This window comes from Saccopteryx leptura, chromosome 2, assembly GCF_036850995.1.
Source record: "Saccopteryx leptura isolate mSacLep1 chromosome 2, mSacLep1_pri_phased_curated, whole genome shotgun sequence".
Classification (NCBI taxonomy): Eukaryota; Metazoa; Chordata; class Mammalia; order Chiroptera; family Emballonuridae; genus Saccopteryx; species Saccopteryx leptura.
The window spans coordinates 279,354,166-279,575,480 of record NC_089504.1 but is presented as its reverse complement, the minus strand read 5'-3'; the positions used below and the strand labels follow the sequence as shown (position 1 = coordinate 279,575,480).

The 221,315-nt window shown below is 48.2% G+C and overlaps 3 protein-coding genes and 2 pseudogenes across 9 annotated transcripts; all 5 read right to left on the bottom strand.

Annotated features, from left to right (window-relative positions):
• Nucleotides 1-12,571: 12,571 nt before the first annotated feature.
• On the bottom strand, nt 12,572-13,494 carry LOC136392029 (steroid receptor-associated and regulated protein pseudogene; annotated as a pseudogene).
• Nucleotides 13,495-14,605: 1,111 nt separating this feature from the next.
• Nucleotides 14,606-16,976, bottom strand: KISS1 (KiSS-1 metastasis suppressor). The gene is made up of 2 exons (XM_066364025.1): nt 16,874-16,976; nt 14,606-14,949 (listed from the first exon to the last, which is right to left on the bottom strand). The coding sequence occupies exons 1-2, from the start codon at nt 16,974-16,976 to the stop codon at nt 14,606-14,608; spliced, it is 447 nt and encodes a 148-aa protein (XP_066220122.1).
• Nucleotides 16,977-22,112: 5,136 nt separating this feature from the next.
• On the bottom strand, nt 22,113-38,076 carry GOLT1A (golgi transport 1A). The gene is made up of 5 exons (XM_066362002.1): nt 37,951-38,076; nt 26,300-26,391; nt 25,126-25,304; nt 23,074-23,137; nt 22,113-22,445 (listed from the first exon to the last, which is right to left on the bottom strand). The coding sequence occupies exons 1-5, from the start codon at nt 37,973-37,975 to the stop codon at nt 22,404-22,406; spliced, it is 402 nt and encodes a 133-aa protein (XP_066218099.1). The 5' UTR covers nt 37,976-38,076; the 3' UTR covers nt 22,113-22,403.
• A 4,858-nt stretch (nt 38,077-42,934) lies between these two features.
• PLEKHA6 (pleckstrin homology domain containing A6) lies at nt 42,935-190,178 on the bottom strand. 7 transcript variants are annotated; one of them, XM_066361993.1, is made up of 29 exons: nt 189,554-190,176; nt 182,971-183,047; nt 179,544-179,601; nt 89,342-89,422; nt 88,527-88,659; nt 82,846-82,950; nt 82,116-82,188; nt 78,798-78,898; nt 74,774-74,976; nt 72,732-73,280; nt 71,005-71,500; nt 70,443-70,529; nt 69,298-69,351; nt 63,927-64,007; nt 62,925-62,993; nt 61,584-61,664; nt 61,143-61,292; nt 60,224-60,319; nt 58,589-58,700; nt 57,882-58,018; nt 56,691-56,840; nt 55,279-55,408; nt 54,979-55,085; nt 53,978-54,154; nt 52,787-52,954; nt 52,577-52,710; nt 51,911-52,056; nt 47,413-47,522; nt 42,935-46,815 (listed from the first exon to the last, which is right to left on the bottom strand). In XM_066361993.1, the coding sequence occupies exons 1-29, from the start codon at nt 189,634-189,636 to the stop codon at nt 46,786-46,788; spliced, it is 3,978 nt and encodes a 1,325-aa protein (XP_066218090.1). In that variant the 5' UTR covers nt 189,637-190,176; the 3' UTR covers nt 42,935-46,785. The 7 variants fall into 7 exon arrangements, with proteins under 7 accessions (XP_066218090.1, XP_066218091.1, XP_066218095.1 ...); XM_066361994.1 differs by having other exon boundaries at nt 47,399-47,522; nt 189,554-190,174; XM_066361998.1 differs by having other exon boundaries at nt 47,399-47,522; nt 72,732-73,211; nt 74,774-74,916; nt 189,554-190,170.
• LOC136393994 (large ribosomal subunit protein uL3m pseudogene) lies at nt 147,809-149,323 on the bottom strand (annotated as a pseudogene).
• Nucleotides 190,179-221,315: the final 31,137 nt, after the last annotated feature.

Below are 221,315 nucleotides of genomic sequence, written 5' to 3'. Positions count from 1 at the left end.
ACAGGGCGTTAAGAGCTAGGTTCCTTTGAGGTATTCCAAGGTGATGTTAAATGGCAGGTGCATATGTGGGCCTGGATGAAGGATTTATGTGTTATTTGCAGTTGGTATTGATACCACAGGTATGAATGAAGGTAACCAGGGAACAGGGTGGGGAAAAGGCCCAGGACTCCTAGATTTAATGGACCAGCGGTGGAGGAAGAGTCTGAAGAGGACACCAAAGAGGAGGGGCCAGAAGGTGGGAGAAAACCATCAGTGTCCCTGAAGAGAGGGAGAACGGTAAGGTAGACAGTGAGCAGAGGTGGTGCTGCCAGCAGGGCAGATAGGACACAGTTACAATGTAGACACGTGGCCACCGGCGCTGTTAGTGGAGCTGTTTTGGTGAAATAGATGAGCAGAAGCCAGAGGGGGGTGGGAAGCAGGGTGATGAAGGCAGTGTGTATAGTACAGCAGCTATTCTGAGAAGTCGGGCTTTAATGAAGAGGGGAGAGGGTTATAGCTGGAGGGGAATGAGGACAAAGTGAGGGGTTTTCTCTCTCTTCTCTCTCCCTTCCTTTTTCTTCCTTTCTCTTCTCTCTCCTCATCCCCCCCCCCTTCTTTACCTCCTTTCTAATGCTGGGAGGGGGCTGACCCTCTTTAAAGGTGTAAGAAGGTCTCCACTGAGAGGAAGGTGCAGTCAGTGCAGTGGGGTCCCTGGGCGGGCAGCAGCACGTAGGTGGGGTGTGCTGGAACAGGAGCGAGGAGAATGGGAAGGGGGCTTGTGAGGTGTCCACAGTTTGTCTGCTTCACATTGGAAGTGGGGGCACTTTCTGTCTGGTGACTTATCTGGAAGCAAGGATGTCTGTTGAGAGTTGGGAATGGAAGGGGGTTTGGAGGCTCGAGGGAAATGGTGAGGGTTTAAAATAATTATGGAATGTGGAAGGTGGGAAGACGCTGACCAGAGGATCTTGGACAATTAAATGGTTATAATGGCTGGAGAGCATGATTTTACGGGAAGCCAGTTTGCCCTGTTCTCTGCCTATCCTACCATTGCCAGGTGCTTGGCAATAGTGAGTTTCCTCACCTGTAAAATGGAGTAATAATGGTACTACCTCATACAGTTGTTATAAGAATTAAATGCATTTAGCATTTAGAATGGTGCCTGACATATATATTACGATACATGCAATACGTGTTAGATTTTTCTCTGTCTCCCCACCCATCTCTCCCCTATTTCCTATTCTCCGTTTAGCCACATTGGCTTTTCTTTAAGCCCTTAATTCTCACCATGTTCAGACACAAGGAAATGCTATGGCTGGTGTCATACAGGGCTGGGGTGAGGCCAGATGTGCGACAAAGGGACCTAGGGTTGTAGCAAAAATGTTATTGAATGGTAGACTGTGGACTAGAAGGTGGGTATGGTGGAGGCGTCAGGACAGGACAGGATGGATGAGCCGGAAGGAAGCAGAAGACCGCGGACAGAGGAGAAGAAAGAGCAGTAGTGAGGATTGTGGAAGCATACATCTGCACAGCAGAGAGCTGGCCAAGAGTGGGATGTTTAAGATGATCTTTCTGGAGGTGGAACAGTGACAAAGAATGACAAACCCAGAGCGGGATGTGGGAGTGGGTCGCTGAAGTGGAGAGGGGTGAGGCCACCGGGAGGAGGACACTCAGGAAACTGAGGACCGAGGGTGCTGGATGGGCACTGTCTGTGTGGTTGGTGATGCCATACAGGAGGCTCACAGAGGACACAGGGTGGGGGAAGGCTGTAAGCCAGGAGCCGTGGCCTTCGATAAATTAAGGGGTGTGAACTGCAAGTCTAGTAATGACAGCAGCAAATGAGTGAGGAGAGAAGGTTCAAAGTGAAATGAAAGAGCTTGAAAGGAGAGTCTTCTCCTAATGTCCACGTCAGCCCTGGGCGGTGAGTGGCCCGGTCTCCTTGGAACACAGGGGGAAATCAAGATCTAGGAGGGAAGTAATATATCGTACCAGGGGTCCCCAAACTTTTTACACAGAGGGCCAGTTCACTGTCCCTCAGACCGTTGGAGGGCCGCCACATACAGTGCTCCTCTCACTGACCACCAATGAAAGAGGTGCCCCTTCCAGAAGTGCAGTGGGGGGCCGGATAAATGGCCTCAGGGGGCTGCATGCGGCCCGCGGGCCGTAGTTTGGGGACAGGGCAGAACAGACACTTGCGTCTCCCATGTCATATCCTGTGTTACATGTGGGTCCAGCTGCTGAGGTAATAATGGGTGCCCTGTCCTAGAATCTCACCTGTCTCCACACTGAGGCCCTCTGCTGATGGAGAGTCTGTCAGGAATCTCAGGAGAGTAGCTTAAGAGTGATGTTATCTCCTTTTTCTCCCTATTTATTTATTTGTTTGTTTGTTTTTATTAAGTGAGAGGTGGGGAGGCAGAGACAGACTCCTGCATGCACCCCAACTGGGATCCACCTGGCAAACCCCCTCCCAGGCAATGCTCTGCCCATCTGGGGCCGCTGCTCCATTGCTTGGCAACCGAGCTATTTTAGTGCCTGAGGCGAGGCCACGGAGCCATCCTCAGCACCCAGAGTCAACTTGCTCAAACTGAGCCATAGCTGTAGGAGAAGAAGGGGGCGGGGAAGAGAAGGGGGGTGGAGAAGCAGATGGTCACTTCTCCTGTGTCCCTGACCGGGAATCAAACTGAAACTTCCACACACTGGGCTGATGCTCTACCGCTGAGCCAACCGGCCAGGGCTGATGTTGTCTCCTTTTTTACCAGTAGGCCTTCACAAGATTCTGAGCTGTCATGGCCAGTGAGGGTGACTGACCACCCATCCTTCCTCTCCTTCCCCTCTCCCCAGAGCAGAAAGAGCAAGGAGCAGAGCCAGAGCAGGTGGGGAGATGGATGAGGTCAGCTTGGAAGCTGCGTCAGAACATCAGAACGAGAGTCTGTCCTCTCTGAACTGAGGTCTTCCAGTGCCCTGGGCTGTGGGGGGAGGGAAAGTGGGTAGGGAACTTTATCAGGTCATCTCCCAAGCCCCATCAACCTAGGGGTCCAGTTTTTCTCACAGACACTTTCCAAGATCCCACATCTGGGCCCCTGGCTGCGTCACCACGAGGTCAGGGGAAGCAGGGCGGGCAGACGCAGAGGGAAGGATTGCGTGGTACCTGCCCTTTCCCAGTGGGGCAGACTAACAAAGTCAGGAAATGCATAAATCCACTTGGAGCCTAGGCCTTGTAACTCTCTTCAGATCCCATCGCTGGGTGTGTTGAGTCGGGGCAGGGACTTGGGGGGGGGGGTATTATTATTTTTTAAATAACTTTATTTATTTGAGAGAGAAAGAGAGAGAGAGAGAGAGAGAGAGAAGGGGCAGAGAAGCAGGAAGCATCAACTTCCATGTGTGCCTTGACTGATGTTGGGCAAACAAGTGTCTTAGGTTTTGCTCACTTTGCCTGATTGGAGCATGAGCTCGGGACAGCACCATGTGTATATTGTCTATGTAAGGCTGCAGGTGCTTGCCCTCAGGGCGGCAGATTGTAGATTGTGGATTGCCTGCTGCCATTGCGAAGGGCTATTTTTTGCTATTGTTTGCCAGAGAAGGGGTCCCCCCCACACCTGTTTGCTTGTCAGCCCTGAGAGAGAAAAGCAGTTTTCCCTCCCTGCTTGCTGGTCCACCTTTTAAGAGTCGAAAAAACGAATGGCCCACCATCCTCCAGCTCCACAGTTCCTTTGCCGTCTGCCTGAATCCCATCTGAACCTGCGTGGCCACGGCCACTGGCCCTACAACCTGGCTAGCCCAGGGTTCCAACCTCAGAATTCCAGGTCAATGCTTTATCCACTGCAACACCACAGGTCAGGCAGGGGGTCAGGGGGGGATGTCTTAGACAAGTGGTACTCAGGGTTTCTCTAAACATGGCACCAAATCCCATTTTGCCCTACGATGACCCCAAGGAGATTCAGGGATCAGACCAAGTCTGAGTGGCCAGCACAGGTTAAGGGTGCAGGGAGAGAATCCTGGTTTCTGGAAGAGCCTGATTTATGCTACTTTGCAACAGGCATGGATTTATGCCTGGCCATCATCAGTTTTGTGGAGAACACTTGCCATGGTCACTGCCTGAGGGAAGGCGGTAAAGAAGTAGAAATTAGATTTATTAAGGCTTTAGAGTTGTGGAGTGAAATATCTTTGGGCCAATCCTGCTTCTTTATATAAAGCAAATGGGGAGTCAGGAGAAGAGAGAAAAAAAATGGACATTTCTTTGTTCCACCTGTCCTCGCCCTCCATCGTGCTTAGGGCCCCAGCTGGCTCCTCGGAGGAGTTTTTCAATGAGATGGGGGCAATGAGCTCAGCAGAGATGAACAGATGGGGCCTTGAGAGGAAAAGAAAGACCCAGAATGGAGTTAATAAGTGACCCTGATGGCTTTGTGTGGGTGGACCCTCCAGAAGGAGTAACTACCTGAGAGCTCCAGGAGGTGCTGCGGCTGGGACCAGGAGAACCTTGGGACCTGGGGGGGGGGGGGGGGGGACCAGGCGCCCTTTTCTGCGGACCTTGGAGGAACAGGAATTCAGCCACAGGGTTGGGGTGATCCCGACCTGAGGCCTTCTCAAGGGGAAATTGAAGGCAGGTCACACAGGGGCTGGGAGAGGAGAGGATCGGCAGGGGGTGGGGGCTGGGTGAGGAGCCTGGTCAGAGGGTGTTTCTGAGATGAGATGCACCCTGCATAGTGGGGCCAGATGCCACATCCTGAGGCAGGACATCATAGACTGCTGTTTTCTAAATGATACTAGAGGTCTGTTTCATTATAAAAAGGCTTAAACTAGAAGGTTCCTTTTCCAGAGGAGGGCATGACAACAGAGCAGCTCAGAGGAGTGTGTGTGTGTGTGGGGGGGGGGGGGGGTTTGATGGTCCAGTGATGGTGGTTCTGATGGGAGGGTGATAGGGGGTTTGTGTGCTAAGAATGTTAGCAGGAAAGCTGGCATGGGGGGAGCTGTTGGGGAAAGTGGTTTTATCCCCAAAATGCATTTATGAGAAAATGAACCCACCCTCCATCCCTCCCTCCCCTCTTTCCTATCACTTGTTATCAGAAAAATAAATGCTCTAGTTTTAAAAGCCAATAGAACTAAAAGGCTTATAATGAAAACTAGCAGGCCCCAGTCCTGCCCCAGTCCTATTCTACCAGCTCCGCCTTTCAGCTCTTGCTATTGTGCTATTGTCAGTGGCCCATTCCTAAAGGTTACATTTATACTGCCATTTCTTTTTTTTTTTTTTTTTTTTTTGTATTTTTCTGAAGCTAGAAACAGGGAGAGACAGTCAGACAGACTCCCACATGCGCCCGACCGGGATCCACCCAGCACGCCCACCAGGGGCGATGCTCTGCCCACCAGGGGGCGATGCTCTGCCCCTCCGGGGTGTCGCTCTGCCACAACCAGAGCCACTCTAGCGCCTGGGGCAGAGGCCAAGGAGCCATCCCCAGCGCCCGGGCCATCTTTGCTCCAATGGAGCCTCGGCTGAGGGAGGGGAAGAGAGAGACAGAGAGGAAGGAGAGGGGGCGGGGTGGAGAAGCAGATGGGCGCTTCTCCTGTGTGCCCTGGCCGGGAATCGAACCCGGGACTTCTGCACGCCAGGCCGACGCTCTACCACTGAGCCAACCGGGCAGGGCCCTATACTGCCATTTCTTAATTTTTCTATTTTGTTCCTAACTTATCGATCTTTTGTACGACAAATGAAGAGTTCTCTCTCTAGTACTCCAACCCTTCAATTTTGACAAAATTAAATCAGTATTTACCTCATTATTATTATTAATTATTATTTACTGTGTATTATGATTACATATTCTTTCTTTTTGAATTTTTGGCTTTTTCTTAAGTTCATCATTGCCCCCCACCCTTTTTCCCCACTCCTCGTTTTCCTGTGATCCTGTGACTTGTGCCCACATGCTCCAGACCCCTCTCCCCCTGGTGCAATGTCCAGTGGACTTTCTTCTGGGAGCTCCGTGCCCCAGAGTGTGCCGCGCACTGCTGTCTGCACACCACGTCCCTTCTGTCTCCTCCGTGGCTCTGTGTCCAAGCTCTGGGGATTTCCTTTCTTAGTTTACACCTTTGTTACATACCTGCTCCTAAAGCTTGCTGAGAAAGAGCGCATGAGAAGTAAGCATGTCCAGTCCCAGCATGTCTAAAATTGTTTCCATTCCAGCAACTCTGATTCCTGACCCTTCTATGCTTTCATCTCCACGGGCTTTCCCTACCTTTTCCTTACCCTTGGCATAGGCCTTTGTACACCAGTGATCTGGGCACACAGTGGATGCCCTCAGCCTGGAAATCCATGTCTTTCCATTCCAGGAAGTCATCCTGCATTATTTCTTTGACCATTTCTTCCCTGCCTTTTTCCCTTTTCTCTCTTCTGGAGCTCGTATGAGTAGGACGTTGCAGCTTCTGTTTGTTCTCCAAGTTTCTTATACTTGATCCCCTGATTTCTTTTTGTTCTGCCCTCTAGATTTCCTTAGTTTTATGTTCCAACTCTATTTATTTCTTTAACATCTTTCTTCTCCTACCTTTTTTACATCCAAGGGCCCTGTGTTAATGCCCTTGAGTATATTAACTACAGATTAGTTTTAAAAAATTAGGGAGGAAGGGAGACAGAGAAAGAGAAGGAGAGGAACAACGATCTGTTGCTGGATGTGCCCTGACTGAGGACTGGACCAGCACCCTCTGTGCTTAGGGAATGATGCTGGAACCAAATGAGCCATCCAGCTAGAGCACGACTAATTTTTTTTTAGTGATGTCTTTTTTTGTTTGTTCACTTTGGTTTCTTCTTCCAAACCGGAGGCTTTCTTAGAAGCTCTAATATCCTTGGCTCTCCAGTCATGGTTAAGAGACAAGTAGAGGGGCCTAGAAACTCAGGTGCAGGGCTCCCAGATGGGGCTCTGAGCTCCCTGTTCCCTGGGGCAATACCATAGACTGAATGTTTGTGTTCCCCAAATCCAAAAAATCACACTGAAATTCTAACCCCCAATGTGATGGTATTTAGAATATGGGTCTTTGGAAAGTGATTAGGTCATGGGGATAGAGCCTTTATAATGAGATAAGTACCCTAATGAAAGAGAGCCCAGAGAGCTCCCTCTTCCTTTCTGCCATGTGAGGACGCGGCAAGAGGACAGCTAGTTAGGAACCAGGAGGTAGGTCTTCACCAGGAACTGAATCCGGGCCCTTTGATCTTGGACTTCCAGCCTCTAAAACTGTTCTGTTGTTTGCAAGCCATCCAGCCTGCAGTATATTGTTCTGGCAGCCCGAACGGACTCAGACAGCATCCTCCAATGGAAGGTCTTTTCTTTGGGGCCCTCTCTCTCCTGTCTGGATAGGCGATACATTGCTGCCTTCAGTTTGAGAATAGAGATTGTGACGGGCTGGGAGCTCACCAAGACAGATTTCACATTATCCCTCTCTTTTTCAGCCATGCTCCATCCTCACGGTACTTGTGCCCCATGACTGGAGGTCTGTACTCTGTCCTCAAGAGAGAAAGCCTCTAGCTCAGGGGTCCCCAAACTATGGGCCCGCGGGCCACATGCGGCCCCTTGAGGCCATTTATCCGGCCCCCGTTGCACTTCTGGAAGGGGCATCTCTTTCATTGGTGCTCAGTGAGAGGAGCACATTGACCATCTCATTAGCCAAAAGCAGGCCTATAGTTCCCATTGAAATACTGGTCAGTTTGTTGATTTAAATTTACTTGTTCTTTATTTTAATTATTGTATTTGTTCCCGTTTTGTTTTCTTACTTTAAAGTAAGATATGTCCAGTGTGCATAGGGATTTGTTCATAGTTTTTTTTATAGTCCAGCCCTCCAACGGTCTGAGGGACAGTGAACTGGCTCCCTGTGTAAAAAGTTTGGGGACCCCTGCACTATGGTATACTACTCAGCCATAAGAAACAATGACATCGGATCACTTACAACAAAATGGTGGGATCTTGATAACATTATACAGAGTGAAATAAGTAAATCAGAAAAAACCAAGAACTGCATGATTCCATACATAGGTGGGACATAAAAACGAGACTAAGAGGCATGGACAAGAGCAGGGGTCCCCAAACTACGGCCCGCGGGCTGCATCCGCCCCCCCCCGCCGCACTTCCTGAAGGGGCACCTCTTTCATTGGTGGTCAGTGATGCATCCTGTGCTCCTGGAGTACTGTTTGTGGAGGCGCCGCAAAGCGCGGTGTCGCTCACGTACAGTACTACTTCCGGTGACGCGGGACGCACACGTCAGGGCTCTGGAAGCAGTCATATCACTTGTTACGGCTAGCAGTGACAAATATGGATCTGGACATTGACCATCTCATTAGCCAAAAGCAGGCCCATAGTTTCCATTGAAATACTGATCAGTTTGTTGATTTAAATTTACTTGTTCTTTATTTTAAATATTGTATTTGTTCCCATTTTGTTTTTTTACTTTAAAATAAGATATATGCAGTGTGCATAGGGATTTGTTCATAGTTTTTTTTTATAGTCCGGCCCTCCAATGGTCTGAGGGACAGTGAACTGGCCCCCTGTGTAAAAAGTTTGGGGACCCCTGCTGTAGCTTCTTCCCAGTGTGCTGGTGAGATAGCCTGGCTGTGTTGGCTGGGGAGAGGGGATATGGGAAGTCTAACTTTTCCACATACGGATTTCCAGCCAGTTCCTTGTTCAACGCAGGATTCATCCCAGACTCCTCCAAGTGCTGACACTCAGTCCTGTGGTGAATCAAACATGTCCCCTCAGAAACCCCCTTTATGGCTGTGAGAGTAGAGCTTCCTCCATTCTGCTCAGCCCTCTCTCTAATTTCATCTTCAACATCTGGTTGTCATTTCTCGTCTGCTGTGCTCTCTCCTCCCTTCTCTTTGTCCTTGAAAGTGTATACCCCTCTTGTTCCTTTGCTGCCTTTTAAGGGACATAGGGAGTGAGGACACAAAAATATGTCAGAAGTGGTACTTTTTAACATTTTGTGAAGGTAGTATGTTGAAGGGACAGTTGTTAAGGCTACTTTGGACAGCTGTAGAGAAAACGTAGGCAAGCAAAACCTGAGAGGACGAGGAAGTGGGTGCTGTCATGTCCTGGCTCTTTGGACAATCAAAACCAGCTCCTGCTCCCAGGGTCCTTGCTCTGCATGGGAATGTGTTGGGCTCTAATGCTGTTAACGTGGAAGAAGGCGGGGGGTGGGGGGGGGAGGCATGCTCATACATCTTGGACTTGATTTGTGTCAACTCCCTGTGACCAAGTCTAGACTTGTGGAAGCTACTTCCAGAGAAAGAAGGAGACTGACAGGATCGAAATTTAGATGCCTGGGCCCTAGCAGGAGTTTTCAGGGGAGGATGCCTGCTCTGAGAATTGATGACTTCACCTGTATTGTCATTTAAAAAAATCTGGAGAGGAAAGTGATGGTGTTACACTGGCTGTCAGACCTGCTTCCCAAGACAAAATACTCAGGAATAGGATTAGTTCTGCCCCACAGTGGGCACTAAGAAAATGAAAGACTGTAGCGCAAGGGTCCCCAAACTACGGCCCGCGGGCCACATGCGGTCCCCTGAGGCCATTTATCCGGCCCCCGCCAAACTTCCGGAAGGGGCACCTCTTTCATTGGTGGTCAGTGAGAGGAGCATAGTTCCCATTGAAATACTGGTCAGTTTGTTGATTTAAATTTACTTGTTCTTTATTTTAAATATTGTATTTGTTCCTGTTTTGTTTTTTTTTACTTTAAAATAAGATCTGTGCAGTGTGCATAGGGATTTGTTCATAGTTTTTTTATAGTCTGGCCCTCCAATGGTCTGAGGGACAGTGAACTGGCCCCCTGTGTAAAAAGTTTGGGGACCCCTGCTGTAGCGTATAGGAAGATGGTGGTATGTGAAGTTAGCAAGTGAGTCTTACTCTTGGTGCTATAACTTTCCAGCTACGTGACCTTTGGACATACCACCTAATCTGGTTGAGCCTCAGTTTTTCTCTTCTGCACAGTGCAAATAGCATTGCTCACCTGCAGTTGTGGTGAGAATTAAACAGAGTAGCCATATTCTGGGCACACCACAGGAACATTGCTTATTATTATTTATTATTACTTTGAAAAAGAGAGGTGTCAGACAGGGAGGGCGAGAGATGAGAAGCATCAACTTGTAGTTGCAGTACCTTAGTTATTCATTGATTGCTTCTCATATGTGCCTTGACCAGGGCTCAAGCAGAGCCATTGATCGCCCTCTCTCAAGTCAGCAATCTTGGGCTCAAGCCAGTGACCTTGGGCTTCAAACCAGTGATTTTTTGGGCTAAGTCGGCAACCATGGGGTCATGTTGATGATCCCAGGGTTCTCAGTGAGCGTGCACTCAAGGCAGCAACCTCAGTTTTTTGAATTTGGGATCTCAGCATCCCAGGTTGACACTCTGTCCACTGCACCACCACTGGTCAGGCTATTATTATTGTTTTAAATGTACTGATTGATTTTAGAGAGACAGACAGACAGAAACATTGATCTGTTCCTGTATGTGCCCTGACCGGAGATCCGAACCCACAACATTTGTGTATTGGAATGATGCTCTAACCAACCAAACTATCTGACCAGGACACTTATTATCTTATTAAGAGTGATACTAGAGCCCTGGCCAGACAGCTTGTTTGGTTAGAGTGTTATCCTGAAGCACAGAGGTTGCCAGTTTGATCCCCAGTCAGGGCGCATACAAGAACAAATTAATGTTCCTTTCTCTCTCTCTAAAAAATCAATAATAAATAAAAAGGGTGATACTGGAAGCAGAAATCCCTCTGTATCCCTCCCAGCCCCCCTACCATGTTCCTCTGCACAGTGGCACGAAACCATCTCCCTACTATTTTAACAGACTTACCCAAAGTGACATCTGAAAAGGGAGCCTCCCATTTGCCTTTCCCGCTTGGTGTTTTGTACAGAGACGCCAGAAAGGAGTGGACTTGAGCACCCCTAGTCAGCCCTATCTCCAGGTTTTGTGGCTCTGGTTGGTGTCTTACTCTCTGAGCCCCAGATAGTCCGGAGAGGGCAATACGAGTCCCTGGTATTAGCAATGTTTACGGTCCCTCACAGCCTCCAGACTGCCCTGCACCCTCCCACCAGTCCGTGGGGCAGGTTCAGAGCCAGGTTGGGAGCATCATGAAACCAAAGGACTCTTCCCATGACATGGTGCCGAGAGCTACAAAGCCCAGAGTCTCACAGGCAGCAGTTCCGAGACAAGGAGCAAGAGGCAGGCAGACTCAGCTCTCCTGCCACCTGCTGAGTCAGCTGGAGTGGACGTCATGGAGGCATGTGAGCTGCAGTGGGAGCTGATAAGGCCCGAAATGTAGTTAGAAGGGCCCACCCTACACACAGGGCCACCAAGACACATGTCTGTGAACAAGCACAGTTTCTCATATTTACCCCCTCACATACCCACAGTGTGCTTTTTATACCCGAGAACACGTTTCACTCTCCAGTCCCTGAAGCAACACACACACACACACACACACACACACACACTCTCTCTCTCTCTTCTACCTTCTGTCTAAACCAAGGCTCTGAGGAGGGTTAGAGGGGGTCACATGAAATTTTGTAAAATGAGCCTAAGAGTAGATTTCAGAGACCCATCAGCCTCTTCCTCCCACACCATCTTCATCAGGGAAAGATTGGTCCAGGGATCAGGAGAAGGATTCACTTAACAAAATGGGTGTTGGGTTTAGGATTGCCCTCCCTGAGGTATAGAGATACCCAGACTCTATGAGGGGATGCAATGCATTTCCAAATAAAAACAGCATCCCCCTGTCATGCCATGCTATGACATGAGCTTACAGCAGTATCCAAAATTTGAGAGATTTTGGGGGATAATTTCAGGGGAGAAATGGGCTGGAGCAGGTTGTCATGTTCCCATGGCAGCCTATCTTGTTGCTATAGCAACAAGATTCTGACTCCATTGTATGGAGTCCTGGTTTCAGTAATGAGTGGAACACTGTGGGACTTCACAGACTGGTAGTGGGCCCCACAATCCTTATGGGGAAGAACGTTTCCATCCTAGACCAAGCAGAGGTAACTTCAGGCTGTCAAATATGGCTGTTTTCTTGTGGGAAGAAGGGTGGATTTTCTGGAGTTTCTCTACTGACAAGCTCAACTCCTTCCTACAGCAATTCCAACATCCTAGCTATTAAGAGCCCCCCAGAAATGTCCCCATGAGGCGGGCTAACCCTTTCTGTTGCCCACCACAACTGACATGGAAACCCTGCCATGTCAGACAGGGATGAAGGTGATGGGGGTGCCAGGCTCTGGGGTCAGAAGCCTGGTCCAGGCTTGCCTCAGAATGGCCGTGTACCTTGACTGAGTTATATTTCTGAACCTCAGGGTTCTTAACTGTGAAAATGGGGATAACATGTCCAGCCCCCTGGTGACTGCAAGGACCATAAACAAGGATATTTATTTATTTATTATTGATTTTTTTTTTTTTTTTTTTTAGAGAGATGTGTAAAGTACTGACCCATCCAGGGCTTCCATGAGAAGAAGGGGTGGATGGCCTGGGTCACTGTTGACACCCCTTGAACACGGAGTAGGGCTTCAGAGCTTTGGGGCTGAGCACCAGCACAGGTCTAACTGTGGGGCTAGGGTGATATTTAAGTCTCAGTGGACAGAGTAGTGGTTGGCATCATCTTCCATATCAAACTGCACAACTGGCTGAAAACTTCCCTAGGAAAGGGGCAGGTAGTTAAGCCATCTGCTTCCCCTGAACTGGATCAGTGCTACTCACGTATGCCAGTCACAGTGAGATAAGTCTGAGAATGAAGAGGACATCATTCAGAAAATTTTTATCGAAATTTGATTTTTTTGTTCCTGTTCAAAATCATCTTTATTTTATTTGGTTGTTGAATACTTCTTCCTACCCTCTCCCCCCATTCCAAGAATATAAGCTCCAAGAAAGCTATGGTATTATCTCTGGCATTTTACAGATCCTGGCAAAGAATCAGTGGACTCTGAGAATTGCAGCCCCTGGACACTTGAGCCTGGCATGCCAACCCCTTCCTCCATGGTCAGGCTCTTCCAGTTAACCTGCCTGCCCATGACACAGGGGAAGAAAGCTTTGCGCAAGCACGTGACTGTTTCCCAAGCTGAAGACCTTGAGGGCACCCTCTTCGAGGGGCTCCAGGAGCATCCTGGGTGTAGAGTGGGTTGACTGGGGAGGAAGCTGGGTTCACAGTCCCTCTACAGAGTAGCAGGGTGTTCCTGGTGTGGGCAAGGTGCCCCCACCCACCCAGGGGGGCCTCCGGAGTCAGATGGGGCTGGCTATGCGCCCAGAACAAGATGTAAGTCTTCACTGGAAGGGTGACAGGTCCTATGTTTGGACCAGGGGCTGGGTGTGGCACCAAGGGTGCTAGCAGGGACAGCTGTTTCCTAGAAGCACAGTCAGTAACAAACGTTATGTGAGCCGTGGGGATAGCCTTTGGATGGTGAGCCGGACTCCCACCTGAACTGGTGCCTAGATCTGTCTCAAGGCTCGTGATTCGGGGGCTGGCTCTCTGGTCCATGGTGTCTTCTGATGAGGCCATTGCTGCTACCACCACACCTGGTCTACCCTGGTTGAGTGTTGGCAGGAGGAGCGGGTTTTGGCAGCCTCTTCCAGGATGTAGTTCCCCATCCAAGGACTAGACGTTTTGTATTCACAGGATCCAGATCCGGATTGCTGCGTGACTTCTACCGGGAGCTGCAGCAACTGGCCTGGGGCAATTAGGGGATTACTTTGATCCACAGGGTTATGTCAACAAGATTGTTACTGGGTCTTTGGGAAGCAGGCCTTCTACCAAACAGACCTGATTTCTTCTAACTTCAGCAGCTTCCTGATTGGGACAGGCTTTGGAACCTTCTTACCCAGGCCGCATTTCCCAAACCTCAGTCATTATCTGCCTGTGTCACCAGTTTTCTTAGTTATTTTCCTACCCAAGAATGTACAAAATACTACCTATATACCGTGTCCTTTGTCTGGGGGAGCTAAACATTTATTTCTCACAGTTCTGGATGTGGGAAACCCAAGATCAAGGTGTCTGCAGATTTGGTTTTTGGTGAAGACCTGCTTACTGATTCATAGACAGCTTTTTTATGGGCTAGAAATTTGATACTACTGAAACACCCAAGCAGCATCCAATTTGGGCTTCTCTTTAGTTATTTTTAAATTTTTCACTTTTTTAGTGAGAGAGAGAGAGTGTGTGAAAAGTACTGACCTGCCTGGAGTAAAAGCAACCTGAGCCTTCACCATCTCTAATTCAGAAAGCACTGCTCTACGTCGACCTGGGATGCTGAGGTCCCAGGTTGGAAACCCTGAGGTCGCTGGCTTGCACCCAAGGCTGTTGGCTTGAGCCCAAGGTTGCTGGCTTGAGCAAGGGGTCACTGGCTCTGCTGGAGCTCCCCCAGTTAAGGCACATATGAGAAGCAATCAGTGAACAACTAAAGTGCTGCAACTATGAGTTGATGCTTCCCATCTCTCTCCCTTCCTGTCTCCATCTCTCTCTCTCTCTCAAAGAAGAAAGCATTGCTCTAGATAACACTAAAGCTGTCTAAGGACCAGGTAAAGAACAACTTGAGGAGTGAAGGGGAACAGCCTCATTGGGTGCTGCTTACAAAAATTAGCCACAAATCACATGCTGTTGAGTTGGCAGCATTCCTTTATTGATTCAGGACTGAAACTCCAGGCCCTCTCCCATTGCCCATCCTCCGCTCCGTTCCCGTGTGCCCAGAGCCCCTGTAGGTCCAGAATTTGGAAGTCTCAAATCCCTGGCCCACATCCCTGGGCGCTGCCCGCCTGCCATAGCGCAGGCCGAAAGAGTTCCAGTTGTAGGCGGACAGATCCTTCTTCTGCTGCACCAGCCTTAAGCGCCGCGGGGCGGGGATCAGGAGGCTGCGGGCCTCGCACAGGACTGGCCGCCAGGACCCCACCGCGCTCTTGGGGGCTGCGCAGGGCAGGCTCTGTTCCCAGGCGGCTGGGGACGCCAGGGAGCGTAGCTGCTGGCCTAGGACAGAGCCAGAGGGAGAGACTGCGTGAGGCCGGGCCAGGAGAGCCTCCTTGAACACTTGCTCACAGCCCTATCCTATGCTTCCTGTTTGATCCTTGACCTCCAGGAAGCTCCATCCTCAATGCCAGCTGGGAACACTGACATCTAAACTTGGTGGTTAGGCCATTTGTTCCTCCCTCTTTCAACATAGCTTTGATTTCAAATATTTTCCAGAATTATCTTTAATATCATTTATATGAAATTACTTCCTTTTAGGAATTAGGGTAAAGCCTGGAAACAAAGAAAACTAAGGTATTTGCTAGAGGTTGCAGCTTGGCCCACTGCCTGGCCCACCCTCTGTGGGGTTTCAGCATCAGGCTTCCCAGCTGGGCTGGGAGTCCTTGGGGCAGGTGGGGCTATGCTCATTCAGCTCCTCCTGTCTCAGAGTGCTTGAAACAGGGCCTGCACATAACAGGGCCTCAGTAAACGCTTATTAACTATAGAAAGGCCACCAAAAAGCTTGTGGTTACAGAAATCAAGAAAGTGGAGCTAAGACCATTGTGTCCCCTCATCCCCCAATAATTGTACAATAGGTCCCTCAATAAGCTATACAAGGACTCTGTAAAAAAACAGAAATTTATCTGGGTCACCCTAACCAGCTCACCTGCCCCATTTTGGGTATAATCTCTTTTTTCATACTGAGGGTTAACGAGGCTAATTTAGAAGGCACTTTACATGCAAGACTTACTAAGTTCACTATAATTTTTTATAGTAAAATAGTGCAACTACCTGAGTACACAGCCACCCCAGCCAATGTGGCAAGAGATCAGTGGAAATGAGGCCTGGTGTGTGGGTGTGTGCATGTGTGTTGTGGGGTGGTTGGCTTTGAGGCTGACTCCTCAGCGACCTGGCACACTTTGCAGAAGAGGAGCATAGACGTGGTCCTGAATTAATAACAACCCCCCCAGGAGGCCCTCCCACCTGCCCGGGGGCCTGCTGAGATGCAGGAAAGATGGCTTCCTTCCCAGTCACACCTGCCATCCCAGCAGGAGAACCACTTCTCACAATACCTTTCGTGGCCTCCCTTTTGCCCAAAACAGCCAATGAACACAATGCCTCTGGGACTGCAGTGAGGTTATTTTCACCAAGAAAGGACACTGATCCCAGAGAAAACTCTTGGCAAAGGACACTGGGAGCCATGTGCTCTTGGCTCGGGGATATTTTATGGGCCCAGTGCTATCACATGTGTAGATATGCTCCATGCTCCAAGCTCCATAGCTAGAGGGACTGTGGTCCAGAGAGGCTAAGCCAAGGTTCTAGTTTGCCCAGAAAGCTGAACCAAGTAGTTTTAAACTCACAACTCCTGACTTGGGGAGTAGCACCATTTTAGCTTGTGCTACTCAGAGACGCCCTCTTGGGGAGCTCCTGCACCTGCTGGGCTTCAGTAGCGTGTAACTGAGTGACGTTGGGGAGGCATCTTTACATCTTTGGGCCTCAGTTTCTCCGGCTCATCATAGCAAACTCATAAAATTGACAGGATCTGTCCTTTTGTTTAGGTTCTTTTTTTTTTTTTTTTTCAAACTCCCCATAAAGGGCCTGAGGTCACTGATGAAAGAAGCTTGCACAATAAATTTCTTCCCAGCAGATCTGTCCAGAGAGGTGACTGGCACGGAGCAGAGAGCACAGTGTGAGAAAACCATGAAGGAGTGTGGTGGTTCACAAGCACCCGAACCTAGGTGGGCCTGCTGATGCCCACGGCAGGTAAGCCACCCCCAACTTGCAAGGTTAAAGGGGCCACCAGATGAGTTGCAAGTGTTAATCTTGGGTTTTCATTAAATATGTTGTTTAACTCACATCAATAGCCATACTCTGAAAAATATGGTAAATCTCATTTGAAACAGCTCATTTGCTCCTTCCCACCCTTTGTCCAGACAATGCATACCTGTGGGTCTAGGATTCTCCATGGGTGCCACCTTTTCTGATGTCTCCCTGAAGGAGATGGCATAGACAAAAAGCATCAGCTGCCAAGAAACCAGTAGGTTCATCCTGGTGAGAAGGCACAGGTCCTAGAGGTGCCCTGAGACCAAGACAGAGAGAAGGAGGAGGGACTGGGTCAGGCGCAGGTCTGGGCTGGGTGCTGGGGCAGAGCCCAGGGTGAAGGGAGGAGGCCCCAGTGGAGGGGTGAGTCTGAACAGACATACCGTGGAAGTGGGACTGAGACCATTTGCACAGTATAGTCAAAGTTGAATTCATGCTAGGTGAGGATCATCAGGGAGGGCTTCCTGGAAGCCAGGTCAGGACAGGAAGGAAGGAAGGATTCCTACTGATGGGAGGGGCAGGACTGCTCAGGTTGGACAGTGGCCAGATTCTATCAGGTTTGCCTGAGAGAACCGTTGGAGAGATGAGGGTGAGATGCGCTGTGGTGGGGCGAGCAGGGAGGGGGGAAGGAAGTGAGGCGGAGCTCCACCGCCTGAGGATAGCGAGCTGCAGACGTTCTCTCTGGGCCTGGGCCTTTTTCCCTCTGTGCTGGGTCTGTACACATCCATGACTTTCTGGGCTCCACCCTCCGCTTTAGAATGTGCCTTCTAGAATCTGGCCCATTTCCTTCCTACTGCGACAGAAACTTGATTCTTTTCCATTTTCACAGAAAAAGGAAAAAAGGCAATTATCTTGCTCTCTCTTGTAGCCTTTGATAGCCTGAAGACCATCATTAAGTTGTCTTATTGCCTATAATTGAGGGAAGAGAAAAACCTTTCCATGATTTGTCAGGTCAAGTGTGCTCCGTATTCTATTCTCTGTGGCTCTGAGTGGATATGAATTGAATTGGCCTCATCATTTTGGTTGTTGAGATGGGAGCTGGGTACCCTGACTCTCACTTCAACCTCTTTCCCTTTACCTTCTCCTGTGCCCTCCCATGTCTTCCAGTTCCCAAGTCCAACTTCTCTTTGGAAAAGTCATCAGACACTTGGAAATTGTCCAGTAAACATGACTGAAAACAAACTGATGGGGAAGCAGTGGGGCTGCAGGTAGAGTCAAACGGGTATGGATGGCAGACCTCAGACCTAAGGCCCGAGTCACTCTGGGCGGGGATGAGGGGCCGGTGGGCATTGGGGACTGTCATGTGTGCCCCTCAGCCCCATCCATCCCTCTGCCCTTGTCCCCACACCCCATTCCCTCCCTGCTCCCTCCAGGACCCAGGACCCAGGCATGGAGTGGAGGGGAAGGATCCTGAAGTGGGATCAGAAGCACTTGGGTCTGGCTCCAGCTATGCCCACCTCTCTGTGAGACGGGAGTAAGCCCCCCATCTCTGGGCCTTACTCCTCCACCTGCAAAACAAGGCTATTGGGTCAGACTGGCCACCGACTGTCTCTGCAGATGGCACTTATCCTTGCAGACTTTGATTCTGTGACATCCTGTATCCTAGACCATGGCTTTCTGTGCCTGCCTTAAGGTGGGACAGGGAGTAAAGGCAGAATGGGTTAGAGAAAAGCGCATAAAACCAGTTTTTATTTTTGTTTTTTTTTACAGATATATTTTATTTTATTTTTAACTTCAATCAATTTTTTGGGGTTTTTTTTAGAGAGAGAGATAAGGGAGAGGAGCAGGAAGCATCAACTCTCATATGTGCCTTGACCAGACAAGCCCAGAGTTTTGAACCATGACCTCAGCATTCCCAGGTTGACACTTGATCCACTGCGCCACCATAGGTCAGGCCTAAAACCAGTTTTTGTTGTTGTTTTGTGGCTTTGGACTGTGGACGCACAGGGTCCAGGTTAATTCAGAAGTTACTCCTTGAGTATGACTGGGTGCTGTTAGGTGCTAGGGTGCACAGATGTACTAAAAACACAGGGTTGCTGCCAACCCCTCACCCCCCATGGCCAACTCTAGCACAAGAAATTGAGTCCCAAGCAGACCATTTAAAAATAACACTGTAACCACAGGCTGAAGGTGTGTGAGTACACAGGGGTCTTTCGAAGCCTATGGGGGGCAAGGGGTTCAGGTGGGTTTTTTGCAGAGGGTGGCACCTTAGCTGAGTGTTGAAGCAAAAGTCAGGCAGATGAATGAAGGCTTACATGGGAAGCAGCTGGCCAGCCAGGACCGGGTGTGAAGGGAACTGCAGGCCCTCTAGCCTGCTTGAGGGTGGGGCTTTGCTGGCGAGAAAGAGTAATGAGTCTGAAAAAGGGCAACGCAGAGACTGCACCCTGGAGGGTCTGAGATAGAGGAACGTGCGCAGACTTGCATTTCGGATGGAGCATTCTGGCTGCTCGGCAAAAGCAGAATGGTGAGCGAGGCGGGAGGGGCGTGAGCGAGGCGGGAGGGGCGTGAGCGAGGCGGGGTGGGGCGTGAGCGAGGCGGGAGGGGCGTGAGCGAGTCGGGGTGGGGCGTGAGCGAGTCGGGGTGGGGCGTGAGCGAGGCGGGAGGGGCGTGAGCGAGTCGGGGAGGGGCGTGAGCGAGGCGGGAGGGGCGTGAGCGAGGCGGGGAGGGGCGTGAGCGAGGCGGGGAGGGGCGTGAGCGAGGCGGGGAGGGGCGTGAGCGAGGCGGGAGGGGCGTGAGCGAGGCTGAAAGGCGAGTGAGCCAGGCGGGGAGGGGCGTGAGTGAGTCGGGGAGGGGCGTGAGCGAGGCGGGAGGGGCGTGAGCGAGGCGGGAGGGGCGTGAGCGAGGCGGGGAGGGGCGTGAGCGAGGCGGGAGGGGCGTGAGCGAGGCGGGAGGGGCGTGAGCGAGGCGGGAGGGGCGTGAGCGAGGCGGGGAGGGGCGTGAGCGAGGCGGGAGGGGCGTGAGCGAGTCGGGGTGGGGCGTGAGCGAGGCGGGAGGGGCGTGAGCGAGGCGGGGAGGGGCGTGAGCGAGTCGGGGAGGGGCGTGAGCGAGGCGGGGAGGGGCGTGAGCGAGGCTGAAAGGCGAGTGAGCCAGGCGGGGAGGGGCGTGAGTGAGTTGGGGAGGGGCGGGCAAGCTGCAGGGTTAGGAGGCAGCATCGCTCCTGTGCTCCTCTCTCCTCACCCCTTACCATGGCGCCGTGTGAGAGCTCTGATTTTCCCTGCTGCTTGTCCCCAACAATCAGACACTCATGGACACACACACACACACACACACACTCCCCCAATCTCAACACATGTGGAAGAAATGAATTGCTTGGAAAAGAACCGCCAGCTTCCATGGGGCCGCAGTGGCTGTCCGGCTGTGGGTAACTGTTTGTGGCTCTCCAGCCCCAGGGGCTTTTTTGCATAGTAACAGAAATGCCAGACATGATTGGAGAGCTTTTGAAGTGGGGTGGTTTCCTTCTTGGGGGTTACCTTCATAGCACAGGGGCACTGAGCAGAGTGCAAGAGACTCTTTGGTTGACTTTGTTTGCCATCCAAAAATTGGAGGAACTGCTCAGAGTAGACCCGTTGAGACCATGAGCCCTGAGGGGTTTCTCAACTCCCTGCAAAAACCCTTGCGGTCTCTAATCTCAGCCACAGAATTCAATCAATAGTTGCAATGAATTGCAATTCATTCACTGCCATTATTCCTGTCACAATTAGAGGAGTCCTTGAGAGGGTCCCGGCTTCACAAATAAACTGCAAGTCAATGTATTCACCCAGACATCCCAGAATCATCTGGCCAACCTTGTCATCAGGACTGATCGGGCTCCCTTTGCCTGGCTGGGACACACTGGTCAATCTTGGAACTAAGTTTCTGCTCCCATCTGGGGAGCCTCCCTGGGTCTAGGCAGAACCGTCCCCAAGTGTGGATTCCACAGGGCACCTACCTGGTACCGTCCTGGGTCCTGGCCGGTGGGAGCTCCGCAGGGTCTCGGGTGATGACGCTACTTAGGCGGGTGAGCACCGGAATGAAGGGATCTGGATTCACTGTTGCCAGCTCCCTGATCACATCTCTGTCTCTTTTATAAAGCCTGGGTGACGTCTCCAGGCATAGGCCCCCCCTTTGTCTCCTTCTCCCTCCTCCTCAGACCCTTTAGAGAGCACAGACTGCTGTTTTCCAACTCCTGGCTTTCATGACTGATATCAGCCTCTTCCTCCCCCTCCGAAGCCCTCCAAGGTCAGCGTCTTGATTCCCACTAGCTTCTTCTGTCCTCCTCTCCCTCCTCCACCTCCTCCCAGACCCACTCAGAAGGAGACCCACTATGCTCCCATCAGTGTGGAAATAAACTATATAGGGAGGACTGGTGTGTGGGGGTGGTCAGTATGAAATGTTCCCCCTCCCAACAAGAGCCACAACACACTGAGGGTGAAGTGAACGTTAGGAAAGCGAGGAGGGAGAAAAGGGCACAGTGGGACGCAGAGGCTCCGGTTCCCCCAATCCAGCCAGCCCGCTTTGGGTCTCAGACCAGAAGGGGCTCCTAGCCTGTAATCGGCAGCTCGGCGTGGTGGGGGGAAGCCCTCCTTTTTCCTTCTTCCCTTCTTTCCCCAAACAGTTACTGAGCATTTGCTCAGCACAGGGTTTTGAGCTGAATATGAACGGGGTCCGATGGGCGAGACAGATCTGTAAGCGGCTGTCTAAGAAAGCAGAAGGCAGCGGTTGCGGAAGGTGGATGTACCTGGGAAGTGCTAAGGGAACGCAGAGAAGTAACACTCAGGCGACAGCATATCAGAAGGTGCTGCTCTCAGGACCCTGCCTTTATGTCTTTGGCATTTGTGATCACAGCATTTTGTAATTACTGTGTTCCCTACATTGAAGACAGGGACAGATCGCCCTCCCTTTGAACTCTCATCATCTGCTTTATTGCTCAGGAGAGACATAGAGGACCCTTAAAGATATTTACTAAATGCATACATTGCAGTGGACTCTTGTCTTTTTCTTGGGCCTGCAATAGTGTTTTTTACCCTTGGACAAGGGGTTCCCTAGGACAGAGACTATTCCTTTTGCCACAATGGGGCTCACTGAAGGCAGAGGCTGTCTTTACCCTGAGACGGGAAGCTCTCCCAGCATAGGGTCATCCTGGTGGGTGCATTGTGCAGTCGCCCACCTAATAGTTGAGAAGCAATTCCTGCTAGTACACAGGATTTATACCCATCACTGTGTCTAACACCTCCTGCAAATGAGCTTGCCAACATTTGTTGTCACTCCTCAGGATAACAATGAGCCTATAAGAGTAGGCCTGGAACGATGTGTGTGTCGGCCTGCCCTGAGTCAAGAGATGAACTTCACAGGCTAGAGACAATGATTTTTAGTCTCGGACACACTTAGAGCTTGGGGATTTAATTTTTGCTTTTCCTCACATAAATACAGACATCAGCCTCAGTCCGATCTCTGTGGGGCCCAGGATCTCTGCTCCCAACAGTCTGGACGGCCTCTTGAGTTGACTTGAGAATTTGAGGTCAGTCACACGGCGCTGTCCTTCCTTCTGGACTTGGAGAGGTCCGGGTGTGTCAGGTAGATGAGTCAGTGCAGAATGAGGGCCCGAGAGGGCAGCCCCGCCTCCTTTCCAGCCCCCTCAACAAATGATCCAAGTTCAAGGAGCTCATCTCTGCTGTTCAGACCATCGAGCTGCTGCTGCCTTGAAGCTTCCGGAACAGCTGTGGAAGCCAAGAATCATTACTCCAGACAAAGAGTGGAAAGCGGACTCAATATCTAGGTTATTAGAAGCTGGCCATGAGAGGCGGGCACTGTGCCAAGCGCAGACATGGAGAGGGGGGCTGCAGGATGTGCCCAGCTGGCGGTGCATCAGAGTGCTGGCCGCAGGGCCTCACCGGGCTTTGCAGAGAACTCACAATCTGTCAGGTGCTTCAGAGAAAGGGCAGGGCAAGCACTCAGACCACTGCCCCAAGGAGGACAGAATCTGCCACCGTTTTTCTTGCTGTCATTAGCTGTCACACATCCTCTCCATGCCTGGGGCCCGGACTCAGCCAGCTCCCCAGAAATTTTTGGCACATTCTGGCTGAGTCACTTAGACTGAGTCTCTGTTTCTTTGACTCTAATAAGGAGCTATGAATAACCACTGTCCTCTACCATTCCTGAGGCACAGCTGCTCTTGTCAAATGGAGAATGAGCAGGAAGGCAGGAGGAGCTGAGGCGGGCCCACTTGAGGAAGGGAGTGCAAGAGGAGATGGGAAAGGCCCCTGCACCTGGGGCAGCAGTTTTACCAACTCCGTGCTCCCCCCAACCAAAGGCCCCACAACCACGCCACATGCATTATGCACTTACCGCACTCAGGAAGGGGATGTTAAAGGCATTGCCCAGGAAGCCAAAAGCAACAGGGAAAAAGCCCCTAGAAACAGAGGGGTAGAGAGAGGGGTCAGTGATTGGCCTGGGAGGGGAGGATAGAGGGTAGCAAGGCTGAGGTCCACAGAAAGGCTCCAGCTTTAGCTCCCAAGAGAGTGGGCCCCTGGGCACTTGGGGCAGCCTTGGTTCTGCACCCCTTTTGTTTTGGAGGCAGCCAAGTAGAATGGTTAAGAATGAAGACCCTGGGGTCAGACTGCTTGGGTTCCAATCCTGGTTCTACCACTTACTAGCATTGTATAAGCTTAATTCCCTCATTTCTCTGGATCTGTTTCCAGCTGTAAAATGTGATTAATAATAGTATCTATATCCTAGGGCCTTACATGAAGAAATGCTCAGGAAATGTTTGTTTTTATTATTGTCACTGTCTTCTCCTGCCCGGATTGGGTGTCACCACCTGCCTCAGGTCCCCTGGGCTCCAGGCAGGGCTAGCCGTTGGGGGCTGTGCTCTGGGGGTCCACGCTCCCTCCTGCCTAACCTCCCACTCACATCAAACACACCCACCCCCCAGCCAGCCTGGGGAACGCTGGTGTGATCCTTCAACAGGCTCGGAGACACCGAGGCTGAGGTGCGAAGGGAGCCCTGTGTGTAGTGGAGAAGGCAGGGGATTGAAGATTTGGATTCTGCCTGAGTTTTTTCCTTTTCTTGGGCCTCAATTCCCTGAAGTTCACCTGCATCCCTGAGACCTCTCATAGCTCTGATCACCCCCACCCAACCCCCCTCGCACCGCTGCTGTGAAATGTCTTTGTCCAGGTTGACTTTGGGTTTGAACTACTGAGTCTGCAGTGGCCCTGCTCGTATCCTAAATTCTCAATAAATGGTCTGAATGACTACTGTCAGAATTCATTTATCTTCCCTACTGAATTGTAAGCCCTCAGGCAGTTTCTCCCTGTTTAATGCTGTGTCCTCAGACCAAGCCCTGGGCACATAGTATGTGCTTTTTATATATTTGACTCTGAGCAAATGACTGAATATAAAACAAATGGATGATAGAATGTGTGTGAGATAATTTGATTTCTTGAGGCCACACTACCTGACGTTTTGAAGTCTAGGCATTCGGGCTAATCAGGGTGTTTTCAAGGCTACACTGAGCAGATTGAGGGCTCCTATGGGAACACAGGGGTTCTGACCCCAGCTCCTTCCCATGATTCCATAGGCCATGATTCTTACCGCCTCATCCTCCCCATTCCACCAGATTCTCACCTCAGCACCGCAGAAACCCTGGGAATCTTCCCTGACAACCCCCCCCCCTTCCCCACAGTCCTTTCCTTCTTCCTGAGTGCCCTCCAGTCTGCTCTTAGGCCCTGCCCATCCCGCAAGGCCTGTCTCGGGTCCTGCTTCCCCTAGGTCACCCTCTAGCCCTGACAATGGCTATAAATCTTCACTGAGTCCCACCCTGCCCTTCACCAGGCCCAGGCTGATAGGCCAAGGGATTTGGAGCCAGGTGCCACCATCCAAGGGCAGCTAGATCAAGTCCAGATCCTCTGCACACCCCGTGAGACCTTGAGCAGGGCAACCTCTGAGTGTTGGTTTCCTTCTCTGTGCAGGACAGTCTTGCAATGGGTTGTGGAGATGACAAGGTGAGATTGTGACGGTGAGAGTGCTTGGGGCATATTGTAGACCTAGCAAATGTCAGCTCACTGCTCTTCCTCCTCACCTGGGTCATTCAACTTGAGCGTGGGCCCTGTGTGTCCTCCCTGTAGACAGGCACAGTACTGGGTACACAGCAGGTGCTCAGTGTGTGCTGATGGATAGGCAGGTCACTTCGATTTATCCTTCAACCTACTGTTGGAGGGGCCTTTCCAAGCTTCCGCCCGATGCCCCTCCTCACTCTCAATCTTTCCATGGTTCCCATCTCTTGTAGGATAAGTCCAGCTTCTGCACACCCTGCTGGGCATGCTACCCAAACCTGGTGGGCTGGTCTCAGCTACTCAGAAGTCCTAGTAGCCCATCTGGGGGAAAGGGATCTGCACTCACTTGAAGAGGTTAAAGAATCCATAGGTTTCTAGAAACATGCCCAGGAGGGGCCAACGCAGGAGCACAATGACCACACCCCCCAGGAAGAAGCTGGTCCCCTTGAGCTTGTGCCTCTGGAAGAAGAAGGACAACGTCTTCCTCAGGCCAATGATGAGGGAGAGGCCCGTCAGGAACAGCAGCTGGGAGAGAGGGAGAGGAGAGTGAGTGTAAAGAGCCCCTCGCCCTACCCCCCAGCCACGGGCCAGGCCTGGAGCACCTTCAGGAGTGGGGCAGGACTTGCTAACTTTTCAAGGAGGGATGCTACCAGAGAGGGTGACCCAGCCATGTGGCAACATCATTGCAGAGCCTTGAATAATTCGAGCTGGTTGGGAACAAAACTGCCCAGAGGCAGGGGGCTGGATAAGGAAAACTTTGAAGTTCTCTAGTTTCTTACCCAGTTCAACCCAATTTCTTGGATCCCAACCAGTTCATATATGACTTTATTTCTCATCATACCTCCCAAGGGAGATTGGAGCACTAATAAGACTGTCTTCCATTTGGGAAGGGGAAAACGGAGACCTACACAAGTTAGGCAGCCATGCCTGAAGTCCCATGGAACCATCAGGCTCCACTGCCCATGGAATTATACTCCAGGCCCTCCTTTATCTGACCCTGTCACAGTCTTCAGCTAAACTCCTAATGATCCCTTAAGCATGCTCAGGCTCCTGTTAAATTTAACTCTGGCTTTCTTCCAGAATGTTCCGTCCACCTGGAAGTGCTTTATCCAGCCCCATACCCATTTTCCTTTCCAAATTCCTTCTCATCCTTCTCCAACTGGGTATGCTTTCTTTCCTCCAAGCACCTTGTTTCACATTAAATCTTTGTTTTATGGTGACTTTGTCACACCCCTGCCTTCTTCCCCAGTCATGTATATTCATATGACATCCCTATCCCTAGCCAGTGGGTTTCCAATGGAGGGACAGTGTCTGGTTTATCCCCAGAGCTTGGCATGAGAATCCAGGTCCTCAGAGCCTCTGCCCAGCAGGCTCTACTCTCCATCCCCAGCCACGATCACAGGCCCAGGCTTGACGGCACGTGGTCCCTGGATGGCCACACTCTGAAGTAACTTAGGGCTGACCCTGGCAATAGAGACCTCCGATGGATTGGGGGCAGTCCACAGCTCAGGGGCACTCACGTTTCCGAAGGCCAGGAGCACGGAATCAAAGTACAGGAGTACTCCAAAGAGGATGAAGAAGATGCCGAAGCCAGTGGTGCCCACACCAATCTCTGCAACAGGCAAAGAGGCTGTGGTGGGATGGGCTCTGGGGAGTCGGTGGGGACTCTGGGACTTTCCTCACTTGCCACTAGTCTGGTGCCCTCTGAGCAGTTGGGGTGGGGTGGCAAGATTCCATTTCCATCCAGGAATCTCAGCTTCTGTGCTCCCGGAAGATGATGGATCAAGAAGGGAAGGATGGACATGGATGTACATAGCACCTGAAAACTGCTGGTTAGGTTTACATAGCACTGCATTCTTTTCCCAAAACAACCCCGTGAGGTAGCTAGAGCTACCGCACCACCTTCCGTTTTCAGCTTCCTCTTGGCTTCAAATGCTGCATTATCCACATCACTATCAGGCTTGGACTGCTGGCTGAACACAGCCATCTGCCTTCCCTAATACTGTGTGCTTGCAGTTGGAAGTTGCTGATGCCCAACCCACACTCAGGCAGAAGGGGACCACTGACAACTCATGGCCACCGGCCCCAAAGGGTCTCAGAGCCACTCAGCTTTCCTGCCTATTTCTCAGGAGGCTAGCCCTCCTGAACAGCTGTCTCCTTCCTCTTTTAACTGTCCTTGTCCCCAGCTTTCTAGAGATGACCTCTCACACTTGTTTGGAAAAATAGAAGTCGTCAATCAGTGGTGGGCTCTTCTTTCCACGTGAAGTTTACACTGGAGCTGGCACCTACTTCCTTCTCCTCCCCATCCTGCAGCTGCCACCTTGAGCACCCACCACATGTCCCTGAGCCTCCTAATTTCAGCCACAGTGGCCCCACGGTTCTATGTAAGTCAGACCTGCACTGACAGCGCCCTGGCCCCAGTCTGCAGTGTGTCCTTTCTTTGGTTTTGTGTCTCAAGGGATTCGTTGAAGCTGCAGGAGTTTGCTCGGAGCCAGTGAGTACAGCACAGAGGCGCAGATATTAAGGCCCCCTTGTTGAGTCAAGGGCTACATTTTTGACATTTTGATACAAATTCCAGATTGCTCCCCTCTAGAAGAGCTGTAACAATAACAGGATAGAAAGTTCCTTTTTTCTTAAACCCTCTGCACAACACAAAATTGTTCATTTTACCTATTTTTGCTACTGTGAGAAGCAACCAATGACAGTTCATATATTGAAATAAATTGAAATTTCATGTATATAAAATACACATGAAATTTACCATCTTAACTTTTTTTTTTTTTTTTTTTTTTTACAGAGACAGAGAGAGAGTCAGAGAGGGATAGATAGAGACAGACAGACAGGAATGGAGAGAGATGAGAAGCATCAATCATCAGTTTTTCGTTGCGACACCTTAGTTGTTCATTGATTGCTTTCTCATATGTGCCTTGACCGTGGGCCTTCAGAAGACCGAGTAACCCCTTGCTCAAGCCAGCGACCTTGGGTCCAAGCTGGTGAACTTTGCTCAAACCAGATGAGCCTGCGCTCAAGCTGGTGACCTCTGGATCTCAAACCTGGGTCCTCTGCATCCCAGTCTGACGCTCTATCCACTGCGCCACCACCTGGTCAGGCCATCTTAACAATTTTTAAATGTACAGTTCAGCGGCATTAAGTACATTCTCACTGTTGTGTGACCATCACCATTGTCCATCTTCAAAACTCTCTTCATCTTACAGAACTGGAGCTCTATACCCATCAAGTGCTAACTTCTCATTCCTGTCTCCCATAGCTCCTGGCACCCCCCATTTAACTTTCTATTTTTATGACTCTGACCACTTTAGGTACCTCATAGAAGTAGAATCACAGTTTTTGTCATTTTGTGACTGGCTTATTTCACTTAACATGATGTCCTCAAGGTTCATACAAGTTGTAGCACGTGTCAGTCAGAATTTCCTTACTTCTTAAGTTGAATAATATCCCATCATATGTATATACTACATTTTGTTTATCTACTCATCTGTGGATGGACACTTGGGTTGCCTCTACCTCTTTGCTATTGTGAATATGCTTCTATGAACATGGGTGAACAGATATCTCTTCACCTTTTGGATATATACCCACAAGTGGAATTGCTGGATCATATGGTAGTTCTATTTTTAGTTTGCTGAGGAACCACCATATTGTTTTCCATAGCAAGTGTACCGTTTTACAATCCCACCAACAGTGCACAAAGGTTTCAGTTCCTTTGCATTCTCACCAACACTTGTTGGTTTTCTTTGCTTTGTTTTTTATAGCATCCATCCTAATGGCTGTGAGATGGTATCTCATTGTGGTTTGGATTTGCCTTTCCTTAATGATTAGTTTGTTGAGCATTTTTTTATGTGCTTGTTGGTCATTTTTATAACTTCAATGGAGAAGTGTCTATTGAAGTCCTTTACCCATTTTTAAAACAGGTTATTGTTGTTGTTGAGTTATAGGAGTCATTTATGTATTCTGGATATATCAGATATATGCTTGGCAAGTCTTTTCTCCCATTCTATAGGTTGCCTTTTTACTTTGTTGATTGTGTCCTTTGATGTACAGAAGTTCTTAATTTTGATACAGTCCAATTTATATAATATTTCTTTAATTACCTGGGGGTTTTTTTGTATCACATCTCAGAAACCATTGGCAAATCCAGCATCATGAAGCTTTTATCCAATGTTTTCTTCTAAGAGTTTTATAGTTTTAGCTCTTTGAGCTAAAATAAACTTTGAGTTAATTTTTATATATGGTGTAAAGTAAGGGTTCAGGTTCATTTTTTGCCTGTGGATACTGTATAGTTTTCCAAACATTATTTGTTGAAAACACTACCCTTTCCCTTTGAATGGCCTTGGTGCCCTTGCTGAAAATCATTTGGCCATACATGCCCAGGTTGATTTCTCACATCTCTATTCTATTCATTGGTCTGCATGTCTGTTTTTATGCCAATCCCCATTTTGATACTGTTTTGATTATTGTAGCTTTGTTATAAGTTTTGAAACCAACAAGTGTGAAACTTCCAACTTTGTTCTTCCTTTTCAAGATTACTTTGGCTATTTGACAGCCCTAGAGATTCCAAATGAATTCTAGGATGGATTTTTTGTTTCTGTAAAAAACTCCTTTGAGATTTTGATAGAGATTGCATTGAATGTGTAGATTGCTTAGGGTAGTATTGACATCTTAACAATATTAAATTTTCCAATCTATGAACACACAGGTGTCTTTTTATTTATTTGTACCTTTTATAATTCTTTCACCAACAAATTTTGGTTTTCAGTGTGCAGGCAGACCTCATTTTATTGTGCTTTACAGAGGTTTCATTTTTTACAAATTCAAGGCAAGACTCTCTACCAGCAAAACAATTACAACTTGCTTTCTTGCGATGGTTTGGAACCAAACCATCAATATCTCCAAGGTAGGCCTGTACATGTCTTTTACCTCCTTGATTAAGTTTATTCCTAAATATTTTATTATTTTTGATGCTATTATGAATGGAATTGTGTTGTGTTCTTTTAAAGAATTACTGATGAGGTCATAGAACTTCAGTTTATATTGTACAGACTTTATTTAGTTAATACAGCTAGAACACTTTATTTCATTTTTATTATAAATTGTATGGTGGATAGAAATATAGCATGAGTGTCTTAAAAGATAAATCAAGGAGTGCCTTTAAAACCTACCACATATATAATTTTATTAAAATGGCTTAATTTTTTAAATTTGAACTTAGCTTAATTTTTAAAAAGAAAACATATAGTTAATTTTTAAAGAGAAAATTTTTATTGAACTTGTTAATTAATGTCTTAGAATTGATCCTCACAATCTCTACAAAATTGGTATTATTGCCATGCTTTTACAGATAGTTGTAAAAAGTTAATATACTGCTCACAAAAATTAGGGGATATTTCAAAATGAATATGAAGCAATGGAATATCCCCTAATTTTTGTGAGCAGTGTAATTTGGCTGTTAAGAGACAGAACTATAAAAACAAAACAGAGACAAAATAATTGAGACTAGACTTACTGGCTGAGTTATTTTTATAAGTGAAAGAAAGTGAAACACCACAATCCTCTTCTGGATAATTAATCTTTCCTAATCTGTTACCAGACAGACTGTAAGATGATTAGGACCAGTTTCAGCATAGAAACAAGGACGAAGGACTCCTTAAAAAGAATTTTAAAAAATATTGATATGAGATGTATCATTCAAATTATAAACTTCACTAAATTTATAGCCCAAAAAAAGTGCCAGTCTTACTGGGTTTGCCTTTCAGCAGAGCTGGATTCACCCAATGCGACATCCTGTTGGTCAATATATTGTCCAGCGGCCTAGATGCCATCTTGTACTAATGGAGGATTTCTCCTGTTTCTGACCAGCCTCCATGATCTGTTTGGGCTGATTCCTACTTCCACCTCCCAGTAATGCCTGTCTGAATTCAATCTCTTAGAGCCCGGGAAACTGGGCAGAGTACAGCCCCCCTTAGGTTGTGTTTTGTCCTTTCATTTTGTGTGGTTTTTCTATAGTCAGAGACACTAAGTTGAGGACTGTTGGGCAGATAAAATGTATTATGCTCACTTTGTTAAAGATAACACGAGGAGGCCATCGCCCAGGTGATATTAATGTGTGTTGGGGTGGGCTAAAGGCAGGCAGAATCCTTGTAGCCTGGGGCTTGGTTTTGGGATTAAGCCTTTCCTACCCTTTTTGATGTAGGGCGGTACAATCCAATCATGCCTCAGAGAAGTGACTGTATTAGAGACTACCCTATTTTGTATATTGGATTAAAGGTTGTGAAGCTACACTATAAAATAGGGGCAGAACTGGACTTGGCTCTTGGTTCCTGAGATTATCATTAAAGGAGAGAGCAGAGCAGAGAGCAGAAGGAGGCCACGTGGAGTAGGCCAGGAGAAGCAGCCAAGATGGCGGAGTGCTGAGTGAGTTGCCAGTTTGTGTAGAGTTTGTATCTGGGATAAGGAAGGAGATGGGGAACTAAGGAGAATAAGGCTGGTGAGCTAGAAACCTTTGATTCTAGGAAACTCGGATAAGTCAGTGGCTTTGTGAGCACTGAATGTGACTGGGTTTTGGAGCCTAGTGTGTATTTTTACTTGCCCGCCGGGTGCAAGCTAGGATTAAAGACTATAGCCCACCAGGTTTTGGCTCCGTTGTTTCTTTACCGACTGTCCGAATCCAATGCGAACCTGCATGGGCCGGGCGGCTGCTGTGATAGTGGCCCTGGCCCTGACTGCTGGCTTTACAAGGACCTAGAATTACATCTACTTTGTCATGAAAATTTTATATAGGTCAGACATTGAGGAGGAAGACCACAACCATATTGTTTTATTTGAATGACAAAGGTATTTTAAGTTTTTATGCTTGTTCTAAAAATATCTGGTCTTCGCTTACAGCTGCCACAAAAATACATCATTGATTCCAGTTCTGACAATCTATCCTTTCCCTCTATCACCTTAGGTAGATGTTTTTATAATATATATTGTTGATCCAAATTCGGAGGGACCCGAATTATGGAAGACAGGAGCAAGGTCCGACATTTACACATTAAAGCTTTATTGTCTAGCTTGGCCAAGCGGCGGGAACTCCGACAGAAATCTGACGGAGAGCGCGCCGGCCCTTTGTTCTACTTAGTTTTTATAGTTTTGTAAGTGGGAAGTACAGAAGCAAAAATTGCAATTAGGAGCCCCATACCGCTATTGGTTATAGTCATATGTCCTTTAACATGATAGGACCACATTCAATTTGCAAACCATACATCATTTTGGAGAAAACAAATTTACAAGCCAACACAATGGTAGAAAGATGTCTCTTTACATGTTAAAAGGCCTTCCTATATTTTCTAGTGTTCATCCGCCATCTCTCTGTCCAGAGTCAGAGGTATTAACCACATGCATTTACATAAGAGAGGTAGTTTCTGTGGGGACAAATGCCCGCAAATGGCTCATAGTTATAAGAAAAGGTTTATTTTGGCTTTTCCCTTCCTGCACCTGGCTAGCCATTCACTCCTTTCCCCAGAGGTGTGGTGGAATGTCAGGGAATCTATGCTTTCCTTCCCTTTTCATTTACAATACAATGGCAAGAGCCATCCTGGTTATGCCAATCACACAGTACAGAGACTATTCTCACAATTTCTCTGCACACCTTAACCCAAATTAATAAAATGTTCTCCAAGCCTCCTAAAATATTAATATTAATTCTGTAGCCTTTGGTACTTTACAACACCTGCGGGTGAAATGGCTCAGTGGCTCCTCATATATTATGAACATTATATAATATATAATGTGAATATTTTATTGTTTTAATTTTGTTTTGTTAAGATATCTATATGTTCATCCTATAAACAGTTAAGAATAGCCTCTTACTCATTTTGTAGAAAATGAGTAAATTCACACTTTGTCTTTTCTCCTGTATTATACTTTCTTTCTTCTGCAACAGTGATTTGCTAGTTTACCTAGTTATTACTTCCCCACTCTTCTTCAAGGGCTCGTGGAATTCTACAATTTTCCTGTGATGGGGGCAGCCTTCTTTACAGACCACACTTCGTGCCTCTAATGTTCAGTGGAGACACTGTACCCCGTGAACACAAAACCTCACGGAAAAGTGTCACGCTGTTTCTCACACACAAACCTCAGACCTTCCTCCCTCTCTTGCATTTCTCCCGGTGTAGTTTAACAATTTCAGTTAAGTTACCAATTTGGGGTTGCTCTTAAACTTCTTCATGGCAGATCCGGTGGCAGAACGCCCCCTGCTGGAGCAAAGGATAAGGAGGAGCCCTGCCTCTCCAGGACACCACCTAGTGAGAAGCAGGGATGTCCCCAGACCTCAGAGACAGACCAGCTTTAGGTCTCCCTGTCAGGACAGACTGATGGCGGCCCTATTTAGCAATCAACCCAAACTGTAGCTTCAGAGCAGCTGCCAAGAAGAGCCCACAGCCAGCAACCTGTCGCAGATGAGCTGGGCTGCCTCAACTCCCACTCTGTAGCCCTTTAACTGAAACCATGTGCAATGCCTTTCTTGCTCCAGAAAGGAAAGCAGTATCTCTTGGAGTGGGTGATGTGCAGGGAGTCTTGGAGCACCATTCATTTTTTTCTCTCTCTCTCTCTCTCAACAATCACAAATGTACAGAAAAATGCCAGTACAGTAAAAAAAATTTTTTGCCCTGAACCATTTGAGAGTAGTTGCCAAAGGCTATCTCATTACCCCTGAATAATTTGGTGTGGTTTTCTTTTATTATCCTATGTAGCCCGGATACAATCATCAAAGTCAGGAAATTAACATTGGTACATTACTGCCTTCTAAAGTCCGACCATGTTTAAGTTTCATCAGTTGTTCGAGTAATATCTTTTTTATCAAAAGGATCCAGTTCAGAATCACTTGTGACATTTGGTTTCTAGGTCTCTGCTGTCTGGAATAGTACCTCAGATTTTCCCTTGACATGAGTGTGACACTTCTGAAGATCTCGGCCAGTTGTTTTGTATCTGTCCCTCTGTTTGGGCTCGTCTGATGTTTGCTCATGACTAGACACTGTTTATGCAGAAATATCAACAAGATGAGATGCTGTGTTCTCATTACATATATGAGGCGATGCATGATTTCAGTTTGGCCCATTACTGATGACGTTTCTTTGACCACTTGATTAAGGTGGTGTCTGCCAGGTTCCTCCACTGTCAAGTTCCTCTCTAGCCCCTGCCCTGATGCTGCCAGGATATTCTCCTTGCTCTGCCTTGGCACCAGGCCATCCCAGTGTGAACCCCTTCAACCCGGCTAGGGTTTGACACCTGCTCTGAGCACCACCCCCCTTTTTACCTAATGGCTTTAGGATTGAATTGCTCAGGAAGAGAGTCTTCCTTAACTTTTCAAAATTAACAATAGTGATGAATAGTAATAACCACTAACACTAATACGTATACGGTGCCTGACAGTCTATGCACTTTAAGTCTTGTTTACTCATTTAATCTTCTAACTTCCTATGAGATAGATAACACCGTTAACCCCATTTCACAAACAGCACTGAAACACTGAGAGATCAGGTCACTTGCCCAGGGGCACACGGAGAGCAGCTGGCAGACCGGGGTTTGATCCCAGTAGTCTGGCTATAGAAACAGTGCCTTTAATCCATCCAGCCCAGTCTACTTCCACCTGCATACTCCCCCGCAGAACCTGTGCTTGCTTTGCCTGTCTGTGATGTCCATGTTGCCAGATCCAATGGGCGGGTGTCAGTCATCGTCAATTGGCAGTTAGCCACTCCCTTCTTGAAACAGCCTTTCTCTTGGCTTCCATGGCGGCGTGGTGTCAGGTTCCTGCCTGCTGTCTGACTGTTCTCCTATTCTCTCTGCCTCCTGGGATTCAAATTACGCAGGGCTTCAGCCCAAGTTCATTTCTCATTCTATTTGCATGCGTATTCCCATTTCTTTAAATATAACTCATGTGCTGGCAGTGTTGATATTTATCTTTCATATACTAAATTTATTATTATTTATTTAGCCCAAGTAAAGAAATATCAGATACTGAGTTTGAACTTCCAAACTCATGCCCAGCTGCCTACTTCACATATCTGCTTGGTTTCTTGAACTCAACTGGTTCAAACTGAACTATTGATATGCTTTCCTTCGACTTGCGCCTGCCTTGGTTTTCCTCAAATGAATAAAAATGTCACCGCCACCCACCCAGCAGCTTGCAGCAGGAGCCTGAGAGCCATCACTGAGTCTCCTCACTGCTACCTTGGTCAGCTAGGTTTCATTCTTCTTCCGTAATTCTCTCCACTCTCAGCGCTTAATTTCAAGTCACCCTCCTGTCTGTTCTGGACCCTCCAACTTTCTCCTGCTAGTCTCTGCTTCAGTCCTGCCTCCTTCTCATCCCTTCTCCACGGAGTAGTCAGGGAGCTCAGAGAACACACCATCCAGTCATATCAGTGCACGGCGTAGACCCCTCCATGGCTTCCCCCGGCTCACAGGCCCTGCATGACGGGGCCTAGGCCTGCTTGTCCAACTTCATCCTCTGCCACTATCCCCTTTGCCTGCCACAGGCCAACCACATCATTAGTACTTCCACGATAAGCCTCCTGCCTCAGGGCCTTTATATATGCAGTTTCCTCCCACTTGTTATCTGCTGAATGCACAGTCATCCTTCAGTCTCAGTGCAAATGTCAGTTCCTCAGGGAACCTACTCCACCCTCCAGTCCCTGACCTAAATCCGGTTCCCTCAATTCTTTCTTTCATAGACTTTGGCGCATTCCTCATAGGATTTAGCACATTTTGGTTTAATAAAATATTGGCTTGCCACTGGACTCAGGCCTCAGCCATCTTCTTTCTATATTTTTATATTAAGGTGAGTTATTCTCCAATGGGAAGGAGTGATTTCATTTTTCAGGAGACATTTGGGAATGTTGGGAGGTATGTTTGGTCATCACAACTGGGAATGGGAGTGGCATTTAGTGTGTAGAGGCCAGGGATGTGGATAAAATCCTGTAACGCACAGAACAGATCCTGCAACAAAGAACTGCCCTGCCCCAAAATGTCAGTAGTGGGGAGGCTGGAAACTCTGCCCCAGATGACTTTATAGAGCCATATTGTCTGCCAAATTCCTCTCTCCATCCCAGACTCAAGTACCTGACTACCTACTTGACATCTCACCTGGATGCCTAATAGCAGTGTTGTAAGGAACCAAAAAGCTGAAAATTGATATTGATTTTCTGGGAGGAAAGGTCAGGCTTTTCTATCAGGCTTTCCTGTCCCGTCCCTCCTTTAGGGAGGGGAGGGAGAAGAATGTAGAAGTTTCTGGCTTGCAAGAACAATGGGCCATTCAGTTTCAAATCTAAAATAAGGGTTAACTTCTTCTCTTTCAATAGGAGGCAGCATTTACATACCACCTTGCATTGATTGTAGTTGCTCCCCCTTCCTGGAATCTTGAGGGTAAAATACCTCTGGGCTAGTGAGGGAAGAGGAACCCTGAAAGATTTGTAAACATCTTTGATTGTGTTACCTTGAAAGTCTTAATGTCTCTGTGTATCCCCTAAACAAATGTTGCCAGTTGTACAGGAAGTCATGCTCTTCCCCGCCCATATGTGATCAGGGGTATATAAGCAGCCCCTGAACTATTTTTGGGACTATACGATTTGGGCCTGCAGATGCCCCGTGTCAGCCATATGTGGCCGGCATATTTAAAATCTCCTCCTCTAATAAAACTCTTCCAAATTCATCTGGACTGGGTGTCTCTACGTGAACTTGATGAAATGAGGTACAGTGCCTTTCAGAATCTGGGGTGTGGTACTTTATAACAGCAGTACCTCAGACTCAACAGCCTGCTTCCCCTACTCACTCCTTCTAATTGCTCCAGGTTTAACATACTGGAGGCATTTCTGACTTTTTCCTCTCACACTCCACATTCAATCCATCAGCAAATCCTCCCAACCGTTCTCTCCCAACAGACCCAGCATCATCACTTCCCACCAGGTCACTGCTACCATCTTGGTCTCCTCCATCATCTCCCACTGCAGCACTGGTCTCCATGTTGCTGTTCTCAACCCAACACCCAGAGTGATCTTTCAAAAATACAAAGAGATCATATCACTCCTTTGCACAAAACCCTACAATGGTTTCCTATTTTATGGAGATAAAAACAAGTTTTTACACAGTTTGGCCTCTCAGTGGCCTCCCCAACTAAACTCCTACTCTTCTCCCCTTGGCTCACTTTGCTATAGCAACACCAGCCTCCTTGTTCTTCAGATACACCAAATATGCCGGTGCCTCAGGGCCTCTCGCTGGCGGCCCCTCTTCCTAGAACAGTTCCCCCTCTAGGTAGCTAGCTGCATGACTCTTCTCCCTCACTTCCTGTGGGTCTTCGTACAAAAGGGCCCTCTCCAGTGAAGCCTTTGCTAACCACTCTATACAAGATGGCAGCGCTTCCTGTCTCACACTCCGGAACCCGCTCACCTGTTTTATTTTTGTCCAGAGGATGTATCAGCACCTGACATACTACCTGCCGACTTCTTTATCTGTTAATCTCCTATTCCCCCATCTAGACTGTAAGCATGGGATATGTCTGTTCATCCACTGTTGTGTACTTGATGCTCAACACAGTGCTTGGCACAAGAGGAGACAAATTTTTTGAGTGAATGAGTATTATCTTTAGTTCACAGATAAGACACTGAAGCTCAGGAGCTTTAAGTAACTCACCCAAGTGAAACTCACAAAGCCAGTTCCCCAACCTGCAGGCCACTTCCCTGCCCCCTCCCAAAGGAAGAGGATGATTGTCTAGGAGTGCGTTTGTTTTCTGATAAGAAAGGACACAGAAGACCCTGAGAGTTCATGGGGGAAATGTCTGAATGGGCAAGGGCTGCCTGGGTCCACCTTTGCCGCATCCCAGGTCTAAGAATCCTGAGTGGGAAAGGCACCAGCTTGAATGGTGAACTTCCTAGTTCCCCCAAGCACCTGGGGGCCCTTGGCAATCCTCCAACCCCTGGAAGTCAGAGGAGCCACGCCCAGCCGTGGCCCTGCTGCCTCGAAGATGCCAACACGGCAGCTCTGGGCTGCTGGCTCCAGAGGTCACCTCACAGGTTTCCCACAAAGAGATCCCAGTTGGGAGGGCATCATCTTGGCCCCCACCTAGCCTAGACACCCCATTTCAGCCCATCCCCTCTGAAGCAGGGCCCCTTACACTCACTCTGCCGTTCAGAGATGGAGATCATGCCGCAGGCTGCCTTGGGGGCCTTCCGGGGCTGACGCTGGCTGGGGAGAGTACAGAGAACCCAGCTTGAGCATGCTCAGGGAAGCTGACCCTTGGTAAGTTGTGAAAGGAGCCTCTGGTAAATCATTAACCACACACACACACACACACACACACACACACACACACACGGCTGCTGAAAGTCACACGCTTCCTTCTCCTTCCCGTAGAGCAGTGCCCCTCCAAGCGCTGGGCACCTGGAGCATCTTCTATCCCACCTGACTCTTCCATTGCACCCCTGCCCCATGCCCTCGGGTTGAGTTCAGTTGCTTCCTACTCATCTGCAACACTTGGACTGTAAATAAAAGAACTAAGATCTAGGAGTATCCAGACTCCTTACTGGGTTTTGTGGAGCACATGGGAAGAGTCGGAACCTGTGTTTCTTTTCGGAAAAGTACAAAATTCATCTTGTAAGTAGTTTGCTTGTTTTGCATTAGTACCCATGCTATACGTTAGGGGGTGACAAGCAGCTGAGTAAAAACTGTTGCTGCTAGTCCCCGGAGAGTGCCAGAGTTATACCCAGGGCAAAGCACCCTGGGGGGGGGGGGGAGACATGGGCTTCCACTACCTTTCTCCAGCTTCGCACTGTGATGCTGAATTATGGAAGATAAGAGATGAATTTGGACTTGGGATAGGGCTGGACTGTTGAGAAAGCCTGATGCTAGTCTACTCACGAGTTGTGTAGACATGGATGCATCCTCTCCTCTCTGTGGGCCTGAGAAAAGGGAGGGATAGTTCCTAGCATCCTTTCTCCATTGCAGAGCAGTGGTTCTCAACTCCATCAGAGCCTCTTTATAATGTCGCCTCTATCCTGAAATTGGTAAGTTCATAGACGTGATGACCAGTCTACTTTCATCATTTTAAAAAAATGCAAATAAAGCTAATTATCATCAAGAATAAAAAATAATTTATAATAAAACACAACATCTCTTAATATATAAATGCTTAGGCAAGACTTACCAGAGGACATAAATGAAATAGGCAGATTACTTGTACCTACTTAAAATAAACACATTTGAATTAAGAGACATAGAAGACCAGAGCCATTGTAATTTTATTTATTTATTTAGAAAATTAGGTTTAACAGAATGGCATTGATCAACAAGGGTACATAGATTTCAGGTAAACATCTCCCATTATGTAATTTATAAAAAAAGTAATAGGGAGTAAATACTAGAGTAAGAATTAATGTTAGGTAAGTAATAACAGACCAGATGTACTTGCAGAGAAAAAGAGAGAGGAAAAGAACCTAACTTGAAGGAGGGACAATAAATCAAGGCAAATCAGAGACGGCAACGTGAGGAGTGAGGAAGCACGATGGGAAGGCAGAGAAACTGGTTCTCGCGTGAGTGTTGTTGAAGCCGCTCCTATGTTACCACATGGAATGGTGGCGGAGCACAGACGCTTGATCCCTGTCTCGAAACGCTATCATGTGTCGAGGTTAAATTCGGTTTGTAAGATCCTAAAAGGCCTTGGAGCTCCTATATTCCCAGTAGACAATGGGAAATAAGGATGGATTGGAAAGAGAAATGGTGATATAAGTGGTTTAAAGCAAATGCATGGGGGACCCCGGGACAATGTCAGAGAAAGATAAAAATAACTACAGGCAACTCCCCCCAAATATTTCTGTATGCAATCCTTACCACATAAGTTGTTAGACCCTGGGCTGCAAAAACTTTAAAAATACAAAGGATGGCAATAATATGAAATAACTTCTAAAAAATTTATTAAAGAGAGCCAGTGAGATTCCTTACATTTCAACTATCTCTGCTTTCATTCTGGTTGTTTCTCTCAGATTTCCTCCGTTAAAATATTTACATTCAATCTCTTTCCTTACTCAGCAAGACCCCCGCTGCATTGGAACCATTTCAACCGAATATACAGGGCTGAAATGTTATCATGCATTTTGTAGGCAATGGTGGAGTAGATTATTCAATAATTTTGAGATAATCTCTTTATTCTTTTTAAGTTTCCTCTCCGTAATAACCATATCCTAACTTACTGAGTTAGTCATGAAACTTATAAAAAAAAAACTTAGAAGCTTATAAAGACTTTTTAGTACTATTATGAATTACATGACATTCTGGTAGTGGGCATAGCCCACTTGCATAGTGTAAAGTTGTGCAGGATACAGGACCAATAATTATTGTGAAAATCAGTCCTGTGCCTTGCAGTTTACTGAGTACCAGTAACACTTTTTCCCCCTTAACCCTAAGACAGTTTGAGCTCCCCCACAAATTTCCAAAGTTCCCCATTGAGACCACTAAGTTAAGAGCTTAGGCTCTAAAGTCAGAGCACCCTGGGCTTTATCCTAGGCCTATGAGACCTTAGACATTTTTCTTATCCTTCCTGTGCCATGGTTTCTTGGCTAATAATAGTACCTTTCACATAGAGCTATAATGAGGATTAGTGGGTCAATTCACGGGCAGAGAGCCAGGTACCTGGCACACAGTAAACACTTCATGAGCCATTGTTATTAGTCTTCTTGTATCGTTATAATAATTACTATTGGTATTCATGTTACTATTATTTGTATACTATTAAAGGCTGTTACATGAAAGACTTCTGCTCTCATTTTATTAAATTGTGGTCCTAAACAGCTCCCACAAGTGTGCAAAATAGCAACTTGGAATACCTCTGCCCCATCCCAGCTGGTCGTGAAACCCACCTGTGAGCTCAGAATTAAACTCTCTGGAAACTGGGCCCTCCTGTCCTGATTCTCAGATGGCAGCACTGGGGACTGGAGCTAGGCCCAGATAGGTCAACTGCTCACCCTTCTGGAGAGGAGCCTTTTCATGTGGGTACCCCCCGGGTGGAGGCTGTAGCCCCGGAAGGCTGGGCTGGTCCTCAGCCTGTGGCAGCCCCTGACCTGGCCACCGTGGGGAAAGCCTGGGGGAGTACCCTTTGTCTGGGCTGGCAGAGTAGAAGTGGACAGTGAAAGGGCGCCCCAGAGGGCTGAGCGGCAAGAGCCCAGGTGACAGCTTTCAGGGAAGGGGGAGACCTTGGCAGACATTCTCCCTCTTCTCTCACCATGCCCTGGAGATGGCCCTGGGCCCACACAGCATCACTACCACCTACTCACATTTGTAAGTGAATTCAAATTTCCCAAGTGATTTTCTTTTATCATTTGAATTTCTTGAGAGCTCTATAATGTGGTATTAATATTCCCATATCACAGATGAGGAAACAGACTCATGGATTTTTGTGACTTGTGCAAACTTGTGGAGTGAGCAAGGAGCTGAGCCAGGAGTCAAGCAGGACATCACCTTCTCTCGCCAGGTCAGTCTCAGCCACATGGGGGCCGGTCCTTCACTGCTCAGAGATGAGGGGTACAGGGCAGCCCCAGCCCCAGTTCCCTGGCAACGGCAATGTCTGGCTGCCTTCCTGACATTGACATGCCCCTCTTTTTTTTTTTTTTTTTTAAAGATTATATTTATTCGTTTGAGAGAGGAGAGAGAGAGGAGAGGGGTGGAGCAGGAAGCATCAACTCCTATATGTGCCTTGACTAGGCAAGCCCTAGGTTTCGAACTGGCAACCTCAGCGTTCCAGGTCGACACTTTATCCACTGCGCCATCACTGGTCAGGCAACATGCCCCTCTTTAAGAATAAATAAATCACCACGGATACAGAACAACACTCCTAAAACGGCGTTCTGCTAGTTGCGGTTTTATTTGCATTTCCTGAGTGCCGCCCCCTTTTACAGCCCCAGCCTGTCCATCTGAGGGCTGCACTAGGCCCCGAGGAGGAGTGGACAAGGACCGGTGGGTATCATTCGTGGAGAGGAGCCTGCCTTGTTCGTGGGTACAGTGACGCCCAGTGGTTCTCTGTGCTCTCACATGCCACCTCTTCTCCAAGCTGTGGGCTCTGGCCTACAGGGGGCTATAGATACAGATGCAGACTCGGGAACTGACAAGTTCTCCAGTACACCTCCCCAACCCAAAAGACCTGTCTTGAGCCTGCATCTGGTCCCAACTCTCCGTGATTCACAAAGGACATCAGGATTTATAGTCTCCCCAGGATGTTACAAAATCCAAAAAGAGTCACTTTATTTTTATCTACTCCAGTAGCCCTTTAGAGATGAGTCCAGGATCAAAATCAGCCTTTAGAACCAGACCAAGACAAATCAGGAATTAGAGGAAACTTGCCTTTCCAAGCCTTCTTCCTCACTTTTCTTCTCCTTCTTGAACCATTCACACGTCCATCTCTCCCCAGACACCCTGCATAAACCCATCTGAGGCCTGCCACTACTATGGGTTCATGGTCTCTCTCTACTCTCTACCTCATAGAATTTATAGGGCTTCTTGGCCCTTATTGTTCACAGAAAGAGTTCAAACTGAGAAGCTTTCGTTCAGTCTTTCACACTGAGTGTCAATAACCGATAACCACCGAATCTTGCCAAAAGAAATAAACCAAAGGCATTGAGGCTGGAAGAATTTGGGTGGCCTTTCTGACAACCCCCTCAATCATACGCCTTCCTGTACACTAAAGCAGAAATACAGGGCATTGTATAGTAATCGAGAAAGGCTGAGCATTGTTTTTCTCCTACAGTCCTACCCTCAGTCTCAAAGACCAAACCAAGGGGCAGGTTCCAGGGCCTGGAGCATCTGATGCTCCCAGCATACAGGACCCTGGGACAAACTTTGATCTGGGATCACCTGAGCCAAAAAGATGACCATGATGTTGGCTGTACATCATCATCTCGGGTTCATGGGGAGGTGGCACTTCCGAGAACTCTGGGACTGCAGCCTGGGAGGGAGGCGGAGATGTGCAGCCTGAGGCAGAGGGTTGTGAGGGGTGGGGGGGACTGAGGCTCTGAACCTGCCTCTGCTCTTAGAGAAGGCCTGGCCCCAGAACCCCCATAAATTGCCATGAACCCCGAGGCCAGCCACAGGCAGACATGGACACAGTGCAAGAGACACACCATTTGTACAAACCATTTTATTTCCTGTATTGGGTTTATACAAAGTTGCAATATACAAATGCAGAGCTCAGGAGGGTTCTCCAGTACGTATATCTAAAAAGGATGCCGTTGAGAGGGGACCCAAACACTAGCCTATTAGTCAGGATGCCCCTCTCCCCAGGAGAGTGGGCTTGTTGGCTAGAAAGTTGCTAAGGGGCTGCTATAGCTGTTCCGTCTCCTGACGGAGATGCCCTCTGTTTATCTAACCTTAACTCTTCTAAGGTCACTTTTAAACTAAATCAAGACACTGAGATCATACATTTCCTTGTATGGTGTATTGTCTAATACTAGCAAATCAGATTGGCCCCAATATGTGCATAAATAGATATATGTATGTATGTATATATATATATATATGTATATTTTATATTTTTTCTTAGTTTTAAGAGCTTCCAGGTAGGGGGTGCCTAAAGGGGAAAGGAATTGGTTTCCTCTTACTATAGTCAGCCCTGCCCTAAGAACATGCCTTTCACCAAGGCAGAGAGCAAATGAGCACAGCTTGCAACCTCAGAAAACCTTTAAAGTGACAGTAGCAATATTTGATTGCAGCCTCTGGTTATTGATCAGGGAGGTAAATGTGCTATTTGGGAAGGCTCTAGATTAGTAGCCTGATGGATTCTCAGCCCTGGGCCTCCACCCGGGCCCCATTCATTCATAGCAAGATGCTCTAGGCTGGGGACAGGGGCCAATAAGTGTCAAAGTTGGGAGGTCAGGTTTGCAGTGCTAGCCAGGAGCTAGGATTCAGCCCCCTGGATTCCACCTCTGGACAAAAGGCCTCCATCCTGTCCAAATCCATACAAAGCAAGAGCCCCTTGCACACTTTGACAGTCGATAAGCGGTTTGGAAGGCTTAGCTGGCTTGGTTTGGCACCCCAGGGGCAGCCGGCTGGAGAGAAGTCCTAGGGTTTGTGGGCAAGGCTGAGATGCTACATTGTCCGTGGAACCCTCCTCAGCCCAGAAGCTGACTTTGCAGTCTGGATGCCAGACCAAGGTTCCAGGCCCTTAACAACAGTCCCCAGAGGAAAGGTCACAGAGGGAAACATATGCCATAGAAGTGACCCAGAGATAGGTCAAGTAAAAAAAAGAGTGTGAGAAGTCCAAGGAACTTGAACACCTCTGCGCTGAAGGACCAGGCATCCCAAACCATTCCCTTTGGCCTTTGTACCATATCCTGGGTCCATCAAGGAACAGACAGACATCCATGGCACTGCCTGGTACAAGCTGCCATAAAAACCGTCTGCCCTTTCCAGCACGGTGATGGAGGGAGGTGGTCCAGGAGTACATCCGAGGGGAGGTGCCTGCATGGGTGTACTTTTGTGCACACGCTGTAAACATTTTCTTCCATAGGATTCATATCCGATAACCCTCGAGGGTCATCCAGAATTGACAGTGTAATCAAATCCTTAGAGCAGGACTTCTAAGAGAATGTCCTGCCCCGGTAAGATGCTCTCCAGGTGAGTCTGGGGGCCAGCCCTCTGCAGACGGGGGAATGGGAGGAAGGGAGCTGCAGGGGAGAGGGAAGGGCGAAGGGTCGGACCTAGAGGCAGCCACTTGTGACCTCACATGGCTCGCCAATTCCATTCAGACATTGCACATTTGAAAACAGATCTGCTTTTATAATAAAAGCATTAAATAGATATGTCTTAAAATAAGTCTTTCTCTTCCCTTCTTTGGATCAAAAGGCATGGGTTACAGCTGCAATATGCTAGGAATGGTATGGAAAGTAACAAAAAAGAACGTGGGCCTGGGCAGGAGCTCTAGGAAAGGACCAGACATTCAAACAAATATATATTACATATACATCTATAATATGTATAATCTTCATAAAACATATATTAAGGCATGTAAAGCAACATAAAGGGCCAGCTTTATGAAATAAGAGGTAAGAAAGATGTGACAAGATGTGCAGACATTAATCCTTGGTATTTTACATGTATTTCTTAAAATATCACTTTAAAAAATGGATAGACAGACAAAGGAAGGGGAAGGGATGGAAGGCCCTGAAAAAAACATCTGTGTCTTGTGAATGGAGAAAGGTGTAGAGGAAAGAGGAAGAGGGTTACCTAGGTGCCAACCCCACCCGCCAGTCTGGAAGAGACAGCCCAGGACAGTGTGGAGTGCTCGAGCTGTGCTAAAGATGGGAAGTGTAGCCCAAAACTGGACAGAAGTGAAGACAAGTGGAATTCCCCCAGTCTGCAATCCCTCAGAAGCAGAAGACTACCCTAAGCACCTAGAACAGTGCCTGGTACATAAAAGATACTCAATAAATATTTGTTGAATGAACTGTCATCTTTACTTGCTTCTGAACCAGTAACTGTCCCAGCCATGAAGGAGTTGGAGGATTGATGGAAGATAAAGTCGTTGTTCTTGGGGCCAATGGAGGTCAGGCTGGAGTCTCAGGACAGCAGCTCTGACAAAGAGAAGGCCTAGGGGCCAAGGCTTCTCAGCTGCATCTCCCTCCTCCTTCCTCTCTGGCTACATTTATCTCAAAGTGGGTGGAGCAAGAATAAGCTTGCTTCTGTCTCTCCCCCACTGGCCTCCTTGGGTAGGTGGATCCTGAAAGAGCCAACCTAGAAGGGAATCCTTTGTACAACCAACTGGTCCTCATCTGGGATGCCTGAAATTGGGGCAGGGTCCTAGAATCTGGCTTCCCAGGTTAAGGTAGCATTTCCTCTTCCTGGGCACACTCTAAGCTTCCCCACCACACATTCTAAAGGGTAAGGGGACAAGGAAATGGTTAGGAAAGGCCCCAAGGCTGACCACATCCTGCATAAGACAGGTCCTCCTCTCTGTCCCTGAGCCCAGTAGGGAAGGCAGACACCAGATCCAGACCTACAAAGGGCCATCTGTGCCCCAGACTGTCCTATCCACCCCCTCGCTCCCTACCATATGCCCATGCCAAGCACTTCAGCTGAAGGCCACCATGAGCTTGCTGGTGAGGCCTCGGGGTCATTGGGTTGGCAGGCCCGTTGAGCCTGGAGACGAGGTGGGAAGCGCTGAGCTAACGGTCTGGAGCTGTACTTGGCACCAAGCTAAGCTCACGTCAGGAAAACATTCCCATCCCCCTTTCCATGTCTCTGTCCTCCTACTTGCGAGTGAGTCCTGCTGCTTTCTTCCCTCCTTTCCTAGGGCCTCCCCCTCTCTCCCTTCTCAACCTCCCGCAGACACTGCACAGACCTGCTGCTCTATCACAGCCCGCACCCTCGCCTCTGGGAGCCAAGCAGCCACTCCCCATCTCTCGTCACCTGGTCTTTGGCTCAAGCAGCGTGGCTAGTCTCCACTGGACCACAAAGGAGCACCCACAGCAGAGATGTGTCAAAGCCCCGGGTACAGCTGGGACAGTAGGGTGGGCTTGATGGGGAAAGAGGATGATAGCAGCTGAGGTCCTTCGTGTCAAGAAGAGCCAGAAGAAGCAGTATCCATCTTTTCTTCAATTCTAGTCCTAACCTAAGGTAGCCCAGAGCACCTTCCCCACCAGGGTGTCTTCTCCATCCAGGAATGTTCCAGTAGGGCCATCACAACCCCGGAGAACCAGAGTCAGGCCTAGGTTCCCTGTGACTTGGGCATCAGACACGATGCTCCCCACCCCACCATTTCAGGCCCTGGCTGAGGACCTCTATCTGAGTGGTGAGGGCTCCAGGGCCTGGCTGGTGGGCGTGTGGACACTGAAGTACCGGAGGTTCCTCTCGCTCCCCTGGGCAGCACCCCTGCCCCCAGCCTGGCCCCTGCAGTTTTCCATGGGAGCCCCAGGCTAGGGCCAGGGCGGGCGGGGCTCGGCAGGCAGAGGGCTTCAGAAGGTGGCTCTGTGGAGCTTCACAGCGTTGGCCTCAGCCAGGGCTTGTGCTGAAGAAGAGAGAAACCGGGTGAGAGAGTGCCACACAGAGCAGACCACAGACAGCTTGCCTGGGAGAAACCCGCCCCCTTCCCCACCCCTGAGGGAGAAGAAGTAGTCAATGTGCTTCTCCACTTGCCTTTGGCTATTGATTCTGATGTTATTTTAAGTTACACTAAGATCTGGGAGAGATAAGATATGGGAGAAACAGCTTCTGAGTGCTTCTGAAGCAGGGCTGTTGTTTATCCCTACAGATGGGAGGCTTATTGGCCGCCAGGAGCCACTCGGGAGGGGTGTCAGGGAAGTGCCCTCCCAGCAGTGGACAAGGGAGGCCTCAGCTCTGTTTCTTGTCTTCTTCCGGAGCAGCAAAGCCCGTAGGCATTACAGGGTCCAAGCAGCAGCGTGCCAGCGGCCCTAGTCCAGCACTACATGGGGACACTGGGCACAAGCAGAGGGATGGGGGGCAGGAGCAGCATGGACACCGGGGCTGAGGGGAGAAGCAATGCCGGAATGAGGTGTGCAGATGGCTCGATGGGGGTGAGGGCAGGGGTCCCACTCCCTGGGGTGGATGAAATACAGTAGAAAAGTGCTTACATCAGAGCTCAGACCTGCATGGTATGGCTGCTGTCGGTGCCCCGTGGGGATTCAGACGACAGGGGGTTGGCTGGTGAAGTCGGGGAAGCAGGGGAGGTGGGAGGGCTTGGGGTGGCACATTGCACTGGAAACAGAAATGAACAGGGAAGTGAATCGGGGTCGGCGGGGCGGGGGAGTGAGCAGGCTGGACCCTGCTCCAGGTGGGCAGGGAGCAGGGCAGGAGGCAAGCGAAGAGCAAAGCTGACCCGGCACCGGCTCAAGCTGAGGCAGCGCTGGCCTGTGCCGGGTGCCATGGAGGGCAGCACGGGACTTCACGGAGACCTGGCCGATCCAGGCTCTGCCGAGAACCAGCGTGACTGTGGCTGTGGGCGAGGCCTGGCCTCTCTGGGCCTAAGCTCCCCTCCATCTGGACAATGGGGAGGCTTGCATACCTCTCCACCATTGGGCAGACAGAATGGGGGATGGCACTTATCTACAGTGATATCACTATGATAATGATTAATAGTACAGTAAAATCACACTAATCCAAATTATCAGGCTCCCCTTTATGAATGGATTGAAATGAAGTGATCATGTTAATCAACTCCATTCAACAGAGGCTTCTGAGAGGCTGGAAGCAAGTTCTGTTATCTTAGATGGACTCGAGGGCTCAGAATGTGTGCCCGCTGTCACTCAGGCCTGCAGCTCCAATCCAGTGAGGGCACACTTCCATCCGCCCCTCAACAAATCAGTACAAGCCTTCAAGTGGTGACCTTGAATTAATGAGATTTTACTCTATTATCATTATTATTCCACGTTGAGAACAATGAGACAGTGTCATATTGTTAGGGACCAGCTCTATGCAGTCTGGGCCCAGCTGCGAGGCAGGCGTGGGGCAGAGAAAATGTCCTCACTTGGGCTCAGAGAAGAACCAGACCTCAGCCAGGGTCACACATGTTTACTCCAAAAGGGAGATCCTGCCATTAAACTTTCTGCTCCCTTGCCCCCCACCCTGCCTTGGACCTCATCACCTTCCCTGCCTTCTGTGTAAGAGAAGGGGCCAGGGCCCTGCCCGTCACATATATGCACACACCCACATATGTACCAAAGACACGGAGCTCTCTCACGAGCAAGGAGCCATCGGCCCACACACAATGCAGACCGTGCCTGGGATCCAGCAACACTGTGTCTTTACTTATTGCCACAAGTCAGATACGTGTGTGTGCGTGCGCAAGTGTGCACACATGCACACTCCCACATGGCCCGGCATATAGAACTTCAAATACATTCACAAATGCTTTTGAAACACACATTCCTGAGCATGTCTGTATCATGGTGGTTAGTTACCTGGCAACCTCAGCTTCTAGAACAGGCAAAAACCAAAAAGCTAGGCAAGGACTTCTTCAAGGAAGCCAAAGAGAAGTTATAATGTATAAGCAATAAAGCTCTTATAATTTACTCAGAAGTGCTGCTTGGAGTCCAGTTACCCTTATTCATACATAATTCTAATAGGTGTTGACTGTCTGGGTTTCTAGCCCATGGGAGAGTAAAAACAAGAATTAGAAAAGGAATTGAGAGGCCCACTGACATTCATAAGAAGGCACAACTGAAGAGAGAAAATCTTTGTAAAGGGTAGACATAATAACTTTAAAAATGTAACAGTTTGGGCCCCTTGAACATAGCAACAAATAGACCTGAACCCATTATAGCCCCTAAGGGCATCCCTTTGACAGAGGTCAGCAAAATAAGGATATCTATAATGATACCAAAGGAGCAAGAGCAAGAAAGATTAATTATGTTAAATATAATCTTTTTAAGAAGGCAGAGAAATACTAAATGTATGTTAGAAATACATCCGTTGAAATAATTAAAATTCATATACTCAGCAGGTATGCACTGGGCGGAGGTGATGTTATAATTGTGTTCACAAGTACTACAGCACATCTGCACACACAGTCACGTGTACTCACATTCATGAGACTGTGCTCTCCCCCAGACTGCACGCACATTAGATGTTCACAAACATTGCAATGTAGACATACTGTGCACAACATATACATGTTTATATCATCCCCATACTGTAAACAAAACCAATCACACATGAACATGTGCATTCATAAGTGCTGCCTCCACCCTTGCACTGTGTCCCCATACACGCATGTACTACACTCCAACAGCTTACCAAATACCACCTGTACTCAAAAATAACGGGTCTCCACACAACCTGTTGGCATTTCGCGCACACAGACAAACATACATACATTCTTTTATAGTTGTACTCAAATATTCCCTCTCTCACACACCACACACTTGAATACACACAAATACATGTAATCTATAAACATTACCGATACAGACACTGCACATGATCTCTTGCCATGTATACAAACTGAAAACTGCCACATCTTCCCATATACTACGTACTTGAGTCTGCACACACCGTATGTTACAACCAAATGCAGCAACAGCCATCACTGAACACACCACCCATGCCCCACACCCACATTCAGGCACTGACTCTACCACCTGTGTCTGCTGTACTGTCCTCACCAGCTCTGCCCAGCACCCCCGCGCACACAGGTCCCCAGCATGGACATACAGGCCGCACTTTGTGTGTCCAGGAACAGTCCTCACTGTGTCTGGCAGATCTGCAGCTTGGGAATCTGGGCCAGAGACCATGGGTGGTGGGGACAGTGGGCTAAGTCTGAGTTCTGGCCCTGCCACAGCCATTTTTTAAATAGTTGGGGATTTGGCAGAAGCCAGGTGGCCATTTGCTTTCAGTGTACAGCCCTGAAAGGTAGGCCGAGTGCATGGAGGGCACTCTGACGGGCCAGCGAGGTGCTGTTTTTGTGGAGCCTTTGGCTGGAGCTGCAGCAGAGAGAGCCAGGGCTGCAGCAGGTGCAGGGAAAGTACTGAAAACAGTGTTGCAGGCTCTAACCCTGGGGACAGGAAGTTTCCTCTTGCCCAGAGCATGTGGAATTTGATCTTTGGAGAGTTCAAGTTCATTTTACAGCTAAACTTCAGGGAGGTTTGACAGAGGCTTCCTCACCACCAGACTGTTTCTGCTGCCTTTTGGTTATAGGATGGGGTTCGCTGAAGCCCACCCTTCTCTTGCCAGCCACTCCAGCCCCTGATAGCCTCTCTGAAATATCCCTAGGGGCTTTCCCTCGCCACCCATCTAATGTTAATTATACTCTTCAGTGCCAGTAGCCTCTTCCTTAAGGCTTACTTAAAGCCCCTTCTTGTAGCCTAAAACCCTCTGGTTTCAGAAAACATCCATATCTAAAACAGCTAGAAAAAAACCCACAAATGGTTCCTATTTCTACTTCAGCTATTGTTTTCAACTAGTACCTCCACCACAGCCAACATCAGCACTAAAACGGCTGGCTGGCAGTGTCGAGCACTTACCGAGTGCCTGGGTGCTCAGCACACATTGTGTCGGTTCCTCACACCAGCACACAGGTATTCTGATTTGAATTTTACAGGTGAGAAACTGGAGCCTCAGAGAGCCAGAACTCAAACCCTCTTAATCGCCAACAGGAAACGCCATCCCCTCCACTGAGCTCCTGGCCACAGTCCTCACCTGTGTGCTGCCTCTCACCCAGGCTGCTGTCCCTGTGGCCAGCACCCCGTCTCTGCTTCCTTGACCAAAGTCATCAAACCTGGCATCTTTCCAGGGCATCCCTCTTCACTGGTCTCCACAGCCTTTACTCTCCCTCTCCCTCTCTATCCTCATCACCTTGTCTGAGGGGGAGGAAATATTCTGTCTCCCAGTCTTCCCAACTTAACCACTGCTTTTCTTCTACCTTGCATGCTCCCATTTATACAGAATTTCTTTAATTCTTCATGTCTTCATTCATTTCTTTCTTGACAATTACACCCTCATCTATTCCGGGCGATGTTTCAGGCTGAGCAGAGGTTATAATCCTGTTGACTTTAACCTCCTGGTATCTACTTGGGACCTGCTGCCCTTTGCACCTTTGCAGTGTGAGGTGAGTTCATCAGACACACCTTTTCTTAGCAGAAAAGTGGGTTGGGGTCAGAAGCCAGAGTGGTGATTGTATCACTCTCGGCTCCTTGGTTACCTGCACCATCTTCTCTTATTCTTCTTCTCTGAATGCAGCAAGAACAGGAAGCGAGAGGATAGCCTCGGATACCTGGCCCTCACCCTCCAGCTGGTAAACACTTTTCTCTTTCCCAATCAAGCCAATTATCCCCTCTTGCTGTGTGCACTTCCCAACCTGTCCATGTAGAATGGCCTCCTGCATGGCCCTCCCTGCAGGGCCTTGGCCATTCTTCTCTACAGGGGCAAGGAGGCTCATCAAGGCTCTGAGCTCCTGCACATCAGCAACTGGCCCCTGTGCACCCTGAGCCTGGCACAGTACCGGCTGCTCAACAAATGCTCATCTTGCCCTTGAGGGACCTTTCCCTTGCCCTACTCCTCTCTATCCCTCACCCCTCACTGCGCCATGCCTCCTCCCCTGCACGTGGTCAGCAGTTCTCCCTGGCGGAGCGAGGCCCAGCCCCTCTCACCAGACAGCATGCGGCCCCTGCGGGAGGCCTCGGTCGCCAGGGCACAGGAGATTTCAATCCGCTTCTCCTGCTCCTGCAGCTGGCTCTCTGAGTCCTGGGGCACGTCCACAAGGTCCCCCTCGCCGACAGGCACCACGTTCTGCATACTAAAGAGGCACAGACACACAGACATGGTGGGGGGACAGGATGGTCGAATTGGCTTGTGGGGGAAACCTGTGGACTGAGGTAGGCGGGGCGGGGGGCCAAGGGCATGTGCAGGCTCTGGTCCTCAACAACGCTGTCCACAGGGGTGAGTGGGACCTGGCAAAGCACATGTTGGGACCCCTACCCACAATGTTTTAAAATGAATTAGAAGCTTCAAGTGAACATGTAGGGCTGCCTTGAAGGAGAGAAAAGGCACCAGAGGGCAGGCCATCAGTTTGCCCTGATGAGAACAGGTGCATGAGCTCAGCAGTCCTTTGGGCACCCAATGGCAGCCTCCTGGCTCCGGCCACAGGGCTGGGCCCAGTTTGCCACCCTGAGCCACTGCCTCCAGCTGCTCCACTCTGGAGAGGCTCAGGGTCCCCAACAACATGGTTCAGAGTGCTGGAGTCAGTGGCACTAGTGCCCCAGGTGTCCTAGGTGCCAGGTGGGCAGAAGAAATGGAGGTTCACCCAGACCTGTTACCTGGACTTGGCAATGAGTGTCTTGATCCTCTCCACCTTCTTCTGCTTCTCCTTCAACTCCTCAGGGCTCAGGGGCATATCAGGCTCCAGGTCAATGTACCGCTCAGGGATAAGGACTTTGTCTGGAGTGGAGAGCTGTGGGGGGACCAAGGTCATCACCTCCATCCCTCCTAGGGCTTCTACCCCTGTCGGCCCCCTAGACTCCGCTCACCTCCTTATTGATGTCCACATCATAGTGTTGGGGCTCCAGCTCCATTTTGCGAAGCCGGGCAATTTCCTCCCTCGGCGTCTCGTAGGCCTGCCCACCAGGCTCCTCTGCCCGCAGGGCTGCCTCCAGGTTGGAAATGTCCACTTCGTGGATGCTGCGGTGACGACGCACCTAGGGGACGTGGGCACCTCTACTGCTACCCGTGCCTCCACGGAGTCCTAACCCTGCTGTGGCCTCACTGTCCCTATCCAGCATGCCCCATCTGGCTGCCACCCCACTGCAGAGCTATGCTTCCCAACTGCTTGTCCAAAGCCTTCCCACCTGCAAGGGCTGGAGGTAAAATGTTTTCAGTATCTCTGATCAATACTGTCCCGCCCTGTCCCGCTGTGCCCTTTGTTCACCTCCTGTGACATAGATTTTGGGCAGTTGATTTAGTGTATCTTACATTCATCTCCAATCATTTCATATTATAGAAGCTCCAATCGACTGGCTAGAATGTAAACTGTTTGAGGGCAGGACTTATAAGTCATAAATTTTTCATATTTCATATCTTTAGTAGGAAGAAAAAGTAGGCAGACGCCTTGGGCTCCTCCCAGCTCTGCACTCTTGACGGCTGTGTGGCTCAGGACTCCCTTCATTTCTTGTGCCTTTGTTTTTCTATCACGACAATACCGATCATTCCTAACTCAGCCTTCTCGGAAGGACTAAAGATGACGTGACAGGGGTTTGTGAGTTGCACTGTGCCACGCAGTGCTGAGCACGACGATGATCTTCGGTAGATTCAGCCCCGTGCTGACTAAGCACATAGAAAGTGCTCTAGCGATGTACTGGCAAGTGATGATCTCATCACTTGATCAGTAATGGCTACTTCTGGGTGGTGAATTTCATCCTATTCTCTGTTAACTGAATGCCGTATTATTTGTTTCAACGAAAACAGTGAAGTAATTCCTTTTTGTGAGTTATTTTTCTTTCAAAACAATAAAGGAAACACTCGTTACAGGCTCTCTTCTGCCTAGTGGGGAGGAGCCCCCTCAGTCCTCCCAGATGCCCAGCCGGGGTCCTCCCCTGCCGTGCCCCCTAAGCCTCAGTCTACCCCCAACCACTCGAGCCCGGGCTGGCCACACCCAGGAGTGGGCGGAGTGGGCAGTGTTGACAGAGGTCAGGCCACCCCTGTGGGTACCTGGGAGGACTTACTACTTTGTAGGCTGGGCGGGGGCTGGGGTCTGGGGCCGGACTGGCTGGAAGCTGCAGGCTCCTCCTCTTCTCCTTCATGGAGCCGCTCTGGTGCCGCCGCATGCGGTCGATCTGCTCCTCCACGCTCATTTTGACCTTGCCCTCGCCCGGGAACACAGCACTCTTGGGGCGCTCCTGCTGCAGCGGGAGGCGGCACTCAGACAGACACCGCATCCTCCACCCAGCTTTTCCGTTTGCCCTGATCCCTTAAAATCTTCCTTCTCTGGGAAGCTTGCCTACAGTATATTGAAGAGTGGTCCCCATAAGATACGTCCAAGTCCTGACCCTTTGTACCTGTGATTGTGATCTTATTTGGAAACAGGTCTTTGCAGGTATAATTAAGAATCTCAAGATGGGATCATCCTGAATCAGGGTGGACCCTAAAACCAGTAATGTTGTCCTTATGGGCGACAAGAAGACACATGGAATAGGTGATGTGAAGGTGAAGGTAGAAACTGGAGCGATGTGTCTCCAGGCCACAGAATGCCAAGGACTGCCAGCAGTGACCACACACCAGGAGAGAGGCGTGGAGTGGGCGCTCCCTCACAGCCCCAGAAGGAGCCAACCCTGCCCACACCTTGGCTGCAGACATCGGCCTCCACAACTGTGAGATAATACACTTCTGCTGTTTCAAGCTACCAGGTATGTGGGATTTTGTGCATTTCCTAGCCGCCCCAAGATGCTAATACTGCTTAGCCAGCACACTTGGTCTCCGACCACTGGCGCTTGCTGCATGTGGATTTCATCCCTGGCACAGCATAATAATTTTGTAAAACACTTTTATCTTTGTTGTGCTCATATTCCTTGTCCTTTGACACGTCTCCCTGAAGAAGACCCCTGGCAGGGCTGCTGCCCCCTTCCTCCTCCCGCCTTGGTATCCTTAAACAGTAGTGGCAGACGGGTGGACGCACAGAGGGCCCTGGGCCCACCTGGGCTCCCAGAGAACTTGTGCGTGTACTTACCCGGGCAGAGAGTCCATTGGTGAGCCCGTTAGCATTCCTCCTCACCACCCTTGATGGGGTCACCTCTTCATCAGTAGGTGACTTTGTCCGTGGGGGCACAATGCCAACTGCAGGGAGCCAGAGGAGCCAGTGGGCCTCATGGAGACAGACAGGAGGCTGGTCCTCAGAGCCTCAGTCTCACCCACCATGGAGGTGAAAGGCCCAGGAAGGTAAGTAGTACCTTTGGGAATGAGTGAGCACTTCTCTGGGCCCCCTCTGACCCTCAGCCTTACTTCCAGGGGAAGGTGGGGCAGGAAGTACCTTTGTTGAGAGCTGTCTGCTTCTCGGCCTCCACCTCTTGCCTGGTAGACACAAGGCTGATGTCTCTAGAGGTGTCCAGGGGTGATGTCTGGTGGGGCTCTTTCTTGCTTAGCTCATAGCTTGCCTTGGGCTGGGAAGAAAAGATGAGAAGATGTTTAATGCTAGAGTGACTGTCAGGAATCAGGCTCCTAGTGCTCTTTCTTTGTTTAGCAATGGCTGGAATGCAAACCCTTGAAAACATGGGACAGGGGTACTCTATGTGTGCCAATTATGAAGTAGGCAAGGAGGCATTAGGCTGGCCAGTGCAAGGTACTCTCAGGGAATGAGAGCACAAACCTCCAGGAGTCCCCTCAACCTGACCAGTCCCCCTGGCAAAGCACCAAGAAGCATGGATTTTCTGTGAACCAGAGAGGAAGGGGCGACAAGGCCAAGGGTCTCTGAGGATTCTGTCAGGATCCCACCCAAGACGTGAGCAAAAGAAGCAGGTGAGCTTTGGTACCAGGATTCTGGGGGCAGGAGAGGGGCATTTAGCTTGTGGCTCACAGAACTGTGAGACTAGGAGGGACTTCAGCCATCGTCTGCACCATCTCCTCCCATTGTGCAGTGGAGTATCTAAGTCTCGGTGAGGAACACAGAGAAGGAAGCCTAGCCAGAGGTCAGAAACCTCCACTCTAGCCCAGCTAGCGAGCATGAGTAAGTCCTACCACCTCCCCTCATCTGGAAAGCAGAGGTGTTGTTACCTGCTCTGCCCACCTCGCTGGGCAGACCCTCCGGCTTATGCACATCCCAGTAGCTGAGATGAGAATATGAGTTTCCCAGTTTTAGGCACAGGACTCTGTCTACTCACCGTGCAACCTCTTCCAAGCCTAATTGCACACCTGTCCTGGATCTTCACTAGGGATCCAGGCAAGAGAAGGGGCCAGAACAGGGGAGAAAGGGGCCTGTACCTTTACATCCCAGGGGCTGTTGGACTCAGAGAGGACACAGGCAAGGCAGAGGCAGAGAGAGCATGGGAAGATTAGGGTCTGGGTTGGACAAGAGCAGGAAGTTGGAATGGCACCAGTACGTGTCGGGAGTCCCTCAATTCCCATCATATGGTCATGCTGGTAGGGAGTGGGTCATTCCACCACCCAGGGCCAGGGGCCACCCAGGAGCCTGGGAACAGGGTAGGGCAGTGACTCGTTTCCCCATTGTCCACAGAAAGCAAACACAGGAAAGAAGCCCTGTGTGAATGTCTCAACTATCCCTTTCCTTATTCCAGAGTCTGACCAGACAGAGGCCATCAGAAGTTCAGGTGTGGGAAAATTAATACTGGAATAGGGAAATGACTCAGTGTCCAGCCTTGCCCCTTTGTCTGGCCTTTTGTCCCATCCCCTCCACCCCTGCCCTCCAGGACCCAAGGGTGTGGGTACCTGACCCCTGGCTGTCTCGCCACTGCAGTGCCAGGAAGGGGAGTTGGGGTATGGCCAGAAGTGGCTCTCGCTAGGGAGTGGAGGCACGGTGGGAGGAGACTCCAGGGGGACGTAGGCTTTGGGGAGGGGGGGCCGCGGTGGGCCGGGCTCCTAAGGCAGAGAGAAGCCAGAGCATTAGGAGGAGCAAGAGCAGCCACTGTGAGAGTAGGAGAGAAGAGCGTTAGCAGAGGCAGACGGCGTCACTGGGACCTGGGGGCCCTGGACCCCAGACTCCTACCTGTGGCCTGGATGGAGAGCTCCGGCTGCAGAGCTGACTCTGCCTGACCCTCCAGGCTCTCCTCCCCTGCGCACCCCTTCCCATCACTCCCTAGTTCGTCTCCGAAACTCTCTCCTCATTGCCTCACCATCACACTGGAGCCCTCCCCACCCCTGTACCTGAGCTTCCAGCAAATCCCCTGCCCACCCCTTCCCATCACTCCCTAGTTCGTCTCTGAAGCTCTCTCCCCATTGCCTCACCATCACACTGGAGCCCTCCTCACCCCTGTACCTGCACTTCCAGCATCTCCCCTGCCCACAATGGCTTGTTTTGCTACCTGTCCCAACGCTTCAGGGCCCAGTTCTAGTTCCATCCTCTCTTTGGAGCATCAGAGCATTTATGGTCTAAACCACATGGCTCAGTATTAAGACACACGGTGCCATGTTCCTGAGGCTGGTTGTTGACTGTATATCAGTCTCGGTCCCCACCGGACACTGGGCTCCCTGAATGGAGGCCTTGGGCATGCATGGGTGTCTTTCTGAGAGGGCCCCCTACCATACCTCTCCCACAGGAGAGTCTCAGCAAATGCTTGCTGACTGACTGACCAGGAAACTGATCCCTACGCCAGCTCTCAACCCTCTCACCCTTCGGAACAACCCTGGATTTAAATCCTAAAAAAGTGTTTGGTATCTTTGCTGCCAAGCCTGGTGCTCTGGAAGAGGCTTCCCTGAAGGAAGCTAGAGGTGGCAGGGGAAAAGCGAGTCACGGAGCAGTCTGGAGGGCAGTTCACACACGAGATGTGAGAACGACTACCTTGGACAGAACGCCAAAGACTAGGACCGGAGCCCCTGGGGCATGGAATTGGTGTACTTTCAGGCAAATGAGGACCTGGCCTCCCTCCCCCAGCTACCGTCTACTCCATCTTGTCAGCTTACCTCATTGGACCCAGACTTGGTGGGGGACCCCTGGGAGCCAGACACCAGGGAAAACGGGCTCAGGGGGCTAGTGAGGCTGGCAGAGCTGAGAGGGCTGGCAGGGCTGTTGGAGCTGTAGGTGGCCGAGGTGCCAAGTCCTACTTGGGGAAAACGAGAGGAGAAAGATGAGGAAGGGGGCAGGGGTGTGGCCTGGAATACGGACAGACTCCCTAGGTGGACTAGGGAGAGGTGGATCCAAGGACACGGAGGGAGGAGTTAGTGTCGCAGGACCATCCGGGCTGCCAAAGGGAATTCATGTACGGGCTGGGTCAGAGGCTGGGGAGGTGTGCTACACAGGGGACAAAGGTGGAAGGACACTGTTGCCCAGGGTCCCAAGGCTGAAGGAAGACACTAAGGTAGAGGTCTCAGACTACCAAGGGGCCGGGGATGCCCAGGTGCTCTTTGACCTTTTCTAGGGTATCAGGGTCAATAGCATCTCTGAGTGGTAAATCTGGTCTATTTCAGGATAGGGGGGTTGCAGATAAGGGAGTCCCACCCACCATCCCAGGGCCCAGGGGGAGATCTGGGAGCCTTGAGAAGGCCCTGGCTGGTTCTGAGCACAGTGTGAGGGCCGGAAGTGTGCGCTGGCCAGTGTGGGATGGAGGCCTGCCCGCTGGAGTGTTTCGGGTGGAGCCAGAAGCCCGAAGGCTGGCGGAGGCGGCGCCCACCTCTGTGCTTGGCCGTGTCTGTGCCCCGGGAGGGGTTGTTCTTCCTGAGCCCCTCCATCACGTCCTGGATCCTCCAGATCTCCTTCTGTATTTGCCGGTTCAGCACCTCGTTCTGAAACAGGCACACGGCAGGTCAAAGGAAGGGGCTGCTGAGGAGCGTCGCATCCTTTAAACTAGCAGCAGAGCACGTGTAAACACACACACACCTGGGCAGCACACACACACACAACCTCCAACACACATACATATACATAGCCCTCCAGCGCGCGCACACACACACACACACACACACACAACCTCCATCACACACATACATATACATACCCCTCCAGTGCGCACACACACCCAGCACACACACACACACACCCTTGCACATTCATCTTTCTCACGGTCAGGCTCTGCCTCTGCCTCTAGAAAACTGAGTTCTGAATTGTCAGAGGAGAGGACTCGGTCATCACAGTAGAGAGCCCTGTTAGGTAAACCTGAAGACTCAGAACCAAAAGACAGCGAGAATTTGCCCCTCAGAGCCCCTCAGGGAAGACCAGGGTGGTCTTGGAGTGAAGGCCCCTTCAGGTGGACATTTCATGGTAGCCTACTTTCCAGGGGAGAGAGCTTCCAGTTTGCTGGTTTCTTCATATCCAACCAGATCTTTTGTAAAACCCACACCTAACAGGTGCCCACGTCCTCAGGACTCACATCCAGTGACAGCACCCGCTCTTTGGAAATCACAGCCACCACTGTTTAGCAGCCCCACACCAGGCACTGCGCTACGTGCTTTGCAGACACTAACCCATTTTGGCTGCACAACTCTCTAAGGCAAGGGCGGCAGCTGTCTGCACTTCAGGGACAAAGGGACTCAGGCGTGGCCATCTGTTAGTAAGCTGTGTGACCACCGTCTGAATCTGGGTCTGTTTGTCCCAAGCGCTGGCGCTCTTGATCACGACACTACCCTACCTCCTAAAATCCGCCCACAGACCACAGTGACACCTGGGTCCAGAGACCAGGACGGCCTTCACCTGACCGTACTCACCCGGTGGCAAGGTTGGGCGCTAAGTTTTGTTACCAGCAGGGAAACAGGAGGAAACTTGGGGAAACCAGGGTTTTAATTACATCAGAGAAACAGGGCTTGCCCTGTAGCTAGAGAATACCATGGCAAAGAGCAAGGTGTCCCAAGGTCAACGTGTCTAGCCTGCTGCCTCCAGATAGAGTGTTTCTAACCAGTCCCAGAAAGGAAAGCTTCGCATCTTAAAATGTCCGAGAGTATCACTGCCATACAGCCCACTCTTCTGATGTCATGAGAGAGATGTATATTTATCTTGTATGAATATTCATATGCCTGTTAAATTCTTCCAGTCATAAAACACCCGATGTCTAACTTACACTCCTATGTTTCTACTTGACTCCATCCCCTGTGACTTGATGGAACTAAAGAAGAATCCTATATTATCTTCACCCTGAAATTTAGAGTCTGCTTTAAGTGGCCCTGAACCTTGTCTTTTGTCTTAGAACCAACTCCTTGTCTTAAGTCTAAAATCTCTAATGCAAGAAAGGAAGCCACTCTAGTCTCTTATGGCCAAAAGGAAAAGGGAAGACCCAAAGCACATGCCAACCCCAACTGGCCAGGGCCCTCTTCACCTGCATGTCCAAGTTGAGCTGCTCCCAGAGGTCATCGTGCAGGGCAGAGACCTCCGACTCGAGGTTCTCATACTCCATGGTGCTGTTCGTCAAGGCCTGCGGGGGACAGGGTTTACTAAGAAAGCAGCCGCCAAGCCTAGTATTCCTGCTTATCCTGCCCCTGGGCCTGGGCCAGGGTGTCTGATGTCTGGCAGGTCTGGGAGGAGGGCACAGAGGACCAGGAGGAAAGAGCACAGGGCTGAGACATTCTAATGACAGCCAACACCAGCCTTACAAGAGATGCCACAGCCCACCCTGCTGCAAACTGAAACAAAGAAAAAATGGCATCCTCTCCAGATATGTGGATAGGCCAGAGGGGGACATTACTCCCCTCACCTCCTGCTCTCCCAAACTGGGCAACTGCAAGCAGAGGACGGAAGGAAAAGAGGTGCAGGGAAGGTGTTTGCTGTCTGGAGATTGGCCCTCCTTTCTGGGCCATGTTTCCTTGCAGCTTTTGCTGCTGCCACTAGAGCTATTACCCAAGCCGTCAGTGCTGGAGGGTTTACCCTGTGCCCAGGAAATGACCAGGACAGCAGCATCGCTTGCTGCTGGTGCCCCGGGTCTTCAGGTGAGAAGACAGAGGTGGGCAGCAAAGGTACTAGAGCAGTCAAGGAAGGAAGTAGCCCCAAGGTCACGCTATCCTCAACAAATCCTGGGGTAGGTACAGTTGGTGGCAAATTCACCAGTGTCTGTGGAGACTGTGGAAGGAGCAGGCTGGCTAACTGGCTGGCTGTCTCTTGACAAGACAGTGTTAAAGTCTTTGTTTATGTTCCTCCTGGAGGAGTGGCCTGCTCTGGCCCTCGGAGGAGAACCGGGACCAGGGGAGCACTGCCTGGGAGGGAGGCTCTGGCGGTGGGCGCAGACCCCGCACTCGGGTTACCGTCGTTGCCTGAGACAGCTCCACCCGGATGTTGATGAGCTGGTTCTGCAGCGACTCCTTCTTGTGCAGCAGCTTCTCTGGGTAGGCAGGCTGGCTTCCAAACATCTCCAGTTCCTGGTGTGTCCCCATCAAGGCACTTTCCAGGCTCTCCTGAGGAAGGCAGGGAGGGCAGCTACGAACAGCCCTGAGATTGTTCTCTTTGGGACTGTGGGCAGCATAGGCCTGAACTCTATAGGTGCAACCCGGCAAGTTAGTGGAGGTTGTCTTCACACCGCCTAGTGAGTGCTCCCCAGGGGAGCTTCAGCGGGTCTGGTTAAGGCAGGACAGAAGTACAGGGAAGCGGAAGCTCTGTCCATCGAGTCAGGACGGAGGTGGCAGCCCACACCTTCCCCACGCCAGCCCCCCACCGACCCCCACTCGAGGACACCCCTTCGCTCTCACCTTCTCAGCTCGGAGCTGCTGCACCAGCCGGTCCTGCTCCCTCACCACCTTGTTCTGCTCACACAATTTGCCCAGCAACTTCTGGGGTCCCGAGAAAGTGGGGACAGGAAGGGAGAGAGAAGGGGTGAAGGACATGGTTGGATGGGGACCTGAGACTTGGGTTGGCAAGGCCCGGCCTCTAGATACCGCCTCCTCTTTCCTACTGAGAGACCCTGGCCTTTCACCTTGACTTTGGACACTCCTGGGAACAGGAAGATGGTCTTTGTTTTGGGAGACTCCCCAAGTACCCACTGGGAGGCGCATTTATCCTCTGAGTATCCCCTCTCAGCCTCGTGGCTAAGATCAAGCGTGTTCTCCGAGGAAGTGAGTCAGCTTGAGAGAAGGGAGGGCTGAAAGCCAAATACTAAGTTTCTGCATTCCTAGGGCTTCCAATTCACGAGGGCTGGGAGACAGTGTGGCTTGGCCTTCCAGGCCTCCTAGGTAGGTACAGACTCAAAGGGTAGGTAGGGTGTTCGAACAACAGTCTCAGAAAACCACTGAACAATGTAAACTGGTTCCACAGTCGCACACAACCTGTTCTCCCCTCCTCCCTCCAGGCTCTTAGGATGGCTGATGCTGGGGTCCCTCAGAGGTCTGGTCCTTGTCTCTGTACCCTCTCCCTGGCCTGCTGGGCAGATCTGCTACCCAGGCGAGGCCAGTGGTGACAGGGAAGAGGCTGGGCAGGTCAAACGTCTGGAAAGACTTGTGCGTTCCTATATGCACACCTTCATTCACACTGCTCCTCACATACCCTGTGGTTCCTTCCCACTGAACCAGACCTTGTCCTCTGAGCCTTTTAGTTCAAGGCCAGCACACACGCTACCTGTTTTGTCCCTGATGCACCAGCCCACCTGGTCTCACTGCCCCGCTCTCCCGCAGAACTTATCGGGCCATTCAGCGTCTGAATCACACGCTGCCACCTACTGCCACTATCCTGAAGCTCCCTGAGGGCGGGTCATGGCCATGTTCTTCTTTCCAGTTACCTAGGGTCTACCACTGACCTCTTAACAAAGTCTGTGTTCCTGCAATAGGCAGATCCCACTGCTGGAGGCAAGGGACCTGGAGCTCAGTGGGGAAACACCAGCGTGGGAGGCAGGGGTCGGTGGGAAGGATGAGAAAAGAGGAGGGATGAGGAGGGACAGGCAGAATGTGGTCTCTGCAGTGAGAGAGGACATGAATCAAATGCAGGAAGAGCTGTGAGAAGGAGAGAGATGGATGGAGGAGCCTGTGGGGGCGCGCCAGGATGAGGACGACAGCGGGAGGGGCTGGGGTGGACAGAGGGAGCAGGAGAGCTGCTCTTACATCTGTATCTTGCTCATTTAACTTGTAGGTGTGCAGGCTGTCCCGGAACACTTCTGGGTACGGAGGGACCTGCAGGAACACGAGGCCGGTTACTGCGGCAGGGTTCAGAAGGGCGTGTGGAGGCAGGAAAGGGACAACCCTGGCTCCATTTTTGCCAAAGACTGTGGTACATTGCCTCTGGTGGCTTCCATCTGGGACCCTGAGCAAGCTAATTCTCTGTGCCCCAGCTGGGAAGCCTGTGATGGGCTGGTCTAGGCTCCATCCCAGTTGTCTTAGGCTGACTCTCTAGAGCTAGAGGTACTTGTTCAGCTCATGCTGAGTAACTCCTCCTTCCTAAAGCTCCAGGTTCTGCTGCTGAGAGGGACTTCAGGGTGTATAGCTTCCAGACAGCTTGTTGGTAACAACCATGAGAACAACAGTTAACCTGCAGCTGTTTTTTAAGGACAAGACATGGGAGAATGGAATGAGCATTGGAAATATTTGAGAAGTATTGACAAGGCCGATTGAATACCAGTCACAAGGCTCTTGACCAAACAAGGATTAGTACAAATTCAGAAATGTCTCCAGGTGCAGTACATGGCCCCTGCCCTTGATGACGCATCTAGTAAACACAACACTCTTCACACCTTTGGCATTGGATGGTGTCATTTCACTCCCCCATTCCCCCAGCCCCAATAATGTCTGCGGAGAAAATGCCAAATATAAAATAGAAGTCCTGGACATCATTAAAAGGCAGATTTGTGAACCCTGGCAGGCATGAGATGTTGGTGCTGGCTATTTTGATGGTTTGGGAAATGGGCCTTGGGTTTATCCATGAATGTGAAGAATGGAGGAAACACAGTGGAATTAAAGGAGGGAGAGACCAGGCTGAGCCTGGGAGACGAGGTCTGGCAGATGAGTGGGTTGCGCAGAGCAAGCCCCCTCCCAGATGGGTTGATTCGACCATGCACAAGCAGCTGAGATGGTGTTGATGGGGACCATGCTGCCAGGCAGAGGTCTTACTTGCATGAAGAGCTGGGCCCTGGGGGAAGAGCTCTCCACCATGCGGTTCACCATACTGATGAGAGTCTCGCTCTCACTCATCTGCAGCAGAGGAAGGAACGGACGGTTCAAACTCAGACTCACGGAGAGATATCTTCCCCAACCCTCCTGCACTTGCTTTCCAGGAAACAGAAAAGAGCAGCTGGGGAATCCAGTACCCTCTCCTTGGCCTTACCCATCGCTCTCCCTTTGTGAACTCTCTCTCAGGACCAGCACTGAAGCTGCCCTTGAGGAAAGGCCGCAGGAGGGAGCTGGGCAGCCACTGTGCCCTTGCTCGCAGCTCTGAAGAAGCCCCAGCCCAAGGACGCTTCCCCAGGGTGCCTGAGTATTGTGGGTCTCATCCACATCGGCCAAGGCCGTTATCTCCTTGCCCCGGCTCTAATTTCTCTGCTTTGGTCAAAGACCACACAGGCAGTTGCAAAGGCCAGTCTCCAAAAAACTTGAAATAAATGAAACAACTGAAAAAGAACAGCTGGGACCTGCTCTGTGGATGGGTCTTCCCAAACATATAGGCACAGGTCTCTCTCCCCAACCCCTGCCCACCTCTTGGCTCTAGAGTAGAAAGGATTGCTAAACACGGTTTCCAGAGCTGGGCTGGTAGCATCCATGCCGATCTTGGATGACGCTAGGGAGCAAATAAGGAGGCCAAAACAAGCAAGCCATGTTAAAGGGACACCAGATACTGGAACACTGCTCTGCCAACACGTACGTTATCTTATGTCTCAAGAAATATTAGGAACATGGGGGGGAAAGACTATTTGCCAAATGGAAAAGAGAGAGAAAGAAAGGTGAGTGAGTGAGGGAGGGAGGGAGGGAGGGAGGGAGGGAGGAAGAGAGGGGGGACAAGCCAACCAAATCAATCAGAAATTGTATCATTTCCCCCACTGGTTCCAGTGTGACAGCATCAAAAAGTGAACATGCTAGGGAGCGTTTTGGCTATGTCCCTTTAACTCAGTCCATCTGCAGGAGTGGGCAGCAGAAAGGAGTTGTCTAGGAAAAGCTCTTGGGGGGAGGAGAAGTGAGTAAGGGAAGAGACAGCGCCATCTTAGGGCAGGTCTCTGGGTTCCCAGTTCAGGAGGTCCCCACAGTGCTTGCCCTTGTCTTTCCGATCTTTCCCGGGCCCACATGTGTTGTCCTTGTACCGTGTAGCTGTGGGTGGGCACGGGGAACCCGTCACCCTCATTTGCAGCGTCTACAGCATTTTAAAAGGATTTCCTAGGATCTGATTTTTCTACCTCATTAACCCAGCTAGAAATTTTTCCTATGGTATAAAAGGTCATTTAAAAGACTTTCAAAAGAGGAGCTGTAATATGAGGTTGAGTCTTTGTGAAAAAGTTAAAAGTTAATAGAACATCAACCACATTTTCTGTAAGAATCTGAACTCAAATTGATCCCTATCTTTTGGAGCTTGTGTGTATGAAATTGTGCTTACTGTGTATGGGGTGTGCATGTGTGTTTCTGTTCATGTCTGCCTCCTGTGTGTAGGTGGATATGTGTGTATGGGAGACAAGGCAAATCTACCAACATCGGGCTTTGAGAGGGCCGAGGAGGCCCAGGCTCTTCCTGAACACCCACTGATCGCATTCCTTCCCCAACCAATAGATCTAAAGCAGTAAAGCAGAGAAGCAGGAGTGTCCTTGCCCTGGCTTGCTCCCACCCCTGATGTGGCTTGGGGCATCTTTCAGCCCGTGTGGATCCTCCCTTTAGGAGGAGTCCTGTGTACTACCCTCTGTCTCTCCAACATATTAGACAGGTTTTGTGAGAAAGTACCTAGCCCAGTGCCTTATACATAGTAAGGGTGCTCAGTGAATATTTTAAATTGAGTTTTCGAAGAACAATAAACTAATCATAGCAGCAATCACCACTCGTTGCCAATGCCTAACAAAGTGCTCTTATATATATTCTAACTTGATTCTCTTAATAACTTTATAAGGTAGAAAGGGCAGGTTCTACAATGTCCATTTTATAACTGAGAAAACAAAGGCCCAGAGAGACTAAGTGAGATTTTCAAGGTTTAAAAAAAAAATTCTTGGCCCTGGCCGGTTGGCTCAGCAGTAGAGCGTCGGCCTGGCGTGCAGGGGACCCGGGTTCTATTCCCGGCCAGGGTACATAGGAGAAGTGCCCATTTGCTTCTCCACCCCCACCCCCTCCTTCCTCTCTGTCTCTCTCTTCCCTTCCCGCAGCCGAGGCTCCATTGAAGCGAGGATGGCCCGGGCTCTGGGGATGGCTCCTTGGCCTCTGCCCCAGACGCTAGAGTGGCTCTGGTTGCAGCAGAGCGACGCCCCGGAGGGGCAGAGCATCGCCCCCTGGTGGGCAGAGCATCGCCCCTGGTGGGCGTGCCAGGTGGATCCCGGTCGGGCACATGCGGGAGTCTGTCTGACTGTCTCTCCCCATTTCCAGCTTCAGAAAAAAAAAAAAAATTCTTGTAGCCTGACCTGTGATGGTGCAGTGAATAGAGCATCAAGCCTGGAGGCTAAGGTCCCAGGTTCAAAACGCCTAGGTCACTGGCTTGAGCATGGGCTCAGCCTGCTTGAGCACAGGCTCACCAGTTTGAGTGTGGGGTTGCTGGCTTAAGCCCAAAGGTCACTGGCTTGAAGCCCAATGTTGCTGGCTTGAGACCAAGCTCACTTGCTTGAGCAGAGTCACTGGCTGGGCTTGAGGACTACCCCCCTGCCACCCCCCATCAAGGCACATTGTATGAGAAATAATCACTGAACAACTAAAGTGATGTAACTACGAGTTGATGCTTTTCATCTTTTCCCCTTCCTGCCTGTCTCTCTCTTGCATGCGTGCTTAAAAAAAACAAACCCCAAAATTTCCTGCCTGACCAGGCAGTGGCACATGGATACAGCATCGGCCTGGGATGATGAAGACTCAGGTTTGAAACCAGAGGTTGCTGGCTTTAGCACAGGCTCACCAACTTGAGTGTGGGGTCACAGCCTGAGCATGGGGTCATAGATATGACCCCATAGTCACTGGCTTGAGCCCAAGGTCACTGACTTGAGCAAGGGGTCACTGGCTCAGCTGGAGCCTCCCATCAAGGTACATATGAGAAGCAATCAATGAACAACTAAGGTGCCGCAACTATGGGTTGATGTTTCCCATCCTTCTTCCTTCCTGTCTGTCTGTTCCTTTCTCTCTCTTAAAAAAGAAATTCCTTTTAAATGCAGAGTTGGAGCTAAAGTGCAGTGTCTATGTTCTGGACTCATCATATAAAACTGACTTTTAAGAATATCTAAAATATCTGTTTATCTAGGAGGCGATCATCTGAAAGCTTACTTCTGAAGCCCCAGCCTAAGGGCCCCGCCCCTCTGGGAGGACAGACACCCCGGGAAAAGGCACTGCTGTCTGCATTGAGTAATTGGACAGCCAGGTGTTATGGATGGGTCACAGGGAGGAAAGCCCACCAGAGTCCGGGGGTCACTGAGTGCTGTTCCTCACCATTCCCAGCACAGTAGACTCTGCTCCTGTGGGAGTCAGTGCTTCCGAGCCTGCGTGGGATTGGTACCCTGGACTGGACACCCACGTGGACTGGACAGACAACACATGCTGCGTTCTAGAACTAAACTACAATGTCCTTGGGGGCCGGGAGCTCCCCTGGCTGACTGAAACACAGATCTCAGTGCTCCCCAGTGCCCAGGGTCTTCTATGAGGGTGAGCTCATGAGGACATCGAGGCCCAGTGTGATGCTGGCCATGTGGCTCGTGATGAGAACCACCAGCAGTCACAGCTCTATCCTCTGCTTTCATGTTTATTATTATTATTATTATTATTATTAAGTGAGAGAGAGAAGGACAGACAGGGACAGACAGACAGGAAGGTTAGACAGATGAGAAGCATCAATTCTTCCTTGCAGCATCTTAGCTGTTCATTGATTGCTTTCTCACATGTGCCTTGACCAGGGGGCTACAGCACAGCAAGTGATCCCTTGCTCAAGCCAGTGACTTTGGGCTTCAAGCCAGCGACCGTGGAGCCATGTCTATGATCCCACACTCAAGCCAGTCAACCCATGCTCAAGCTGGCGAGCCCATGCTCAAGCCAGATGAGCCTGCGCTTAAACCGAGGATCTCAGGTTTTAAAGCTGGGTCCTCTGCATCCCAGGCCAATGCTCTGTTCCCTGTGCTACTGCCTGGTAAGGCTCACATTTATGATTCTTTCTACAGCTTTGAGAACACAAAATCATCTCAATGAGGTTTGATGCCAGAATATTCATATATTAGATCTTTCCTCAGCTGTAAACTAGGTCAAAAGCTCAGAATCATATTCTAAGCTCTGCCATGCACTGGCTGTGTGTTCCTGGCATGTCTTCTAACTTCTCTGTGCTTTAGTTTTACCAGTTACAAAATGAGGATAATCATAGTACCCACCTTACAGGGTTGTTATAAAGATTAAATGAATTAGGCTCTCTAAAGTGCTTAGAATAGTATGGCACATGAAGGAAGCACCCAATTTTGGTGGCCGCTGCCAGTAATGTTATTATTATCATTATTATTTTCAACCCCCCCCCCCCCCAGGCTGCCTCTACAGGACAGTGTATGCATGGCCAGGTTCCCCTATGATCTGTAGCACAGATCTGAACATACGAGTATACGCTCAGATAAATGCCCAGCATGTGGACCGCTGGCCTGTCGAAGCCCAGTGAGTGCCACAGCCCAGCATCACAAGGCCAGGTTGCTCATGGGTAGAACTGGGAGCCCAGGCGGCCAATCGCTTCCATTCTGTGAGAGCAATCACTGCCCCTTCAGGACACTCAGCTGTAAAACTGGGTTGAAATTCCTCCCTCAGCTCACTGTAGTGAATTATCAGGAAAACATAAGCTGTGTACACTGAAGAATTGCATGAAGGAACTACCAAATACACGGAATTGATACAGTTTTAAAATCATCCTAGGAACAGGTCTGTAGAACTCAGATTACAAATTGTGGAGTTTTACAGCAGCCTGTGGAGTATGACAGGACAATTTCCTAGGTTCAAGAGGAACTAAATCCTAACATTTTAGGCCCAAGTAAGGAGCTCCCTCTCATCTCTGCCAGTCCCTCCTGCCTGCCCCCTGGGGGCAGTTCCATCTGGGTTGAAAAACAGGAGGTGGCATTAATTATTCATATGGTCATTTATATTCTCCTTTCCCCAAGAAACTTCCAGCTGCCCTAAAGGGCTTTGAAGAGAGGGCTCTGAAGGTGCAAACCAAAATATAAGCCACTTTGTTGTGTCCTGGCTGTGCCAACAAAGGTTGTCAAATGGATGGATGATGAGGAGTGGGGAAGGAGGTGGGAAGGAGTGGGGAGATGTGACAGGGGCAGGAGGGTGACAAGGGGGCACCAGCTCTGCCTACCTGCTGATCCAAATACTCTAGGTTTCTTTGCAACTGAAGGTCTAAAAGTTCATCCTACCCGGAGCCCGAGGCCCAACGGCAACACAAACAAACAGGAACACGACAAAAGAAAACAATAAAAAGGAAGCAAAGCAGTTAAGAGTTAGCTGGGCAAGGACAAGAGGCCTCTCTGGCCTGGAGGAGTCCTGGGGCCTTCTGGGGGTGAGGGCGTGGCAGGCGCAGAAGCCCACAGGACTGGACCGCCCAGCCCAGCCACGGGAGACACACTGGGACCCCCGCTCCAGCGCTCCTGGCTAGGCCGGGCCCTTCCCGGGGGAGGGAAGCACTACTGGAGCTATCTAGACGGCACCTCCAGCGGATGTTTCTGAGCTTACTGGGGAAATCTCTTTGTTTCTGGATGGGTCCATTGACCATGTGTCAAGGCTGGAGTTTGGACACCAGCAGAGGAGAAAGACAGGGTACAGAGGACCAGTCCTCCCGCCCACCCTGGCCTCTGGTGCTGTGCAGGGACAGGGGCAGCAACAGGCCTTAGGGGCAAGGATCCTGCCTGTTGGTTCCAGTGGTTCTCCCCAACCCCTCAAGTGGAGCATCTGCATCGAGTTCTCCAGGTGGAAACAAACACTCTCAGAACCAATTCCAGGAAGACACACAGTCGAGAGGGAGAAGGAGGAGACACGGTATGGGAAAGCTTTTCTTCCTCAATCCTACCACTGTCTCCTTCCCCAATGTGGCACTCCAGGCAAGGACCAGCTGGCAGCAAATATGCTTAGTGGGACAGGGCAGAAGATCGTGCCTGTTGTTGGGAGCTCGAGCCTGACTTTCTCCCCAGCCCGCGGCCTAAGCCCCTGTCCAGGCCCCTTGGCATGCTGCAGGATTATTCTGACACCCAGAGGATCAGGACAATACATGCTTCCAGATCCTGTCCTTGCTCCTCTGCCCTGCGTTACAGAGGAGAAGGGATAACTGGCACCAAACTCTACGGGGGTTCAAGTCCTGGCTGGGGGGGGGGGGAAGGAGGTATCCAGAGGCTACTAGAAACCAGATGGTCAAGGCATTGGACGCAGAGCCTCCCTGCGGCCGCCCCAGATCGGCCCTCCCTGGGGGGAGAGGTCCTGAGGGGGATGGCAGGGGAGTAGAGGACGTACCATCTTATCGTGGACCGTGGGGGGTGATGGGTAGTTGTAGGGGTACAGTCCTGCAGGGACTGGCCGCCTGTCTCCCAGGTAATCATACTGGAAGAGAAAGGGGATTGGAGAGGTGAGGGGGTCCGGCTGGGACACAGACTTCCCCACCAACTGAAGTTCAAGGTTAGGGATATTTGTATCTTGTCCCAGAGCAGACTTCAAACTAAAATGGACAGCATTTATCCAGTGTAATATCCTTGCAGTGATCTGTTCAAGTCCTCAAGATCTGGAAAGACAGAATCCTCCCTGCCCTCATATAGAATTAGGGTTCTTGGCATAATCTGGCAACGGGCACAGAAAGAAATGTCCCTACTAGGGGGGCAAAGCAAGTCCCCCAGGGAAGTTCTTTTGGGGATGGAACCACAAGATTAGTGGCTCCCTGAGCATTGCTGGCTGTCCCTGCCCACACAGCCCTGTGGCCTGTGGCCCCAATCTTCTGCAGCTCCACCTCTTCTCGGCTGATGGTCTCAGGCTTCTGGGGGGCCCTGAGGGGGTGAGGAATGTGGGGCACGTGGTGGCTCACCTTGGGAGAGCTGATGGATCGCCTCATCACATAGGCAGTGGGGTCAGCATAGATGTCTTCACTGCGAGGTGGCAGCCGCTCAAAACGGGCACTGGGCGAACGGACGGGGGAGTAAATGTGGGCGCGGCTGTAGGAGCCCTGGCTGGGCGAGCGGGGCACAGAGTGGGACCGGGGCTGCAAGGACAGGCGGCGCAGGGAGCCAGAGGTGGCCTCCAGCTCATTGTAATAGACTGGCTGGCGGGAGGGGCTGGGGATCCAGACGGTGCCATCCTGCTGCCCATAACCAACCGGCTCCTTCCACCCACACCCATTGCGGAAGGAGTGGCGCTTGTCCTCCACGGCCCAGGGTGGGCTGATCCGATCGTAGGCAGGCATGGAACAGATGCTGTCTGGCCGCACCCCCGGTGGGTAGTACTGGTAATCGTCAGGGTACTGGGAGGAATAGGGGCCATAGTACTCAGGGGCCCTGCGGGACATGGGGTAGAACCTAGAGGGACTGAGAGAGAAGACAGTGTGAGGAAGTGGACAGAGTGGGCACGCCCCTACCCATGTGCCCATGCTCCAGCCCCACTTCTGAGTCTTCCCTCCTCTGCTAGAGCGGGGCCTGACCAGGTGAGCAGTGTCTCAGCCCAGGTGAGCAGTGTCTCAGCCCGGGTGAGCAGTGTCTCAGCCCGGCCCTGTGAGCACAGAGAGCGCCACATCTGGGTTCAGAGGTTCAGGGAAGACCCTGTCCTCACAGCTCCTCCCTCATCCAGCTGAGGCCCAAAATTCCACCAGTCAGAGCTCCCATCTTTGTCTCTTTAAAATGAAATACCCCTGGGGAGAAACTTTAAGCCTTATTAGCCATCTCTATCTCAACATGAACCAATTTATCAGATCCTGTCCGGAGAGGCAAACAGAAGAAAGCAAGCCTGCCAGGCACCTGGAGGAAAGAGACAGAGAGGGACAGAGGGACAGAGGAGGGACAGAGGGACAGAGGAGGGACAGAGGAGGGACAGAGGGCAGCTTCCCTGACTTTACGGGATGCATGCCAAGTGAGTGGCTCTCCCCAGGGCAGGCCAGAGGGGCGGCCCCAGACACCAGACCACCAGCGGCGAGCAGCCCGCCCCTGGCTGTCAGGTACAGACCTCAGCACCCTAATGATCAGGCCTGATAAATATCTTCAAATGTTTAAAAGCCATCACTAGATAAAGGAGTAAATTGGTCTGGAGGGCAGAACTAGGATCAATGAATGGCAACAGTTTTGTTTCTTTCCTCTTTTTAAAAACTGCTTGTAAACACTGGCTTTCAAACAAGTAGAACTGTTCAAAAACGGAGTGGACTTGGCAGTTGCTTAGTGAGTCTCCTGTTGGTGAGACACTGGATCAGAGGATCTTGTAAGAGGGTCGGAAGCTTGGGGGACGATGACAAACTGGAACATATTAAGACCCCTCCCTATGACCGCCTGCCTGTTTCATGGGCCACCCAACACTGCTGTGGAGAGACAGTGGGTGCTCTGTCCCTTCCCCTGAAGGAGGTAGACAAAGAACAGAATCAGGGGCAGAGGGAGCCACAGGGGCCGGAAAGGATTTGGGTAAGCTGGGACTCCTGGGGTTCTCTTGGTTTCCCAAGACAGCCTGGCTTCCAAAAGGTTTCCAACAGGGGATGCCTCCCTTGTCACTCCCCCAGCCACAGCCCTGAGTTGTGACAGCACCCCAGCTCCGCCCCTGCCCCTCCCCAGGCCTCACCTCCGAAGGTCTTCAGGTGGGGGCACCCCCCGACGCAGGTTCACCCACTGCTGAAGCTGGTTCATGGAACTCTTGCGCTGGGCAATCTTGTCGGGGTTTGCATGTGGGGGGAAGCTCGGCCGGTGCCCCCCACTCTCCGAGTCCTGGGGGGGTAAAGCTGTGCTTCGCGGTCGGCTTGGGGAGCCATACTGCCAGCCGTTGGGCTGGGCGGGCTGCTCCCCGCCCCCTGGAACCCTCGGGCCCTCAGGGTAAGGGCTGCCGGGCTCTGAGACTGGTTCCAATCCAGCTGGGATGCCATTGGCTTTGACCAGAGGTTCACTCTGGACGTCGGGCCTCTCAGGCCTCCTCTCGGACTTCTCGCAGCCTCGGCCGTCCCCCTCCCCTCGAGTCTTCGCCTCTGGCTCGGGCTTGGGCAGGCTGTTGTGAAGCGGCTGGTGGTGTTTGCTGGGTGGGATGTTTTCGGAATCTGGTTTCTCGTGGCTGCAGGGTGCCAAGGGAGATGTTGTAAGTGATTCCAGCCCAGCATGGAGTTGAGTGGGGAGTGGTAAACTGGGAGGGAGAGAAGGAGCGGAGAAGGATAGGCAGAAAGGTAGCAAGGGGAACAGAATTCAATAAATTACAATTCTGTTTCCCAGTTATTATAAAAGGTTGTCCAATTCTGCCTTTGCATAACATGCTCATTCTGCCTTCCAGGTCTTCTCCCGTGGGTCACTCTGCTGACCTGCCATTGGCCCAGCCTTCAAGCGACAGCCAAGACTCACCTCGCCCAGGCTTGGTCTCCTCGGTGGCCTGTCCGATACAACCCCCTCACTTGGTACACACTAGACTGAAGTTTCACAACACCAGCCACGCTGATGCCCACGCTACAAAGGCTAGTTACAGGTCAGCCCTCTCTCCTATAGAAAGTTCCTCAACTTCCACAAGCCCTGGGCTCCTTGATGGCAGAATGGGGACAACAATGCCTCCCTGCACAGGACTGCTGTGGGGTCAGACCAGGGCACAAGCTGTTGCCTCAAACTTCACAGGAATAGAAACATGCTAGTTCCCATCTCAAAAACAAGCTTCTCCCAGGACTGATTTTTTGTTGTTGTTAGAATCAAGCTGCACAAGGCAAGAGTGCCTCAAAATTTTGCTCCCTTGTTTCTCTAGCACCTGATAGAGTGCCTTACATATTTCTAGTTGTAGTAAATATACTGCTCACAAATATTAGGGGATGAATCTCCCCTAATATGAATATGAAGCAATAAAGTATCCCCTAATTTTTGTGAGCAGTATATTTATGAAATGAATAAGTGGACTTCTGGAAGTATGCCCCTTGGGGGAAGCAAAGATGGGATCTTATGACAATGTGCTCCCTACAGGTTCCCAAACTCAACATATTCCAGCATCCTTGTTGAGACCTGGCTTGGTGAACATTTCTAAGATGTGAATAGCCTTGGAGTCTACACTGTAATACCTTCTTCTGGATCCCCCTTAACATCTAACTCAACACTCAATACCCAGTTCAAGTAGAGACAGGTGCCTAGACTGCGGATGAGGAAGTGATGGGAACACTTTATATACTACTGTTTATTCATCACAACAACCTGTAAGGTGGGATTATAATTGCTGCCTTTGAGGAGAAGAAACTTGGGCTCACAAGTTAAGTAACTTACACTGACGTGTCCCTGTAGGCAACTGGGATGAACCTGTGGGCAAGTGGGACCCAATCAAGTTGGGATTCGAACCTGAGTCCACCTGCCTCCAAAGACTGTGTGCTTAACATGCACAGTCAAGAAAAACTGAGCAAATGATCCTGGTCTTTGGCTCCTGGCCAGGCCCCAGTGGAACCTGGCTTCTCTCTTGGCCTCCACTAGCTCCGAGAGAAGAAGAAGAGCTGGTCAGGGGAAGGGACTACCAGCTCTGAAATCACTGAGCCAAGCACCCGCCTCAGGGGTCAAGCCAGCACCCTGGGCTCGCTGCCGGCATAAAGCGAGGCACTTCCTCTCTCTTCCTTTTTGCCTAGAACTCCCCACACCCAGGCCCAGCGCCCTGACACTCACGTGTGACGCACAGCTTGGGGTACCGATTTCTGGGCTGGGGGAATCTGTACTCTGGCAGCCTCCCCCATAGCCTGGATCCAGGCCTCCTGCTCCTCAGGGCTCTCAGCACTGAAGAAGTAGGTGCGGACCCCAGCGTGCTCGGCCTGTGGGGAGAGGCAGTGCGTGGAACTGGCCCCGGCCTCGTCCACCCAGCACACAGTCACCTGCAGGGAGAAGACACCCACACCCCAGGATGCGTGGTCAGGAAGGCCACTTGCTAGACCTGTAGCTCTTTTTCCCAAATGGAGCTCAGGAGCAAGGAGAGGAGGGGGCCCACAGGTATGCCAACTGCTCCAGATGATGCCCTGCTATCTGCCTTGGTGAGCTCTCCGGACATCACCGGACAGTCCAGGCAAGCTTACCTGGCCCACCTGGGATGATTATAAGCAGGAGGGATAATTACCACACCCACTCCCCCATCAAATTCTATCTTTGATTTGAAGGGCAATTACCCAATGTCAGGGAGAGGTGCCCCCCAGCACATGCCAATCTCTTGGCCTCTGAGAAGCTAGCGCTGTCTCTTCCATGCAGAGACAGCCAGGCCTCTCGTGGCATGCAAGGGGCATGCACAGACAGTCAGAGCACACTACCTAGTTGGCGGCCGCAAGCAGGTGCGGCAGGCGGGAACCCAGAAGAGAGCTCCTGTCCAGAGGAGGGGTCCTCACGCAGTCAGAAGGAGGAGAAGCAGAGAACAGGTCAACCAAACACCAGAGGGAGAGACAGAAGATGACATGGCAGGAATGTTGAGGAACAGCCGAAAGTGGGGAGCTACTCAAACTATCCCCTTCTACTCAGTGTTACCATCAGGACAATGGTACCTGGCAATGCCCAGTTCAGCCTACAAAGAGGGGGAATGGAAGGTTGCACCGAGTGAATTTGGGCTGGTGGTGGAGAGAAGTCAGAGGATCCAGTGCTAACCCTAGCTCTGTTCCTGACCAGTTGTGGCCTTAACGGATGCATCTGTTGAATGAGAAGAGGTCTGCCTGCGGAAACTTAAGATCCTTAGGCCACAAAGATTCTCCAGAGCTAGATTCTCTCTCTCTCTCTCTTTTTTTTTTAAGTGAGAGGAGGGCTGATAGTGCGACAGACTTCCATATGAGCCCCGGCTGGGATTCACACAGCAACCCCCATCTGGGGCTGATGCTCGAATCAACTGAGCTATCCTCAGCATCTGGGGCTCATGCTCGAATCAACTGAGCTATCCTCAGCACCTGGGGCTGATGCTCGAATCAACTGAGCTATCCTCAGCACCTGGGGCTGACGCTCGGACCAACCAAGCCACTGACTGTGAGAGGAGAGGAAGAAGAGAAGAGAAAGAAAGAGGGGGAGAGAAACAGATGGTCACTTCTCTTGTGTGCCCTGATCAGGAATCAAACTTAGGACATCCGTGTACCAGGCCGATGCTCTATCCACTGGGCCAACTGGCCAGGGCCCAGAGCTAGATTCTTCCTTGGACCTCAGCATACCCCTAAAGTGATCCCTTCACTCTCCCATGAAAAGCACATTTGTCTCACTCAGCGTGAGAGGTACAAAAGCGATTAAAAGTCTCAGATGGGAACCTCACTTTGGCCTCTGATCCCTTGGGTGCTAAATTCTGGGCCTCTGGGGATTGAAAGGAGAGAAGACAGGGCTCCTCTGGCCAAGCCCTAGGGCTCTCCTAAGCAGCAATATCAAACCCACACCTTCCAAATGCTTCCTGGCCAGACCTTCACTCCACTGCAGCCCCTTTCCCCTGCATAGGAGTTCTTCCTGACAGGAGCCCGTACCTTCCTTCTCTAGGGGCAGGGGTGAGTCTCCCTCCTCTGGATCCTGCCGGTCCCCACCCTCCAGCAGGGGCGCAATGTGCTGGCGGAGGCAGGGAGGTGCTGAGGAAAAGCCCGTGAGGCTGTGTCTGGGGGTTGAAACTGCACAGAGATGTGGGGAACAGAGGTCCAGGCAAGCCCTCTGAGGTGGAGAGCACGAGGTTATTGGAGAGCAGAGAGACACAGGTGGGACTCTGGGAGTGTCCTGGGCTGGCAGGAGTGGGCAGCAAATAAGTTAATCTGCTAAGCACCTCATGAGCCTCCTGTGAGTGCCGAGCACTGCTCTGGGCACCAGTCACGTGGAAAGCAAAGACATGCTCTTTGCCCTTGAAGAGCTCACGGTCACACTGGAGGACACAACTTGCCCACAGGGAAACAAGGGGGGAGCAAAGGCCTGGGAACAACTGCTGGTGAGTGGGGGAGTCAGAGGGCCTGGGCACGACGAGGCAACTAAAGGGGAGTGTGGAGGGAACACCAGCCTGGAGCCAGGAAAGGGGACCAGAGAACTGAGGGAGGCGCCCCAGCGGGGTGAAGTCCACTGAGCCGCTGCCATGGGGCTGGGACAGGAAGAGTTTAAGGCATTCAGTAGTAGGCTAGGCAGGAACGGTCCAGGCTCATTATCAGCCATTCAAGAGTTTCGCTTGATAGCCACAGCAGGACAAGCCTCCCATCTGTCTCCACTCCCCTCCCCTCCCTGGGGAAGGGCCTCTGAATAGCCACAGTTGGAACCCTTTGTGGCCACTGAATGAACACAGCTCTCGGAGTTGGTTTAAAGAGGCAGTGCACTCCTTGGGGGATGTGGAAGGAGGAGAGGGGCTAATGGGCACAGAAGTAAGATCTGGGGGCCCTGGTGGCTGTGTGTGTCAGTCATCGGATGTTAATCTGATGCCTGCTGAGCTCCGAGCTGGAGTGTGCATGTGTCTGTGCACAGGTCTGGAAGAGAGGGCGAGACAGGCTGTCTGCCTGTGTGGGTGTGTGTGTGCGTCTGCGTAGAGCAGCACTGTTTGTTGTTGGCTAAACGGCCTGCTCCTATTTCCCCAGCTAGAACCCAGCTCTCTGGAGCCAGAGTTTTATTAATTGTTCATTCTGTTCACACCTCTGGCAGACAGGACCCAGGGAGGCTGGAAACTAATTATGTGCCAAAAAAAGTCCCTCCTTGTTCCCAGAGCAGCACCTGGGTATGCTGCCCACCTCCTTTCTGTGGCCAGGTGACCAGAGTCTGAAGGACAGAAAAGGACCATCTCTGAGGCTCAGGTGATGACCGGGGGTGACCTGTAGGTTCTATTATCTAGCACCACAGCTTCAGGTTTTCAGAGCTTTGGACAGCAATTCTTAACTGGGGAGAGAGGGCTTTATGCTAAGAAAATGCATGGGCAACATCATAATTTCATATTTGGAAAGTGAAAAGGAACCTACGGTCTTTACATCATAAAATACAGAAAGAGCCTGGGTTTTCTTTTCTTTTCTTTTTTTTAATCATATGTAATAGGTCATAAATTTTTAAATATGAAAAACCACTAGGAGGAACCTGCTGCCGGCTTTGATGGGAGGGCCCCGGGGGTTCGCTGGGCGCCACGCTGAGCAGGCAGAGGAGCCCCTCTTCCCGCTCTCCTGCTCTCTCAGATTGTCTACATGAGGCTGGCTCCTCTTGCTTGTGAGGAAACTCATCTCCGAATTTTCTCTGAAGACTGGAATTTGAGTAAGTTTGATTGTGGATCTAGTTCGCTGGGCCCAAGGTGAGGAGGAAAACTTCCCAGACAGAATGCCAGCCCCTCTCCAGCCCACGCTCCTGCCTCTGCTGCGGGAGTCTCCCGGGTGCCAGGCCACTGGGCAGAGCGTCCGCAGGCTCAGGACGCAACTGGGCTGCACGTGTTGATATTTATCCTGATAGGTCTGATACAGTCCTCCCTTCTCCCCTAGGGAAAACCGTAGTAGCCCTGAAGCACATCTCTCCCGGCCTATCCTGGGGAGAATCATCCATCCAGTGCCCGAGGAAAGAGGAAGGGGTCCCAGCACAGCCTAGTTTCAGCCTTACGACAGCCTGCACTGCGTCCAGGGGCCGCTGCCCACCCCCGCCCTCTGCGACCCCTTCAGACTCCTTCAGGAGGTGGCTCCAGAACCTTCTCCCTCCCCCTATCAGGCCTTTCTCCCCCATCTGACCTGGGAGAGGAAGGCCGACTGACCTTAAAGGTGTGTTTTCGGCTGATGTTGTCTGAGGGCTGGACAGCGGCCACCCGGAAGCTCAGGAGGGGGATGCTCCCCAGGACGCTGTCCTCCTTCTCATCTGTCAGGAAACAGAGGCGAGAATGAGATGTGTGTGCACGTGCAGGGGGAGGAGAGAGGCACACGTCAGCCCTATTATGATAAATCGCAGTAAATATTTGTTGCTAACCTACTATTAGCACTCAGGGCCTCCACACACAGCACACAGGGTGTGCTCTGCACGACAACAAGAGATGCTCCCTGGAGCTGGGGGCAACGGGGTGCCTGGTGGCTCCGCAGACAGGATCTAGACATGTCCAGAGGTGAATGAGAGGGAAGCAGTCCCACGCTCAGGGAGCTGACATTCTGGTACACAAGTAAGCAAATCCATTAGAGCTAATGTTTTAGAGTTTTCACTCTACATCAGACACTGTTCTAAGGGAAATGCCTTCGTGGATTTAACCCTCTCAGAAATGCCATGAACAGGTACTGTTATTAGCCCCATTTTATAGGAAGCAGGTTGAGACACAGAGAGGATAAGTAATTTGTCCAAGGTCACTTAGGTAGAAAGTGGGGGACTGGTCTTTGAACCCAAGAATTCTGACTCCCAAGCTATCATTCTTAACCACTCCACTATGCATAGGGCCTGTCCAACACAAGACAATTCCAATGGCCATAGACGTAGCAGGATAATGGGACAGGGCGTGGGAGAGTGGACAGTCTCCTCTTTGGTTCGGGCTCCTCTGGGCGACTGTTTCTAAGGTTCGCCCAGGCACCCAGCATCTTGCTTTGTCCTCTTGAGACACAGATCCACACCCCCTTTACAGTCCCTGTGTCTCTGGGGAAGGCTTGCCCTTGCATGGCCTCCTGCCCCTCTGGATCAGGCTGACAATCAGGCTGTTACATAATTCATCCCGGATCTCCAAAGGAGCCTGATGGATTAGCGCGTCGGGCCCCCAGCTGTCAGCAGGAGGCCTGAAAGGGTGGGGGTGTTCTGTGGGACAGGATAGAGGCAACGATGAGTCCATGGCAAGACCTTCCCACTTGCCCAGGATAGCTCTTTATTCCCTGAGCTAGAGATTCTGTAAAACCCTCAGATAGGGTTCAGAAGAAATCTCTTAGGCTTTATAAAACTCCACTTGTTCTCTTGTTCTTCTTACTCATCACTTGCATGAGATGCTTGGAGCAAAGTCCAGCTTCCTGTGTAGGCTTCAACCTGGTACCCAGAGAAGGACTAAGCTAAAGGAGCAGGAGAGACATGGGCTGGAGACCCAGGGCTTCTTCAGGAAAGCAGGGCTGTCAGCCCCTGGGGAACTGGGCCTCTGCCTCGTGCTGTCTAGGACGGTGCCTAGGGGATCTCCTGAGAACATTTCAGTGGATAGTGACCCCCATAGCAGTGCCCCTTGGAATGCACAGCTTTTTAAGTTTCTGCTCTCATGCCAGGCCCCGAGTCTCCCCTCTGCAGGGAGCCTGGCTTCCCCTCAACTTTGTTCCTACTCTGGACCCAGAGCAGCGCTCTACCCTAGAAGCCCAGCCTAGGTAGACTCTTCTGACCCAGCGTCAGGGCTTCCTCTGTGACTCGACCCTGAATATAGCCCCTTCCTCCTATTTCTCTCCTCAGAGTTCAGGTGGTGGCAAGTCAGGGCATAGGAATAGCATTGCTGGGGGTGGGGATGGGGGGGGGTCACTGGGACAATCTTTGTTTGGCAAAGTTAATGATTCAGGGAATTGCTCCAGGAAGGCCCACATAAGTCTGGGCTCTGCCATACCTGGGGCATAGAGGTATGTGAAGGGACGTGGAGGCGTGTGGAGGGGCATAGAGGGGCACGGAGGGGCACAGAGGGGCACGGAGGGGCATAGAGGGGCATGGAGGCATGTGAAGGGGCGTGGAGGGGCGTGGAGGCGTGTGGAGGGGCGTGGAGTCATGTGGAGGGGCATAGAGGGGCACAGAAGGGCATAGAGGGGCACAGAGGGGCATAGAGGGGCATGGAGGCATGTGGAGGGGCATAGAGGGGCATAGAGGGGCATGGAGGGGCATAGAGGGGCATGGAGGGGCATAGAGGGGCATGGAGGGGCATAGAGGGGCGTGGAGGCATGTGGAGGGGCATAGAGGGGCATGGAGGGGCATAGAGGGGCGTGGAGGCATGTGAAGGGGCGTGGAGGGGCGTGGAGGTGTGTGGAGGGGCGTGGAGGCATGTGGAGGGGCATAGAGGGGCACAGAAGGGCATAGAGGGGCACAGAGGGGCATGGAGGGGCACAGAGGGGCATGGAGGGGCATAGAGGGGCGTGGAGGCATGTGGAGGGGCATAGAGGGGCACAGAGGGGCATGGAGGGGCGTGGAGGCACGTGGAGGCATGTGAAGGGGCGTGGAGGCATGTGAAGGGGCGTGGAGGCATGTGAAAGGGCGTGGAGGCGCGTGGAGGGGCGTGGAGGCGCGTGGAGGGGCGTGGAGGCGCGTGGAGGGGCGTGGAGGCGTGTGGAGGGGCATGGAGGCGCGTGGAGGCCCATGTCTCTCCTGCTGCAAAGTCATTTCACCCTTCTCCACCCAGTGCCATGAGTCAGTGTGACAGAAACCACCATTACCATCACCCTCACTGGTTCTCTGTGCCCTCCTTGACACAATGTTGCTGTGTATATTTTTAAAATACCTTCCTAGAAATTGCTGCAAATTATCAGATCTTTACCTTCTTTTTTTTTTTTTTTTTTTTTTTTTAGAGTGTCGGAAGTGAGCGTTGGGTGGGCAAGTAGGGCAGAAACTAGGGATATCCATTTATTCCACACTGATGGAGCACCTACTATGTGTCATGCATTGTTGTGTTGTGGATACAACAGTGAACAAAACGGACAAAATTGCTGCCTTCATGCATCGGATCGTGCATTCCATGGGACAGGAAGAAGATCAGCATACAAGCTCCAGTTAGTAGGTGACCTACCAGTAGTGATTAGGGTAGGGACCTTCCTCTCTTCCTCCTTTTCCTCCCCATCCTCCCTTTCCACTCCTTTCCCACACTTCACCACCTGTATTGGACTGTACTGTTTACCTCATATCACCAGTCAGGGCCTAGAACTCTGCCTGAAACCTAGTAGGCACATGGTAAATTTGAATGGGAGTGAGTGAGTGAATGCTTGAGCAAGTAAGCTCTGTGTTTATCCCACTGGGACACCCCACTGGTGCTGGAGACTGCAGGGGGCAGATCTGCTGTCTCCCAATGTCTGTCCAAAGCAAAGCCCAGTGATCTGGCAGGACGAAGCTGAGTGGCAGGGCACTCTTGCCCCCACTGGCATAGGGGCAAGCTCACCTTTATAGTAGAAGAGGCAGCGATCCACCAGGACGAACCAGCGCTTGTTCCACTGCTTGACCCCAGAGCTGGCCTGCGGGCACGGGGAGAAACAGACAGCAGGGGCTGTGAGCTGGGCATGTGGCAGAGCAGGAGGCGATGGGGAGGGCTCTGCACTAACTGTAAGGACATCCTGTCTCGGGTTGCAGCTTGGCCACGAACAAGTGGCAGCAACCCCCTGAGGCCCTAGATGCAAGAACCTGACATTGGATTATTGCCTGCAGCCTTCAGCTCTGTCATTCTGGGCCTCAGTCCCTGCCAGGGAAGATAAAAAAGGGCAAAAGATGAGCCAGAATCAGTGAGCAGGCAGGGACAGGGGCAAGGCCAGAACTTAAAGGAGACACCACAACCACTGCCCTTTCCATAGCAAGAGCGACCAGCTGAGGACGAACCAGTAGGTTGCTCCAATGGGGAGTGGGGGGAGTAACCCAGCACATTTCAAAATCGTTTTATCTGCCCATCAGGAGATCTAGCTGGATTCCCGAAAATGACACTATTTTTCCTGTGTGATTTTGGGAAGAGATTTGACTTCTCTGAGTTTTCATAAAATTAGGAGATTCATTCAGAGATATACCAAATGAGAAATGCGGAGGACATAACAAACAGACACAGGCTATGTAACCACAGAGGAATTACAGAGGTGTGAGAAGAAGCACTGGGCATGGGGGGCAGAATGGCGAGGGGGCCTCACCTGTTTGAAGAGCCAGCCTGCCTTGGTGACAGGTGCGTTGAGGTTCCGTTTCATGGAGTGTGAGCGCTTGCCAAAGGCAATGGCCTTGCGGGAGGTCCGGGTGGCCTAGGGAGGCAGAGAGAGAGAGAGGCTGGCCCTACTTCTTCCTTCTCCTGTGTTCTGTTCCACTGGCCAAGGGGACAGCTGTACGCCTCTGGGGTTACCCCAAGGTGCCCTCAAGCTCAGAGGCCCACGTGTGAATCTTGGATCTGCTGCTAACTCAAGAGCACAGCCTCTGAAGTCTTTGGCTCTTTTTCTTATTTCTAAAGCAGGGCTCAAATGAATAATCCTGCCTGTACGAGAGAAGAGGGGGCTTTGGGAGCTTTGGGGGTTTTCTTATAGGGAAAATAAGATTTTTCATTTCACTCCTGGCTTACCTTTCATCTACTGGCCTTCCTCCCGACCTCTTTCATAATGCTTTCTGGAACCTTCGACTGCAAGTAACTTCCCTGCACCACCGTCCTCTGAGTCCTGTCCATCCTCAAATGTCCAACGTTCCACAGAGCTGGGAACACCTCCACGAGAGTTCCGGCTCCTCACTGCCATGTGCACACTGTCGTTCTTCCGCACTTTGGCAATAATCTCTTTCCTGAGGCATCACTGATCTTCCACCGTTTAGTCCTGCTCATCACTATCAGCTTCTAGAATATTCTCTCAGAGTCAGTCATCCTCTCCATTCCGTCTTGCCATCACTGTGGCACTGTTCTTGAGGATGACTCATCCGATGCCTTAACTTTATACAACCCTGATGCCCTCAACATCACAATCCTCCAGCGCCCAGCTCCCCCGGCAGCTGACTCCCATGGCCACACCTCAGACCTGGTTAGTACCTAAGCCCCTTCACCATGGACATCCTCAATTCTAATATTCCCATTTTCCAATCACAACATTACACACTTTGGGCTTTCTCACCCTGTTACTCAGTTACACAAGCTTTCCTACTTCAGTGGGATGACCAGCTCCTTAATTCTTCCCCGTTTGATCTGGAGCCATCAGCCACCTCCTGCTTCCAGTTATTTGCCCACAGAGTGCAGGCTCCACAGTAGAGTGCCTCAACTGCGCTCTCAAATACTCCCCCCCTGTCTCTCTGCTCAATCTTCTCTACAACTTAGAATCTCAGATTAATCACAGCATTCACCCTCCCTGCACTCAGCTAGATTATGGGGCTGCTGTTGAGAAACCACACTGCCATACGGATGAAGCCGCTGCGGACTCGCGGCCCCCAGCCCCAGCTGCGCTCGGCCCCAGGTGGCATCTCCATTCTCTACCCCCACCCTTCTCCTGAGCCCTGCACCTTCCCCCTGTGTCTGAGGCCGCTGCAGACTCACGGCCCCCAGCCCCAGCTGCGCTCGGCCCCGGGTGGCATCTCCATTCTCTACCCCCACCGTTCTCCCGAGCCCTGCACCTTCCCCCTGTGTCCTCCCCACAGTAGAACTGGATCCTCTTCCACAGAGAAAATTGAGGTTATCAATTTCACACCCTTTTACCCAGAAAATTACTGCCCTTACTCTATCTTTGTCTCTTTCCTGCCAATGTATTAAAAAAAAAAAAAAAAAGCATTGTTCTCTTTTCAAAGCTAACACATCCAACCTTCATTTCCTCTGAGACTTTGCTTCCTCAATCATAATCTCTCAAATCTGTCTTCAACCTTTCCTTCTCCACTGGCTTCTCCTCAGCAAACATGCTCAGGTATCTCTATCTTAAAGCAACTCTGTGTCTCTCTGTCTGTCTCTCTCCCGCTTTCTCCCTTACCCCCACATACGCCTGAATGCCCCCTTAACCTGACATCTGCTGTCAGGTAACACCTTCCCTTCCTTCCCTTTTTCTCTTCAGGGATAGGTTACTGGGAAGAGTTCTGACTTCCTCTCCTCCCATTCACTTTTAACCCTACTCCACCTTTTTCTGAAATGGCTCTTGCAATGTCATTGAAGCAAGGCTGCTCCATCCTTGACTATACTAAAGCATTAAATAATATTAACCTGGCCCTGGCCTGTTGGCTCAGTGGATAGATAGAGTGCTAGCCTGGCATATGGACGTCCTGGATTTAATTCCCAGTCAGGGCACACAGAGAAGCGACCATCTGCTTTTCTCCCCCTCCCTCTCTCCCTTCTCTCTCTTTTCTCCTCTCACAACCTGTGACTCAATTGGTTCAAGCATCAGTCCCGGACGCCGAGGATAGCTCAGTTGGTCCAAGCATGTAGGCCTCAGGCACTAAAAACAGCTCAGTTGACTCAAGCATGGGCTCCAGACAGGGGTTGCCAGGTGGATCCTGGTCAGGGTACATGCACGAGTCTGTCTCGCTATCTACCCTCCTCTCACTTAAACAAAACAAAACAAAAATATTATTAACCTTACTGTCCTTTTTGAAACTCTTCTTTTGATTTCTGTGATGTTATTTTTCCTTTTCAATACCTCAAACTGTGGCCATTCCTCCTGTCTTCACCTGTACTCTAAGTGCTGGTGGGCTCTAACTAAACTTTAATCCTTTTATTCTTGTTTATATCATTACACATTGTGCCCTTATAAAATCATCTACCAGCAATATGCCTAACATTCCCTAATCTATATCTATGACCTCTTTTCTAGCCCCAGTTTATTTGGCAACTGGTTATCCAACCAGGATTAAGAAAAGTACAAAACCAAGCTTATCTTTTTTCTCACCAAACCTACTCTTTGTTACTTCTCTTCCTGGTGAATGGTATTACAGTCCGCCTGGGCACCTAGACCAGAGCTCTGAACCACCTCCCACTGTTCCCTCATTCTTTTGTACAATCATTTATGCAGGATTGAGGAGTCCATCTTCCTAAAAGTTCTCCAGTTCCATTTACTGCCTCCCAGGCTGTCATCTCTTCTTGTTGTTCAGCCTCTGCCATGAACTAAGGTTCTCTTTCTAAAACATAATATAATCACGTCACTCTCTTAAAATTTCTCATTACCTCTCATCACTTGGTAGTGAATTCAAATTCCTCAGCACAGCACACGAGGACAGGTGTATAAGATCTGCAGGGCCCTAACCCACCATGTGCCATGCTAGCAGACAGGCCTCGCCCCTGGTCATGCCTAATTCCTATGCTTCTCTCCCACCCCCAATGCCTTGGCACATTTGCTCTTCCACAGAAGGTGGGGGGGGGGCATCTTTCTTATCTAGAAATCCCAACTCATGTTTTAAAGAGTATTACAGACCCCCCTATTCCACAAAACTTCCCTGATTCCCCAGAGCGATTAGCTGCCCCCTCCTCTCCATCTATTCTTTTTTTTTTTTTTTTTTTTTTTTTTTCTGAAGCTGGAAACGGAGAGACAGTCAGACAGACTCCCGCATGCGCCCGACAGGGATCCACCCGGCACGCCCACCAGGGGCGATGCTCTGCCCACCAGGGGGCGATGCTCTGCCCCTCCGGGGAGTCGCTCTGCCGTGACCAGAGCCACTCTAGCGCCTGGGGCAGAGGCCAAGGAGCCATCCCCAGCGCCCGGGCCATCTTTGCTCCAATGGAGCCTTGGCTGCGGGAGGGGAAGAGAGAGACAGAGAGGAAGAGGGGGGTGGAGAAGCAAATGGGCTCTTCTCCTGTGTGCCCTGGCCGGGAATTGAACCCGGGTCCCCCGCACGCCAGGCCAACGCTCTACCCCTGAGCCAACCGGCCAGGGCCTCCATCTATTCTTATAGTCTAAAATTTTTCACACTGCAATGAGACTAGGGACTTTTGTTTATTTCTTTATCATCAGAACCTACCATGGTATAAAATAAGCATTGGCTTATTAACTGGCTAAAATAAGCATTGTTAAATATCTAGTAAGATCCTACATACATGGCTGAGATTAGCCTCTGAAGAAGTCTAAGAATAGGCAAGCCCAGAGATCCTTCCCCTTCCTCTCCATCCGTTATCTGTCAGTTTCACCTTCTCTCAGCTGCCTAGCCTGTGCTCCCACAGCTCGCCACTCCAGCTGTTCTCCTGCCAACCCTAGGCTCCCTGTCTTTTTTGCCACTGCTTCCCAGCAACCCTCAGCCTTAGGCCAATCCAACCACCTGCTTTCCCTACTCCTACTCCACAGCCAGGCTATGAGTATTGCTGGAGGAAATCCACACACCTGGGGACTCGAGCCACACAGATTGAGTCTATGACCTCTGATGACCTTTTGATTCGATGGAGTAATATTTCATACGTCTCTTGTTGACCACTGTTCCTGTTCTCCAAACCTTGGGCATATTCTCAAATCCCTCGATGCCTCTCCGCCCACCGGCTCCTTTTAGCAGAAAACCCTACCTCCTACTTCCCAGGAAAAGTTGAGGAAGTGAGGTAGGATGTCTTTAACTTCCTAGAACCCCTCCCCCCACTTCACGTGCCTTTTTTATGCGATCTCAGGAAGAGCACCCCTTCCCTATCCAGGCTTCCAACGTCTCTGCCTCGGACTCCTGTCTCCACAGAGACGTGACTCACTGGCTCCCTTCTTTCTCCTGAACTTAATACACTTGGTCATCCATCCTTGCTTCTAACATCTTAAAACAAAACAAAACGAACGAAGAAAACCTACCTCCTCCATCTTGCAAATCTCCTCGCTTCCACCCTCTGCCCCTCGTTTCCCTTAACAGTCAGGTTTATTGAAAAGTATTTCTTTCGAAATACTTCAAACATTTTAGAAAAGTAGGGGATGAATCACCCCTATGTGTTGGAGTTGTTTTTCTTCTAATAAAACATGACAGATAGAGCTGCAACTCCCTTTGAGCCCCTCCCCAACCTCCTTACCTTTCCTTCCTCCCTAAAGGCAACTGCTGACCCAAATCAGTCTGCCTGTTCATGCTTATACGCTTGTACTGCATATTTATCTATGAAAATATAGTATTGCTTTTCATGTCTGTACGTTTTACATAAATGACATTCTTTTCATATTCTGCAACTTGCTTTTTACTCAACATTATGTTTTCAAGATTTATGCTTGTTCATACAGACTTCTATAGTCCATTTAATTTGGGGAGATACTCCATTGCATGACTAGACCACCACTGATTTTCCAGTTTCTTAGAAGAACAGTTTCTACCCTTCAGTGTTTCTCCATCTCCCCTTCCACCTCTTCTTTAGCACCCTCTGGCTTGTCTTCTACCCTCCTCACACCACTGAAACTGCCCGAGTCAGGTGTCCAGTGACCACAGTGGATGTTAAGCCCCATCAACATTTTCATCTAAATAAGACCTTATCACCTTGCCCTCTCTGCCACATTCTTCTCTGGAGTACTCCTTCCTCCTGAGACCCTCCTTCCTTCCACTTCCCTTTCTGAGCTCTCCACTGCCATGTCCTTCGTGAGTTCTTTTTCTTTTTCTGTCATCCTAGATTGGTGGTTCTTAATGAGCATGGGGCAAATTTGTTCCATAAAAGACATCCGACAATGTCTGGAAATGTTTTGGGTTGTCACAGTGTGGGTGCTACTGGGAGCTAGTGGGTAGAGGCCGTGGATGCTGCTCAACATCCTATAATGAATAGTCCCACACTGCATAGGAATATCCAACACAAAATGCTAATAGCACTGAGGTTGAGAACCCCTAGTGTAAATGTCTTTTCATGAGGTTCTGCTCCGAGCACCTCCCCTGCTCCTTGGAGCCTGCAGACACGGTGGGACAGGCTGTTTCCTAGGATTCCTGCCCTGTGGCCTACCTTGGAGGCTGGAATCACCCGGACACTGGGCCGCTCTGGAGGGACCTCAGACACCATGTTGTGGTTGGATATGTCACGGTTGGTGGTAGCCGGGCGTTTCCCACCTGCTTTATTGGACATGTCCAAGGCCGCTCTGATTTCAAGTTGACCAGAAGAGAAGAAAGAGACTATTCAGAACCATGAAACAATGGAAACCACCGTCCCTTTCCCATGCTGCCACCCACTGTTCCAGCATCAGCACAAAATTAGATCCCCTAGTGCTACCAAGAGGTCATCTCAGCTACGCCCTCAGCCCTTCAGAGATTATATGCCAGTAATCCCGGACTGGCTCCTCTTTCCTGTAAATTCATTTTTAAAATCCTCAACCCTGGGACTCAGGAACTCCTTTTCTTTTTAATTTAAAAGATAATAGCCCAGTGGACTATGAGAGTCATTTAATTATCTTTTTTCTTTCTTTCACTGGGCCAAGATCCAGAGCGAATGGAATTAGCATTTGGCTCTCCTGGTTATACAGATTCCCTCACCATTCCCCTTAGACGCCCCTGGCTGATATACCGAACGCCGACCTGTCGCACTCCTTTAGCTCAACCTATGAAACGCAGCAACCTGAGATCTGCTAGGTTTGTGGGAAAGCGGACAAGGGTGTCCAGTCAGAGGGTCTCAGAAGCTTCCAGTCCTCAGAACCGAAGGGACTGGCCCTAAATCCCTTTGCTCTCCTTTGCCATCCCACCCCATTCCCTTCCTAGCTGCCCAGTGGCAACGGGGTGGTGGTGGTTAAAAATGGAATGGTCAGGCAGTAAGTGGGGCAAACCTACGTTTTCAAGTCAAATTTTTTGTTTTCCTCCGGGACCTGGCCAGTCACTGGGTGTAGAAATGTGTTCCGTCTTTCATTGTGGCTGCGGAGGCAAAAAAGAGAGAGAAGTTGGTGATCAAGATGAAGAAAGCAGAGACACAAGCAAAAGATGAACAGGCCATGGGCAGTGACAGGGACGATGACCATGGAGGAGCTCATCCCTCGGTTTTCCTGTGGGACTGTGAGAGGCAAGATGGAGGCAAGATGGAAGGCTGGGCTGTAGAGGAGGCAGCTGCAATCGGGTTGGGTGTGAAAAAGAAACCTTTTACCAGTCAGTGTTAACGACTTACCAGAGATCCCTGAGACTGGAAATAAACCCCACTTAACCCTCTCAGTGGTCATCCTGGGAAGGTGTGTGAGTGGGACAGGGAGGGGACCCTAATAGTCAACATTTCACGTGAGGTGAGTTCTCTCCTAGGGACAATGGCCAGCAGTGCTCCACATAAAAACTGCTCACTCATTTGTTGAAAAAACTCTCTCATGACTTTGGACTCCTTCCTCTCCTGCTCTATGTTCTATCTCCTTAAATAAAATGAGAGATCAAAAACTCCATTCCTGGCCCTGGCCGGTTGGCTCAGGGGTAGAGCGTCGGCCTGGCGTGCGGGGGACCCGGGTTCAATTCCCAGCCAGGGCACACAGGAGAAGCGCCCATTTGCTTCTCCACCCCCCCCCTTCCTCTCTGTCTCTCTCTTCCCCTCCTGCAGCCAAGGGTCCATTGGAGCAAAGATGGCCCGGGCGCTGGGGATGGCTCCTTGGCCTCTGCCCCAGGCGCTAGAGTGGCTCTGGTCGCGGCAGAGCGACGCCCCCGGAGGGGCAGAGCATCGCCCCCTGGTGGGCAGAGCGTCGCCCCTGGTGGGCGTGCCGGGTGGATCCCGGTCGGGCGCATGCGGGAGTCTGTCTGACTGTCTCTCCCCGTTTCCAGCTTCAGAAAAATACAAAAAAAAAACAACCCAAAAAACTCCATTCCTGAGCTTGGGCTAGGACCCACCCACACCCTAAGTCCAGGGTCTCCCAGTTTAAGGGCTAGTGGATATTGCTGAGCCCTCGGGAATTGTCAGGCAGTGAGGTTAAGTGCTTAGCTCCACAGTCAGATCTAATTAAGGGATGTGCGGCCCAGGAGTGGGGTACTGTGAGGACAGCCTGCAGGAAGCAGAGGCGCATGGACCAGGGGCATGTTCTGTGCAGAGGCAGATGGGGAGCAACGTTGCGAAGGCTCCTTTGGGAAGTCCTGCTGTGGCTCTTCTGGCTGACTGAATGTCAGGCTAGTCCCCTGGCAGCTCTTCGGGGTGGTGGGGAGGAGGGGCAGTAGACAGAGCTGAGAGGGGATGAGTACAGTGGGTCTAAGCTACAAATGGCAGCCATTTGAGACAGATTCTGAACACAGGGGACTGCCTGGCAAGAAAGCTGTAGGAGATTCAAGCATGCAGTCAGTGAGGGGCTGGAAGAGTGTTAAGATCCTCTTCATCCAGCCCTCTCAGGAGATACACTGTGAGAGCCCAGAGTAGGCTCCGTCCAGCCCGGACAGAGCCCGCGGAGGTTGTTCCGAGGCTGTGGGTCCTAACGCTGGCTGGCCACGTGAGCACTCCCACAGCAGAGGACCAGCTGGTCAGCTAGTGCAGAGGAAAGAGATTTTAGCCTAGTCCCTTCAGCTGCACGAGAAAAGTAACTTTTTGAAGACCCTCTTTCAATAGCCCCGGACACATCCCAGCCATTGGCTGTCTGTTGAAGCAAAAGATAATATCAAAAGGTATTTTTTCAGTTTCCAAACCAGTCATGTTCAGATCAAATTCAAAGACATGTAGTGACAGAAGCACAGTGGGCAGTGGCTAGAGCCTAGGGGGAAGTCTGGGTTTGGTGGCTTGGGCTTGCTGGCTGGGACCCTAAGTCTGGCCCATGTCCACCTGGCCTGGGTTCTAACACTAGCACATTGGTCACCTGCTCCCCGCTTCTCAAACTCTTTCCCTCCTCCCATCTGTTCCAACAAGGATGCTCTCTTCAACTTAAGCACAGGGAGTCTCTGCAAGGAAGGGTAGCTGTTTACAGTCACCCTCACCCCTGGTTCTGCCCTGAGTCGGGGTCCAAGGGGCTGGAAGTGTGTGACAATAGGTCCTTGAGGTGCCAAGGTCTCTGCTTTTTCCCAGTAGCACAGAGCACCTGCCCTCTACTCCAGCCCCTTCTTCTCTACCTGTTCCTGTGCTGACTTTGCTGAAACTTCCCTGCAGGCACTAGTACACACACACACACACACACACACACACACACACACACACACACACACACACACGCCCACAGTCTGCCGTCGTCTGGCACACTTCTCTCGGGGTACGGCGAATTTCTCCCTGCCCAGACTCTCCTACCCAGCAACCCCTACACATGACGTCCTCTCTCTATCCCGGCACCACCAATTTCAAAATAGCTTCCCCTTGACGAGCACTGCAATGCAGCAGCCACTGTCCTCACTGCCCTCCCTCCTTCAGGGCAGGTCAGGCAGACCCCACCCACACTGAAGTCCTGGATCCGGGGAGCTGCCAACCCTGCCTGCGCTCACTTCCCTTGGCTCATGTCCACTGAAGAAATTCCTACCTGGCCCGGCGATCAGCGCGAAACTTCAACATCCTTTTGGCAGTTCTGTCCCCAGCTCAGCAGCCTCAGAGGACCCACCAGCCACCCTGCTCCTACCATCCCTTGAGCAGTAAGTCCTCCGGTCCCGCGCAGGGCCCTGGCCGAGCTCCAGACACTGCTGGTCCCCCCCTCCTCCCGGTTCTAGCATGAGGGAAGGGGGAGGGCTCTTCCCAGACAGTGGGAGGGGTGCCCAGGTACCCTAGGGGGCCTGTGGCTCCCCAGCATTCAGCCCCTCAGAGTCAGAGAGCTCCAGGCAAAGTAAGTGAGCAGGGGATGATCCTCGCAGTCCAAGTCCCCAAGGAGAAAATGCTGAGACGGAGAGACAGGCATACGTGGAGCAGGTGTACAACTTCCAGGTAGTCCGACCTCACTGAGCTAAGGACACAGAGCAGCTGGGAGGGCGGAGGAGTCTGGGGCTGCATGCCCATCTGCATGGCAAAAACTCAGCCAGCTGACCTGCGGGAAGACAGTCCTCCCTGCCTCTGACTCCCAGCCCAGAGCCCGGGCCCTTAGGCTGAAATCAACTTGCTTCCCAGAGACGCTTCTGATCCTGTGGGCATAAGGGTTAAATGAAGCTCCAGATTCTGTGCTGTTGTTGCCCCGCTGCCTGAAGGCTGAGGTTGATTAAGTCTCGTCTCTCCTCTCTCAGCCTGCCCAGCCTTCTGTCTGGACAGAAGCAGAATTGAGCAAAGGTTCTCCGCCAAGTCCCCCTACACGCTCCCTTTCGACACAGCCTCAGCTCACTTGCCCTCTGCCTGGGGTGGTCCAGCTGATGAGGAGCATGTGGAGCACGTGGGCACTGGTGCTGTGGAGCCAGAGCTGGTTTCAAGAACTGGCTTCTCTGCTCCGGCAAAACTGAAGGCAAGCTTCTTCCCAAAGCTCGTGAGGAAGAGGGCAGCGAATGGGGCTCAGGAGGGGTCACCGTGTGTTTACTTCTGAAAGTCTTCCCAGATGCGTTATGATAAATTCCATCTGGCAACTGTCAGATCTGCTCAAGGGTAAGGAGGTCTGCATCACTGTTCATTCTCCTGAACTCTCCAGGCACCGAAGATGGTCAAATTTCCCCTTCTCCTTACGTCCCTCCATGACTTAGGGTTCTTGGACTGCAAGGGCCTCTGAAGGTCATCTCTTCCATCCCCCTACCTCCAGGCAAGCCTGCTGGCTCTCCAATCAATTTCATTAAGTATCTTGGTTGTTTGTAAAGGATTCTAGCAAAGAAAGCTCCAGATCCACTGTTGTCCTATACTGCTACGATGTTTTTCTCAATACCAATTTCAGTTCCTCCGGCTTTCACAAGTATTCCATTTTTGGTTTCAGCTTGAAGAATCCCTTCTGACTAACGTAGTTGCTTTTAGCAGCACCAGACATTCTGTTGACATCATGTCAGTTCTTATGGCAGTTCTCTGATGTCACAATAGATACTAAAAAGGAGGGGCTAATCTAATTTTTTGGACTGAGGATAGAACTCAGTCAGAAGACAATGCAATTAGTGAAGAGAAAAGCAAATGGACAGCATTATTATTAAACCCACTATGAAGCAAGCTGGTCAGATATCACTGGGGCAAACAGCTGCTAAACCTAATTTAAGCAACTAAACCTAAATTCAAAAGGCCAATATACTCAAACATTTAGTGGTATGTTTGCAAATGTTTTGTTCTAATGACAAGAGGCTTTTGTTTCCAGAGGCCACACTCTCCCCGTCCAGTTACCTGAGCCCTGCTATGGTTATGGAGAGCTGGGCCCACTCCTGATGCACATGTGGGGCCTCTGCCTATGCACAGTAGGAACTCAGTATTTATTGAATGAGTGAGTAAGTGAATGAGCGAACAAAAGAGACTCTCCATGCTCATTTAATTTTTATCTACCTGCATTTGGAGTTTGACATTCTATTACCAAGGGCTTCCCTATCTCTGCTCTCTCTTAGAATTAATTACTTCCTCTCCACGAGAGCAGCTATTTCTGCCCCCTCACCCCCTCACTCAGCCCCCCCCCCCCCGCCTGGCTCCCCCTTGAATATGCAGTTTGGCTTTGCTCCATCTTCATTAAGAGGGAAAGAAAATTCAGCTCATTTGCACAGGAGGAGGGGGGTGAAGGTGCATCGGGAAAATGAGTTTTCTTCCTCTAAAAGCAAAAATATACCCCTTCCTTTAAAGCTAAGCTCAGGGGCTTCCCACAGCCTTTGCTTAAGTTTCAAGTTGAGTTACTTCTCCCATGGCCAGTGAAGACAGCAGAAGGAATAGCAGCGGAGGCTCCAGGGTTGGCCCTGCCTATTGAGAGCTCCGAAATCCTTGGTTACTTCAGTACACGGCACACAGAATGCCTAGCTGGGGTGCTCTTCCTCTGCCACTAAATTGCACAGAATGGCAGGTTTCCATTTCAGTTTAGACAGCAGGAAGAACTTACCAGGTGCAGAACATTAAAAAAAAGAAAACACGGAGAGGTTATCTGTTTTTGCTCTCCTCTGCCCTCTCTTTTAGGATGACAAAGGGCCTCCCATTCTCAAGGATAAATGGTTATGAATACCTCTCTAAATGGACCTCTCAACTGCCACCAAGAAAAAGCAGTAAAGGAGATTTGGGGAGCATCCTAAACTCCTGAGTTGCCCACTCGGTGTTTCCCCCGTCTACTGTCCCTATGAAGGTGGCCCCACTGGAAGTGCCATCAGTGGAAGAAGAATTGGTAGGAGCAGACTTTTGGTGTAAAGATCCAACATGAATTAGCTCTTTGATTTGACTTCTTTGGCTCTTAGTTTTCTCATGTGAAAATGAAACACCTCTACCCCTATAAAATAACAGCAGTAAACTTTCAAAATGTGAAATGTTTTATGCATAAGATATAATGGTCATGATCATTTTGCTTAAAAACAGAAATACACCAGGTGCTGAGCTAGAAAATGACATCAGATGGTCTCAGGCTTAGAGGCTGGGCATGGGGGGAGGGGCATTCTAGAAGCGCCAAGGCCCATAAACGACAAAGAGGCAGATCCTCTCTCCATTTCGTTGGGGCTTTCCTATAGTTCCAAGAACACTCTAAGCCTCGAAGTCCTAATGGCAGCCTCACTGCAGAGATAACTGTGTACTGATTCCTCTCCAAATGTCCTCCCCAAGAATCAGCATCTATCTGGAGTGATATCTGACAATACACAGTCAAAAGCAGCAAATTCCACCTGGATGCTCACGACCCTTTGCAGGCACGCATATTTGCACACGCACACACCCAGGCTGGATGCCCAGAGCTCCCACTGCGATAAATATTAAACAACTAGAGAAAGACACTCAACTCCTTCCACCCCCGGGCCCCTCTTGGTTATCTGCCGTATTCCAAGCTGCTTCATTTCCATAGCTCCTGAGAATCTGCTGACAGAGAATCAGCCCTGGCCATGTTTCCCCATCCCGAGAATGCTTTGGCTTCTGGTATTACAGCTCATTAGATGGAGGGAGGACAGGGAGGTGAGCGGGAAGGAGGGGTGCCTATGGCCCATTCCTCCCACTTCCTTCTTTCCCCCAGCTAGCAAATTCCAAGCCAACACTGTCCACACTCCAGGGAGGATTTCTGCTGCCAACAGAGGAGGGGAGGTGGGGAGAGGTTTGGCTCCTTCTCTCCACCTCCCCTCTGGATCTCATCATTATTTTCAAGGCACTCTATCTGCTCCGGCATTCTGTCCCATTTAAAAACCAGAGAGGTTTACATTTCCAACAACCCTGATGTGCCTGCTTCCTGGAGCTCCCCCAGTCAGTCATTCCTAGGAAAACACACCCTCCAGGCAACTTCTCCCTGCCAGGGTCGCTATGCTCGCCTGACTGTTGCTGCACACAGAGAAGGGGCCTAAGTGAGTCAGGCCCTGATGGTACCTTTGGGTATTTGCTAGTGAGGAGCCCCTCTAAAGACACGGTCTCTTTTCCATTTGTTCTCTACAAATTAAAACACCAGTTCTGCAGGCTCTGCGGGCCAAGCTGCCAGCCTTATGCTTGCACTCGTTTCCCTCTCAGTCCTGTCCCCAGCCATCCCCTTAGGCCACGCAATTTCCAAAATGGCAAGCAGAGGTGTTCTACCGCACGCAGCTTAGACCCCTGAAAACGCTAGGCTACTGGGCTGTGTCTAGGAGGTTAAGACCTGTGCTGCTCTTTCCTGCTTAATTCTGCCTGTGCTCACACCCAACCTCAGAGCAAAATACATTTCCTTACCCACGATGTCCAGTCATGGAAGACCGGGGAAGGTCACCCTGAGTGGGACCCTCACTTCAGGCAGAAAGCACAAGAGCTGGTTCAGGTGCCAAGGAAATGAAGTCACAAATCAGGGGCCAGATGCAGGTTTCCTCTTTTCCATCCTATGTGGACGTCCCTCCCGTGTGTTATGTCCGCGCCCTGCCCTGGACCTCTGCAGCCCTCTTATTCTAATAATCAGGAAGAGGGAAGCCTAAGGCAGCAGTCAGGGTGGGAGGGCCTGTCTCTTTAGTCAAGGTAACAGCTCATTGTGTGCATGTGTACATGTGTCTATGTGTGTGTGTCGTGTACATTGTGTAGTACGTGTCTCTAAGTCTGTGGTGTATGTGATGTGTGAACTGTGATATGTGTGTAACTGTGTATATGTATGTTGTGTTGATGTATATCTATGTGCTATAGTGTCTATTTAAGTGTGTACATGTCTGTTACATATGTATATTGTGTACGCATGTAAAGGTGTGTATCTATGTGTATAATGTGCGCATGCATGTGCATAGTGTGTATGTATTGTATGTATGTGTGTATATACGTGTGTGTTCTGTGATACGTGTTTGTTATTTGTGGTATACGTAAGTTTAGACATGCCTGTGTATGTGTCTATATTGTATGCATGTGTGTCTACGTGTGTAGTGTGTACAGGTATATGTATGTGTGTACATATGTGTGTGTACGGGGGGATATAAATCTCTCTCGGGAACTTTGTGGGGAATCTTCATACTGATTGTCTAACCTAGCTTTAACTATCTCATCTTTATTTTATGATTTCCGTCTTCTGCAAAAGGAAGATAACCAAGGTGGGTATTCAGCATTACCACACCAGTCATTAAAATGTGGAACTTCTCCCTTATTGGTTAGTAGAGAGCTTCTCTGCCGGACCTCTCAGATACCCCTCCCCCCAGCAACTGACCCCCCCCCCATTCTGGTGATCCAGACATACCACAGAGCCCTTTGGGACTCCAGGCCAGTGTCCTTCATGATGGATACATGATTGAATGTCATTCCTGGAATAGCCATTCCTTAACTGTTTGAACATGATGTCCCTTCAAGTGTTAAAAACTGGTTCTGGGGCCCAGAGGGCGTCACGGGCATTTCCCCCTCACACCATGTCCTATCATGGAGAACTGGGCCAACCCAGCTCTCTCGGGCGCCTCGCACTCCTGTCCTTGTGCCTTTGTTTTGTTCCCTGCAAGGAGGAAAGAGAAATGAAAGGGAGAATACAAAGCTCCCTGGGGTTTCAACTCCATATTTTTCTTGTCTCAGGCTTCCCTTGAGTGTCCCCAGCTAAGCCAGATTGAAAGAGGAAGAAGGTTCCAGTCCCCCCCCCCCCCAATTTGCCTTCTCCTGACAGTCAGCCACAGAGAAAGAGTCCCAAGAGGTAAAGGGGCAGGGCAATAATTAATGACCCCTCCTCCCCCAGCTCTGAGCCTAATCCCACCGCCCTACCCTTCAGAGGCTGAGGCAGCCCAGCTGTCCACTTCCGGGCTGTGGAAGGTCATTCCTAGCTCAGCAGATTTGCTTCTGGTGTCCCACAGAGAGCAGTGACCCCACCCCACAGAAAAGAATTTTACAAAATGTTTGTTTAAAGTTGGGCTGATGTTCCTCCTTCCACACCCTCAAAAGCTACACAATGCCTTCTTGGTTCCCAGTCCAGCAACTTGTGAGGATTAAGCTTTTCTGTGCCTTAGTTTCCTCCTTTTAAGAATGAAACAATGGCCTGCCTGGTGGTGGCACAATGGATAGAGGGTCAACCCAGAAGACCAGGTTCGCTGCTTCAAAACCTGGATCCACCGGCTCAATCCCTAGGTCACAGGCTTGAGCCCAGGGTCACCGGTATGATCCCCAGTCAGAGCACATATGAGAAGCAATCAATGCACAACTAAATAGAGCAACGAGTTGATGCTTCTCTCTTTCTCCCTTCCTCTCTCTCTCACTCTCTCAAAAAAAATAAAAGAAAAGAAGAAGAATGAGACAATGGTAATAAGTGATGTCTTGTTCGGTAGACAATACGGATTCCCCACCAGACCAGTGACAATGCTGTGAAGGGTACAGAACTAAGGGGAAAATTAACTCGTGGACATGGCCTCTGTTCCTTGTCCTGGGAGGAAGGCAAGGCCCATTTTAAAGTCAGGGAAGCTGAGGTCCACCGTCCCAGCTACAATAACAAGAGAGACAAGACAAAATTCCCGTCTCCATGGTTGCCCAGTCCCTTCTACCTGCCCAACCTGAGCTCCCTGTCGCCAGGAAAAAAAAGGAAGAGAGCTTATGGTTCCTGGTGATTCCAGCTCCACAGCCTGCTGGGAGGACACGGGGATGAAAGCAGCAGACCGTCTCACCCATAACCCCTGTGGCCACAGGTCCGAGGACTGTGTGTGGTGTGGGGTAGGGCTACTGCCTGGATACAGCGGTGTGGAGGGACAGTCACACCCACATTTCTTACAGCCTAGCCTCTTTGTCACCGTGCCCTGGCCAGCACCTCACACACAGCAGGAGCTGAATGGCTGTCTGATAGAACGGCTGTAAGGCAGGCGAGTGGTCTGACCATGGTGGGCAAGGGGGACACGTGCCATTCTGCTTTGCAATGTTGAGCTGTGAGTGAGAGAGGCAGGAGAGTTCAGCCTCAAATCCCTCTCACCGGATCCCTGGACCCCAAAGGCAGGTTCCATCTGCTCTGTAGTCCCTCTTTTCCCCGCCCCCTCCCTCCTGGCCAGCCGGACTCTGATAAGAGTCTATAAAGCAGACGCTTTGTCTGGGGGAGAGGAGAGCAATAAATCAATGGGAGTGGGAGAGCAGAAGCCTGGGCAACTACTTCTGGCAGAAGGAGTTTTTACCTCGGCAGGGGGCGGGGTTGCATGGAGTGACGGTGCAGAGGCAGGTAGGAGGGCAGCAAAGCTTTAGGGTAGAGTTGTTCCTTATCTCACCAGATGAGTCTGCCCTTGTGCCCCCAGGAAGGTTCAGCTGCTTGTCCCCTCTAGACTGGGAGTAACAGGCCATCAGGGACACACATGGACTATGGGAAATTCTGAACATCTTCTTTGCCAGGACTGAGGATTCTGGAACTTCCTATGCACTTGGAGAGCTTGCCAAGGGCTCCAAAGACTGAGGGATGTCCTAGATTACTGTCTGCTATAAGAATAATCCAAAAGGAGCTTGAGGACGAGGGCCACCAAGCCGTTAAACAGCTATGCCTGGGGAGAGGTACTGGTGTTTTCTTCCTCTGTGGACTAAGGCAATCACCATGAGCTCCTGTGACACGTCAGAGCAGGAAGGTAAGGTCTGGAAGAGAAGGGACTTGGAGAACATTTGAAGGAAGTTGTCTGGTAAAGACAGAGAATGGACTGTGTGTGGATTATCCTGAAGAAAAAGAGGGAGGAGAGGGCTCCCCGAGCCAGGAATCTCTGGCTGCTGAGGATGGATCTTTTACCTTCCTGGGCCTCATTTTCTGCATCTGTGACATGCACTGATACCAGAGTTGCCGAGAGGATTAAACAAGATCACACTAAAAGCATTTAAGGACCCTTCTTTTTAATCTCATGGCATACATAAACTAATTACTAAAATTCTGCAGCACACCAAAACCTATATTTTTTGGTCAGTCTGACCAAAAAAATAGGTAAAATTTTGATTGATTTACAAAAAATAGTAATAGTAATTACCTACCCTTTTACTCCAAAATGACTTTTTTAAAAATCAAGTGCCTATACTTGTATATAAGGATTTCTAGTACCAAGAATTAACCAATCAGATGCAACCTTATTATGCAACATGACCAATTAGATGTAACTATTATATGACCTATATATTTACGGTTCAAGACAGGGCATTCACACTGGCAGCTATTGTTGTGTTGGTTGTTGTCATTTTTTAATTTGACAACCTAAGAGAAAAGAGGTCAGTGTCCCTGACTAAACAGTCAGGCATTGCATGTTTTAAAAATTCTTGCAGCACAATGGTTTGCTGTGGTACATCTGTTGAAAATCACTGATCTAGGAGAATGCTTGACAAATAGTAGTTGCTCAGTAAGTGGCTGATGTTATAATCATTAACAAAATTAAAGGTATTTATTAATAAAATAAAACAAGTAATGCTATCCCAAATCTGTGCCATCCAGTAGCCATTAGTCATATGTAACTATTTACAATTAATTCATTAAAATGAAATTAAAATCCAGTTCCTCAGTCATGCTAGCCACATTTCAATAGCCACCCTGGCTGCCATATTGGGCGGAGCAGTTGTGGCATGTCTCACATGTAGAATATTCTATTAGACAGCGCTGGGCTAGATGTTCTCTTAGCTACTTTCCACTTCTAATATTTTGGGATTCTATGAAATATTTAACTCCCAACCAGTTTGTCCTTCCACTAGCTGTGTGCTCGGTGTCCTCAGGGAATACACGTGTCCTCATAGTCCTCAGTTAAACCAAAAAGAAAGGGAAGTCTACTGCCAACAATAATGAAAACACTGAAAATCTAACATCAAATGATACATTTCCAAGTCCAATTAAAATTAATTTGGATAATCCATCATATTTACATACTGTATGTATTAAGACTCCCCTCCAGAGTTTAAAAATATTGTTACTAATAGCCCTACTGGGGGCAGAAGGGGGTGGGGGAGGCAGCTGGGAAGGTTATAGTGCAGTTTGAGGAGGTGGGAAGAGTAGTGACAGAAAGGGGGAAAGCAGGCAGGAGAAACGGTCTAGAAACACGGCGCCATGTTCCTCCCTCCTGCCTTCCTTTCCTTCTCGGATTGGCCAACTTCTGGCAGAGGCTGGAGGGAGGAAGAGGAAAGAGGTGGTTTGTCGGGTCTTTTGGTCCAGAGCAAGATGAGCCAGCACAGGGAGAAGAGAGAGGGGGCTGCCTTCCTGCCCCTGCACCCGCCCGCTGCGACCCCGGCACCCACCCAGACCTGGACGGAGCCTGTGCTAACAAGTGGCACACGAAGCAGAGGCCACAGTGTGTTCGTGGACAACCACGGCTTAGAGAAGCAGGGGAAGACCTCAAAAGAATGGAAGAGGCGCTCCCAGGCCTAGACCCCATCCAGAGCCCAGCCAAGAGAAAGAGGGATCCTGAGGAGAAAGGAATAAAGGGGGAGGTAGGAAAAGAGGGGAGGAAGGAAGAAAGGGGGGAGGAAGGGAATCAAGTAAGGATACCGCTGCTCGCTCCCTTGTGCCCCTGCCTTGCAGTAGCATGAATGAAGATGCGCTGTGACAGGAGGAACAGAATGCTTGAGGAGGACAGTAGAGAGGAAAGGGAAGGGAATGCGGTGATGTCTGGGCCAGGACAGAAGCCAGTCTCGGTAAGTGACACCTGAATAAGAAGTGCATCTGTCTCCACCTGTTGGAGCATCTGAACAACTAACTGTCTTGCTGCTGTAGCTTCTGGCCGGGCCTGAGGATAGTATGGCTACAGAACACACAGTGCCCAGTGCAAAATAAAAATGCAGGGCCCCTTGCAAATTAAGAGCCTCAGGATGTCAACAGCAGAGTGGTACACCAAGCCCTTCTGAGCATGCAGGGCGACTATGCAGGTTGCAGGTCCATGGAGCAGCCGCTGGCTTGGAGCTCCAGTTCCTCTGGGTGCTTCTCCTGGGAGCTGGTCACATTGGTGTTCAACTCGCAATACAAGGCAGTGCACGGCAAGCAGCCCCGCCCCCCTCCCAGTCTCTACTTCCCTCTCGCTTGGCTCCCATGCCCAGAAACTTGGCTGTTTTGCTCTTGCCCTGTGGCTCTCAGGGCTGGCACCTCCCCCTTACTGTGCCCGGTTTCTGTTTGTCTGAGGGCAGTCCAGCCAGAAAAAGCACCAGGAAAAGCCAGCCACCCCGGTGGGTTTGCCTTATCTTTCAAATCAGCCTTCAAGACTGGCACAAGGAGCACTCTGTTCCTACCCACCCGTCCCCTCCAGGGCTGCCTAACATCACCATTACTTCATCCGAACATTTTTCCTCCCAAGAAAGAGGCAGAGGACAAAAGGGTTCCCAGCTTAGAGGGGGTAAAATCAACACTTCTGCTTTGGAGACTAATCAGGCTCTCATTTTTTTGTCACCTGCATGTGCGAGTACACACACAGACATCAGCTGAGAAAAGTCAGTCCGATCCATCTCCACAACCAAACCGAGGAGCTCGTGTCCACACGCCCTGCGCAAGTCTGAGCTGTCATGAGAAGGTGCCAGAGGCAAAGAGCACTTGGGGGTTGAGGGAATGAGGGACCTAAATGGGACACTAAGGAAAGCAAACACCTGAACCTGAACCCAAAAGACTTGGGCCTTTTCTTCCTAGATTTCAATATTGCTCCCAAATGACAACTTTGTCTTCTTAATGAGTTAAGAGTTCTCCCCCAAACTCTCTGCACTGCCTCTCCACCCGCGTGTGTCCCTTCTGCTTCTTCACACCTGTTTAAGTAAAAAAGGACAAAAGGCAAGACGCTGCTATCTCAGTCTCCTCTGGCTGCGCCCTCTCCACCTGCCTCCCGTGGCCGGTCCCAGGAAATCAGCCCTCCAGAGAGGCCCGCACAGTGCTTCTGCCCACAGCTCTGGAGACAATGGCTCAGAGGGAGGAAGAGCAGCAGCTGCAGCTTTGTGTGCAGGGTGGCAACACAAAACCATTGTCTCGGCATCAGAACAGACAATGGTTTATATCTCTAGCTTCTGTGCCAAGTAGTTCACTGCCTTGGACTAAAACAATCCTGAAGGTTTCCTTCTAATAAATAGGAATGATACAGAAATCCGGCCCCAAGCTGAAAATTTGTATCTGGTTGTAACAAAAGCCAGCTCCCGCTGAAGGAATGGGTATATGCAGTGCTTCCTCACCCACTCCAGAGCCACCCAGACAAGCATGCAGAGGACAGAAACCAAATGCTCACTCACCAGAGCTCTTCTGCTGTCCCCTCTGCTCTCACCCTGACTCTTTTCACAGCAGCAATAGGAAAAAGGTTTCCCTTTAATACTCACCAGGTCCCTGGTGGGTAACAATCATTAACAGCCACACATGCTGACTAGCCTTAACCCCTTCAGCGCTGGCTTCCCTCCAGCTGGCTGGTGGACTGCCCTGTCCCCTCTTCCCAGCCCCGAGGAAGTGGTGACTCCCACCTTGATGCCATGCACCTGAGTAACGCGCTGCCTCCCATGTGCAGAGGGAGCCCTCTAGTCCCACCCCGCCGCCCCGTCTGATTGGAGCACACTCGCAACCTGAGGCGCTTGGCTCTGGCACGATGCCCAATTGGATGAGCCCACATTATGAAATATTTGCTTCACAGGCCAATAGAGGAGCTGGGATCTGGGGGAGGGGATGATATTTTTATTTATTCCTGGTAGAGGGAGAACAGACAAAGGTAGTCATAGCATTCCTAGCCCTGGGACAGAAGCAGTGGGAAGGCAGGCTTCCGGTTGATGCAAGTGCCTCTCTCCAGGTCCAGTGCACAACCCTTGAAGGTGCTAAGCAGTTTCAGCTCCTGGCTGTTTAGCTAGAGGGTTTCTTTGCCTTAATAACTGCCTGCCTCACTCAGGAGTTTGAAGAGTGGAACTAGGAATTGTAATAGAAAGGAAGAAAGGTAACATTTTGACAGGCAAAGAATTGCTTACCTCTACAAAACTAGGTGGCCACAAGCAGTTTTCTTTATATTTCAAAGTAGAAGAATTCATTTTTATATCTTTGCAGGGTGCAGATGAAAGGTGGGTAAGAATGCGTAGACACAGACACCCTCCTTTGTTTCTTTAAAAATAGGCAGCTGATTTGGGGAAATCTAAGTCCAGCCTAAAAGTATCTACATGTAGGACATACACAAATATATGCAGATATGTGCAAATGAGCAGCTCCAGGATCTTCAGAGTAAGTTCTTGCCAGTATTTTTCTAGTTTGAGCATGAAATCAGGTAGGCTCCAAACCTTGTATCGGAGCATTTCACTAGAGTATAAAGATATCAGTAGAGAGAGTATTAAGGGCTCACTAAACATATTTATTGAACATTTACAATATATAAAGCCTCTAAGTGCATTGTAGTAGGGATTTTAAACCATAATCATAAATACAATGGGACATACAGGAGATTGCAAATGATCTTGCTCTAATATCTACAATTAATACTCTCTTCTCCTTTCAGGTCCCAATGGGTGATTGGGCTACTCCACCTCCGGCCAGCCTGGGTCTGGTCGCTGGCACCTTCTCCTTATCACCCCTGGTTCCTGTTTTTCTATCAGTAGTCCAGCCACTGTGGCTCAGAACCTGGGCTTAAACCAGCCAGGGGCCTTATCTTATCTCCTGGGCTGCCTCCCCAGTGGCCTGATGGAGGGTTGGCCCTGGTCTCTTAAAGGGGCTGCACTGCATTGCCACCTGTTTCATTCACCCCCCCCCCTCCAGCATACCCCACAAACCTAGGGAACACTGCCTGTGGAGGGTCAGATTCAGCATACCCCCCCCCCTTCTGGCATACCTACAGCCACCGCTGACTGCAGGGTTCCTAATGGAATGCATTATTAACTTAAAACAGGAAAAAGATGCTGATGTTTACATGCCATTTTAAATGCTTATCATAGTAGGCAAATATCCTGTACCTTAGTATTTCCAGGCTCCTGCTTGGTTACATTAAGTTTTTAAAAGGGGATTAGGATACAAAAAAATGTATTTCTATATACTAGCAGCAAACAATGACAAATTAAAAATTTTTAAATATCAGCCCTGGCCGGTTGGCTCAGCGGTAGAGCGTCGGCCTAGCGTGCGGAGGACCCGGGTTCGATTCCCGGCCAGGGCACACAGGAGAAGCGCCCATTTGCTTCTCCACCCCTCCGCCGCACTTTCCTCCCTGTCTCTCTCATCCCCTCCCGCAGCCAAGGCTCCATTGGAGCAAAGATGGCCCGGGCGCTGGGGATGGCTCTGTGGCCTCTGCCCCAGGCGCTAGAGTGGCTCTGGTCGCAATATGGCGACGCCCAGGATGGGCAGAGCATCGCCCCCTGGTGGGCAGAGCGTCGCCCCATGGTGGGCGTGCCGGGTGGATCCCGGTCGGGCGCATGCGGGAGTCTGTCTGACTGTCTCTCCCTGTTTCCTGCTTCAGAAAAATGAAAAAAAAAAAAAAAATTTTAAATATCACTTAACAATAGCGTAAAAAATATGAAAACAAATAAATTTGACAAAAGGTATATAAGATCTATACACTGAAAACTACAAAACATTGCTGAGAGACATTAAAAAGAACTCAAAGGGAGAGATAAACTGTTTGCATGGGCCAGAAGACTTGACATTGTTAAGCTATTGATTTCCCCATATTTTTTCTTTGGAATGATCATAATCCCAAACAAAATCCAAACTGATTCTTTGTAAAAAATAAAATAAAAATATTGAAGTGTATATGGCAATTCAAAGCATCTATAATAAGTGAAATTTGAAAAAGAAGAATAAAGTTGGAAGATAGACTATCTGACTTCAAGACTTATTATAAAGCTACAGTAACCAAGACAACGTGGTATTAGAATAAAAATAAATGTATAGATAAATGAAACAGAAAAGGCCAACAATAAACTCTGCACACATGGTCAACTGATTTTTAACAAAGGTATAAAGGCAGCTCAGGGGGAAAATGACAGCCTCTTCAATACATGGTGCTGGGAAAACTGGCAATCCACACACCAAAACAAAACAATAAACCCTTGACCCTACTATCATTAAAAATTAACTCAAAATGAACCAAGATCTAAATGTAAGGACTAAAACTTGTAGAAAACAGGAGAAAATTTTAGTGATTTTGGGTTTGGCAGAGTTCTTTATTTTATTTTATTTTATTTTATTTTATTTTATTTTTTTCTTAAGTGAAAACAGGGGAGGCAGAAAGACAGACTCCTGCATGCACCTGACCAGGATCCAACCAGCAGGCCCACTAGGGAGCAATGCTCTGCCCATCAAGGGTGTTGCCCTGTTGCAACCAGAGCCATTCTAACCCCTGAGGCAGAGGCCATGGAGCAATCCTCAGTGCTCAAACCAACTTTGTTCCAATGGAGCCTTGGCTGCAAGAGGGGAAGAGAGAGGGAGAGAAAGGAGAGGGGGAAGGGTGGAGAAGCAGATGGGCGCTTCTCCTGTGTGCCCTGGCCAGGAATCGAACCTGGGACTTCCACACACCAGGCCGATGCTCTACCACTGAGCCAACTGGCCAGGGCTGGCAAAGAGTTCTTAAATATGACAAAAAATGTACCAACAATAAAGAAAAATCAATAAACTGAACTTCATCAAAATAAAATACTTTGCTCTTCAAAAGATACTGTTACAAAAGTGAAAAGGCAAGCCATAAACTAAGAAAAAAAGATTTACAAAACATACAACTGGTAAAAAACGTTTATGTGGCACATATAAAGAACCCTTACACTTAATGGCAAAAAAAAAAAACACAATTAAAAAATGGGCAAAAGCCTAACCAATGGTGGCACAGTGACTAGAGCATTGACCTGGGACACTGAGGACCCAGATTCAAAACCCCAAGGTTGCTGGCTTGAATGTGGGGTCATCGACATGATTCCATGGTCGCTGGCTGAGCCCAAAGGTCACTGGCTGAAGCTCAAGGTCACTGGCTTGAGCAAGGGGTCACTGGTTCAGCTGGAGTCTCCCAGTCAAGGCACATATGAGAAGCAATCAATGAACAACTAAAGAGACACAACTACAAATTGATGCTTCTCATCTCTCCCTTCCTGTCTCTCTTTCTCTCTCTCTCTTGCTTTAAAAAAAATGCAAAAAGATTTAAATAGACACTATGCCAAAGAAGACATATGATGTCAAATAAAGTGCATGAAAAGATGCTCAACATCATTTGTCATTAGGGAAATGCAAATACATTATGAAATAACACTAAACACACCCACTAGAATAGCTCAAATGAAGACTAACCTTACCAAGTGTTAACACGGCTGTAAATGACCTAGAACTCAGACACTCCTGGTGTCAGTGTAAATGGTACATCTGCTTTGGAAAAGTTTGACATTTCTTTAAAAATTAAACATACAGTTACCAAACAAGCCACTGATTCTCCTAGGTTTGTACCCATAGGAAATGAAAGCACATGTCTACACAGAGTTTGTACATAAATATCCATAGCAACTGGTATGGAAGACCCCAAACTGTGAACAGCCAAATGTCCATGAAAAGGTGAATACAACGTATATGTCACACCCATACAACAGAATCTGCCTCAGTAATAAAAGGAAATGAATTATTGATCTACACGACAACATGGATGCGTTTCAAAATAATTATGCTGAGTGAAAGGAGCCAGACCCTTCCCAATAAAAGTATATAGTGTATGGTTCCACTATATACAATTCTAAAAAGAAAAAGCAAACTAATTTTCAGAGGCAGAAAGCAGATCAGAAGTTGACTGGAATGGGGCGGATAGAGGAATTTCAAAGAGGCAGGAAGAAACTTTAGGGACTGAGGCATATATATGCATTATCCTAATTGTGGTTATAGTTTTACAAAACCTGTCAAATTTTTCTCTTTAAATATCTGCATTTTTTCATGAATCAATTATATCTAAATAAAGCTATTTAAAAAAAAGGATAGTCTTCAGTGGAGATATTTTTTTTAGAAAGGAAAAAGAAAAACCCGACTACTCTTGAACCCCATCCATTACGTTTTACACTGTGATGGAATGTGGGTGAGTGGGTGGGAGTGGAAGGGTCCCAGCTCTTTCTAGTGACCTGCTTTAGTCTGACAGAAGTGCTGTGTGCAGGCAGGGATGGACATTGGCCCTGAATCAGCCAGGACTCCTCTCATGAATTTAGGTCAAATAATGTGGCAGACCTGAATATGGTCTTTACAAAAATAAAGGATTATTTGTTTTATGACAGAAGGGATCACAGTGAATAAAATCCTTTATAGTTCATAAAGCACACTCATCATTATCTCATTTGATTCTGTTAGGGTCTTATGAGGTAGGCAGAAAATATTAACACTTTTATGTTACAAAAACAAAACTGAAGCTTAAAGAGATAAAAAAAATTTTAAAAAGGTCTTAGCTAATATAACCCAGCTCCTACATGGGAGGCAAGACTGACTCCTACCACTGGTCCAGAGCTTTCCTGCTACCTCACAGCCGGCCTCTGCAGGCTAGCTAACACCCCTCTCCATGCCCCTTGGCCTTGCTTTGTCCCAGAGCCATGGGAACACGCACCAGTGCCACGGTGCTCACCCAGCACTGGGCGGATGCTCCCAGACAGCACCCAGTAACAAACCTAGAAGGGGCTCCCAGCATGGACGAAAAGGGGCAGATCTAGGGTCAGAATAGGTTCAACTAAGGGGAGCAATGCAACGTTAAGACAGGAAAGACTGGTAGACATGAGGGGATCCAAGGATCTAATTAGATCACACACTTGATGAGAAAAGAGGGGGAAAATATCCAACCAAACACCACTCCCGAGGCAGGAAGTCTGGTGGGTGTGGAAGCAGCTGGAAGCTGTTAGAGAGCTCCAGGCCAGAGCCCCAGCTAGACTCCAGGCCTCTGTATCTCCTCCCCGCCTGTTCTCTCTGTCCCCCGCCCTCCCTCCTCTCCCACTCTGGCTGGGAGCCCACCTCTCTCTCGCTCTTGTTCTGAGGTCAAGATGACGGAGAGAGGGAGAAAACCCACCCTGCAAAAACTCAGTAACCAAGATGAACGCAAAAATTTTAAAATAAAAAAAATGCATAAAATCTGTGATAAATAAAATATTTTCAAAAAGACTGGATCTGTATTATTGAATTTCCCTTTTGCTTGTGGCTGCCACATGGCTTGGAGTGGCACTGGTGCTAAAAATGTTGATATCTTGTTCTTCAAGAAATGTTTGCACTAATCCTGATTTTTTAAAATATTGCATTAAAATAATGTGGCAGATCTGACTATGGTCTTTATGAAAACAATTAATTATCTGTGTTATGTCAGAAGGAAAACTATCAAGTAAAATTCTTTACCATTCACAAAGCACACTCATAATTATCTCATTTGATTCTTTTATGGTCCTATGAGGCAAGCAGAAAAATATTATTTACGTTGTTTACTGAATTTTTGACACCCTCTTAAATTTTGAGCCTAAGGTGCCTCAGTCACCTTACCACGGTGAATCTGGGGGGAGTGGGAGGAAGATGGGGAGACCAGACAAGATGCAGAAAGGACTAGCGAGTGTCTGGCTTTCTTCAAAACCCTGCGTGCATGAGTAACAAAGAAAAGGCTGAGAAACTCTTCCAGTTGTAAGGGGAGTAGAAATATGGTCCTAGATTAAATTCTAATGACATTACTAGGGTAACTGGTGAAATTTAAATATGGACTATATAGTAGATAATAGTATTGCATCAATGTTATATTTCCTGAATTTGTTAATTGTACTGTGGTAAAAGGGGGAAGAAAAGATGAAGAGAGCCCAGAGGGTGGCAGCTGTCCGAGAGCTACAGTAAACCAAGAGGGAACAATAGAAAATGGTGATGGTAGCCCTGGCTGGTTGGCTCAGTGGATAGAGCATTGGCCTGACGTATGGACATCCTGGGTTTGTTAGCCAGGACACACAAGACAAGTGACCATCTGCTTCTCTTCCTCTCCCTCTTCTCTCTCTCTCTCTTCCCCTCCAGCCAATGGCTCAGTTGGTTTGAGTGTTGGTCCTGGAACTGAGGATAGCTCGGTTGGTCCAAGCACATCAGTCTTAGGTGCTAAAAATAGCTCGATTGATTTGAGCATCAGCCCCCAGACAGAAGGTTGCTGGGTGGATCCCAGTTGGGCCGCTTGCAGAAGCCTATTTCCCCTCCTTTTACTTAAAAAAAAAAAAAAAATGATGATGATAGCAGGAAGTCTTGTCCAGAGACTGAGTATTAGAGGGCTTGTTAGACATTTTTCTCCTAAAACAAGAATTAACCTTGAATTCCTAAATCACTCCTCACCCTCCCCGGGATGACTAGACAACTGGCACAGGAAAGAAAAGGAAATTAACGCCTATCTAAACCATGACACTAGCATATTCTCTGCTAAACAGGTACTACTGTCCCAGGCTAATGGAGGAGAAACCTGAGAGGTCGGGTAAGTAGCCCAAGGCTACACTGTTAGGAAGCGGGTGAGCTGGGATTAGAGCGCAGGACACAGTCCAAGGGCGGCTCTCTTCCCACTTCATGTTCATTGTGTAAATTGAAATTCCCTTCTCATGCATCACCCTACAAGTTAATCCTTTAGTTTATTTTTACTACCTTGAATCTGCATTGGCCTCGAGATTTTTGGCCCTAGTGTCAGACTGCTCCAGTTTGAATCCCGGCTCCACCAGTAACTACCTAAGGGCCTTTGGGTGAGTGACTTAACCTCCCTGTGCTTCCATTCCCCCATCTGTAAAAAGAGTTCATATAAGTACCTAGGTACCTCGTGGGTTTTTCACAGGATTAAATGAGATTGTACAAGTAAAGATTTTTTAAGAGAGGTCTTGGCATCTAGCAAATGTTCAATAAATGCCAGTAATAATTATTATTTGCCTCTGCCTTGGGCTGTTCGCTCATGGGAAGCACTGGCCTGATCTTGGCTATAAAACCCCTCAGCACTTTGTCACATGAAGATGGATGCTTCATAATTGCTCCTAAAGAAGTTATCCATCAAGATGGCACTTGGAGATTTCTAAATCTAGTTTGTAATGCTGTTCAGCCACCACCCAGTGACTTTCCCTGAAGAGTCAGAATGATCAACACCTGAAAAGCTCAGTGGAGGCAGGTCTGCCCCTGGTGCACTTTGAACTGGAGGTGGATTTGTGTGTGTGTGTTATATCATGTTTGGAAGTTAAAAAGCAAGGCAGTTCTAGGGCTTACATCACTGGCAGAAGGAGTTAATTGGGAAGACTCAAGTTCTAGTGCTTACGCTGTCCCATCCAGCTGTATATAACGTGGGCAAGCACTGGCCCTTGGGGCCCACTGGACATGAGACAGGGGCTCACCTTGCCCCAGAGTCAATGAGAAAACAAAAGATTATACAAGTTAAGATTTTAAGAGAGGTCTTGGCATCTAGTAAATGTTCAATAAATCCCAGTAATAATTACTATTTGCCTCTGCCTTGGGCTATTCGCTCATGGGAAGCAATGGCCTGATATTGACTATAAAAGCCCTCAGCTCACATTCAGAGTCCTGAGTAGTTCAGGCTCTTTGGGAAAGCCCCTCTCTAAGGCTAATTTCCAACCTGAGCCCTCTGTCCATTTTAGAGGTTCGGGTTGATCTGGGAGGACCCAAGGCATGAAACCATGAAAAACCCAGCAGATCACGTGTGTAGGGTGCTGAAGAGGAGCAGGCAGGTGGTCAAAGGTCAAGCAGCTGTCAGATTTAGCCAAGATGGTCCTTGCAGACCTGGAGCAGGGCAATTTTCTAGCTTCTAACAGAGACTCAAGAGGTCTCTAATCACACACAGGCAAGACACAAAAGACTCCAGGGAGTGTGTGTAGAGGAAATGACTGTGTCAAGCGGCAGCAAGGGAAGAAGGGATCGTGTGGGAACACTGCCGCACACAGAAGCAGGGGCAGAGCCATGTTTTGTGGAGTCTGCAGTTTATACAATTTGGGGTGCCCTCATTAAAAAGAGAAAGAGGTCTGACCTGTGGGGGCGCAGTGGATAAAGTGTCAACCTAGAACACTGAGGTTGCCAGTTCGAAACCCTGGGCTTGCCAGGTTCTCTCTCTCTCTCTTCTCTCTAAAATAAATAAAAATATCTAAAAAGAGAGAGAAAGAGACTGAAAATACAAATTAGCCAGGGCTCCGGACAGACCGGTGCAGGGAAGGAGCCTTAAACTGAGCTGCATCGCTTCACGGGAGCTAGCCCCCACGCCTCAGTGCCTCTGCGCATGCGTATCACACCTGCGTCCACTGAGCCCTGGCCCCTGCCTCAGCACTGGTTCTCTTTCCCTTCACACCGTGCCTTGTCGGACCTGATCTGTTTTCATGGCAGAGAGCACAATTAGAGCCCCCACCATTTGGAATTAAATGTCTCCCCCCCCCCCCCAGTGTAAAGAGTATTTGTATTTTGCACCATTCCCCCTCCAATGCACCACCATCACCACCAGGGCCCAGTCCCCCTCCAAGCACTTGACTGTGGGTAGCCCCACCTTCCCCAAAGGGCATTTCAGGGGCCCTCCATGCTGCTAGAAGGGGTGAAACCACAGCTTCCCCCACTGCCTGGCCCCTGCATTCCAGCCCTGCGCCCAGAGTTTGACCTCCTCTGCGGCTGGCTGCAGATGTGTGCTGTGTTACTGAAATAGTCTGGCTCCTGGACCCTGAAGGCCCTCCCTCTCCTCCACTCAGAGACACCCCCACCTCCCAGGCTCTAGAGGAGACAGGCAAGATGAGAGGGAAGTGCTCCGTTCTCCACTCCCCTCCCACGTACCCTGGCAGAGCAAAGCCGAGTGGGGCCTGCCTCCATCCCTCCTCCCAGCCCCTGTACCTCTGCACTATGTCTGCATTACACTGGATGGGGGTGAGGGGTCTGGCAGAACAGGGCATGAAGGAGACATAAAGAAAAGGGGGTACAGCACCATGAACAGATTACACAGTCTGAACCCTCAATTTGGCTCTGCTATGGGGTCTGTTTGGATGAAGGCAGCACCCAGCCCAAACCCCCACCTTTATGCAAGAGGACGATTTCAGAGTCACTGATTTGACCCTAACCCAGACAAGATGGTGGGCACGGTCGTCCTCATGGAATGGACAATAAATTCAATTATATTATAAGTGATTGAATTCCGAACAGTGATGAGCTTTTGGACGTTGACTCCCTAGTGTCTGATGAAAAAATTACACCTTGTACGAAGGACTTTATTAGAACGATCGAGTTTCACTAATGGGCAAGGCAGGGGCCTCAGTGGCCTTTTCAAGTTTCAGGTCCTATGCCTTTTCCACCCACAGGGAGAGGCAATGATACCACTGCCACGCACTGGGCTCCTTCAGTCACACTGCCTGCTACCTATTAGGTTTTGTCCATCCTCATGGTCAGGCAAGAAAAGAACTGAATAAGAGAGGTTAAGGGTGTGTAAACTTTCCAAATCAAACTCCTCTATCTAGGCTTGGAGGTCCAAGAAAGGCTAATGTTACGATAGATAGAAAGTACCCACCCCTAAAAAAAAGTACCACCCCTTTCTAGAAACTGTCCCCCTGATACCCACATAGTTACAGTGGCACTAGGCATGTTCTTAAAGCCTGACAACACTCTCTTGGTTATGAGAGGAGCCACCTGATTCCAGCTCAGCCAAACCCCTTACTGGGGTGAAAACTGGGATAGAGAGAGAAGAGATCTGTCCTCTTTAGGTGACGTGCATACAAGGTAGCTGCTAGAGGCCATCTTTGCTACCCTTTGGACTGACCAGAAAGTCAAGAGGCCTTTCCAGTGAGAGCAAAGATTAAAGCCAGTAAGTGGAGAGGAACAAAACAACAAGAGCACACTTGAGGCATTTGGCTCCTTAGTTGTTGTAGTTTGTTCCTGTGGTCCAAGCCATTTCTCTGACCCTTACAATAAAACCTCCTTTAGGGCTTAAGCTGCTATGAGTAGTTTTAGTAACATAAACTCAGAAGTTCTAAATCAACCAGGAAGAGGGACGAGATGACCACGGTGACTTCTGGAAGACCCAACATCTCATCAAGTCTGCACACATGGTTGGCATGAAGAAGACAAGGAAGATAAGAGAAAAGGAAAAGAAGTGGGAGGCTTGTCCAAGGGCGGCAGAGAACAGTGCTGGGGGGCCTTGGTGGGCCTGGAGATCAGGCTGCCTGAAAGAACAGGGGGGCGGTACGGGTCAGAGAAAGCAGGGCAGTTCACCACCACCCGGTTTAGCAAAGTCCAAGGATGCTGAGGAGGGAGCTGGCAACGGGAGGAGGGGGGCCACATAGGTGAGCTAAGAGCCCCAATGAAGGTGCAGGGGACACTGCGGATGGACGGACTTGGGGAGTTCTGAGCCAACGAGCTGACAGAGCTCAGTATATGTCCTGTAGGGTAGCCATTATTCAGGGGAGGAAAATAATCTGTGTTCTTTTTCCTGCACTTTCTAAAGCAAATGGGGGTCCTTTGCTGCCATAGAGCCTCACAGTTCTCTCAGGCCAATGGGTCCAATCTGCCTCTCAGGTCTTCTTTAGAAAAACCTACTTTCCTGACACCAATTTCATGAGCTAATGGTCCCTTTAAGAATATTTCCCCCCATCTGTTCTCTAGTTGGCTAGAGCAGATGTTCCTTGTTCCTATGGTAACTAAACTACCACCCTTCCTAACAGTGTCTTCCTAGTGAAGGACACAGCACAGGCCACTCCCCTGTGCTGCTCCTCACCACACAGGAACACCATGGACACATGGACCTCGATATTAAGAGTTCAAATCTTGTGTGACGTACAGATGACCCAGAAATGGTAGTTGCCCTCTGACAGCACTTAGAAAGTAAGGGGAGAGTGTCATCAATGCCACTGCCCAGACGACAGACCAACGTCCATCCTTCCAATAAAGTATGAAAAGCACATGGTGTGTCTTTAGCAGATTGAATTAGCACTTGCCTTGACCTTTTTCACATCACCAGTGAAGAGCAGTGAAATTTCCTAATTGAATTTCCTTATTTCAAGCTGTACATTAATATCATCCTTATCTGGGGTTCGTCATCCTTGCAGACAGTCCTTCTCTCAAGACCAGTCCCTTCTCAAGGCAAGACATCTGGCAGGAAGCACTGTTTTTCATGGGCTCTATGCAGGCAGTGAGAGTGCCCCCTGCAGGCGAGGCTTCTCTCACTAAACCCTACTTGACCCTATTGTTCTTGGCTCTTGCAGTCCCCACAAAGCCAGCTGGATTCTTCTTGAAGCCACAAAGCTGACTGAACTTTACCTTTCTCTCTTCTGAGCCTTTAGCCTACTTGGATTCCAGAAGTCAATGTACAAATAAATGAAACCTATCAGATGTACAGCAAGCGCCTTCTTAATCAGAATTCCCCACCCCACCCCCCCATCCTCGACTCTCCTTCACTGGCTCCTAGACTGACAAAGAAGCATGGCTCTGGAGCCGACAGACCTGGATTGGAGTCACAGCACAGTTGTGTGGCTGGAATCGCACTTATCCGCTGAATGACATTAGGTGAGTTCTGACCCTCTCTGAGCCCTAGCTTCCTCATCTGTGAAATGGGAATGCTAATTGCACCGAATCAGATTTAGGAAGGCAGTACAGAACTATAGGGCCTTAATAGCTAACATTCTGAAAACCACAAACATCTGAAAATTGAGAGCTTTTTTTCTAACACAACTGGTGGCAGAACCCAACCTAACTAGACCCTAGTTAGCAGCAAACCATAACCCAAACTGGCATGAGACTTGATAGCCTCTAATTTATCCCACTTATGTGACTCTTTAAATAGGTCTTGCTGCAGAAATATTAACATATTTGATGGAGAGTGGCTCCAGGCCCTGCTGGAGGTTTTAGGTACTGCACAGTTTGTGTACCACGTCAGCATTCTGAAACCCACAGACCCCAAGGGTTTCAGATGACTAGTTGTAGAACTGTCCCTGCTGCTTCTCCAGCCCCTGTAGACAGGGGTTTCAGGAGCGCCATGAGAGTCATTTAAACCAAAGATTCTGACGGCCAATCAAAGCGCTTGCCTCATCACAATCTGGGTCTCTCTGGGGCCCCTGGGTTCCGGCAGGCTGGAGCCAGCTTCCTGGAACTCAAGTTGGCATGGAGCAAGGGGCATGATCCAAAAACCAGCCCTGCAGCCTTTAAGGATCTGCTGCTTTTCCACCCGAGCGGAGCTGGCAGAGGCAGTGCATTGTTGCTAGTGGGTTGGACTTCAGGTAGAGACATGCCTAAAGATTCTTAACATACATGCCTTCCAATTCCCCACCTCATTGGGCTTCCAGCCCTCTCTCCACCCCATCACCCCCACAGCTTCATCTGTGCTGCCTACTCCCTAGAGGCATTCCCAGGGAATACACGGCTGAGCCCGGGAAATGCTAATGGGTGGAAGGGGCCCAAGTCTTTGGGGAATTGGAATGAAGAGAGGAAAAGATGCTCAGTTTGAGGGAGATGATGAAGATGGGACACTCTGGGGTGAGAAACAAACACATCCAACACACCATGGAGCTGGTCGGGCATGTTTCTCTTGATGTGTTTCATGGTTCCAGGAGGCTTTTAAAATGGCAAACCAGCCCCGGCTAATAACTGTGAAAAATATTGAGCAACCACTGTTCTTAGATCTCTTGGCTCCCAAATTACATTTTAAGGACTTACTGATGTCAGAGACTTACTGATTGTCAGGGACTTACTGATTGTCAGGGACTTGACCCAATCCAAGGCACAGTCACCCAGTGGGCTTTTCATTTCATTTCTGAACGTGAATCTGCTGTCTGAAGAACACCTGTCTCATGCTGCCACCACCAGCTACTTTTCCAATAGACATGCAGTTGTTGGACAGTAAGTAGACCTGCAATTCTGAAAGAGATTGTATACTCTCCTTCTCTTGCAATGGTAAGGTCTACTGGAAGTTCTGGGAAAGGCCATCCTGTCTGCCTCTAAGAGTGCAGCCAGTACAGTTAAACAAATAGGATGGTGGTGATCAAATTTAACTCCCACATTTTAGAGATGAGTGAGGAATCTGAGTCCCAGAGAGGGAACAAGTTACCCAAAATCACACAGCCAGTTGATGACAAAGGGGCCCCTAGAGTACAGATATTGCTCTCCATGGCCTCACCACGACAGGGATGGGGCCACCTTTAAGGGCACAGTCATGTCTTTGTTCAGCTTTACCATCAGAAAAAGCTATGCTAAGTAGTTTATACCTTCTGCTCTCTTGGCTTGAACATCTCAGAAGAGAACCTATCTCCGAGAATTTGACTGTACTCCACATCTCTGTGTCCAGAAGCTGCCCAAAGTTAGGAAAAAGTTCTCATTAAAGCCTCCTTGGGGAAATCCACCATCACTGGTGATCAGTGACAGTCTCAGAGAACCACGACCTTGTCACCATCATTCACCTGCCCAAAACTTAGGGAGAGCCATCAGACAAGCTGTGGTGGAAATCTTTAATCAGCACTTCTTGGATCCTTTTTTACCTTGTCTTCCTCCCTCAGATCATTTGAACAGGTCCATGGTGCCTGTCATCAATCACAACTGTAGGCTTTTCCACACACTATTCTTAAGGGCTGGCCGGCTCTACTCATCCCTCACTATCCAGAAACCTTACGGTGGGAAGACTCTCACGCACCTGGGCTTGGTCTCCCAGATCAGAAAATGGGTTCAGTCCTAGATAAATCTCAAAAAGAGCATCTAGTTCAATTTCTAGGCTGCTAAATTAATCTTCCCCTAAACGATTTCTCTCCTGCAAGTCTGCACACATTTGCACACCCAACCACGTGTCTCAGGCTGGCAGCTAGGGCTGCCTGGGGATTCCCAAATATTTGTTGCTATTCCAGGCCTGACGCCCCAGAAGGTATTGAATAGAAGACTCAGACACTCCAATGCCTCCAGATTTAGAAAAGCTCCAGTAGATATTCTTGAAAGCTCAGAAAGGTCCACTATTGCAAAAACCGATAGCAAGACGTTTACATGCCCTTGACTTTGTGACTACCTGATTACAAAGCTATCTCCAAATGATCACCACTGGATACCAAGACCTTAACTGTAAAATATAGCTCACGCTTCTCCCACGATCCAATCCACAAATCCCCTCCATCTCTCCAAATATAGAAGGTGACTTCCATCATTCCCAAAAGATGACCATTGGAATAGGAGCTGGCAAGTTCTGTTCCCAGGCCTCTCAGAGAAGGGAGAGTCTCGGACTCTCCGACGAAGCAGAAGATGAAGTGAGAGTACCTTCCTTTGGCAATGGCTTGCCCTGGAGGAAGGAACCTTGCACAACTAAAAATGGGGACACCAAGACAGTGTGAGTTTATCATGGTCTAAGGACCCACAGGGAAATAACAGTGGAGATAAGATCAGAATCCACGTTTTCTGGAATCTGCCCAAAAGAATCCTTATCAGAGAGACTCTGGTCTGCATTGAGAAGGTCCTGTCTGGAGAAGATTCTGCCTGGAGGCCAGGTTTTTGGATTTCATGAACCAGTTAAAACTTCAAGAAAATGAAATTTAAGGAAACATTTAAAGATCGCCAATTTTTAAATTTGCCAAATAAGGATATTTAAAAAGCCCAAGTAAAATCAACTCTCACCATCAGCTCATGAAAAGAGTAAGAAAGCCGTAACCTCAGAATAAATATTTGAGTACTTCTCCTGCCCTCAAAAGAAATCCTCTGAACTAAATACATTTTGCTTTCCAAAAAAAATTCAGTATGTTTTTCCTGTTTTTCTCATTTTACCTCAGACTGGTGAAAACTCTGTCACAGACTAAAATTTGATAATCACTGGGCCAGATGACTTCTTTATGTCTCTTTTAGCTTAAGCCTAGCTTAAAAGAAAGACCCTAAGCTTTGGAGATTTGGACCTTTCCAAGAGACACTGGGCAGGTCAGATGTGGAAGGAAGGGAGAATCAAGAAGCATACACTAGCCCTGGCTGGATAGCTCAGGTGGTCAGAGAACTGTCCCTAAATGCAGAAGTTGCCAGTTTGATCCCCGGTCACGGCACATACAGGAGCAAATTGATGTTCTCTCTCTCTCTCTCTCTCTCTCTCTCTCTCTCTCTCTCTCTCTCTCCATTCCTCTCTTACTAAAAATTAATAAATAACATTTTTTTTCAAAGTTTGCATTTTAAAAAATGAAGCATACACTATCCTCTGCTTATGTGAATGCACTCTGTCAACTACAAAGAACCGAACAAGTATTGGTTGTTATTTTATAAGTCCAGTGTTCAGTGAACATCTACCTCCACGTGAGCCCCTAAATTTTACAATCCCCTCACCTCTTCAGATCATTCAGGGAGAAAAGGTCGGAAGCCAGTCTGCCCAAGTCAAGCACTATCTGAGATAGAAAAGCAGTCTCTGGTGAGTGGTAGCATCAGACCCACAACATCACAGAGACCCAGACCCATGGATGCCATTCCAGTTGCAGAAGGAGAAGCCCAGGAAGGACTGACTCCATCCCAGGGAGCAGCTCCCCCTCTGCCTTCCCCAGTATTTCCTGCTCGTTACTCAATGGAGAAAGTATGGGGGATGAAGAGGTAGAAGGCAGCAGATACAGGACGGTGGTGCAGAGGGAAAACATACAAAAAATCAGAAGTTGAAGCTTGATCCTAATCCTTGTCCTCCTATATCTTTTGGCTACAGTTTCCCCACCTCTGTTGTGGGAATAATACTCTCGCTGTCTTCCTTACAGGTCTGTACTTAGACTGCGAGATCCTTGAGGGCAGAGCCAGGTCTCGTTCAGCTGTGCCTACTCGGTGTTTAACACAGGACCTCAAGAGAACGGGATGGAAGGCATCTGCTAAATTGAGCTTATGGAAGTGCACTCCAAGCTGGAAAGCACTACACCACTGAAAAAAGCAAAGGTTATTATTATCTGTTGACCTAAATTATGCACCACACCATCTATAAAATATGCAAAGACACTGGAATTCTATTTGGAAGTAGCTGATGATGTAAATAAAAAATAATTTTTAAAATGCCCATAGGTTCAAAAGTAACCAGACTGTACAACCTATTAATTATATTGCCTAACAAATAGCTGTATGACCACCTTGCAGATTCAACTGCACTATATAATTTTTTGTGCTGAAAGTGTTTCTGTGCACTTTGCCCAGCCCACATTGCCTCTCAGCTATCTCCTGTTATATTCAGAAGTCGGTAGGCAAACCCTGGTTAGCTCAGTATTTTGGGTTACATCTATATTGAGAGATGAGGCCTCCTGGTTGGCAACAGCTTTGGAACGCATGAGAGCTTAGGAATCCTCGGTCCCCTCTCCTCACTCCTTTTCATACAGTTCACGTTCTGCCTCTAGCTCATTCCATCACAGTCTCTTCCAATGCTTATCTCACCACCCTAAATGGACTTTTCAAAAGCCACCTCTAGCCTCTTGCAGCGTCCTATTGCCCTGGCCCACTCACCATTGCTGCCAGACACTGCCTCACAGCATGGGCTGCCCATTGGGCATGACTGCACAAACAAGGGGCATTGGCATGCAGGCCGGACTGCCAGCCCACCAGCCCTTGTATGAGGTAGGTCTCTGATCTCTGCTTTTGGCCAATGGGAAACATCATGCAAACCCTGGAGAGACAGAGCCACATTCAGCCAGCCTTACCCACCACCCGCCTATCACCTCCTTACCCAAATGTCTGCTTTCAGGAGGAGTGCCGAGCCCCGCCCCTGCCCCATACGTTGGCCTCCAAACTGCTCCATTCCGAGGCACGGAGAAGAAAGTGCTCCTGGCACTTGGCCTTTCACAACTTTAATCCCTTTAGGTTGGTTCAAGCCAATTTCACATGGAGATCATGCTAGTATTCATACTGGTTACACCTTCCCACCATGCAAACAGCTGCAGCAGTTAGCTTATCAGGAATGTTCCCCAGTGCCTGCAAAAACCAGCACTGGCTCCTAGGGGCTTTAGTCCTCTGGACACATATCTTCAGCAAATATCCTTGTCCCTAAATTCCCTCTGCAGCTCCCTACTTCCAAAGGTAGAAATACTCATATTCTAAAGTCAGAAATTTTCTCGAAATTTTTGATGGGAGAAACTGAAGGTAGATGGACAGTCTTACTTGTTAGGAGAGAAAGAGGGGATAAATGAAAGGAAAAGGAAGTAAAAGAAGATTTGCTTTCAATATAAGTGAAGTGTCCTAATAATACACACAAACTCTCTCTTCCCTCCTCTCCTTCTCTTTCTCATTCTCTCCCTCTCTCTCATACCCTTCTCCTCACTCCTCTTTGCCCAACATGTGCATCCTTCTCGCTGCTCCTCTCCAGTGACAGTTTGGGTGCCCCAGCCCCTCCTAGCCCAAGTTCCCTGGGCCCCAGATTTTACCTTCCATGCTGGAAGTCAGGACCCACCTGGAAGACTCAGACCGCCGATGGGGAAGGAATGAAACAACACTCCAGACCTGAGCAGATTGCCAAGAGTGGTGGAGGCAGCTCCTTTGAGAAGGAAGGAGACGGAGAGCGCCTTCCCGGGAGCCCAGAAGTCCCCAGCCCTCCAAGGAAGGCTCTGGCGTCAGCTCTCCCTGCTTCAGCATTGACTGAAAACCAGGGCGAAGTCTCCCTATAAAGCAGCGGGGTCTGAAATCCGAAACTGCAGGTTGGCCGACTCCTATATAAACACACTCACGCCCCAGCTCCTTGGTCTGATGGCTTGCCCGCCCCTGTTCTCCTCCCTCCTCACCCTGCCTGCAATTTGGCAACATCAGACAGCCCTCTAGCTGCAGCTCCTCCAGACACCCAGAGCACAGAGCCCTGCAGGCAAGAAAGAAACTCGTCAGGCGCTGTCCAGTCTCTCCCGACTCAGAGTCAGGGAAGTAAGGATGATGGGCAAGTTCCCAGGTTAGAAGCAATTTCTACGCTCTTCCTCCACATCAAGGAATGACAGTCTCCTAAGGATCAGATGCCAGATAACTGGTCTGGAGTGTACTAATTGCTCAAGGCACTTTTCTCCCATCACCATCTCCGCTCCAAGTTCCTGTGTCTGGCTGTCACAGAGCCACCCCTCTCCCTAATGTTTCACCCATAATAGAATCAGGTCAGTTGAGAGTGGGAAGAGAAGTCCTGGTGACAATTGCCTCATTTTTCAAATGAGGGACTGAGGCCAGAAAGATGAAATGGCTTGTCAAAGCGAGGGAGGGACTCCCGGCCGGATTTGGCGCGTCGGGTGGTAGAATGGAAAGAGAAGGCTTTAAATGTTGGGTGCAATCATGTTTTTGATTCCACTAGAGACTCACTTGAATCACTGAACGTGAAAAATTCACTTAACCTCTCTGGGCCTCAACTTCCTTGTTTGTAGAATGAGATAAATGATACTATGTGCGATAGTAATGATCAAATAAGGTAACATGTATAAAGCAGTAGGCACACAGTAGGCATTCAATAGAGATCTACCAGCCTCTGACTGTTCACTACTGCACACTCCCTTGTACTCTGACTCAAGAGGTAGCTCTAAATTGCCTTCGGTATTTACTGTTCTTCAGGTGTTGTTTTAATGCTCCTGTTCATTGTCTTTATGTCAATCTGACTAGTAACATTCGCAGGTCACTTTGTACAGTGCTCAGATGCAATGCTTCACGTCTGTAAAAGGAAATCTTTCATTTACAGACCAACATCACAGACTTGCACTGCAGACCTCCTTGCCCAAGTCTCCTACATCTCCACCTCCAGGCTCCAAGCTTCAGTCCCATGAGCCCAACCAGCGGTTGAGCATTTCCCCAAAACTACAGGCATACCTCATTTTATTGAGCTTCACAGGTGTTGAGATTTTTACAGTTGGAAGGCAGGACCCTCCACCAGCAAAAAGATTATAACTTGCTTTATTTGCACTGCTTGCTTTATTGGCAGGAGGGCAAATAAAGCTTCTGGCACCGAACCTGCAATATCCCCGAGGTAGGCCTGTAGCCTTTGCCTTAAACTCAGCATGTCTAAAGTGAAATTAAGATTCACCATCCAGCCTAACCAGGCGGTGGCGCAGTGGATAGAGCGTCGGACTGGGATGCAGAGGACCCAGGTTCGAAACCCCGAGGTCGCCAGCTTGAGCGCGGGCTCATCTGGTTTGAGCAGAAGCTCACCAGCTTGAACCCAAGGTCGCTGGCTCCAGCAAGGGGTTACTCGGTCTGCTGAAGGCCCACGGTCAAGGCACATATTAGAAAGCAATCAATGAAAAACTAATTATTGATGCTTCTCATCTCTCTCCGTTTCTGTCTGTCTGTCCCTGTCTATCCCTCTCTCTGACTCACTCTCTGTCTCTGTAAAAAATAAATAAATAAAAATAAAATTAAAAAAAAGATTCACCATCCACTGACTAACTACATTTTAGTACAGCTCCAAGATAGAGTAAATGAAGATAGTGAGGAGCAATTAACTTGGTATGCTAACTTCCAGGTTAAGAAATAATTTTTAACTATCTACATAATTACATTTGCTTAGAGTAGGGGTCAACAAACTTTTTATGTAAAGAGTTAGATAGTAAATATATTCAGCTCCATTGGCCTAATAGTCTCTGCTGCAAATACTCAGTTGTGGCTTTGTATACAAAAGCAGCCACAGATAATATGTAAACAAATGAGCATGAATTAATTAGTGTAAACAAATGAGTATAAATGAATGAACATAAACAAATGAGCATAAATGAATGAGCATAAACAAATGAATATAAATGAATAGGCATGGCTGTGTTTTAATAAAACTCTACTTGTGGACATTGAAACTTGAATTTCATATAATTTTAATGTGTCACACCACATAATTCTTCTCTTTATTTTTTTTCAATTATTTAAAATGTAAAGATCATTTTTAGTTTGTGGCTCATGCAAAATTAGGTGGTGAGCCTGATTTGGCTCATGGGTCCTGCAGAGACTGGCTTAGAGCACCTCAGGAAGGACACAGCAGACACTGGGAACAGCGACCACCTCCAAGGAGGGGGGCTGATCGGAGATAGGCCAGGAGGGAAACTTTTCACTGACTTCTCTGTACCATTTGAATATTGTAATCTATGCATGTTTGAAACACTTTTATTATTAGTGGGCTCCCCATCTAAGTTCTCTGACTTCTATGACTGCCAACATTGACTGTCCCAAACAGGCTTCTAACTGCCAGATCAACTTTGAATCTCTCTATCCCAACACAGTCTCTCTCCCCAACAGTAATCAGTGTCCAAAACCCACTGGCCCAGTTCACCAAAGTGCCTCAGATTAGCTATTTATGCCTCTCCCTGCCATTGTCTTTACCACTCAACTGTCATTCCATAAGATCTAACTTGTGACTTGTGTGAAGCTCATTCCCAAAAAGAGAGACTGAAGCTTTTTAAGGACAGGAACTATGTATTACAATTCCTTGCCTTCCCCCTTGCCTCCTACAACAGTGCCTTGCACCCTAAACAGTTGAAATTCTGTCAACAGTCGCTTGATTGTTATCTCCCAGCCTGTTGGGAGATGGTTTGGAATATAGAGAAAGATCCCCCCAGGACAGAAGCCAGTTCCGAGACGTGCAGCAGGGCAGGCGCGCACAGGAGTGCAAGGCCTTTGATTGCAGGAATGAATATTTAGGGAGAGGAATGATGTTAGAGTCAAGTATTGGTCCAAATAAATCAGGAAGCCCCAAGGGAATTTCCCTTGAATTCCAATCTCTTACGCATTCGCCTAGTATGATAGGGAAATTCTGGTGGTCCCAGAATCAAAGCCTCCCACACTGAGGAGGAATCTCAGCGCTAAGCAGTCTGGCCTCCCACCGATGCAGGGAGAGCTCTCTCCAGGGCCCAGATGCCCACTGTGTTTGCAGGTAGCCTGTCCCACTGTTGAAAAGTGCTGTTAGCATGATTTTCTGCTTCCACCTGTCTCCTGTTCTGGAACTAAACAGAAAAAAGATTGCCTGGATGAGCAACAAAAAAACTAATGATAATTGCCAAATATAATAGAGTTCTTAAATATTTCTTCCTCCGAAGATGCTCAAAGGATTTTTTAAGACACAAAATCACTAACTCATTGAAACTAGAAACACCTTCGCTCAAAATGTGTATCGCATAAAATTGAATATAGTTACTTTTCCTACTTCCCAACATGAAAGAATTTAGATTATGCTGTGAAAGTAATTGTTTTATTTATGGGAGGCAATTTCACAATCACCTCTGGCACCATTGGTCCTAAAATCCCATTTTATACCCCAGGGAACTAATGATTAGAGGAGTTAGCTAATTTGCTCAAAATCATACAGCTAGTAAGTGGTGAAAGTCAAAATTCAAATCTAGGTCTGCCCAGCTTCAAAATTCAGTCTTTTTCCTGCAGTCCAACATTTCCACGACAGCAGGTCGTCGACCTCACCCTGCCTCAGATACGTGCAGAAAAGATCGTTTCTATCATTTCCATCAGAAGCATGAAGAGATCAACAGCCTCCAGCAGTCCTGCAGTCCCTCCAGATCCCACCCTCCTGATGGAGAGAATGAGAGCAAAGGCGATCCAAAGCCAGGATGTCAGCGTCCCAGAGACATCCAAGGGGCAGAGAGAGGCCTCTTCCCTGCTTACACATGGTGCTCAGTCCTGTGCTTTTCCACAGCCAACTTCACAGGGGTCTGGTTCTAGCCTCCCAACAGGGCTCGGTATTTGGGAGCCCATGAAGCATGGCATTGTTTGGGCAGCACAAATACAACATTTACGTGGGTCCTGGCACCTTTCTTTTGGTAAATATCTGGCTGGCTCACCCAGGAGAGGGCTGGGGCCTCTTTGCCGCACATCCCAGTCACCCCAGGTCTAGGCAGAAGAGGTGGATAGGCACAGAAGAATCACAAACACTTAAATACAGCCACTGCCCCCGTCAGCTGCATCTGTTTGCCTTAGCACAGCCCCTGAGCAGCTCTGCAACATCTGCAGCGAGGCCCTGAGTCCATTACAGAAACTTAGCCTCAAATCTCTGAACCGTTCCTGATCGTCTATCCAGACAGAGTTCAAAAGGCTCAGAGACTCACTCCACCACACAATCAGCAGAGCTCCACATCTGGCTCTCTTTCCAACCTAATGCAGGACCCTGGAGAAACACCTGATGGCGCTCGACCTCAGGGCACCTACCCCCAGAAACATGCTCATTTCTTTGGCTCATCTGGCCTCTGGGGCTAGATGGACACCAGGGGTGACCTTCCCTATTTCTAAGGAGGGCAGCAGGAGTTTGAAGTTCACACACACAGAGTGTTAATATTGAGACAGAAACAGGCCCCAAGCTCACTGCTTCCCTTCTCAGTCCCAAAGAGAAAACACCCACCCTCTTTGATAGTCTATATAGCCTGTACTGGCCCAAGGAAATCCATGATGCTCTCCCTCCATTGCCCCATTCTCCACGGGTTATCCTTTAGAGCTTCACCTAGAACTCCGAAGCTACCCACCCTTTTATCTGTCATCTCCCGGGGAGATGTGGTCATTAGCAGAGAGCACTATGTAGGCGTCTAATTAAGCAATCAGCAGCAAATGCAGAAACCTGTTCAAGCCTCCACACAGAGCATCTACCCGGGATCCTCTTACAGGCAACTCCCTCCCCTGAGCTTCCTGGAAAGGTCCCTATTGTTTGCCTAGAACACAGAAAAGTGTCCGATTCTGCCCTCCTTCTTATCTGTTGGCACTGACTTCCTGGCCTAGGCACAACCCCAGGGGGTGCCATTCACATGGAGCTCAGTGTGAAGAGTGCCCCCAGAACTGTGGCGCACAGTAGCCCCAGGTGAGTGAAAAGGTAAAGGTCCACAGATGGGAGGGACGGGGTATTCTGAGAGGATGTCCACCTACCTGGCATCTTTAGGAGTCCCAAAGCCATATCCTGCCGTGCTGGCATTTTGGGGTCAGGGCACAGGTAGCAGGAACCCCTGAGCCAGTTGGTAGGAGGTGGCAGAGGTGGTGGTGAGCAGCGTGAGTGGCTCACCACCCCTCCCACCTATGTTTCTGAGTACTCTCTCTTTTCTGCCCTGTAGCTTACCTGTTCCTGTTTCACCGTTTAAATGGAATGTTCCACTTGCCCTGGAAGCCCAGGGCGGGGGGGAAATTATCTGTTTAAGAAAAGCGTTCTTTTTTAGAGACTGAAATCTCAAGATTACATCAGATACTGATAGAGATGACAGGTGGAGAAAATGGGACAAGAGAAACAGCAGAGAAGGACCCTTGCAGGACAAGATAGACTTGAACTTGTGCCCACTCCCCCTAGCCAAGGGATAGTCTAAACTAGAGACTGGAAGGGAACAGACACCTGCTGCCTCTAAGGCTCCGGGCAGATCCCCCTCTCCGGTATCAGATGGGCACCCCTACAAGCTAGGGTGAGAAGCAGTGAGACCCTTCTAACCTCTTCTTCTGTGCCCCTCTTTGGATATCTTATCTTTCTTCTTCTAGGCCTTTATCTCCCAGTCAGAGACCTTTACCAGTGCCACCTACTACCTTCACAAAGGAGCAGGAGGGTAGAGATGCCTGTGTTGATGCCACAGCTTTTCAAAGACACAGTGTGTATGCCAGTAAGGGGGGGGGGAGGAGCACCTCAGGGACAAACCCAGGCCTTCTAATTCCACAGGGGTTCAAATTACCCCAAACCCTTACCCCTAGAGGTGGGCACCTACATCAGTGCAGGCCCTCACTGCCCTTCTGTGCCCCAGGGTTCCATCAGCTTGGCTCAGAACCCTAACACACACTCTAAGATATGGAGATTCTCTCTGACAGAAATGGAAGAACAATTTTTCTTTCTAGTCACTGGGTCCTGTCCAGCTGTTTTCCAACTCCTATGAAACAAATTGGACTTTGATTACAGCAGAAAAGATTTAGGTTAGACACCAAGAAGCACTAGAAATAAATAAGAGGAAGAAGTTTAGTACTCTGTAATTGTGTTTTAAAAATATAGCCATTTCCCCTCTGTAAGGATGGTTTTCTTTTTAATTTTTAAATTTTATTGAGTAAATTAACTTTAACATGGTAACATTGATCAATAAGAGTACATAGGTTTCAGGTGAACATTTCTATAGCATTTGAATTGTTCATTATATTGTATACCCATCACCCAAAGACAAATCATTTTCTGTCACCTTATATTTGTCCCTCTTTACTCCTCCCCCCACCCCCTCCACCAATCCTTCTCCCCTGGTAACCACATCACAGATAAACTATGTCCATAAGTCTCTGTTTTATATCCCACCTATGTGTGAAATCATACAGTTCTTAGCTTTCTCTGATTTACTTATTTCACTCAGTAATATGGCACTGTGTCATCATTTCTTATGGCTGAACAGTATTCCATTGTATATATGTACCACATCTTCTTTATCCAATCCCTTATCGAGGGACACTTTGGTTGGTTCCACATCTTGGCCACTGTGAACAATGCTGCAATGAACATGGGGGTATATGTATCTTTATGTACCAATGTTTTTGAGTTTTGGGGATAGATACCCAGTAGAAGGATTGCTGGGTCTTATGGTAATTCTATTCTTAATATTTTGAGGAACCACCATACCTTTTTCCATATGATTGTACTAATTTGCATACCCACCAGCAGTGAATGAGTGTTCCTTTTCCTCCACAGCTTCTCCAACACTTGTTATTACCTGTCTTGTTGATAATAGCCAATCTAACAGGTGTGAGGTGGTATCTCATTGTGGTTTTGATTTGCATTTCTTGAATAGCTAGTGAAGATGAGCATCTTTTCATATATCTGTTGGCCATTTGTATGTCCTCTTGGGAGAAGTGTCTGTTCAGGTCCTCTCCCCATTTTTTAATTGGATTGTTTGCTTGTTTGTTGCTGTACTTTGTGAGTTCTTTATATATTTTCGATATTAACCCCTTATAGGAGCCGCTGTTTGCAAATATCATCTCCCATTTAGTTGGCTACCTATTTGTTTGATTGTCAGTTTCTTTTGCTGTGCAGAAGCTTTTTAGTTTGATGTAGTCCCATTCAGTTATTTTTGCCTTTACTTCCTATACATTTCGGGTCAAATTCATAAATTGTTCTCTATAGTCAAGATCCATGAGCTTAGTACCTATGTTTTCTTCTATGTAATTTATTGTTTCAGACCTTATATTTAGGTCTTTGATCCATTTTGAATTAATTTTTGTGCAGGGGGACAAACTATAGTCAAGTTTCATTCTTTTGCATGTGGTTTTCCAATTTTCCCAGTACCATTTATTGAAGAGGCTTTCTTTGCTCCATTGTGTGTTTTTGGCTCCTTTGTCTAAGATGATTTGTCCATATATACGTGGTTTTATTTCTGGGCTCTCAATTCTGTTCCATTGGCTTGTATGTCTGTTTTTCTTCCAATACCATGCTGTTTTGATTATTGTGGCTCTTTAATATAATTTGAAGTCAGGTAGTGTGATACCTCTGGCTTCATTCTTTTTCCTCAGGGTTGTTTTGGCTATTTAGGGTTTTTTATGGTTCCATATAAACCTGGTATTTTTTGTTCTATTTTTTTTTAATGACATTGGGGTTTTGATGGGGATTGCATTAAATTTGGATACTGCTTTGGGTAATCAACATTTTAGCTATGTTGATTCTTCCAATCCATGAACATGGAATATTTTTTCATTTTATTGTGTCTTTTTCAATTTCTTTCAATATTTTGTAGTTTTCAGTATATAGGCCCTTCACATCCTTTGTTAAGTTTATTCCTAGGTACTTTATTTTACTTATTTATTTATATTTTATTTATTTATTGCTATAATTGTCCAAAGTTTCATCACTGGCATATAAAAAAGCAGTAGACTTTTGTATATTGACTTTTTATCCTGTGACTTTACTGTATTGGTTTATTATTTCTAATAGTTTTTTGGTGGAGTCTTGGGATTTTCTATATACAGAATTATGTCACCTGCAAAAGTGATGCCTTTACTACTTCTTTCCTGATATAGATGCCTTTTATTTCTTTCTCTTCCTGATTGCTCTGGCTAACACTTACAGAACTACGTTGGATAAGAGGGGAGAGAGTGGGCAGCCTTGTCTTTTTCCTGATTTTAGAGGAAAAGCCTTCATTTTTTCACCATTAAGTATGATATTAGCTGATGGTTTGTCATATATGGCCTTTATTATGTTGAGGTACTTTCCTTCTGTTTTTATTTTATTGAGTGTCTTAAACATAAAGGGATGTTGTATCTTATCAAATGCCTTTTCTGCATCTATTGATAGGATCATATGATTTTTGTTCTTTGTTTTGTTAATGTGGTTTATTACATTGATCAATTTCCATATGTTGAACCATCCTTGTGCTCAGGAATGAATCCCACTTGATTGTGATGTATTATTTTTATAATGTGTTGTTATATTCGATTTGCTAATATTTTGTTTAGGATTTTTGCATCTGTATTCATTAGAGATATTGGTCTGTAGTTTTCTTTTTTAATGTTGTTTTACCAGGTTTTGGTATAAGCATTATGTTGGCCTCATAAAATGTGTTGGGGGGATATTGCTGCTTGTTCTATTTTTTGGAAGATTTTGAGAAGGATAGGTAACAAATATTTTAATGTTTGGTAGAATTCACTAGTGTAGCCATTTGATCCTGAACTTTTGTTTTTGGAGAGGTTGTTGATAGTTGTTTTTATTTCCTCCCTGCTATAGGTCTATACAGGTTTTCCACTTCTTCATGACTCAGTCTAGGAAGATTGTATAGTTCTAGGAATTTATCCATTTCCTCTAGGTTGTTGAATTTGGTGGCATATAATCTTTCATAATATTCTGATATTTTGTATATCTCTGATGTCTGTGGTAATTCCTCCTCTTTCATTTCAGATTTTGTTTATATGAGTTCTTTTTTCTTTTTCCTTAGTGAGTCTGGCCAGTGGTTTGTCAATTTTACTGATCTTTTCAAAGAACCAGCTTTGTGTTATATTAATTTTTTCTATAATTTTTTGGTTCTCTATTTCATTTAGTTCTGCTCTAATTTTTACTATTTCTTCTGCTGACTTTGGGTTGCCTTTGTTCTTCTTTTTCTAGTTCCTTAAGGTGTGATGTTAGGTTGTTTACTTAGAATCTCTCTTGTTTCTTGATATAAACCTGTAATGATATAAACTTCCTTCTTATTACTGCTTTCACTGCATCCTAGAAATTTTGATATGTCGTGTTGTCATTTTCATTTGTCTGTATATATCTTTTGATCTCTGCTTTTATTCTTCTTTGACCCAGTCATTTTTTAGAAGTATTTGTTTAATTTCCACATTTTTGTGGGTTTCTTTACTTCCTTTTTATAGTTGAATTCTAATTTCAGAGCCTTATGGTCAGAAAATATGCTTGGTATAATTTCAATCTTCCTGAATTTGTTGATGTTAGTTTTGTGGCCCAACATATGGTCAATCCTTGAGAATGTTCCATGCACACTGGAAAAGAATGTACAATCTGACGTTGTAAGGATGGTTTAATGCTTGTTTTCATTTGTTACTCTCTTGGTCAGAAATCCAGTGGTTGCCCCCTCCCCTGCCTACCACATAAAGGCCTCACTCACTCCCTGTCTTGGTGTCCAAGGCCCACTACAGCGCATCTCCATTCATCTTTCGATGCCATATTCCACTGCTCAGTATGTAGACTTTCTAACCCTGCCAGAGCTTCTCAGTATTTCCCCAAAAGGCCTTAGGCATCTCTGCTTTGGCCATTGTAAAGCCAGGAGCCGCCATCATGGACATTCACATGCAGGTTCGCATTAGATTCGGACAGACAATAATGGAACAATGGAGCCAAAAACTGGTGGGCCATCAGGTTTACTCCTAGCTTGCATCTGGCGGGCAAGCAATACACACAGTGGGAAGACACTTCCCTTTCCATTCAGGGCTCCCAAAGCCACTGACTTATCCAAGTTTCCTAGAATCAAAGGTTTCTACCTCACCAGCCTTATTCACCTCTGTTCCCCATCTCGTTCTCTCTGCACAAACTGGCTTCTTGCTCAGCACTCCACCATCTTGGCTGCTTCTCCTGGCCTCCTCCACGTGGCCTTCTCTGCTCTCCTCTCTCATGATAATCTCAGGAACCAAGAGAGAGCAAGCTCCCGGTCTGCCCCACTTTACAGTATAGAAATCAAAACCTTTAATCCAATATACAAATAAGGGAGTCTCTGATACAAAGTCACTTATCTGAGTCATAATGGGATTCCTTGTGAGAGTGCACCACCCTACATCAAAAAGGGTGGGAAAGGCTTAGTCTTAAAACTAAGCCTTAGGCTATAAGAATCCTGCCTGCTTACAGCCTGTCCCCTCACATCCAATGCAAACTATAAGCGAGCAAACATATATATCATTATTTACAAACTTATTTGACCAACAGCCATACCATCCCTACCCTATCCCCCAGAATGTCCCTCCTCCTCTCCAGCCGCCAGAGCAAGACAGCTTTAAGATAGCAGGTCTCAGCCAAATTGATTATCTGATAACCCGAGAAACTTCTCTAAAACAGATTCCATCTTAGATGCCTGTCGAATCCCAACCTCCCAGGAGGCAGGTGGCCACTGTTTTCAGGCTGAAGTCAGAGTCACCTCTTCCAGAAGGCCTCAGTTAAACACCCCACCTACAGAGAGCTCCCTCCCCCGTGAAAATATGGGCATGAATTGCTCATTCATTCATAGACATTTTCTGAGCATTCACAGTGCTAGAGACTGAGACAAAATGATGTCCCTGCAACTCGAGGAACCCCCAACGGTGTGCTTGGAAACACAGACAAAACCAAACCCACAAAACCATGCTCCCCTCAAAGGCAGCCCACAATGGGGCAGAATGATGCAGTTGGGAGATGGTCAGAGGAGGGAGCAACATGGAATCAGCAGCTCCTGAGAGGGAGGCTGGGTGCTCCAGAAAGGGTGCCACAGGTGAGAGGTAGCAGAATATCGGCCCCTGAGTAGGTCAGGGGTTGTGCTGGAGGTAAGATTAAGCTCCATTTCTGGTGTGTTAACTGTGTGTCCACTATTGAGACTGCTCTATACTGAGGATCTTGTTTACCCCTCATAACTACTGAAGTGGAGGAGTGTTTGGGGCCAGGCTGTGGAGCACCACCAGGCATACAGTGGCTTCTGCTCAGTAAATATTGTCTCATTGATCAATAGGTAAAATGATCTTCACTCCCAGCAGGAAGAAGCCAAGATCTCTTCAGGAACCACTACAGCTCTGGGAAATATTTGCCTTACTTTCTAAACTATTAGAAGCAACACCAGGCCTGATGAGGGAGGTCAATATGGCTACAAACTACCTGGGTAAGAATGACACTCCCAGGCAGAGAGAAGCCACAGTGCACTCTTCCGTCCTCTGGCCTGTGCATTAGGACGTTCCCAGGGCGGAGATTACTCTACTGTATCTCACCAGGAGGCAGCTACGGCTGAGAAGCCCAGGAGCCAAATGATGAACCTCAGACAGGTGAGGCAGGTTCTTTGTATCCACTTCCTAAACACCTCCATGATTGTTATTGTGGAATCACACTATCAACCATGACCTGCAGGTGAAATCGCTGGCACGAGAAGCCAAAAAACCTGCATGCCAGTCTGCTCTGACGAGCCTTGGCCACACCGCTGAACACTTCAGTGCCTCTCTTCCTCCACCTGTGAAATGGGGCAGAAGCTCTGCTACCCTAACTCAGTTGTTGTGAAAGTAAAATAACTTCATATAGAACTCTTCAAAAGTCAAGCCTAGCCTGACCAGGCAGTGGCGCAGTGCATAGAGCGTCGGACTAGGATGCAATGGACCCAGGTTCGAGACCCCGAGCTCGCCAGCTTGAGCGCAGGCTCATCTGGTTTGAGTAAAAGCTCACCAGCTTGAACCCAGGGTTGCTGGCTCCAGCAAGGGGTTACTCGGTCTGCTGAAGGCCCGCGGTCAAGGCACATACGAGAAAGCAATCAATGAACAACTAAGGTGTTGCAACGCGCAATGAAAAACTAATGATTGATGCTTCTCATCTCTCTCAGTTCCTGTCTGTCTGTCCCTGTCTATCCCTCTCTCTGACTCACTCTGTTTCTGTAATAAATAAATAAATAAATAAATAAATAAATAAATAAATAAATAAAGTCAAGCCTAAAAGCAAAACATGATACTGTTGATGGAACACTGATCAGCTCAAAAGGAGGCCCAGGTACTTCGGGCCCTTGGCAATCAGCCCTATCCTGGGCTCCCATATCCTGGGCCCCCAGCTGGGGCTCCAGGCTAGAATGCCATTCTCTTGACATGAGTCCAGTAAGGGACAAGGTAATGACCAGCAATATCCCCACAGCTAGATCTCCAGGAACAAATGCCAGAGCCCAGCTGCAGCCATCTCCTCACACTGCCTTCAGGGCCTGCATCTGGGAACCACAGGGCACCTTTCCATGTCTCAGAGCCCCGCACTCCCAGTGGGAGCTCCACCTTCTTCGGAAAAGAAGGCCACCCTGGAGCTGCCATGTCTTTTTCCTCCTTCTCTCAGTTTTCCGTTCACTACTCAACTTGCTTTCTGAGCAGATCCCATAGGACAGTGACTTTCACACTGGAATTTTTGACTCATGAGTAGGTTGGGAAAATCAATTTAGTAAATCAAGATGGGTGTTTTTTTGTGGTTTGTTTTTTTTTTAATTTAATGGAACAGAATAGAAGATATCAGTGTATACTTGGTAAGAGTTAAGTATTAATATGTGATACTTTAATAACCCCTAACACATACAGTGTTAGAATCTTGACTCAGCCTGACCTGTGCTGGCACAGTGGATAAAGCGTCGACCTAGAATGCCGAGGTCATCGGTTCAAAACCCGGGGCTTGCCCAGTCAAGGCACATACAAGAAGCAATTACTACAAGTTGATGCTTCCTGATCGTGCCCACCCTTTCCCTTTCTTTCTCTCTCTTTCTTTTTCTCTCTCTCCCTCTCTCTCCCCACCTCTCTCCTCTATCTAAAATCAATAAAAAAAATAAAAAGAATCTTGACCCAGACACTTAATCTTTCTGTTTCAGTGTCTTCATCTTTAAAATGGAGACACTGCTAGTATCCACCTCATAGGGCTGTTGTGAGGATTATATTAGTTATATATATAAAGCATTTGGAAAAGTACTTGGCACAAGTGTTAAATAAAAGTGTAATTTCATGTATTATAGATGTGTGTGTGTGTGTGTGCATGCAAACATCTTTGCTTACAAGGTAAGCATCTCCCCGTAGTGTGGAGAAAAAACTGAAGCCATTGCTTTGGGAGAAGCTCTCCAAGGACAGCATGTGCTGCGAGTCCAATTCCCGGGTCTCAAAGGGTTCACAGGTGCCTAGAATAGGTGGGGTAGGATGGGGGCAGAGAGGATTCTTGGCCTTCTCTTAAAAATCCAGAATAATGCCATCGCACTGCAAATTCTGCCTGATCTCTTTTGAAAAACAAATCCTCAAGCCAAATCTGGCTCGTGCCAGGCAGCCAGGCACCTGGAAGTGAAGCAGGAAGCTATTCCAGGGGATCTTGTGGCTTCTCTTTGTGCCAAAGAACCGGGCAGGGGAGGGGGTCTGGGCTCAGTCACCCTGGGCTCTCTGAATGGACAAGGCTGTTGCTGCAAGGCAGATTATGGTAGAATGTTAGCCAGAGGCCACAACTGCCTGGATGACCCTTGAGTGCATCCACAGGACAGTAGAAGGAATCAAGCAACATGGACAGGACAGTGCTCCACATAAAGCACCACTTAACGAGAGCCAAAGACACTGAAATCTCATTCTGACCCCACGGCTAATGTGCTGTGTGACTTCAGGCAGGCCACAGCCTCTCTGATCTTCAGGTAGCTCATCTTAAAGATGGGGACAAAGGGAGAAGAGGAAGTAAACTGTGCCCTAGCCTACTGAAACCCTTAAAGGATTAAATCCATTGTCCTGGGTAAGGTTGCCAAGGCTCTTCACAAGCCAGCCCACTCTCCAGCCTCCTTCCCGGGAGCCCATGGAGGGTTCCCTGTGCTCCAGCCCCTGACCGTGCCGACATATTTCCAGTTCCCATGCTGCCTGGTGCACCTAAACCTCTGGGCACGCTGTTCCTTCCGTGGGAGCTGCACCCGCCCCCCTGCTCCACCATCCTTTAAGGCTCTGTGCAGACCTGCCCTGACCTACCGCTGCCCCTGACTTCCACCCAGGCGGGCTTCCCTCCTCTTGTTTCCAAGCGCTCTGTGCATCTAATCTTATTTTTCTTAATTCTGTGTCTACAAGTCTGCCTCCCCTGCTAGACTGTGAACATTAAAGGACCATGTCAAAGTCATCTTTTATTCAACAAATATTTAGTAAAAGTCTGCTCTGCGCCAGGCTCTGTTAGGTGCCATGATGCAAAGGAGAGAAAGGTAGTCTCGTGGTCCGGTGCCCCTAGTTCTTAGGATAGTACTGGCTCAGAGGGACTAGCTGTTGCAGAATTAGGAAGAGCAGGCCCCAGGAGCTGCCCCTGGGCCCTGCACTGCAGGCCTTGCCTCCTCTCCTTTAGCAGGAGATAAGGGATATTGGGCAGAAGGAACTAAATACAGAAACCATGACCCCTTCCTGAGTACTTTACTATGTAATAGGTAGGCACTGTTGCCAGTACTTCAGACACACTGTTTTTCTTCATCTTAAATGCTGACAAAAGCCTTCATAGATAAGAAGAGTGGTGTCCAGAGAGGTTAGGAAACTTGCTTAAGGTCACACAGCAGGTGGCTGAGCTTAGATGGGACCTTGGGCCTGTCTGACTGGCCCCTGCCCTTAGTCCATGCTGCCCAATTTAAGTACACTAACAGATGAGCACCTGCATGCCTAGACGTCTTTATAAAAGGAGGAAATAATGGCCCATTAACCTCAAGGCTCTGGATAGTACGACTTTAATCCTAGCGGCCAGGCAGCCTTCGGGAAATTCTCTGTTGCCTTCCTTTCCCACTGCACCAGCGCTTCCCAGAGCTCTAATGAGCCAGGCTGGCTCCCACCCTGCCTGGGGAAGCGATGGACTGCACATCAAAGCTTTTGCCACCTTCAAAAGTGTCATTAGTGGCTGCTGTGCAGGTTGTCCCAGGCCCCTGCAGCCCCAATGTCCCTATTATCCAGAGCTATCAACTCCTGGGATTCTGCCCTTAATGGGGAGACAGCAGATAACGGGCACCCTGTGATCTACTCCCCCACCAATCACCATCACAATTCTCTCATCCTCCTGCACTTCCCTACCAAGCATTTTCCTCTGAAGGCACAGTTGTGACCACTGCCCACGCAACCCCTCTGCCTGGGTTTCAAGGTTTCTGTCCCACCGTCCCTTATTCCTCTCACTCTTTTCTTCTGTGGACCCCACACCCCCACCCAATCAAACCAAGCCAACTGGCCCCGGGGGTTTTGTAAATGCCCTTCCTGTCTCATGGAGTGTTGTTTTACCAATGCAAGTTCTATTTCTTCCTCCCATCCTAAATCTAAGTCATCTCCTCCAGGAAGCTGTCCCTGATAGACCATGCCCACCCCTGATCTTGCCTTTGTTTTGCATTTCCTCGGAATTGAATACCTTCCCTGCATTTACACTGGTTGGAGCCATTTTATTATATTCATTACTTTGACAGACATTTACTAAGGATCTACAACCATATGCCAGGCATTTATTATGTGTCTACTGTATGCCAAGCACTGTGCAAGGCACCTGTCATTAAGTGCCCTCCAGGAGCTTGTGCTCCTGTTAATTGCCTTCAGGCCCTTTCTGGGGAGGCTCGCCTCTGCGCTCGGATGGGGAGCTTTCTAGGAGACTGTCTCCTCTTTGTTCCATCCCAGCACCTGACATTTATAGAGGACTTTTACTTCTGCAACATGCTTTTACATCCATTATCTCATTGTATCTGCACACTACCCCTACCAGGAAGAGTGGAGGGGTTTATTATTCCATTTGAAAGATGGAATTACTGAGGCCCAGAAAGATAAAGTGACCCCAGCTGGTTACCAGCTAGGTCATCCACAGAATTCAGGTCACCTGGCCCCCATCCCCCAGGTGGGTGGCCTTTGTACCATACCACATGGACTAGGATCATAGAGAGCTACATAGGACCAAGTGATGCTCCATCTCTCATCCTCTGTCACTGCCACCCAACGTCGAGGAAGAAGACTGAAGCAGAAGTGGAGGGTGTTATAAAATGCTGTATAACCGGGAAGTTTGAACAAGTTTGTCCTTATATTCCTCACAGAGGATGGGCACTCAGTACATATTGGCCAAATGAATGAACCACTTATCAGAGAGGCACATGGCAGAGCGTACGAGCTAACTAATAACAACAGCTATTTGAGTGCTTGCTTTGTGTCAAGCATAATTCTAAATGCAACTCATTTCATCCTCACAACTTTTAAGGTGGCTGTTATCATCTCCCTTTTACAGATGAGACAGAATGAGGTTAAAAACCCAGGGTGACACCTGGGAGACCACCTCCAGTACTGCGCTCTTGATCACATTAGCCAAGGACAGGTCATATGTTCCGCATCAGGATATCACTCAGTTCTCATCACAAGCTACTTAGTGAGTGTTCTGGTGAGTGCTGAGTGAGGACTGAAGTCACACTTCTGCCCTGGGCCCTGAGGCTCTGTAGGAGCCTGCGGGAGACTCTGCCGTAAAGAGGTATGACAAAATCCAGCTTGGGGGTGGCCCGCTCTGTTTGGCTGCACAAGGACTTCATGAGTCCTCTGCACTGTCCACACCCCAGAGTCCTGCAGCTCGCATGGGCCCGTCCCCAAAACAGCAGCTCCTCCCTCTGACCTGATTGCCAACAGGCCTGATAAAAGCCAAGGCTCTTGGATTATAAAGGTGGGAGGAAATTTCTAGCATCTCAACCAAGCCTGAAGTAGAGGGCAAGGTTAGGGACGATGAAGTCATGTCTGTCACTGGGACAACGATTTGTAAATAGAATAGAGAGGGTCCTTGGTGAAGAACCCCTTTATGGGATGTGGTGGGATGGGATGGAATGGGGTGGGATGGGACAGGACATCATGGGACAGGGTGAGAATAGGTGGGGCAGGATGGGGCTAGGCAACTCCAGCCTTGGCAATTTTTTAGACCCCATCAAAAAGGAGGCTCACACTTAAGAAAGTCTCAGTACCAACAAGACAGAGATGGGGGCCAAAGAAAAAGAGCATAGGAATAATCTTCTCTGACATCAGGTTTCTCCAACAACATCTTTATTGGTAGGGATAAGATTCAGATTGGACCGAGAAAGACTATCCCAGAAAACACCAAAGCTAAAGTTTTCATGCCTAAAGGGTGCTGAATTCCAAGTCAATTCTGATCTTAGTGTTTCTATATAACTTTGGGCCAGTTGTTTACTAAACCTTCCACAGACTTCAGCTTCCCCATTTATTAAAAGGATATCATGTTGCTTGTTTGCTTCTTTATCCCTTGAGATAGGGACTGTGTTAGGGTAAAGGAGATCAGAGACCAGACCACACTGGGAGTTATTTAGAGAAGGTGCGGAAATGCAAGATCTGATCAGGATCAGAGCACGGTACTGTAAGCAGGCAGCAGCCACCTCCAGGCTATACCTGGCAGCCCAGCTGCAGGCAGAGAAAATCAAATGTCCTGATTGCGTCCTGATTGGGTTCTAGTGCCTGGGAGGTAGGGAAGATGTGCTTCATGCACCTTGGGTAGGCAACATCTGAGTTCAGATCTCCGGGGTCAGCATGGAGCTGAATGGCAAGAAGAGGGGTTCCCGTGAGTTAAGCAGCACAGACAACTGCAGACCAGTTCAGAGGGCTGGCAGAGCAAGAATCCCCAGGGATAGGGCGGCCACCTGTCCCAGTCTGCCCAGCACTGAGGGGGGTCCCTGAATGCAGGATTTTCAATGCTAAAATGGAGAAAGTTCCAGGCCAACCAGGACAAATTCGTCACCCGACCAAAGGGCTCATACATGAAATAAGCCTCTGGTTTGCCAAAGGATCCATGGGCACCACATGGAATCTTCATGTTCAGAAATATTGAGGGCTCGGGTATCTAAGGTTGGGAAGCCGAGTGCCCCACGCCTGTCCTGGTGAGCCCTTGGCACTGGTTACTGCGGGCATGACCCGGCCTCACCAGGCTTTGGTTCCTCTAAAAGATTTGGGTAAGTCTACCTTCCCAGCTGGAGGATAAGATACTGTTAGAAATAAACTGAGGTCTCTCAGGACCCTGACCCTGAGAAAGGTCTTTCTTGGCGATTTCTCAGAACAGCTCATGAGCAAACCCGGGAGGAGGCCACAAAGCAGGACTCCGCTTCCTGGCCGTCCCAGAGGTCACTTAGTGTGTCAAAGAGCTCAGTGTCCAGGCAAATAAAGGGTGAAGGATGGGCAGGGGGAGAAGCAAGAATAGCCATTTCCGGGCTTCCGACCCAAACACAGCTGAGCTGCCGTTACCTTACAGACTGGACAGAGCAGAGGAAGAGGCAGTGCCCCGTTCCTTACCTTCCCAGCCCCTCCTGAACAGGTCCAGCTCAGCGAGCTGAGTCCCCTGGCTTGAACCCACTTCATTTTCCCTTAAGCTGCTTTGTGGGGCAGGCTGCTAAGCACTTGACGTGTCCAGTCCTGCTGTAGCCGACTTTCTCTACGGCCAAGGGCAGGCTCTAGTTCCCTGCCCCTTCTGCCAGCTGAAACAGAGCCCAGACTCAGACTGGGCCCCTGAGTTCATGGAGACCAGAGGGCATGAGTAGATACTCAGCTCCTCTGTCCCTTAAAGGCAGTGTGTCCTATTCTAGGGCCAAGGACAAGGAACAGGGCCTAAGAAGCCAAGAGAGAGCTTCTCCCTCTGCCTTTGCCAACTACAGTCATTTTTTAAAAAGATTTTATTTATTGATTTTAGAGAGAGAAAGTGGCAGGGGGCAGGGGGCAGTGGGCAGGGGGAAGGGGACAGAAAACATCAGCTTGTAGTAGTTGCTTCTGATATGTGTCTTGACCAGGCAAGCCCAGGGTTTTGCACCAATAACCTCAGCATTCCAGGTCGACACTTTATCTACTGCGCCACAACGGGTCAGGCTACAGTCATTTCTTAATTCATCCTCTGTTTTATCAGTGCCCACTATGCGTACCACACTGGGACAGAAATGGAGTTCAGAGACCCAGACTCAGGACCCGAGGAGGAACAGGAGGGCACTGAGAGCCTTCCCAATGCTCAGTCTATGTTTGGCTGCCCCACTCTGTGTCCCCACACACCCAGGCAAGTGAGCACATGCCGAGTCGGGAGATAAAAGGGAAAGAAAAGAAGCCAAAATCCTAGTTTGTTCACAAAGCAGAGCTCTGTGGAACAGATAACCAAGCTTTACTTCAACTTAGAACACATTTCTAACAAGCAGCTTTTACTGCCCTAAACCCTAAGTCCAACCCTTAGGTTCAAGCTAGGGAATGAAAAGAGTCTAAGGGGAAATGTACTCAAGTTTATTTTCCTTCTCCTTGACTGCTTCATTCATTCATTCATTCATTCATTCATTCATTCCATTCCATTCACATTTCATGAGAGCCTTCTGTGTGCCAGAGCAGAGCTAGGCACTGAGACTCAGAGGGGAGTTCAGTTTGACCTCACTCAGCACCTACCGTCCCCATCATTCCCATTCTGGCTATACGATTCTAATGGGTCACAGCTGTACGCTCACTGCCCAGACCCTGGGGTCCTGTGCGTAGGCTGGGAACGGTCCAGGCAGAAGCCCGCTCTGCAGAGCGGCCTCTGTAGTATGAACTTACGGACAAAGAAGCTACTTGGGTTTCTGCGTCTCCCCAACCCCCCCACCCCCGCCTGGGATGGAAACTCTGCCACTCTCAGCTCACATGCTCAAGTCACAAGGCTGAGCTCCCAGGAAAAGTAGCTCAAGGATGTAACAGGCGGGAGCCCAGTGAAGCAGAAATATAACATTTCATTGTGTTCCTTATGTACTAGTATCCTTTTTTGATGCCTAAGAAAGCAGCACTGGCTTATGTTTGCCCAGCCCTCCGGCCTCTCCTTCCCACCTGGAACTGAGGCCTCGCTTCCTGTTTATCCTCAGTTCCATTCCTGTCTGTGTCTCCGCGAAGGCCGTGAATGGTGTCTTGTCTGTACTGCCCAGAACATGGAGAGTTACAGGAAATAGCCAGTGATAAGGAGCTAACACAGGACAAACGAGCTTGGTGCCTACCAGTCTCTCTCTCTAAGCCCCTTCTCAGGAGCCCTTCCTGGCCTGCAGTCTCTGGCCCACTTATGCCAAAGAGCGGGCCGAGAGCCCTGTGGTTGATTGGCACCTCCTCTGCCCAGGCAGGTTGTTGTGTTTAATTGTCTAACTGCAGGTTTCCATACCTGATCTGCACAGAACGATGGGCAAGCAGCTGTGCCGGGCCCCGGGGGACCTGAAGCTCTCAGGGAGGAGGTTTGATCACCTGGCTCTCTAGACCCGAGGCCTCAGGGGGCCTCCTCAAGGGCAAGAGACAGCCCAGGCCTCCAAAAGGGAAAAATACAAGATCAAGTCTAAGCCAAACCACATGTCCTCCAGCCCCTCCCCACTGCTCCCATTCTTAGGGCAAGGACAGAGCAGGTATCAGAGAGCCAGGGTGGCCAGGTCTGCTCTCCCTTTGCAGTCACATCTTCTGACTGTTTCAGAGAGCAAGTTCCTTGTCTTCTCTGGACAAAAACCTCAACATCCTTAAAATATGGGCTGGAGCCCTGGCTACTTTGAGATGATCCTGGCAGGAGTAAGAAGGATAGAAACTGCTATTAAATGCTGCTTGGGGCCCTGGCCAGTTGGCTCAGTGGTAGAGCCCAGCATGTGGAAATCCCGGGTTCGATTCCCAGCCAGGGCACACAGGAGAAGCGCCCATCTGCTTCTCCACCCCTCTCCCTCTTTTTCCTCTCTATCTCTCTCTTCCCCTCCCGCAGCTAAGACTCCATTGAAGCAAAGTTGGCCCAGGCACTGAGGATGACTTCATGGCTTTTGCCTCAGGCACTAGAACGGCTCCCATTGCAACGAAACAAGGCCCCAGTTGGGCAGAGCATCGCCCCCTAGTGGGCTTGCCAGGTGGATCCTAGTCGGGAGCATGCAGGAGTCTCTCTATCTCCCTGCTTCTCACTTCAGAAAAAAATACAAAAAAGAAAAAGGCTACTTGGACCTCCTTATTGATGAATTTCAGAACAAGTAGTAGACAATTCTACATCTATGACATACAGTCAAATTTCAATCATCTCCCACTACTCTGCCCTTAGGTAGTATGTGTAGATTTTTCCAGTTAGATACTGGATTGAGCAGATGATTCAAAATAACAATAGCTGTCATTTATTGAGTGCCTACTATGTGCCAGGCACTGTTTACATTATCTAAGGCAGCGGTTCTCAACCTGTGAGTCGCGACCCCGGTGGGGGTCAAACAACCAAAACACAGGGGTCGCCTAAAGCCATCGGAAATAAATATTTTATTTTAAAATGTATTGTATAATAAATATGTATTTTCCACAGGTTGAGAACCGCTGATCTAAGGTACTATTCATAACAACCCTGTAAGGTCAGTAGAGGGAGGGCTGCAGAGGGAAATTAGCTAACTTGCCCAGGGCAAGCACCTACACAGTGTTGGATCAAAACCACACTCGAGCAAACTGACCCCAGCGCTTCCCTCTTAACCTCACGCGTGCGTACGCACATGCTCGGCAAACTGTAAACTATCATATAAGTACAAAGAGTTAGTATGAGGTAGCTGAGAGGCATATGAGCCAGGGGTGGGTGCAGGGTATAGTCACAGATTTGTGTCTGAGAATGAACTTGATTAAATATACCTGAACTGCACTTCACAGCTAACTGGAAAAGTTATCTGGAGTATCTCGGGCTTTGACTCCATCAACACAGAGACTTGAAGTGTGACTAAACGAAGATGCAAAGAACTTTTTCCAGGGCTCCCAACCTGGCATTTATGGGATGCCTGCCTTACCGATCCACAGAGGCCCAGGACAGGTGGGACTGGGCAACCCCATTGCCATGGAGCCTCGGCCTCCTCAACAACACCTCCCAGAGAAGGAGGCCTTTGTCCAAAGTAAGAGATCACTTACTCTGGGATGAAAGAAGTAACATCTAATTGGAGAGAGTCATTAATAGACAATTAGCTTGTAATGAATTAACGAATCTAGGCAATAGTCATCAAGGCTGCTAGCATCACAAAAAGAGAGACAGCCACACATTGTTTGTCTCCCGACAGATATAGACACCACCACCCAGGGATTCTTGCTTCCCACCCCCCACAAATAAATAAACTTGAGTTGATTAAGCCTTCAATTGAACCACACAGACAAGGACAGTGGAACATGTTAAATGATAAAATGAGGATGCAATCAGCCAAATCCAGAATGTTAAACACTCTTCAGGACAAATGGCCCAGTTTCTTCAGCAAAACATTACAAGATAGAAAATAAAGGAGAAAAAGAATATCTATAGATTAAGAGTGACTTAAGAACGATAATAACCAGTCACAATATATCATTTATTTGGATCCAAATTAAAAAGAGCTAAAAAGAAAACTAGGGAAAAACATATAATACTCAAAGAAATACGAAAATTGACTGAATATTTAATTATATTAAGAAATTATTAATTTTGTATAGGTATGATAATGATTTTTTAAGCCTCTATCTTTAGAGATGAAATGATATGCTGTCTAGGATTTGCTTCAAAATTATCAGAAGGTAAAAAGGACTTGGAGTATATCTAAATCAAGATTGGCCATGACATGACTAAAACTATTGAAGCTTGGTACATGGTGGTTATTATACTATTCTCTCTACTTTTATAAAAGGTTTTTTTAGCCTGACGAGTGTTGGCACAGTAGAGAAAGCATCAAGCTAGAACACTGGGTATCCAGTTTGAAGCCCCAAGGTCGCTGGCTCTGAGCACAGGCTCGTCAGCACAGGGTCACTGGCTTGAGAGGACGAATCGTCCACACAATCCCAAAGCTCACCAGCTTGAACCCAAATGTCGCTGGCATGAAAAGGCCAAGGTTGCTGGCTTGCACAAGGGGACACCAACTCGGTCTTGGTCAAGGCACTAAGAGAAGCAATCAATGCACAACAAAAGCGAAAGCAACCCCCTCTTTCCCTTCCTGACTCTCTCTCAAAAAAGAAAAGCTTTTAAAATAAAGACCCCCCCCCCCCATCATCATGATCATCACTGTGGTGACATAAGCACAGTGCAGTAAACTGAGCTGTCCACGCTGCTGGCTCGGACCCATTTCTCCCGCCCTTAAGAACACGGTGGCAGAGGACCTCCAGGCTGCTTTCTCCTTTCCAGCAGCTCCCCTGCAACAAGTTAGGCCTCAATTTCTACAGCTATATCCCCCGCGGGCCCTTGACAGAGGCAGGGCCTGTACAACAGGAGAGAAACAGCCCTCCCACGGTCCCCACACAGGACAGTAGTGGAGACACACTCAGTCATCTGAGGCGAAATCCCACACTCCCCTTCCTCCCCCAATCTGGCTCAGAGTTGAAAACTAAGAGCTTTTCCAGCCCCATATTGAACTAAGCCTCTCACTAGGCTAGGATCTTTAAAAGAACTAGTATCCCTGCAAAGCAGCATTTGCAGTAACTAGATCAAGTGCCTGTTGCCTTTCTGCCTCCATTAGGCGCCAGTGTGGGGAAGGGGATGGGGCGAGAAGGAAGGAGCTGTGGGAAGGACAGGCCATACAAGTGCCAAACATCCAAGCCTGCACTCCAGCCCAGCCCAGCCCAGCTCAGGGGCCCAGGCTGCCGCCAACCCCACCTTGGGCAAACAGCGGGCACCTCCCAGGCTGGTCCTTCCCTTAGCACTTCCTGGTGCTGCTGATCGCAGAGCTCATGCGCGAGGAGAGCAGACTGAGGGAGAACGGGATGGAGAGGTCAGAAGGGGAGAGGAGAGGACTGCAAATGTCTGGAGAAGCCTGGGAAGGGAGGAAACAGAGGAGGAGAGTACCGGGCTTGGCACATTCCAGAGCTGAGGATATAACTGAGTAAAAGGAAGAGGAAGTAAAGGAGAGAGAGCAGGGGAGAAAGAAAGCAACAGTAAGGTTTGAGGAGAGACAGAGGGAGAGGGAGGGTCGGAGGCCCCCAGGAACAAATGACCTGAGCAAATGCCCACACTCACTCCACAGACTCACGCCTCCAGGTCCCCCAGACAGTTTCGACAGTTTGCTCAGAGGGCGTTCCCTGCCCTCACGACCCAGGAGGGGTGTGCAGGCACCAGCTAGCAGACACACCTCATGGCCCAGCTGGTCCCTTTCCTACCTCCTAGCAGCCTGCTCCTGGAAGAGAGACAGTGGACTGATCCACCTGCCTCCAGAGGGCCGAGTGCCTGAAGGGAGGCTCCTCCTCAGACCCAGGGGCCAATCAAAGGAACCAGAGGGAGCTGGCCCAGAGCCTGCCCTTTGGGGGCACAATGCTGAAAGGGACACAGGGTTAATTTAGTATTATTCATACAAAGTTCCTGTTCCATATTCATGACCATGCTGGGCAGTCACAAGGTGACCCCTCCCACCTCCTCACACTCACTGACCTTCAGGGACTACAGGGCCCAAGGTTAGCTCAGTCAACCCACACCAGAGCTGGGGCAAGCAGGCATCAGTCCTCACCCATAGCCAGCCAACAAGTCCCTAGCTGACAGTTGAGGAACCTCATGACTAATCACAGGGCTATCCCAACTCTGAAACTCAAATCCTGGCTCTGCTGTTTGCTGGCTGTGTGACCTCAGACAAGCCACTGACCAACTCTCAGGCTCCGTTAAAAAGCCACCAGGTCCTTTCCCTCTGCCTGCACCTCCAGAGCCATGGGAGCAGGCTGAGGGAGAAAAATGCTCCAGCTTACAGAGGCACGGTCCATAAATGCAAGGTATCGTTACCATAAACGAGAGCTCCTGCCACACCTGGGAAGGAGGGGGCAGGTTTCCGTTAGGCTCTGCAAGGCCATCTGAATAAGGAGAAGGCAAAGGGCAATCCAAGCCAGAGAACACCAAGGCCCCCCAGGCCCCAGGCACCCTGCCCAGGAGCTCTATCAGGGGAAATGCAATAAGGAAGAATAAGGAAGAAAGGGACAGAGGGACAGGGCAGGGAAGCATGATCTGGCCCTAGGATTTGTATTTGAGGGCTGATGGAGTTTCTCTAACCATCCAGTGCTTGGCCTTAAGTGGGAGGCCAAGAGGAGCAGGCAAGTCACACCCTATGGCTCTTTCTCGTCACTCCTCCACCCTGGGAAGAAGCTGTGGCTGCTGGGACCTTCACAAGGAGTTAGGGCTGAAACCTAGGACTATAAGAGTTCCCTGGCTCTCCTCAGTATGATAATATTCTTTTTTTTTTTTAATATTGTGGTATGCTTATTTACTTATTTATTCATTTTAGAGAGGAGAGAGATTAAGAGTGAGAGAGAGAGAGAGAGAGAAAGAAAGAGAGAAATAAGGGAGGAGCAGGAAGCATCAACTCCCATATGCGCCCTGACCAGACAAGTGCAGGGTTTCGAACCGGCAACCTCGGCATTCTAGGTCGACGCTTTATCCACTGTGCCACCACAGGTCAGGCCAGTATGATAATATTCTTAATAATCTCTGACATTTGCACAGCTTTTTATACACATTGACTACTTCTTTTTTTTGGCATATCCAATGTACTTGATTAATTTAATGTGGTAATTAAAAACAATTCCAGCCCTGGCTGGTTGGCTCAGTGGTAGAGCATTGGTCCGGTGTATGGATGTCCCAGGTTCAATTCCTGATCAGGACATACAGGAGAAGTGCTCATCTACTTTCCACCCTTCCCCCTCTCACTTCTTGCCTCTCTCTCTCTCTCTCTCTCTCTCTCTCTTTCTCCCCCCCCCCTGCAGCCATGGCTCGATTGGAGTGAGTTGGTTCAGGTGCTGAGCATGCTTCCATGGCCTCTGCCTCAGGCACTAAGAAGAGCTCAGTTGCTGAGCAATGAAGCAACACCCCAGATGGGCAGAGCATTGCCCCCTATTGGGCTTGCTGGGTGAATCCTGGTCAGGGTGCATGCAGGAATCTGTCTCTGCCTCCCCTCCTATCACTGAATAAAAATAAAATTAAATAAAAATAATTCGATTGGCAGATGAATATTTATACCTTTGACAAAGGTGACAAGTGTGATGTTGTTGTGACTAAGAAAGCAAAATAGAATTCCTGGCTCTCCTGTTGTTCTGGCTCATCAAAGCTACGAAGGACAAGGTACTCCCATGTCCACTGAGGTCAGGCAAATGTAATAGATGGCATGCTGGGTGGACACACATTTTCATCTTACAGACTTTCTGGTAGTTCCTCTTCATCTCCACCAGGAAAATATGCATTGAATGGTAGATTCTTACAGAAATCCTTATAGGCAGGTAGTTTAGAATCTCTGATCTTGACTAAGCAATTTCAATGTCCAGGAACAGAGCCATTTACACAGATCATATTGTGCTTTGTATTTATTCTTCACACTTTCAGTCCAAATACTGTCCTATCTATGTTTCCCGTTTTTCCAGGCTCTTTAGTTCCAGGCCAGACTCTAGCAACATCACCATTGAAAGAGCTCCAGGCCTCCTGTGAGTTTTCGTTTGACCATAAGTAGCAGGCTGGCCTTTAAATCCTCATCATTTCATAACACCTTGAAAACCTTTGCCACTAGTTTTGGCTGTGACGTCCACATACTGTCCTGGGCGGAAGTGAGCAGTATAAAGAGGAGTGCCTGCCTTAATTACAGCATTCTCTGTTACACGGAAGATTTGAGTTTTCTAGGGGTGGGGGGAGGGGTTCTATTATTTTTTTAAGACTTTATTTGTTTTAGAGCAAGGAGAGAGAGAGAGAGAGAGAAGGGGGAGGAGCAGACAGCCTCAACTCCCATATGCGCCTTGACCAGGCAAGCCCAGGATTTTGAACTGGCGACCTCAGCGTTCCAGGTCGATGCTTTATCCACTGCACCACCACAGGTCAGGCTAGTTTTCTGTTTTGGTGGCAATTTAAGTTCTCGGTAAAATTCTAATACAGAGGGGGATTTCTGGAAATGGGATATGGTTTTGGTTTTTTCCTCCTACAGTTAGGGCTGCCATTTTTCTATCATTGTTTTCCTTTGAAGTATATTTTAGGACACGACAGTCTCAAAACCTGAAGTTATGTGACCACATGCCTCTGACCATCTTTAATCCCTAAACGCATCATGTCCAGCGTCAGTGCACCATGGCTGCTGTAGCAGAACCTGGCTCCCGCGAGTGCATGGGCCGCAGCTCATCTTTCAGAGGACACGGTTTACTTGCTAATTGGGCTTTATCTTCATCAGAGACCAGCTGCTTAACAAATGGGACATTTGCTTCAGAAAGATGCTTGTCCCACCAAGAAACACTCTTGCCATGGGGACTCCTAACCACAGGCCAGTCTCTGTTCTGTTCCCGAAGCCCCAGATGGCATCCGGGCCCTGCCGCCGGGCCAGCCCCTGGGAGCTGGCCCCGACTGCTTTCACTGTAGCTTCTCAAATCCACAGGAGGGAAGAAGCCTCGTGTCACAATCCGGATTCCTCAGCTGACTGACAGGTGGGCTCTGAGGAGATGACCTGACATCTGAGGGAACCTGCTCTGGCGCTCAGAGTCTGGCCCTCACCCCTGGGCAGCCCAGGCCTGGGCCCTCGAGGAGGTGGTAAACACAAACGCTCAGGCCTGCCCCGCTCTCTGGGAGGAGCCCCCTCGGCTCTACTCTCCAGCGCTCTGTGGAGTGCACCTGCCGGGCTACCATGGCCGGGGTCAGCAACCAATCTCTCGACGGAGCAAATTCAGGGTAAAAGCAGGCTGTTCCATAGCAAGCGGGGGGTGGGGTGGGGTGGGGGTTCCCGGGTCATACATTCCCTTAAAAAACTAAGAAATGTCCACTCATCTTGCTCCTGCTGGACAATTACATCTTAATTATCCTATTTAAAATTATAAGGTCCCTCGAAAGTAAATGAATGAATGGATAAGATTATAAGGTCCCTCTGAGGAGGTCCAGCCTTGGGTCATTTATCCCCAGGTCTTGAACACAAAAGGCCAAAAGAAGTATGATATGAACTGTGGCCGGAGTGGAGAAGGAAGAGAATCCCCGTCTCCAGAACCTTCTCTGGGGGCAGGCTGGGATGGGGTGACACAGGTAGTGTGGATTAGACAGGCTGTAGCCCTGATGCGCTGAGACACCCCCTCTGCACAGGGAACAAGACCAAGGCCACAACCGCCCCTCCGAGGGAGGAGCCAGGTAGGGCCACCAGCAGGGTGAAGCGAAAGCAAAGCCCCCTTTCATCCTGTTCAGTGAGATCTAAAAGTTTTGTGCTGACAGAGGGAGTGATGCAGAGACCCCAACTATCCAGACAACTTCTCTGATGAGACCACCACAGGAGGAGGGCTCTGGGCCTGCCATCTGGACTTGACAAGACTGCCTCTCTAGGAAACAGACAGAAACACTTTCCCCCTGGACATTTTTCTTCCCCTTGGCCTCCCAAGGGTTAACCTACAGACAACCACTCCTGCACACCCCCCATCCCCAGCCAGGCCAGAAAAGCAGGATGGATGGGACAGTTGGTGGGGAGATGTTTAGCTTGGCCTCAGCCCAACACTACAGACGACTCCACTCAATGTATAGACAGCCAGGCCGGGCCCCTTGGACAAGGTCCCTCCCTTGCTCACCAGAGAAAGGCTGTAGAGAAGGACCCTCTTGGGGTAGTGGGAGGGTGGCTGTATTTCAGGGTTAGAGAACAGTCTGAAGGAGGATCCCCTCTCCCAAAAGCATCTTTGAAGCTGCAGTGGGCAGCCACATCCTTCTCTGCTCTCTGTCAGAGCGACTGAATTAAGGCAAGAAGACATTTGGGTAACACCAGGCAGCCCCCAGCTCCAGGGACTACAGTGTAGAGATAAAAGTAACCTTGGGATAAAGTTGACAGACAGGGAGTAGTGTCATTTTCTCCTCCCCCTTTTCTGTCTAGGTGGTAAGGGCCGGCTCCCCCGGGGGGAACAGGGAAGGGCTAGTTATTCGGAGCCACGCAATGGGGAGGATGGTGCATGTGTGACATGGGCATATTTATACCCTTTTTTCAATCCCTCCCTACACAGCCACTCTTCTACCACAGTCCCCTGTCACCGTGCCTCAACTACTTCGATAGCCAGCAAATAATCCTGCCATGTCAACTTTAAAAGGTGTCTCTAAGATGCTCCAGGGCAAAAGCCCCGGCATATGGGAGTGGCCCAGTATAAATGTCTCTAGAGTCCAGAGAGGCTTTGTAAGGGGTTTCGTACCCCCTTAGACCTGATCCCCTATGCCCTGGTCCTAACCCTCCTGCCTCCAGTCACCTACTTAACTTCATCCTACAACTTGTCCCTAAGACTTGGATTCCCAGCCTCACCCCTGAGCTACTGAAATAGCTCTCGCTGTGTCCCGAGAAGCCCCCATTACCAATCAGTCTTCCCCATCTGTAATGCAGCCTTAGACATGAGCCAGCAACCTGCCTGGACTTTTACCCCCAGTCCCATTGTCCTGGAGAGGGAAGAGTACCTCTGAATTTGGTCTCCCTGCTCTCTGCAAATACAACTCAGTCATGCCCTGGCTCACAAACCTGTAGTGGATCTCCACTGTCTACAGGATAGAGGCTAAATTTCTTAGCTTCAAGTGCAAGACCTTATGTAATCTAGCCCCAGTTTATCTATTCAGTCTAATCTTCTACTACCACCCTACAATTAAAAGCATAAATTTCCTGTAAATGTTACAAGTCAGTGAAAGGAGAGGTCACTTCTGGCTGAGGCCATCAGGCCAGACTCCGTGGAAGGTATGGGGAGGTGCGGGGTGAAGAGGTGTTGTTCAGAATCATGCACTGGTCCACTTGCCTGCCATTCTGCCCTCCTCCTCCTCTGGTCACCCCACCGTAAATTTGTAGACACAAAGGACATAGTACTTGTAAATCCACATGGATACAGGAAATGCTATTCTGCACTTGAAGATCTGTTAAAATCCAGGCATCCAGGGACAGAATCAGACTGGAACAGAATAACAAAAGCTAGTTGCTGCCTGTGAGGAGCCCCCTTCTAGTGCTGAACCAGAGTGATAATGAGAGCAGGGTCTGGACAGAGTGGCTTGCTGGGATGGCCTTCCTCTCACCTCCCAGAGCCAGGCCACCTACCAAACAACCCCCACTGACAGGAAAGGAGAGCCTGGAGGCAGGGAGAAAAGAATGTGAAGAAACTCTAGTCCGTCTGGATTCCCAGACTTTTCAGTTTGGACTTTTAGCAGGAAGGGTATGACAAGAGTTAAGGAAAAAAATGTCTAATCTCCTCTGCCTTCTGTGATCCTGGCAACTCAACGCTATATATCAGTGGCCAGGCAGGAGAGTGGGAGATGGAACTGAGCTTGGAATGAAGGGACAGAGACCAGACCAGACTAGTGGACGCCTCGACTAGCCAGCTCCTCCCCTGCTGGGCAGCATCTCAAGCCAGAAAATGATGAGGCCAGAGCTGGAGCACTGAGAGGGAAGGGCATCAGGGGAGGAAAGACATAAATCACCACTGTCCCCAAGTCCACCGAGGAACCCCCTCCAGCACCGCAGCCTCCTTTCTAGTCCAGGTCATGACTCCTCCAGCGACGCGTCGCCACTGCAGAACCATCCTGAGTGGGGTCCTTGTCTGAGACGAGACCGGGAGAGACTAAAAACTGAATTAGAGCTGAGAGGTAAAGAAGGCGTGTGAACACAAAATTGAGCAAAAGAAAGAGAACTAATGAGCTCTTGTTGGAATTAATTTTCAAAGAGCAAACAAAAGCAATGAATGTGAGAGGGCGGACTCCTGAGGCTCAGCTGCTGGAAGTGCCTGCTGACTGAGACCTGGCTACAGGCGCCGTGATTACAGAGAAGGTGGGAGGTCGCACTGGGGAAATGACTATCCATGTGCCCAGGGACAGGGGCAGAGAATTAGGAAGCATAGTACCAGAGTAATTATGTGTGTGTCACTAAACATTGCATACACCCGGAGACAGTGACAGAGCAGTTCCATCAACTACATGAGTAACCATGAAGACATCCCAAAGACACAGGGTCAAAACCTTGAGAACAAGAAGTCATGTCACGATGAGCAATATGAAGTGAATGCCTACTCTATACCAAGGACTAGATGTCTTACCTACCTTTTTTCCTACCATCCAAACAACTCTGTGAGCTAAGTGTTATCCTCCCCATTTTACAGAGGATAAAACTGAGGTTCCAAGAAGTTAAGCATACAGGAGGGAACATTTGCCCTAAAGTTCCTAAAGGCCAAGGTTCAAATCATGACTCTACAACTTTCTATGGGATCTAATGATGTCACCTTGAACATAGTGTTTAACATCTCTGAACCTCAGCTTCAACATCTGTAAAATAAAGATACAACTAAGTACTTCTCAGGTTGTAAAAATTAAAGTAAGATAATTTATATAAAGCTCCTAGCTAGTGTTGGTAAGTGCACACACAAAATGTTCAGTGAACATCTGTCCTCTTCTGTGCCCCCTCCATTAAGATAATTTACTCATTCATTCAACAGACAGTGGGGTGTCCAATGTATGAAAACGGGGAAGCTCTTTTACATGCCAGGCACTCTATGAGGACTTTAGGGTAGGGTGTAGAGATTAACAAGAAGAGCAGGGCAGAATCCCTGCCTTCGAGGAGGAGTTGACAACATAACAAGCCCTTTAAATAACTGAACACTGTGATGCGTGATAAGAGCTGTGTAAGACAAAGGCAAACAAAGATACGGAGCCTTGGGAGTTTGGAAAGGTGAGGGAGAAGGGATGCAAAAAGGGAGATGACTCCTGTGGGGCCATCAGGGACGGTTCTGAGAAGAGATCACACGTCTTCTGAGCTGTGAGAATGGGCAGGATTTGGAGTGGAAATGAAGGAGCAAGGTCTCTCGTATGGCCTCTCTTAAGGAGAAGCTGATAGGCTTCGTATGATGCTAATCAATACAGGCTTTCCATCTTTGAGGGTGTAGGAACAAAGAGGACTGCAAATTCTATGCAACTCCTGCCATAGAGAGGTAGGGCTGATTTTCCATCTCCTTTGCATCTGGGTGGGCCTGTGACTCAGTTTGATCAATGGAATCTAACAGAAGTGACATGTGTGACTTCTGTGGCTAGGGCATACAAAGCCTTAAAGTTTCTACTTGGGTTTTTTAGAATATTCTCTCTTGAGTCATCCTCTCTTTGGAACCAACTACCATGCTCAGGGAAGGCCAGGTCACATGGAGAGGCCGCACGGAGATGAGATGTTCAGGTTTACAGCCCAAGCTAAGCTCCCAGATGACGGCCATGTGAAGATCTACCTTGGCCATCTGGCCCATCCAGCCTTCAGATAACTGCAAGGGCAGGAGACAACCCAAGCCCGCACCCAGCTGAGCGCAGGTAACCCAGAGAACCCTGACGGATAATAACAAATTATTTTTCTAAGTCACTGCCTCTTGGAGTGATCTATTGTGTAACCAAAGCACCAAGTCTCTATATTACTAAACTGGGATATTACAAGGGAAGTCAGAGCAAGGATCATACTAGAAATGGACAGGAAAATAGATATGAAAAAAAGAAACCGTTTGGGAAAGACAGGGGTGGGAATCAGTTAAACTCTCCCAGTAGCCACCAGCCCCGCAATCCCCTCATCTCTTCCCAGCATGATGCCAGATCAATATAACTCATCATTCAGTTCCCCTCTGGGAAATAACTGGGGGAGAAATCAGCAACATGTAAAGATGTTTATAGCAGAGCTATTCATAATAGCAACAAATTGGAAACAACCCAAATTCCCAGTAATAAGAGAACAGCAATACAGTAATGGAGTAGTAACATGACAGAATTATTTACAACTATTTAAAATGACAAATTTATGGACCATTGTCATACCTGGAAGTGTTTGTATACTGTTAAACAAACAAACGAAAATGCATGGCACAGGACAAGAGCTACACTCTCGTTACAACTATGTAAAAATATTAATGAAGAAGAGTTCGTGGAATAAGGCACAGAGTGTAGTATTTATACTTACCCCCCTTTTTTTTAAACAAAGCTGAATAAGTACTGCTTTTTGATAAAGCACCAATTCAACCTCACAAATACTAAAAATAGGGTCATGACCGCCTGAGGATTAGGAGATAATATTTTGGAAGACGGGAACCTGCTTTGTCACCCAGGGGATGTGGGTAAAACCTTGGTTGGGGCTAGAATAGGTTGGAAGACAGGGACGAGCTAGCAGAAGGGGGTCTGGTATCTCCTCAGCAGGGTAGCTGCATGTTAGGAAACAAATCCTCAGTGTTTGCTGACACAGTACAAGAAGAAGGACTCACATAAAAGCCACCCATTATCCCATAATTATTGTCTCCCTCGTGCCTGCAATTAACGGCTGTCTGAGAGGCGGCTGCCGGGTAACTGAACGTTCACGCGCATTAGAGCCAATCAGCCAGCTGAGGCGCCAATTAACAAGCCCACTGCAGTGACTAGGGGAAGGAGATGGGACAAGATAACGCCAGTCATGCTCCATGAGCCAAGCTGGGCATGCAGGTGCTTTGACCTCCAATGCCAAGCCGGAATGGTCTGTATGCATTCCATATTGGCCAACAAGGTTCCTGGGAGCTGCCGCAGACCAGCATGAGGCAGCCCTCAACCAGTGACCTTTGGATGAAGAGAAGGACGTGGCCTAGAGATTCTGTCCCCTTCCGAGTTACAGAGGAAAGAAACAGAGGGCAGAGGGGAACCAGGCAGGGAGCCATCTCTACTGACTTGCACTGAAACTGACTGATGTTGGCCTTTGGCTGTTTTTCTTAGGCAGCAAGCTCAGAGACACAGAAAGGAGCCAGCGTCAGAGAATCAAAGATGACTCTTCTGTCCTGGGGAAAAGGGAAAAAGAGCAAGCAGCTGGCAGGAGGCGCCCACAGAGGTGCCCTATAGTCCTGCAAGGCTGCCCAGTGCATGCCACTCTGTGTCCCAGCCAGCCAGGCCTCCCTTCAACCACAGACTGCAGCCCGCAGAGCTCGGGATGTGGGACCAGAGGCCTCCGCAGATGTTGACCAGGCTGCTGGGGAGGCCCTGAGATCAGAGAGACAGATCACCACCTTAGAGATCATCTGATCCGGTGGTTCTCACTCCCAGATTCACACTCGAATTACCCAGAGCTTCTTTAAAATACTGAGGCCTGGGACCACTACAGACCAACTGAATCAGGATCTGTGGGTGAGAGGTGGGGCCCAGACACAGGCATTTGTTTAATCTACCCCAGGGGATGCCGATGACTGCTCCGATTTCATCAGTTACAGATGAAGGAACGGGAGTCTGGGGCAGTGATAGCTTGCCAGAGGTGACAAAGGCAGCGGCAGCAGAGCAGAGCTCCCATCAGCTTGTCTGATGACAGGGATGCAGCTCTTAGGCTCAACACCGAACACTGAACCAGTGAATGAGCCTCCAGTGGCGCCCCACAGGGGTCCATTCCTGACCCCACCGTTCCATGTCTCCATCCATGATTTACATAAACACTCAGGAGACAATGCTACCAGACTTGCTACTGACAAAGCCACAGCTGGGAGGGACGGCTGCCATACACAGAATCAGGACTGAATTCTGAAATCATGGCCTAACATGAACAAAATGAAATATACCATAAATGTAAAGCCCTGCATTTAACATTTAAAAGATTCCAGTTGTACATATAGTCCAAAGGTTTGAGATATGTTCAAGAGCATGTTACTAGTCAAAGAGGGAAAACACAATCTAGATTTTTAAAATGTATGAATGTTTTATAAAAAAACCTCTTTATTGGCATTTCAAGAAGTAAATGGGGAATGTGGGAGTTTGTAATCAAATATCCTGGAAACAGTGTTATGTCTGTCCCCAGGAGCCTAGTCAGTAAGAATGATTTCAAGATCCTGGAAGACGGGATTCTTCTCCCCCCAAACCTCACTCCTACCCCAAGTTGAATATGTAGAGCAGTACATCTCAGATTTTAATGTGCGTGTGACTTTCCTGGAGGACCTCGTTCAAACAGATTCTAATTTGGTAGGTTGGGAGTAAATCCTGAGATCCTGCATTTCTAACCAGCTCCTTGGTGGTGTAGATGCCGCTGGCCCATGGAGCAGAGACTTAGAGGGTCTTGAAGGTTTACATGGGAATGTGCTGGGGGAACCCGTGGCAAGTGCGAGAAGTAGCGAAGCTGGATTTAGGAGTTAGGAAGGTCCCAACAGTACATGCTCAGCTCACTTGATAAGTAAGTGCAGGGAAGAGTGAAAGAGACCATTGAAGGAGAAAAGAACCACAGAGCAGGGAGCTTTACTTCAGGCCAGTGTGGGTCGAGGGATTCCCAAAAGGAACGCCAGTTGCAGAGCGGCATTATAAAAAGGGCCAGACTGCTTCAATGAGGGTACATGTGTATTTGGAACCGATGTGAAGGGACGCTCTGGGCTCCCCTTGACACTGACCTTCCCTCTGGAGCAGATCACATCTTTTATGTAATAGAGGGGAAATCTAAACCTAACAGATGTCCATGGGAAAATGACCTGAGGATAGCAGTACAATGAGCTCAGTTTAAACACCAAGGATTTGCAAACACAGTCCGACAGAAATAAATTGTCAGGTAGAGGGCATCAGAGTGCTGCGGAATAGACCACATCTGGAGTAACGTGTTCAATTCCACACGGTTTATTTTAAGAGGAGATGAGAAGTTACCATGCCTTGAGTGAGTTTACAGTTGCCAGGCACTGTTCTAAGCTTTCTATAAGTGTCAATTTGTTTAACCCTCTCAACAATCCTATTAGGTAAGTACCATCAGTACTCACTGTTTACAGACGGGTAAATGGAAGCTTAGAGAGGTTAGAAATCACAACCAGAGTAACACAGCTAGCAAGTGTGAAGCTAGGTGCAAACTCAGGCAAATGGACCCAAGAGCCTATATATTTTCCCGCTGTGTCATATTGTCTCTTGACACTTGACCTACCCTTGAAAAGACGACAAACAAGTGAGCCCAGGAAGGAATGGCTAGGATATCTAACTGGAACCAAAAAGTGGACAGTAGAAGAAGCAAAGTATAAGATCAACGTTAGAAGGAGAGGAGCTGACACTGTGCACTGATGGAAACAGCCGCTGCGCAGAGCGTGCTCCCTCCCAGTCACGAGGATGCAGGTGGTGCTGGCTGCTCCCGGTCGGACACTGGAAAGGAGGCTGCTGTGGGAGGAGGGCTGCAGGACTGAAAGGCTGGAAAGGCGGCTGCTGTGGGAGGAGGGCTGCAGGATCGAAAGGCTGGAAAGGCGGCTGCTGTGGGAGGAGGGCTGCAGGATCGAAAGGCTGGGAAGGCGGCTGCTGTGGGAGGAGGGCTGCAGGACTGAAAGGCTGGGAAGGCGGCTGCTGTGGGAGGAGGGCTGCAGGATCGAAAGGCTGGGAAGGCGGCTGCTGAGGGAGGAGGGCTGCAGGATCGAAAGGCTGGAAAGGCGGCTGCTGTGGGAGGAGGGCTGCAGGATCGAAAGGCTGGGAAGGCGGCTGCTGTGGGGGGAGGGCTGCAGGACTGAAAGGCTGGGAAGGCGGCTGCTGTGGGGGGAGGGCTGCAGGATCGAAAGGCTGGGAAGGCGGCTGCTGTGGGGGGAGGGCTGCAGGACCGAAAGGCTGGGAAGGCGGCTGCTGTGGGAGGAGGGCTGCAGGATCGAAAGGCTGCTTTCCAGGCTGAGACTCCAGGTCCCTCTCCTATCTTGGTCAGTCCATCTAGAGAAACAGACTCTGACACCAGAGCCAGGGTTTATAATGAGCTATATTTAGCCCAACTTGCCCACCAGTTCTGGTGTGTGTGTTAGAGAGAAAGTGACAGCAGTGGCCAGATGACAATTACCCAGAACAGCTAACAAAACTGAGCCAAAAGAAGGATTGTGGAAACTATGCAAATGAATTTCTGCTGACACCCCTCCCCCAACCTGTTATCTCATGAGGTTCTTGTGAGAGGGATAAACTCCTCTAAGCTGGCTGAAAATAGCTCGCTCCTTTTCAAAGAAATATTAGAAATAGAGAGAGTCACTATAAAAAGTATGAAAGAGATTTAGTGTTTCCTAACCTAAATTACCAGCAGCTCACCGATATTACCAGAGTACTTCAGAAGTAGAAATAAGGTCCCACCTTCAAGGAGAAAGGCATAGAAGGATGGACAAGATGTGATCCAATTCTGCCCTGCAGATCCTTCAGCCAGGGGCTGGGGGACAGCAGTCCTGGTTCTGAGCTAGGTGGAGGAATACAGCTGTCTCTTGAACAACCCAGGTTTGAAATGCTTGGGCCACTTATGTGCAGATTTGTTTCAACTGACCCGTGTTGTTCAAGGGTCAACTCCTCCATTGAGAATCCTCATATGCAGAGGGTAGACTAGTTATAAATGGATTTTTGACTGTGCAGGTGTTCGGAGCCCCTAACCCCCACATTGTTAGAGGGTCCACTGTGGCCCTGGCCGTTTGGCTCAGTGGTAGAGCGTCGGCCTGGCGTGCGGGGGACCCGGGTTCGATTCCCGGCCAGGGCACATAGGAGAAGCACCCATTTGCTTCTCCACCCCCCCCCTCCTTCCTCTCTGTCTCTCTCTTCCCCTCCCGCAGCCAAGGCTCCATTGGAGCAAAGATGGCCCGGGCGCTGGGGATGGCTCCTTTTCCTCTGCCCCAGGCGCTAGAGTGGCTCTGGTCGCGGCAGAGCGACGCCATGGAGGGGCAGAGCATCACCCCCTGGTGGGCAGAGCTTCGCCCCTGGTGGGCGTGCCAGGTGGATCCCGGTCAGGCGCATGCGGGAGTCTGTCTGACTGTCTCTCCCCATTTCCAGCTTCAGAAAGAAAAAAAAAATACAAAGAGGGTCCACTGCACATGAAGTCTCAGTACATGAAGGGATGTGGGCTGAGAGCAGCTTCCTGTCTTACCCTCTCGCTTGCTGCCCTGTCCCCAAGCAGGCTGCCCAGGGAAGGTGGGAAGGTAGGTATCAAGCACCAGTGATTTTAAGCATTAAAGCTATTTACTGTGGGGATATACAAATTTATCAGAGAGAAGGATGTGTGCGCATAAAAATATTTTGGAACAACTTCTATTTCCAACTGGCTGTTTCAGCCAATAAAAGGACATTTAAAAACATATAACTTGGCCTTGCTTCTGACAACACTGGATACGGAAGATGCTGGGATCAATTGGGATGCTTTTGTTCAGATTCAATAAAGGCCTTTTTGGGGTCTGGACACTCCCGGTTGCCATGCTCCGCCCCTCTGCCTTCAGAACAGGTGACAGTGAGAGGTAGCCGCATCCCTGCTGACCCAGGCTTCCTTTCTCGGACCTTCGGCCCTCCCTTCGGGGCTTCCCACCACTAGGGACCCTCTCCACAGCTCCATCTCTGCGGTGCTGCTCTTTCGGGCGTGCGTCTCCCTCCTTGTCTCGCTTTCTTCACATCTGGGTTCTGCTGCCATGAGGCAGGTCTGCAGGACCTCCATCTTTACTTCCCCTCAGAGCCCATGTGTACTCTGCCTTGGGTACAGCCTCATCCATTGGGTACGGTCCTAGAGAGATGGGGGAGCTGGTTGGGTCACCACACCCTAATAGGAACACTCTACAATCAGGACAGCAGGCTCAACCACGACTCCTCCTGTTCTCTCTCCTCCCACCCATGTGCTATTCCCTCCCCTGTGGCAGGGCCCTCCCACAAAAGCCTCCTTTCTCTGTTGAGTCCTTTGACCTTAATAGTGAGGGACCAGAGGCAATAAGGAAAGAGCCCACCCAACTTCCCCATCACTGTCCACACTCACATCTACACACACACACACACACACACAGAAAGTGACTATAATGATAGGGATATCTGGGAAGAACAGAAACACCTGGGCTTAGAATACAGGGAAACAAAGAGAGTCAGTTCAGCCCACCTTGCTAGCTGCCACCAGAGGGTTATTTGGGTTAAATGAGGACATTAGGTTTCTGGACTCAGAGAAAGCCTGAACTTTAAAAGGAGGCTGTGGCTCCTAGAGGATCTGCTGCCTTGTTAGATAATCCTCCTCCTATAGTATGTGGGCAGGAAGGGGCTGTAAGGACTGGCACTAGAGAGAGTTTGTGATTCTCCCTCCAGCCCAGCTCTGCCTCCATGTCCCTGCCTCCGGGTCTTTCTTCATGGTCTGAAAGGGCCCCCTGATGAGACCAAGAGCAGCTGCCGGCTCTCCCTATATGCACATGAACTTTCAAGTAACATATGCACACACTCTCACTCCTGCAGAGGGGACAGTATCTACCCACCACCTGCCTCTCCCAGGACACAAGTCTGGGCACCTGGGGAGTTCAGAGCAGCCACAAATAAGCTGTGATTATTGAGGGTGTCAGGACAAAGCGGAGCCAAATAAATCACCACCTCTTTCATCTTTCCCTCTGCTCCATCTCCGTGATGTCACTAGATAATACGCCTGCATTCAAATGTATGTCACATGAGGGGTGAGGAGAGAGCTGGGCCGGAAACATAAAAACATCCATAAATTCTAAATCTGATTCTTCCCCCACCTCTCAATGTGCTCTTGAGGCCATATCTCAGAAGTACAGATTCTTTGTAGGGAAAAGGGGGTCATCAAAAGTCATCCTGGACAAGCTGGAGGGAAAATAGTACAGAGTACACTGGAGACATGCAAAATACACAGATGCAGAGGAGGGTCCCTACAAGAAAGATGCTCATTCACCTTCACAGTGTGCGATTCTTACTCAAGCATCAGGCATAACCTCCTTGTACAGGCCCGAGGTACCGAGTCTCCTTATTGGAAACCCACCGTCACCCCAGCCTCAGAGGGAAACCCACGCCTATCACCCTCGGTCGATGCATTACAAAGGCTCCCAGAGCCTGAAATCGGAAGCCTGAATGAGATACCTCAGACTGTTCTCGTTTTTTTTTATGGTTGGAATTGACGCTCAAAACAGTGGGTGCTGAATAACTTAACAAGAAGCCTAGAGAGACGAGGACAGAACTGGGCGTGAAGCACCACCCCACCCCGCACCTCCGTCTTCTCCCCGGGCCACAGGCAACACAGACTGGTTGGGCTGTCTTTTGTGCAACAGGGGCCCTGTACACTCTGCGAAGGGAATACGCCCAGATGGAAAGGAACTGCCTCTCGGCCGTAAATGCCCTCCTTGCTCGCCCATTCTTCTGTTTGCCAAGGGCAAAGTCCTTGTTGGCAAAGGGGGAAACTGGCATCATCCACTGAGCGTCCACACACACGGGAAACCAGGTCCTGACAGATGAAGAAATGCTAAATTCTCACAGCACGGTTGAAAATGGAATTGAGCAGTATGAATTCCTCCACATGCTCCCGATTCTTATTCCAGGCCTTATCTTTAATTTATCCCAATAAATATTTATAGGGTGAGCATTCTGCCTGGTGTTCCAGAGACACTCCTCACCTCGCCACCTGGTGCTAAGCTCTCCCCCAGCTGAACCTACTCAGTGATCAAGTCCACACTCAGCAAGACTGCTCACTGTCATTCCCGTCCTCAAACCAGAGATACGCAATTAAAAACTGTGGGGACTGGCATGAGGCTTTCCTGTCAGAAAGTCCCCAGGAGCCTGAGGCCAGAGGCAGGAGGCATGGTCCCAGGACCCTGACGTGGATTCGCTTTTTCCTCGTTGTGCCCAGCCTTGCTCAGCGACCAGAAGAACCAAACCCACCCTGCCCTGCCCTGCCTGGACTTACTGCCCTCACAAACCTGAAGGAACACCCAGACTGCCACAGCGCAGGCCCAGCCTCACCTCTCCGAGCCCTGGCCGGCACCAGCCTCTCCCACCCCTGCAACAATGGGTGAGAGGCCTCGGCTTCTAGACCCAGCCAGGCCCTCGACTTTTGATCCCAGTTTCTCCTATAAGAAAAACCCTTCAGTTCCTCTTGCAGCAAGAAAAACTGGGCAACAACATCATCACACACAGAGGGGCTGAGCCATGAACCTGAGCAACAGAGACCCTGGGCAAATCGTGTGGGACCTCTGACCTGTGCCCCTGAGCCTCAGTTACCTCTCAGGTTGGAGTTGTGAAGATCCAACCAGCCAGCATGGAGGCGGAGAGAAGCTGAGGAGCTGAAGTTTGTTTTTTTTCTCTTAATGTTTCTCAAACAGAATGGTGGGTGTGAAGCCACGCTGAAGGGTCAAGACTATTAAAAAAAAAAAAAAGAGGCCCTGGCCGGTTGGCTCAGCAGTAGAGCGTCGGCCTGGCGTGCGGGGCACCTGGGTTCGATTCCCGGCCAGGGCACACAGGAGAAGCGCCCATTTGCTCCTCCACCCCCCCCCTCCTTCCTTTGTCTCTCTCTTCCCCTCCCGCAGCCAAGGCTCCATTGGAGCAAAGATGGCCCGGGCGCTGGGGATGGCTCCTTGGCCTCTGCCCCAGGTGCTAGAGTGGCTCTGGTCACGGCAGAGCGACGCCCCGGAGGGGCAGAGCATCGTCCCCTGGTGGGCAGAGCGTTGCCCCTGGTGGGCGTGCCGGGTGGATCCCGGTCAGGCGCATGCGGGAGTCTGTCTGACTGTCTCTCCCTGTTTCCAGCTTCAGAAAAATACAAAAAAAAAAAAAAGAGGCCGTGGCAGGTTGGCTCAGTGGTAAAGCATCGGCCTGGCATGCAGGAGTCCCAGGCACACAGGAGAGGCGCCCATCTGCTTCTCCACCCCTCCCCCTCTCCTTCCTCTCTGTCTCTCTCTTCCCCTCCTGCAGCCGAGGCTCCATTGGAGCAAAGTTGGCCCGGGCGCTGAGGATGGCTCTGTGGCCTCTGCCTCAGGCGCTAGAATGGCTCTGATTGCAACAGAGCGACGCCCTGGATGGGCAGAGCATCGCCCCCTAATGGGCATGCCTGGTGGATCCCTGTCGGGCGCATGCGGGAGTCTGTCTGACTGCCTCCCCGTTTCCAACCTCGAAAAATACAAAAAAAAAAGAAAAAAAGAAAAAAAGACCCGACTAATCCGGATGTAGTAGGAATCTGCTGTACAGGTAACACACATGTTTGCTGGGTGGGGATGAAAAATTCCTACTGCTTGCAGTCAAAAATTTCAGTTAGGCCTTACTCTAAATGCTGTCTTTTTTTTTTTTTTTTTTTTACAGGGACAGAGAGAGAGGGACAGCAGATAGGGACAGACAGACAGGAATGGAGAGAGATGAGAAGCATCAATCATTAGTTTTTCCTTGCGACACCTTAGTTCAGAGGTCCCCAAACTTTTTACACAGGGGGCCAGTTCACTGTCCCTCAGACCATTGGAGGGCCGGACTATAAAAAAAACTATGAACAAATCCCTATGCACACTGCACATATCTTATTTTAAAGTAAAAAAAAAAAAAAAAAAAAAAAAAAACAGGAACAAATACAATATTTAAAATAAAGAACAAGTAAATTTAAATCAACAAACTGACCAGTATTTCAATGGGAACTATGCTCCTCTCACTGACCACCAATGAAAGAGGTGCTCCTTCTGGAAGTACAGCGGGGGCCGGATAAATGGCCTCAGGGGGCCGCATGTGGCCCGCAGGGCCGTAGTTTGGGGACCCCTGCCTTAGTTGTTCATTGATTGCTTTCTCATATGTGCCTTGACCGCGGGCTTTCAGCAGACCGAGTAACCCCTTGCTCGAGCCAGAGATCTTGGGTCCAAGCTGGTGAGCTTTTTGCTCAAACCAGATGAGCCTGCACTCAAGCTGGCGACCTTGGGGTCTCGAACCTGGGTGCTTCCGCATCCCAGTCCGATGCTCTATCCACTGCGCCACCGCCTGGTCAGGCTGAACGCTGTCTTGCAGGCAGGCATTCCTGCCTGTATAGACTGGCTTCCTGCCCTGGGCAGGATGGGACGGTAAACTCCTTGAGGGTGAGCCATGTCTCTGGTTTCTTGACTTTTCTTTTTCTTTTAAATTTATTTACTTTTAGAGAGGGGGGAGAGAGAGAGCGAGGGAGAGAGAAAGAGAAAGAGAGAGAAGGAGCAGGAAGCATCAACTCCCATATGTGCCTTGCTTAACCAGGCAAGCCCAGGGTTTTGAACCAGCGACCTCAGCATTCCAGGTTGACACTTTATCCACTGCACCACCACAGGTCAGGCCTGGTTTCTTGACTTTTCTAACCCTCTCATCATCACCCCCTGCCACAGGGCTGGACTCAGACCAGGGCGGTTCTCTGGTCCAAGCCGTTCACGGGCTGGAAAGCATTGCCGAGTAGAAAATCAGCATGGTGGGTGAGGAGGGAACCGCCATTGACAGTATCAGGCACTGTGCCAAACAAAGCCCTGCAGTCCATGTTAGCATCTCTGTTTCACTGATGAGGAGGCAGGGACAAGGGTGAGAGCTAGGTTTGGACAGTCACGGCTTCCCCTCTGCACTATGCTGCCGTTGTCCCTGCCCAGGAGAGCGCCTGCGCGTCACCCCATCACATCTGCCAGCGTCCTGCGTTGGCCATGATGACTCACACTGCACACACACATGCACACGACATGCACACACGCACGGTGGAAACAACACAGCATCCTTTCCTACCTGCCTTTCTCAGGCTTTCCCAGTCCCGCAAGAATGAGAGGAGAAGCCTGTGCCGGGGGCATGTGAGGACTGTCTTCCTCTTGGTCTACCTTGTCCTTCTCTGCCTCTTTCGAGGCTGATTTCCCCCTACCCCTATCCCAGCTCACCACCCCCTCCTCCAATATCAGCTAACTGGTTACCCAGGCAACCCAGCTGGGAGGCTGCCAGTTACCACGGCAACCCAGCATGGCGGCCAGGCTGTCTTGCTTAGGAAGGTCAGGGGACCAGCCAAGCAACAGAGCTGCAGCGATGGGGCCTGATGCCCACAGGACTGGCCCAAGTGGGGGAAGGGGAGGGCCTATGTGGTGGAGGGAATGAAGCTGCCGTCAGGGGGCCAGCTCTTAGTTTCCCATGAGGCGGGATCTCCCAGCCTTGGACATGAATGAACCATAAGATGACCTCCCCATTTCGTTGCTCAGGCCTGGTCCCTCCAATCTTTTCAAGAGTTCCAGTCACCTCACCTCAAGGACATTTTCTCAGACTGAGCAGCAGCTGGCTGTCATTCAGCCTAACCCTGAGCCCCCTCACCCTCCTCCCTCTCAGAGCATATCTGAGACTTAACATGCATGCAACATGTGTGTGTCTGTGCACAATGTAGTCTCTCCCTGAAATACGTTGGTAATAATAACAAAGAAGAAACTACTGTTTTCTACATTTACTATGCACCAAGCATGGTCTGGGTACCTTGTGTGAAGCCTCTCCATTGATCCACACAACAAACTTACTATCCCTACTCTGCAGGTATAGCAACTGCGACTTTGGGAAGTTAAGGTACTTGTTCCACATCAAGTAGGTGTTAATTAGTGGAGCTAAAATGAAATTGTAGGGATTAGCTTCTTAAATTCCTTGAGCTCTTGGCTCCTGTCCCTCCCCTACCAACCTGGCCTGGCTTCAAGGAGACATTTTTAACCTTTATTAAAACATTATTCAGACCCTGACCAGATAGCGTTTTTGGTTAGAACATCGCCCTGATGTGCAGAGGTTGCTGGTTCAGTCCCCGGTCAAGGCACACAAAAGAACAAATGAATGTTTCTCTCTCTCCCTTCCTCTCTCTCTGATATCAATAAATAGTTTTTTTTTAATTATTCGGTGTCAGTTGTTTTATTCATGTTATTTTATTTTGTCCTTACCTCTGTGAAGGAGGCATTAGTCTCCTCACAAGGTAGCTTAGGAAACCAATATCCAAAGAAACGAAGCAATTTTTCTAAAACGTATGAGACCCACCTTAAGGTCTCTTACTTTGAGAATCCTTTCCTGAATTTCTTGGGAGAGTCCAATTATTTGCTCAAATGTCTGCTCCCTTACTAGACTGTGAAAATTCATTTTTGCAATCTAGTACCTGCCTGATACATGATGAGCATACAGTAAATATTTGCCAAAAGAAAGTCGTGGGATTCCAGGACTCCAAGTCCTACTCACCTGGCTCTCAATTCCATACACTCTCTATCACATTACCCCATCTCTCTCATTCATTCATTCATTCACTCATGTAGCAGTTACCAGACAATGCTATGTGCCTGGCACTGAATGAAATGATCACGAAGACAAAATGAATAGGACAATCTCGGGCCTTGAAGCAGCCCAGTCTAGTGAAAGGAGGGACAGGTTGAGCAGGATGGGTAATACATGCCTCCCACGACTGCCATCAAAGACTTTCTCATGACAATTTCCCCAAGCCTATTCTTTGGGCCAAATTCCCTCTCATCCTAAGCTTCATATATCCAACCAGCATTTATTGGGCATGAACTACTATGTGCTAATTCCCTCAAATCATCCTTGGTGTGGAGGAGAGGGGGCCGGATGAGAAGACAGTGGGAATCAGAAATTACTGTGCAGGCCCTGGCCGGTTGGCTCAGTGGTAGAGCGTTGGCCTGGCGTGTGAAAGTCCTGGGTTCGATTCCTGGCCAGGGCACACAGGAGAGGTGCCCATCTGTTTCTCCACCCCTCCCCCTCTCTCTTTGTCTCTCTTTTTCCTCTTTGTCTCTCTCTTCCCCTCCCGCAGCCGAGGCTCCATTGGAGCAAAAGATGGCCCAGGTGCTGGGGATGGCTCCTTGGCCTCTGCCCCAGGTGCTAGAGTGGCTCTGGTCGCGACAGAGCGACGCCCCGGAGGGGCAGAGCATCGCCCCCTGGTGGGCAGAGCATCGCCCCCTGGTGGGCATGCCGGGTGGATCCCGGTTGGGCGCATGCGGGAGTCTGTCCGACTGCCTCCCCGTTTCCAGCTTCAGAAAAAAAATAATTAATTAATTAAAAATAAATAAATAAATAAATAAATAAATAAATTACTGTGCAGCATGAAAAGTGACTAACAAGATACAGGGGTCCAGGAACTAGTGGCAATGGATACTGGAACTATCTGGATAACCTTAAAGAGCTTTCATATTTGATGTGATAAAGCTATTTCATGTATTGTTTTACATTCAGACATACATCCTGCATTAACTCCTTTGAACTTTAGTGATACGGGCAGGGTAGGAATTACTACCCCCATTTTAGAGATGGGGAAACTGAGGCTCAAAAGGGGAAGAACATTGGATTAGAAGGGGGGGACCTGGTTTCTAGGCCTCGCTTGTGATTCTAACAAGTCTAACAACCCCTCTATCAGCACACTCCGACCCCATCATCCCACCTCACCAAAAAGCCGGTTTCCTTTCCCAGCGTTGACCCTTCAGTTCCCTAGCTGGGCAGCCAAACTTTCAGCTGAGACAAGCACACTTGCCTGAGGTCTTTGGGTGCTGATGCTGATGCAGACTCAGGAACCAAGCAAAATCAGAAAAATAAACTTACCACCAGAGGCTAGGTTGATTTTAACAGGCTAATTGCAAGCATTTGGCTATTAAAAGCAAATTGGCACCTGCAATCATAGACTCGGGTTCTCAGGTAATGATGAGCCAGACTGGGTGGACTTGGTGATGTCAGAGCTAAGGAGAGACCTCACCTCCACAATGGAGGGGGTTCCTAGGCCCTGCAGGAGTTAAAGCCTCAATGTCCCTGAATGTTTATCAGATCAGCACTGCTACGCCTAACCCAATTTCCTGGATTTACACAATAAATCCAGGACTAACGCTTCACAGACCTGGGAGGGTTTAACACTCACCCTGAATACTATCTGCCCTAAACACACTTCCACTAACCTGCCTCAGCACTTGTCTGACCTTTGAGCTAAAGCATTGCCTTTTGATACACCTTGTTCAAATACCCACGTCCGATAATAATGATCATGTGCAGTTTAGAAAGCATTTCCATATGTATTACTCACCTAGCTGTCAGCCAGCTAAGTGAGTAATGATACTAACCCCGTTTTTTAGACCAGGAAACAAAGACTTGCTACAAATCATACAGCTGCTAATTTGGATCAGGATTTGAATCCATGTCTTCAAATTCCAGACGGGCATTTTTTCCACAACCCTGGCAGGCCGTGCATCAACTCTCTTTATTTATTTATTTATTTATTTATTTATTTATTTATTTATTGTATTTTTCTGAAGCTGGAAACGGGGAGAGACAGTCAGACAGACTCCCGCATGTGCCCGACCGGGATCCACCAGGCACGCCCACCAGGGGGCGATGCCCTGCCCCTCCAGGGCGTCGCTCTGCCGCGACCAGAGCCATTCTAGCGCCTGGGGAAGAGGCCAAGGAGCCATCCCCAGCACCCGGGCCATCTTTGCTCCAATGGAGCCTCGCTGTGGGAGGGGAAGAGAGAGACAGAGAGGAAGGGGGGGGGTGGAGAAGCAAATGGGCGCTTCTCCTATGTGCCCTGGCCGGGAATCGAACCCTGGGTCCCCCGCACGCCAGGCCGACGCTCTACCGCTGAGCCAACCGGCCAGGGCCTCAACTCTCTTTTAGTAACACTTGGACCAGAATCAGTTTATCAGATCAGCTAGTGCTACAATGGAAGATGCAAAGAATGGACCTTCCCAAAGAATGGGGTCTCACCTGGCCTACACTCAACTCCTCCTCCTCTCTGCTCTTCACTTATTCTAAACATTTCCCAAAGTATGTTCTCTTACCAAATTTTTTTTAACACATTGGAGACTGGCCTGCCGAAGTCATCTCACCGATGCACTGGCTTCCAGACCTCCTCAGACCAAGGCTCAGAGTCCATGCAAAGCCTCCAGCAACCAGGACCCACTCTTGCAGCTGCAGCCCAATTTCAACCTTCTTTGTCCTGACCATGGTGGAGGGGCAAGCTCAATGCCAATGGCCTCAGGGAACCTCCCAACAGGCCAAGGAGAAAGATGGAGAGGAAATGGGCTCAGGGAGACCAGAGCTGACCAGAACTGGCCGTCACAGCACTTCATCACTCTAGGCTGGACCAACGCACAGCTCCGTGTCTCCCAGTCCAGGGCCCTGGGCCTCACCAGCTCCCTCCTGTGAGCCTGCGGACACAGGTTGGGCCTGGCCAGGTGGGGGCGTCTTGGGCTCACAGGCCGGGATGCCTGGCTCACTGACTTCCTCGGTAATTACTTCATTTACACCGACCAGGAAGAATCCAACTCAATCCAGGCAGACATGTTAAAAGTAATTATCTGTGTAATGCCTCCTGCACTGTCACCTTCCTATAAAGAAGGAAAGGAAGCTGACCCAGGGAAAAAAGAGAAAAGAACCCCCATTGTCTAGAGCTTGTGCAGCCACCCCAGGATTAATTACACTCCCAGCTAAAACATTTGTCACCTTGCCGCTAATTGGAAAACCAAGGGCTTTTAATAATCCCTATCTGTAGCCCAGCACTCCCCGAGGTGAGCAGACACGGAGCTGCTGGTTTCCCGTAGGAAAGCCCAGGGCAGTGCCAAGCAGCCACTCGGCCCACCTGCCCCCACCTGGAGACGGCAGGAGCCTCAGGACTGAGCCTCTGTGGGACCCCTCCCACCTCCTCTTCAGCAACAGGACCTGCTCATGTCCTCTCCAAGCTAAAATGCAGCTGCAATGAGGTGGAAACCATCCTCTTCCGGGGGCTTCCTGGAAGCCAGGCTTTGGGGGACCTGGAGGATGGAGGCGTGCGATGCCCCTTGGACATCTGGACCGCAAGATCAGGCAGAGACAGGTCCAGCGGGGCTCCCAGCCCACATGCACAAGACCCTCAGGGCAGCACGGCACCCACACCGCCAGAGTGAGAGTGAGGGGTCTACAGGGACAGGGGAGAGCTGCCAAGCCCTGAAGACTTCAGCCCCCTCAGACTCGGACTCGGAGCCCACGCCCTCCCACCACCTTCCCTCTGCTGCTCAGCCTCCCTGCCCTGCCACCCAGGACTGGCTCTCTCCATCATGGCTCTCCCCCTCTTCCCTTCCCTGGCTTGCCTGTGGTCACAAAGAGCATCGTGGGTAGCCTCTTCTCCCATCCTGCCCCTCAGCCTTCCCTGTACAATCCCCCCTCTCGCCCCCACCCATCTCTGCCAGCTCCCCAACCTCGCTCCTTCACCCAGAGCTTCCCACAAGGAGCTGAGGCCCTTACCCAGCTGCAGCCTGGCCCCACCGTGGTAAACCTGCTCCCTCAGGGCCCCAGGCCCACACACCCAGCTCCAGCTCCTCAGGTGCTCCCAACTGATCTCAGACCCCTGAGGTCCGATGCCCCTTAGGAATCCGAGAGCCTCAGGTGATCTGGGACCCAACCTCATGCCCATCAAAGATACACACCTTGCGGCCTGCCTACCTGAGCCTGACCCTGGGCCCTCCCTCCATCTTCCCTTTCTGCCGGCCATCAACAGAGTCCTTCTGGCCAGAATAGAGGCAGGGTGGGGTCGGCCTCTGTGCTCTAGCCAGGCTGGGGGGTCCAGCTGGACCAGAGGAGGCTGGCATCCCCAAAGCTGGCCGCACCTAGGAGGTGCAATTCAAATATAATAAATTCAAACCACATCAGTCCTTCCTGGGGATTCTGGAGGTGTGTGCAGGGAAGGGAAATGGGGGGGACACAGAAAGGGCTATAATTAGCTTTCTCAGAATTCCTGATCCCCAAGTAACACTGCCAAGAGTAAGGGAGGGGGAAGGCAGTGGCACCACAGTGCCAGCAGCCCAGGCTCACGGGGCAGGTGGCTGCCAGCCCTGACAGCCCAACCTCCCTCCTCCCCCCTCATCCCTATGATGCATCAAAACAGACTCACCTGCTTCTGAAGTGTGAGCCCAGCGCTGAAACGCTATAAATCTCTGGGCCCCAAAGCACCCCTCCCCCAGCTCAGGCCAGCGGGGGTCCTCCTCCCCTGTCCCTCAGGGTCCCCTTCAGTAGCGCAGGACTCTGGGTCTGATCTGGTCTAATCATTCATCTCTCGGGGCGGCAGGTCCCTGGCGCGGGGAGAGGATGCTGTTGTGGTGACTGCAGGATCCAGCATCTTTCCCAGGCAGAAGCAGCTGGGCATGCTCCGTGGGCTCCCAAGGGGATTTCGGGGCCACGTGACTCTCCCTCCCAAAGCTGTCACTTAAGATCAGGAGTAAATAGTCCCCCGGAAAGGATTAACTCCATCCACTCCAGCAACAAACTGCTAACTGTTTATGCCGCGGGCCCCAGAGAGGATGGGGTACTTCCGCACAGCGCTCCTGGCCTTCCACCATCAGAACAAGGCTGCCCCCCAAAGGAGATCTGGGCCGCCTTCTGCGTAAACCTCGTTTTTCAGTTCTCCCACCAGAGTGCAAGGAGCCTGAAAGTGCACAGGGGTCTGCCTCACTAGGCTGTCTGGTGGCCTTCTCCTCTGTGGCTGTCCACCCACGAGAGGGGCACATCTCGGTGTCAAGAGGGCGTGGCCAGGGCTCTAGTGCCTTTGCACCCCCCCACCCCACCCCACCCCAGCACAACAAAGTTAAAGAAATAATATTCAGAGTTGGTTGAAGTCCATTACAAAAGGCCAGGACCTCCTGGGTCCTCAACCTAAGTTGGTCTCCACTGACCTTGGGCAAGGATGCTGGTTGATCCAGGGGGCATCTGGGTTTTGCATTACTGAGGGTCAGAGGCAGAAGGGCGGGCTTCAGATAATAGAACTGCAGCCCTGTGGCTGCTATAGACAAGCCCTTCCTCGGTTTCCTTCTCTTCTTCATATTTCTGTGGATACTTGAAAAGTAATAAACTCTCTGTGACTATAGATAACTGCAATAGAAACACCAAGTTTCATCACCAAGGTCAGAAAGATGAAAAGATGGAGTATTCCCCCCTGAGCCTCCCAGACAGCTTACTGGGTCTCAGTCTGACCAGAAACACAGAAGCTGCAGCCTGAAACAGATGGGCTCCCGGGGTCACGTTTGTGTGTGTGAGAGATGGACAGAGAGACAGAAACATCAATCTGCTTCTGTATGTGCCCTGACCGGAATTGAACCGGCAACCTCTGCACTTCCAGACGAAGCTCCAACTAACAGAGCTACACAGGCTGGCAGGTCACTTCTGAATATAGAAACATTTCACAAAGCAGAGGCTAGAGGACAGGCACCTGCAAGGACCCACCCATATGAGGATTCTCTTTTTTTAATGTTTATTATTAGAAAAATTTAATTTTTTATATACTTTAAATTATTTTTATTTATTCATTCATTTTAAAGGAGAGAGAGAGAGAGAGAGAGAGAGCAGGGGGGAGGAGCAGGAAGCATCAACTCCCATATGTGCCTTGACCAGGCAAGCCCAGGGTTTTGAACCGGCGACCTCAGCGTTCCAGGTCGACGCTTGATCCACTGCGCCACCACAGGTCAGGCAGAACAATTTAATTTTCTAAATGAAGTTTCTCTTCACTCAAATACAACTACTTACCCTTTTCTGTGGGTCTTTTTTAATATAATCTGAGCATAAGCATCATTTTTACCAACTGAAGTCTTTATCTTTTTAAAAAAAAGTCACACACTACTATGGAATAGTCAGGAATGCAGACTTCCCTCACGGTTCAGGAGGAACCCTGTTGGGGGTGGGGGTGGTGTAGGGGGGTAAGGGGATCTGATCCCAACCTCACTGCCCACACTGCAGAGAGCTGGAGGGACCATCCTTCCCACCCCGCAGCAGGTCAGGCCAGGGCCGGGAACCTCAGCTTAGAGCAGCACGCACCTGCTTGCAGCAACTCTCCCCCAGCCCAGCTGAGATGCTGAGCTCATCAGCTATGGGACAGCCACTCAGCTGTAGTGGCAGAGAAGCCCTGGGTGCAGTCCCAGTGCCAGGCAGCACCGAGGCCAATTAAGCCCAACCCACCTGCCTGGCTCTCCAGGACTTGGCAAGGCCGCCCTGTAGTCAGGGGAAGAGGCAGCTTCCCAACAGACGCAGGTGGGGCTCTGGGGCGTCTCTGGCCTTGAGGAGCCAATGGAGCAAAGCAAGGTTGAGGCCGGAGATTATCGCACCCAGGAGGGGACAGGGAGGGTGGAAGAGAAGACAAAGACCCCAGCCCCCATCCCATAAATTTCTCAGGCAGCTGGAAAAGACAGGAGGCAGGCAAGAGGCCTGCTGGGAAGGTCCCGTTCTGGCAGAAAGGGCAAGGGCTGCAGGGAGCCCCGTGAATCCGTTGAGAGACTTGAGCCAGACACATCCATCAATGCTTCTGGGAGATCTGGGTGGCTTTGGGGCCTGAGAGGCCAAAAGGAGGATGGAGGACTGCTGGGGGGGGCAGTGCTTTCGTTCTGGGGAGTGAGGTGGTGGAGATATAGCAAAAGGGTCATAGAGGTGCAGCAGAGAAAGTAGACCCCCTTCACCAAACCTAAATTCTCTTTGCTTTCTGCCAGCAGAAGAGAAGCAAGACATCTGAGCTGCTGAGTTGGGGAGGGTGTGATGAGGCAGGTGAAAGGAGGAAGGGCTCCTGAGAAAACACCTCTGTGGTTCCATCTTCTGCTCTAGAACCACGGCCTCAATGCTCAGAGGAGGAAGTCCGCAAATCTCTAAACACTTGGGTCCTCCTCATTGTCGCTCCCATCACGGTCTTGGAGGCCACTAACTGGATGACTTGCTGCCCCTCAAGCATGCCCTGACCATTCCTCACCCAGGCCATGCCTGCATGGGTCTCTCTCCCTTCTAGAATGTACCGGCTGGGGAGCAGAAAAGGGAGCCCCATGTGATGAATTATCTTTGAGGAGCCTCCTGAATTGGAACCTCTGCTCCATCTCCGACCAGCGGAGGGATTATGAACAAGCTACCTGACTGCTGAGCCTCAGCTTTTCCCATCTGCTCATGAGCCCTGTGCCGCTCCCTTCTCTCCCGTCCGCTCCATTCTTTACTGTCTGTGGGTGTTATCTGCCTCTCAGAGGGCGGAGCTAGTATGGGCACCAACTACCAGATTTTCTGCCCTGTGACCGCTCTCCTTCGTCCCATCTGCCCTCTGAGGACAACAAAACAGCTCTTGGTGTTTCCACGGCACTTCCCAGGACACAGCTGCCTCTGGGGTCCCACAGGTTAGAGCAGTGGTAGTCCACCTGGTCCCTACCGCCCACTAGTGGGCGTTCCAGCTTTCATGGTGGGCGGTAGCAGAGCAACCAAAGTATAGATAAAAAGATAGATTTAACTATAGTAAGTTGTTTTATAAAGATTTATTCTGCCAAACTTAGCAAAAATCCGACATAAAGTACTGGGTAAGTAATTATTATTATATGCTTTAACTTGCTGTAAATCTGCTTTATAAATTTTATAAAGTAAAGTTACTTTCCTACTTTATAAATCACCATTACTGTGGAACCAGTGAGAGGTTAGAAAATTTTACTACTAACAGAGATACAAAAGTGGGCGGTAGGTATAAAAAGGTTGACTTCCCCTGGGTTAGAGGGTCCCACAAGTACCTGGGGACAAAGCCCTGGGCTCCTGCGCCCCTGCCTCCTGCAGCCCCCTGCAGTGATGAGCAAGCAGCTTGTGGATGAGCGGAAGCACTGAGGGACCGAATGCTTTTTCTGGCACCTTTTTGGAGGAAGTGACAATAGCTATATAGCTGGGTGGGGCTCCGTGAGCTGAAGGAGGTTCGGGCCAGGTTGGTGTCACCCATGGGTGCACCACACCCACGGGGGAGGAGCAGCAGGGGCTCAGACTGGGAACAAGGGTCAGCAGGGGTCCCTGCAACATCTCCCTCTGTGCCAACTTTGGAGAGAGAAGCCCTGAGGGAGACAGAATTGGCAAGCTCCACAGTTGGACTCAGGAGCCAAAGAAAATCAGGAATGGCTGTTACATAGCCAGCTGTTTAAGCTTTGAAGTTTACCAGACCCGTAGTGGTTGATATATGGCAGAGGATGGTCAAGATGCCTCTGTCAGCGCTGGGAGGCCCCTGCCTAACAGCCTGAGGAGTAACGCTAAGCCAACCCTTATAGCCTTTGTAGGGCCAATCATGTGTGCTTTGGTGCCCTCTTGTGGATTTATGTGGTATATACATGAGGCTTGCAATGGGTTTTAGCCACATCTTAACCCTTTGTTTTTTCTCTTCCTGCACCACCCCTTCCTGGTAAATAACACAAAACCGCAGGCACGCTTAAGCAATGACATCAGTTGTGGATACCATAAGAATCATCTCCCTAGCACCATGAAGGGAAGGACTTATTAACACGCAAGTATATTTTTCTGATCCCCAAAGGTTATAAAACTTTTTAAGAAATTGATTGTTCAGGGAACGAAAAGTAAGGACAGTGGGCCATTCAGTCAGTCAGTCAGTCAGTCAGGGTTTACTGAGCACCTCCCTGTCCAAGCCCGGAACCATGGATGCTGGACACAGCCGTGGCATTATGCTAAGAGCACAGCTTGTGAAATCAGGCAGACATGGGGCTGGATTTCAGCTTTGCTTTCGACAAGCTTCATGACACTAAACAAGTTATTTATTAAGTCTCAGTTTACTTGCTCAAATAGTTAGGGATGATGGCATCTCCCTCATAAAGCTAGAATGAGAATTAAATGAACTCATGGTATAAAGCGCTCGGCCCTTAGAATGTCCACGGCTGGTTGTTCCTGACATATGGAATGGCTGCCAAGTCTGGGAAGAGATGAGAGCACATAATAGATGCTTGTTGATATTTTGTTTCAATACATAACAAAATAATATCATCTAAGTTTCCAGACCTTACGACCACTGTGTTCACCCCTGCCCTTGATGAGTTTTCAGTCTAGAGCAGGGGTCTCAAACTCAACTCAGCATGTGGGCCGCAGAGCAAGATCACAGCCGTTCGGTGGGCCGCACTAGGTCTACAAAAGGCAACTGTTACGCAACACTTTTCTCACTGCAGTTGAAAACAAAAAAAATCAGTACAACAAGCACAATCGTACATGCAGTTTACTCAGTGTCACAAAACGACCAGAAACTGTAGTTCGCATCACAACTGCTGTTAACTAAGCTAATATCTAGCTAGGATGCTAGAGAAATGAAAAATACAAGTAGGCCCCTAGGCTTACTTAATTTTATCCAAAATATTTTGAACTTCGTGGATTAGTCTGCAGGCCGCACCAAATTGTTCGGCGGGCCGCATGCGTTCCGCGGGCCACAAGTTTGAGACCCCTGGTCTAGAGCAGTGGTTCTCTAAGTGGGCTCTGTGGACCATCAGTTCCCAGTAGCATCAGCATAACCTGAAAACCTGTTATGAAATGCAGATTATCAAACTCTCTGAATCAGAAACTCGAGGGGTGGGGCCAAGCAATCTGTTTGAACAAGCCCTCCAGGAAATTCTGATGCACACTCAAGTTTGTGAACCACTGATCTAGGGAAAATGACAATGTGTAAACAAGTAATTACAATACAGGTGGGCTTCCCTGAAGAAGTGACATAATGAGTAGAGTCTTGAAGAATGAGCAAGCAGTCACAGGTGGACACAAGCCATGCTGCAGAAAGGATGAGCACTTGCAAAGGCTGGGAGGCATGGAATCGAGGTGAGTGTTGAGAGAACCAGAGCAATTTGGTCCGGCAAACTGGGCGTGTGGGAGACAGGGCAGGAGAAGGAAGGCAGGAGCCAGATTGTGAAACCTTTCCAAGTGCCAGAGTTTATTCTGTAAGTGAAAGCATGAAAGGTTTTTAACAAAGAATGAAACAACCGCATTTGCATTGTGGAAGAAAGCATCCCTTAAAGAAGATGTGGTACATACATACAATGGAGTACTACTCAGCCATGAGAAATGATGACATAGTGCCATTTACAGCAACATGGATGGACCTTGAGAACATTACACTGAGTGAAATAAGTAAATCAGAAAGAGCTAAGAACTATATGATTTCACATATAGATGGAATATAATACTGAGACTTATGGACATGGATAAAAGCAAAGTGGTTACCAGGGGGAAGGGAATATGGGGGGGGGAAGGGGACTTGAGCGAATGGGGAGGGGGTGAGGGAAGGGTGTAAAGAGGGACAAATATAAGGTGTCAGAAAATGATTTGACTTTGGGTGATGGGTATACAACATAATCAACAGTTCAAATGCTATAGAAATGCTCATCTGAAACCTATGTACTCTTGTTGATCGATGTTACCCTGTTAAAATTAATTTTTTAAATAAAATTTAAAAAATTTTTTTAAAGAAAGAAGAAAGCATTCTTGCAGCACTATGGCCTGGAGGCAGGAAGATAAGTTGGAAAGCTGCTAGAATGACCCACGTAAAGCCGATGTGGGCATCAACTCAGGAGGTGGCCACGGACAATGGGAAGTAGGTGGGTTGAGAGATATTTAGGAGAGCTGACAGGCCCTGAGGGGGAGGGGCTGGGGCTGTCTCTGAGGTTCTGCCTTGGTGGCACTGCTGATGAAGAGGGGACACGTGTTGCGATGGGAAGGCTATGAGTTCAGGACGGGACATGCTCTGGGCTGGAAGCTGGAGCAGGAGTTAATTATGCCTCTGTTGTTTATCTCCAAACAGTTTTCATTTATCTATTTCAGCAAACTTTGGGTTCCTATCATGTGCCAGGAAGTTTTTAGAACAGAGGGGAACACAAAATAGCCAGAATCTGCTCTCCGGGCTGACGTGGCAGTGGTGGGGGATCACCAGCAATAAGTTGAGTAAGCAAATACATAAACAAAAACCTTTCAAGTTGTGGTAGGTGCAATGAAGAAAAGTAAAAGACACGAAGGAGGAGAGAGGGTGATCTTCAGATGAGATAGTCAGGAAAGGTCCCTCTGAGGAGATAACACCTGAGCTAAATAATAAGTAAAATCCAGATGGGCAAAAACAGGAGGAAAGTGCTCCCAGGCAAAGAGAATAGCAAATGCAAAGGTCCTGAGGTAGGAATGAACTTAGCATGATGGAAAAAAAAGAAAGATAAAAACCACTGTAGCTGGCCAGCTGTGGCAGATGAAGACAGGGCCAGACCATAGTGGGTAGAAAGATTTCTGTGACTGATGCGAAGAGATGGTACCTGTGAAAGTGTTTAAGCAACAAGCTTGAGAACCAAATGTACATAATCAAATAGTAAGATTGTATCTTGAAGGAGCAAGGAAGGAACATCTTAACTGAAGCAAGAAGGATTTGGGTTCAATTTCAGGGAAAGCTCAGGCTATGAGAGCCATGTGACATCAGAACAATTTCCAAAAGAGATAGTTTGCCGATTGTTTTTTGGTTTTGCTTTTGTTTTAAGAATATGGTTAACTGTGAAGCTGCTATAAGTGCTGGCGAACCTTGAGGTGGGAATGGAAAGGTAACCTCTCGTGGTACAGAGAGATGAAGCTTTCAAAAAAGAGAGGGAGGAGAAGGAAAGGAGAAGGTGGTCCCCTTCCGCTGACTGGGCAGGGGCTCCCTCTGAGCAGCCACCCTCTCTCCCAGCCCTGCAGAAGCTCAGGCCACTCTAGGTGGGGAGGCCCACAGGCCTGAGCACGCTGAGCCTCGCCCGTGGGAACAAAGCCAGGACCCAGCCTGGCTGGGAGATGGAGAGACCCAGGGCAAGGCAGAGGGAAATCAGTCCAATGGGGTAGATGTGGACCACCCCAGCCCAAAGAGCTGTTCCCATGGTTACATCAAGGGTGGCCCGTTCAGCTGCTGAGAGCATGAGCTATCCCGGCCCACAGAGGGGCCTGACCAAGCTCCTAGAGAGAAGCATGGCACTGGACACACTCCTGCCACCGCCAGGACCACAGTGCCCCCCATCAGGAAAAGCAGGAGTGACAGTAGCAGCCTTGTTACCGCCCACCTGCTTGTCTGTGCACCCCCTTCACACCTTCCCTCCAGCTGGCTCATTGCCTGTTCTCACAGCAGCCAGGGCTCTGTCCCCTTCCTTTGAAACTTGGTCCTCTGTGTCTGCAACAGCCTCTCTTCTCTGTTAGCCATCTCCCCTCCCACCTACAGAGCCAAGCCCAATGCTCCACCCACCCCACCCTACCTTAGAAACTTCCCACGATCGACACTGGCTCTCCCAGGCCAACGTAAACACGCAGAGACACACACCCAGCTTTCTCTGCAGCTCGCTCGGAAGCCTTGCACCTCCTGGCCATTCAGAGACCCCACCAAGGCTTTCAGTGAAAAGCCAGACCCTTGAACGTCCTCCCCTCTCAAGAAGGCATCAGTAACAAGCACAAAAGCAGGACCAACAGGCATAGCAGAAGCAAACTCCATCTTACTCACTTGATATAATACACAGCTCCTTCCCGGGTGGAATCCATCTCCCAGCCCTTGGGCAAACCTGTGAGAAAGCAGAATCATAAAACTATCCTCTCTCCCTTCCCGGCCCCACCAGCCCGACCTGCACTCAGGTGGAATGGGAGCTGGGAGAATTAGGAATATTCAGATAAGCCAACAGCATTCAAACCAAGCGTTTCTCCCTTTTTATACATTATTCTTATCAGTCTGTTTCCAACAAATACTAATGAGCTGTGGCCAAATGAATCATCACCTCGCAGAATTCACCCATTCATTCTACAATCTTTTATTGAGCATCTACTCTGCAGGGCTCTGTGCCAGGCCCCAGGGATGCAGCAGTGAACGCACAGATGGTGGTCCTGAAGGGTCCCCAGGGCCATCCCACAGCCCACTTATTTCACAGCCGCAGAAGCTGGAGCCACGGGTGAGTCACTTGCCCCAGACCGCACAGATAATTAGTGCCCGGGGCAGTGTTATTACCTCCAAACTCTGCTGCTGAAGATGAGACACCGAGGACCTAGGAAATCAGTCCCAGGAAAATAGACTTTTAAATAATTTGTTAATAGCACTTCAGAAAGAAATTATCCATGGAAATGCTCCGAGTGGTGACTCACAGACCTGCTGAGTGAGCAGGGACTGAATGGCTGGGGAAGGTGACCTTGGCCCAGAGGTGCCTGGGCAGTCACCACTGGAGTCTCAGCTACGCTGGACAGCTCCGGAGAGAAGCACTGCCGTCTCCAGAGAGCGCCGTCAGTCTGTCTCATCTTGCCCACCTTCCAAATCAGCCCCTGGGGGCAGCACCCAGTCTTCCCAGCAAATAGGACTACTCCGCCCTGAACAGAGCTGAAGGAGTCTTTTGAGAAACCCAAGGGAATCTATTGTCAGAGGTGGGGACAGAGAACTTCAGGGAAGAGCATTCATTTTGGGGTGCAAAAGCCCCCTGGCTGACATACAGGAAAGCAGGTGTGGGATCTCTTGACAATCAGTGCCACCTTTTCAGTCCAAATGCCCACCTTGTATATGAGGTCTATGAAATGTAGGTCTGGATCTCTCCAGCCATATTATCAGCTGGGTTCTATTACAGAGAGCTCTTATTTATCAAGGGTTTATTTCCAAAGTTGCTGCTGATAGTAATGCTACTGCTTCAACACAGTAGGGCAGCTGGCTGGCCCGCCTCCCCCCTAACCACCACCCCAGCCCCGGATTTGACCCATTAAAATAATAACACCAGCTACCACTTAGTGAGCACTTCCCTCCTCTAAGCTACACGTCTCACCACCGCTAGCACATTTAATCGGCAGAGCAACATCACATAACAGGCATCACCCCAAACACTTTCACAGGTAACAAAACTGAGCCCAGAGAGGTTAATCAACTTGCTTAAGGTCACACAGGAAGTTTCTAAGCCAGAATGTGAGTCTGGTCTGCTGCCTCCAAAGCTCACATTCTTCCCTCTGTGCTGCTCTATAAATGCTACTTGTTCCCCTCTGTCCCTGTGGGAGGACGTTCTCATTCAGAAGGGCGTGGGTTGGCAGCCTCCCCAAGTAGAGGGATCCCCATTGGGTCAGAATCATAAAAATCCTGCTACTGTGATGTGCCTGGGAAAGAGGCCAGTGTGGATGATGTCCCCTGCCTTTTCCAGCAACTTCCCTCCACACTGCCCTCTTTGCCTGGGCAACACCAAGAGTACTTATATTCTTGTCCAGGCGGAGTGCCCGCTGAGACAGCTGCCCTCCCAGCAAGCTTCGGGGGCATCTTAACCCCTTCTCAGCCTTGGACGATGAGGTGGCCACAACCCAAAATGAAAGAATTGGCTCACAGGCTTTTATGCATCTTCCAGTCCTGCCCAGAGTCCTGATAAGGTGGATGGACCAGACTGAGAAACACCTAAGAAAACAGCCCTGCCTCGGTCAGGAGGCCTTGCTTTCTATCAGAAATAGTGACAATAACAACAGCAGTCATCTCTGCTGATATTGACTCTTGCATATTGAGGGCCGCAACATTTTGAGCTTCATAATCCTAACCCCATTTTACAGATGAAGAAGCCGAGTGCTGGAAAAATTAAATCACTTGCTCAAGACCACACTAAGAAAAAGTAGAGCCAGAAAGCGAGCTCCAGTCTCCCTGCCCTCCATCTTAGCTGTTTGACCCTTATTCCGCTTTACTTCCTAGCCACGTGGCCTTGAGGCAGGGACTTCTTCTCTGCTCCTCAATTTTCCTACTTGAGAATGAAGGACTTGGACTCCAGGATCCCTGACTTCCCTTCTGGCTCTAAAAACACAATGATCCAGCCTAGAATCTAAAAGAAATAGACCGTGGGCAAGTCAACAGCTTCACTCAGTGTGCCCAGCAATGCCACCGTGACCCACAGCGGCCCAGACTACTAGAGCCACGTGCCTGCTCTGCAGTCAGGTGAAGGGCTAGAAGACCAGTGGGGATGTCTCTGGCGGCCTGAAGAGAACCCCAGGCCTTCTGACTCTTTGCGTCTCCAACTCTTCAATTTAGACGAAATCCTCTTTGCCCGTACGTGCCCACCGTTTCCCACTAGCCTGGACGTTCCCGGAGGACTCGGAGTAGAGCATTCTCCATAGTAAACAACCAGTGTTGGCCCTGTCCCCTTTTCATGTTCCCCCAACGTGAAAGAGTTCCTACTAGTCATGTAGGGCTTTTTAAATTTAACTTAATTAAAATTTAAAATGCAGTTCCTCAGCAACACTAACCACATGTCAACACTCAGTAGCTACTGTGACTAATGGCGACTGTGTTGGGCAGCATGAAGAGGGCACACTGCCATCACGGCACAACGTTCCGGCCCAGCTCAGGAGGCTGGGCTTGCCCAGTTCAGAAGCAGGAGGAGGAGAGAGGAGTCAAATCTCTGTTCTTGCCTTGGCCGGCTGGCTCAGTAGATAGAGCGTTGGCCCGGCATGCAGACATCCCGGGTTTGATCCCTGGTCAGGACACACACGAGAAGCAGCTTCCTGTTTCTCTCCCCTCCACCCTTTCTCTCCACCTTCTCTTCCTCTTCCCCTCCTGCAGCCAGTGTCTCGATTGGTTCAAGCACTGGCTCCGGGTGCTGAGGACAGCTCAGTTGATTCGAGCATCAAGCATCAGCCCAGACAGGGGTTGCCAGGTGGATTCTGGTCAGGGCACATGCAGGATTCTGTCTATCTACCCTCCTCTCACTTAAAAAAAAATCTGTGTTCTCTAATGTCTTTCCCAGAGGTGAACTGCTGAGGCTTGAAAAGACCTGGGAGTGATCACCAACCCTCCCGCAATAGCCCCCGGATGCTGGACGTCGTGTTCAGCTGAGTCCATCCATGGGGAAAGGAAACATCAGAAGCAAAGTCCTGCTGCCACCTCAAACCATTGCTTCCTTTTCGACTGCAAAGGTAGGGACAGGTGAGCTTCCTACCTGGGCTGGAGCAGTGTCCACTCTGGATGGGTGATTTCGTACCAGGGTGCACCCAACTGGTTGACTTTTCCTCATCACTATGGAAAACAAAGAAGAATGTCAGATTCAAGAGAGGCTTCCCTGAGAGGGACACCTGCCTTCAAATTCACTGACCATCTGATTCCAGATGCCTGAGACGGGAGCATCCACACTCCATTCATTTGTTCACATTCACAAAGTATTCACTGAACAGGCTCTGAGGATTCAGAGAGAAGTAATATCTGATCCCTGACCTCAAAGAAACATTTAGCCTGACCTATGGTGGCGCAGTGGATAAAGCGTCGACCTGGAATGCTGAGGTCGCCGGTTTGAAACCCTGGGCTTGCCTGGTCAAGGCACAAATGAGAGTTGATGCTTCCTGCTCCTCCCCCCACTTCTCTCTTTCTCTCTTCTCTAAAATGAATAAAGTCTTAAATATAAATAAATAAGTGTTTTTTAAAAAAGAAAGAAACATTTAAAAAGAGTTGCATAAAATAATGTTGTGTGTCAACTGTACCTCAATTTTTAAAAATAAAATAAAAAGGTAGTTCCTGTTCTGTGACAAAAAGTGTAATCCCCATTGCAGCTGCACACAGAATGTTATACTGTCACAGAGATGAGCACTAATTGGAGTAAAGGTGAGGAAGAGGAACGGCATGAGGGCTTCACTAAATAGGTGACATCTGAGATGATGTTGAAGTCACATGGGATGAACAAGAAAGTTCCTTAAGTGGCAGCTTCTCCATGGATAAGAAAGGAGAAGGCCAGGTGAACCAGCATATATTTTCATTCACATTTCCTAACATAGGAATCTTACCAATGATGTATATGGGATTCGGTGAGGTGAAGTAATTGGCTCAAAGTCACACAACCAGTAAGTGATGAAGCCAGGATTCAGACCCAGGCCCACACCTCCTAAAACCTGAGTGTTCTCTAATATCTCACGCCCAGCAGGGTGGGCTCCGCAGCAACACAGGTCTCCTGCACTCTGGCCTCCGGGGGCAGATAACCCAATGGTATTTCTCAGCCCGTACCAACCAAGTGACACTGACTCTTCCAGAACAGCTTTGAAGCACCTCACCTACCTGGCCAGTCCAGGTATGAGGAGGAGAGGCCTCTCAGATCACCCGTATCATCCACGCTTTGAGAGGGGTGTCCTTGGGCAAAATTACACTCAATGCTTTTAAGGTATAATTAATATATAACAAACTCCATTAAGAAAGGCTCACAAAATTTTTAGTAAAGCAAGCTACATAATGAACTGCACAAATTTAAATGTACAATTTAATTTAAAGTTTTAACACAGTATATACCCATGAAACTACCACAAAAATCGAGAGGTGAACTCTGCCAAATTTTCTTTGTGCCCTTCTGTAAACCCCTCCCAGGTTTTGCTATCCGCACCCTCCCCCCAGCAACAACTTCTCTGCTTCCTATCACTATGGATTTGTTTGCATTTTCTAGAGTTTCTAGAGTGTTACACAAATGAATCCCAGCGAAACCTCTGATGCTTTCCTTCCTGTCTTCCTCCCTCCCTCCCACATGGTAGCATGTGTATATGGTCCATTCTATCTCATTACCGAGTAGTGTTCCATTGTCGGATGTACCATTGTGTGTTCATCCCCTTTCTTGTTGATAAACATTGTGGTTGCTTTCAGTTTGGGGCCATTCCAAATACAACTGCTATGAACATTCATGTCCAAGTCTCAGTGTACACATAGGCTTTCTTTTCTCTTGACGCCACTAATTTTTCTCTAAGTGTGGAGACTCTAAGTGTGGAGACCCTCAGCAGGAAGAGATTTCCCAGCTGACCCACCCCTCTAATGAGGAGAGGAGAGAAGAAACAACGGCACTGTTCTGGGGCCCTGGAGACATTGTGCACCATTGGAGATGACCCCTGGGCTGGGCTCTGGTCCTGGGAGGCAATGGAATAGGCGGCTGAGGAAGCTGAAGTCCAGCCAGGGGGAATTGTGAGAGGGGACATTCATTCTTATACCTCCTCTCCTGCCGCCCTGAGGGTTCTGGCCCAGACCCCTCTCCTACTCGCACACTGTAGCTCCCTCAGACTTCGGGTTCATCTCCAGTTTGCCTGGAGATGGTGAGCGATTACAAGGTCACAGGGTGGGCACAGCCCCACCACACCCTCAACCTCTTCTTCTCCCAGCCCCTCCCCATGGCAGGCTCTGGTCTAGAACAACGCAGTCCCAGGCTATCTCCACTCCAGCTTTGGGCTGATGGGGAGACTGTGGAACTGGTGAAACTGGGAGGATTCATGTCACTGCAAATCCACAGTCTTCAAGCTTAGCTGGGCCCCAAGTACCATCTAGAATCTTCTTCAGCGACCCCAGTCAGTTGCCATTTGCAGATCGTTCTAAAGCTTTCCCACCAACCTCAAATCTCACTCCTGCCTCTCCTCCCCACCCCATCCCTTCTCCGTGGATATCTTATCTATTAATTCAAGAAAAAATAGAAAGCATTAGACAGAAGCTTTCCCAATGCACCCAACCATGCTATCTCCCAAACTTAGCCATGTTCCCACCCATCCTTTCAGACCTGCACCTACATTGGAGAAGAGGTTTCCTGCTCCAAAGGCTAATCCTTCTGCCAGGGTGGTAGTTCCCATCCTCTCTTATCTTTTATAGCATCTTGTTCTATGGGGCATCTATATTCTACTGAAGACTGGAAGACTTGAAGAACTTCCTCCTCCCTGTCAGGTCCACGTCCTTAGCCCTCACTCCTGTTCATGTCTTCCAGGGTCTGACCCCTGCCTTCCTCATTGCTGCCTCCCCTTCCACCTCCCGTCTCACGCTCCTCTCTTATTGACCAAACATCCCTCTTGGAAACCCGTCCTTTCTGTTTATCCCCACTTCCTGGTCTCCCACTCGGAAATCCTGCAATCTGGTTTCTGCTTCCAGCCCTCCCTCACAACCATTTCCTAGAGGTCGTTAAAGACCACCCCCTGCCCCAGTTCCTAAATCCAGGAGACACACCTGACTTTTCCACTGTTGACCCTTCCTTCCTTCCTAACATTCTTCCTCCTCACCTTCTGGGGCAGCAGCCTTCCCTGGCCCTGGTTCTCTCTACCTTTGTTATCCCTGGATCATCTTCTCTTCCTCTATTCTTTCTTTAAACACTGGTCTGTCTGGACACCCTCCTGTCTTCTTTCTCCCCTATTTCAGGGCGGTTCCACTTCTACATGATGACTCTCAGGACTCACCAGCCCAGGCCTTTCTCAAGTTCTATGCTAGCGGACGTTACCTCCTGAATACCCCACAGAGACCTCAAATTCAATATTTCCGCACTGAATTTGTCCCCCCCAAACTCCGTTCCTGTTCCCACACTCCTGATCTCTATCAAACTAAAGTTAACAATTTTGAGATCTATCTTCGATTCTCCCTTTTCCCTTCCTTTCCCAACACCCAGGCAGTAGCCAAACGCTCTCGATTCCATGCCTGAGGATTTCTCCCATCTCTCCGTCCCTTTCCCTCTGCTTTCACTACTGAAATCCAGGGCCCCAGCAGCTGTCTCCTGGACTTTTGCAGTTGCTTCCTACCTGCTCTTCATATCTCAAGTTTCCCCCTGTCCCCCTGTTCAGCCCCCAGATCATCTTCCACCTACCTATTCAGCTGCAAGAGGGGCCTTCTAAAATGCAACCCTAACTATGTCAATCTTCTGTTTCCAATCTCCTTTGGTTTCCTTTCACCTACAAAATCAGGTTTAAGCCCCTTAGCCTACCACACAAGGCCTCTACAAAGATGCCCCTTTCCTGGTTCTTTTGTTTGTTTTATTTTTTTGTTTGTTTTGTTTTTTTACAGAGACAGAGAAAGAGTCAGAGAGAGGGATAGACAGGGACAGACAGACAGGAACAGAGAGATGCGAAGCATCAATCATTAGTTTTTCGTTGCGCATTGCGACACCTTAATTGTTCATTGATTGCTTTCTCATATGTGCCTTGACCGCGGGCCTTCAGCAGACCGGAGTAACCCCCTTGCTCGAGCCAGAGACCTTGGGTCCAAGCTGGTGAGCTTTTACTCAAACCAGATGAGCCCGCGCTCAAGCTGGCAACCTCGGGGTCTCGAACCTGGGTCCTCTGCATCCCAGTCCGATGCTCTATCCACTGCGCCACTGCCTGGTCAGGCGCTCCCTTCCTGTTTTTGCCTCATCTTTTACAGCCTCCACTCCATCTCTAGGGATCCCTGCACATGTCCTAGGTAACCTGTGCCCTGGACCCTCTCAGTGCCCTCCTTCCCACAGGCCTCTCTGCACCACAGCCCCTTTCCCCTAGACTCTCTCCTCCTCCGGAAGCAGCTCAAATGTTTCCTCCTTGGGGAAGCCCTGCCTCAACTACCCGAGAGCATCAGTTCTTTCCTCCTCCTGTTGCCGTGGCATCGTGCAAATACCTCTCGAATGTATCCTGTTATTTTCTAAGTATTTATTTATATTTTCTTCTTACTCCCTTCAAGGAAAAATCTGTATCTTTTTTTTTTTTTAATCTCCAATGCCTAGCCCTACAGCAGACAAAGCATGGATGCTCAGTAAATGTGTGTGGGGGGGGAGGAAGAAAAGGAGCAGGAAGGGCAACAAGAGATTGAGAAGAAAGATGAGAGTCAGATTAATACAGCGTGTCCGTAAAGTCATGGTGCACTTTTGACCAGTCACAGGAAAGCAACATAAGACGATAGAAATGTGAAATCTGCACCAAATAAAAGGAAAACCCTCCCAGTTTCTGTAGGATGATGTCGCAGCATGTGCGCATGTGCAGATGATGACGTAACACTGTGTATACAGCGGAGCAGCCCACGGCCATGCCAGTCGAGATGTGGATGGTACAGAGGAAAGTTCAGTGTGTTCTGTGGCTTGCTAAATTCGAATCCATGACCAAAGTGCAACATGAATATCGGCGCGTTCATAACGAAGCACCACCACATAGGAATAACATTACTTGGTGGGATAAACAGTTGAAGGAAACTGGCAGTTTGGTGGAGAAACCCCGTTCTGGTAGGCCATCAGTCAGTGATGAGTCTGTAGAGGCTATACGGGATAGCTACCTAAAGAGCTGTAAAAAATCTGTGCATGAGCCCCATCGAACTGCACTGAATAGGTATGAAACTGGGAGAGTTTTCCTTTTATTTGGTGCAGATTTCATATTTCTATCGTCTTTTGTTGCTTTCCTGTGACAGGTCAAAAGTGCACCATGACTTTACGGACACACTGTACTTCATCGGAATAGCCGAGGAACTCGTGGAAATTCAGATTCTAAGGCTCCACCCTAGATCTTCTGAGTCAGAACCTCTGCAGGTAAGGTCAGGTTTGACCTTTTTCATAAATTCCTTGGATGTTTCTAAGTCTCAAACCAGGGACAGCAAAAACGCTAGTTTTAATATTGTGGAAGCTCTGTTATTTAAGAAGCTAACCCAGGGGTCAAGAACTTTAGTGGAGTTCATTTCTAAGATAATCTAATTACAACCTCAATTATGATCATAGTGATGATAATTACAGAAGAAAGGCCTACAGCAAATGTAAAAACTGAGGAACACCAAAGAGAAACCACTGGCGCCTTGCAAAGGCAGTTTATTCCGGGGGAGCAAGCAATGCGCTCAAGTCGGCAGATACTGGACTTAGGCTGAGCTCTGATTTAACAAGTGGCTTTATCTCCAACGAGTACTCTCAATCTCTGAGGACCGTGCTTGCCCTTCTAAGAAAGGAGGGGGTTGCATCTGAGATCCCTTTAGCCCTAATGTTCTGCGAGGGGTTATCTCGAGGAAGGGACCACTCATCCTGTGTAACAGCTCAGAATGCTGTGCTTGTAGACTTGCTATATTATCAGGAGATTTCTATTCTGGCAAAAGATGACTATAGTAGGAGAGGGCCAAAATAGCACCAGTGGGGCCACTCTGTTATAATGAGATTATGCCAAAGCCATTTTGGTTTATGAAATTAATATAACAGTGCTAGTATATTACTGAGAGCAGCAAAGGCTGCTCTCTCTAAAGAACACTGAACGTACTGTGGGCTTCTTCTCCTTCCCCTTGACCACAGCCCCATAAAGACGCAGGAAAGAAGAGGCTGTGGGCCTGGGAACACTGAGTCTGGGGTGAGGAAATGCCAGGACCTGAGTGGTAGAGGCAGGGTCCCCTGGTATTTTGTCACTTAGCCCAAGTTTTCCCTTAGGAGGAGGAGTGAAGGGCAAGAAAGAAAGAACTCTCCCCTGGCCCTTTCAGTAGACTGCACAGAGCTGAAAGGAAAGCCTTGCAGGCGGGCCCCTGGGTCTAGTCACCCTCCTCAGGGCCCCCCTTCCCATTTGTGACTGGAGGGGGCGTTAGGCCATCACCTACCTGGCCTAGCCCTGCCCTTGCAGACTTCAGGAATGCTGAGCCTGTGCTGGACTTTGATCCACTAAGGAAAAGGCGGGAGACCCATTCAAACAGGCATGGTGATAAACTTATTAGTCATGCATGTTCCAGCCACCACTTCCCCCTACCCTGGCCGCCAGCCCCCAGCCCTGCCACCTTTCAAGTTGGACAACTTCAAAGAAATTAAAAAATAAATGAGACAGACAACATACTTGATAAAGAAGACTCTCCCATCGCGGTCAACTCCGTAGGTCCACCGGCCAGGCAAGTCCAGCCAGTCAACCTCATCAGCCATCTCCGGTCCTGCTGCCGTCTGGGTCTCCAGCGGCGGGGGTGCTGAACTGGCAGGAGCGTCCCACCCGCAGCCCCCGCTCTGCTCCTGCTAGAGGCAGTGATGGGGGGCGGGGAGGGGGGTCTGATGTGGGTGCAGCCCCAGCTGGCGGCGTCCCCCCGGGTCCCTGACAGTGGCTCCGGCCTCTCCCTGAAGGCAGCTGGCCGCCAGCCGGGCAGCAGGGAGCCGGCAAGACTTAACCCCAGCGGGGCCGAGCGTGCTCAGCGCCGCCCAGCCCGAGCCCGGCTCCACCTGCCTGCTGCTCGAGCCCGCACTCCTCTCCGGACGCCTGTGAACTTGGGGACTGGAGATCGGCGCGATGCGAGCTCGGACACCCCCGGCCTGGACCGCTCAGGGCAGCTCCAGGTCTCGGTCCCTGCTGCTCCCAGCGGCCGGCGGGCTGGCCGGCGGAGCGGGGAGCAGGTTGCTGTGTGCGCCGGGAGTATTTCCTCACCGCCCCAACTCCCAGCCCACACTTGAACCTGCGGCGGGAGGGGAGGCGGAGCCAGGGCACCGCCTCGGAAGGTAATTCACAGCCAGAATGAGACCCAGCCCACAGGCCCCCCAGTCCAGATGCAGGGCGCGGGGAACCAGTTTGGCTGAAAGCTTTGAACCACGAACTTGAGGGACGTGTCCAGCCACTGAACAGAAAAGGGGACATGGTCAAACCTGGCTGTACTTGGCGGGAGGTTAGCAAAAGAACAAAGGTCAGATGCAGGGAAGGGTGGTGGCAGGGGTGTGGGTAGTGAGGGGCCCTCTTGCTAGGTGCCAGTGGCATTAGTCAAGCTAGTCCTTACCTTTCTTTCTGAGCACTTCCTCCAAGAAGCCTGCCATGACTAAGTAGAATCAGAGGAGGTCTTAGAAACACACTCCCAAATCAACAGCTTGTATTGTGCCTTCTCCCAAACTTTCAGCAGAAAAAGGAAAAATAAACAAACAAAAAAGAGAAACAGGAGAGAGTGTGTTCTGTTCCCAGAACACAGGTTGCAAGCATTCAATGCTGGCATCTGTATCAAAAAAGCTGCTGGAGCCTTCAGCCCTCCAGTCTCTGGGTCTGTGTCAATGTTGGGCTCCAGTCAGCTTTCCCAGTTTCCTCAGGACTTGCTCCTTGGGCTTCAATTAGGTGCACACTGCTCCAATCTGTGTGTCACATCCAAGGGAATAGACTATAGGACAGACACCTTTTTTAAAGGAAGCAATGTGTCCCATGGCAATTGGCAAGCATCTGTTGAGCGAAATCTTGACTGTGAGCACTATAAGGGATTTGATTTGTTCCACCCAGGTAATTCCTATTCACCCCTTTAGTATCCACCCATGTGTCACCTCCTCCAGGAAGCCATTCTTGACTCCACCCAGACAGATTTATGTGTCCATCCTCTATGTGTCAGGCAGCCTCATTAATCGCCTTCTAGTGGAACTTATCATGCTGTAATGCAATCCTTGATTTACTCATCTGTCTGCTTTCAGTGGGCTGTGTGCTCCTCGGGGCCGGGCCTCCATCTTGCTTATCTGTAGCCCCAGCGCCTACCTGGGGCATCCAATTCATATTTGATGAAGAAGTAGTACTGGCATAACTGGGAATGACTCAACTCTAACCACAATTCTGCACTTTGGGACCTCATTTAAAGTCCTGGTAAATTTAACCATTAGCAATATCAGGGTGTGTGGAGAGACAGCTCTCTGAAAAAAGAAGCAATCAGTGAGTCTTACAGGTATCCCAAATACTCATCTGGAGGGTATAATGTGTGTACGTCTGATAGACAGTGAGACTAGAAAAGGCCTCAGAGGACATTCTGATTCAGTCCTCTTGTTTAAATATGGGGAATTGAGGAGCAAAGATGGGAAGGTACCAGTTAAGATCACTGAGCAAGGTGGTGGCAGAGAAGAATCGGCCCATGAGTCTCCCAGGCCAGAGCTCTTTCTATTACATTGTTTTGCCTTTAACACTGGAAATTTGCTCTCCCAATGTATATACAGGTTGGTTTGTTCCTGTGTGCCAGGTGTAAGCTGTGTGTGCTCTCCAGATGTACAAGAGGAGCAGAAATCATAACACCCAACTCTTTTTACCCTTCTCAGACCTTACAGGTTTCTAGTAGAGAAAGCAGAGCCACAGATGAGAATCCAGGCCCGTCAATTCCTGAATTGGGGAAGGTGGGAGGGCTAAGGGATCAGACCCCTCACCAGTCCCCAACCCCTGTCCCAGTCTTATGAAACACCTGTAAGACTAATCCCACTGATAAAGCACAGAGCCACCTGCCCAGCCCCTGTCATATCCGAGGATCTGAATCCAGAATTGCTGCCAAGATGGCTCCAGGGAAAATACCAGCAACCAGTGCACTCCCGGTCCAACCTGAGCAACCAGTAAGGGCGGCTGCTTGGACTGAATGTGGGTGGAAATAGGGGACAAAATGACATATATTTGAAAACATGTACTGCCGCTGATTTCTCTGAGGAGTAGGGGCTCCTGTTGATTTCTTCACGAGATTTTTGTCTTGTTTATCTCTAATATAGACTGAGGCTCCTACAAGCATTTACCTAGTCAAGAAAAGGCCAGTGGTTGTAATTTTGAATGTTTTTATTCATTTGAAATAAGAAATCAGTTTTGAAAAATACTTTTCTGTGGTGTATTCTTGCCAGTGACTTTTTCCATTTGCATTCTTGTTTATGCATTATTATCAATATTAATATAAAAGATGACCCTTGAACAATGTGTGGGTTAAGGCCACCAGCCCCCTGCACAGTTGAAAATTCACATGCAACTTTTTTTCAATCACAGTTTACATTCAATATTATTTAGTGTTAGTTTCAGGTGTACAGTATAGTGGTTAGACCAGGGGTAGTTAACCTTTTTATACCTACCGCCCACTTTTGTATCTCTGTTAGTAGTAAAATTTTCTAACCACCCACCGGTTCCACAGTAATGGTGATTTATAAAGTAGGGAAATAACTTTACTTTATAAAACTTATAAAGCAGAGTTACAGCAAGTTAAAGCATGTAATAATAATTACTTACCAAGTATTTTATGTCGGATTTTTGCTGAGTTTGGCAGAATAAATCTTTATAAAACAACTTACTATAGTTAAACCTATCTTTTTATTTATACTTTGGTTGCTCCACTACTGCCCACCATGAAAGCTGGAACGCCCACTAGTGGGCGGTAGAGACCAGGTTGACTACCACAAGGTTAGATAATCTTTTACTTTATCACGTATACTTTTGACTCCCCCAAACTTAACTATTAGTAGCCTACTTTTGACTAGGAGACTTACTGATAACATAAACAGTCAATTAACACCTAATTAAATAATATAGATATTTGTTGTTCCTCTGCAGCAAATTTTATTTTACCTCTTTAAAAGGCAACAAAGCATGTGGGTAAAATATGTGTATCAGTAAAATTTAGAAATGATTTCATTCTCTCATATATTTTGAGACCTTAGTCACTTAAATATGGTTTTGCTTCTGGTTTGGTACCTGTTGTAGATTGAATGGCCCTCCAAAAGCTGTCCATGTCAAACTCTGAAACCTAATTAACATAAGGATCTTGATAAGATTAGATTTATTCAAATGTCATTCTTCTCAGTGAGGCCCTTCCTACCCACCCTATATAAATATATGGACTATAATAGAGCAGCATCCTACCCCTTCTATTATTTCAGTTATACTTATCCTCTGAGACGCTGTACTTACTATTCTGGGTGATCTGAGTGGGCCTAAAATTCAATGACATGTGTCCTTATAAGAGAAAGACAGGGAGAGATTGAAAGAACAATGTGACAGAGGCAGAGATTTGAGTAAGGCAGCCACGAGCCAAAGAAAGTTGACAGCCACCCAAAGCTGGAAAAGGCAAAGAAGGAATTCTCCCGGAGATTCCAGAGGAAACATGGCCATCAATACCTTGATTTCAGACTTCTGACCTCTAGACTTGTGAGAGAATAAATTTTTATTGTTTTAGGCAACCCAATTTGTGCTAATTTATTAGAGCAGCCATGGAAAATTAATATAGTACCTATAAGAAAATAATAACTTAATGAGGACTGAAATTAATATTAATTATTTCTACTTCTCCAATATTCAACCACCCTTCTACTGTTCCTAGCCCCCTGAGTTTCCTTTTGACATCTCTCCTCTGCCATTGTCAGCCCATGTGGATTGGGTAGACTGGCCTCACCCCTACCCCAGCTCTATTAGAGAATGGGTCCTATAACACACAGGTGCGGCTAATCTGGCTATTTCCCTGCACATAGTAATTGGTTCAAAAAAGGCCACATGACTCACACCAAACCAATGAGATTCAGTTTTAAGAAAATCTCAGAGCCTGACTGGTGGTGGCACAGTATGTATAGGGCACCAATCTGGGAAGCTGAAGTCCCAGGTTTGAAACCTCGAGCTTGCCCACTTGAGTGTGGGCTCATCTGGCTTAAACATGAGCTCATCAACATGATCCCAAGGTCTCTGGCTTGAGAAAGGGGTCACTGGCTCGGCTTGAGCCCCCCGTCAAGGCCTGTATGAGAAGCAATCAGTGAACCTCTAAAGTGGCACAGCTACAAGTTTAGGCTTCTGATCTCTCTCCCTTTCTGTCTCTCACACAAAAAAATACCTCAGAATTCTCAGGAACCTTTTTTATCTTGGATCTGAAGCTGGCATGTGTCATTGTGCTGCTGCTGGAGGCTTCATGAGGGGAAAGCCTCCTGAAAGTGGAGCCAATACAGGGAAAAGGGGAGCCAGAAGATAAAGAGAGATTGGGTCACCCTTGTATTCCATGAGCCCTAGAACCCAGCTTGCCGGAAAAGGCTCTACCGCCTGAAATTTCAAGTCTTAGGTGCCAATAAATACCCTTACTTGCTTCAACTAGTTTGAGTTGGGTTTCTACTCTAAGCAATGAAAAAGTCCTACAAATACAAAGGTCATGTTGTCTTGTGCCCCTGTTTCTTTGACATAACCAGTGTTTCTTTCAGAAAGCCAATGAGATAACCACCTGCATTTCTAATGACTTGAGAATGGGAATTCCAGACTTCCAAGGAAACCACAATTTTAGATCAAGAAAGGGTCTTAGTGGTCATCTAGTTTAAAGCCTACATTTTTCCCTAGAGAACACTGGAGAACTCAGAGGAGTACCCAGAGTTGTAGCAATTCCATGGTAAGGTTGGGACCACAACTCAGGTCTCCTGAAAACCTGACCAGTAGAAAGCTATATTTCAATACATTTACTTCATCCTTTAAATATATTTGGTGAAGAGACTCGCATAGTTACAAGAAGATTATAACAGAGTTACCTACCCTATAAAAGAATAACTACAACAGTAGATTTTAGTGAGTGCTGGTATTTACTAGGTATATTCACCTGCAGGCTAGGCTACCAACCTCTGGTGATTTTCTTACAGGAACTAGGCAGTAAAGGAAGAGAAGGCAAGGGCCACATCTGTTGGGATTCGATATATAGTGGTGCAAATATGCAAGAGCCCAGCCAAACCAGTTGTTTTATTGAAGCTGTGCTTCTAGAAGAGCTTGAGAAAAAAGGTTTTTATTACAAAAACTACTGTACTAGTGCTGATGATCAGATTGTAGAATGTGGAGGGTTCCCTAGAGCCAGCTGAATTGGATTACATTTGTTCCACAGATATTTATTGAGTATCTTCTGTGGCCAGGTGCTCTCTTCTAGGTACAGGAAATCCAGGAATGAATAAAAGAGAAAGTACCTGCTGTCATGAAGTTTACATTTAGTAAGTACAGCGTCTCAGAGGATAGGTACAACTGAAACAATAGAAGGGGTAGGATGCTGCTCTATTATATTCCATATATTTATATAGGGTGGGCAGGAAGAGCCTCACTGAGAAGAATGACATTTGAATAAAGACTTGAAAGAAGGATGTGAGAGAGCAAGCCATGTGAACATTGGGGAAACATGTTCCAGGAGGCAGAGGAAGTAATAAGAACAAAGGCCCTGAGGCAGGAACACCTGTGGAGTGTTTGAGAAACAAGTAGGCCAGTGTGGCTGAAGCACAGTGAATGAGGGAGAGAATAGTAGGAGATGAGAACAGAGGGGATTGTTAGGAAGGGAGATCAATCCAGTCTATTGTAAGCAGATTTGCTGTTACTCTGAATGAGATGGGAAACTATTGGAAGATTAAGAGTAGGAGTGACATGACCTTCATAACTTAACTTTTTAAGAGGATGGTTCTGGCTGCTGGTTGGAATAGGGTAGAAGCTGACGTCAGCTAGAAGGCTATTACAATTTTTCAAGCAAGACATGATGATGGCTTGGTTCATGGTGTTGGGTGGGTGGAAGCAGTGAGAAATGGTCAAACTCTGAGTACCTTTTGAAAGTATAACCGACAGGATTTGCTGATAGATTACAATTGGGCTGTGAGAGGAAGAGAGGAGTTAGATTGACTCCAAGGTATCTGGTGTAAGCAATTGGAAGCATAGAGTTGCCATTGACTGGGATGGGTGTAGGCTGCAGGGAGAGCAAGCATGCCAGGAGAGAGTGAGGAAACATAAGTTCAATTCTGAACATGTTAAGTTGAAGATGCCTGTGAGATATCTAAGTAGGATACCAAAGAGATAACTGGATATACAAGACTAGAGTCTATCTCAGGAGTAGAGATACACACATTTGGTGTTTTTCAGTGATTAAAACAGCATTAAAGCCAAGAGACTCATTGAGATCACAAAGGAAATGAGTGTAGGTAGGGAGGAGGCGGAGATCAAGGGCTGAGAACTGGGACACTCCAACTTTTAGAGGTCAAGTTAATGAGAAGGAACCTGCACAGGAGGCTGAATAACAAGCAGCTAATGAAGTAGGAGGAGAACAAGAGAGAGTAGTGTCCTGAAAGTGAGCCTTGAGTGTATTCACATCACTCACAAGGAGAAGGAATGTGCGAATGGCACTTGTGTTCCAGGAGGGCTGAGGTTAGGGTGGGTTCTGTCTGAGCAGGAAGCAACTTGTACTCCTGCGTGAAAGTGTGGAGAGACAGCTCAGGTTATTTTTAAGTTGGTCTGAGAATGGGCCTGGGAAGATGATCATTTTGGCTAATGAGCCCTTGCTCACTGAAGAGAAGTGCGCCTGAAAGGTGCTTCCTTCAGCTTCATCTCTGCGTCTCTGCCCTGGCTTCTCCTGGGAATGACGCCAGCCCAAGATGGCTGACTGAGTCTTCCTGCCAAGACTGTCTCATGGAGCAGAGAATGGTTACTGGCAACTCTCCAGAGGGGGAGGGGAGGAACGAAATTTTCTATCATCAGCTCAGGGCAAGAGAGGTGAGCTGGGTGAAGCCCAGAGGGATAGCCCAGTAGTCAACCTGGTGATATTTCTTCTCTGGGTCTTTTCTTGAAGCTACAACATAGGCAACACTCTTTCTTTGCCGACTTTAATGTCTGACCTGGGGTTTTTCTAGAGAATGGCAGCTGATGCTCACTTTGGCATTTCCTGGAACACAGCAAGCACTTCGGTTCAGCTTAGTTCAATCGATTTATAAGGCACCATTAGGCCACTACCTTCATGTAAAAACTGTTCCAGCCTTCAGTTTCCTCCCCTCTCATCTTTGCCACCCACCAGCCTTCTGGTCAGTCTTCCATATTCATCAAAGACCTGGGCTCCTAGTTCAGCACTTTCTTCTCCATCCCTTAACACCTTCATTTTGGGTGATTTCAGTGCTAATGTTCATAAACTATCTATTGTCCTAACCTCACAATTCCTTATTATCCTCAACTCCAGGGATTGTCACCTCCACTTCAGTAAGTTACTCACACCCAAGCCCACACCTTAGACTTTCCCACCACTCAGATATACTCCCATCTGGAGAACATAAACTCTAATACCCACTTTCTGACCACAGTTTTGGTCTTTCTAACACCCTATTTCTCTCTTCCCTTTACACTTGTTCTTTGCCTTCCTACAGTATCTTTAGCCTCTCAAATTTTTTCCTACTCTAGTAACTAAAACTTGTTTTATTTCTATACTATTCAGCCCAAACTCATAGCCCCCCACTCATGCCCTCACTAGCCAATATCCTTGTTCACTTGTCTCCAGCCTTAACCACACTGTAAAAATCTACTCTGGATTCATCTGTCCACCTTTTCTGCTCCTATGCCTGGAAAAACATCACACCAAGCCAGTGAAGGAATTAGCCACATTGGTGCCCTGTTATTCACTCTCTTATGTCTCCCACATGCCTCTTGCTGGTCTACAGTCACTCTTAGCAGCAGACCCCATCATGATTCCAAAAGAAAATAAAGGCAACCAGAAAGGCACAGCTTCAACCTCGAACACCTTTACTTCAATCTCCCTGTGCTCTCTGTTACAACCATCTCTGCTTCTACCTATCTGTCTTTCTCTTCTCCTATCCACAGTTAAACTTACTACATGTTCCCACCCTTACAAGCACCCATTCCTTACTAGCTCTTCAGAAATATTTCTCCATCAACTATCTCCTCTTCCCTATACTTTCAAGCTTTCTGTCTCTTCAAGCTCTTTCCTTCGAGCCTATGACTAAGTTCCGGATTTCTATCATAAATAAGGATAAATGGTGATGGGAGGAGACTTGACTTTGGGTGATGAACCCACAAAACAATATAGAGATGATGTATCATAGAATTGTACACCTGAAACTTATTTACTTTTATTAAATAATGTCACCACAATAAATTCAATAAAGTTTTTAAAAAAGATTTCTACCATAAAAAAAAAAATAGCAAAACCCAACTCCATGCTCACCCCTATCCCAACCAACGTAACACCCACTCTTTCCTTCCTTTCTCTTCAATTTTCTTAAAGGAGTAAGCTATGAACTTGGTGTGCCTAATTCCTTGCCTCTCCGTTACTCACAATCAGGTTTCTGTTCCCACAGTACCTTAAAAATAGCCAAACCTATTCTGGCAAAGATAAACACTAACTCCAGGTTGCTGAATCCAATAGCTTTCTGTCCTCATCTTAGGCGACCTTCCTGACACATTAGACAGCTCTGGCCTCCCTGCATTGGGTGCTCCCGTTTGTTTCATCACTCTGTGTGCCAGCCAGCCTGAAACCCCTACCACTGACTGTCCTGTTGACCATCCTCTCTCAGTGCCTGTGGCCTTCTTGGCCTAAAGAACCCTTCTCTGTCTGCCTCTCGTTTTTCAGTTTTCCTTCAAACTGCAGCCTAGGAAGGAGCCCTGTGCCCTCGCCTGGCGTCCTGTGCTTTCACTGTTATAGCACTCATCACTGTTTGGGAAGTCACTCTCCTGTCTCCCTATAGACTGAAAGTCCTTAGGAGCAGGGACCGGCTTTTAAATCTACTTTTCTGTCTTCGTTTTACTCAGCAGCATTTGACACAGTTGGCCACCCCACCTTCGTAAAACTGTTTTGTTTGGTTTTTTTCTCTAGGCCTTTATTCCCTGCTTTGTTATTTCTCCTCCTCACTGGCTATTCCTTCTTTTCTCTTGGGTAACCGCACCTCCTCCGCTTAACCTCAAAATGTTGGCGTACTTAAACTCCGCCCTCGGCCTGCTCTGTACCTTATCTATGAACTCTCCCCAGACCATCTCCCCATTCTTTTAAATACAATCTATACACTGCTGGCTCCCAAATTCTATCTGAACTTGACCTCTCCCTTGGGCTTCCGATGTGTATATCCAACTGCCCACTCCTTCTCCACACAGGTGTTTAATACGCATCTCAAACTTAATGTAGCCAACATAGAATTTTTGATTTACACCTTCCTGAGTGCTCTTTATCTCAGTATGTGACACGATCAACAATCACTCCATTACTTGGCCCAAAATCGTAGCAGTAGTGTGACCAGCTGTCCTGGTTTGCCTGGGACTTGTCCTGCTTCTAGCTCTGAAAGCCTTATGTCCAGAAAACTCCTTAGTCAAGCAAACTGGGATGTTTGGTCATCTTACCTAGGAGTCACCCTAGATTTCTATCTATTCCTCACTCCTTTTCCAACCACTTGGATCTCCCTCCAGACATACCCTCTTTCCACTTCTAATACCACCTGCTCCAAGCCTTCATTATGTCCCACAAAGACCATCCCAATAACCTCTTCATATGGTTTTTCAACTTCCTTGGTTGGCCCACTACATTCTTCACACAATGGACAGAGGGTCTTTTCAAAGAGAAATATGATTGTAGCACCCCACACCCTTACCAGTCCAAATACTCCAATCACACTTAGAATGAATTCAAATTTCATTTCTATCGTCTCTGCAGGATCTGGCCCTTGCTTACCCATCCACTTCCATCCCATATTCTGTTGTCCTTCTTCCTGTCCCTGTCTTCTCACATTATCTTCTGATTCACTCCATCCAGCCATTCACATATAAGGTCAGAGGTCCCCTTCTCCACAATGCTTTCCCTAATTACTGTTGCCAAAGTCACTCCCTAAGTTTTCCTCTAGTGACTCCCCCATCTAAGATATAAGCTCCTTGAGAGCGGAGACCTTGACAGTCTTGTTAATATCTATGTTCTCAGCACTTGGCCTGGCACACAGTAAGTGCTCAATAAATATTTGCTGAGTAAATGAATATATTCAGCACATAATACAGGGCCTCTCACTGTACTCATAAATAATACTGAATAAACAAATTAATGAGAGTCAGCTAAGCTCTATGCTAGGCACTGAACTCACCTTAATAACAGATATATTTCTGTAGAAGTTTATGGTTTACTGAGAAACAGATGCATAAATAAAACTTTTAAACTAAATAATCATAAGAGTTACAAATATGCCAGGGAGTATGAAATGTCATATTCTTTTCTTTTTCTTGAAGAAAATGTGATCTTCTCTGGGTCCTCATCCCACTGGAGTGGCAAGAGATTGAATGGCATTTATTAATGAGCCCCTTTCCCAACCTCTAGAGTGATAAGGAGCTCCTGGGAGTCCAAAAGATCCAGGAAGGGCCCTTTAATCTTCAGTCCACCCTAGCCACCTCCTATATGGTTCTGTCTCAAGTCTTCATTGTTCCTTGATGGGGTCAGTTGCTTTTTGGTCAACCTTGGACTTGGGGAAAAGGATAGGTAGAAAGTTAAGATAGGGATTTTGTAAAGTGCTGATCCAAGCTACTCATTAGACCTTTCCAACCCCCCGTGCCATTTTCAGCTCATGCAAATCTGCTTCTGGTCTGTGAATTCCACCTTGTCTTTTCCTTGGAACTATCCTTCAAAATCTCTCTTATGTGGCCAACGTTGCTGCTTCCTACAGCTTGAGAAGATGCTAAAATGGTAAGTTATTTGTGCAAGGCAGAGTTTTTACATCTCCCATCACCAACCTGATCCTCTTTCAGAATTTCCTGTCTCAATGACATTACCTTCTTCCTCGTCATCAAGGATAGTGAAGCTGACTCATTTGTAATTATACCTGCTCCTTTATCTAATAAGCCACTAAGTCCTGTTAACTAGTATACCTCAAGATTTCCCCATTCTAACCACCCCTCTCGCTGAGCTCATTACTTTATAACTCACTTCTACAAGAACATTCTACTTGACCTCTCTATTCTAGTTGCTCTTCAGTTCAATCCATCCACCAAATGACCCAAGAGTTATTCCAAAAGAACCAGTCTGACCATGTTACTCCCTTGATGGCTTGTCACTTTATGTAGAATGAAACAGGCCAAATTTCTTAGCATGGCCTTCAAAGTACTCTACCATTTAGAGTTTGCATAACAAACCTTATCCTCTACTACACTTCTCCATTCTAGAATGTAGCCACCTTGATCAGCCTATTGCCATTTCAACAACATGCTTCCTATATTCTCCCTTTTTTTTTACAGAGACAGAGAGAGAGTCAGAGATAGAGGGATAGATAGGATCGGAGAGAGATGAGAAGCATCAATCATCAGTTTTTCGTTGCGACACCTTAGTTGTTCACTGATTGCTTTCTCATATGTGCCTTGACCGTGGGCCTTCAGCAGACTGAGTAACCTCTTGCTCAAGCCAGCAACCTTGGGTCCATGCTGGTGAGCTTTTGCTCAAACCAGATGAGCCCGCACTCAAACTGGCGACCTCGGGGTCTCGAACCTAGTTCCTCTGCATCCCAGTCTGACACTCTATTCACTGCACCACCGCCTGGTCAGGCTATTCTCCCATTTTGACCTTTTGTCTAAAGCTTATTTTTTCTACATGAAATGTCCTTTGCTTTCTTAATCTTTAACTTCCCTCTTCCCCCAACATCCACCCAATTAAGAGTACTAATTTCTCAAAGTCCAATCCTATCTTCATCTCATCCATTAATATATACTGAGAGAAAGAGTGAAGCATTCTAGTTATAGACATGGACTCTAGAGCCAGGCTGGGTTTAACTCCAAGTTCTTTGCCATTTTTCCTATTTGTGTTTGGATAGGTTACTATGCTTTAGGTCCCTCAACTGTAAATTGGGAGATATACACATATATAACATAATGCAGTCAATGTGAGTGTTTGATATGATTATTATGTGCCAAATGGGGCACTAAGAACTTTTTAAACATTATCTAATTCTGTCCTCCCAACTACATTGAGAGATATTATTCAAATTTTATATAAATTACTCCTAAGATTCAAGTAATCTACTCAAGGGCATATAGCTGGTAGAAATAGAAAACTTAAATTCAGCCCCAGTCTGTCTGAACCAATACCTATTTTTTCTTTATACCTTCCTAGGCTGTCTGGAAAGAGTCTGGGGGAGAAAACCAGAGAGGGCTGATCTCTCAAACTTTGCTTCGATGGAGGAGAAAATGTGTTCCGGGAAAGAGTACAAGGAAGCATAGAATCATAAAGAACTCATATTAAGAGCAGAGTCAAAGGCCATCATGTAACCCCTCAAGGAAAACAAAATGACAGAAAACATTACTTATCAGTGTGATCCCAAAAGTAATATCAGAATTTGTTACTGGGGAAAGGTCAATGTGTTCCTGAAACTGTTACCTTGAGGAGAAAAGTACTGCCTCTGACATTTTAACTCCAAGGGACCCAGCACAAAATTAGGGAGTCAGTTTAAGAGCTGGATGAGACAATTTTTGAAGTACCAAAAAACCCACAAAACTCCATTAACTTGGAGTTCTAAAGCTAGTGAAATATCTTTCAAAAATGAAAGGAAATAAAGACTGTTTCAAACAAAATCTGAGAGAAATCATCATCAGCAAACTTGCATGACAAGAAATGCTCTTAAAGATGCTCTTCATGCAGAAGGAAAATATTTTATAGAAATTTATATCTACAGAAAGTGTTGGAAATTATATATATGTGATAAATAAAAATACATTTTTTCTAATTTCCAGTCTTTTTAAAAGATGATTGCAGCTTTAAAGCAAAAATAATAGCAATGTATTATAGTTTTATAATTTTTTTTCATTCTTTTCCAAGTGAGGGGAGGGGAGGTAGAGAAACAGACTCCCGCATGTGCCCCAACCAGGATCCACCCAGCAACCCCCATCTGAGGCTATGCTTGTAACCAAGCTATTTTTAGCACCTGAGGTAGAGGCTTCATAGAGCCATCCTCAGTGCCCAGGGCTGAGGCACTTGAACCAATCAAGCCATGGCTGTGGGAAGAGATGAGAAAGAGAGAGAGAGAGAGAGAGAGAGAGGGAGGGAGAGAGAGAGAGAGAGAAGAAGAAGAAGAAGGAGAAGAAGAAGAAGAAGAAGAAGAAGAAGAAGAAGAAGAAGAAGAAGAAGAAGAAGAAGAAGAAGAAGAGGAAAAAGAAGAGGAGGAGGAGGAGGAGGAGGAGGAGGAGGAGGAGGAGGAGGAGGAAGGAAGAAGAGGAGGAGGGGGGGAGTGGAGAAGCAGAGGGTCACTTCTTCTATGTGCCTGACGGGGAATCACAAAATCAAAAATTGTCTCATCCAGTTCTTAAACTGACTCCCTGATTTTGTGCTGAGTCCCTTGGAGTTAAAATGTTAGATGCAGTACTTTTCTCCTCAAGGTAATGAATGTCCTGACTAGAACATTCACATGCTGGGTCAATGCTCTACCACTGAGCCAACCAACTGACCAGGGCTTATAGTTTTTGTGTAAAAAGAAAGATACCACAATAGTAGCTCAAGGGACAAGAGGGGAAAAATAGAAGCATATTGTTGTATGGAAGTGTGTATATTATTTAAAGGTATAGTGTAATAAGTTAAAACTATATATCAGTATATTTAAACATTAAAATAGCCATTAAAATCAAATCAAATAAAGAGGTATATCTAATAAACCAACAATGAAGATAAAATGGAATCACACACACACACACACCAAAAAAAAAAAAATCATTCCAAGAGAAGTTAGAAGAAGAAATAAAATCAGATGGGACATACAAAAAACAAAAACATGACAGTAGCTTTAAGCTCAACTACTGTATGTCTATAATTACATTAAGTATAAATGGTCTAAATATTTCCAATTAAAATACAGACATTTGTCATATTGTATTAAAAAATTCTTGTATGCTATCTACAAGAAACCTATTTTAAATATGAAGACAGGTTAAAAGTAAAAGGATGGTCAGAATTCTGGCTTTGGTCGCATGACGAGCTCAGCAAATCTTCAAACTGGGCAAAAAAATGCCAGAGGAAAAAAACCGCATATTTCAGGGCTCTGGAAATAAATCAAAGGTAGATTTTTTTAAAAATGAGGAGTGTTTTTTTTTTTAAATTGCTAGAACTTTGGTTATGAAGTATTAAAGAAATTGGATTTTTCAACCTGAGAGCATGATATTTGGGGCTGAATAACTGTTTGTTGTGGCTCTGTCCCATTCCTGGCTCTACTCTCTAGATGCCAGGAGCATCTTCCCAGTTGTAACAAACAATAATGTCTCCAGACATTTCAAAATGTCCCCTTTGGAGCAAAATCAAAAACAAACAATTATAAATTTGTATGTACCTAGCAAAGAGCCCCCAAAATATATAAGTAAAAACTGACAGCAGTGAAGACAGAAATAAACAGTTTAATTCAACAATTATAGTTGGAGGTTTTGATACTTCTCTCAATAACTAATAAAACAGCTAGACTGAAAATCAGTAAGTATATATGGAATTTGAACATCTGTATCAACAAATTTAAGTTAACGGACACAGAAAACATGTTACCCAGCAAGAGCAAATTATACTTTTTTTGGTGAAACATATATGGAACATTCTACAAAATAGATATATGCAATTTTCCATAAATTTAAAAGGATGAAAAATCTACCATAGTACCCTCTCCACTCACAATGCAATTAAACTAATAATCAAAAAGAAATGTGGGCTATCCTAAATACTGGAAATTAAATAACATACACATAAGTCTCATGGGTCGCAGATTGGATTCACGATGGTGAAGTAGGTAGAACTTGCACACAGTTCCACCCAATACATTAGAATTACAGCTAAATTACAGAGCAATAAACTTACATGAGCCTCTGAAGACTAGCTAAACAAAAGTCTTATAAATAAGGATACCCAGAAGCCATGCTGAGACTGGTAGAAAGGGCCAAGATGTGAAAGGGGCTGACCCCACACCCACTTGCAGTGGTTGAGAATCCAGAGAAATATATCTGCTGCTGAGGTTCCCTTCTAAGAGTGAGGGGTCCCAAACTCATGCCCAGGCTCCCTAGCTGCATGGGAGGAGGCAAGACAAAGAGTTCACATGACGTTTGGCTGTGAAAATCAGCAGGGATTCTATCTGCCTAGGTGAGATGGGAGGCTGCTGGAAACCTAGGCATTCTACTAAAAAGACAACACACAAAATCTCACTCACAGGCATTCACCCTTAGCTCCAGCAGAGGGAAGGTGGTTCAGAGGGTGCCAAAACCATACAGGGAGAGACTGAGTTGTGTGGTTTTGAAGAGAGGCCTGGAGGGACGCCATCAATTTCCCTGTGTTGAGTCCCTCTCCTATACCACAAATCGATGCCGTCTTTCCTGAATCAAGTACTCACTCCATACAGCATTATACAGGGGACCTATACTAGCCCCACTCTGTTATCTCCAAGAGGCCCAGTCCTGCCCAGCTCATGCACAGCTGCAGCTAGTCTGGGCCTATGGTACAGCCTTATTAAAAAAACTCTAGAAGAATTCTGGGCAAACTTGGGAGGTGTCAGAGATACACAGAAAGTGACTGAGTTGTGTGTCTTTTTTTTTTTTAATTTTATTTATTCATTTTTAGAAAGAAAGGAGAAAGAGAGAGAGAGAGAGAAGGGGGAGGAGCAGGAAGCATCAACTCCCATATGTGCCTTGACCAGGCAAGCCCAGGGTTTCGAACCAGAGTCCTCGGCGTTCCAGATTGACGCTTTATCCACTGCTTCACCAGAGGACAGGTTGAGTTGTATGTCCTTAGAACAAGGTCCATCTTCCCACACAGGGCCAACAAGCACCCCAATTCCTTTGTTGGTCCTGCCCTCTACAACATTAGCCTGGGGAGCTGCCCTCGGATGACTCTCTGAGGCCTCTCCCTCCCAAGCTCACACGTGGCTGTGGGCTCTGACAGTGCCAGCCAGCCTGGGCTCACATTCCAGTCTTTCTTGAAAAACTCTTAAGGAAATCCAGGCAAGCTTGGTGGCGCCAGAGATACACAGGGAGAGGCTGAGTTGTGCAGCGTTAGGTTAAGAGCCATCTTCCCACACACCCGACAGGCACCACTGTTCCTGTGCAGAGCCCTCCCTCCATATGGCCAAATCTTAATCTGCTTTAGCCTGATGAACTCTACTGGTTCCGCCCTGAGGACTCTCTTAGATCCTGCTCTACCCAAAAGGTCACCAGGCTCCAGGCGGACAGGAGCTGGTTTCAGTGTGCTCTGAGGCCAGCTGAGTAGCCTCAGACCCAATACTGGCATGAAGTTTAAATCTGCATTAACCTGGTAAATACCATTCACCCCTACCTGGTGACTCCCTGAGAATTTGTCTCATGCAGCTTGCATAATGCCCAAGGCTTTTAAAGTGTCTGAGCCTAAAAGACAGACAGCAGGCTGCCCTGAGGCTCAAGGAGGCTTGGGCCTTTTGCTGACCTGCACCAGGCCTGGACTGGTGGCAGCCACCCTCATTACAAAGCTTGGCCTCTCCCATGAGCAGCTAGGCCCAGCAAAGTCAGCTATGAACTGTGGATGGTTTTGTGGCTCCTAATAGTTATCCCAGGACTTAGTCATAGGCAGCATCTGACATTGAACTACACCAGAATCCCTCCCAAGAGGACCCAGAACTGACACACCCAGTGGCTAGCTTCAGACCACAACAGAGCACAACCTGATTAGCTCCACAAGTGACACACCAAAAGGGAGGTCTCAACAGGCACTAGACTCTGCTGGGGTGAATTTCACTTAATGGGGTCAGCCTCCACACAGCAACTCATACACTGCAGTCATGGCCAATCCTCACAGCAATTCAGCCTGAGGATCAACCCCACCCATGATGTGCCAGCAGCAATCAAGACTCAACCACAATAAAAGGGCTCACATAACCCACACAAGGAATACTCCTGGAGAACCTAGCTTAGGTAATCAGAAAAACTGTGCTACTAGACCCTACCTACTAGGACATCTACTACATAAGGCCACCCTACCAACACTGGGAGACACAGAAGATCTACCTAATACATAGAAACAAACAATAAGAGGCAGTCAAAATATGGAGGCAAAAAAACATACCCCAAATGAAATAATAGAAAAAATCTCTAGACACAAAACTAAATAAAATGAAGGCAACCAATCTACCAGATAAAGAATTCAGAACAATGGTTATAAGAATGCTCAAGGAACTTAGGGAAAGAACAGATGAACTCAATGAGAATTTCAACAAGAAGATAGCAAGCATAGAAAATGGAAAGAGAAATCATTAAGAAAAAAAGTCAGAAATGAAGAATACAATAACTGAAATGAAGAATTGCCTGACCTGTGGTGGCACAGTGGATGAAGTGTCAACCTGGAATACTGAGGTTGCTGGTTCGAAACCCTGGGATTGCCCGGTCAAGGCACATATGGGAGTTGATACTTCCTGCTCCTCTCCCTTCTCTCTCTACTACTACTATTCTCCTCTCTAAAATGAATAAATAAAGTCTTTAAAAAAAAGAATATACTAGAAGGAGGATCAATACACTAGAAGCAGAGGATCAAATTAGTGATTTGGAAGGTAGCAGAAAATACCCAATCAAAGCAGCAAAAAATAAAACAGAATTTAAAAAAATGAGGATAGTTTAAGGGACCTCTGGGACATCAAGCATAAAAACATTTACATTATAAGGATACCAGAAGGAGAAGAGAGAGAACAAGGGACTGAGAACCTATTTAAAGAAATGATGAAAGACCTGCTGAAAGAAACATTCCTTAACCTGCTGAAGGAAAAAGAAACACACGTGTAGGAAGCACACAGAGTCCCAAACAAGATGAACCCAAAGAGGCCCACACCAAGGCACATCATAATTAAAATGGCAAAGTCTGCCTGACCTGTGATGGCACAGTAGATTAAGTGTCAACTTGGAATGCTGAGGTCACTTGTTCAAATCCCTCAGCTTGCCTGGTCAAGATACATACAAGAAGCCTGACCAGGTGGTGGCGCAGTGGATAGAGCGTCGGACTGGGATGCAGAAGGACCCAGGTTCGAGACCCTGAGGTCGCCAGCTTGAGCGCGGGCTCATCTGGCTTGAGCAAAGAGCTCACCAGCTTGGACCCAAGGTCGCTGGCTCCAGCAGGGGGTTACTCGGTCTGCTGAAGGCCCGCGGTCAAGGCACATGTGAGAAAGCAATCAATGAACAACTAAGAAGTCGCAACGCGCAACGAGAAACTGATGATTGATGCTTCTCATCTCTCTCCGTTCCTGTCTGTCTGTCCCTGTCTATCTCTGCCTCTGTTAAAAATAAATAAATAAATAAATAAATAAATAAAGTAGGGAAGTAACTTTACTTAAATTAAAAAAAAAAAAAAGATACATACAAGAAGCAACTGCTATGAGTAGATGCTGCCCACTTCTCCCCTCCTCCCCCATTATCTCATTCTCCCCCCCCCTCCTTTCCCTCTTCCCAAAAATCAATAAATAAAAATCTAAAAAAATGGCAAAGTCTAAAGACAAAGAGAGAATCTTAAAAGCAGCAAGAGAAAAGCAGTTAGCTACCAATAAGGAGCTCCCATTAGACTGTCACATAGTTTCTCAGCAGAAACTTTTCAGGCCAGAAGAGATTAGTATGAACTATTCAAAGTGATAAAAAAAACAAGGACCGACAACTAAGATTATTTTCTATCCAGCAAGATTATCATTTTAAATTGAAGGAGAAATAAAGACTTTCCCAAACAAGAAAAGGTTAAGGGAGTTCATTAGCATCAAAGCTGTATTACAAAAATATGTTAAAGGAATTTTTGAAAAAAATAAAGAATATAAATATGAATGAAAAGTGGCAATAACTACATGGCTATTGGTAATCACTTTAAAGCAGTGGTCCCCAACCCCTGGGCCATGGACCGGTACCGGTCCGTGGGCCATTTGGTAGTGGTCCGCAGAGAAAGAATAAATAACTTACATTATTTCCGTTTTATTTATATTTAAGTCTGAATGATGTTTTATTTTTAAAAAATGACCAGATTCCCTCTGTTACATCCATCTAAGACTCACTCTTGACGCTTGTCTCGTAAGTTTGACAATTATATTTTAAAATACCACAGTTTTTACGCCGGTCGCATAATTTTATTTTGTGCATTTATCTGTCCCACCCTAAAGGCCGGTCCGTGAAAATATTTTCTGACATTAAACCGGTCCATGGCCCAAAAAAGGTTGGGGACCACTACCTTAAAGGCAAAGGAATTAAATGCTCCAATAAAAAGACATAAGGTAGCTGAGTGCATAGAAAAACAAGACCTGTATATACCACGTCTACAGAAACCCAGTTCAGGTCAAAAGACATACACAGACTGAAAGTAAAAAGATGGGGGGAAAGTATCTAATGCAAATGAAAATTTAACAAAAGCTGTGGTAGCAATACTTATATCAGATGAAGTAGACTTTAAAACAAAGGCCATGCCCTGGCCAGATAGCTCGGTTAGTTAGAGCATTGCCCCAAAGCATAGAGGTTGCTGGTTCGATCCCAGGTCAGGGCACACACAGGAATAGATCTATATTCCTGTCTCTATCTCTTTCTCCCTACCTCTTTCTCTAAAATCAATAAATAAAATTAAAAAAAAAATAAAATAAAACAAGCCATAATAAGAGACAAAGAAGGACACTACATATTGATAAAGGGATCAGTCCAACAAGAGAATATAATCCCTGTAAACATTTATGAACCAAACATAAGAACACCTAAATATATAAAGAAAATTTGGATGAACATAAAAGGAGAGATCAACAGTAATACAGTCATAGTAGGGAACTTTAGTACCCCAATGACTTCAATGGATAAATTTTCCAGACAGAAAATCAACAAGAAAATAGCTATCTTAAATGACACTACATCAGATAGATTAATTGATACCTTCAGAGCATTTCACCCCAAAGCAGCAGAATACACATTCTTTTTAGGTGCACATGAAACATATTCCAGGGTAGACCACATGTAAAGCCAGGAAACAAGTCTCAGTAAATTTAAGGAGATTGAAATTGTACCAAACCTCTTCTCTGACCACAGTAATATAAAACTAGAAACCAATTACAAGAGAAAAAAACCCCAAAAAACACACAAGCACATGAAAACTAAATAACATGCTAGTAAATAATGAATGGACAACAATATCAAGGAATAAATCAAAAAGTACCTTGAGAAAAATGAAAATAAACATACAACAACCCCAAATCTATAGGACACAGAGAAAGCAGTCCTAAGGGGGGGAAATTCATAGCAATACAGACCTACCTCAAGAAAAAAGAAAAATCTCAAATAAACAATAGAACCTTATACCTAAAGGAACTAAAAGAGTGACAAAGTTCAAAGTGAGTAGAAGAAAGAAAATAATAAAGATCAGAGAGGAAATACATGAAATAGAATCTAAAAAAGACAATACAAAAGATCAATAATTTACGACAACATGGATGGACCTTGAGAACCAGTGGTGGGATTCAAATAATTTAACAGCTGGATCTCTGACCTAATAACTGTTTTAAGTATAAAAAAAAATGATAGCCTGACCAGGCGATGGTGCAGTGGATAGAGAGTCGGACTGGGATGTGGAAGACCCAGGTTTGAGACCCCGAGGTCGCCAGCTTGAGCGCGGGCTCATCTGGTTTGAGCAAAGCTCACCAGCTTGGACTCAAGGTCGCTGGCTTGAGCAAGGGGTTACTCGGTCTGCTGTAGCCCCACAGACAAAGCACATATGAGAGAGCAATCAATGAACAACTAAGGTGTCGCAACGAAAAACTGATGATTGATGCTTCTCATTTCTCTCTGTTCCTGTCTGTCTGTCCCTATCTGTCCCTCTCTATGACTCCCTCTCTCTGTCTCTGTAAAAAAAAAAAAAAATGCTGTACTGAAAGGCAGTTTATTATTTCATGCATTTAATACTTAAATAAGAACAATAAAAGAGGTACGCAAAACTAGATTGTTACAAGAAAGTTTTAAAATATTAATAAAAAAATATTAAATAGTACCTGACAAAAACCAATAAAATTGTTATTTAAGATACTTTTAACCTGACCAGGCAGTGGCATGGTGGATAGAGCATTGGACTGGGATGCAGAGAACCCAGGTTCAAACCCTGAGGTCACCAGCTTGAGCCCAAGGTTGCTGGCTTGAGCAAGGGGTCACTTGGTCTGCTGTAGTGCCCTGGTCAAGGCACATATGAGAAAGCAATCAATGAGCAACTAAGGTGCCGTGACAAAGAATTGATGCTTCTCATCACTTTCCCTTCCTGTCTCTCTGTCCCTCTCTCAGTCTCTCTCTGTCTCAGTCTCAAAAAAAAAAGCAAATGATATTTTCATATTGCTTTTTGATTGGCGTCCTCACTTGCAATTTTTTCACTGATGGAGGGAATGAACATTACTATGGGCACTTAGAATACGCTGTTGTATAGATGAACATTTAAAAAAAGGCAAAGAGCCTGACCAGGTGGTGGCACAGTGGATACAGCGTCAGACTGGGATGCGGAGGACCCAGGTTCGAGACCCCGAGGTCACCAGCTTGAGCACGGGCTCATCTGGTTTGAGCAAAAGCTCACCAGCTTGGACCCAAGGTCGCTGGCTCGAGCAAGGGGTTACTCAGTCTGCTGAAGGCCCGCGGTCAAGGCATATATGAGAAAGCAATCAATGAACAACTAAGGTGTCACAATGCGCAACGAAAAACTAATGATTGATGCTTCTCACCTCTCCATTCCTGTCTGTCTGTCCCTGTCTATCCCTCTCTCTGACTCTCTGTCTCTAAAAAAAATAATAATAAATTAAATAAATAAATAAATAAATAAATAAAGGTAAAGAATGTAAATTTGTGATTTCTACATTGGGTGGCTGCCCAGGCACCCACCTGAGAGAGAACCCTGATTAGAAGTGCCATTTTAACAGCCAGTCGCTGAACTCAACAAAAAATTAGGAATCAGTTCTGCCAAACCAGTGCAAACTGGCTGAATTCCACCACTGTTGAGAACATTATACTAAGTGAAAGAAGTAAATCAGAAAAAGCTAAGTACTGTATTTCACACATAGGTGGGATATAAAACTGAGACTCATGGACACAGATAAAAGTGAAGTGGTCACCAGGGACAGGGGAATGTGGGGGGGTGTAAAGAGGGACAAATATATGGTGACAGAAAATGATTTGACTTTGGGTGATGGGTATACAGCATAATCAACAGTTCAAATACTATAGAAATGTTCACCTGAAACCTATGTACTGTTATTGATCACTATCACCCTGTTAAATTTAATTTTCGAAATAATTTTTTTTTTTTTTGCTTTTTCTGAAGTGAGAAGCGAGGAGGCAGAGAGACAGATTTCTGCATGCACCCAACCAGGATCCACCCAGCATGCCCACCAGTGGGCAACGTTGTGCCCATCTGGGGCATTGCTCCGTTGCAACCAGAGCCATTCTAGCACCTGAGGTGGAGGCCATGGAGCCACCCTCAGCGTCCCAGCCAACTTTGCTCCAATGGAGCCTTGGCTCAGAAGGGGGAAAGAGAGATAGAGAGAAAGGAGAGGGGGAAGGTGGAGAAGCAGATGGGTGCTTCTCCTGTGTGCCCTGGCCAGGAATCGAACCTGGTACTTCCACACACCAGTCCTATGCTCTACCACTGAGCCAACCAGCCAGGGCCTCTAAATAAAATTTGTTTAAAAAATCAATAAAACCAAGACCTGGTTATTTAAAAAGATAAACAAGATTGATAAACCATTAGCCAGATTCATCAAAGAATTAACACATATCCTTCTCAACTTCAAAGAATTCAAGAGGAGTGATGGCTCCCAAGCTCATTTTATAAGGCCAGCATTATCCTGATTCCAAAACCAAATAAAGACATTGCTGCTCTGGCCAGATAACTCAGTTGTTAGAAAATCATCCCATTACACAGAGGTTGCTGTTAGATCCCTGATCAGGGCACCTATAGAAACAGATTGATATTTCATTTCTTTCTCTCTCTAAAATCAATATATAATTTTTTTAATTACAAAGAAATAAAATTATAGGTCACTATCTCTGATGAACATACATGCAAAAATCCTCTACAAATATTAGTAAGCCAAATTCAGAAATACATTAAAAAGATCATACACCACAATCAAGTGGAATTTATTTCTAGGATGCAAAGTTGTTTTAATATCCATAAACCAATTAACATGACACATCATATGAATAAAAAGAATAAAAATCATATGATTATATCAATAAAAGTAGAAAAAAGCATTTGACAAAATCCAGCATCCATTTATGATTAAAACTCTCAGCAAAGTGGGAATAGAGGGGACATACCTCAACATGATAAAGGCCACATATGACAAACCCACAGCTCAACAGAAAAAAATCTAAAAGCATTTTCCTTAAGATCAGAAACAAGACAGGGATGTCCACTTCACTACTCTTATTCAACATAGTACTGGAAGTCTTAGATACAGCAATCCAACAAGAAGAAGAAACAGAAGGCACCCAAACTGGAAAGAGTAAATACCTCATTATTTGCAGATGACTTGATACTATACATAGAGAACACTACACATTCCACAAAAAACTACCAGACTGATAAACAAATTCAGTAAAATAGCAGGATACAAAATAAATCTTAAGAACTTGGTTGCATTTTTTAAAATTTATTGATTTTAGAGAGAGTAGAGTAGGGGTGGGAGAGGGAGGAGTAGGAAGCATCAACTTTTAGCAATTGTTTCTTATATGTGCCTTGACCCGGCAAGCCTGGGGTTTCAAACTGGCAACCTCAGTATTCCAGGTCAACGCTTTATCCACTGCACCACCATAGGTCAGGCTTGGTTGCATTTTTATACACCAATAATGAACTATCAGAAAGAGAAACTAAAACAAAAAACAAACAAAAAAAAACATTTACAATTGCATTAAAAAAAATCAAATACTTAAAAATAAATTTAACAAAGGAGGTAAGAGACCTGTACTGAGAAAACTATAGGTCACTGAAGAAAGAAATTGAATACAAATAAATGGAAGACATACTGTGCTTGTGGACAGAAATAATTAATATCATTAAAATATCCTAATTTGACCTGTTGTATCACAGTGGTTAAAGCATCGACCTGGAATGCTGAGGTCGCCAGTTCAAAACCCTCGGCTTGCCAGATCAAGGCACATATGAGAAGCAACTACTACAAGTTGATGCTTTCTGCTTCTCCCCCAGCCTTTCTCTCTCTCTGAAATCAATAAATAAAATCTTTTAAAAATATATCCAATACTAACCAAAACAATCGATTCAATGCAATTCTTATCAAAATACCCATGACATTTTTCACAGAACTAGAACAAATAACCCCAAAATTTATATGGAAACACAAAAGACCCTGAATAGTCACAGCAATCTTGAGAAAGAAGTACAAAGTTAGAGGTATCACACTACCTGATATCAAACTATACTACAAGATTATAGTAATCATAACAGCATGTTACTAGCATCAAAACAGATACATAGATCAACAGAACAGAACAGAGAACCCAGAAATAAACCCATACCTATATGGCCAATTAGTATATGATAAAGGAGGCAACAATGGGGTAAAGACAGTCTATACGATAAGTGGGATTGGGAAAATTGGACAGACGTGCAAAAAAAAAAAAATGAAACTACATCATCTTCTTACACCATATACAAGAATAAACTCAAAATAGATTAAAGACAAATGTATTACTCAAAACCACAAACTCCTCAAAGAAAATATAGGCAGTATAATATTTGACATTTCTCTTAGCAATATTTTTTCTGATGTATCTCCTCAGGAAAGGGAAACAAAAGAAATTATAAACAAATAAAACTACATCAAACTAAAATGTATTTGCACAGCATCCGATTGGTGGTAGCACAATGGATAGAGCATCAACCTGGGATGCTGAAGTACCAGGTTCGAAACTCTAAGGTCAACAGCTTGAGCATGGGCTTATCCAGCTTGAGCGCAGGGTTGCCGGCTTGAGTGTGGGATCATTAACATGTTCCCAAGGTCACTGGCTTCAGTCAAAAGGTCGCTGGCTTGAAGGTCAAGGTTGGCAGCTTGAGCCCAAGGTCACTGGCTTCAGCAAGGAGTCACCTGCTCGTCTTGAGCCATGCCCCTCCCATTAAGGCACGTATGAGAAGCAATCAATGAACAAATTAAAGTGAAGTAACTATAAGTTGTTGCTTTCTACTCTCTCCCCTCTCTCTCTCTCTCAAAATCAATTTTTTAAAATCTCATGAGTAAAAAAAAAAGCATATGTAAATTAGAAAATATCTTGAACTGAACTAAAATGAAAAAACAACATATAAACATATTGGAGAAGCAGCTAAAACAGTGCTTATAGGGGAATTTATAGTATTATATACTTACATTAGAAGGAAAAAATGGTTTTGAAACACTTGTCTAAGCTTTACCTAATGAAATTAGAACAAGAAAACTAAATTAAATGCAAAGAATATAGAAGGAAGGAAATGGACTACAAATCAGAAACCAGTGGACTAGAATACAGAGCAAACAAAACTAGAAAACAAAGCAAAACAAAACAAAAATAGAAAATAATCAATGAAACTAAAAGCTGGTTCTTTGAAAAGATCAATGAAATTGATAAACCTCTAGCCAGAAGGATAAGAAAAAAGAGAGAAGACACAGATTACCAATATCAGGAATGGTGTCATCAGCAAGGATGTCTGCTCTGACCACTTATATTCAGCCTACTAAATATCCTACCCAGTACAAAAAGGCACAAAAAAAAATATATAAAAGGCATACAGATTGGAAGAAAGAAGCAAACTGCTTTTATTCTAAAATGTGATCATCAGTGTAAAAAGTCCTAAGGTCACAAGATACGAGATCAATATACAAAAATAACTAGAAATTGAATTGAAAAAAATTACAATTTAAAATAGCATTAAAAATAGGAAATTTTTAGGGATAAAGGTAACAAAATATGTGCAGGACCAGTACTGTATATTGAAAACAACATTGTTGAGAGAAATTTGAAAAGATCCAAATAAATGGAAGGATATACTAGGTTTATAAATCAGAATACATAATATTGTTAAGATGCCAACTCATCTTAAAATTTATCTATAAAGTCAATGTAATTTCATTAAATACCTCAGCAGTCCCCGCTTTTTTTTTTTTTTTGTAGAATTAATAAGCTGACTCCAAAATTCAAATAAAAATGCAAAGGACCTAGAGTAGCCAAACAATTTTGGAAAAAAAAAAAAGTAATTTCAAGACTGACTATAAAGTTACAGTAATCAAGCGAGTGTGGTATTTATGTAAGGACAAAGATACAGATCGTTGAAATAAAAGGTTCAGAAATAGACCCAAATATATGGTCAATTGATTTTTAACAAAGGTGTCAAGGTTATTCAACGGAGAAGAGATAACCTTTTAAACAATTGAATATCTATGGGCAAAAAATGTGAATCTCAACCCTTATTTCATACCACACACAAAAGTTAACTCAAAATTGATCATACACTTAAGTGTCAGAGTTAAAACTACAAATTTTCAGGAGAAAACAGCAAAAATATTTGTGACCTTGTATTAGGGAAAGATTTCTGTGATAGCATACAAAAATTATGGACCATGGGAAGAAAATATTGATAAATAGGGCTTTTGAAAAAATTTTAAATTGTGCTTTTCAAAAGATATTATTATAAAAATGAAAAGGCAAGCCACAGACTGGGAGAAAATATTTACAAAACATTTATAGGGTTGGCCCTGGCCGGTTGGCTCAGCGGTAGAGCGTCGGCCTGGCGTGCGGGGGACCCGGGTTCGATTCCCGGCCAGGGCACGTGGGAGAGGCGCCCATTTGCTTCTCCACCCCCCTCCCTCCTTCCTCTCTGTCTCTCTCTTCCCCTCCCGCAGCCGGGGCTCCATTGGAGCAAGGATGGCCCGGGCGCTGGGGATGGCTCCTTGGCCTCTGCCCCCGGCGCTGGAGTGGCTCTGGTCCCGGCGGGGCGACCCTCGGAGAAGCAGAGCGTCGCCCCCTGGTGGGCGGAGCGTCGCCCCTGGTGGGCGTGCTGGGTGGATCCCTGTCGGGCGCATGCGGGAGTGTGTCTGACTGTCTCTCCCCATTTCCAGCTTCAGAAAAATACAAAAAAACAAACAAACAAAAAAAAAAACCATTTATAAGGGACCTATATCTAGAATACACATAGCCTTACCAGGTAGTGGTGCAGTGAATAGAGCATCGGACTGGGATGCAGAGGACCCAGGTTCGAGACCCCAGGGTTGCCAGCTTGAGCACAGGCTCATCTGGTTTGAGCAAAGCTCACCAGCTTGGACCCAAGGTCGCTGGCTTGAGCAAGGGGTTACTCGGTCTGCTGTAGCCCCCCAGTCAAGGCAGCACATATGAGAAAGCAATCAATGAACAACCAAGTTGTCACAATGAAAAACTAATGATTGATGCTTCTTATCTCTCTCCATTCCTGTCTGTCTGTCCCTAGCTATCCCTTTCTCTGTCTCTGTAAAAAACAAAAAAACAAAACAAAAACAAACAAAAAACCATACACATATACAAAAACAAACAATTTGGTTTAAAAAATAGACAAAAGATCTAAACACATACTAAACAAAAGAAGATATATGCTATTGCAAATAAACATATAAAAAGATGTTCTACATCATTAAAATCAAGAAAATGAAAATTTACACTAAAATAAGATGTCACTACAAATCCACTAGAATAGCTGAACTTAAAAAAACATGCAAAATCGAGTGCTGGTAAGGGTGTGGAACAACTGGACCTCTCATGCATCGCTGCTAAGTCAGTTTTCTTATAATGTTAAACATATACTTACCTTATGACCTGGCAATCTCACTTCTAAATTTATCCAAAAGAAATAAAAATGTATGTTCGCAGAAATATTTGTATGCAAATGTTCATCACAGCTTTATTTTATTTTCTTCTTTTCCAAGTGAGAGAAGAGAAGATAAAGAGACAGACTCTGCATGTGCTCCAACCAGGATCTACCCAGCAACCCCTGTCTGGGCCTGATGCTCTCTGCCCATCTGGGGCCATGCTTGCAACCAAGCTATTCTTAACATCTGAGGCAGAGGCTCCACGGAGCCATCCTCAGTACCCAGGCCATTGAGCTCAAACCATTTGAGCCATGGCTGTGGGAGGGGGAGAAAGAGAAAGAGAGAAGGGAGAGTGGGAAGGGTGTAGAAGCAGATGTTTGCATCTCCCAAGTGCCCTGACCAGGAATCAAAACCAGGAAATCCATATGCCAGGCCAATGCTCTATCACTGAGCCAACTGGCCAAGGCTATCACAGCTTTATTAATAATCACAAATTATAAAGAAAACCAACTGTTCAACTAGTGAATGAATAAACTGTGGTATAATCATACAATGGAACACTATTCTACAATATAGAGAATAGACTACTGATCTACTCAACAGCACACGTGATTTTCAAAAGCATTACACTAGGTTAAAGAGGCCAAAAACAAAAGGGTATATCCTGTATGTGTGATATCATTTTTATAAAATTCTAGAAAAAAATAAAATAGTGATAAAAGGCAGATCAATGGCTGCCCAAAGCTGGAGGTTAGTTGAATACAAGAGCATGAGGAAACTTTTTGGGGTAATCCAAATGCTCTATATTCTAATTGTGGTAGTATTTACATGACTGTACATGTTTATCAAAACTCACTGAATTTTATACTTAAAATTAATTTTATTATAAGTTATACCTCAATAAGCTGATTAAAAAATGTCCTTAACTACCTAGGAAAACTGGATATGAATGCTATCCTGCCTAATGAAGAAGTGCCTTTCATAACACTGATCAAGTTCCATTAATCCACATGCTATCACTTGAAAGATCAGTAATGAAGACATAACATCCACTGATTTATACCTTAGGTTTAAAGTCATCACTAGTAATACTAGCTTCTCAAAAATATCTCAAGTACCATAAATAAACATAATATATACATTGAATGTAGATGTTTTCAAATGTTTAATTGCTTCTTTGAAACATAAACTAATAAATTACTTGATTTGGGGGGGAGGGAGGCTATGGAGCCTGATCAGGCAGTGGCACAGTGGATAGAGCGTTGGACTGGAAAGCATTGGACTGGAACACAGAGGACCCAGGTTTGAAACCCTGAGGTTGCCAGCTGGACGTGAGCTCATCCAGCTTAAGCATGGGGTCACTGGCTTGAGTGTGGAATCATAGACATGACCTCATGGTTGCTGGCTCGAGCCCAAAGGTCGCTGGCTTGAAGCCCAAGGTCACTGGCTTGAAGCCCAAGGTCACTGGCTTGAGCAAAGGGTCAGTTGCTCTGCTATAGCCCCTGCTCAAGGCACATATGAGAAAGCAATCAATGAACAACTAGGAGCTGCAATGAAGGATTGATGCTTCTCATCTCTCTCCCTTCCTGTCTGTCCTTATCTGTCCCTCTCTCTGTCTCTCTCTCTGTCTCTGACACACACAAAAAAGAAGGAGGCTATGAAAATTGTCACCCGAGTTGAATAAAAGTGTATTGTGGCCTTCCTTCCTTCCTTCCTTCCTTCCTTCTTTCCTCCTCATTCTCTCTTTCTTTCTTCCTTCCTTCCTTCTTTCCTTCCTTCCTTCCTTCCTTCCTTCCTTCCTTCCTTCCTTCCTTCCTTCTTTCTTTTCTTTCTTCTTTCCTTATCTCTCTCCTTCTTTCCTTCCTTTCTTCCTTCCTTCCTTCCTTCTTAAAAAAAAAAAAGTGTATTGCACACCTAAGACATTCTGGTCCTTGTGCTGAGAACCCTTCCACCAAAGATGTGCCACAGTCTACCAGAAGAAAAAGAAGTGCAAACCACAATTACAATTCAGTGTGATATGAACAGTGATTTAAAAGGTGTACAGGGTGCTATTGATACTGAGAACAAGATACAGTAATGAATTATGAAGATAGAGAGACAGGGTCATTATCAGTGAAGCCTTTAGAGGAAAAATGAACCCCAGTGGACCCTGAGGGATTCTATGCCAAATGGGAGAGATAAGAAAGGACATTGGTTTAATGCAACTTGTCATCTCATTTGAAACAACCTGGGAAGCAACAAGGATAAAAACAAATTCAAAGTGAAAGGCTAGAAAACAATACTCCAAGCAAATAACATCCAAAAAAAAGCAGGCGTAGCAATACTCATATCTGATAATGCTGACTACAAGACAGCAAAAGTACTCAGAGACAAAAATGGCCATTTCATAATGACTAAGGGGACACTGAATCAAGAAGACATAACAATTCTTAATATATATGCACCAAACCAAGGAGCACCAAAATATATAAGACAGCTACTTATTGACCTTAAAACAAAAACTGACAAAAATGCAATCATACTTGGAGACCTCAATACACCGCTGATGGCTCTAGATCAGTCATCCAAACAGAGAATCAATAAAGATATATTGGCCTTAAACAAAACACTAGAGCACCTGGATATGATAGACATCTCCAGGACATTTCATCCCAAAGTGACAGAGTATACATTTTTCTCCAGTGTACATGGATCATTCTCAAGAATTGACCATATGTTGGGCCACAAAAATAACATCAGCAAATTCAGAAAAATCGAAGTTGTACCAAGCATATTTTCTGATCATAAAACCTTGAAACTAGAATTCAACTGCAAAAAAGAGGGAAAAAAACACAAAAATGTGGAAACTAAACAACATACTTTTAAAAAATGAATGGGTCAAAGAAGAAATAAGTGCAAAGATCAAAAGATATATACAGCCCTGGCCGGTTGGCTCAGTGGTAGAGCGTCGGCCTGGCGTGCAGAGGTCCCGGGTTCGATTCCCGGCCAGGGCACACAGGAGAAGTGCCCATCTGCTTCTCCACCCCTCCCCTCTTCTTCCTCTCTGTCTCTCTCTTCCCCTCCCGCAGCCGAGGCTCCACTGGAGCAAAGATGGCCTGGGTGCTGGGGATGGCTCCTCAGCCTCTGCCCCAGGCACTAGAGTGGCTCTGGTCGCAACAGAGCGATGCCCCGGAGGGGCAGAGCATCGCCCCTTGGTGGGCAGAGCATCGCCCCCTGGTGGGCGTGCTGGGTGGATCCCGGTTGGGTGCATGCAGGAGTCTGTCTGACTGTCTCTCCCCATTTCCAGCTTCGGAAAAATACAAAAAAAAAAAAAGGTATATACAGACAAATGAAAATGACAATACGACATATTAGAA

What these genes read in the sequence shown, in the direction of transcription:
- KISS1 (XM_066364025.1), bottom strand. Translation starts at nt 16,976, where the DNA reads ATGAACCTACTGGTTTCTTGGCAGCTGATGCTTTTTGTCTATGCCATC. An exon ending in GGAGAATCCTAGACCCACAG is followed by an intron (nt 14,950 to 16,873) that starts GTATGCATTGTC and finishes GCTCTGTCCTAG; the next exon opens with GCCAGCAGCTACGCTCCCTG.
- GOLT1A (XM_066362002.1), bottom strand. Translation starts at nt 37,975, where the DNA reads ATGATCTCCATCTCTGAACGGCAGA. An exon ending in TGCTCCTGGCCTTCGGAAAC is followed by an intron (nt 25,305 to 26,299) that starts GTGAGTGCCCCT and finishes CCTCTCTCCCAG; the next exon opens with CTGCTGTTCCTGACGGGCCT. An exon ending in GGATTCTTTAACCTCTTCAA is followed by an intron (nt 23,138 to 25,125) that starts GTGAGTGCAGAT and finishes CTCTGTTTCTAG; the next exon opens with GGGCTTTTTCCCTGTTGCTT.
- PLEKHA6 (XM_066361993.1), bottom strand. Translation starts at nt 189,636, where the DNA reads ATGGCTGATGAGGTTGACTGGCTGGACTTGCCTGGCCGGTGGACCTAC. An exon ending in TGGACACTGCTCCAGCCCAG is followed by an intron (nt 179,602 to 182,970) that starts GTAGGAAGCTCA and finishes GCTTTCTCACAG; the next exon opens with GTTTGCCCAAGGGCTGGGAG. An exon ending in GCAGACAGCTCTCAACAAAG is followed by an intron (nt 55,086 to 55,278) that starts GTACTTCCTGCC and finishes GGCTCCCTGCAG; the next exon opens with TTGGCATTGTGCCCCCACGG.